The sequence below is a fragment of the Hyalella azteca genome, unplaced genomic scaffold, assembly GCF_000764305.2.
Source record: "Hyalella azteca isolate HAZT.00-mixed unplaced genomic scaffold, Hazt_2.0.2 contig16605, whole genome shotgun sequence".
Lineage (NCBI taxonomy): Eukaryota > Metazoa > Arthropoda > Malacostraca > Amphipoda > Hyalellidae > Hyalella > Hyalella azteca.
The window spans coordinates 1-280,306 of record NW_025946421.1 but is presented as its reverse complement, the minus strand read 5'-3'; the positions used below and the strand labels follow the sequence as shown (position 1 = coordinate 280,306).

Sequence of the window (280,306 nt, the reverse complement as noted above, 5' to 3'; positions counted from 1 at the left end):
ATATCCCTATCTATACTGACGGTTCCCGTACAGATGCTGGATCTGTTTCTGCTGGTGTCTACGTTCCCCGGCTTTCAGCTGCCACTGCCTGGCTGCTGTCCCCAGGTCACTCAGTAATGGGTGCAGAGTTGTTTGCCATATTCAAGGCTCTGGAAATGGCTCTCAATCATGTTGAATTGAAAAACTACCATGTTGTGATTTTTACTGACTCCAAATCATCTCTGCACTTGATCCTCAACACCCGACGACCAAACTACTCTGCAATAGTTTTCAGGATACACTCACTTCTTCTCCAGAGAGGAGTGAACACAGTTGCCTTTTGCTGGGTAAGGGGTCATAGTGGGGTTGCTGGAAATGAGGTTGCTGATCGGACTGCAAATCTAGCACACGGTGCTGACAGGTCCTCCTGCTCTATACTCTCTTTTGAGGAGTCTCTTCGAGTGTTAACACTGGCCTTCAGCAGACATTGGCATGGATACTGGCAAACAGAAATAGCTAACTCTGGTTGTGGTCAATTTAGATACAACCTTGATGATAGCATTACTTACATTGATTACAGCTCCTTGCCTAGACCACTACAATGTGCTATAGCTTGGCTATGCATTGGGCATGCTGGTGTAGGCGCTCACCGTGCAAGATTTGGGATGGCAGCAACTGGACTTTGCTCAGTGTGCCAAGTGGGAGACACAATAGATCATTTCATATCAAGCTGTACTAAGTCCACTGGCCCAAGAGCACTATTCATGAGTGCGGTGACTGCACTGGGCCTTCCTTGGGGTCTGCAAGCTGCCCTGGGTGCGGGTGTCACCAGCAAGCAGCATCATCAAATTTTCTCATACCTGCGGCAATACTTGCAGCAATGTGGAGTGGTTGCTCAGATGTAACTTGTAATCAATTATTGAATAGGCCCTCACTATTGCCTGATCCCTGATATTAAGTCAAACCTTGTTTGTTTTATTTATTTAGTATTATTTTTATTATTTTTATTTTATTTTATTTATTTTTTCTCACTGACTCCAATCTTGCATGTCTACATATCTTCTATTGGTTGGTCTAGTTTTGCATGCAGCACCATGATGTCATGATGCTACTCTGTACGTTGCTGCAAAGAGGCATGTTGCACCATCTTGCATGAGATGAGCCTGCCTGTTTTTGAAGGCATGTTTTTTTATTATCATTTTTATTAATATTATTTTTTTATTTATACTTATTATTATTTTTTTTTCTACATTCTGAAGCATGTGACAAGTGTCTGGTACTAGTTGATGACACTTTCCTGCCTGGAGTGCTCTGTTTTGTGGCTGGGCCCAAGCTTTCTCCTGTTGCCCCCAACTAATGACTGAGATCAGGCTGGGCAGTGCATTAGCACTCGAAGCCTTCAAATTCAAATCATCATCATTCACAGGCCTAAGCGCGCTGAAGCGACCATATTATATTCAAACAATCCCATAGGAGTGGCCAGATAAGACGCGCGCTCACGCTAGCACTCGTGGCGCTTGCTGATGCGCGAAGATTGTAGAGTTGTTGAGTTAAATATACAAACGTGTGTAGTTGCCCCTGAGATGTCATCGAGTATGGATGTCGAAGCTTTGATATACTCCATCCAAGCCATGCTGGCTATTTGGGATGCCTCGCACGGCGTCGCACCCCAAGCACAGTGATCATCAGTACATTAATGACAGCTGGTCGCAGATATGTGATGCATTGAGTATTCCACTTAAGGTCAAAAAAACATCATTTTGATCATTTATATATGTACTAGTTGTAACTGTATATTTAGAATCTAGATGTATGCCTGGGCATTGCCTGCCATGGAAGATGGCAGTACTATGCACTAGTATGCAGGTTGCAAAAGCAGCCCTGAATGCTACCTGAACACTCTCTGAGACTACTTCCAGGAGTGACATCATTCGGAGCCTCGGAGGATGGATCTCTTGGAGCAAATGGCCTTTCCAGACTGGGGTGCATCTAGACAATTTCTGAGGCTCTTCTACTGCTCATATATATCCATGCAAAGATGAATTATGGTTAAATTCTCTATCAAACAGCTTCACAGACACTTATGAGCAAACTAGAGCCTAGAGGTACTGCAAAATGCCTGCCTTTGTCTGATTTTAGGGGTCCAAAGAATTACTGTTGTGTCCCTACTGCTACTGGCAGATGCCCATATCCCTTCCCAGTCATCTCGCTGTTGCACACTAGGTGCTCAGCTGGCTCTGAGGCTGATGTACAAACCAGCTAGCAAGCAACTTGCAGTATTGATGGTGCAGCCTTGGGCAGCAAGAGATCTCATCAATTGACATAGCTGCCAGCCTGCTAATCAATTGCGTTCCATAATACCTTCTTGCCGCTGTGTACCCATATCAGTAGTTGACCCCATTCTGTGGATATGGGCAGTTACATCCATGAAAACTTGGAACTTGTACTGGGAATGGACCCTTCAACTGTATTTGGAGCAACACTGGGCAGCACATTTGCAGACTTCCTTGCGCTCTACTGTGATGGTTCTTGCTTTTCTGCCCCAAAATCCTCTGTCTGCAGAGTATATGTACTATCACAGAAAAGAGCTTTTTCATGGTGCCTCCACCCCAATTATAGTGTCTTAACAACAGAGCTGATAGCCTTGTATCACTCACTTGTTATCATTCAGCAGTCTAACCACCCTAGCTGGGTCATCTACTGACTCAATTGGTGCTCCTCCTTCTTTGCTGTTTCTAGTGTAAAATTAGAGATTTGAGGTAACACGTGCAGAGGACTTTGCAAAAGAGTTTGTGGCTTGTAAATGGCTCTTCATGGCCGGGACACGGAATTCCTGGCTCAAAGAAATGCAATCATGGCCTGCAAATCCATAAAACCACGGCTTGAAAAATCCAATCGTGGTTTAGAGAATAGATATTTTCCTCATTCGGTTCTATATATATTCCTCATTAGATCACATACACTTGTAGTCCTTGTACATACAGCTCATCCAATCTCAGACCTTTTTCCCTATTATCACCTCTCGGGAAGGAATACCATTCATGTGATCATGTCTACCTCTTTGTCAATTCATAATAAATTCATTCCTCCTAGTTTGCTCATCCTACACAATATGGTTTCTAATGATAATTTTTATTCTTCTCTGTTGTTCTTCATTGTTGAAACTTCAACCATACTTCCTGATAGTCCAGCTTGCATTTTTCACTCACAAGCCACTTTTTTAGTGCATTTTCTCTTTATAGAAAAAATGCACTATTGTGCTTGCTATGTCCGTCTGTCTGTCTGTCAGTGACTTCATGTTTTTGTCAATTTTAAGAAGCGGGCATGCCTGGATCAAAGATACAACATCTCCAGCTCTAATCCACTGTACTAATCAAAATGAAAACTGATTTATGCACAAGAAAATTTGCTCTGTCACTCACTGCCGTGAGTACTGAGTTATATTTTTTTCTGCATCTGTCTATAAAAATTTGATCACTGATTACATCTCTTTTGCTCTGCTCTTGCCACTTTCTCATAATTTCTCCACAATATTTCATTATTTCTTTGGTTTTTGCACACATTTTGAATGGTCCTTGCGCATGTGACCCTGGCAGCCTCATTTAGACATTTCTTAAGTTGTTTATTCATGCCATGTACATCATTTGTAACTTCCCATTCTGAATCAGGAACTTTTTCATTATAATTATCCCAGTCCTGGATGTTCACATCTTCTACAGTTTCATTTGCCACTTGAACTTTTTGTCAGGCTCTCTTGCATGTGTATCATGCATGTTCAACTCTGTAACAAGTATATTTGGATCACTTAGGATATCAACCATACCAGCTTCATCCACCCACATGCTCATCACATTTCTTCTTGCATTCTCATTTACTAATATGTTATCAATGGCTAAACAGTATTCTTTATTGTTCCAGGTCTCTTTTACCTCAGCCAATTTTATATATAGATTTTTAAGGTCATTTCTAAACCCAAATTCATTCACAAGCTCCCCATTCTTATTCTCAGTCTCTCCTAGTATACCCATGTCCCACATGTCTATTCATGTCCCAAATAACTATCATCTCATGGCTATATTCATCAAGCACTTTCTTTATGCAAGCATATATTTCTCTGTCCTCACTCTCAGACCATACTCCTTCCACAGTCATGTAACATACAGTCTTCACCATTTGTAACCTTTCATTCAAAGTTGCTGATTACTTGATCTTCACAGCAGATATGTCCTTGCTCATTTCATTCTCACCAACATTTATCTATCGAATGATCAAATATTATCGAATGAGTCACATCCAGTGATGGGACTCATTCAAACTTGAATAACTTTAGTTACAGACAAGACAGCAAGATGAGGGCTAGGCGCTGCTCTTGTCTAAGTGAGTTCTACAAGCTTCTGATAAAAACTGTGAGCCTCTATTGGTGCATGTTGCCTGGAATGGAAACGTTCATCTTTCTAGGCAACGTGTGCCATATGAGGTACAAGGCATTTATTATACAACTACAATGAAAATTTGCATCACATGGGTACTAACGTAAAAACATTTTCTGAGCAAATGGAATTGGAATGTAACAGCAATACTCAACCTACAAATCATTCTGGGGTAAGATACTGCTAAATAGGAAGTTTATAATTCATTTAGATGATGTCTTACAAAACTACTCTTAAGCAAAGCATGAAGTGGTACCAACAGCTGTTCAAATTATTGGCAAAAACTGCTGTAGCAAATACCTGGGTGCATGGTGATCAGTTCTATAGTCAGTAAAAATCGATGTGAATTTCTGAAGTAGTTGAAGAATACTGAATGTATTGTCACTAGTAATAGGTCAGACACATGAAAAAATGTTTATATAACCAAATCACAATGATTTTAGACGTTTGCGTTCCAGCGCTATAGTATTTGAAGCTGAGGATCTGAACTTCATGTCATGACAAGCTAGATCTGACTCTTGCTTTAATATAATTGCAAAAAAAGGAAGTTAGTTAGTGCTAAAGTGAGATGGAAAGCTAGAAAAATAACTATTAATTGCTAGCCCAGTGCTCAGAATCTGTATCACTGTTTATCTTGCTTTTTACAGTGTCATTGTGTTTCTGTGTGAGCTTAGGCAACTTTTGAATGACTGATATCTTTTTTACTGCTATAATCCATACCAATACCGAAAAAAATAATTTTCAACATATTGGAACAGGATAAAACCCTCTATTTAATACTTTTTCTTTTTTGTACCCACTCATTATTTCAGACTAGATTTCAACTACTAAGATTCTTATGATTTGATTGCACAATATTCATATAGGTTTTCGAAAACATTGTTGTCAATTATCTATCATATTTTTCACAAGTTCATGATCTGGCTTATATATTAAAGAGATATTTTTAAAAACTAAATTTTTTAACTGTGCATCATATATGGCGCACATTGCACTTTGGGACATGCATGCGTGTACCATATATGTCACAGTCAATGTGTTAAGGGAAGCGTCTGGGTCAAAAATTGCAAATTTAGACTTTTCCTGTTTTTATGCTCATCTTAAAGCTGACATTCTGACCTATCCAACAGTACCAAAATCATCTCTACATTGATTTATGTGTTCACGAAAGATTGCGAAAGGGTTAGGTGTATAGGAGTTCTTTCACATTTGAGATAGGCAGAAATTACTAGCCACGTGGCCAGATACATAAATAGCAGGTCTGAAGACACTGCACCTTAGTTACCTTACTTACCTACCAGCTGTCATGTTGGATGGTGATCATGCAGTCGTTCCCTCCATCCTAGACTGAATTTCAGCTCAAGTAATTGTCTTGTCTGGTATCTGTGCCACCTTGGATGCCTATTTTGGGGTGCTCACGGCTTTGTCGCTCTCTACTGAACATTCACGCTTATTGTCACTGCAAACCTATCTCTTCCTACAGTTTTGAAGCTACAACAATGAGAGATATACCATTTGATTTGCAACAGAAAGATCTAGAGAATTGCATAGGTGTTTTTCTAATTTTAATGAAAAATGCCCCCCCCCCACTCACAAAAATGAAAATTTCAAAAAATGCCTATGCAAATTAATAGATCAGGTCTTTTTGCATCAAATGATATGTGTCTCAATGTTGTAGCTTGAAAACCCTAGGAGGAGATAAATTTCTACAGTACCCCTTTTTTTTAATGTTTTCTAAGAATTTCATATTTTCTTTCATTTTTTCAAAAATTTACTTGAACAAAAAAGTCTTAGATTTCTGTTCGACATATGTGTACCAAGTTTCAAAGTGATGCGTCTGTAAATAACTGGGATACAAAAAGACCCAGATGCACCCCTTAACCAGGTTCTCTTTACATTGGGAGGAATAAATGTTTTCATGGTCATTTCTTTTGGCTTAAATCAGGCTTAGCTGCATGCAGTTAGGTATTTCAAGGCATGTCCAAGAATGAGTCACCTGTTGGCATTGCCACACTTCAAGTTCCACCCACCATGTCCAATAAAAAATGTAAACTGGACTGGTTACTATATCAGCATCATCATGCAATATTAGGTCATATGTGTTGTGTATAAAATTGAGGATTATTTGCTTTAATTCTGCACAAAAGCAATAAATTATTCCCTTTTTCACTTCCCATGTTTAGGTAACGATTTAAATTGTAGGGCTGCCAACAGCTGTGAACGTGATCTGTTCAGCGAGATGGCCAAACTTATTGCCATTGATTTTGAAGTGTTTGGCCATGTTCAAGGTAAGGGACATAATAGATTAAATTGATCCAAACTTTGAAATGATTGGCATCAGTTTGTACCATATTTACTTGAATTCATTGTTTAGTGAAATACATAGTATAACAAAATATGAATTTTATTCCTTTGAATTCATTTCAACTTTTTTCCCCATTTGCATTAGGTTTGTCCAACTTGGCAATTGCTAACTAAGATTACCATTTGCCAGCATAATACTAATCAGTGTTGATTTGCCAGTAATTTATTATTTTATTCAAGCATTTGCAAGGTATGAGTATTTATAGCATTCAATTATTGATTCTCTATTTTTTTTGCAGGTGTGTTCTTCCGTAAGGTGAGCTTCGAGTTTTGAAGAGATTATGTTTTCCTATGTGAGAATTTTTTTTAGAATTTTCAATGAATATGTGTATCCAAGTCTATCAACATAGGGTAATCCATAGTTTGACAGTAATGAAAGCTGTTGATGATTACTATGAATAAGGATGCTCTGAAATTCTAGGCCTGATCATTCTAGGCCAGTCTGGAATATCAGGAAAAATTTTCCTAAAACCTCTTGTTTAGGGTACAAAGGATCATTTCATTTTTTCTAACTGTGCAGGCAAGAAAGTTGTTTCATTTGATTTTAACCAAAAAAATTGGACAAGGGACATACAAATGTAAATGGGTATGATATTATAGTTTATGTGTGAGATGCAGGCATGAGCATTTTTGTCTCATCATCCATTATTCAGCAATGGCTTCCCAATGTGGGGCATCTTGTATAATTTCCCAAAGTATGGATACAAGAGTTTGTTTTGGATAATTTTTCAAAAACTTGGATAAAAATATGACACATATTATTTTATTTTGTTTAAAACTGAAGGAATTGCACCATAGGTAAATTTTACTGTGAGCATAGGCATTTTTGTCTGTTCATGGGCACTTGCTGCCTGATTTACCAGTCTGAGTGAATTCCACTTGTTGTTGTTGTTTCTTGCGCCACGTCACGCTCGCGTGGGCGGAGGCTCTGGTGGTGGTCGGAGGGGAGGCACCGGGAGAGGGGGCAGATGGGCGAAAGCAGGGAGGGTGGCCAGGAACGCCCACAATGATGAGACGCTGAGGGACGTGGGGAAGGCGGGGCAGGCAAAGAGGTGCTGGACGGATTGGAGGGGATCCCCGCACTCCGGGCAAGCGGCGCTAAGGGAGCGTCCGACCCTGTGGGTGTAGGACGTAAGGGAGCTGCAGTATCCCGAGCGTAGCTGGGATAGCGCTGAACGGTAAGGGCGAGGGAGCGAGGCTTCTTCTGCTGCGATCGGTGGTGGTGGGGCTGTGAGGACAGCGTTGTTAACGGCCGTCGCCGCAACACGGGTGGCTATCTCCCTACGGAGGGAGCGTTTTTGCCTCTCCATAGGCACCGTCGGGCATCATGCCGTCAGCGAGGAAAGGCGCCACAAGGTGGCCGAATCTTGTCTTGATTGAAGCTTTCATGGGGCGGTCACCGGGGGGAGCGGAGACGATGCTGAAAGAAGCATGAGTAGGCTGGAGTGCGCTGGCGAGGAATTGAGCACATGCCAGGTCCAGGTGGGCGGACAGGGGGAGGACGCCGGTCTCATGGTGGAGATGGGCGATTGGGGCCATCTTGAGGCAGCCGGTGGCTAGTCTCAAGGCTGAGTTTTGGATGATTTGGAGGCTTGCAATTGCGGTGCGTGAGGCGACTGGGTACCAGATGGGGGCAGCATAATTGAGGATTGGGCGAGTAATTGTACGGTATGTGGCAATGATGTCTTCTTTGGAGAAGCCCCAGTTGGTGCCGGCCAGGGCTTTTAAGATGCGTGAAGAGCCTATAGCTTTGGTGGCTATGGCTCTGACATGTGGAGAGAACGTAAAATGGGTATCCCAAGTGACCCCCAAAATTTTGGGGGTCTTGTCCAGTGGGATGATGCCATTACAGATTGGTGCAGATGGGTGAAGACGGGATTGGTGAGTGTCGGGGGTGAAGAACGTGACTGAGGATTTCCCCGGAGCCACGGCCAGTTTCTTGGCGGTCGACCAGACTGAGACGCCCCGGAGAAACTCGGAGAGGTCAGCCTCCGCGGCGTCGAGTCTCGGGGACGACACAAAAATAGTGAGGTCATCTGCATATGAGGCGATGTTAGATGTCGGGACAAGTATGTCCGAGATGAAGTAGTTGAAAAGGGCTGGTGAGATGACCGACCCTTGGGGGACTCCAGAATGGATTGTTCTGAAGGGGGACCTTGTTCTCAGATAGAGGCAGGAAGCCATCCTTCCTCTAAGGTAACAGCACAGCCAGCGGACCAGATTATGATGTAGGTCTGAGGCCGCGATCATGCTAAGGAGGAGAGGGTGGTCGACACTATCGAAAGCTTTCGATAGGTCGACCGCGGCTGCTACTGTACGTGCTGGGGGACGGCGTGAATTGAAACCCGTCGCAATCTGGTGCGCGAGCGGAAGGAGGGCGGTGACTGTCGAGTGACCTGGTTTAAAGCCATGTTGCGAGGAAACCGTGACGAGAGAACCAGAGATGTATGGAAGTAGAAGGCGTTCCAGGATCTTGACCGTTGGACAAAGAAGGGAGATGGGGCGGTATGAGGAGCCCTGGTTACCAGGTTTACCGGGTTTTAGTAACGGGATAATTATTGAGTTTTTCCATATGGATGGAATGGAGGCCGTGGCGACAGAGATATTAAAGATATGGGTAAGGAACTGGAGGCCACGTGGGCCAAGGTGTTTGAGGTGGAGAACCGTGAGGCCATCCGGACCCCGAGCGGAAGAATTGTTAGCAGCTCTGATGGCGAGTTTCACCATGTTAGGGGTGAAAGGGGCGAAGTCCCTGTCCAGGGGGTGCTCAGCCCAAATTCGACGCATAAGGCGGCGGGTGGATGGGTTTTGGGAGTGCGGATCGGGTCGGCGAATCCTCGTTGAGGAAGGCTAAGGGGGAGCCAGAGATGACGTCGTCGATGGTGATCCCTCTCGCTGCTGCTCTCTGGTCCTCGGTGTGGGAGAACCAGGAGGGATGATGGGCGTTGAAGTCGCCCACCATCAGACAATTGTCCGGGATGGTGACAATGTCAGAGAGGTCCGGGGAGTAACCCGGGGGGCAGGAGGTGGCTGGTGGGATGTATATATTGATAATACAGAGAGGGGAGCCATTGAGCGGAGTGGAGATGGCTATGGCCTCCATGGTGGCGTCGCCACGCAGGAGGGGAGAAATATCACGCCCGGTGTACGGGATGTCGTGACGGATCAGGATTAGAAGACCGCCACCGTGGCCACCGGGACGGTCCCTACGCTCCATCGCGTATCCAGAGAAAGAGGGAGGGCGGGAGGCCGCTGAGAGCTTCGTCTCCTGGATGCAGGCAATAGCAACATCGTGCTGTGCGAGGAAGGCAGCCAGTTCGACTGCGCTGGATTGGATCCCATTGCAGTTAAACTGTAGGACGCAGAGGCGAGAAGAGGCAGGCACGGGGGGAGGCCGTTGGAGCGAGAAGGGAGGGGGTCTGGGTGGGCTCGGGTCAGGCTGCCTGCACGTAGGACAGATCCAGTCCGCAGAGTAGTGGTGAATGGAGCGAAGGCCGGAGGCGTTCCACCAGGCGTTGCACATGGAGCACCGAAACGAGTAGCACTGCCGTGTGACCGGGAGTGCGCAGACTGAGCAGGGGTCTTGGCCAGGGTTGGGATGGATACCCTGGGTAAGGAGAAGAAGGACGAATAGGAAGAAAAGATGGGAGGAGAGAAGGGCATAAGATGTCCCAGGAAAGATAGGCGGCCAAAGATGTGGGTAGGGGGGAGGGGAGGCCGAGGTTCCCCTGCCCTTAGGGGAAAAAATGATGGAGCCTCCGTCCGGTAGCGATCCGGGCGGGGGGGCCTCTGCCGTTTGGCCTGGTCCACGAGTAAGCCGGGCATCCGGCCGACGCGTAGGCCAGGGTACCCCCACGACGCAGACGCGGCAGAGATCGGGGAGTTCGTAAATAACGCTTGTATGCTTCTTTCTTGGTCTTTATCTGAGTCTTAACTGCACTGTTCATCCACTGGGACTTTTTGACTCCTCCAAGTGTAATCTTGGGTACACAGGCATCAACTGCAGACATAACCGTGTCTTTGAGAAACGACCATGAATCAGCCACTCTCATGTCCTTAATACAGTCCGAAATATTCGCCGCATTCACCGTTTCACGGAGTTTATCATAGTCGCCCTTCGCAAAGTTCAAACGTTCACGCTTCCGAAGCGTCTTTTCTGCACAACACTTAACATTGAAAAACACTGATTGGTGGTGGCTTTTGCCCCACGGAGCCTCGTGGCGAAGCTCATCTATCATTGATTCTTCACTAGTAAACACAAGATCTAGAATATTTGGGGTCTGTTTACCCCTAAAATGGGTTGGCTTGGTGATGTTCCGGATTAAAAATGAGTCTCACACAGACTCCAAGAACAAGGATGCTGGGTGATTCCCATCTCTTGGAGAAGATTCATCTGCCCAGTCTATTTCTGGATGGTTAAAGTCACCAACGATCAACGTATGCGACCTGCTGAATGACATGCTCGGTAAGGCTGTGTAGTACTTTATTGTTATCAGAGGAGCTGTTAGGTGATCTGTAAATGACCCCTATGAGGAGGCTATCTTTGCCTTTTAGAGTAAGTTCGCACCACACTGATTCTCTAGCTGATTGATGCTCTGCAGATAACTTAACTTGCTGGGCCCCATAAGAGGTTCTAACCCACAGAGCTACAACTCTACTGCACTGCTCTTCATTTAAGTTATGAAAACAATCAAAACCTGGTAGCTGAAATTCAACAGGTACAATTTTTCCCCCGTGATTTTTAGGGAGTGTTTCTGTAATACAAATAATGTCTATACACTCGTTTGCGATCACAGTCAACAGTTCACTTTTTTTGTTCAAATGGAATCCGAGTTCGTGTAAGAATATTTTAAAACTTTTTGTGCACTTTCACTTTGATGTATGCGGTTACTTCCTACATTATTTACAGGCCTTGATCTACGGACATCATTCCTACTAATTGCTTGTTCTCCATCTCCTCTGACTGTCCGTGAGCAGCCGGTGTTGTCTTGGCAGCTTGGAAGTGATTGACCTGATTTTCCGTGCCTTTCCGCCTGATTCTCTACTGCCACTTCTTGCGAAAAACCGCCCTTTCTAAGGGGGTGGAATCTTTCTTTACAAAAACTGACCTGTAATCAGCGGATTCTCCAAGCTTTCTCGCTGTTTTCAGCACGCTACAGACCTGAGCAGAATCCTTTACAGTCACCAGCAGAGGTCTGAAGGTGTTGCCAGCAGCATCCTTCGAGGGTAGCCTCTTGCAAGATATAACATCAATCGATGTGTTGAGTACCTTGCTGCAACAGTCTACAACAAAGGCCGTGTCATCCATCACTCGGTCCTTCGCATCAGATGCGTTACTTTCAGGAATCCCAAATCAGACCAGGTTGGCCTTCCTATGTTCTCTATCAAGTAATTCACGTGAGCTTTCACTAGCGACTTCAGATAAATCAGCTGTCTTGTTCTTTACTTCCATTTCTTCCGTATTTTTCAACTGAGCCTTCACTTCAGTCAGCTCATTGCATAGCGAGCTCAGTTTTTCTTTTTCGAGCACCAAGAGTTGGTTTTTCGCAATCACGGCAAAACCAATAAAGCAATTTAGATTTCATGAGAAATGCGTACTCCTTAGAGCTCAACTTCGAACAGCTGATACAAATGAGATCGCATCGTTCACAGGTGACCGTCTGGACTTCGCTCAGAGAGATCTCTTTGCAGTACTTGCAAACTTTCATCTCTAGCTGGGCTAATTTGGTTTTATTTTTTATTTGTATTCTTATTCTTTTAGAGGGTTTTTCGATTATATTTTTTTATTTTCTATAACTCAACAAATGATGGTGCCTTCAAAACATTTCGCGGTACGTTACGTGCAGTACGATGAACGTAACTTTGCGGCGATTCAGAGGTCGCGTAAGTGGAGTTACGATCAACTTTTGAGTGAGTGAAGCAATTGGTAATCGTTTAGTTACTAGTGTCTAGACTCTAGTATCATTTTAAGGTAATTCTTTTAATTTTTATTTAGAAAAATATCCTTATTTCGATATTTGGGAAATTTTATTAGTATTGCATGCAATGAATTTTTTCTTAGTACATGTCAACAGAAAACGAATATGACGGGTAAAGCTAAAAAACGAATTCACAAAAATTCTATTCTCGCTATTCATTATGTCATATTAATCATTAAATACTACTTTTGCTATCTTGAAGCGGCATTTGTCATTAAAATTTTAGATTAAAAGCGTCCAGAATTCTTTAAGAAGAGCCAAATTGTTTAAATAACTGAACTTAGAATCATGGCGTCATGTGACTCATAACGTAAACAAAGCATGTAAGCCAGCTTGTGATTGGCTGAGAGCCGGAGTGTTTTGAAAGCACGCCTCCAGCTAAGTCGGTCGTACGAAAGTTATGAAGGTGCCAAAAGTCGCTGATCGTACGCTAGACGTATCTCCTTGAGCTTAAGTTCAAGAAGTTACGTCCGCTTAGCAATGTTTGAAAGTACCTGCCAGCTGATCTAGGAGAGGCACGTAATACGTAAGTAAAAATCTGACAACGTGTACGGCACCATTTCAGAAAAATTTGAAGACAAAGACGCTATTCCCTTCGAAGGGTAATCAAGAAAGCGCGATAAAATACATTTCTTGCCAATTGAATTTAACTGTATCTTGCTACGATGTAACTTGCTACGTAAAAATATCCAGTAGCAGTACATAATAGGGAACACAATGCAATGATGTACATGTATGTAAATACCCTGAAAACACAATGTAAATCATGATTCGAACCAGTCTAATATTCTAACTCATGCTTGATTGCCAAGACCTCACCAAAAATACATCTTCGTTATTTTGCAAAACTGGTTCTCCCAAAACTTCCAAACGCACAATCAACATAAAATTTCACCTGATACATTTTTTTCAGAATTTTTACAAATTGATAAGCAATAATGTTCCATTTTGCGCAAAGAATATTACGATTCTGATTGTTTAACCCTTTGCCTACGTATACATTTACCGTCGTCAATGCTATTCCTATATCAACGCCTAGGACCGAGTGGTCCTGACCGTACAAGAGTGTTAAAACATCTGGGCTTTTCACTAAAATGCCTTCATGAGCTTAGTCGCATGGTCTTTACATGTTATTAAAATTGAAGGAAAACTCTCAAATCATTGCTTGAACTATAGATATTTACAATTTAAGTTGGTGTAAGACTTTTTTTAAAGAATTCTAATAGGGGAATAAAAAATAAACTATTCATAGAATAACTTTTTTGAAACAGAAAGACAGAGTAAATTTTTCCATACATTTTGTCCGTGATTAATAGAAACAAAAGTTAGTAATGTTTTCATTCAAATAACTTATGCCATATCACTATGAATCAACTTAACCTCACAATATCCAACTAATTAAACTAATATCCAACACAGGGGCTTGAGCTCGACGATGCGAGTCCCAATCAACACCAAGACTGACGGTCCGTTGCATCAGAAAATCTTCACTGTTGGAGGCTCTTTGTTACCAAGAAGTACCGAAGCGACACCCAACAAAGCAACAGAGGCCAAACTGTTTGAAGCTAAACTTTTGGTTGACAACTCACTACCTATGTCCGACTTGGATATATACAAGATTTTGCAGAACGAAGTTCCTAATTTACCTGCAGTATATTGGCAAACCTTGAACAACAATTTTCCCGCCATGAATAATACTTGTGCCAAGTTCCCATCCCTCGTCAATTTAAGATTTAATAATGTGTACTGGCAAACGATGGAGACATCAAATGGAAGTTTTTACCTGTATGGAGCGTACTATGATAATAGAACCTTAGAAGAGAAAGCACCTGTGGTGAGGATACTTGGAATGATAAACAGACTTGAACCACAAGTAAAAACAACTTGTCAGCTGTGGTTTAAGAGTTATAAAGTCCCTGTTTTTGCAACAGTTCATGAGTACAAGTATGTGTGGAGAAAACAGTGGGGGAATCCAAAGAATGGACAACTCCAGCCTTACCTGATGTCGTGCCAAATTCCAATTGAATACCGCCATCTTGTGCCCGAATCGGTGTCACTCGTCGAAAATCCTTGCGATATGGCCGTCATTAATTTGAGAGTAATTAACAACGTACCTGAACATGGAGAGAAAAAAGAATTTGCCGTTTGTGTAAAGGGTCTGGATTACCTACACGCAGATCTAAGTGTGAGGCTCGTGGAGTGGCTCGAAACTTTACATTACCTTGGTGCCGATAAGATATTCCTTTACGAACTTGAGGTTCATCCAAACATATCTAAAGTTTTGAATTACTACAAACAACGTGGTTTGGTGGACGTAACTCCAATCACTCTGCCGGCCTACCAACCCAACATCAAGAGGCTACTACACATTTATTTTAAAATGAAAGTCTTAAACCAATGGCAAAACGAGCTTATTCCTTACAACGACTGTCTGTACAAGAACATGCACATGTATAAGTACATAACTCTGCTTGACATTGACGAGGTTATTATGCCCAAAGGGGACAATATTTTATGGAAGGACCTCATTGACAACATTTCCAAAAAAGTACCGAAAGGAAAAAATTTAGAACTTGCATCATACATATTTCGCAATGTCCATTATTTTTCTAATCCATGTAATGACGAGATAAGTAACAGTCAATTCATCGATATACCTCCCTACATGTACATGTTCCAACATATTTACCGAGCAAGGAACTACTCGCTGCCTGGTTATGCCATCAAGTCATTCCACAATACTGATCGGGTGCTGACTTTGCACAATCACTTTCCATTGGCTTGCATAGGTGGGGCATGTTCATTTTACAACGTAGTGACTGAAGACGCACAACTGCAACACTATCGCCCACCCAGCCAAGAAAAATCTCAAAAATGGTGCGATAATTACACGAATTTCACCGTGCTTGACGACGCTATCTGGAGGCATAAAGACCCAATCATACCAAGAGTTAATGAAGCCCTTCGTTACTTGGGGTTCTTCTCCTAAGCATATATTGATTTCTGTGCGGGGCTACACGGGTCGCCTGCCGAAGACCACAACTGCCCTGGATGTAATGGACCATCATGATTTCTGCCTTCCGGAACGTAGCCTTCAACACTTCAAGCCGTCCGTATCTAGGCCGTGGGTCGAACCAGCCCTCGGTAGAACGGCCACTTGTCAAAGGACGATAAATTTTGGAACAGAACTATGCTATCTGAAACCTAACCTCAGATGCAGTGAACGTAAAATTACGTAATTTAACGATGCCCGGAAATCAGATTCGATCCGCGGCCTGGTGGTGCACGGCAGGTGGTGGTCAAGGCCGGAGGAGTACAAAGCCGAGTGGTGCACGGCTGATTGGTGGATATCCGGAGATATCCAAGGCGTTCGATTCAGAGCTTATTGGTGCACAAAATTGGTGGTGCACGGCTGCGCTCCCGGGCTACACGTTTTCCCTCGTTTTTCAGATAAAAAAATTATTGTGATTCATCGCGATTCTGATAGTGATAAAATTGCCTTCGTTTCAAGATGATTTCGGTGAAATGCATTGTCTCGCTGTCGTTTGAGCGATTGTATTTGCGCGGACTTGTGACTCTATTTGATGATTGTAATTATAAATAACTATTGGTGGAATAAAAATTATTAATAAGGTCTATTAAGAAAAGATTTATTTTACATGTCAAGAAATTTTTAGTATTAGTTTTCTTTTCTCCATGAAAAATTTGTTACGGAGCTAAATTTGTTTGCGATGTGCATTGAACTCATTTCGAGTGAATGAGCACGTGACTGAAATGAAGTTTAAAAATTCTGAAGAAGTTAATTATAATCCACAATGAGAAGCAAAACTTGAATTAATAAGAGAATTTTTGCACGTTGCTTTTTACGTGTTCATCTACAACGCCTATAAAAATGTTTTATTATTTATAACTTACAATATTCAGAGCAACATTCAGGAAGTAGAAGCAAAAGTAAGAGCATTAAATAACTTCTATTGTTTAGCTCTGATGTCCAGGAACAAGCCATTTTTTAGCCAATGTTTATTTCTCTTTTTAGAGCATTTTCTCAATTGTGGAAAAAAGCGCTATTGTGCTCGTCATGTCTGTCTGTCCGTCCGTCAGTCCATGACTTCACGTTTTCGTCGACGAGGAAATGCGCTCTCTGTCTCTCACTGCAGTGAGTACTGAGTTATATTTTTTAGCTCATTGATGAAGATTGATTATTACACCACAGAGTGGTGGTGCCATTCGGCCAGCTCGATCCCGTTGAAACTTCTATAGACAGGCTTTCCGTTTGTTTAGTCCTACCTTGTATTTAGTAGCTTTCGACTGATTCCATTTAGTATTTAATGTGGCATTTACATACACGAGAGTCAGTTACGATCCGAAGTATAAAAATTTCTTATTGTTATAATATACCTTTCAAAAATTATATATTATGGTGATATTCTGGCAAGATCGATAGTCGTCACATCTATAAAAAGTAATATATCTGAGTTTTAGACAATCCTTAGATCATTTAGAACCAGTCCGCCCGTTACGATGCCGAGTGTTGCCATATAATAATAGTGTAAAGTGTAAACTTAAGTTACTGTTTGAGTCATAGTTGGCTTGTTATATAACATTAGGGCGTTTGCTATTTATGTGTACTTTAATTAAGCTATGTTTATTTGCGCAAAGATCGGATTTTGTCGACCTCTGCATGTTCCCTTTTCACCTTCTCTACTCTGTAGAATAAAATATCGATCTAATGCCCATTCGAATATATCATGAATCAGATTTATAACTCGGATTGTCTTCTATCATTTATTGAGAAAACCTCGACGCAAATGGTTATTAACCACATTTAATATCCTGCTTCTTTTTTTCTAGGCTCACTTACTGATTTGCTACTTTTCATATTTTCCGGGATCTCTTTCATTCTTCTTTTTTATTTACCGAGGAAAAGCAAACATTTTAACAAAGTAAGCACTAGAATTTTTACACGTTACTACCATTCTGACTATCTACTGACTACCGCATTTGATAGTCATTTAACTCGCTACTAAATGCCTGATCCATTAAGTGCGAGAGATTCCGTAAATAAAAAAAAACGCCTGCTTAGTGTTGGTTAGTATTTGTCCCCCTGCCAATTTTCAGAGCGTTTCTTTCGATCAGTTTCTTTTGCTCCCGAGGACTCCCGAATTAGCAGGTTAACAACCATTAAGTGCATGTCACTAATACATTTTGGCTTATTATTTTTCGTGCTCAAACATTGTTGTATGTACACGACTGCATTCCACCATAAAATTGTATTTTTGCTCCTTTTCTTCCCTCCATCTCCAGATCTTTTTAATAGGAAAAATGAACTAATATTGAACCTTAAATTCTCACTAAACTCGTTAACGAGAGAATAGTAAGACATAATAAAACCGAAATGAAAGAATTGGACCTGTAATTGATATCTGATTTACGTTGAATTAAGGGGACCGTCTAACCTAAAATTTTCAATTTTGGCGTTTTCCACTTTTTGGGCTCATCTTAAAGCTCACTTTTCAACGCATTCAACGGTACCAGAATCATCCCTGTGCGTCAAAAAATGATTTCGTGACAGCTTCCCAAAGAAGGGCAGTTTTTAGGCCCTTTATAAATTCACAGGAGCAAAATGTTTTTCTTTTTACATTTTACGTATGTATGTGAAGTTTCATGTCAATCGGATAATAACTATAGAAGTTATCAAAATTATCAATCGGTCCCCTTAACCAATTATCCCTCCAATGACATTTGCGTGAAAAATTTCTAGCTTCAGTGCCGGTATGACAATTGTCGGTAAATAACCAGAGAACCTCATTGATATCGAAGTACATCGACTACAGTATGTATGTTGGAGGTAAAAAAATATTTAACCTACAAATAATGTCAGTAGGTGCATGTATGACAACAGCACGTGTGAATAACGCTAACGAAAGTGAAAGTCATATAACGACGACTACAAAGCGGCTGTTCTTAAATAAGGTATTCTCGTACAAATATTTTAAATTTTAGTGTCAAATGTTTCATTGAAGCAGGACTTGTGGACAAGATGAGTATAAATGTAAAAATTTCTTAGGAAATTTGTTGCCAGCAATTCTGGCCGCATTTCACATTGAATGGCTGGTAACGAGGATTGATGCATTTAACTTATAAAAAATAAAACTCAGTACTCACTGCAGTGAGTGACAGAGAGCGCATTTTCTCGTCGACGAAAACTTGAAGTCACGGACGGACAGACAGACGGACAGACAGACGGACGGACAGACGGACATGGCGAGCACAATAATGCATTTATTTCATAAATGAGAAAATGCGCTAAAAACGGCAGTTAGATGTATTTGAATGAGCCTAGGGTTTAGTAGATGGAAGGTAGATTGTAAACAGAACATAGATTCGCACGAAAATATATATAAGCATGTGGACAAGAGTGCAGAAACTGTGCGTTTTGCGAGCTAAACATCAACAAACACTAAAACGATCAACGAGCAAAATTTTTCCACTCTTTAAAAGTTGATACAATAGGTAATATTTACACTAAAAACAAATATTATGTAGGTCTAATTTTTTCCAATAATAATTATTTTCAAAGCACTAGCTATATATGCAGTTGAAAAATTACACTCTGACTTTGTTTAAGTGTGAATGTAATCATTAAAATGAAGAAATTCTTTATAAACCAAGCAACGGCAAATCGAGGTTTAATGGCGGTTATAACGTAAGCTATACAAGAAAGAAACACGTACATGTACATAAATCAACGCAAGACGGGCCATATTTAATTGCTGTCGAAAATAGTATAGTTTTAAGTTTGTCGTTAAATGTTAACTTTAAGCTTGCATAGAGGTCGATTAATAACTGGACTTAAAACTATAATTTTCGTTTTATAATGCATTTCAGTACTACGTTACATTCAAACTACATAATTGCCTGGCACCACCTTAGCGATTTTGAGGTATTAGAGGCTTGCGGTTTCTGGATTCCCTTTGAATGGAACCAAACTTCAAGCCGATAGACTAACTATCCACAGTCTTCTCTAGCACCTCATCCTGTGACCAGTTCCTCCTGCGGCCGTCGATTTGTTGTCAGTATCCCAGGACGCTATGACCGGAGTTACGGTACTGCTTCTTCGTCGCACGTGATGGGAGCCATGAGGTGCTAAGATCTCCACGTCCGCATGTTCTCCTGAGCCCCAGTTGGACCACTTACCTGCTTCAGCCGACTGCACCAGCTTCAGTCTTTTATGAAACGTAAGTCCTCGGTACCACTTAGTCGTGCGGGTGTGTGCCAGACAGTTTCAGAGACTGACATAGCTAACTCTGCCCTCTGACCTCAAACTAAAATAAAGGTGTTGCCAATATTAAATTTAAATAATAATATAATAGATATTTAATTTTAATAATTACACCTTAATGGATATTTAATGGATAATAGGAGAAATTTAATATATTGCATGCTGGCATGCTATTTCTTTGTTAATTGATAAATGGGCTGTGCCCTTAATATTACTAAATGATAGTTGACCTAAAACTATATTAATTGATGAATTGATAATTTAATAGATGTATTTAATATATATGGAAAAATTAAATAGATGATGAATTTTATAAATATAATAGATCTATATTTTTAAATTTATTTCCATATTTTTTGTGGCAGCACTGAACGAAAATGCTGGGGGTAAATGGCTGCAGATCTGGCACGTCACGCTTTGGTGGGGAACTTCCTTGACCCTATCCGTTCTCGCAGCCCGGCCAATCTTCATATGCCTATGCAATAATATACGTTGCAATTAACTTAATTAATAAAGAAAAGAAAAATTTGGGAAACTTAACTTTGTTTCACTGCCATCTCTAGCCCCCATGCGCTTAGTTTTCGTTAATTGCAGTTTTAGGCGATTCGAAATATTTTGCATCCCAATAAACAAATGTCTATTGCACGAGGCTCAGTTATGCCTTCTAACCAATTAATTTAATAAGGGAGAATTTTATTGGCGCACCGACGACATGAATATTCCTACTTGATTTTTGTAGCATGAAAATGGACTTGTAACCTTGTAACACATAAAATGGATTCTAAATTCATAATAAACAATTGCACACATAAAGAAAGCAATGATTTTTTTTAATTTAAAAAGCCGTAATTAATAGTAAATGCTTAATTTAGGTTTACCGAGATGAAATTGCAATACTTTCATTGATTTATCCAAGTGTGAAATGAACATTATTATAATTTCACCCACTACCGCGGGTGAAATTAAAATTTATTGGACTTACAATAAGTGTAATTCCAGGATTAAAGGGCAAATCTTATGAAGAAAGATTATAATGAATCTTCCAAGTAAGCTGTTATCGACGGCTGCGTGGCGACCTCATTGAAGTATACAAGTATATTCATGGTTTATAAAAGATTTCCGAAGGATTACTAGATATGAAACAAGAACCAACGCCAGAGGATACGGCTATAAACTAGAAAAAAATGCGCAACACATCAATCCAACAAATCTCCTACTCGTTTCGAGTCACCGACATATGGAACAGCCTCCCTTATGACTTCGCTGACGCTCCGAGTATGAACGTGTGCATGAATAAACTAGGCAATGCTATCCTGGAGCATGCGTTCGGTGTTAAAATGCATATCACCTTAAGGACCTAAATACTAGCTAAGTCCAGAAGCTATCTCAAACTAACGTCAGTTATGAAGTGATCTGGACAAAAGGCCGGTTTCTTAATCTCCTGAGGAACAAGTCAAGAAAAGTACATGAATCGCCAACAGAACATGGGTCTATTTCTTCACCGCCGACGCATCTATTTTACTATATTTTATTTATGTGCTTATCCTTACATTCTTACAATGTACATACGTAATACCTATATAGTATAAAATCTAGAAGTCTTTATTTCAATTAGTAATTTTTAGTTTGAATAGCATAACTTCATTGTTGGTTGATATTCGAAATAAATTTTTGAATATTTTTGTTTTCTCGCAATTCAAGCACATTTCTAATTAAAAGCCTGCCGATCCATTTACTCGAAAATTCACGAACCATCATGGATCCACGAATTTTTATATTAATATTTACTGAAACCCACGATGACGTGATGCCGCGGTATGTAATGCGCTATATAGCGAGGCATTACTGTACGCCGACCAAAGCAGAAGCATGAATTGAAGTATAAAAGTATACTCATGGTTTATACAAGGTCCTCGAAGTATTACTAGTATTTGAAACAAGAACCAGCACCAGGGGTCACGGTTATAAACTAAAAAAACTGCGCTGCAACTTGTCCACGCGACAACATTTCATCTCGCTTTATTCGAATCACCGACATGTGGAACAGTCTCCCTGATTACATCGTTGGCGCTCCGAGTGTTAACGCGTTCATGAACAGACTAGAGAAAGCTATGGAAAAATATATGTTCAGACTTGAAATGCCTTGCACCATATCGAACCCAGTGGAAGTCTAGTAGCTATGTCAAACTATCTTCAGTCTTGAAAAGATCCGGTCACATGACACAATTTTAGATCTTCTGTGAACAAGTCACGAAAAGTTCAAGAATCGGCGACAGGCCACATCAAGCCTACTCTTTAGCGTCGACATCACTATGTTATGTTATGATGAATCGCACTCGCTTTGCAACAACGACGATGTTTATGTCTTCGATGATAACAAGATTGTTGCTCGAAGAATTACCAAAAGCATTCTTCTTGTTACCTGTACTAAGTAGATGTAACCCTTCATGGCTGAGACTAGAGGTTCAGGAGAAGAACCCCAAGTTATGAAGGGTTTCTGTAACTCTGGATATGATGGGACTTTTGTGCCTCCAGATCGTTTCGTCGCGCACGGTGTAGTTCTTGAAATAGTCGCACGATTTCTTGAGATCCGCCACACAATCTCCGCGATAGTGTTGGAGTTGCGCGTCTTCGGTAGATATGGAGAATGGTGAACAAGACCCACCAATGCAAGCAAGTGGATAATGGTTGTGTAAAGTCATTACACGTTGCGGATTATGGAAAGCTTTGATATAATATCCTGGCTTTGTATGGTTCATTGCACGATGTACATGTTGGAAAATGTGCATGTAACGAGGGATTTCATCGAAGAGTGTGGGATTCTTATCGCTCGTATGTAGAGTGTCGAAAAAATAAACATTGCGAATCACGTACGATGAACGTTTTAACTTTTCCCCTTTGGGAACTTTTTTAGAAACGTTTTCAACTAGGTCCTTCCAAAGCATATTAACTCCTTTGGGCATGATAACCTCGTCAATGTCAAGCAGAGTTATGTACTTATACCTGTACATGTTCTTGTACAGACAGTCGTTGTAAGGAATAAGCTCGTTTTGACGTTTGTTGGTAACTTTTTTCTTGACGTAAATGTGTCTGAGTCCTTTGATGTTGGGTTGGTAAGCCGGCAGAGTGATTGGAGTTACCTCCACCATACCACGTTTTTTGTAATAATTCAGAACTTTTGTGATGTTCGGATGAACCTCAAATTCGTAAAGGAATATCTTATCGGCACCCAGATGATGTAAGATCTCAAACCATTCCACGAGCCTCACACTTAAATCCGCGTTTAGGTAATCCAGACCCTTCACACAAACGGCAAATTCTTTCTTCTCTCCATTTTCAGGTACGTTGTTAATTACTCTCAAATTAATGACGGCCATATCGCAAGGATTTTCAACAAGTGACACCGATTCAGGCACAAGATGGCGGTATTCAACTGGAATTTGACACGATATCAGGTAGGGCTGAATAAGTCCATCCCTATGATTTCCCCACTGCCCGACCCATATGTACTTGTATTCATAAACCTTTGTGAAGACAGGGGTTTTGGAGTCTTTAAACCACAGCTGACAAGTTGTCTGCACTTGTGGCTTAAGTCTGTTGATCATTCCAAGTATCCTCACAACAGGTGCTTTAGCTTCTAAGGTTCGGTTATCATAGTATGCCCCGTAGAGGTAGAAAGTTCCATTTGAGGTTTCCAAAGTTTGCCAGTAGATATTATTAAATCTTAAATCCAAGATGGAAGGGAACTTCGCACAACTTTTATTCATGGCGGGCAAATCGTTTTTCAAGGTTTGCCAGTATCTAAGAGGCAAATTGGGTATTTCGTTTTGTAGCATTGTGGCGAATTCCAAGTCGGACAGAGCGGGTGAGTTGTCAACCAAGAGTTTGCCTTCAAAAATTTTTGATTCTGCTGATAAGTGAGAGCCTCCCCTTGTAATGTGTGTGCCCAAATACCTGGGCAAACAGGAAAACATAGAATGATTAGATAGGATTAAATAAAATTTACTGAATAAAGTGCAAATATTTTACTAAAAGCCTAATTAATTGCATCTGAACTTATTTAGACACGATCATCTGACTCTCTGAAATCGATCCAGGTGATTTATTTGATTGCGCTGTGTTCAAGAAACCTTCAATAAGTAGCATTTCTGCTATGGAACCATGATTATTAAACATAATTTGCAAGGTTACTCTCATTATCAGAGGCCTTCTAAAGACCGTAGACTGAGGCGAGGCGGGCGTTAATTCCGCGAACTCGTATTTAATATTATAACTAAAAAGAAAGAAAGAATTTACATCTGCCTTGATAAAGTTAATCATTGGTGCCTTCCTAGGCTTAAAGATGAAACCGTTAACTCTTACTCAGTCTAGACACTGTGACCTCCGAAAATGAACTAAGATAAATGGATATCAGTAAATTTATAAATAAGAAGTAAAATGGTAATCGCGGATAATATAAATGACGGATACAATTAAGACAGACACTAAAAGAAAAAGAAAACAAATAATTGAATAAGCTCCCTTTAACATCGCTGATACTGACAGACTGTTGACAATCGCTTCATAGACTGTGCCCTCAGAATATATTATCTTGCCTATTTTTTCGACGTTCGCCCGCACATCTATATGACGCGATAGGGAAATTGATGAAGTGACCGGCGACGGGATGACTTGGGCTGGCTACTCTGCGCTCGGCGCCTTATCGGACGTCTTGACTTGGGCCGGCTACTCTGCGCTCGGCGCCTTATCGGACGTCTTGACTTGGGCCGGCTACGCTACTCTCGGCGCCTTATCGGACGTCTTGACTTGGGCCGGCTACTCTGCGCTCGGCGCCTTATCGGACGTCTTGACTTGGGCCGGCTAAGCTGCGCTCGGCGCCTTATCGGACGTCTTGACTTGGGCCGGCTACGTTACTCTGGGCGCCATATTTTTTGACATATGCGCCTCTGCCTCTGATTTTTGAACCGCGGATGGCGGACGGTTTGGGGAGCGCCACCGACATGCGTTGAGCCGTTGTCCCCGCCGACTGTCTTATTTCATAGTTTCGTTTATTTCATCCGTTGAATAAAACTCGAGAATTCGAGACTCGTTCATACTCAAACTCGCCATAGTTTTCGAGAAGGAATTAAGCTTGCTGGTAGATGTAAAGGTCGTTGAATGTCCGGTACCTTCAGAAAGTTTTACAATTTTCGGGATTCATGCATAATTAGGCGGAAAAAGTTTAAGAGTCAAGTAATGGACGATAATTATTCATAATCCTCCAAAAAATTATAGGAATGCATTCATGCATCATGAACCAAAGTTTATGTTCTACATTCACGATCCACATGAATATTGTACAGCTGTGAATTAAAAGAAGACAACAGTCACAATTAATGATTGGCATGAAGTACATAGTCAATCGTACTGAAGTATTAATAGTACTACTTGTTCATGCCGAAGATCAAGATCCACCAGTACCTGTTGATGATGAGTATCAAGATGCACCAGTACCTGCTGATGACGAGCATCAAGATGCACCAGTACCTGCTGATGACGAGTATCAAGATGCACCAGTACCTGTTGATGACGAGGATCAAGATGCACCAGTACCTGTTGATGATGAGTATCAAGATGCACCAGTACCTGTTGATGATGAGTATCAAGATGCACCATGTCAGCACTAGGTAGGAAAATGTGCGGCCGACTAAAGTCTTGAGGCGCCTGCCACTTGTCAGGATCATCTTCTTGTTGCTCGACTTCAGTCACGGCTTCAGATGAATTATTTATTGGCAATGGATTCGCCGAGTACCCTTTAATCTAATATTCTGGGCTAATGGAACTTAAATCCAGGGATTTATAATGTGATTTATATATTCTCCGTAGCTGTGATCTGAAGGGGTAAAACCAGTAAAGTTGATGAAATTTGACGGCAAAATTTTTCCAAATTACAAAGTACGTGGTATATTTAGAAAAATCTCTATCAATTTAGATTATTAAGAATTTCCTTATCTTCTGATATTCGGAATTCAGACCTGCAATTGTAATAGATTTTCTATATGGTTTTTTTAATTTTGCCGGAAAACCTGATCATTTAACCAATACTTGAGGATCGGGGATAGATGTTAGAAATTTTATGAGAATAGAGTAGGTGGCAGTGGCACCGAGTAATGACATCGTTTCGTACTCGTTGTCTCAGTGACATCACGGCAGAGTCAGAATAGGAAACATTATCTAATCTAAATTTATTTAAATGTGTCAATAATGAGTTATTCAGAGAAATAACAGTCGCATTGAAGTCATGAACGAAGAGCAAATTGAGTCATATGACACTAGACGTAAGTGCAACCTCTACATAACTAGCGGAAATTGGCCTTACTTGAACATTTACGTTTCTTATATTTATTTCTTGAGGCATTTTATGTCTCATATGTTTACGTGTATGCGGTAAGCGCGTTGCAACAATTGTATGCAATGGACTGACATTGTGGACTATAGTGGACTACGTATATTGTATGGACTGACATTACCGGAGCCATGCCATTTAGGAGCTAATAAGCTTTAAGTTGATGTATTAGTCGGGGGATAATTTTTTGTATGCTGCGAGCAATTCGACTCACATGGTAATTTTCCGCATTAAATTTGGTCTTGTAGCAAATTAAAAATTTGGATTACTTGTTGAGCTACTTGAATTAGAAAATTTTTATAAATTTAATATGTATTCGCGAATTTGTGTATGCGTGAGCGTAATGTGATGTAATTGTAGACCTAATTTGTTCATTTATTTCTTGACTATGTATAAAAGACCGTGTACGAATTGGTCATTTATCTTTGTTTTGAATGGCAGAAATAAATTCTTATTAAATAAGGAAAACGCAAAATCTCCGAACTGAAATAGTCTTCCGTAAAAATAGGTAATTTTTACATTTAACAAATATTCAACAAATAACGAATGTTATTTTTTAGAATACATTTTCTTTATTTTTCGGTATAATTAATTTGAATTCATAACACAAACGTGTAAAATTAGCAACGACGATTTGTTTGACAGGAATGACTCCCGCAACTTCAATCAACATTTTTTTACTCAACATCAACATCACATGAAAGTGAATCATAGATATCAATTTTATTTTTTACTGCATGATCCTCATTTCGCCTAACATTAGTTTGAAAAAAAACTTATAATATCACTTTGTCTGCTCTGAACAGAGGACTGGAAGCTATCTGAACATCTAATTTATATGTTTTTGAAATTGTTTACTACCGCACACTGTGTTTTTTTTGCGGTGATGTCGAGTGAAGGAAAATCTGGGGAAATGACGTCATCCGACACTAGAAATTGTTTAGTATTTTTTAACTTGTGTTTATCTAGCTCTTGCATTTCAAGATGGCTGGTCAGAGAGGAAAAAGATTAATTAAGAAGGCTTCCAGTCCTGTTAAACCGAATGCGAAGATCAAATCGCAAAATGAGCGAGAGGAAATTTGTAAATTTTGCAAGCTTGTTTCGATTAACGTCAATGATGCTACAGTGGCCTGTTACGGACCAGGCAATAAGTCCAGCAGCTATCTCAATCAATCGTCAGCTATGGAAAGATCGGGTTCCAAAGGCCGGATCCCTTGTGAATCAAGTCACGAAAAGTTCAAGAATCGGCAACAGGCCATGGGCCTATTTCTTCAGCGCCGACACTTCTATTCTATTCTATTCTATGAGTACGTTGCGACCATATCGTGCAGAATCTGAAAAATTTGTTCAGTTTACCGTAGATTTTGTTTCGAGTTCCTACTTGTTGAACCCGGTGTCCAACAGAACGTTTTTGAGACGCCTAGTGAGCTTGGGTAACTCAATTTCGGCACGATCGTGCAGAGAAATAGGCGTTTTGATATAAAATTTAGGCTCCTTTAATTTTTTTCTAAATTGCACCTCTGTTAAACAGATACGGAGGAGCAATTTAGTGATGCAAATTCTGACTATACGCGACTATTTAGTCTCATTTATTAAGTTTAGTATCGGATAGTCGTTATAAGAAATATTGATCAGGAAAGCAAATTTATTTATATTGCTGACCAAAAATCTGACCAGGTGTAAATACCTAGCGACTATTTTTAGTGCCGACGAACTGCACAAATTCACACCAGCCGTGCAAAGCACCTGTCATACCCATGGTGTTTATACTTCTATGGGAATGCACTAAAATATTGGACTGGACCGTGCCAGCTATATGCCAGTCCCGGTACAGCTGAATATTCTTTAATTTATTTCCATATGAAGCATTCACACCAGCCGTGCAAAGCACCTACCATACCCATGCTGTTTATACTTCTATGGGAATGCATCAAAATATTGGACTGGACCGTGACTGACATATGCCTGGCACGTGGTCAGCAGTATGGTGTGTGCCCGGCCTATAGGATTAATAACGAGCTTGCTGCGTCCGGTGATCGATGATAATTGGGTAATTCCATATCAAGTGTGACAATTTTGAAATCTGACCACCTGTTCATAACCAATTTCAATGAAATTCTGCACATAATTGTGTTATACGCAAAATGTATATTTCTTATGTATATTCCATTCGAAATATACCTGTATGTATATTACGAATGGACTTCGTCAAAAATTTTGTTAACAATTTAAAAATTTTTTTAAATGAGATTCCTTTGAAAAATTTTGAAATGTCCGTGAATTGTGGAGAATCTATGCCAGTCAGTGATTCGAAAATTAAGGCGCTTCTAGAAAAAATCTTCAGAAAGTGATTGTTCAAAATTTTTGTTTAAAATAGATAGAACTAGCTTGAAAAATATATTTCAAATTTTCAAATATTATTCAGGTCACTACCGCGGCATGTATTATGCCAGCCAATGATTTGGAAATAGATATGCCAGTACAACTTGAAGAGATTCTTCTGAAAAATGTTGCAAAAGTTCATTGTTGATACTTTTTCTGTAAAAGAAGGTAAAACTGGCTTGAAAAAGAAAGACAGAAAAAGTGCTCACGTAAAGCACCCTGCGAATCAAAGGAAAACTTATAAATATCCTTGATACTTGTGCATTCATTTTTCACCAGAGTATATAGATTGAACAAAATATTGGCCAATAGTACATTTTTATTTTTCAGCAAAAATTGCATAAACTTCCTCATATAAGCCTCTGAGCTCCTTTTCAGTAATGTTTGAACACCAAAATGAAAAGGTGCAGCTAAACCTACTTAATTGAAACAGCATTCTTTCGAAAGAGAAAATATTGAACTGTGATATTTGTTAATTCTATAAATGGGTTATTACATGGAAGGAAGATAAATTGGTCTGAAAAATTATGCACTCGGCTCGTTATTATACAAACTTGGAAAATTGAGCAGTTCTTTGGAAGCAGATTCTAAATTGCAACTGGCATTGGAGTATGATTTCCTAATACACTTGTAAAGTTGAGTTTAGTTGAGTTCTTAAAGTTGAGTTTAGGCTTAGTTCCTTTAGTTGAGTTGCTAAAGTTGAGTTTAGGTTCAAAAAATTGTAAATGTATTTACTGCTTTTTTTTTGCTGGTTATTCATGTCAAGCTCACTCAACAATTCATCAGGCAACCCTGATTATCTACAGGATAATTTCATCTATATTAATAACTATTCTTATTTGATGTGGCTCCAGGGTCATACCTTTTATTACATTCAGTTAAATAGAAAAATAGGTCTACATATATTATAAGTCAAATGGGAAATGTACTGCACAAGTATAAAGGATATTTATAAATTTTTCTTTTATTTACAGGATACTATAAATGTGCACTTTTCCTATTTTTTCTATTTTAAGCATGTTTTGCCTTATTTTACTGAAAAAGTATCAACGATGAACTTTTGCAACATTTTCTTAGAAGAGGCTTCTCCTTCTATAAGGCATAGCTATTTCCAAATCATCGGCTAGCATGAAACATGCAGCGACAGTAACATGAATTAGAAAATTTTCAGTATAGTTCATATATTTTCAACATATTAATTTATTAAATAGTTGTTGGTATAATTTCTGGTATAACACATAAGTTAATATAAGTCTTTACCAACGGCTTTACCATTTAAAATAAAATCAGAAAGTTACCCAGCGCATCAGAACTCGATCGACTAATTACAGGTGTTCGGTGAACGATAAAAATTCACAGTCTTGATACAGTTATCATCTTTGAATTATCAATTATCTACTACTCAATAGATAATTCATTCCTCTAAAAAATTTGGGAGACAAGAATGGCTATGTTATTTTGGCAACAATAATTCATAAGCAAGTGTTTGTAGTAAATTAACTGATACAATAAATTTAGCCTAAATTTCATTACAGAATAAATTTTAGCCAGTTAGAAAAGAGAAAAATAAGTGATTGAATATTGAATAAAATGAGCCTGATGAAATGATACGGGCATGGCTGCGACAACTCGAAGGAACTTGAGTTAATACTTTCAATATGTCTCATCTTTTTTTCAACTCATACTTGACTGTCTGATAGGCACCCGCTACATTCGGGCAACCTCTAGTATGAGAAGGAAATGACAAATTAATGTGAAGATTGATAATTTCTCAATTAGTCTGAGAAAAATCACCCAAATTTTATCACCGATTAACCGACTGCTGATGTGCACAATCAAGTGGCCTCGAATTCATCGGCTTCACGAATTGCTGAGATTCGCAAATCAAATTCATAAATGAGCCAAATGCAAATGTTTTCATGGCAAGCAAGAGTTCACGAGGAAGCTTATTCTGAATTGATACATTATAAACGCTGAAAAATAAGAACTTCAAACATCCTATCACCACCGCTGACAAGCCAAATCTGGTAAAAAGTAATGTTATAGATTGATTTTCTGACAGCTCAGTGACTAACACCTGCACACTTCAGCATAATGTTCTGTGAAATCTTTTTTAATCTCACAAACAGATGTGGCGACCTTAATGAACGTAATTGAGTTCATTAGGCAGAAAATCTCTGTATTCAAATGCTGCTGCAATGATATCGGAAAAAGCATTGAGTGCAATGAAGCGGCAAGATGAACAAGATGAAAAAAACAGAATGAGGCGAAAACGCATTTCATATATATTACAGTTTTTGTTGGTACTTCGGTTTGTATTCGTCAACTCGCGATTGGTATATGGGAGCCTCATAAATCGTTGTTTGCTTCAAAAATCCCGCAGGATATGAATCTAAGTGCATTCAATTAATAAAAGAGCTTTAAAGCTTGTGCGTGTTTACCGCATGACATCTAATTCCCTTGATAAATTTCTCGTGATTTCCAAAGCAAGAGCATCTTATCATTCAAAAATAGTCATAAATATTTTATTATATTCTCGAAAGATCGTTAGGGAATTGCGTAAATTACATGAGTGAATTTGGAGAAGTGTACTTAATCATTACATTTCAGTTTTAACCAAAGCCAAACAATAATCGTCTTTTGCGAGAAGTGAATATTCAGTGTTTCATATGCACATGTTCGCATATTTTTTCATGAATGCAGCTAAGGCGACCAGGATAAATTGAACATAGATCATTTCGTTCGTGTAATTAACAAAGGAATCCTCTGAATTAATCAGGACACAGGTGCGATTGTATTAATTAATCGAACTCTGCTCTGATGAGTAGCCGTGCACCTGTGCTGCAACTTCCACTTTACATGCATACGTGATTTCTTTTATTAATTCTTATATGATTTCTTTTATTCGTCCTCTTGGTTTACGAGAAATACTTTTTAAAAAATTATACATGGATACGTCAACTAGGATAGGTGAACCGGTTGCTTATCAGAGCCTATACTTTAAAAAAAAGTTAAGAGATCGTAAGTTCATCAGCCAATCGTTGACGTCTTTCAAGCAAAATCCACCAATCATAGACAAGAAAATAGAGCGTAAGTACTTACGTTCACTTAACCAGTTTTGATAGTATGGCCCCTGGTTGAGATTTACGGAGACTAAATGTTATATGGTGATGAGAATGATGCGTGCAAGAGGCGATGAAGTGAACGGCAAGTGTTCATAGATAACAACGAAAAAATATAACTCAGTACTCACTGCAGTGAGTGACAGAGAGCGCATTTTCTCGTAGACGAAAACATGAAGTCACGGATGGACAGACGGACATGGCGAGCACAATAGTGAATTTTTCATAAATGAGAAAATGCGCCAAAAAGAAGAGCGCGACTACGTGAAAAGATTGCGGCGTGGTTAAAAGGGCACGGCATTTTAAAGAGAAGAGAATTAACTACGATTTAAAAGGAAACCAACGCCATAAAGAGAACACGACGAGGAAAGAAAAAGTGAGGTGATGGAACGTACGAGGAACAGAGAACACAGCGTGATGATGTGAACATGGTATTGGATTCGCGACGCGGGAAAAAATAAGACGTTCGCAAGAATGCGTGAAGTAGTGGAAGGCTTGAGACGCTGTGAAAGAGACGCGACGTGGTGATGGAAACGAGACGAGAACTTTTGTCTTGTGGAGATACGAGCCTTAATGAAGAAAACACGACAGTGTGAAGGCAGGTCGACATTGCGTAGTGAAGAGAACTGGACATGTGGTGACAAGCCTCCCGTGACGCGGTGATAAAAGTGCGACATAGCTTCGGTAATACACGTACACGTGTATTATCATATCGCTTTCAACCATATTATTCATGTGTGCATGACGAAGTGAAAAAATGGGGCTTGGCGAAGAGGACACGACGTGATGTTGCAGAGATTTTATAATGAAACTGTCCACCAATATCGTGCAGAGGTTCGGCTTAACACTACACGTTAGACTCTTAGGTCATCCAAACAATAAATTTTCACGGGATTAGCTCGCAAAAAATTGTGATGTTTGTATATAAAATTACATATTTAGTAATTGTAAAGATCCTTGTTGTAGGTCTTTATGGTCGCAGAGGACAGTAATTAACACACGGTTTCGTAGATGATTTTGCCCGGCTGGAAATATATACAGAAAACATGGCATAATAAATAAATCGAAAAAAATGTGCTTATTAAGACATTGTTCATATTCTTAGCAAATCAGTAAAATAAGCAGGAAAATGTTGCCAAATTACTGGGGGTTCGGCACTTACATATGTAGCTCAGGTGACAGGCAAATAGCGATTAATGGAGCTCGTACAGGTAAAGTGTGTCTTCTAAGTCGGCTGAGAAGTCGTGCGGAACTTAGAGCTTTAACAGTAGTAATAGTTTATCCTCTTAATCATCTTGCAAAATGCGTGGTTGTGGAATTGAGGCGTAAATTAATTGTATATGAATATCCTCTATAATGCAGGTTTCATTGAAGACCAGAGAGTATTTCTTATTGACAATTTTCTTATTGTTTTTCTCTATGCGGCGAATTAATGAACAGCTTCTGCCAAACTACACCAAATATCCTTTATGTATAGCATTAGTATTTTTCAGCTGTCATATGCTAATTTTAATATCGGCTCCGCATATTTGCGTCATCCCGCTGACCGAATTATTCGAAAAATCGTTGATTTTCTTAAGTGGGAAATTATTTAGTGAGTTTATCTTGTATCTCTTAAGAGGTACGGGCGTTCATGTTTACTAAAATTTCTGATGATCATTGTTCCTGAACAATGATGATGGTATCTTAAACTGGACACCAACATCAATAAAATTTCGGATCGAAACATTCAACTTTCTTCCGTAATTTGAATTCTGCAACTGCAAGTTCAAAACTACTCTTTCACAACAGCCTCACAATTAAATGTATACAGGAGTTGTTTGGGCGCGTATCTACGATACTTTTCGTGTCGGAAAATATCTATATAGATTATAGACTCGAGAACTTAAAATTTGCTTTTAGTGGAAGAATAATAAAGAATGCCTAAATTGGGATCGAGGAAGGGATTGGACCAAGAATTTAAACTATAATTTTTACATTTGCATTTATTCATTTAATTTAAAAGGCATAAAATATATCGTCTACAAATTTTAAAGCGATTCAAATGCGAGATCTAGGTTTCAAATTAAATGTGGTTTTTATCGGTCATTTGATAAGCATTTATAAGCTTTCCTTCCATCAGCGATATTATGGACAATAAAAAATACGGGATTCGGGATGAATGAATTCTAAAATTGCTGGGTTTTCCGAGGCCGTGTTGTAGCTACGCAGCTCGTCAGTCTCTTGTCGTCCAGGGTTCCGCTGGTTACTAGGGGAGTGTACCGAATCTGCTCAGTCTCATTCTTGCACCTCCAGCATCGTGTCTACCCGCTCTATGCCTTATGGATTTTCGGAAGAAACTGTTTGTGTTTAAGTAATTTAAATATGGTAAATCGTCTGTGTTTACCTAATGGTGGAATATTGTAAATAGTCTGCGTTTACCCAATGGTGGAATATTGTAAGCCGTCTGTGCTGTGTAGCGTATGATAGTCTTAGTCGTTTGTGTTTACTTATCGTAAGGTATTTATTACGGCCGTCGGTGTTTACCTAGCATAGAGCATCTTAACTCTCTGTATTTATAAGTCCTTAAATTCGTGGATTAGTGTACTTGAGCTCCCTTAATAAAATTTTTATAACTTAGGTTTTTACTTCATTTACTGGCCTTCTACTAGTGTTGTTGGCATCGATTTATTCCACTATACCGTCAGGATAGCCAGTGTATGTTGATCTCCCGCAACAGTGTAATGCCGTGCTAATCTCTTATCATTTCACATTGAATCATAGTCGCATAAAACCATGGGAGTTTTAGGTGGATCGTGATTTTATTTATAAAGTTAAATGAATCGATATTCAATACCTGAAAATCTTCTGTGTTCCTTCGTTCGACAACTTGGCAGTGCAAAGAGGCAATGCAGCTAGCATCCTAACAGCAGTTAGAGAAAAGTTCGACGTGGGCCCGCTCCTCACTCACGTCACAGCTCAGTGACTCTCGGAGTCGGTGTAGGCCACCATCAGAGGCGTTAAGGTCGGGGCCCTGATCATTGACATGAAACCATTCCCTGTTTTTAATTAATAAAATTAATTCCTTTTTGTTGGAATGGTGAGTGTGGGAGGCCTTATAAAAAAAACTTGATAACGCGACATCCTAACCTAACCCGTCTTCGTGTCCCGACATTTCAAGCGCTAATTAATTATTTTGCTCAGTAAAACACGTTTATTCGGAAAGGTATGAGAGTTAGGCATACAATCTTTTTGTGTAATAGGGACTTACATGAGATTTTATCAAATAATTTACATTATTTTCTCAAATTTTGAACCGAGACTATATTGAAAGTCTCGGTTCAAAATTTGAGAAAATAATGTAAATAATTTGTTCATGTGCTGCGTTTACAAGTCCATATTGTCTGGAGTAAATACACGGGCTTCCACACACGGGGTGTACACGGGCTTCCGGTCCAAAGCGGGTTAAATGTCGAAGACCTGGTCGAATGGACTCACTTGATCCCTTCCTCCATTAACAAAGCTTCCAACGATTCAGGTCTGTTACATTATCGGCTGCAGGCCATTCAGGTTAGAATATATCCTTTAAATTAAATACGACCAACCAGCCATTATCAAAAGTTGCGAATAGTATGATTCAGAATCGTCCGCAACAAACGAAATAATTTAACAACAATTAGTCAAACCGCGCTACAGCGTTCCAGCATTCATTATAAACACCAACCAGCCGTCAGTGATAATCCTTTGCATCGCATTAGCACATGATCGAACGACCGTTCGTTACAGGCCGATTGATTTTTGGAACCAAACTTTGCTATTTTCAACCTAGTCTCAGATGCTGAGAGCTAAAAGTTACGTAACTTAGCGATATCCCGAAAGTCATATTGGATACGCGGTTTGGTGGTACACGGCAGGTTTCGTGCAACTCCTTAGTAGAAATAACTTGATTGGTGCCATTGATTGATTCGATGTAACTTGGTGGTTCTATTAATTCTCCTGAGCGTACCGTAACTTTAATGTAACTTGCTATTACATGAAAAGGTTGCATGCCTCTCACCATCATACCTCTCCGAATAAACGTGTTTAACTGAGCATAATAATTAATTAGCACTTGAAATGGCGGAGCACGAAGTCGGGTTAGGAGGTCACGTTTTCAAATTGTCGAACAAAGGAGCACGAGAATTTAGGTCTGGAATTTCGATTCATTTACCTTTATAAATATAATCCCGATTTTCCTAACACTCCCATGGTTTTTATGCGACTATATATGGTTCAATGTGAAATATGACAGATTAGCAATGCATTACACGGAATCGAAAAACCCAGCAATTTTAGAATTCTTTCATCACAAATACCGTTTTTCCTTTTGTCCATAATCCCGTTGATGGAACTAAAGCCTTTGAATGCTTAACATATGACTGATAAAAACCATCTTTTATTCGAAACATGGATCTCCCATTTGAGTCTTTTATTTTATTTATAAACGAAGTATTTTAAGCCTTTTCAATTAATTTATAAATGCAAATGTAAAAACTAAAGTTTCAATTTCTGGTCCAGTCTTTTTCTTTGAATTTTGGCATTCCATACTATTTTCCTGAAAAATTAAACCAAATTATGCTGTTCAGGAATGTTTCCCAAGCATCGTGTGGGAATTGAGAGGTGCTTGATTAAACGTCGTTAATTTAAGAATTAAAGTATATATGTCCTTTATTCATGTGTTGAGTGTTCGGTTCCATATTAAGTGTTTAGCTCTAAAGTATATATGTCCTTTATTCATGTGTCGAGGGTTCGGTTCCATATTAAGTGTTTAGCTAATTATCGCTGGTCCTACGTTTGGGTTTGTTTTCACTTTTCAGAAAGACCCCGAATCTCTAATCCGAGAGTAGAACATAAGCTCAGGAAACACACGGTTTATTTATATTTTGATTTCTTATATTCATCGTTTATTTACCCCAGTTTTCATTATCATTTTATTCATCCTTTATTTGCCAATGATACCCACGACATTATCACTACGTCGCGGCATGCTTGTCATCACATGTCGAGTTCTCTTCACTACGTACGCAATGTCGACCTGCCTTCACACTGTCGTGTTTTCTTCATTAAGACTCGTATCTCCGCAAGACAAGACATCTCGTCTCGTTTCCATCACCACGTCGCGTCTCTTTCACCGCGTCCCAATTAAGCCTTCCACTACTTCACGCAATTTTTCAAACATCTTATTTTTTCCTGCGTCGCGCAATCAATACCAAATTGCTTTCACATCATCACGCTGTGTTCTCTGTTCAACGTACCGTTCCCTTGATTCAGTTTCTGTCTTCTCGTTGTGTTTTCATCACGTTCTCTCTTGCTGTTTTTAAACACCTTATTAATTCTCTTATCTTTATAATGTCGTGCTCTTTTAACCACGCCGCACTCTCTTCGCGTAGTCGCGCTCTCCTTTTTTCGTGGTTATCTTTGAACACTTGGCGCTCACTTTATCGCATCGCGCCTCATTCTCATCACCATGTAACATTTAGTCTCCGCAAATCTCAACCAGATAAGCAACCGGTCCACGTATCCTAGTTAACGTATCCATGTATAATCTTTACAGATTATTTCTCATAAACCAAGAGGAGGAATAAAAGAAATCATATAAGAATTAATAAAAGAAATCACGTATACATGTAAAGTGGAAGTTGCAGCACATGTGCACGGCTACTCATCAGAGTAGAGTTCGATTAATTGGTACAATCGCAGTTGTAGCCTATTTAATTTAGAGGATTCCTTTGTTAATTACACGAACGAAATGATCTATGTTCAATTTATACCAGCCGCCTTAACTGCATGCATGAAAAATAAGAAGTGTTTATAGCCTCCAAAATTAAAATTAATTGAAATTTAATGCCTTGTTCTTGACCCAGAGAAATACATGGAGGAAATTGTCCTGAAAATTATATATTCGAACTTGTGTATATGAAACCATGAATGTTCTATTCTCGTAATAGATGATTATTGTTTGGCTCTGGTTCATACTGAAATTTAATGGTTAAATACACTTCACCAAAACCATTCATGTAATTTATGCAATTCCCTTAAAATTTTTCTAGAATATTATCAAATATTTATGACTATTTTGAATGATAATATGCTTTTGCTTTGGGAATCTAGAGAAATTTATCAAGGGGAAAGTGATACGTTAAACAGAAGAAAGTCTTGTGTTAAACACTTAAACACAATACACGAACACATGCATGCAATTAATAATGCTCTGTTACTAATTGAATGAATTTATATTTATATCCTACAATTTTTTTGCTGCAAACAATGATTTATGAGGCTCCCATATACCAATCGACCTCACTCCGGCTACCATGCATTCAACAAATGAGTAACTAGCATAAATAAAACTGATATGGAATATAAGTAAAACTGAATATGGAATACAATTTCTAAACCAATATACGTCAGAGTATTTTCGCGGGAAAATTTCATAAAAAAAATAAAAGCTTGAACGATTTTACAGACACACGTTTAGTGTCAAGCTGTTTATGTTTAAATTTCTTCCGTGTAAATTTTATTTTGCCAATGTTCATGTTTCCATTGTTTATAAAATTGTTTTCAAGTTTCGAACTGAGTATTACTAACTCAGCCGCCTTGGTCAATGCGTTCACCCAGAAACGCGTTGAAATAAGGCATGCGTTTCCTATGATGTTGTTCCGATGAATTGGAATATTGTGAAAAATTAAGTTCTAAGCTGTTATTAATATAATAAATTACATTTGATTCGCATGATTAAATGCTACTCGATGTACTACTTACCAAACTGTACTGTCTTTTTGTAATTTTTTCATTTTTTTTTTACTGATATGCTGCCAATTTCTTTTCACCTTGCTCTTCTTTCCACTCCATTTCAACCCATGCTTTTCCCAATATCCTTCTGAAATATTAGAATTCTGAAGTTCTACAATGATTATCTGCCTAATAAAATCAACTACATTCGTTTCAGTCGCCAGTTTCATCAACTACGTTCGTTTGATGGGATTGAAAAAAGCTTCACAAAGCATTATGCGGCAGTGTGCAGGTATCAGTCCCTGGGCTGCTGGAAAATCGATCAATGACATTGCCTGTTATCGCGTTCACCATCGCCCATCGCGTTCACCGTCGCCCATCGCGTTCATCACATTTGGTTAGTCAGCGGTGGTGAAAGGATGTTTGAGGTTCTTATTTTCAAGCGTTAATAATGTATTAACTCAGAATATGCTTTCTCACGAACTCTTGCTTGCCATGAAAACGTTTGCGGTTGCATGCAAACACAGTAGTAACTTCAACATGTTGAATAATTGCTCATTTTTATGTTACGTTTGCGAATCTCAGCAATTCGTGTAGCCGATGAATTCGAGGCCCCTTGAGCACATCATAGCAATCGGTTATTCGGTTATAAAATTTGTTACTTTCTTCACACGGATTGAAAAATTCTTAATTTTCATATTAGTTATCCCTTTTCTTTTCGTACAAGAAGTTACTATTTATCTTGCCCGAATGTATATACACTTGTGCCCGAAATTATTCATACCCCTTGAGAAATATAATAAAATTCCAATTTTAATAAACAAAATAAATCATTTACAACTTATCATTTACATAATTATGTAAAACAAATTTAATGCTAGAAAATATGTATATAATAACTTTCGATAGTAATTACTTTGAATTTTTTGAGTAACTAACCGTTCAGAATTATTCGTACCCTCTTATTCCAGATCATTTATCATAATATTTTAGAAGAACTATTAATGAAAATTGTAGTAGATACACAATAATTGTATTTCCAAATTTGGTGTTACTAAGCATTGTAATATTTTTCTCTGCAAAGTTTGAAAATATCTTATTTTTTACAATTTAGGAAAAAGCTAAAATTTTGCTAAAAGTTTGAAGATGTCAAAGAAAAAAGAGCTTAGTAATGATCTCGGAAGCAAAATTATCAATACCCGCAAAGAATAGATGAGATATAAAGCAATATCTAAGAATTTTGATGTTCCTACGTCTACAACACAGAGCATTATAAACAAAATTCGAATCATTAATCACGGTGGATAATATGGTTGGTCGAGGAAGGAAAGGAAAAATCACCCCTAGATGTGCTAGAAATATGATACGCTCCATTTGCAACAATTATAGGATCACTAGTATGGAAATTCTATCAAATTTGGATGCTTTTGATATGAAGGTATCAAGACAAATGTCGAAACAAACAAAGGTATCAAGACAAATGTCGCATTGCAAATAACAATGCGTCGAAACGGGCTGAAGGGTTGTCGACCCAGGAAAACGTCTTTGCTAACAGAAAAGCATGTGAAAGCACGCCAGAAGTTTCCTAAAACTCCTGTCGATTCCCAAACCTCATTTTTCTCCAAGATTTTGTGGAGAGATGAGACTAAATTTGAATTATTCGGGCATATGAATGTTGTTGGGGACTATTCAATAAATAAGCATTCTAACCCCAAACACGTGGCCAATGATCGCAATTAAAGGATGAAGAAAAACTGATAAATCAAGAAATATAATAACAAATGAAAGACAAATACAAGAAAACAAATATCAAAACTATAAACCGCGTGTCTTTCTGGCTCTTGCCCACTAATTCCTAATCACGTCCTAAGTTCGGAGCCCCGCTCTGTGGTGGATCTCATAGCAATGACAATTAAGTTACAGGGCGGGTCTAAACGAGGTCACGTAATAGTTACTCAAAACAAAAATGACAAAATCCGTAACCTAACTATCGATAAAATTATTATATTTACAGGCTGTCCCTAACAATGTTGCTTACGCTTGGCGAAAAAAAGGTGAGGCTCATAATCCCAAGAACACAACCCCACAGTTAAACATGGCGGTGGGAATCTTATCTTATGGGGTTCATTTTCTGCCAGGAGACCTGGAAGTCTGAGACAAGTAATCGGGATCATGTAAAAAGAACAATATTTTGATATCAAAAATAACATCAAGCAGGATGCAGATAGTTTTTTTCTTGGTTCTGATTGGATTCTTCAGCAGGATAATAATTCGAAGCTCACATAGAAAATAGTCAAGAAGTGGTTCAAGGATTCTCACATCAATGTCACGGAATGGACTAGTCGACGTCCCTATCTCAATCCAATTGAAAATTTGTGGCGCGTACTGACAATAGAGATGAAGAAGAGACAACCTAAAAATTTGAAAGAATTGAAACAGTATGCCTTGTAAGAATGGACAAAACTTGGCGTCGATACATGCAGGAACCTTGTTGACCATTACCCAAAGCGTTACCCAACAAGTTATCATGAGTAAAAAGGCCATCACATTCACTATTGATTCATGGTACGAATAAATTTGGTCATGAGACAGTTTTATGTTTCCTTTGAATCTCTTTACAAAACTGAAAAAATAATGTTTTTGGTTTCTAAATACATGTTATATGCTTCATAAATGGTTTACATCTGCTTTAAAGTTTTACATAATTATTTTTTGGTCTATTTCTCGTAATTTGTCGAAATGACGTTAGGGTATGAATAATTTCGGGCACAAGTGTAGCTGGTGCCTATCAGTCAGTCAATTATGAATTGAAAAGACGTTGCGCATTGAAATTCTTTACTTTAGTTCCTTGGAGTTGTCCGCAGCGATGCCCGTATTATTTCATCAGGTTCATTTAACTCAATATTCTTCTACTTATTTTACTCGTATCACCTCTTTTCAGAGAATAAATTATCTATTAAGTGGTTCAAAAGATGATAACTGTATCAAGACTCTGAACTTTGCTGTTCTCAGAACCCCTGTAATTTCTCGAGCGAATTCTGAAGCGCTGGGTAACTGTTTCTGATTTTTTTTTAATTTGGTAAGGACTTACATATATTAACTTATGTGTTATACCAGAATCAATCCTGCAACTATTTAATAAATTATATATGTAGAAAAATATATGAAATATAAATGAAAAATTTCCAATTTCAGGTCACTGCCGTGCCATGTATTATGCCAGCAAATGATTTGGAAATAGATGTGCCTGTAGAACTTAAGGAGCCACTTCTAAAAAAATGTTGCAATAGTTTATCGTTGATACTTTTTCTGTAAAGTAGGGGAAAACTTGTTTGAAAATTAAAAACAGAAAAAGTGAACAAGTATAGAACCCTGAAAATCAAAGGAAAATTTTAAAATATCCTTGATACTTAAACAGTTCATTTCCCACCAGAGTACAAAGTATACACAAAATATTGGCCAATAGTTTATATTTGTTTTTCAGCAAATATTAAAAAAAAACTTCCTCATATAAGCCTCGAAGCTCCTTTTCAACAATGTTTGAATACCAAAATGAAAAGTGCAAATTAACCTATTTTCTTGAAACAGCATTCCTTCGAGAGGTGAAATACTTTACAGCGACATTTATAAATTCTACCAATTGGTTATTACCTGGATGGAAGAAAAAATTAGTCTAAAAATTTCTTTTAGATGCTTATTATTTAACAGCTATGGAATGATGAGCGGCCTTTTTAAAGCAAATTCTGCAATGCAAAACGCAGTAGAAGGCTATTTTTGCTGTCCTTTGGAATTTATGTTTTGATTATAATCATTTCATCTGTAATTATATGCAGATTACTTTTTGCATCTGTTAAAAGTCATCAAAATAATCAACTGCGCAAACAGTTGTCAACTTCCCAAAGCAGAACGTTAAATATTTTGTAGAATACATTGTTATATGGGAATTGTGTGACCACCAATTATAATTGATGCCTCAATCATCTATGTACCTGTCATCTAAAAAACACTCATCGCTTTTTTTCTATAACTAATGAATAGATAATCTAAGCGCTGGGTAATTTATATCAAGACGTGAGCATTTTGCTACTGCGTTTGTTCAATACTTTACAGTCTTTGGTAGACGGCGGGATGGCCGTCAAATTAATAACATTTATAGTAAATGAAGAAACGGATGTAGTTCTCCGGTTCTTTTGCTGGGGGTGATTTAGGTTTTAAACATGGAAATGCTTTCGTGCAGGATGCATTTGGCAATTGTTGTTTCTGTTATCATAATTCGTTGGCGTGGGGTGCATGTAGTATAGGCATGCATGTTAGTGGTCTCGAGTGAATGGACTTTTTTGATAAAATGCGATTAGCGTATGAATTGTGATGAGATGACGACGAATATTGATGAATTTTCTCGAAAAACTTAGTTTCGGTAGTGAGGAGCAATGCTCGGAGTACCGGGCTCCCAATGACGACCTCAGCGAGCTCGGGAGCCACAGGTCCCCACTCGATCATGAGTGCGGCACATATGACATGTATAAAATTTATAAATGAATTATTTATAAGGCACTTGCAGAAATTAGGCATATATTGAATTCCAATATTAAGGTAAAATAACTTTTTTATGATACAATTTAAATTTCGTGATCTTTACGAGCAAATCATGCCACGGCGCAGCGGTAGTGAGCACCGGAGAAGTAGTAGAGCAATTGCACTCGAACTCCGTTGGAGTTTTAAAGAGCGTAAATAGGTCCGATTTTTTATCTTCTTATCATTGACGTCGAGTTTTCAATATGAAGCATGTTCATTTGGAAATAGGATATATAGTTAATTCAATGCCTGCATATATTTACTTTATCAGTTGTAACGGTTCACTGCCACCATATTAGGAATATTATTTTACAAGGCTCATAAAGCCTCTCGCAGATGAATATTAATTAATCATCTGCATTAGGCAATTTCAATTAGAGATAATATTATCTCTCGCATTCACGTCCTTAACAGATAAGATTAGTTGGTTTGATGCTGTAAGTTTGATGCTGGTTGCGGCGGAGAGCAACAGTACCCTGGCATATTTTGTTACCCAACGATTGTTATCAGTGAGAAGTCTTGTTGATCAGTCAGTCTTGATCTTGCATTAAAGTTTCACTCTCCTATTCCACGGACAGTAAACATCGCGATGATGGAAAAACGGTAAGTAATTTTTTTACATTAAATTGACTAGAATTGACGTAACTATTTGATTTTCAAACGTTCATTTGAGGTGACACTAAACTGAAGCAGCTTAAAACCTCACACAGCGTTGAGTAAAATCACCTTTTCGAAAATAAAATGTAGCCCCAAAAAAACATATTTACTTAAGCTTCGAGAGAAAAGTGAATTCGAGAAGTTAAATGACCTCCCATTATTTGTAAAATTTAATTCATATCTCACATATTTGAAAATTACAGTCAGCACTAGTCCCAGAGGGCTGAATGGGAAATGAGAACAACTTGAGACATCTCAAGAGTCAAAAACTAATATCCATCACATGCTAGGAAAATTTGATGCATTTAAATTGAATAAATAGATATATATACAATTATACATCTCGTTACAGAAACTAATGTATATAAATACGCTATGCTTAGTGTTTATTTATTAGTATTTTTTTCAATCCTTTATCGAAATTAAGTTCAAATTTTTGCCTCTCTCCTTCTTTCTCTCATCCTCTCATCGATTCAGAAAAACGTACCATCGTAATCTTCCTAACCATACTCAACACCTCACATCACCAAGTTCAAAATTCAAACCGATCACACTATTAATTAATTAAACATTCACGAGAAGCTCTTAGATAACTCACTAATACTAACACATCAACGTTCACAAAACTTTCAATACACGACATCGCGGTTTCAGTAGAGAGGACAAATAAAGCATTAGCCGCATTCGACGAAACCATAGCTTTGCTCCTAGCACAACAAACTACAGACATATCTCTGCGATGTGACCAAAGCTTTTGACAAGCCTTGGAACACCAGACTTAATACACTACAACTCAAACATCAAACGTCCTCTACAAAAACACTGGCATACTACCCTCACAGACAACATCAATCTAAAATGACAATCCCAAAACCTCTACACACTATATCCAAAGCATCCATATCCGAACAGCAGAAAATCCTGGTCAGAGTACTAAGATTGAACACAAACACACACTGGTCAGACTTCGTACCTCCACAAGCCCTTCACGTACAATACAACATTCCCATGATAAACACAGTCCTCCATAAACAAACTCGCAAAACATGACCCACCATCATCAAAACATATGGCCCAAGTTCTTCAATCAACTCGCATTTCCTCCAGACGCCATAGCAAAACGACACCGACTATTCTGTAGTTCCTAAATACGAGCCAGGGATGGCAGATGGACCTTTTTTCTGGGCAAATTCGTCGATACAGCGTTTAAATATAGCGTCGCGGATGAAGTTGGAAGAAAGTTTGAGTCTACTTGGTATAACTTGGCTTAATATCTCATAATTGATACTTACTACTCATTATTGATGTAACATGCTTACTTTTCCGAAGTTGGACATTAAAGTCAAATTATGCTGAGATCACATTTTGTATATTTTTAAGCGATTTTGTAGCAACTCAATTTGAGGTTTTGCAGCAACGCCTTTGTTTTAACACGTTGACTCCGGAATGGTGCATATGCATACCCCGAATTGTATTTATCCAGGACGTTGCGGTACAAAATTCAGGGTTTTCAGATGGCCAAAAAAATGGTCAAGTCCGCGAACAAAATTGGCCTATAACTCAATATATGCTGGTATATTTGTAGGTTCCGGTGTAAAAGTTAAATTTATTCATTATAGATTTTTAAAATTTAATTAGGAAGTAAATTTTAGCCGGCCAACGCTGTTGAAAAAAAAACTGAATCGCGGAATTGGTATGGAAAAAAACGTCTGTCAACCCTGTTTCAAAATAGTACAATAAATAAAATATAGTACAAAATGCCTAGTACATGATGAAGCAATCGAAGTCAACGTGTTAAAAGGATTTATTTGGCTGGTTTCCAGATGAAAACTCATAGAGGATCGCGAATTTCGGATAGAGCGCTTTTTTGTTCCCTTATACTTTAAACGTGTTTAGCTAAGAAATCTGAGCTCAGATACTTGGGTACTTTATCTGAAATTTCAGAGAATTATTTCAGTTATAGGTGCACGTGATGTTAGTATAACTTGTCTTACAGAATTTCCATTTACTTATATCAGGTTCGGCATCCACGCTTCAAAAACATCTTTTCTTTGCCTGCTCTGCATTGTCTCCATCATCTTTTGGATGATTTTGAAGACAGCTAGGAACGATAGTAAGTCAGATTTGAGTTTCTTCAGAAGTAACGAATGTATGAAAAATGTTTGTCAAAAATAAAGGAATTACTCCATTGTGAATTCGATGACCAAGCATTTTTATTATATTTTTTCCGACAGCGGAGTTGGTTACAACCACGCTCTCGGCTGAAGTTCTGCGCTCCCTCAACTGCCCTGAGCCCCAGGCTGGTGATCAGGTCTCCTTCGCCATAGCAGACGTGATGAGTGGTAGAGCCATACTCAAACAACACGAACCTAAGCTCATTGAGGTTAGATAAATATAAAGAGAAGATTTCCATTTATTGCAGTTTACATTGGTTGTAAGTTACTGAGGTGGCCAGAAAATTTAAATTTATTAACTTTTAATGTGACGCAATGTCACTATGATCAATACTAGCTTTCATAGACAATTGGCATAACCTTGATTTTTCCTTGAGATACTAATATTTGCAGTGTCAAATGATCAACAAGAAGTTAATAGTACATTCATTTATTGCTAACTGTTTTTATTGAGTGCACGAATTATCGCTTTGTATTCAACTTCAGATAATACGCACCAAATACTTGAAACCACCTTCGCTCAAGCCTTACCAGCTCTTAACGGGAAAGGACAACCCCTCCCAAGTGGGGCAACCTACAGAAATCTTGAAGATCCTGGGGCGAATTGTGAGTAATTAATGATTCGGATGCATTAATGAAGAAAAGGTTACGGTCATGTACTGGTACCTTTGTCATTTTGGTTCACCCACTTTATATTTTAATCTGGCTGTTCCTATTAATTCATTATAATAGATGACAATCCATCACTTTTCATATCCATTCAGACCAAGATATTTTCATGCATATAACTACTAAAATTTAACGTTTTGGAAATTTTTCCGTTTAACTATGGGAATCGTGAGTGCCTACGTTCTTTCTGTTTCAAATGAAATGGAAAGAAGGGAATTCCGTTTTTTTCGGTTCCTATTATGATCGATAAGCTTTAACATCAACGTACGGATTTAATTATTGTATGATAATTATTCATAGTAAGCATGTTTAACGCACAAATCTATTTCAAGGTAACCTGTGGGGTAAAGTTGGGAACTCTTGAGGTGGGCAAGGGGAAAGGAAGCGGGAGAGGGGAGATGAGCAAATGATACTGGGCCTAAAAGGCTACTGCCTGGGACAAGACGCTCTGACAGCGTCTTGACAAGGCGCTGTCTTTGACAAGACAAAGCGAGAAATCCGAGAGATCCGTTTGGGCACCTCGATCCGTACTCTATAGAAGAGTCCGACCCTGAAAAAGTAGGACACAACTTAGTGGTGATGGAGCGGTGCCAAAGCGTAACAATGGACAAGAGATGGCACAGGGCCGCTAGGAAGAGGGAGGAGAAATGAAAAAAGAGAAAATAAGCTGAAAACTACGCATAGCGCATGACTTGGTTGAGTGTAGGGGGTGTGGAGTTGTGGTTGAGGAGGGAGTGGAACCCGTTCGGGCTGTTCAGGGCTTGCAGGAGGAGTGAGGAACGGTTATTCTTCATTATTTACGTATTAAAATAGGTTCTAAAATGAAGAAATATACACCATATACATGTGTTTTGCTTTTTTATATTTTTCTCAACGTTCTGTAACTTTTTTACGTAGGGTCGCTCAGTGCCCGGGGTGCAACAGGGTGCTGTCGGTCGCCAATATGGCGAGGCACCAGAGGGCGTGCCTGGTTGGGACCCTGGGGGGGGGCAAGTCCCTGACGGGGATCGACGGCCCGGAAATGGAAATGGAAAATGGATCGAGACTCGAAGGGAGGCTGGGGGGAGGGTCAGTTTGTTTGGTTTGCACTAAGTTTTCAGTCTCGTCTTTCTGGGTGTCACTCTATGTGACTGTAAGTCCGTCAGCGGGATTGGGCCACTTCGCCTGATAGCAATTGCTGACACCTGCCGACACGACGAAGCGGGCCGACGATATATTGGATGACTTTGTGTGTGTTGTTTTGGACCAGCTACACTCAGACGCGATTGCTACAACTTATATTTATGAGTAGCATGGTCCGTAATTGTGTAGGCGTTGTCGGGAACTTAAATATACAGGAGTGGGGAATTGTGATATGAAACTTTTAAATAATTTAGGCGATCTTGCATTAATTCGTATTGGGAAAGTTGGTTGATTGAAGAGTTGTGGTCGGTCATGTTTTGATAGTGGACCAGGTTTTTTATGGTGGAGACCCAGCTTTACGTGCTCCGTAGAGTCTCGTATCTTTCGTATCTTATGCAGGTTTGTGAGGTCTATTGCTTTCCTGGATGTTATCAGAGATTTGAAACCGTGTGTTGTGAATTTTATGCTTAAAACTGTCCTCATGTTTTTGTAAGGGTTGTGAGTGTATATGAAGATATTGGCGATAGCTCGTTTACTGATTGGGTTGATTTTAAACTTGTTTGTGATCGTCGTTATAAGCTATTTCTTTTCTAATTTGACCATATTACAGCCTTAATTACCCGAGGTATAGATTTATACAAATTTTTAATTGTTTCCATGCGAATTTAACCTATTCTTCAGTTAAAACTCCCTCCAGCCCTTTAAAAGACGATGGCAGCGGGATTCGACTTCTGACTTGCATCCGTAAAATCGAACACAAATTCTCGATAATATTCCGGTTTGGTGATTGTGGTGGCCAAATAAAATGCTCAATGTCAATAGACTGTTACTCGTGCTATTTTATAACAGTTCCTGCTGTATGAATCGGGTATTATCAGCCGGGTAATCGGGTAATTTTATCAGCCGTGGTCTTTCGTTTGTTCCTCAAAATTCGATTTAGAGCCCGACGGCCTCTCTCAGACAACTTCGACTTTCGGCCAGAGCTATGCTTTACTGAGGACGTACTTCCTTCTCTTTCAAAAGCAGTCATTACTTTTGAGGCAGTACTTCTAAAACGTCAAGCATTCGGAAACTTTCTGTCACACCAGCACCTGTCATACGGGCACCAACAATTTGGTTTCTTTGAAAATCAGAGTAGTTTGCCACTTGTAAGTTAGAGGGTAGGTAATAGACACAAAAAATTACTAAAAATATTTGTGCAAGGTTAAAAATATCTATTTGCAGCAACAATAAACAATAAAAAACAAAAATATGTCTCATTTTCTTTGTTTATAACTTCTTAAAAAATCACGATATCGAAATGTCAGGTATTTCCCTTCTTTTGTATTACCTTTGTATATATTACCTTCCCTCGTATGATGATCACTAAAAATACGTAAATGTCTCAGACAACATCGATGACCGATTATAAATGTATGCATCTACGAGCACATCCTGATTTTGCCGTAATTATGCTACAGGTTTCAACTATTTTGATTTTTAATTTTCTGATTGCCCTGCAAGACCATTCTTTAGTATAGAAAGGTCGTCACAATAATTTATTATCCAGTGTGTATCAGTTCATAAACATTTCAACTGGCGCTACCTGGCAAATAACATATAGCGCTCCCGTCTTTAATAAATTTGTTCTGATGGCTTGAGTATGCTTGACTGTTTTGATAGAGGGACGGTTTCTTCATCGAAAGTGGGGCTTTTGACGGCGAGGTTTACTCTAATTCGCTCGTCCTCGAGAAGACCCTGGGCTGGCGAGGCCTATTGGTGGAAGGCGACCCCAAGAACTACGATTTGCTTCTGCAGAAAAACAGGAAGGCCTGGTCTGTAGGTGCCTGTCTCAGCACCAAGCCATATCCTCATTCCGTGAGATATTCAATTAACATTATTTTTCTCAGGCACTACCGTCGTTTGGTAGTTAGAATAGGTTACTTATTAACAGCAAAAATGGCTTAAAAACCTCCAGAGTTTATTATGCTACTATGTTTATTAAGGACGCTTTTCCTCCCCGTTGTTTCCATATGTGGTCAATTTAGAATGCTTGCGTCCAATAATATTTTTCTTTTTTCGAGAAAAGAAGACTTGTGTGAGAGCAATCTGCATCTGACTGAACAATGTTTATTTTTTTAAAACAATTCTAAACTCACCTTTAAAAATAATTTATGTTCTTCAAGTTTATTGGAAGGAGTCTGCAGGCCGCGAGTGACATTCGGGTTTGTGGTCTATTAATTGCATGTTGACGTCGTAATCATCATAGAGGAAAATTGTGAATTAGATGTTGATGCCACCGTGTTACAATTAAATTCAGTGGCGCAAACATATAAATCAATAGATAAACAAGTGAATAGGCAGATGGGCTCCTTGTTTTAACCTAGACAATCGCATTCTGTTCCTCAAGGTGATGTTTAAACAAAGTGGCACCGTGGGTCAGATAAAAGGCGATGTGGACGATTCTGCCGCAAACAAGGATGGTGTCGTCGAAGTTCAGTGCCTGCCGATCTACTCCATCCTGTTGGCCCTCAACGTAACCACAGTGCACTACTTCAGCTTGGACGTCGAGGGTGTAGAGCTGGAGGTCCTTAAGACCATTCCATGGGATAAAGTGGATATACAGGTAAGGCTTTCTGAAGAACTATTCTATGTGAGTACTTATTTGAGAATGGTACGTGACTTGCCTGCTATCTTACTCAAATCCACTTTCTCAGACCAATAGTGGTATGCCCATATTTTTCTCTTTCGTTAAATCTCGCAGACACTCTCCGTGGAGAATTTACATGGCGCTTGGTCCAAAGCTGATCTCAAAAGCTTCATGGAACAACAAGGTTATTGGACGTACAACGATGTCGCCAAGTTCACAGCTGCAGCTTACGATTTCATATTCGTGAAGGACACCTTCAAAACAAAAGAAGATTATCTTTCTCAGATTGCATAATCAAAGCATTCCTAAGGCTGCTCACGTGCCTGGTTCCTAATGATGGGGCACGACGGTGATTGATAGGTTCAGCTTGAAAATTCGTCTTGTCAGCAGTTCCTGCTTTAACCTAACAGGAGTGACCGAGTGAGGTGAAAACAAGGAATCATGAGTTTAGGAACTATTTTTAAATAAAAATATTTTACTGCTTTGCTTGCGCTGATTACATGGTGCTATTAATTGCTTGTGCAATACTTTTGTTCTTTTGTGTGTTTAAATATAAACGGGTGTTTATAATTCTCCAGTGTTATAATTTGGGTGTTTAAATAGAGGACACTTATATGAATCTATTTTTGGTGCGTCATACGAAATAAGTGGGAATATCTTGTCAACTGATCTATATGTTATTGAATATGTCTTGTTTGAACGCCAGTCAAAACAGAACCGAAATGAAAAATTTCCGTAAATTATATAAATTATCACCTTGTTAATGCAGAAGTGGACCTGTATTTGGAAATTGGCTTGATCAATCCCATACGTCAAACAGGATGCAGTGTTAAAAAAGAATTGAAATCTCCTATTCAAAAAGAATAAATGAAATATATTTATGAGCAGAAAAGATGCTGTGTAAATTCACCATATCTTCACCAAAAATGCTGTGGAAATGAACTCCATCTTCAGCTCAAAACACTCAGATTGTGGCTGGTGCTATTATTGTGGCTGGTCTTAAATCTATAAATCTATATATCGATGAGTTTTAAGGCAAAAAAAGAAGTAAAATTATGTTGTAATTTTGAGAATTACGTTTTTGTATGTATAAAAATATCGGGTTTTATTAATTGATGTATAAAAAACTGGTACCGGAAGTATAACAAAAATGTTGAATTATGTCACACGAACTAGAAATTAGGAATGAAATCCGCTCTCCTTTTTCCAACTGTACAGAACTTTCACGCGACCTCCTTTTTCAGTGGAAGGAATGATTAAATTTCACCTAATTAATAATATACGGATAACATTTAAGAGATACTGAATTTATTAAATCGAAATAGTGTTAGGTGAACAAAATAAAACTTGAAAAAGTGAATTGGCCCGAGCTACTGCCCGGTGGGAGTCCTCTGAATCGGAGGAAGAGCTTAACCTGGCCCGCGCTAGCACAGCGAACCTCACGCGTTAAGTTCCGTGCGGTCTTTCCTGTTAAATAAATACCAACTGATTTGAATGAATTACATCCAATTTATCTAATAGAAAATTAGAAGAAACTGAATATTAGGGTCCAGAATATCGTCAAACGCTTTAATTTAAGGACTTGGCAGCTGTGCTATCAAGTGCCGACACTTTATTCTATTCAATTCCATTCCGATCTTAAAATTGCATAGTCATCATAAAATTAGAGACTTAATAAATTGGTTAACTAATTAATATATATTAAATTGAAAGAGAAAGAGGGTTGTATTCTTTGGGTCGAGAGTATTGGCGTGAAGACAGTTATACATAAATGGAAACCGGCCGGAGCTACAAGTTGCCATAACACCCTGAGCTTTATAATAATAATAATAAATAATAGCGGTTTCAGCGTTATTAGGCCGTAGGCCTGTCGCCGATTCTTAACATCGCAGAACATCCACAGCATTTTGCGGTCTCGAACTCGCAACTCACTGCAACAATTCTGCTATACTTAACCGCCCGGCCTCCTTGCCGACTCTGACCAGAAACTGGCGCACAGAGCTGGGATCGAACCCGCGCCTCTCTGCGCCAATCTTGGTGCTCTGAACTTTAACCACTGGGCCACCCTAGTGACGGGCAACCAACCTGCAGCATCCGGTCCTCTCCTCAGCTCTCGCAGAGACCCGTCCTCCGTGAGAAGACGAGCTGATGCCGCAGCCCCCAGATCGTCCCAACACCTCGAGGCCGCCACCTCAGACGAGACGCACGCTAGAGGTCTCACCCCAAATATGACCATGAAGCGGACGAAAAAGTGAAGATGTGGCGTCGTTGGCAGTAGTAAGAAATCTGACTGGTGGGCTGTCTCTGAACCGTGCTAATGCTGGAGTTAGCTTCAATTTTCATATTTGTATATGAAGAAATGACGAAGGTTGCCCACACAGAATTGCAAGAAATTTTGGGAATTGTAGCCGGCCAAATTAAATCAAGAACAACTCAAACTCAAATAATAATCATCTAACAACGGAAATTATCTTATGATAGATAAGAATTTATAGACCAACTGTTTCCTAGATTCTTCCGGTATCAAAACATCAAAGTAATGTACGTTCTTTATAAGCCTCGGTTTTTCCTTACTTAGCATCGAAGCAACGAAGTACCACATCGTTTAATTTTTCGCAGCTCTATCCAGTTAAAGCACAGCCAAACCGGTCTAGATTTCTGTTCTTATTTTAACTGGGGACTGAAGGTTAAACTGACTATTGCGACACGTTTTCGGAGGGATTTCCAACTATAAGTAAGCATTCGGCCGTAGTTAATGCATTTATAACATGTATTACTGGTTTAATACGTATATTGGAATTCAGCTTATATCACTGACTTGCCTAACAAAATTCGGGGACAGCCTAGGATTCGGCCGAATAGTTGTTACTCTCGGCGCAGAGTCATTCTGGGTCTGCTTGGCAACCCGACCGAAATCATTTTTTAACACGTTTTTCTTTACTCAGCTTCGCGTTTGTTTGTTTGTTGTTAACATTGACTACGAAAATTTGCCCACTTCTGATTGCTCTAGAGATCTGAAATTCGACATGCAGGCTATTTTCGCCTAACAATTTCAGATACAATCATAAAAACTAGCCATTAGAGACCTAAATTAGCTTAATTGAGTAAAGTATATATATATATATTTATATATAGTATATATATATACATTGTATGACGTGCGGGCGCTGACGTTATAGACGAGCAGGCGCTGACGCTCGTATCATCGATACGTACGTCGAGTCAAGTAAATTGGCTCGCAACAACGTTTTTCATGTGTAGCAACGGACTAAAAAGGAGAAAATAAAATACTTAAAAAAAAACTTGGGCGAGCCATAATTTATTTTCTACTTTTTAGTCCACAAGAAAAACGTGTTTTTTTTAAAAAGTTTTTTTAAGTATTTTATTTTAAAGTTTTTTTTAAGTATTTTATTTATTGTAGTTATGTAGCCGTTAATTTGAGCATGAAAGATTATGATAAAATAAAAGCAAAAATACAAGATGAAGACCAATTAAACATATTCAAGTTCACAAGAAGATAATACATCCTTCTCAATGCAATCAAGTGGCAGTATTCTGAACCAAATGTACTTAAAACTTTATTATTTCAGATACATGGGATCATATATCACTCCCTTCTGGCTATAATGAAATTTAGGTTAGAAGTTAAATTTAAAGAATCAAGTATTTTCTAATCATTTCACTTCAATTCACGATTAATTCAAAACCATAAGCGAGAAGAGGAATAAAATGATTTAGCATTAAATTACCGGAATTATACAATATTATTATCTCCATGAATCATTCTTATGCAGATTTACATCGCAGCGCTTCTTCGGAAGGAAGCGCAATTACGCCTGGGTCTTTAATATTGCAGGTCGAGACTCTAGAATAAATTTTTAGATAAGCAATGCATAGAACTTGCAGGTTTAATTTAACAGTGCCTAGAGAACCGCCAATGATTATCATTGATACGATGACAGTCGGTAGATTAAGGAAACATCAAGTTTTAATATTGAAACGGCAATCGACACCGAAAACAAATAAAAATAACAGAAATTTTTCTGCATAATTAAGAGTTTGCTCCCACTTGCTACTTCTGTCGAACTTGAGTCTTCTGTCGAATTCCCTCAGTAATCAGTTTATTGACAATTACTGATTAAATTAATGCCTCTTCGGTCATGTAGTCTTTCATTTGCATGAGAATGATGACAAAACCCAGGAGCGAGTACAGCACCTAGAGAGGGAGAAAATTGTTAAGTTTCTTACATCATGAAAAAATAAGACGTACCGGATACAAATTAATTGAATTTTTTAGACGTATAAATGATTGCCAATTAAATTTGATATTTAATGTAATGGCTCTGAGATAATAACATTAACATAATCTCCCCTCTAAAATTCAGACCAAATTTAAATTTCAGCTTAATTGCCTATTTTGGATCAAATCAGACGCACGAGTCATGCATAACGTACGAAGATTTCATGACTTAAATCAACGAATATAAACCGGGATTAGAAGATATTCAAAAATAAATAAAATAGCCTAATTATACGCAAGCATTCCGTCACAAAGGAGGACCGTCGTAAAGTGTACGCACCGCCCAGGGTGAAAGGAGCCAGCCTCAGCAACTGCTCTCTGACCCGCATCAACTAGTAAAAGATATACGGATTAAATTCTTAATCATATATTAAATAATATAAGATGACGTGGAAGGATAAAAAAATAAAGCTCGGTTAACATTTAAAATGTCATAAAAAATCCTCAATCTCGAAATTTTCGAAAAGTGAACATTTGGCTGCCTTGATATATATAATTACGCTAAAGAATTTTATTCCAAGGGGGCAAAAATACTGTAGCAATTAGTCACGAGTGAATAAAACTAGGGCGTAGAGTTGCTGTATAAGTGGTTTTATTTTTTAAACAAATTAATGTAACATAAACGCCATATAAGTACCATAGTAATCAAAAACGTCTTAGTAGTTATTTAATTAGGCAATACCGCATATAAATGAATTGTTATTAACAATTAACAGAAATTATATGGATTTGTTTCTAATTATTTCACCTAGCGATGCAGTCTTTCGTCTCTGACGAAAGTCTGCAGTTAACACCAGTTGCACAATAACACCATTGTTAGACACTGGTGTCTGACAATGGTGTTAAACTTAAACTTGAACTTAAACTTAGTGTTAACACCATTGCACAATACTTAACCTTGGAAGGAACCAAGAGAACGAAAATGCATGGTCGACCTCTCGGCATTTACCGAGTAACAATTTAATTTTACTGGCGTGCCACAGATTTGATAAAGTCACAAACAGGCACCTCGTAAGTCAGAATCCATACACTAATGTTGTGCATAACAAATGAAGACCAATTTTAATACAGCCAGAAAAGAATCTTATGTAGAAAATAGAACAGTAATGACGCACAATAGTCCGAAGCTACGGTGATTTATATTGCAGTAGCACGCCCACTTCTTCTTCCGCGTCGCACGTCAAGAAAGTAGGTTGGGAAATTTCCCCAACACTCGTCGAGCTTTGCCCAAGCAACCTCAACGGTTAGCGTCGGAGAGGGAGTATCAACAGGCGTCACATATATGTAGAGTTTCATATAAAGGAAATAATATATGTTCGTTTATTGTTGAATGATATTGATCTCATTATTATGTTGATCTCTCATTTATTATTATTGAATGATGTTGATCTCATTCACCCGGAAAGTTATTGTTAATGCGAACGCACGCTCATGATTTGTTCCTTCTATTGCATTAAAAATTCTAGATTCGATGGTAGACCCTGGCAAAAAGGGTTCTTAATTTAAATTGCTAATTTGTATACTGATGTGGATAGTTATGCTATATTCTGAGCGACTCGCTACCATGAGTGCGTTCTCTAATATGTGACCTGAATTACCATGTATGGAATTTCAGCTCCGCGACCGAGTGGACGCTGCGGTCGCCGATCCTTTTTTATTTATGTATTTTTCCATGTTTTCTTTGTAAGGGTCTTTGAATTATTATTGCCTCTCGGGGTTTTCACTTATGTCATTTGAATTACTCAAACTCAAAAACTAATGAGTAATAATGAAGATTGGCGCTATTGAATGAGCGAGATATTCTTTACTTACCGAGATGTCAATAAATAACATGCGAACTATGGTTAATGAAACAAGTGAGAGTAACCATAATAAAAGTTTATTTCGTCAATTAATTACAAATGATTCAATACAACAGAATTTGCGCTTTCTTCAGTTAATACCATCGATGTTAATTTTCATCCATGAAGTTTCTATTTTATTGAAGTCAATCAAATAAATTCTCATCACACAGAAGTTGTAGATCGGACAGCCAGGCTGCGGCTTCGATCGTTTTGTCCCTGCAATGCATTCGTCTTGTGATCGTTATTATAATTTGGTATATCTTTGCAGTTTAATGAAATGGAAAATGCCTTCGGGAGTTGACTTTACTAGTGCAGGTGTTGCGGTGTGAAGTGAGGTAGTTCTTCTTACTAATGGACGTGTTCGTGCGCAGCTAGTTTGATACTCAATTGCTTGCCTTTTGGGCTGCACGTCCGGTAAATCCTCAGACTCGATTTTTCTTTTCATTGATGAGTTTTGGGTCATCGCTGGCTGCTGTCTTTGGCGTTTTACCCCAAAAAACTTCCTTTGACGCTTGATTATATTACTTCGTCTCAGCTCTGTCATTCTATCAGGACCCATTATATCTGTTATTAAATGGAGATTGGGATATTTAACATCCAAATAATAATAGCAGTGTTGCAATTCTGGGTCACGACAAGATGAAATTAGACGAACTTCCTCAATTGCTTGCCATCTCAATGTCTTTTTTTGCAATCTTTTTGATTGATGCTCACTCGCTCCCTTCAATATTGATTTACGATGAGACACATCTTCGGGAAGGATTCCCGTAAGCATGGAGCGAAGCTTATTGTCAAGAGTTTCCAGTTGCTGCGCGTTAAAGTTGTATTGGGGCAAATAAGATTCCATGATGGCTTGCACCATGGGCGCCATTGCGCTCTCAGACATTTTTATTTTGTCTTGTACTTGTGATGCTTCGAACAAATCAAGAAGACACAAAACTCACAGCGGAACTGCAAGATGTTGATCTTCAAATCTTGTGTCGTAGGCTATCACAAAATTTAAAAGCGTGGTTTTCGTGAGAAAAGTTGACCAATATTAATGAAGGCTCAATCCGCAGCACAACTGCTGGATTCGAATCTTCTGGAACTGGCCAACACCTTTCACTTAGAACTCGGTTGCTCGGAAGTTCTCTAAACGACCAAGGAACAAAATCCACAGCGGGACTGAGAGAGGTTGTTCTCCAGTCTGTTCTGAAGAAACCGATCAATTCGAGTTCTTGGGCACACTTTAAATTCAAGACACTGAATCACAAGTATTTAACTGTGAACTCGTGGTAAAACAAGAAGTCGCTGAGCACAGACACGACGTGTTGTCACCACGGAGAGCGCGAGCGGAATGACGGCTTCGCTCCGCCCTGCCGCTGTTAGGCCTCACATGACACAATGGGACCGAGATCTGCTCTGATAAGGAAGAGCTCTGGTTTGCTACCTGCCATTGTTCTGATGGTATTTGGGCTGTGGTAATCTGTGTTGCTGTCTCAGGAAAGGTCGGGTCTTGGAGCTACTTGACACAAAGAAGCGGTCTCTCTACAGCTCGTTTGAGTTGAATTCACTTGCCCAATTCACTCATTCCTCGTGTTTATGAATTTATTTCTTATTATTATCATAAATCTTATGAATTAATAAAATTTCGTTAGTTGATTTCAAATAATAACTTAATACAAGTCATTTTTTCGGGTCTCATATTTTTGTTGAGTTCGTCACACTTCGTTGTTTGAATATAACAATACCGTAGTCAAGATGAGCTTATGTGAGTTTCTTTATTAAACATACTGCGACCTACACATTCATATACACAACAAATGTTGAACCCACGGCATCGTTCACGGCAACCACCGCGCGCTGGAAGTCGTGCTTTGGTTCCCGCGTCCCCAGCGCGGTGCAGGGACGAGTCGTGGGGTGGGGGGTGGGGGCAGGTATATTATGGGGGGTTTGGTCAAACGCGGGGAAAATATGTTTTAAAAACATATTTTTAAAAAAATTTTTTACCGACTAAATTGTGTTTAAGTTAACAGGCATGAAAAATTCGTCGAATTTTGAATTTCTGACTCACTCATTGCACGCATATATAATAAAGAAAAACCATGCCTGAAAAATGTCTGCTGTACAGTAACTACTCAAAAATTAATACAAGTCACAGAATAAAGGAACTGCTTGGAATACAACTTATATTGCCCATAATTTTGTTAAAAATCCTTCTATACGAATCCCCCCTCCCCACCAAGCCTGCGAAAAATACCCAACAAAAAATGTTATTGTTGTGATCTGTCCTACGAGTAGCTAATGCATAGTTCAGCATCTTTTGAAGAGAGGAAACAAACAATATGTTTAACTTATAATATGTCTGCGCAGTACAGTGAGCTGATATATATATGCAAAACTACGATTTTGTGAACGATCAATTATGTGTTATATGAGTCTAAAAATTAAAAAAAAAATCGATTCTTAATCTTCTCGATTAAAACGCTTGTCAATTAAAACGTTTCTCGATTAAAACGCCTCTCGATTAAAACGCTTCTAGATTAAAACGCTTTTCGATTAAATCGCTTTTCGGTTAAAATGCTTTTTGATTGAAACGCTTCTCGATTAAAACGCTTTTCGATTAAAACGCCTATAGATTAAAACGCTTTTCGATTAAAACGCCTCTCGATTAAAACGCTTCTCGATTAAAACGCCTCTCGATTAAAACGCCTCTCGATTAAAACGCCTCTCGATTAAAACGCTTCCAGATTAAAACTCTTTTCGATTGAAACGCTTCTCGATTAAAACGTTTTTCGATTAAAACGCTTCTCAATTAAAACGCTTCTAGATTAAAACGCTTTTAGATTGAAACGCTTTCGATAAAAACGCTTTTCGGGTGGAACGCTTTTCGAGTGGAACGCTTTTAGATTAAAACGCTTTTCTATTAAAACGCTTTTCGATTAAATGGCTTTTCAATTGAAACGGTATTTGATTATTCGCTCCACTTTGCTTAGGACCTGGACAAAGACTGACCAATAACCGTAGTCAGTCGCAGGTCAGTTGGCCAATAGCGGTTGCAGATAATTCGCTAATAATAGCAGTCTTGCAATTTACAGTGCAGATGATTCGCTAATTTCTGTGAACAAATGCTCAAAATTACGCATGCTAACGGGAAACGGGATTAAAAAAGTCAAGAAAGAAATTGAGCTTAAATGATAATTTTTGTAACGAAAATTGTGAGAAGTGGAAATAAAAGTGTAGAAGTGCGTGTACAAATGGAAATCTACCAAACAAAAATATCTACCAAACCGGCATGCAAGCGCATGCAGACATATAAGTAAGATAAAATTTTGGCACTGAAATGAGAACTAAGTCAAGATATTTAATTGCAAATTTTATAAAAAATTACAATATTAAAAATTCAAATTTTAGTGGATGAAGTAATACATGATAAACATTGTGAAAAATTCCGCAAATCATAAAATTAAATATTACGTTTTAACGATAATTAACTAAGATAATAGAAATGTAATATTGTAAGATTGCAAGATTTTGCAGCTTTGATAGCACAAAAAATCGTGGGTGTAAGCTGGTTACTGCTTTTATTACTATTGTTTTCAATTATATAAAAAAAATTATATTAAAACATGTAACCTTAAGCCCTCAACATGCAAACCCCCGGATTCGTCATGACTTTGAAGTTATTTGAGGTGCAATTTTTAATTACTATATTATTTTAGTTGCATCAGGAAGACTAAATTTGCCACTGGAAACCATATATAACTCAGAAATCCAATCTAAAATCTCATGCGACAAGTTACGAGAAGAAGAAAAAACGTGAGTCAAAAAACACCTTCTGCCTATATAATTGGACTAGTATTCTTTTAAATTGTTATTTATTTATTTATTCCAAGAACAATTATGCTACTTGTACAATCATAATAAACTGTTTTTTTTTGTCATTCGTTCTCGGGGTTAAAAATCCGAGTTAGTTGTGATTTATAACCGTAATTTTTCCGTGTCAATGAACTCAAACGACAAAATTGGATTTACTAATTGAGAAAAACTATCTAGCGACATCAGTTACATGAAGTTTCAAACTATCAATCGTAATTATTAAACGCCAAATCAGTTCTCTTCTGGAATGATCCATGAAGCAGAAAAATCTTAAGAAACCCATAGCTTGACTGTGCATGAGTACTCAAGTTGATAAGACTTTATGAATTGGTGTTCAGTGAACCTCACCGTTCAGTGAACCTCACCGTTCAGTGAGCCTCACCGTTCAGTGAGTCTCACCGTTCAGTGAGCCTCACCGTTCAGTGAGCCTCACCGTTCAGTGAGTCTCACCGTTCAGTGAGTCTCACCGTTCAGTGAGTCTCACCGTTCAGTGAGTCTCACCGTTCAGTGAGTCTCACCGTTCAGTGAGGCTCACCGTTCAGTGAGGCTCACCGTTCAGTGAGTCTCACCGTTCAGTGAGTCTCACCGTTCAGTGAGGCTCACCATTCAGTGAGGCTCTCCGTTCAGTGCGGCTCTCCGTTCAGTGAGTCTCACTGTAAAGAACCGGCCTCTGACCACCAAGCAACCAGTAACCTCACTTGACGGTTCGCATTGACCATACTTGTCTCACCTACCAATGACTAGAAGCTGAATAGGTAAACAGCTATCTAATTGGCTACGAAGCAATGCTTAGGGCGGGACGGGATTTATAACAAATGCAAGTTCCTCAAGGTTTATTAACTAACAAGTTTAACAAGTAGCCTACTACGGAGCTAAGACGCGGAGGAGAGAGAGAGAGCGAGCTAACTGAGGGACAAAGCTTTTGATCCTAGAAGAGGAATAAGCATAGTAAGTACACTGTTAATTAATACGCCTAATGACTACCCTACCAACGGCTTTATATGACGCCAGATTAATTATTTACAATATAAGCCACCTATAAGTAAACACACACAAAAGCACAGTAACATTAACACGAAACACGGTAACGCATAACACCGTAACCGTATTCAACAGTAACGCAAAATACAGCTCACCTAGGCGACGGTCAGGTAATGCCCTGTAAGCGAGGCACCACGCAAGCCAGAAATTATTGACACAGCTACTATTACCAGCCTCGGCCTACATCAGCGCCGGTATACCTAATCTCTACGGTCTGAAAGCAAGTAGGGAATTTGCAGCCTACATACAACATCACACTCACCGTTCAGTGAGGCTCACCGTTCATATTTCTCGCTTTGTTCACTTTAATGAAAAATTTTTCATATTCTTTCCTGATTTTCGGTACCAGGATCCTTGGAGGTGTAACCAACAAGGCGGTACCGCGCTAGGTACCTTTCCTCTTACATGTTGCACCACTGACACCTGCTACCATCGTGGTGGTGCCCGTGCGGGTGGTGATGGTGCCCATACCATGAGAATGTACCACTGCGTCTGCTTTCACTGGTAGGTACTTCATTCCGTGTCCTAAACGTGAAATTTCTCTCGTTTCTTGTAATTATGCGTCCTATGGGTTTATTATTGCCTATACACCAGTAATGAGATTTTTAAATTTGGGCGTTTTTTAAATTTTTTAAGAGTTTTTAGAAACTCGTAAGAGTTTCTGACAATGTTTTATCGTGTAACTTGTAGCATATCTCAGCGCTGATTATTGATTAATTATCAAGATATTCATTATGCCCAGATTAGTGTCAATTATTAGAGACTTTTAACATTTCGGAAGATTGTCTTCACCGCAGGTTGATGTTTCAAGATGAAACTATTCCTCACATATTATTTGATTACATCATGGATTTTTCTAATACTTGTCCAGTTAGTCTGATGCACTTATAACAACATTAGAACCTCGCTAGTACTTTTGTGAAACCCTTGACGGAGAATGACGAGTTAATCCAAGAAAAACATGAAGAACATTTCACGTTCGTCATGAAATTCACGTTGGGAATAATAGACTTCTAGTATAAATTTTGTTATATACAAGAACAACGAATACAAATATAAATTGCTATAATATAAATTCTGCTATAAACGAGAACAAGGAATAAAAATATAAATTGCTATAATAATAATTTTGCTATAAGCGAGAACCACGAACATAAATATAAATTGCTATAATATAAATTTTGCTATAAACGAGAACAACGAATATAAATATAAATTGCTATAATATAAATTTTGCTATAAACGAGAACATATACAATATAAATTTTGCCATGAACGAGAACAACGAAGGGAAACTAAGAAAACATATGAAATGAGCTCACTTCTGATGCCATGGAGTAGGTTATGCTGTACATTTGATAAATTGTAAATTGTGAGAACATTTTCTTCTACCATGGGCTGGATTCCAAGGCGCAGTCACAACATTTGTGCTTCTGGCCGCGGCGTTCGCCGTCCTGTTCAAAGACCTCGTCATTTATGTCTATCGCAGCCAAGGCGTAGGTCAACTGCAGTCGATCCCACCTGAACTGAGGTTAGAATTGAGTAATATTTATCAAGGAGGTCAAGTGATAAATTGATGACACTACTATAGTTGCTCGTTAATTGATGACATGATGACAACATACCATCAGGGGAAAAGCGACAAATTGCTACTCTGCAGCATCGGAATTATGCTTGGTGTGCTAAGGGTCCTAGGTAAATTTACTAAAGTAATTTCTACTTGAGTTCTTCCCTTGCTACATGTTCATCTGATTAGCTTTTTATTGCAGTTACCGCTGGTGGTTGTGCGCTAATATGGTGTTCATCTACGCCATGTATTGCATCTCGTTTGCGTCAGTGTTCGCTTCTGGCTATGTAGCTTTTCTGACAGTTGTACTGCGGCGGTAGTCTAAATATTAAAAAATTATAATATTTAACTTTTTGTCTGCGGAACATTATGTTTTGTCAAGGGCATACGCAACCAAGGCCATGGAACTAGAGCTACCCTAAGTAGCAACAGGATTAAATAGAAACCTGTGTCACGTTGACAAATTTTTATTAAACTGTTTATTTTCGATTATTATTCTATCTTCATAAGATTCGCGATCACTGAAAATTTTTACTTAATTTGGAAAATCTATAAATGGCATATTCGTGCTGAATGAAAAATGAGCATTTTCGAAATTTCTTCTCCTGCAACTCTAGAGGTTGCGATAATATTTTTTATGCATCATCTCAAGTTCAAATAACCTGCACGTGTAACAATATTCTCGGATATAAATAATCCTTAATTTGATGATTCATCGTTAGGGTACCACATCACTAAAAATACTTATAAAATACATCACTAAAAATTAAAATCATAATCATCATGATGATTATGATTATAATCATCATTTAGTGATGATTATAATCATAATCATCACTAAAATTATAAAAATACATCACTAAAAATTTTCTACGTTTTAGTCTACAAGAAAAACGTGGTTTTAAAATTTTTTTTTAAGTATTTTATTTTCTGGTCAGAATCTCCTTTCCGACATTACAGTCACCTCAGAGTATGATAAGGGTTGGCCGAGCCGAGTCATACCGAGCTAGCAAGCTGCCCAGAGGCTGCCCTTCGAACCCTTAGCCGATGAAAGCTGATTTAGTTGCGGTCCGAGTCCTAGGCGGTTCCTAATTCAGGGTCGTCACCTACTCAAAATTTTGAAAGGGTTATTGCTTATACCTTAAGTAATATAGCCCATTGTAGAAAATCACTAACATTTATCTTTGCGACCATAACGTTTGTAAATATGAGGTTACAAATTAAAAAACCACAGAAACCAGATGATCAACTTTGTGTATATGGTGAAATTTACACTATGATTCAATAGCCCAATATAATGGCAACAAACTTAAGAACTTTAGTAAAATCTGATATGAATACATAGCGTAAAGTAACAAATAAGTTTTCAAATGCACGAAAAGAGACAAATTCATGAAGCGTAGAACTTGGTGGATGTTCACACAACGAATAAATGTAGAGGGCCGTAAAATTTGAAAAAAAAAATCAGTGAAGAAATTTGAAACTTTCGAATGAATTAACGATGTCAATGAATTAACGAAGCTGCTGAAATTAATTAACGATAGCCTAATACAATGGGCTCTCGAACTGGGCTAATCAGAGCAGTGAGCTCTATCATGTATATAACAATGGACTTCACCTGATGCATGCAAGTTTAATTGAGATTGGCAGGCTTCTAATTCAATAAGTTTAATTTTTTCACGATATCTATCGGTCTGCCTCAGTGGATTTCTAAAAAATGTAATGAAAGAAGAATAAATCTCGCTCACCATGAAAAATATTAAATTAGAGAAAATATATAAAATTCAGTACTTTTAAATCAAAATCATGTTAAATTCTAAATTTTTTTTAAGTGATCATTATATTTTCGGAAAAAATAGTCACGCTTAAATTGTTTTGTTCCACTATAAAATTTAAAAGATTTCACTCCTGGATTCATGTCTAGAAAATAAACAATTGTAGAATGTTATCAATATTTTAATGACGTATTAATCTAAGAGAAAGCCATTAATTTTTCTTCTTTAAGTCGAAAGCAATTTCAAAACCTATTGGTTCGATTATCGTAAAAGTTTATTTGCCATATCGTATATTTTGTTCATATTGTTAGAACAGTTATACCTGTGCCCATTATGCAAGACCGAATACATGCAAAATAATTTCTTTTTCGTCTTCAAATAGCAAAATTCAGCACTCAGTTACTTCCATATCCACTGCGCGCAATTAAGCTCAAACTTCACTAAAAAGTACGATAATTGAGAAGCGATCTACTGTCTGCTGTTTTTTTCCAATGGAGAGAAAATATAATAAATATTCGGATTTATTCTTATCCTATCATTTTTTTCACTTCATTATATAATTTAATTAGGTAAACTGCGGCAGAGAGAATACCATTCTGTATGAAGAGACTTAATTGATTGGGGAACTACCTAACAAGCTCTAATTGTTAATACTATAATTATATGGAGAATGAAGCTTGAATGTAAGTACATTATTATTTGAAAACAATTTTACGAATTTAAACAGATTCTCCAGATCGGCATGGACAAGTTTATTAAAAACTAAAGTGCGCATCAATTCGAAAGAAGTTCATGTCTTTTCAATTGAAGCTGTAGTTCATTTTCAGGGATAAAACACATCGTGAAACTAACTACATATTTTCAAATAAATTAACATATGTAGAATGAGTATAACAAATTATTCATTATGTTAGGTTACTGAAGTTCAACAAGTACAAGTTCATTGACAGATCGTATCTGCTTCGGCAACAAGATTTACTGTGCAAAAGACGAGAGCTGCCGGTGAGCGGGGGAGCACAGCCGTGGGTGACAAAATTTACTCGTAAACAGGCCCTCGGCCCAACGCCAACCATCAGCATGCAATATCCTACACATAGCCTCAGATCAATGAGCTGTGGGTAACTCCGGCTAACAGTAAATCCGCTTTGCGCAACACAGCCACTGCTTCACAGCGCCGGAGCAGTCGGGAACACAACAGGCCGGAGCGCAACTGGCCATACCGCAACAGGCGGCGCAGGTTAGGTTAGGTTAGGTTACGTTAGGAGTAGCTGTTGCGGTAGGGCCTGTTGCGCTCCGGCCAGTTGTGCTCCGGCGCTGTTAACCAGTGCCTGTGACTGAACAGCGCTGTTGTGGTGGGCGCTATGTGTCGAAAGCCGTGAAGATGCCCGGCTGCGTTACGCTCGGGAAGGTATATGAATCGCACTGTGGACTTGGGCTATGCTGACCTCTAGCTATCCACCCGTGAGCGGAGCCGACAACTGACGGACGGAAAGTTTATAATCCTCCTCTTGCCGCTAATGATTACCGTGTAGTAGAAATGCCTGTTTTAGTCAATGATAGTTACTGCTGCTGATTCTAATACTGAGCCGAAGTAACTACTTACAACAGAAATCTGCCTAAGGAGCTACTCACAAACACTACTGTGCTTTAGCAACTACCTACAATACTACTGCGCCATAGCAACTACCTACAATACTACTGCGCCATAGCAACTACCTACAATACTACAGCGCCTTAGCAACTACCTACAATACTACCGTACCAAGATACTACTTACACCACCACTACCGTGCCTGCCTAAATAATGTAGAACAGATTATTTAGAATAAGACGTTTCATATATGAATAAGAAATATGACATTTTCCGAGATTAATGTCAAATGCATGAGAAACTTGGCTGAATTCGAAACTATGAAATAAATTTACAGTGTTTAAATGTTTACTATTTTTACAATGTCATTTGGAAATTTATTTTATTAATGTGAATGTTGATGGAATAGGTTAATTTGTTCAAGAATTAATTAAACACATATTTTTAAATAATTTCCGTCCACAGAGTACAAATATAAAGTAACCTGTATTGTTGTATTGTACAAGCATTTTCCAAATTAATTTTTACTGCTGTTATGCTTATTTATGTTTTTTTATCTATTTACGGATTAGCTAAAGTAAACGGCGGATAACTTTCATTTTTCTGGTAAGATTGCTGTGGAATGATTTTGTGTCATCATTCGATAAATGATGAGAATTTATTGTATATATAACTGGAACTGTATATTTTAGATTTCCAGGTCGTGAATTCATGGTCAACTTTGGAGACTTTGAGAGCGGGTGCTGTTTACTGAAATGTTCTTTATGCGGAGAAGTATTCAATAATGACGCCTCATTCAATTTTTTCAGCTTAGGATAGTACGGTTTAGTGCACTCACTCACGCTTGTTTAAACTGATAATGGCTTTTTCAGCTTAGGATAGTCCGGTTTAGTGCACTCACTCACGCTTGTTTAAACTGATTATGGCTTTTTCAGCTTAGGATAGTACGGTTTAGTGCACTCACTCACGTTTGTTTAAACTGATTATGGCTTTGTCTTATCGTCTGTTAAAATCGTCTATTGTTTAGAATGATAACCGACCGAGTGACTCCTTCTAATATTTCGTTGCAGTAATACAGCTTATTTCGATAGATTGCTCGGCGTTCATACATACAACATCGGCCGTGTGATAACGAAAATTTATAAGCAGACTAATTTGAATACGAATTTATTAGGAGTAAAAAACGTACTTTTAACCAATACAGCATTTTCATTCAACCAGTCGATCAGCCTAATGACTAAAATAATTGTTAATAAAGGAATTAAAAGAATCTGCGACAGGCCACATCAGGCCGACACTTCAGCGCCGAGATCATATGTTATGTTATTTTAATACGTAATTGCTAGAAAAAAATTGTGCAGTATACGAACTATTACTTAAGTTTATTTTTCCCAACAGCGTGCAATCTCATGTTGACTGTGAATACTTATTCATGACTATTTTTCTTTTGCAGGTTGAAAATTTTGAAGTGCAAGAGTGTTGTAAGACGACAATTTGCACAACTATAAAACTAAAAAAATTGCGAATAGTAAGCACTAAATTCGAAATCTTGCTTAAAAAATGAACCATAATTGTTCTTTAGTTTTTAGCTCTGTACGTATGGTTAAACAAATTATATGTCAATAAATTATCAGAATGGGCTCTCGGTAAAAGGATTTTCTATATTAGCGGTAAAAAAGGAAGGTATACCGGCCAATAGCATTAATTAAATTTCCCTACTGACCGATTAGCGCTGAATTAAGCACCGTATATATAAGCGATGTTATTTCTACGTTTTAGCAGGATACGCGTTATACCTGTGTAAATTTTCCCACAATCCTTGGCCACTATACAATAAAAAAAATTCATTCAGCAGCGTAAAGACTGGATAAGTGACGATATATATTAATAAATAAAATATTTATCCGTCATCGCAGGACATGAGCGTTAACGCTAAATTTGCCACCAAGTTTTAATTTAACACATATAATGAGATTGATTTTGGCCGAAATATCAGTGTTATAAAGTGATATTATAATAAGTTGAAAATGTCATGCAATAGTGATTAAACGCACGTACGACATTCGTATGCTGTATGGTTTTCATCGTTTATGTTTGTTTTGCCGCGAATACAGAGGCGGTTTGGAAGTTATTGAATATGAAAAATACAGCCGTTTGATTACAGCCGTGTTATTGGTGAGCCAAATAAAAGATCATCGACAGCTAATTCGAACTTATTCATTATTTCTGAAGGAAGGTGTGCCAAAGGATCAATCAGGAGCTTATGATATCATGAACGTAGTATTAGCAAAGTAACTTACATAAAAATTCCACTAATGCCAAGTAATGTCTTATATTAATTAACGGTGCGATGAATGCTTGAACACCAACACCTCGTACAACGTCGATCAGTTGTTCTTCATGCAACCAGCCATGCAACCCTGCGATAACACGCAACCTGCACGTGGTGACGGAAGGTGAACCGCTACTTCTTGATGATAGCCGAGTTGAATTAGTTATAAACATTTTAATAATTCAGTTTTCATGTGGTGCAATGTGGCGGTACAAGGACTCCAAGAGTGCCCCGTGTCCAAGAGGGGAGCTGAAGTCGTCCTCTCCAGCTCCCCCCGACGGCGGCCTGGACAGCACGGTGGAGAAAAATATAATTAAACGCACTGGCAAAAACTTAACTTGAAGAATATAATGAAAAAAACTTAAAAATATAATTAAACATACCGACAAAGACTCTACACTTGAGCAAGAGTCAATTATTTGATTATACAGTTGTGTGACTTGGTCACATTGAAAACGCTAAGCATTCATAAAAAATGTGGCATCTAGATTCAATATTCTAGATACCCCATTTTTTACGAATGCTTAGCAAGAATTAGAATAAAGTCAGAGCATCTGGCCAGCTACAGGTGGGAGAAAAAGTTACATCTAAAAGACAAAGGTTTGAGGATGTTGTCAAATCTAAAATGTTTCAGTTAGGGAAAAATTGATGCATTCAAAATGCTACTTCTGCAAGAATGCTAATCGTTTGAGTCATAACGATTGGAGTGTTTTTATGCTATCAAAACGATATTTTCGAGTAGAATATGTTTGGCGTCGAGTCATAAAAATTAGAATAATTTAATGTAATTAAAATTGTAGAGTTATATGAAAATTCTTTCATATATAGAATAATACTGTTTAGGAAAATGGTTCTACATAAAATAGATGAAAAAGAGGAAAAAAGTGTTGATTAAAATTTATAGTTAGGGTAACATGGGGCAGCGAGCCCACTGCGGGTCACGGGCCCATAGCGGGTTTCTCGCTAAGTATGGCAGATATTGGTCCGTGTTCTCTACCGCCGGTCGACAGTTTCACTGGGATGAAGTGCACGGATTTACGTTTTGCTAAGTGTTTGCGTTATTAAGTTCTTTGCGAATAACTGTTTTAGTCCAGATAAAAATTTTTTTGCCGCTAAATAAAGTTTTTTTCTATTACTATAGATGAAGATTTTGAAATTACTTTGAATTATTTTTTGCACCTTTAAACAAAACAAAGAACCACCTCGTATCAATTAAAACTTCATCAAAAATTTAGTTTAAAAAAAGTGGGGGGCGCGCTGCCCCACGTTGCCCTATATGAAAAAATTTCTAGAACGCAAAGATATTTAGAGCTAGACTCGAACGTCTTATTTCAAATATGCCATCGCTTTGGATGTCAATGCATAAAACTCTACGAATTCGGCCTTAAATCGTTTCTACAGCGCTGATGTGCTCCGGCGAATTTAATTGGTCGTGGGATGTCTAGTTTCGATTTTTTGAACACTAGGTAAATTGAATTACTTTTCATAAATGCCGGCAGTGAGCAGGCAATGTCAGAATTTTACATGTTACGTGCTATCATTTATTACTTAAACAATGTGAAACTAATTTTCCATGTAAATTGTGTTATTTTTTTATACGAAAGATTGAATTTTGATATTAGTTTGATTAAAATTGAAAGAGTTTCAAGGTTAAGCAACACCTGGAAACGCGTCTAACATTCACCCTCATCTGATCCTGTTTCGAGTTGATAACATTTTACGTCATCATTTTTATGAATATTTTTTGGCTTCATTAGCCAGGCCACAACTGAACTTGTTCTTCTCATTCGCGTTCATGAATTCGGAAGAAAAGCCTGCCCTGCTGCGTTATGAAATGAGAAATTATTTTCAGAAACCCATCAGGAAAACTGTAAACCGTTATTTCCTATCAGTTCCATGCAGGAGCTCGTTATACTCCAGTAACATATTTTGGTCGAATTTTCGGTAGATTTTCTCACCATTATTAGTAAAATTATTTTACTAAATAAATAAGTGGAGCATTGAGCGATTGTTATTATTTTGCAAAGATCTTAACCGGGGTAGCTCAATCCAGCTATAAAAGACAACTTAGAAGACCCCAAGTGTCCAGTCTTTAAAATTAGTGTAAAAATCTCACGAAGGTCGCTGCAGAAGCTGAAGAGGTTTGGTCTCCGGAGGCGAAGCTCCAGCAGACGATCTGAAACGCAATGGAATGAATGCGATACAACGTTCAAATCTCGGTATGAATTCATATTTGTAGGAGGTCGCTTATCTCTACAGTGGTCGCGTGGATTACATATGTAATATGTAATCCCCGTCTTATATGGATTACATATGCACTCCACGCCTACGAAAATCGCTGTAACGAAACCGTACGAAAAAGTGACAAATTTGGGCAGTTTGTACACGCGATCACTACAGGTGGAGAACCTGTCCAAACATTATCTTATTATCTTTAACTTATTATCGTTTACGGTAGTTAGTTAGGTGGCCGAGCCTATATAGATTTATAGCGCTCTGCATGCCACACCTGTTGTTAGTATTGTTAGCGTCCTGCACACCTGTAGTTAGCGTCCTGCACACCTGTTGTTAGCGTCCTGCACACCTGTTGTTAGCGTCCTGCACACCTGTTGTTAGCGTCCTGCACACCTGTTGTTAGCGTCCTGCAGGGGCAGGTCGTCGTGCTGTGGAAGCCTCGCCAGCAGCTCTGCGACGCGCTGTTCCACCACCGCGAGGTACACGGAGACGTTGCCCGTGGTCACGTCTCCCCCGCCTTTGTTGGTGAAGTTTTTATGGTGAAGAGAAATATCAGTGAAGTATGAATGAATTCATATAGCTAACATAATATTTATTATATTTCTGTTACTTGAAACGTTTGAAATATCAGCAATCTGAATTATTATAGCTGTACAATTCCAGGTGTCATTTGGTTGCCCAATGTTCCGCTGGTAAGAAGCGAGGCGGCTGCCTTCGCTTCGGCGATTCTTTAACTGATTATTTTTAATTAGTTATTTGCAACTAAGGCCCAGAAGTTCACGATGTTCCTTGGATTTCTGCTAGATTATGTCTCGGCCTCATTTGAGTGGCGGGTAAGGAAGCTGTATATACTCGTATGATAAAGTTTCTGTGGTTGCCTTATGTTTACCACCTATGGTTATGGTTTCAATTTTGGTAATTCGTGTATCTCTCCTCCTCTTAAAGTGTATTAAAATAAATACCGGCATACATCCTCCTGATAATGTTGCTCTGTTGCGGTTCTTGATTTGATTATGACCCTTTTGTTGAATATTCTTCATCGCCCGCGTGCCTCAGTACTAGTGACGCTGGTAAGACCCCAAGATCCTTCACCTAACTATACTTCATAGCCCACGCCCCTTAGTACCAGTGATGCTGGTGAGCCCTTAAGACCCTTTACCTGACTGTACTTCATCACCCAACGCCCCCCAGTACCAGTGATGCTGGTGAGCCCTTAAGACTCTTTACCTGACTGTACTTCATCACCCACGCCCCCCAGTACCAGTGATGCTGGTGAGCCCTTAAGACCCTTTACCTGACTATACTTCATCACCCACGCCCCCCCAGTACCAGTGATGCTGGTGAGCTCCGTGTGAGGGCAAGCGAGGCCACGCAGGAGGCTCAGCGTCGCAAGCTTCACGGAGGCCAGGGCCTCCTCCGCACGGTCGGCCTCTGCGGTCACCTCCGCGGCGGTGCGCTCGCCCGCCTCCAGCCGCTCCTGCGCGCCAAACCCCGAAGATATAAATAAGTCCTACACGTATATCCTAAATTATATCCTAAATTATATTCTACTTTTATATCCTAAATTATATCCTACACGTATATCCTTCCGAAGCTATCCATAAATCCTACACGTGTATCCTAAATCATATCCAACACGTGTATCCTAAATTATATCATACACGTATATCCTAAATTATATTCTACTTTTATATTCTAAATTATATCCTACACGAATATCCTAAATCATATCTTACACGTATATCCTAAATTATATCCTACACGTATATCCTAAATTATATCTTACACGTATATCCTAAGTTGTATCCTACACTTATATTCTGCGTTGTATATTACACCATAGCCTATACTTGAATATATATCCTACATTTTATTCTGAACTTAGTTCACCGCAATTATATCTAGTTCCACAGTTTAATTATTTACCATGCAACTCTGGCCATACAATCTACAGATTTTTCCGAGAAGAAGCTTTACGATGCCGATTAACACAATTCTTTCAATGTTGTAATAATTTCAGGTATTCAATTTCACGTTATAATTGTGTTCCTTCATTTCATTATATTGATGAATTATTATCATTAGTTTCATGAATAGAATTATTGTCATTAGTTTCAATAGCAGACTAACTGTGCCAATGAACTGACCTGCAGCAACGTGTTTGTCTGCAGAGCTTTTTGCTGGTCTGCTGCGTGCTGCAGCTGCAGTTGCTGTAGCTGCTGCTTCAGCTGAGATATTTCGCTTTGCACTCCGCTAGCCTGCAAACAAATACGATAAACTGATATATATATTTAGTGAAAGATCTAGGCAATTTCTCAGTAACTTGACAACATTCGATTGTTGACGTGGATTTCAACGAGCAAGTCCAGTTAGTTAAGGAGGACGAAAGATTTAAAAGCTTCTTCCACAGCCGTAAGCAATTTCTTACTTGCCTTAAAAAGTCAGTAAACATTCTCGGTAAATCTAATGGAAGAAAGAGTAAAAATCTCATAAGATTTAGAAGGTGAAACTTGAAAAATTCTTTAAACCCGGACGAAACAAATCGCGAAGCAGCGGTTGATGTCCTGCGAATAAAATTACCTCGAATGAAGAAAAATAAAATATCGAGCACTTAGGATTTTATTCTGAGGCATAATATTTATCCAGTTTAATCTGAAAACACAGTATTATTAAACTTGAGATGGAAGTACGAAATAAAATTATCTGAATACCAAACTAGATTTTTAATCGTTCACCCGCACAAGTAGTCCGACAAACTTTAATATGCAATGTTTTTTTTCAAACAGAGGATAAAAACAATCGCAAATTTGCCTATAACGTTAAGATAACCCGATAGATATCAAAACAAGGATATATTTTCTACTTTCGAGAGTTTTTTTGTCATTAAATTTACTAAAACCTATGGTAAAACCTATGGTAAAACCTATGGTAAAACCTATGGTAAAACCTATGGTAAAACCTATGGTAACCTATGTGAGAACAATCTGATTTAAGCTGGCTTCTTCATGGCGCAATGGCATGGACGATGCCGGTATCGATGAACGCCGGCACCACTCCATTTGTCCCGAAATTGGTCTCTCTGAAAGCGTCGGCCAAACGTCCAGTATTTCTAACTTTATTACGATTTGTATATAATCTAATAACAATAAACCTTATGCAGGTATTGTTACCGTAGTACCAGTAGTTATTATCACCCTAGTAGAAATAATATCTGACAAAATTAAATGATGAGCTGATAATTCAAATTTAAACAATCAAATACAGTTATCAAGTCCATTACTCCGTACTTGGATATTAACAAATCTATTGGAAATAACCCAGAATTCAACTGCCAACACACAACACGAGCCTGCGAAAGATTACTAAGTTTAACTGAATAAAGGGCCGGAAAATCCGACCAAATTCAACACTAAATAAATCATCCAATGCAATCAGAAATACACAAACAATATTCGCCTGTTATCAATATTAGCCTTTGATATCATTCGAAAGAATCTCTATAACATACAACGAGAAGCAGCAATACACAAAAACAGAAAGTAGCTAGACACTATATTGTAATCTTCAGGCCCTGAGTGAACGAAACGAAAGCACATCACTGAAACAAACAATCGGGATGTAAATATTTATATCATTTGGCTGGGGAATCGTTCAATTCTGATGTTTACAAGAAAGTATAATTTTTGCAAAATATATTTTACAGGTATACTCGTGAACTACCAGCATGATCGCACTGGAGCCAAAAATAACTAGACAAAGCTGATACGTGGGTTACCTCGTTTTTTGGCGCCCCACATTAAGACGAAGACAGCAGTGATACTTTATTATACAGTGTGTCCCGACAAAACGATATTCAACTTTGAATGGCTGTAACTCGAAAAGTAATAGAGTTAAAAAATTTGAAAGGTCAGGATTTGTTCCCTATGTTTTTCTCCACCAAAAATCAGACAGATCGATGTAGCCATAAGCGTTTGATAGAACTTTCATTGACATGTGCTAAAATCGTGCTTGCGCAAAGTTTTAGTAAGATCATTTTGCATAATCATTACGTTGTCTTGACATGTTTTCTTTTCGCTGTTTTATTTTTAGCACATTTTCTCATTTATGAAAAAATGCACTATTGTGCTCGCCATGTCCGTCTGTCCGTCCGTCCGTATAAACCCGACCCTGTAGCAGATGACAACGGTGATATCATATTATGGACTATAGAAGAATGGAGTGTTACCTCGTTGTTGACGCCTGACACGAAGGAAAAGACTGTGTAATTATCATTTTCACTCTGCAGGAAGTTGCTGAGTAGTACGTCCGCTACATCGCTTTTGCCCAACATTTCGTCGCTCATCCCTGGCTGGTCGTTAAGGGCCTTAGACCTCCGGTCACCAGTGGTCTTGGACTGCCCATCAACATTCGGAGGACGTTCATCTTCGACCATTCGACCATTGTTGACTGCATCCCAGTTTTTGATATCGATCATTGCTGTCAATTAAGAAAGGTTTTAACTTAGTTTTATCAACAGAGAACAGATATTAAAATAAGAAGACGCATAATCAATTTCATCATACGGCAATGGAAACTTACAAATCTCACTCTGCATTAACACCTAACTCACTAACATTAACACATTGGTGGAACGTACAGGGCTTTCAGCGAAGGGTTTCGACGAGGGCTAGAAAGTATGTTAATTCTTTGAAATTTGTGAAATTATATGAAAAAATAACAAAAACACTAGTATTCACAAGTCTGTGCAGTGAATGATGCAGTACTCAGCTTGGCCAGCGCCTGCCTGTAGAACTCGAGTGTTTCAGCAGGTCCAGGGCGCTCCTCTGCATCTGTGAACAACAATCTTGAATTACACATCATGTTGCCTCTAATATATTCAATTTTTTATATTTTCATACTAAATGATCATCTAACGACATCAAAGCTAAGAAAAATATACAGTTATCAAAAATCTATCTTATAGAAAATATTAATAGAGAGGAATAAACTATAAATTCCCGGTAACCATTTATGTGGCGATATTGTTGCAATGATGCGTCTGTCATGGGTATGTCGGGCACACGTGCTGGTAAGTTGATTTTTGAGCAACAAATTGACAATGAAAGATTTGCCGGTCATCCATCCAAATTTACTCACAATATGTTTTCTGAAGCAGGTATTTCAGAATGTATATTGAGGTCCACACGCTCAATACGAATTGACATGAAAAATATCTGTAGGACATACACGAAAGGACAAAGGAAAGTTGTTAAGTGAATAAGTTGTTAAAAGTTACATGGAAGGTCTAGATTCATTGTCTTATCGATAGGACAATTGTGATGGACATGGTTTCTTAAGTTTCTTCTCTCGAAACTCTCTAACCGTCGAACGCCCCTACCTGTGCCTTGTGCTTGGGGCATCTCCTCGCCAGCTGCGATGGTGGTCACAAAGCTCTTGAGTTGCGTCTGATGGTCTAGGACTCGCTGTAGCTTCTTCAGTTCGGTGCTGTGCGTTCGCGAGTCTCGCACAACACGCTCACGCACTGCTCGAATTTTGCCCCCCGCTTCCTCTCTAAGGAGAAACGGAGTACAAGATAAAGCGAATTGTTTGAACTGCTGCTGCAAGAAACTACACATAATGTTGGTAAAAGGAGTGCGTACGCGAGTCTCGCACAACATGCTCACGCACTGCGCGTATTTTGCCGCTCGCTTCCTCTCTACGGAGAAACGGAGTGCAAGATAAAGCGAATTGTTTAAACTGCTGCTTAAAGAATCTTCAAATAATGTCGGTGAAAGGAACTTACCTTTCAGAATATGCCTTCGTAACGTCATCCATCACATCGCTCTTCTTTTTCGCGGTCAAAGCGATGTATTTCTCTAGTCGCTCCGCCTGTAAGATTCACAATATAAATAGCTTTCTTATTTCAATAGTCAAAATTTAAGTCATATGACCGGACAGACCAAAATCACAATTATAAGAAGTTTTCTATAATTTGAAAAATTGTATAGTTTAAAATTGTTCTCGCTTTCAAACAATTTGAACATTTTTGTGAGACTTACATTTTTTTTGGTCACACTAGTGTTGCCCCCCCCCCTCAACTTAGTACATACGGTTACCTCATTTTCAACCGCTTGCATGAAATTAAAAATGCACATGTTTTTTGACATATTTAGCAATAAGGCATACTTTCCAATTTCATAATTTTGAAGTCAGATCAACTTTAAGAAAAAAATTGACAACATATCGTTAAACGTGGATTGAAGGACCATCGAATTATCAAATGCTGTTTTCCCTGCATACACAACATAAATTTCTATTTATTAATGTAGTTAGCTGGAATAATATTCCATCTGACTAATTTATATAAAATGCACCATTAATGATTAACTTCAATGAGCCGAATAAAGCAAATCAATCTTGTAAATAGTAAGCCTTGGAGATGACATTTTCCCCGTTAGTTAATTCTTTTCAACCTGCAACAGGAACTTGTCTCGTTCCTTCAGGAGGCTCTCGATGTTTGAGCGAAGGCAAGCGTTTTCGGCCAACACGGCATTGACTCGAACCGTTGCCTGAAACAACAGACAATGGAGATATTATTTCAAGTGTCAGATAAACTTTTCCGATGTATCTGAAGAACTGTATAGCAGCTATACCTAGGGGAACCTACTTTATTGCACGTATTTCTTCTGGGAGCCTTTTTTCTAACAACCAATGCAACCATGGCAACCCAGTTAAAATTTTGAGCCGAGACCGGCGCCGGGTTTAGCCGGTGGGCAGGTACTCAGAAGCTAATTAGCGCTGATACGCGGCTGGCGATATCGTCTCTAAAGCGGACATTTCTGCTCTATCGCTGCTCTGTCGCGTCTCTACGCCGGCTCTGCAGCCGGCGACGGCCTGCTCTATTCCCTGCCCTAAATTTTAACTGGGAACTCTCAAGAAAGTAGGTTCCCCTAGGTTGCCCTGGAAATAACTGTTATAAAACTATTATATAATCACTGGGAAACTTATTATTGTTCATAAATTCTAGCGTACCATCCAGAACTTGGATGGAAAGAAGTTTCTAAATAAAAGCTACCAACTTGTCTTTTGGTCATAGTAGTAATATGCTTAACTCTACTCTGGATAAACACCGGCTGATAAAATGAATATAATATTGCTGTTGATAAATCATCAGGAAAGAATGCCACATACATTTCTATCAGACACATGCTGACCCAGATTGAAACCTTTTTGAGCAATTTCACGGTGCAGAACCACAACGCGTTTCAACCGATTGTTTTCAGTCGGTTGAAAACAAATATTACGTACACTCACAACGGCTCAAAATACACACTAGGATAAAGATAACTTAAAAACAATTTAAAGATTTTCTTTGAAGCTTCATTTCGGTAAAATTGCTCAGTTTACTCATTCGAAATTCTTACAAAAAAAACGGAAATTATATACTAAAATTTTTTCTGTGACGTTCAGATTCATAATGTATCAAACGTGTTTGATGGCCGATTATAGGAGAACACTTTCGACGAAGCTTGCAGAATTTTTGTCAAAAATCGAGTCCAACACGATACATTTACTCAATCAATTCGGTTTATCGTCGATGTCTATAATTGATATTCAATTGAGATACTTTCAACTTACTAATTTTAATGCGGAGGCACACAATATTAGAAGACAGTTGCTCACTTTATTTCAGTACTGGAGCGAGCAAAATAAAAGCGCATAACAGGCTTCTCCATCATTACCTTATATGAATGGGACCAGCCATGTTTATTACACGCTTCTTCAAAAGATTTAAAAATTATTTAACTATATTTTATAGTTAAAATAGCTTTTTAACATTTTTTATTTTAACTCCTAGAACATTCAGAACTATAATCTTAAATTCACCCATTTAAAATATCACATCAGACCTGCTGTATGCGGTTGCCTAAAGCACAGTTCTGTTCTTGCTGCAGATGGCGCGCCTCCTCTAGGACCTGGAGATCCAGAACATTCAGAACTATAATCTTAAGTTTAGCCATTTAATAAGATCACATCAGACCTGCTGGATGCGGTTGCCTAAGGCACAGTTCTGTTCCTGCTGCAGCTGGCGTGCCTCCTCTAGGACCTGGAGAGCAGGACGCGAGGTGGCTTGTTCCCGCAGTCGCTTCTCTGCATCCTTGATGCGACCTTGCAGCAAAGCAATCTGTCATATACACTTCATTATATACACCTATTTCGGTATAACATAATATTTATTAAGATGTATATGTCAATATTTTTGCAGCTACACACAGTATAACGGAATATTTATTACGATATAAATAATATAATAGCGGTTTCAGCGTTTCGTAGGCCGTAGGCCTGTCGCCGATTCTTAACATCGCAGATCATTCACAGTATTTTGAGGTCTCGAACTCGCAACTCACTGCTACAATTCTGCTGTGCTTAACCGCCCGGCCTCCTTGCCGATTCTGACCAGAAACTGGCGCACAGAGCTGGGATCGAACCCGCGCCTCTCGGCTCCAATCCTGCGTACTCTGAACTGTAACCACTGGGCCACTTTAACCACTGGGCCAAACTTTAACCACTGGGCCACTTTAACCACTGGCCAAACTTTAACCACTGGGCCACTTTAACCACTGGGCCAAACTTTAACCACTGGGCCACTTTAACCACTGGGCCAAACTTTAACCACTGGGCCACTTTAACCACTGGGGTCAATATTTTTGCAGCCACGCACATGCTCGGCAGCTACAAGGCTGAAAAGAAATCTGAGTCAACAACAGGGATTGTTTGATTCACGAGTGGTCGCCTTATCGTTTAAAACTACGGGAGATTATAACAGCTTTCCATCTTTGGCACGAGCCACACGCCACACACGTCACATCTGCTCATGCACCTCAGCCAGGTGGCGTTCATACGCCTGGTGCCACACGCCACACCTGCTCATGTGCCTCAGCCAGGTGGCGTTCATACGCCTGGTACCACACGCCACACCTGCTCATGCGCCTCGGCGATGTGGCGCTCGTACGCCGCGTGGCGCGCTATTGTGTTGGTGAGCGTGAGCGCTGCGCTGCGCTCACGCCGCTCATTCTGCGCGTGCTGACAAGCGCTCAGCTCGTTTGTCAGCTCCGCCTTCTCCTGCTCCAGAGCTGACAGGATCGTGCTGATAAGGTCGAGAATTAGTGAAAATTGCTTATTAGGGTAAGAAATTGATTAGTTGATGTGATAAACAAAGGGCAGTGACAATAGTAATGCTAATACGGACATTATTACAAAAAAATATTGTGATTCAAATGAAAAATATATAATAGTAAGAGAGGAAAAAGTAAAAAAATTGTTAATAATAAAGTTGGGAATGAAGTAAATCATCATCAACACTACTTCAGTGATTAATGGAGCGTTAGTTTTGATGTGAAATGAATTTGAGTTAATTCTATTTTTTGAGGAAGTTCAAGGGATAAATAATTATTTCAACGTGATAGGCCAGAAAAGAACGAGCAAGCAGATTTTTTCTCCTATACCGACAAATATATCAAGTTGAAACTATACATTCGTATTCATCTGAGATAATTTCAGGCCTTCAATCAGACAGTTTAAAAAATGATTAAATCCGACACAATCATATAGAATTGGTCCAGCATGATTACACGGCTGTGGGCTGGTGATTAATTAATACATTGAAGGCGCTTCAGCGTAGCCTGGGACTGCTCCATATACTATATACCATGAATACCAAGGTAACGAAAAACATAATTAATGTTCTACTAATAACGCAAAACCTCTACAATTTACTTAATCTACCCCAAAAAATTGACCTAGCTCGCTACTGTGCAGTCGTGAACCAAAGTTGTATCGTCTATGAGCAAGAGTTAATTTCAAAGTACGGTCTTTCGGACAATTACGTGAGTGAACAAGACTCACTTGAGTGAATTTCTTGAAAAACGATTCATTTCGATTCATTAAGAAAATTAATTTTGTAAGTGAATTAAAATTCATATGGTAGGTTATATGCAACAGTAAGCGCTATTTCAGCACAACTGGCTTGTCATCATTTCTCATCATCCGGCTGGTGGAACCGGGACTGTTTAGTCAGTTATGGCTTCATGACTATACCTTCACGTTAATATTTTCAATAGTTCCCATTATTTTTTTGTTCTCTATGACTTCAAATACAATATTTTATGAACTCTTGTGGAGGACGAGTTTGGTTCCTATTAACCACGTCGCCGAGGACAGTTTCATGGAAATGAATAGTCTCATTTGAGTCATGAGCATGCATCAGTATAGTATTCTCCCCTCTGGATAAGAATTCAGTACTTATGTTACTTAGAAATGATGATATTTTATTTAATTTCATTTCATTTTTGCCTCTTTAAAAAATTTCATATTCATGCAAACTTTAATCTATTTTATTCAACTGACCATGACTTCGGATTTGTCCAGCGCTCATCAAAGGAGCTACGCGCTCTGACCCATTTCCTTGACTCACTTCTGCTCCATGTCTCAGTTCAATGGCTACACGTGACTCACTTCATGAATTACCGTGTATATGATAAATGAATAAACAAAATAAACGTACAGCATCCTGATATTGTATACGAGTCAAATAATCTTCATGCATGACGGGAAAAACGGCAATGTCTAAGGAATATATTCAGGCAATTATACCCTGGGTAATTCACTATAATTGCGTTATTTATGTATGAATGGAAGTAAAAAGCATATTTCTTATATTTGATAGTTTTTGAATTGTATAGTATTTGCAGCAATTGTTATTGAGTGAGCTGAATTATATTCAACCATAAACACGCAGTACTTTCTAGGTCAAAATAAAACTCATATTAAAACTAATGTGTGTAACTTGAATTCAATGAGCTTCAGAAACATTTTATATAAATGAATTATATGTGAACATTGCATATGTAAATAATGTATATAATCTTTATCAGATTATTTACAATACATTACTTACATACATATTTACATTATTTTATAAGATTATTTAATATACTTATTATTATTTAATAAGTCATGAGCTTTAGTTACTCACAAGTTACTCTCTGATCTCACCGTTGTCTGTACGTAGTATTTACATTATTTTATAATATTATTTAATACACTTATTATTATTGATTAATTCATGTGCTCTCTGATCTCACCGTTGTCTGTACGTAGTATTTACATTATTTTATAAGATTATTTAATTTACTTATCATTATTTAGTCAGAAAATTTACCCTCTGTTCTCACCGTTGTCGGTTAAGCAGTCCTGTTGCCTCTTCCTTGTACTGCCTCCTGTTTCTCTCCCTCATCCTTGATTATTTAATTTACTTATTATTATTTAACAAGTCATGCACTTTAGTTACTCACAAGTTACTCTCTATTCTCACCGTTGTCTGTTAAGCAATCCTGTTGCCTCTTCCTTGTACTGCCTCCTGTTTCTCTCCCTCATCCTGTGCTGGCGACGCAGCTTCTCCAGCTGCAGCTGCGCCGTCTGCAGCTCCTCGCTGCTATCGCCCCCCTCGCCGCCCCCTCCGCCCCCTGATAGCCCCCTTTGGCTACGACGTGAACTCATGCAAGAATGTTTGGATACCTAACAAATTTGAGGTATAATTGCTGGGGGAAATACAATTAATAGATTAGAGTGGTGTAAATTGTATTTCTTGCGTTATATATTGTTGTTTGTAATATTGTTGGGTTATATTACAAAGTCATTCTGTTTAGTGGGAAAATTTCGCCCCCCTCGCCCACTCCGCCCCTGATAGCCCCCTTTGGCCACGGCGTAGTAAGTGTCCGTTATTCCTTGGATTGGAAAAGACTTTAAATTAAATATCAAAAAAGAAGTTTTAGAGCAAAATCTTCGCATCTCCCTTAAATATTATGTGTTGTTTCAGTTTCTTATTTAATGTGACTTCAATACGAGCATCACTTTAACTCTGATTGGTTGGGACTAATAAGTAGAACAAGTGAAATAAACATCAATTGCATGTCAACTCCAAGTCTCCCTCGACCCTCATAGAGCTTCTCATCTACTAGTCTCAGATCAATGATGTCTTCACTGTGTAATTTTATACTAATTATAAAGTTTTCTTGTTGAAAACTTTAGCTTCCGCACCAACTCGTCAAGCTGCAGCATGAGTGATTAGTCGTTTCAAAAGTGAACAATAACCCGGTAAGTTTTCAATGTGACGTTGCATCAGCAACAAATTCGATCAAAAATTTAATTTTACAATTGCGTGATACGCAATGACGGTGAAAATTTCAGGTGCGATGGCTGCATCATTTCACAATTAGGTAATTTCTATAATTCCTCACGTATAGCGGACTTTACGTTCCAGACCTGGGCCGTGATAGGGAACTGATCGACTGATACTACTTATTTAATAATTTATATTATAACTGTTTCTTAAGTTTTCATTGTTTTAATTGTACTTACAAACCCACCCTTCACTCATAATGCCAATCGAGTTTTAAATCTTCCGATCAGTCGATCTTCCGATCGACTTCCTTATAGGAACCCGCGAATCAGTGACGATCTCGTGAAAACCTGTGATGAAGTGAAGCCGCGGCATGTGAGGCACGATATACCTAGCAAGGAATCAATGCAATGCATCATAGAATTATTACTGACCAATTAGGATAAAGCTCATGTAGTATTCGTTACATATTTATTTCATAAATCTGATTGAATTAAAATTTTACCGAAAAAGTAAAATGCAAAAAAAACTTGGTGTAAGTTTACCATGCGTTCATCAGATATTCAGATACGTTTCAGTAGGCCAGCTCCATCATAAGTTTAGAAATTAGAGAATGTAACTACAATCAACAGACGAAAGCCAAATTTGCACAAAAAAGATGAAACCTAGGTAACAAAGAAAAAACGAAAACGGAAAATCAAAACCATACGATTAACGATTTGGTTTAATAACGTGCAGTGTTCCCAAAAACCTTGAATCCGAACCCCCGAAGGTGGTACCGAGTATCATGAATGACGAACATTAATGATGATGATAATGATGATGGGGCTGGTCTTCGAAACGTTTACGATGAAAATACGGTGAATTTACCTATCGTTTAATTTGCTTTCATATTCTTCGTAGATTTTTATAATGATTTAATCAAGTCAAAATTTCGCCTCCTCGCGCGAGACTCCAGTGAATTAGGACTACAAGAACTTCAATTTTAATCAAATAGTTATGAATTTCAAGACGAAAATTGAGAACTTCAATTTTAATCAAATAGTTATGAATTTCAAGACGAAAATTGTCACACGATGAAAATAGCATTAGATATTCTTCTGATATCTACAAACTTTCCCTTCTTATAAAGCATACCACCCGCAGGTTTTAATTATTTAGTTGCACAGTATATAACCTTGCTCATGTTCATAAGAAATTAATTTCTTTAACACGATTGAATTCAGAAGGGAATACAGAAGCGTCTAGTTTAACAAATAATTTCGTTCAAGTACTTGAATGTATTTAAAAGCACCTTATTCGAGCACCTTAAGTGCAATAAATGAATTTACATTGTTGCGATCACATGCTGACAACTTTCGTTCAAATCACTCGTCGTGGTCGACTATTAACTCTTCGGTCATTGAAATCTTTCTTGACGCCATAATATTTAATCTTGATCAAGAGAATATTCCCGTTCACTGATCTGCTTTCGTCCGTCCTCGCCTTTCTTTCCAACTGTGATAATTCTCGGTTGCCATGGACGCGGTAACCAAGGCTACAGTTTCAGGGGAAAATATATTGACTCATAACTTTGAACTTGAACAGCTTTTGCTTCATCATAGCATAAATGTTGTTAAGCAATATGAACGTGAACTTAAAATGGAAATGCGACTATATCCGGTCGTTAATTTTCATTTCATGAGGTTCTTATTCACAGCTTTCTCTGATCTCGAGGCAAGCAAAATGAATCCACTATTTAATTCAATTCTTACATTTTTCAACGGAGTTAACCGAGCTTGAATCAATTGTATTTGGGAATTATCAACAATGAAACAAGGTGGCTAAATTCTCAAGTTTTCGTCAAACGTGTGCTGTGCTCTTTGCTGATTTCATCAAAAGTCCTCTACACTTACGTCCCTCAGAAGCTGGCATTTCTAAAATTTGAAGTCAATTTGAGAAAATACAAAAGGTTAAAAGAACTGAAGTCGAACTCACGATTTATTATATATTTATTGCAAAATATAAACTGTGTTGAGGATTTCAAGCCGAGAATGCTACCATAAACTTTAAGTGAGCGCATCATTCAACTTAGGAGTCATGACTAAACACTAAATAGTAACAAACACTCCATCAGATCTTGCATTGTACACTGTTAGAAAAATTACCGTTAACGGTATTACCGACGTTTCAGTGGCCGGTCGACACGTGAAAAGAAACACCGTGTCGCCGTTTTTATTCTAGTTTTACACTACAAAACCGTAAAACATGTTATTAAAACGGCGAAACACTATAAATCCGTAAAACATCTGATAAAAACGGTGAAACAGTTTATTTTCACGGGGCGACCGGCCACTAGAACGCCAGTGGGACCGTTTTTTCACCGTTTTTTCTAACATTGTATTGTTAGAGGAAAATCTGACAGAGCGCTCGTTACACTACCGACCTACTGAACCCCAAGAACTCCTGCTACTCCCATGTCGTCTCCTCAAACTGGCTGAAGATGCTGTTATCTATGATACACCAAATGCAAAGCATCTTCACTTATAAAGATAAAAAAAAATTGACAAAAAAAGTTCCAGGAACTCAAACGCAAGAATCCAACGAACACAAATAATAACAAAATGAAATAAACGTCTTGGGACTATGGAACGATGAGAATCAATTGTTTGGTACAAGTGATAGATATACGTAATCCGAAATGAAGACATAAGTTAGAAAGATAAACATAATTCGGCAAGTCTTGGAGCGTAACATAACTGAAAGCTGACGTCATTTTTTATGCATGTTAAACTTCGTTGGTTCCTTGCAAATAAAAACTAAAAGTGTTGGTTATAAGAAATTCACATTGATAAGCTTCTCTATTAGCCACATCGCAAGCTCATACCGAATCAAAAGCATCGCAATGATCCGTGAAATTTTATTAGTGCAACAAAAAGTAAAGATCACAAAAACGCTGAAATATTAAATATTCAATACAGTAAAACACGATTTCTGGATGAAGAGGAACATCAACAGAAATGATTAAACAAAATTTCTAAATGAACTAGCTTCAGTATCAATCTTTGTTTAAGCCCAAAATTTCGCAATAATAGGCAGGAAAATTACATAAATTTTTCAAGTAAAATCGTGATTCATTTAGGGGTAAAGCATATGTTCCTTAAACTTAGTTTAATACTCTTAAAACAATCAACAGAACCCATGATTAAATACTAATGAAGTCTAGAGAGGGATTAACTTAATGAGAACAAACAAAAAAGAAAAGATACTAGAAAAATGTAACCCTTATCTAGGTCTAAATAAGAGTGACGCTGCGACTCTAAGCTTCCATGTCGAGCTGGAAAATCATGTTGTTAGTGAGCTCAACACGCTTCTTGTTGCATTTCCTTCCACGTTTTCTGCCGGCGCCGAAGTTCTGGTTCTTTTTAATGCAAGAGAGGTACACGCTTTTCTCCATGATGGTCGTCTTCGCTGGAGGCTCTTTCTCGGTGTCTGTATCCTCCTCAGTCGTGGTGTTATCGGTGGTCTCACAACTACTGGACAGCAGTTCACAGCCATCGCTCTCCTCAGTGGTCACACCCTCATCATGAGAGCTGTAGCCGCCGTTGCTACGGTAGGAGCTATCGAAACTTCGACGAGGGCTTCCTGGCGAACTACCGCTCTTGTGAGCAGATCTTTTCTCACTTCGCTGTTTCTTCTTGAGGTCTTTCATCTTCTGACGCATGGCTTTCTTGTCATCGTTTGCTAGCTGGTTGAGAATAGAAGCTTTGGACATGAACAAATGCGTCTGACTTGTCTCACTAAAACGAACGCTTTTTTTGCTTCCCTCACTGGACTCGAGATCGTCCGACTTGAAGAATGCCCCGTCGTCGCCGTCCTCTCCCCAGCCACACTCCTCAAGCAAGCTTTCCAGACACCCGTACTCTCCAACAAGGGCCTCTTCAACGCTTCCGTATTTCCCGAGAAGCTCTTCGCCAAGGCATTCTTCAAGGCTCCCTATGTGGCTCTCACTGTACGACCTTCCTCTTCTCTTCAGGATACTCTTAGGCCGCGTCGCAAACGTTTCACCGTCCCGGCCAGAAAACTTTTTCGTGTCGTACGTAGAACCAATCAAACACTCGCTACTTCGCCGGCATCGTTTGGAGTTGCTGGAAGCTATCGAAACGTCAAAGAACTGTTTTCCTTCTCTCCTTTCCTTATTCTTAATGGGACTAGCTGAAAATTTCACAGCCTCTTCGATTTTTGAATCACCAAGTTTCTCATCATCAATAGTTGCTCTATCACCTCCGTTGCTGACGGCATCCTCACTCGAATCTTGTGGTGGGGCAACGAGCTTCCCTATCTTTTTCTTTTTATTCAAGTTCACTTGGACCTTTGGCTCTGACTCGTCATTTTGATGCGAATCAATGACTTCATTCTTGTCGTTTTGGTCGTGAGGCGGCTCTTCGACAGCGGAGAAGTTTGTCGACTGACAATCGCCTGTGCTGGATGAACCACCATCAACGCTGGCAGGCTGCACCATGCACACCGGCTCCACATTCTGTAAAATAAAGTAACCATTAGCAACGGGACACTTTACATTAATATTGCAAAAATAAGGCTGGATACAACACAATCGATGCAAAGAATACCTGCGTTAAAAAGCCCTGTTAGTAAAAAAAATTATCCTGCATGACCAACGTAAGGTTAAAGAAACCAGTGTACTAAAGCTAGCGAGGAGTAAAGAAACCGGTGCACTATAGCTAGCGAGGAGTAAAGGCAGATGTACTAAAGCTAGCGAGGTGTAAAGGCAACGACAGCATCTTCCAGAGACGAAGAGCAAAGACAAGATACAGCAACAGAGACCAAGACATTCTAACAAGGTCACAGACAAGAGACGTCGGCAGCCCGCACGGTAGACAGAAGGGAAGTGTAGGAAATCATGTCCGTGTAACAACTAAACCAAACGACTCAGACCCCCAGTCGACATCGCGTGCTCTGTGATGAAGCAAGCGTTCATGAACAATGCTTCTGTAGGAATGCTTAACCCTACATGACTTATAATGAAGCTAAAGCTCAAATGTTTTTTGATGGGCGAGCTGAACTTGAAAGACTTGGAAAGAACATACGGTATTTGGATTGTAAAAATACTTAATGTATTGCGTGAGACAATAGAAATAACCACTTAATAATAAATAGCTATAAGCTTAAGATCGATCTGACTAAGTGGGTAAAATTGTTCACAGGGATAGATCAGCAACTGATTTCCATTCAACTATGTAACTATTAAAAACGATAAGAAAAATGTCAGCAGTTTTACCAATAACTCATGGTAGACAACGCTCGAAATGTTTGATTAGTTAATAATCAGTGTATTGATTAATTATCAATCGAGCGTCAGGAAGTGCACAATCAAGCCGATATTTCTACGCTTTAAGCCGGAGGTGTTTACACAAAATTGGAGGCTATAGCGGCCAAATAACAATATTGATTTATATCTTTGCTCTCCTGAACATTTGTGCGTTAACAGGGTTAAAAATTTGTGGCGCATTTTGAAAGCAAAGACGCCAAAAACAGCCGAGACGAATGCTGACACTGTCCCAAATCCAACTCAGGCACTAAATTTGACTAACAACAGCTGCGACGAACGCTACCTCCGTTCCACCAGCAACTTTAGCACTAAATTTGGCTAAGAACGGCCGAGACGAACGCTATTGTAAATTAAGTACGCATGATATAGATTAAAATCAAATTAGGGCACATATTGACACACGCGATGTCTTGCCCAGGCTGGTAGTCAGGGCCATGCCGAGGTCACCGGAGGCGCGTTGCATGCAGCACCAGCCAGCAACAGAACGGTCAATAGATAAAATAATCAACACACGACATCTTATTCCAGTGTCTAGGAATAAATTACGGTACTAGTCGTCTATAATAACATTATTTGTAGGCTTGGTATCTAGATTCAATGTCAGAAGAAAAAAAAGCTTAAATCATCTCGGCAATTAATAAAAACTAGTTCGCGTTGGTTCCTGGTTACATCTATCGTCGAAGAGAAAATATAACAGGTTGAACAACAAACAAATAATCACGATAATAGTTGTTGATAAAGCTCTAGCTAGAGGGACTAGAGTGGCCAATATAACCTCTAGAAACACCGAACATTACGAAAGAACGCGCTAATTTAATTTGATTAAAATATAAATAAAGGATGGCTGAATTTGTTATTTCATAATTTGATTGAAGACCATAGAATGAGTTATAGGATAATTTATCGTATTCATTTTTACAATTGAACAATAATTTTTCGAATGCATCAACATTCATTATCAAGTTTATAAGACGCATTGAGTAATGAAATTTGGTTCGACATGCGTAAAAAATTATGTAAGTATGATATTACTCGAAAATTGAGGCCCGAAAATTACTCGGAAAGCAGTCTCAAAGATCTGACAAATATATACGGTAGTTTGAATATCGACGGCTGGAGTCCTATTCCTAATGCTGAGAGATTCAGCTATCGCGAGTCGAATGGAGTCGCAGCATCGCATGACGATGCTGGTGCTAGCGACGGGGCACTGCATGACGACGTTGAGGCACTCCTCCAGGACCGTGCGAGTGATGGTCTCGTTGTAGGCCTCCATCAGGTGATTCTTCAGTCCTCCAGACTGAAGGTGGTAGGCGAAATACGGCTCAGTATCGTAGTCGTGAGCCCATACTTAGATATCTACAACCTTTTTTAATACAGAAGAGACTACATATTGGTCTACTGGAAAACTCGCGTTCTTTTGAGGGGAGGGGTTGTCGTTCACAATAGGGTTCAAGATTTTCTCGTTTTTATAGGTTCGATTGAAAAAACCCTATAGGTTCGTTTTTTCGATTGAGAAAACCAATAGGTTCGTTTTTTTAATGGTTCGATTGTTATTATTTGAGCTCACAATATTATTTTATGAGCGCTGGATTGAAGAATTTTTTATTATTTGATTCTTGTAACAGATAGTGGTTCCATTTCCATTTGGTCTGGTTCGTTGAGTCTGTTTTGGTTCGATCCAAGCTTTGAGATTTCCTTGACCATAATCGAACCGGCAAACCCATTATTGACCAAGATCTGTTTGCAATTTCTTAGTTCAGTTCCTAAATCACTCTAAAATGATCAGGTTTCGAAAGATCATTGGGTAAGGGCGCGTATTGCGCTCTTCGTGTGGCGCTGTGGACATTCAGTGACAGAGTTTAGAGACTTCCCAGCATTGGTAGCCTTCCGATATATTTTAGTGCTGAACTAATTTTTTTTTTAACTTGGACCAATTTTCTAAAAAGGGGGCGGAGTACAATTTTGGCCGAGTTCGACTCGCTCAACATTTGTGTCACTTGTTGAAAATCAAGAGCGAAAATTATTAATAAAAGCCATTCTCCGGTTATCAGTCAAACTTGAATTTAAATAAGAGGGCAGGACAATTGTAGCAGTTATACCAGTGCAGGAAAGCTTTAACCAGAATAAAGTTAATTTTCCCGCAGCGAAACTACAATCAGCACAGTAAACTAATATTCCCGGATTGAGTACAAACATATTACGGTTTTATTAAAGTACTTATGCAGAACCGCGGTCATTTTAAGGCAAGCTCATACTTGCATTCACGTCTTGCATTAAATTCACTATTTATTTCTATCATATCATATGAGCTATGTGGGCGATTTATCATCACATGTGCGCTAGCTTCGAACTGCACTTAGAGCTAAGAACATGAGGGTTTTCTTAGCTAGGGGAATTGGAATGTAAAGGAAATGGGAATGTAAAATAATAAACATATAAGAGAATAGTAATAGTAAACAACATAATAAGAGGAATGTAAAAATATTATCTTGCTTAAGTGCACGCAATAGACCAAATTATTTTGTTTAAGTGCATGTGATAGACCAAATAGTATGGTTTAAATAAATCATGTCATACCTAACAATTTTTGTTCAAGTACACATTATAGACCAAAAGCTTTCCTCATCACGACGGTGAAGTTAATTCCAGAGTTTGCCCAGAGAGTCTGGTGCTCCTGCATAACATTTTATAAGCAATATTTGTTAGGAATTCTACTAAGGTTGGTGCGCCTTGAAGAACACGACAATAACATGCATTAAAATGCAAGACTGTGTAACGTCTGCTGGCTATTGATGTAAAGAGAGATCTAGTCGGCTATAGTAGTTTGCATACAGTATTTTGCAATGCACGCGCATCAAGCAAACGTTACCACACAAACAGAAGCACACCTCAGGGACAAATTCTTCCTTGAAATGATGAAGTTCTCATCACTCACAATTATTTTACTACATCATTAGAACAGAGATATTCCTAATACTATGAATCATGCTGGCCTGTAAGTGAGAAATAGTTAAAAATTTGTAATAAATTAGCAATAGTAAATGATGTTCTCATCACTCACAATTATTTTACGTCATTAAAACAAAGCCACTCCTAGTAATATAAATCACGCTGGCCTAAGAGTGATAGTTACAAATTTATAATAAATTAGCAATGGTATACGAGGGACGGTATACCTGATACCAGGAGGGACGGAGCAGCAGCACAACGAGGGATCGCAGTGCGCCGTATAGCGGCGCCGCGACGCTCTCAACAAGCACTGCGCCTACTGACATCGCGCGCATCCGATGATCGCAACAAAGGAGATCAGTCGAAATTATTGAACGCTGCTAAATTTATTGAAATAATACACCGTTGCTGTAGTTATCCCAAATTTTAACATAACAGTACGATGAAACCGAAGTGAGTTCCCATCACTGATATTGCGAAGAATTTGGTTTATACCTCTGATGTCGCTTTGCTCACTGCACTAGAATGGTTGCGTTTCTGTTTTTTACTGGCAAACAAATTTATGTTTTTCTGACCATGCCAAACGAAAGTCAGGGAAGTGAACTAAAAGCCTAGTTTCCGACTATGACATCTTTCATTCACTGAGATCATTTCACTTTCTATTACGTCCGATAAAGCACAGCAGTCCGATAACCAGGGGCCATGGTTCACAGAAATACACAGTAAATATCAAAGAGATCTTTCATATGACAATCGTCTAATTAAGGCGTCACTCGAATATTTAGTTAAATAATTGGTCTTTCCCAGACGTAATCTAATACACAAGGAATTTGAGAACGGATTCCAGGCATTCCAGTCCATCGATTTTACGCACATTTAACTTGAACTTACTGCGCGGTTCTCAATCAGTAAATTGTACTAAATTTATGAAACTTGAACTTCAACTATAAACTTACAAGGAAATTAAAGCTTTATATATAATCAATTTGTTAACGGCCAATCTATGCGAAAGGCAATCTATCGATTGGCATTTTCACTGCAAAAGTTAGGAATCCCAACACATTTCTGTGGACAGACAATAGGAAAATAATCCTAAACGAACGTTAAAGAAATGAAAGCATATGTCTCAGAGGTGAACACTTTGAGCAAAGACATTAATCTGGGGTCTCGCTGACTGCTCCACAAGTGGCTAGGAGATGACAATGGAAATATATTACCGAGTTATTCATAGACCGGCACAAACTATTCAAAATTAAGCGGCCGAAAGCCCAAATTATATTTGATGTTCATTTCAATCAAATTCTACTTCATATTTTTTGACGATTAAAGCGTCGGTAAAAACTTCAGGTAGAGAGTTCGCAAAAGCCTTGCCAGTTTCAATACGAAGTGATCATGCAGCGAGCTGAGAATCTTGAGAATCTCCAGAGTAACGTCGGAAGACCGACGCATTTGATTAAAACTGTGATCTATTCAAGCGAGCGTCATCACGGTAAAAATGTAGGTATTTAAAACGATTTTATGTTAAACTTTCAGTTATAAGAACGTTGCCCGAATTAACTTGCGGTTTGCCTTCAAGTGTAAAGCATAAACGGCAGTTAATTCTGACAACAAACCTCGCATTCAACAAATATTTATGAAAAACGAATTTGACGATTGCGCCGAATATTTTGAATAGTTTTGGATATTTTGGTATGTAAATATTTCAGCAGCACCGCTAACAAAACGACACCAACATTAATGTTGTCAAAATAAGTTTCCGGTATCACAAATAAATCACATAACGACCAAAGAAAATACTTGACACTTGACCAATTTTAAACATTCAACTACTTTGCCTACCTTGCGAATTACTTTTATATTACTTCAGGTGGAGAGTGAAAGTGAAACGACGAAATTCTTCAAAATAAAAAAGAATCTAAAAGGGCTATGATATTGAGAAGCTTCTTGAATATTCAGAAAGGAACGCAGAGGTTGCGATCGATGAGCACAGCCTCGCAATATTGAATCAAGGACATTTTACCTTTTGTAGGCGTAATAGCTTCATGTATATTTTGCTTGGTATAAGAACGAAAAAATAGCGCATATCTACTAAACGAAGACACGAGGCGCCTCTTTTCCACATTGAATTACTTGCTTAAAAATTTAAACAGATTCCGCAAGACAAAGACAGGAGGAGAAACTTTGCTAGTGTTACACTTGTACTAAAGCACCGCAATGTGGTAAATAGTGATTCAACACGTGAATGACGTAAAAAATGCTTAAACGGATAGAGCAACGATTATACCAAATATATGAACTGAAATATCTAAAGGAACGCAATCATCTACGTGCACAAATTGTGGTTGAGAAGAGGAAGCAGACGGCAAGCGTCTCTCGAGGTATCGAACGGATGACTGTTTTAGCCATAGCAGCCGCGATGGAGACGGTGAGGGTAGAGAGAGAGAGAGAGAGAGGGAAGAGAGAGGTAGAGAGGGTAGAGAGAGAGAGGGTAAAGAGAGGGGTAGAGAGAGGGTAGAGAGAGGGTAGAGAGAGAGAGGACGACTGTTTTAGCCATAGCAGCCGCGATGGAGACGGTGAGGGTAGAGAGAGAGAGAGAGAGGGAAGGGCCGGGCCAATGTAGAGAGCTGCTCAAAGCAGGTCAAAGAGAACCCAGATCTCAACAAAATATTAGAGAGCAAGCAACGACACAAACTTGTCGCAAGGACACATGAAAGAGAGTAAAGTGACCACAAAAATACGGTGAAAGATGGCAAAACAAATGACAGAGACATTAATGTTCTACAACAATAATTACAGAATCCACTCACCAATCAACGTTATTATTATTCGTTCTGGGCTAGAAAAAATGGAGACTTAAAGCCGCCGTAATCATTCGCCACGATTACGTGGCATTTCTTCCTCACGGACCAAATCTCCATCTGTTACTGGTGCACTGATGTAATTCGAACAATTCAAATATTAAAGACGTTCTGATACAATTTTTAACAATCATAAATTTACGACGCAATGACTTAATTCGAACAGTTAAAAACATTAACTAAGTGATGGAATGAAATTCCGAGTTAAAATCTGTGTTTTTTTCAAAAGATCGTAAGCCTCCTCATATCCTGAACAAAATAATTAAAAAGAAGGCCTATAGTCGTTAAAACTACTACCTAGCGCGATCCAGAAGAGAGGTAACAGCTTTCAAATTGTTTTAAAGCATTAAAATTCACAGTCAAAATCAATCCTAAATTCATGTAAAATCGATTCATCGGCCCTTGTGAGCGTAAACTGAGAACTCTTGCTTAATTGCCAACATTGAATTTCATTTTGGCACCCAATGTGACGCGACTCTGATACGGTTCACTGCATGAATTGACAGGAATTCAAACAACCTTTCAAGTATATTAAAAAAAATAATAATAAACTCATTTTTATTTTCATTATACACGTTCCGGCCTTATATTTCGTTATTAGCAGACAATGGTGGAGAGAAAAAAAATGTAAAGCGCTCAGGAATGTTCAAATGGAAGACTTCTACAGCTAATGATGGCACGACATTCATCATGAAGATGTGGACGGTCACGAAAAAAAATCATCTGCAACGAGTAGGGATAAATTGTAGACCACTTGAAGACGTTTAACGTAGATTAGATCGTTTTAAAACAAGCGTTGAGTATCGAGCACCGATTAAACATGCACGATCAAGTAATATATGATTTTATATATGTATATTACCAGTAATATATGAGTTACCGTACCATCCGCTCCAAGTACTTTAATACAGGCGGAAGTCAGGTAGGTTCGACCTTAGTCAACTTAGACTGAACACTAAAGGATGAGTATCCCGATATCGGAATAATCAACCTTCCTTATCATGAACGAATTAAGAATGGAGATAAGGAAAATAGTTGCTACACTGTTACTCGTGCATTGCTCAAATAAGCATCAATTACACGAAAGTTCTTAATTGTACATCTAGAACAGAAAATTCTTGTTCCCTATGTCAAAGTGCCTAACATAAATTTGCAAGGACAACTCAATATGTAAATTTCATATGAATAAATATCCTCTTTGAGGATTCTTAACATAAAAATCCTCTTTCAATATACTATCAGGGATCTTCCACGATCGGACTCGAAGTATTCGATGAGACGAGCCCAACGGGTGAAGCTTCTTCGCAAAGAAATTTTTCCTTTGTATTTCGAGCGCCCGAGACTTCTTGATTGAAGAAACGTATCAATTGTCAGCACTGATGCTGCTGAACTTTGCTATTGACCTTACGGAAATTCCCCGTTGAGACAAAAATCTTCCTAATTATAGTTATAATAATGACCACCTTGCATTCGGTGCGCTTATAATCATCGACCCACAATAACTTCAATGCGTGTGATTCTGACCGCGCGACGTAAGATAACACTATCAGGATTGTGTCACCCGTCACCAGCAACAGGTACACAACAAAGACAAGTCATCAACTGCAGTGTAAACAAGCATGAATGCGCATCTTAGGAAAACTTCTATCTTAATGATAATTCCTGATATTACGACTCCATGCTACCCGATGTGGTGAGGGCTACGGAAATTTATTTGCTAATCTTTGTAGTATTCTTACCTTTCTCGATGGATATTTTTTCTCAAGCTAATATATTCATAATTTACGTGTTTTATTACGACGAAGAAAAATTCCATCTTTATTTCACCTCAATTTACCAAAGTGAGTAGCAAACATTTATGGACACCATAAATCGTTCTTTTACGATTGAATGAAATATTCATGGAGGGCAAACTAATAGACTCGCTCCAATGTTAATATCAAATGGAAAAATCACAAAAATACAAAAATTCACGTAATCTAATAAAAAAAAACTAATTATATTACCAACTCCTGAGATTTTCTATTCATTTGGTTGCATTATTTGCTTGCGTATCAACAGAAATAGAATTCTTAGCCTGAACGCACCAGTGATAACACTGAGCCTGATGGCGTCAAGATTCGTGTACGTATATCCAACAGCGGCTTTAAGCTGATGGATCACACAGTCTCCAATGCTGAAGCACTAAAAATGTGGTTAAAATACATTGAGATCAACAAAAAGATACAGAGAGGCGGAAACATGATTGTTTAGATGAGGAAATCAATCTTGTAATCATTTTAGTTACCGGTATCCTACTATAATTAACTAACTCTGAAGAAATGATACGTTGCGCCGTTTAAATATTACACCATTTAGCAAAATTATTACAATGCATCGTAATAATTATAACACTACGTTTTACGAACTCTTATAATCGTAAATACTCATTCTGTTGGGTTAATTTAGAATAAAAGTTAATCCGGCGTTGGAAGGTAATCAAGCGTTGCTCAGATATTAAGGTTTTTGAACTCCTAATTTAGACTTGTCAATGTATGATGCTATAGACCTCATTAGTGTAGGCGAGCTGTAGGCGAAAACAGACTTTTTGTGCTCCTGACAGGGGCACGTAGTATGTCACGATGGTATCCATGATTCAAAATGAGGCTTCACACTCACACACATGGCACTCAATTTACAGTTGCCTCAGAACTTAACTTGCATGCAGACGACATCACATATGCTACATATGACTATACAATTGTTATCTCCATTAATGATGAACTATCACCTAACGATAGTTTATGCGTGTTAAGATAGAAATATTAAATATTTCGAGTTTAATAGCATCATTCCGTGAATAGTCGAAGAATTGGCATCATTTATCGTATGCCATTTTATTCAAACCGATGATATGGATTCTTGCCGAGGACGACGCAAGTATCGGCACCATACAATTGATTATAATTACGGCAAAAGCTCTTAGTCCAATATAATTTGCATATTAATGACAAAGAAAAGAAGAGATGACATAGCCACATCAAACGAGCAAGAAAAGCAATGCAATATCGCGTGATTGACCTTGCAAGACGGAATCACGCGCCGTACAATGGAAGACGTGCTGTCTAGACTCCTGCGTCTCGAAATAATTTTCTCGAAATGAACCGGGACAGACGAAACGAGACGAGAAAATTCCGGGAAAAAAATAACGGGACAGAGGGTAAAATTTGTCCCGGAATAAACGTATGAACCGAGACAAGACTTCTGTCCCGGACTTTATTTAAGGTACCTATTTTAACCGGGACGTCTCGTCTCGTCTCGGTATCGTCCCGGAATTCCAACAGAAGGCTGAAAATTGTCCCGGTTTTTATTGCGAACCGGGACAGAGCCTGTTGTCTCGTCTCGTCTCGTCTCGGATTAAAAAAAATACCAAACGCAGGAGTCTAGTGCTGTCGCAACAGGAATGATTTGATCACACGAGCGTTGTCATATGTATACCGATATATTAAAATTAAGGTGTAATATAAGAAAAGGACGACAAATTTACTTAAAATGCCAACAAAAGAATAATTGCATGCTCCGCAAGCGCCGCAGTTTCTGACGTGTGTCGAAACGTTAAATCCATTTCAGTCTAACTCGCCATGAAGCCTAAGCTGGTGCTGATTAGAGCATTTTCTCATTTATGGAAATAAGGCGCTATTGTGCTCGCCATGTCCGTCCGTCTGTCCGTGACTTCACGTTTACGTCGACGAGAAAATGCGCTCTCTGTCGCTCACTGCAGTGAGTACTGAGTTATATTTTTTTCTATTGTAGATGATTCGCGATGTTTTAATTATAATTTCAGCTAGAGATTCAGATGCAACTTTAGGATGACGTGTAGCTGCAGGAAAGAGCAGCCTACAAGAGACGAGCAAGGGGAGTTTTAAACATTAGGTCGAGCAAGGGGAGGTTACACAATGAGGGGAGTAGCGCCATAGCAACAGCGCGTTACGTGATAGCGACAAGTGGCAACTTCTCCGGCACAACTTACTACGCAATAAGCCGGCCATGCAATCAGCGCGCTCTTGTAACTCCTTTTCAACCAATATCATTGCCATAACCGCTTCAAAATATCATTCAATGAACTCGTGTCGCTGTTTTCACTGCACCAAGTTTCAAAAGCTTAAGTCAAGGTTTTCCTTGTCATTAATAGAGAGTTTCCCCACCCCAATACGCCGTTTTTGCATCCGTGGCCGTCAGTACATTCGTACTAGGCGAATCAGTACATTCGTACTAGATGAGTCAGTTATGTACTAGACCAGCGTAGCGACGTCAGCTGCACTTGCTCGAGATAACGTCTGGTAGGAGTGCCACACGACTACGCGGAACATATGCATTATTTTCTTGGCATTGAGAAATGATGAGATGTAGCACAAGTTAATAAGTTATGACGTATTAAAAAATTTTCAGAACAGAGATATGCATACACTATTGATAAATCCGTTTAACTAACCGAGACGCCATTTTACCAAAATACGTATGAATGTCTCAGATAACTTAACTCGTACAATTTTAGAAGTGACACACGGGTGGTTAATGATTATGAATTAATCTCACTAAAATTACATAGTCCAACATGCATCTGATGCAACTTCGTTGGCGACAGAGCCAGCTAAAAAATTTATCAAGAAAAACGCTATTTCCGATCACGTATGCACTGCTTGTCATTGAGAATCATAGAGCGCGTGCTAGAACAGACACGAGTGTTAAGCGCCACCTTCGCCTCTGTCCCAGGATCATGAGCTCTAGAAACAGTTCATCTGGCAAACCAAAAGTCGCGTCATTTCAAGGTTCAAACCGCTCAGCAATCTTTTTTTTTTTTGCCGCTCAGCATATCATGTTTCTGATGAAAAAAAATTCTCGCGTTATTAACGCAACACTGCCCTGCCACCAACACCATAGCCCTGCCACTCTCGCCACAGCCCTGCCATTCTCACCAGAGCCCTGTCACTCTCACCACAGCCCTGCCACTCTCGCCACAGCCCTGCCACTCTCACCACAGCCCTGCCACTCTCGCCACAGCCCTGCCACTCTCGCCACAGCCCAGCTATTCTCACCACAGCCCTGCCACTCTTGCCACAGCCCTGCTACTCTCACCGCAGCCCTGCTATTCTAGCCACAGAATTTACTCCTGGTAGCACAAGCAATGGCAAAGTATGCATGTATGGGTGCTGGCAACAGAGGTGGACACTGTATGGCATGAATAAAAACAAGCAACAGAGAACTGAGAGGACGAGTGTTTCGAGTGTGATGGGATGTGTGGAGGAAACTGTGGAGCATCAGATGTACAATGAGAAAGAAACACAGAGGGAAAGGTGATTCTGAATAAGGAGGAGGTAAGAGTAATGGCATCCAAGGTTAGAAGTGAATTGCATTGGGTTTATTGCCAATGAGAAGATGCAAGTGTGATTTACAGCTCAAAAATATAAATATCTTGAGCATGTGGAGACATGGAGATGTGTAGGCTGTCAAAAGCTGAGTATTGAAGGATAGGTAAAATAGAAATTATTATCTTGCAAGATAATATGCAAACTTTTTACTTATTGTGTATATTTATTCAAGTCAAGAAGACTGACTGTTAGCAAGACAATCAAATAACAAACAGTTAATATGGAGAGATGGCATATATATACATAATTGAAGCTTAATGCAACACAATACAGGATGAGGACATATGGAGGAGGTATTGGAAGAGAACTCCATGCATTTATATCTCTAAATTAATAACAACTGAAGGCTTCAACAAAAATATGGATTTAAAGAATGTGAAGATAGCAATTCATAGTTAATTTATAGATAAATGACCAGCTTGAAGGCAAATATAACATCTACAGTAAAGGAAAGAATGGTAATAATGGACAAATTGGTCTTGCACTGCTTTTTCTGCCTCATGTTACAGTCTGTTGATGGTTGGCGCATGGATTCATCACAATTTTACAACTATCAGAATACCAACAATACAATGAAATCTTATTATAATGTCAGTAATAATTATTCGATCCATACCGAGTCTCTTAGCAAAGTTTCAGCGAGTAAATTTAGAATTCAAACTTATATAATTTATTCTGAATGCACATGATGCAACTAGAAAAATTGCAGTGCAGATGCCAGTTAATGACCCTAAGAAAAATTGCATTATATTCCATGAAATTAGATTGTACAGCTAACACCAACCTCTTGGGCTTGCGGAGACTGGGCACCATGCAGCAGTGAGATCTTGTTGAGTCTGCCCTGTAGGCCTACCCAGACAGCCGGCCACGTTCCTGACATGCTTTTTAGCAGTGAAACCAAAACTTTTTCAGGACATATGACAATATTTTTAGTGACCTCTGTCTTTGCTGTACCATTTTGGCCACACATAAATTTTCTTGGAGGCTCAGAAGTAACAGAAAAATGAGCATTTGGCTCAACAGATGATATTTGGATGCAGTGCTTAGTAAGAGTTTTGACGTTGGTCAAGGTAATTTGAATAACTTCTGCACTCTCGGCTTCTACTTTTATGTTATCCGAGTGTGAGGTATTGCATGTAATGGCAATATGAATTTTATCCAATGTTTGGCTAACAATAAACTTGGGGCAACACAGAGCTCCGTCATTGAGCTTAGAGGTATCAATAGGAGCATTGGTATCACAGATGGGTTTTTGATCTAGAATTGCACAAGATTGGCTGTTTGGAGCATCAAATAGACTTGAATGCAGGAGAATTGAGTTTGTTAATAGCTTTTGGTAGAACCAATCACTGAAACCATCCAGGCTGACATCAGCGTCAGAGTTTTCAAAGACGTCTTCAATTCCTGTCGAGTCCAAGGCAAGCAAATTTCTGCAGGATGACTCATCACTTCCAATGCCCGAGTCCACAGATGTAGAGTGATCAAGTATTTTTTTGCCAATAGGCTTGGGGCTTTCACAGACACTTTCAGTAGATGAAACTTTTACAATGCAGTATAATTTGTTGTTCAATGTCCAAAAGCACACTTGGTTTTCATCAATCAATGGTAAGTTACTTGGCAATTTAAGTTGCAGATGAGAAGGAATTTTCAAGTCAAGCGATATGAAAAGACAACCATCTTTCACCTGAAGATGGATGAAAGGTAAGATGCAAGCATCCAACTCAACACATAAACCAACAACCTCCTGCTGACAAGCTTTTGCTGCAAGGTAAAAAAGTGACTGAGGATTTTTGTGGATGTTCACTTGCAAAGTTTTGATTGTGGGCATCAGGTATGCAGCTTGATAGTGTTGACAGCCAGTTACTATCCATTTTTGATGGTTGCTAGGGCTAGGAGAAGCTACTGTTGAGCATTCATATTCTGCGAAGTCAATAGAAGAGGATTCTTTTGCATTTCTCTGTTGTTGCCTACACTTGCCATATTTCTTGGGAGAACCAATGAGGTCATTTTTGCAATCAACCACAGCAGGAGCGTAGCCATCATATGCTCGGAAGACAAGATGGAAGATACTATTGTTGCTGTGAATAGCAGTTTTCTGGTTAATAATATAAGATTGAAGATAATTTATAGAATCAGCATAAAATTTCTCAATTTCTTCCTTTGTTTTCAATGACATCAAAGTTTTAGAAGAAACGGCAATGTCAAAAACAGTCACTGAAATTCCATCATGATCAGCTGATTCTGGCAGTGAAAAGGTTGGTGAGATCATATTGACGAGATGCGGACCCATCTGACCACTTCGGCAGAGGCCAGCCAATTTATCCTGTCCATTGCTACCTGACGGGTAGATGTTCAGGAGAATATTTTTGTCATAATTTTTTATCCTTTGATTTTTCGGAAGCAGAGATGCCGGTGGTGGAAGCCATAACAGCGCAGCGGAGCCTGTGACCCCGCAGAGCTCTGTGAAACACTTTAAGCCATCATTTGATCCTTGCTCTGAATTATTCACAAAATTATTATCTGTCAACACTGACTTGTTGCTTTTGTTTTCTATAGATTTAACACCATTGCTGATAGATTCACAACGCCATGTTCTGTGTCCAAAAATGTTAAAATTCAACACGCGATGCACAGCCTCCATAGCCCAGCAATGTTTACAGAATGATACGTTGACTGTGGTTTTGCTACACGTTTCGAGACTTTTCCTAGCTCGTGCTCGCAGATTTCTAGTGAATTTGTACTGACTTTAGTACACACCCAAATTTCAGTACCAGCTTATAAACTTTCTGTACCACCTACTGATTAGATTATTTATATTCCATTTATATTCATTCTGTGTTATTATATTCTTACTTATTGACTTATATTTATAACTACTATTTGCACGGATACTAATTCACACATTACTTCAACTCATGGTTGAAAACAAAACTAATAAATTGTCTGTATTCTGTTTTAACTTATTATATTCGGTCCTGACCAAAAATGCATGCATCGATTTATCATACTAATCGTGAGAGGATTAGTTTGGGGAATCAAATACTACCCGTGAGACGGTTAGTATTTGATTCCCAAACTTCTTCACAACTTCTGCTCAAAGTAGGAGACTTTTTTCTTTGCTATATATTTTCTGAAAAATTAAAATCATGCAACTAAAAAAATTGTGTATAAGGTTTCCTCGATAAATTTATCTCTCCGCGATATCTTATCTCTCTTACCTTATAAATTTAGCTACGCTCTGGGTGTATTTTATTAAAAAAACTACTGATCACAGTGCAAAATAATGCGAACTCGAAATGTTTTTTATGGCATATTCCCATCGAAACAAAGCATCAACTCAATTGTCGTCATTTCATTATATGAATACAATTTGTTCGTGATTGCCGTCACTAAACAATTTCTAAAAAGCTATTTAATTTTCCCACATAAAATAAGAGAACGAATTTTATTAAAAGAGAACGAATGTATTTATTCACAGTTTTTTCGCTTGTTTTCTAAATTATTCCAGCAATGTTTATCAAAGGCGTTTGTAAATCGAAAAGCAGGTCTTCAAAACTTGCCTCATTAGGCATTACAGATTTTTTTAGTACACATTTTTCATTATCAATAAACTGAAGGTTTTCAAAGTTTAAAACTAAGATTTTAAAATGGCATATGTACAATAATTATGTATTATGGATACAACTCGAAAATTTAAACCTAAGTGTGGTTACTTGTTGGCAAGAAATCAAAGCCAAATCTAATAATCATGAATTACAGTAATTACGACATGCATTGCTGTCATTTAAAAATCTACTTTTTGATCTACCAACTAAAACAAACAACATCTTTCGCTTCTTGAAAATACGAACATAAGGGAATAATCAACTCAATGTCCCCTTTAATCCTCAATCGAACTTTCATTTCAGCCTTACTAGAGCAATGTACAGTGGGGGGAAATAAATATTCGTACACTTGAAAAATCGTATTTTAATGTATGTAAGTACACAAACTTAACAGGAAAAGTGATTTAAATTATGTATAGAGACGCATAGTATTCAAAAATACTATCAAAAGAAATTAAATCTCAATGCAACAAAAAACAATGCAACATGTTCACTTTTCGAGGTGAAAAAAGTATTCGTACAAAACAATAAATCCGCATTATTTTAATTTAATACTTGGTTGAATACCCTTTATTCAGCTCAACAGACACCAGTCTATTTCTATACGTCTCGACCAATGATTTGCAGATGCTGACTGGTATTTATTTTATACCATTCTTCTTGGCACACCACCTTAAGATTCTCAATGTTTGTTGGGGACCTTTTCTTAATTTGAATCTTCAAATACCGCCACACAAACAACTAATTCTATCGCGTTGGAAGGAAGGAGAAAGTTATAGGAAGATTGCTAGCCACTTGAATGTTCCTTTTAGCACAGTTGCTTCGTTCATTGGACGCTTCAAGACCCGTGACAGCGTTGAAAACCAAAGACGATCAGGTGCTCCTAGGAAGATTCTGCACGATCTGCTAGATTATTGGGACGAAAAATCCAAGAAAATCCACAGATTACTCGAGGAGAGCTGCAAAGTCACCTGAGTGCCTCAGGAATTCAAGTAACCAAACGAACGATAAGCAATGAACTTCAAAAAGATTATTCTATTATATTATATAAGATTATTCTTATATTATTATATAATTCAAATTAAGAAAAGGTCCCCAACAAACATTGAGAATCTTAAGGTGGTGTGCCAAGAATGGTATAAAATACCAGTCAGCATCTGCAAATCATTGGTCGAGACGTATAGAAATAGACTGGTGTCTGTTGAGCTGAATAAAGGGTATTCAACCAAGTATTAAATTAAAATAATGCGGATTTATTGTTTTGTACGAATACTTTTTTCACCCCGAAAAGTGAACATGTTGCATTGTTTTTTGTTGCATTGAGATTTAATTTCTTTTGATAGTATTTTTGAATACTATGCGTCTCTATACATAATTTAAATCACTTTTCCTGTTAAGTTTGTGTACTTACATACATTAAAATACGATTTTTCAAGTGTACTAATATTTATTTCCCCCCACTGTACACTGTACCAACGAAAATTGGTCATGGTGCAAGATACCCCAATTGATAGATAATCAACAGTAATAATCAGCACATTATCTAGTGCACGGATTGCATCTAAAAGTGGTCGATTGAGGCCAGTGCAACAGACGAAAATCGTTGCGGTAAAATCTAGTCAAAATTACAAAAATTTTCACAGAGTTAAGAATAGGCCGCTGAATATCGCTCATGACACCGACAGTGGTCGCGCATTTACACGGCACAGACTGGGAAGTACTGGTTTATTAATAAAAATAATAATAATAGCAGTTTCAGCGTTTATTAGGCCGTAGGCCTGTTGCTGATTCTTAACATCGCAGAGCATCCACAGCTTTTTGCGGTTTCGAACTCGCAACTCCCTGCTACAATCGTGGTACTCTGAACTTTAACCACTGAGCCTTTGAAAGAAGTAATCTTGCATGTGGCGCTACGGATACGAGAGAAATGGAAAGGAAGAATACAATAACCACTCTGGCCACTCTCTTAATAATAATAACAGGCCACTGTAATAAAATAATAATAACTGGCCACTCTGTTCTTATGAATCGAATGCCTTGTCTCGTATATGTGCCAATGTAGGTGTGTGTGTAGGTATGAACGTTTATAAATTTTTTTAAATTCAATGTGGAGCTTTTCCTCGAGCCATCGGGGTAACCACTTTTCTTCAATAAATAAATAAATAAAAGGGATACAATAAAATGGAAGCAACAACGCGTTCAATATATTTGGTGGAAGCGCATAAGTTGCAGCACCGGGCACATGAGCAAGGCATGTATCAACTAGAATATTAATGGCAATATTCATTAAGTTATAGATAATAAACACAGCAATATATTCACATGCTTATAAGCAGACAACACTGGAACCCTGGATAGTTCATCACACAGTTTCCTAATTTCGAATATCTATATTTTCTTCTACAAATAAATAAACTTGACGCCATTACCGCGGACGATTTCTAGAATTTCTAATTTTCTTGGTCATCAGAAATGTACATACTTCACTCGCAAGCGTTCCGCTTACGTCGAATTAAGTACGGGTGCAAAAACATGGCGTATGTTGGGCACATTAATCAACAGACCCCGACATTTCATCATTAATAACACGAAGACATCAACTCATAAAATTGATTTTAGTCACTTGACAGTACAAAAATATAAGTATTTCGTTTTAATGTCAGGAAGGCATTAAACGAATTATGTATGCACAAGTGAGATAGACTTCAATTAAATTTATAATGTTATACAGTGACTATTTTTGCAGAATAATTACGCTATTTTTTGCTGATGAAGAACAGTATTTATCGAAGGAGACAATTGAATGCTTCCGAGTTCCCTACATTGCCGACAGTTGGCAGAGTGTTCAACAGTTTATAGTTACAGCTACATAAATTAAGCGAAAAAGTTTACAAAAAATTGAAAATCGTACAAAGAACAAGAAAATGGTAGACAATACAATAAAAAAAAACGAGGATGAACTCGTTTTAAAAAGTGCTTCAAGAAACGTTCAAACATCAAGTTGCTCCTACTCAAACTTATCGTCCAAAATCGTAAGTTTACTGATAGTATAGTATAACAGTCCCAGCGTTTATTAGGCCTTAGGCCTGTCGCCGATTCTCAACATTGCAGAATCGTCATTGCAACAGCTTATTGCGGTCTCGAACTCGCAACTCACTGCTACAATTCTGCTGTGCTTAACCGCCCGGCCTCCTTGCCGATTCTGACCAGAAACTGGCGCACAGAGCTGGGATCAAACCCGCGCCTCTCTGCGCCAATCTTGGTACTCTGAACTTTAACCGCTGGGCCACCCTGTTGCCAAAATCAAAATATCATTGACAATTGTGCAGCATTATACAGCATAATGCAGCATAATTAACCTGAGAACCACATACAGTGAGAAAATTCAAAAAGTGACGGCAAGTTAGAAGCGAGTTTAAACAATCTTAATCCAATACATCGCCTAGCTTACACAACATTGCAATTGAAGATCATCGTGCTTCTACAAATTTTGCTCTATGAATATAGAATATAAATGAATTTCCTCACTCATGTTAGGCTCATTAATCTGCAAAGCAGTTTACACACGAGATAAGAAGCGAGCATTTCGTACACAAAACTCAAGTTGAAATGTCCAGTGACAAAAAGAATGTCATGAAGAAGTTGACAAAATAAATGTTGCGATTTGCCACATGCGTTATTGTTTGACTAGACCACATTCGTTCATTTCCTACTAAATAAAACTCGATTGAAGATCAATCATTTTGTAGGCAGGCACCCTTAAATTTAATTTATGTCCTTGTCAGTTACGGACCTCATAGTATCAAAAACGCTTAAGAGTTTTCGATTTCATCAGCCAATCACTGACGTCTTTTCTAGCTAAACCCACCAATCACAGGCATGAAATCAGCCGCTACGTTTACTTAGGCCGCTATGTGTACTTGAGCGAGTTTTAACAGTACGGTCCAAAGGAATAAAATATATAATTTCCGCCCTTCCAAAAGAAACGTCGTCGGTGTAACCCACAAACTGCAAAAACATTATTGCAACGTCAAGCTGATCCCCAAAAATCTTATAATTTGAAAAGAGATTGCAAATAAATTCCCAAAATTTGTCTTGAAATAAATCTATCCGAACTTGTATTTGTCCACAATAAGAGTCTCGCAGACTCTTCAATTCCTGGGAGTTTATTACCTGAACTAAAACTGATGTCAAAACAATTTATGTATCTACGTACATAAAAGCTTGGATATTGTACACATTAACAGCTTAAACACAAAGAACAACTATAACTATGAATTTTTACAACACGGTCAAGGAAAATTTGACTGAAGCAATAACCGAGTTATTGCTTCAGTTAGGGGAAATAAATATTGCTCCCGGTTAAGAAAAATTATGTGTATAGAAAACTTGATCGATGCAGTCCAGACCAATTCGTAGTGAAAAATAAACACTAATATTTATGAAAGATTTAGATTAAAGTCATACGAAGTCATAAGGAAATATTCCAGACGACCAAGTGTAATTTTATCTTTAGAATTTGAACGAGTTCGAAAACTGAGAGAGAATATAAAATAATACACGTCTCCATAGAGGATGATGATGGTATAGATTGGGAAAAAATGATATAATAATGACAATAGAATAATAATATAATAAAGTAAGTGCGTTGCACGTAGGGAGAAACGTGACAAGTTGTCTAAAGAAATGTTCATGTCTGAACAGACAAGCTAAAATGGCAGTGACATTCTGCTGCTTGAAAAATATAGCTGTTGACATTACATATACATGGCGACACTGATGGCAACGAGGCCCGCTGCTGTGATGGCAGCGAGGCCCGCTGCTGTGATGGCAACGAGTCCTGCTGCTGTGATGGCAGCGAGGCCTGCTGCTGCTGTCTCTTATACACATCTAGATGTGTATAAGAGACAGGCTGCTGTGATGGCAACGAGGCCCGCTGCTGTGATGGCAGCGAGGCCTGCTGCTGTGATGGCAGCGAGGCCTGCTGCTGTGATGGCAACGAGGCCCGCTGCTGTGATGGCAGCGAGGCCTGCTGCTGTGATGGCAACTCAGTTTATGGAGCGCCAACCTAGAAGAAAAATTCACTATAAATATAAAACGACGCAGGAATGAAACAAGAAATATTCCATAAGGAAACCAAATATAGAGAAAACTTAGAAGAGAACATAACAGCTTATATTATCTACTTTTACTAGTATAAAATATTAACACGTTGACTCCGAAGTGGTACATATGCGTACGCAGCGTACCACGAAATGTATTTCTCCAGGACGTAGTGGTACATAATTCAGGTTGCCTAACATTGGCCAAATCCGAGAAATAAAAAGCCCAAAAAGGCCGATAACTCAATATATACTAGTTTATTTGTAGGTTCCGCTATAAAAATTCCATTTATTTTATTTTTGCAGTATTTAAAATTTAATTAGGAAGTACCCCTATCATAAATTTTAGCCAGCCAACGCAATTGAGAAAAACTAAATCACGGAATTTGCCCGGAAAAAATGACCGTCTGGCAACCCTGCTAAAAAAAACAGTACAAAAAATGAAATAATAGTACAAGATGAAGCAATCGTAGTCAACGTGTTAATTCCCTGTCAACTCGTGTACATCATAGCTTTACTGTCCGGTACGAGAGCGGCGCATTTCCTCAGTCTATCAGACTTGTCAGTCCATGCCCATTCCGGTTCAATTTTTTCCGTGTACTTTTATAATATTTTATTATTAATTTCTTTATTAGAAATTTAAATGCGAAGAAAACACCACAAAAATTTAGCATATCTCTTTTGAAAACGTTTCGGAGACCAGCTCCATCGTCAGTTCGATAAATCTAGAACACAGATAAATGCAGAAAATTAGTTTGGAGTTAATAAAAAAAAAAACACACACAGAAGTTAAAAACCTAAATTTACAGACAAAGGGCAGAATAATAAAGTAAGTACCTATCTATTCACAATTTCTAATGGATAAGAACTATAGGCAGCATTTAAACTAGGCTTCTCTTTAAAAATATACAAGGATTCCAAAATACGCAGATCGAAAGCACCAGAACTACCTACTGTAAAAGCGAACTGACGATGGATCGATATGGATGGATATTTATCGAACTGACGATGGAGCTGGTCTCCGAAACGTTTTCAAAAGAGATATGCTAAATTTTTGTGGTGTTTTCTTCGCTTTTAAATTTCTAGTGAATCTGCGATTAAAGCAATCTAGTAATTTCTTAATTTTATAAAATTTATTTAAAAAAATCACGGCAGTATCTCTCACCACGACGAGCGTGTCCTTGATCTTGTCGATGGATGTGACCGCCCCGACATCGAAGCGGATGGTGCCTGCCTTGCCTTTCTTCATGTAGTGCTCGATACTGCAAATAATTACAATTATTTTCAGTGCTATTATTTACAATTATACTGCAACACAAACCACTGTCACTAATAGCTACAGGACTGGGTAGACTTATTACATACATTAATAGCTTTACGTAGTGCCGTAATATATTGTAGCTAGTGTTCGATGCTGCAAATCATTACAATTATTTGCAGTGTTATTATTTGCAATTATACAGCAACACAAACCACAATCACCGACAGCAACAAGAATGAGTATGTAATATATACATTAATAGCTTTGCGTATTGTTCTAATATAGTATAGCTAGTGCTAGACACTGCAACCACACAAAACACAGTAAGCAACCGCATCATGAATGAGCGAGTTTATCATATGCATTAATACTTCTGTATAGTGTTGTAATACCGTATTATAGAAATGCATAGACTATGTACATAAATGTCATGATTATGAATACCATGTAGGGTATTGTGGGAATTAGTAAAATGGGAAATTGTTAAAAGGCAAATAGAAATTTAATCATGTGTGTTGTGAGTTTTAATTGCGATGACAGTCATAATAACTATTGAATTGTTGGAGGATGCGTGATGAAAGGCTCTAACCACTTAGGCTTGGCTCGCCTTTCATTTGGCTCTACTCAGATGCATTGGGAATTTGGTTGTTTAGTTAGCGAACCGAAAATTACCTATAATTTAGATTTAAAAGTGCATGTGATCTTTTAAACACGTCGCCGAGGCAACCTCTGTCCAAGCCTCTGTTAGCGACGACAAGTTTAGTTATCAAGCATCAAGGTAGAAATATCACTAATTGCTCTTAATGTATGCGCACAGAAAGTGTTGGAGTTTTGTCTTGAATCTTTATCAAGTTTTCAGTGGGATTGCTTTGGTGTCTAATATTGGAGGAGTCGACTATTAACCTGTCGGAGTTAGCGACGGCAAGATTAGTTACCAAGTATTAAGGTAGGAGTAGCACTGAATACTCTTAATGTATCTAAAGAAAAAGTGTTGGAAGAGTCGACTATTAACCTGTCGGAGTCGGCGACGGTGAGGGCCTCTGGGTTGTCGCTGAGGGCCACCACCTTCGTCACGAGCTCGATGACGTGCGGCACGCGCAGGATCAGGTCGCCCTGCACGGGTAGCGCATCGTCAACTTAACTTTTCAGAGTAATTATAAAACTGGATTTCTCGATTTATCATACATCTTTAGATAATCGAAAATTAGGATTTTCTGAAATCTCATATATTTATCGGGTCTAATCTGGCTCTAATCGTAACTTCAAGAGAGTAATCATGAACTCATTATTTAATATACAAATCCTATTAAATTATATTATTATTTCATTACATATTTCTTAAAAATTGCATTGAAATTAATAGTTTTTTATAACTCACGCTAAACTTTCATTTCATTAGCTCCAATTTAAATTTCATTTTCTTTGGACAGTTATTCAAGTTATTTTAATCCTACTATTCCCGTTTTTAGATTTCGTATAACCACGACTTTCTTTTCCCAGGAATAACAGAAATAAAAATATCTTCCCGACCTTATCCTTCTCGTGGTTCTCCTGCGGCGTTTGAATGAGGACGAAGGCGTCGTTGTTTCGCGAGACGATGAGCCTGTGGATTTCCTTGAGAGGGAAGCGATGCTTGAGCTTCAGTTTGGTGTCGTCCTTGATGGACTCGAGGAGGTAGAGCGCCGCTGTCGTCACCACCAGCAGCCGCTCCCGGGGCTTGTAGCCGTGACGGTCGTACTTGGTGCAAGATACGCGGTACTGGTGGGTGAATGGGGGGGCGTTATGACGTGACTAAGGCGGTACTGGTGGGTGAATTGGGGGGGCGTTATGACGTGACTAAGGCGGTACTGGTGGGTGAATTTCTGTGAACAAGGCACGAAAAGGAAAAGAATCGGCGACAGGCCACATCAGGCCTACACTTCAGCGCCGAGATCACTATGTTATGTTATGTTATGTGTTATGTTATGTGACGTAGCAGTCCCAGGCAACGCTGGGCGCCGCCTCGCACTCACCCTTGAAGAGCTGCTCGGCCAACACCTTCTCCTCCAGCCGTCGTTTGTCCTCCTTCGACAAGGCGCGAACGTAGCGCCCCACCAGGTGCTGCCGGTGCAGGGGCTGTGGGGAGGGAGGTCGTTAGGTTAGGTGGATCGTTAGACAGGTCGCCAGAGCGGCAGGTCTTAAGGTGTTAAGCACGGCAGGTCTTAAACACGGCAGGTCTTAAGCACGGCAGGTAGTAAGCACGGCAGGTCTTGGGGGGGCGTTATGACGTGACTAAGGCGGTACTGGTGGGTGAATTGGGGGGGCGTTATGACGTGACTAAGGCGGTACTGGTGGGTGAATAAGGGGCGTTATGGCGTTACCAATGGTGTGATGGCGCGTAGGAGGGGCGTTATGAAGCGATTGAGGCAGTACTGGTGCGTGGGAGGGGCGTTATGACGTGACTATCGTGGTACTGGTACGTGTGTGCATCGCTCACTTGATATGCCGAAGATTATAATACAACATAAGCGTAACAAAACAAGAGAGCAAGCAAAACCTACGGAGGCAAAGACGAATATTATAAATAAGCCTCTCCTTGTGGACTTACCTTGGTCTTCTCGCCCTGCTGCTTGTGGACGGTGTCGAAGGCAGACTTCAGAAGGCTCTCCTCAGCGGCGCTGAGACGAGACTCCTTGAAACGCTCAGGGACGCTCGCCGGGTAGCTGCTCTTGCGGCCTGGCAACGGGGACCCAGAATAACAATTGAGTCGCTGTATCCATATAGTGACATACTTTTTTACAAACAAAGGAGAACGTGCTTAGAACTGAAGTGACTATTCTGCGGATCAAACTGCTTTAGGGCGTTCGGCACAGGAACAAAAAGTGCGTCGCTCAATTTTCTGAGTGTATTCGCGTCTCTGACATACTTGCGTACAACTGAATAGGTGACGTTTTCAACCGAGGTGTTTTTTCGATTTTTATCCATTGATAAGGTATTACAACATTCCCCTACCAGGAAAGTTATGTAGTCCTGCAATGAACCTTGATACCGTGTAAACATGGGGCACGCTCGTTACCAAAATACATTACTTCATAACTATTTATTTATAGTTAGATTAGAATTTTACATTTTCATTATTAAGCAATTATGGGTTTTCAAAATATTCAAGTTAATGTATTACAAGTAGGCTAAAATCAACACACTTACTCATTTATACCGTAAGCCTCATGTAATAATAGTAATATCAGTCTACTTGCGACGATAGTTTTGTAAAAATAGCGTAATAATCGAAAGAAGTACATTAGTACCTACAATAAATAGTTCGCACGATTGTGGTACAAGTTGGCCCAAAAAGTCATTAGCATTAGTATTATGGATTAGTAGTATCCATTAGTATCCACCATATCGATCCCGGTGGAAGTCTAGTAGCTATTTCAAACTATCGTCAGTCATGAAAAGATCCGGTCATATGACACGATTTTAGATTTTCTGTGAACAAGGCACGAAAAGGAAAAGAATCGGCGACAGGCCACATCAGGCCTACACTTCAGCGCCGAGATCACTATGTTATGTTATGTTATGTGTTATGTCTGTCTCTTATACACATCTAGATGTGTATAAGAGACAGCACTGCTACAATTCTGCTGTGCTTAACCGCCCGGCCTCCTCGCCGATTCTGACCAGAAACTGGCGCACAGAGCTGGGATCGAACNCAGGTCTTAAGCACGGCAGGTCTTAAGCACGGCAGGTCTTAAGCACGGCAGGTCTTAAGCACGGCAGGTCTTAAGCACGACAGGTCTTAAGCACGGCAGGTTTTGAGCACGGCAGGTCTTAAGCACGGCAGGTCTTAAGTGCTGCAGGACTAAGCGCCACAATTAACTCTTAAGTTGATAGATTTTAGCACCGTTACTCCCTTAGTATAAAGCGAGTATAACTAACGATGCTATGGATGAAAATCCAGGCTTTTCGATCATCCATTTCAATTGGATGAGAAATAAGATATCGCTCAGATTCAAAGAGAAGAAGAAAACTCCTTTCTAGGACATTCTCACTGATGCAAAGGGCCAGAAAATAATATAAATGCTGAGAGTAAACACGGAGTTACGGAATAATCAATGTTTTCTTCTAGCAAATCTGGAGAGAAATTCTGAGATGTCATTTTTCAGAAGCCAATCACAAGATTATTTTTCAGTACTGGTGGGAGACAAAACAATTTCCACGCAATAATCACTTCCTACTCTTGAGGTTGAGAGTGCGTGCAATCAGGTATACTCTTAAAACCATTAACTCAGCATAGGTTGAACGACGACTTGACTACTTGATCACGAGGATTACATTTAGCTAGAAGTATGTGCGTGTACTACTCGATTATGCTGAGGAAAGTGGAATAATCTTTTTCATTCTGATCAATTCACGTGGGGAAAGAGAAGTGTGAAGCACACATTAACCAAATTTAAATAAATTTAACTAAGCCACATGTTCACGAAGATAACGCTGGTTCCGCTAATCAATGCCATCACCATCAGGATGCGTGAGGTGTAGGATAACACCTCTCACCATCAGGATGCATGAGGTGCAGGATAACACCTCTCACCATCAGGATGCATGAGGTGCAGGATAACACCTCTCACCATCAGGGTGCATGAGGTGAAGGATAACAAGGTGCAGGATAACACCTCTCACCATCAGGATGCGTGAGGTGCAGGATAACAAGGTGCAGGATAACACCTCTCACCATCAGGATGCATGAGGTGCAGGATAACACCTCTCACCATCAGGGTGCATGAGGTGAAGGATAACAAGGTGCAGGATAACACCTCTCACCATCAGGATGCGGAAGGTGCAGGATAACACCTCTCACCTTCAGGAGGCGGGAGGTGCAAGATAACAAGGTGCAGGATAACACCTCTCACCTTCAGGATGCGGGAGGTGCAGGATAACAAGGATAACACCTCTCACCTTCAGGATGCGAGAGGTGCAGGATAACAAGGATAACACCTCTCACCTTCAGGATACGGGATGTGCAGGATAACAAGGATAACACCTCTCACCTTCAGGATACGGGAGGTGCAGGATAACAAGGATAACACCTCTCACCTTCAGGATACGGGAGGTGGCAGCGCAGGACGCAGGAGCGTCAGGCCAGGAGTCGTCCAGGATGCGCTGTGGCAGTTGCTTGCTGAGACGCACGAGCCACTCGGCCTTCACGAGCTGCTGGAAGCGAGCGTTGTGCTCGTTCACGGCCTCGTTACGAGTGATGAAGCCCTTCACGAACCTGTGACGTCACAGTTATTTCATGTTGCGAGCCTGTGACGTCACAGTTATTTCATGTTACGAGCCTGTGACGTCACAGTTATTTCACGTTACGAGCCTGTGACGTCACAGTTATTTCATGTTGCGAGCCTGTGACGTCATAGTTATTTCATGTTACGAGCCTGTGACGTCAGTTATTTCATGTTGCGAGCCTGTGACGTCACATTCATGTACTTAATCGGTCTGACTGAGCTACGTCGTAATTTTAATTACAAAAAATATCAAAGGTGCTGTGTAATGTAATAAAGTAATAAAGTGTTTCTGGTGAGTCAGCGAGCCAGTGATGGTCGCGGAACTACCTTTACATTTAGTGCATTGAAAAATCACCCTACTTCCCTAGTCGCCAATATTAAGATGGCAATAACAACAACAGTAACAACAACAACAACAGTAACAACAACAACAACAACAACAGTAACAATAACAACAGTAACAATAACAACAGTATCAATAAGAACAGTAATAACAACAACAGTAACCACAACAACAGTTACAATAACAACGCTAACAACAACATCAAAAACAACGACGTCAACAACGACATCAACAACAACAACAGTAACATCAACATCAACAACAACAATAACAACAACAATAACAACAACAAAAACAACAACGACATCAACAACATCAACAACAACAACATCAACAACAGTAACAACAACGCATCAACAACAATGACATCAACAACAATCAACAACAACATCAACAACAACAACATCAACAACAACAACAACATCAACAACAACGACATCAACAACAACAACATCAACAACAACGACACCAACAACAACATCAACAACAACAACATCAAGAACGCACATCCTGACGACGGAGGCGGCCCAGCGACGCCTGACGAGGAGGCGCCTGGCGGCGACGGCGCGCCAGTGCTTAGCGATGCACGTGACCGCCTCCTTCAGGCGCAGGTAGCGGCGCCGCTGCTGCACGCCCTTCACACGTGCCTGCAGGTACGTGGCCAGCTCGTGCTTACGTGCCTGTGGGGGCAGGGGAGGCGTTAGACGTGAGGCACGTGAGTGTCATGCTTACGTGCCTGTGTGGAGGACGACGTACAAGAAGCACGTGGACGAAGTAAAACAAACACGAGTACCATGACGAGGAATAACGCGGTGCAAGCAAAATGAAATGCATCAGATTGCACTAAAACAAGCATGCTTGTCCTGAACTAAGTCATCAAACTTTCCTATCACCAACTGAAGAGCGTTATCATCACCTAATAAGAATAAGTAGCTTTCTTTACTACGCATTTGTCGCACATGATCTCACCTGATAAGCATCCTCGGTCCTGAAGAGGGTCTTAGGCAGCCTGATGAAGAGCTTGGTCGCACCCATCCTGTACTCATCTTCTGAGTACTTGAGAGCTTCAACGATGTGCTTAACTCCATCTTTGGGGGAGCCTTTGAAGTTGGGCCACGTCTTGGAGCTGAGGCTCTTGTAGCGCTCCAGGAAGATCTCGTAACTGCGGCGGTAGGCAAAACCTGCGCGACGAACTCGAAGGTTCTCCATCAGGCCGAGGTACTTAACCTGGTGACTCACCAACTGCTGGTCGAAGTCAACTGCAAAATACAGTTGAATTTTTTGGGCGTGCAATTTTTGTATCCAATATAGTACAAAAATTTTGAAGATATACAACTCTGAAGTTCACGGTATGAAGGCCAAAGAAAAGTCCAATGCTATGAATAATGTTCTTTTTAGGCTTAAAGCCTTTCTATATTAACCACCGTCATTGTCATTGGCATCCTGAGCCCTGTTTAAAAAAAGTGACTCGGTAGACAAAAAGTTGACATAATAGACTTCAATTAAAAGGTATTCCGACACAAATGCCTGTGAAATTTGTCTGCATGTGATTGATTTTTTGTAGAAGTTTGTTGAATGATGTTAGTTTACCGGCGCAGTCGAAGAAATCATCTAGTTAATATTTTCTCCACAAAGCTGCTACTCACGAGGACGTTTATGGTCGTTGGGCTTGATAGTTCTGACGTAGGAAGGCTCTTTGGACATCAGGATGCTCATGAGCTTCGAGAGGCTGAGCTTGAACTGCGTAGCGGCCGTCACTGGGCGCTTCTTGGCCACCAACTCCGCCTGTAACGCCCAGGTTATAACGCTCGTCATATTCAAGGTATGAGCGTTATTCAGGGTACGAGTATACAGCGTTATTCAAGGTATGAGTGTACAGCGTTATTCAAGGTATGAGTGTACAGCATTATTCAAGGTATGAGTATACAGCGTTATTCAAGGTATGAGTTTTACCTTAGGGAAGATCTTGGCGGCGATGGCGTTGGTGCTGGAAGACATGGTCTGCTTGAGGTCCCTGTAGAGGAGGTCATTGTTCTTGTCGAGGAATCCCTGGATGCTGTAGGAGACCTCGCCTGCGTAGTGCTGCAGCCTGAACTCCTCCTTGCCGAACGTCTTCTTTTGCTGCAATAAGAGGTCATACTATTATAAATTATGACTACATTATGTTGCGTCATGTGAGAAGTTCTCACTATATCGTAAGTCTACTTTTGTTTTAGACGACAGACTTTTGAGGATGTGAGGTCAGACGACAGACTTCTTTATGATAAATTATACGAAAACAAGCCTAAACATTACCTATCATACGTATTTCTTAACAGCCAATAGGCCAAATACGAATAGCAAAAAAAGAAAAAAAAAGCATTTCTCAAAATTTCTCAAAGAAACTAAAATATTACATTATGGTTAGAGTTATTTTTCACAGAAGTCACGTGTTGGGGATACATATCTGCCTGCTGAAAAATTTTCACATTTCTGAGCTCATGGCTGATATGATGTAATTTATAAGTATTATGCATTGTAGCTTTTAAAAAGACAAATAAATCATGGTAAAGATTTGCCCTGTTATTTATATATTTTGCAGGGAAATTCATCACGCGTGAGTTAGAGTCAACCTCGTTTGAACTAACCATAGTCACCAGACGCTGTAGCTGACACCCGCCTTGTCGTGGGTGCTGACACCCACCTTGTCATGGGTGCTGACACCCACCTTGTCGTGGGTGCTGACACCCCCCTTGACACCCACCTTGTCGTGGGTGCTGACACCCCCCTTGTCGTGGGTGCTGACACCCACCTTGTCGTGGGTGCTGACAGTCTCGTAGGAGGAGAAGTGCTTGTGGTCAGCAAGTTGCTTGTTCAGGACCGCCAGCAGCGTCAGGTCCGTAGCGTCTCCGGGCCTCAGGCACTCGTCGTCCATCAGAGAAATTATGCCTGGAAATAAAAAAAATCATAAGAACTTTATTTACAACGTAAAATTTTTATTGCACACCAAAATATTCTAGACTATAAAATCAACGAAATTATTCCTTGAAATAAAAAAAAATCACGAGACCGTTATTTATAACGTAAAATTTTTATTGCACACCTAAATATTCTAGGCTATAAAATTACCGAAATTGTACCTGGAAATAAAAAAAAAATCACGAGAACTTTATTTACAACGTAAACTTTTTATTGCACACCAAAATATTCTATCGCCCATCAAAGAAATTATGCCTGACAATAAAAAAAAAAGAAATTATTAATGACTATTAATTATGACAAATAATAAATCATGATGACTATTAATTATGACTAATAACTAGAATTGTTGAAATGACTAATGACTATTAATTAATTAAAAGAACTGATAATAAGAATCAAAGAAATTATGCCTGAAAATAAAAAAAAATGACAAAAGCGTTATTCACAACGTAAAATTTCTATTGCACACCAAAATATTCCAGACTATAAAATGACACTTGCAAGAGAGGATACGAAAGCGTTATTTCTAAGGTAAACTTTTAATTTCACACCAAAATGTTCAAAGTGACAATTGCAAAAAAAAAATAAAGTGTTTATCGTTGAGCTCGATTGAAGACTTTGTTTTTCTCGCATCTGTTCATCGAGTGTATTAGGAAAATAATAATAAATATATTTGACTACTGATCATGAGCATGAAGGCAAACATCGATTTCGCTAAATCATTCTAATGTAATAAGCAATCAGTATTGTAGTTATTTGAACAACGTAAAAAATATAACCTATAAAAACAACGGACAAAACAGTGAAGTATCCAATGAATTAGACATTTCAAAATGCTAAAAAATGCGCCAAATGTTGGAAAAATATGCAACGAAGGCCAGTGAATCCGAAGAAAGCTCAAATTCACATTCAATATTCAAAATGAATGCTGACGGAAGAATCGAGCATTGGCCTTTTTTCAACTCAACTTCCAAAGTACCTATTAAAGTATGGAAGTGCAAAAACAGAATGATTGACGACAAAACAGCGCTCTGCTTCTGAACAATAGAAAACTTTCAGAATATCCCGATTGTAAAGAACTAACGAAGCGACGAAGCAATGTCGTCAACCACTTCATGAGGTCCAATCCAGTAATACCACGAATTCTTATCTCATTCTCTTCGCCAAAGTAACGTTTACATTTTTATTGGTGAAGATTTTTAGGAATAGAGCAGCACCAAATACATTTTATAAATTGATACGATTAAACCATCAAGAACAATGAACTATGGGATAATTAACTTGCGAAACAATCTACTTATCGATACTTCGCTTTAAAAATGATCGGATGGTCGCTATGGTACAGGAGTGTCAACCGAGCTAGACTAGGTACAGTAAAGAACAGAAATACATGAAGATAAATGACCCGGTAAAAGAAGTCTAGTAGCAATTTCAAACTATCGTCAGTCCTGAAAAGTACCGGTCAAATGACACGATTTTAGATCTATGAATAAGGCACGAAAAGTACAAGAATCAGCGACAGTCCACACCAGGCCTACTCTTCAGCGCCTACATCACTATGTTATATTATGTTTTGTTATGTTATGTTATGTTAAATAGAACTAACCTTTGTGTTTCTCTTCGACGAGATCACAGATGATCTTGTTATCGAAGTACGTAACTTGTTCCCACTGAATGCCTTCCCTGCGGTACTCCTCTTGCTCGCTCTTCAGTGTGAGTTCGATGAACACTTGCTGCAGTTTCTCGTTGCAGTAGTTGATGCAGAACTGCTCGTACCTGCAACACAAATTACGTTGCAATAGTTGATGCAGAACTGCTCGTACCTGCAACACAAATTACGTTGCAGTTGTTGATGCAGAACTGCTCGTACCTGCAACACAAATTACGTTGCAGTTGATAGTTGATGCAGAACTGCTCGTACCTGCAACACAAATTACGTTGCAGTTGTTGATGCAGAACTGCTCGTACCTGCAACACAAATTACGTTGCAGTTGTTGATGCAGAACTGCTCGTACCTGCAACACAAATTTCCTAGAATCCAGCCATTTAACTCGTGAATGCAAATCAGCATATTAGCAGATGTTCTAAGTACAACATGAATAATATAAACCCGAATTTAACATGCAGTAAATCTCATAATAAATGGACGACAACGGCTTTGACATCGCGACTACAAACCAATGAAGACCGTCAACATATTTGATAAAATAATTATACAATAATTTATTTTACATCAAACGCGATAAGAATAAATAGGTAGCTCCATCTTGCGTTCAATACCAAAACATTTAAAGTTTAAATGGCTCTAGAAATTATCGAGCATGCAGCGAAGTAAAAATGAGTGGGTTAGAGACTTGGTTAATCATCTGTAACTATAAACATGGCACAAAAATACATGGAATGAGCAGCGGTATATGATACATCAAATAACCAGCGGTATATGATACATCAAATAACCATATGATACATCAAATAACCAGCGGTATATGATACATCAAATAACCAGCGGTATATGATACATCAAATAACCTTCGGTATATGATACATCAAATAACCAGCGGTATATGATACATCAAATAGTCAGCTCCATACAATAAATAAGCGTATCTACCAATATAAATAATAAATGCACCCGTTCTTGTTGAAGATCTCGAAGCCGTAGATGTCGAGGATGCCGAGGAGCGTCTTCTTGGCCTTGACGGTGGAGCGCAGGGAGGCGTTCAGGCGCTCCACCAGCCAGTTGAACAGGCGCTCGTACGTCGCCTTAGCTAAGGCGTCGCGACATGAGCCCGCCTTAGGGGCAGAAATGTTACATCAAGTAGGAGACCTTAGTTAAGGCTAGGGCGTCGCGGCACGAGCCCGCCTTAGGGGCAGAAATGTTCAATTAAGTAGGTGACCTTAGTTAAGGCTAGGGCGTCGCGGCACGAGCCCGCCTTAGGGGCAGAAATGTTACATTAAGTAGGAGACCTTAGTTAAGGCTAAGGCTAAAGCATTGCCTTAATGGATAAATAATCGATTAAGTCCCCTAAATAACATAAGGCCTTCATGTTATTGTCATACGTTCAAAGGTAAATATGTCAAGTTCTGGCAAGTTAATATCATCAAAATAACTCTGATTTAAAAACATGTCTGAAATATGTAAGCAAATTAGCTTACTTAGTTCATTTACTTCATTTGAACCTCCATTACCTCCTGCCTCTGGCGCAACCTACTGCACCCCTGGTGCCCCCTGGTGCCCCTTGTAGCCCCCTGGAGCTCCCTGGTGCCCCTTAGAGCCCCCTGGTGCCCCCTGGAGCTCCCTGGTGCCCCTTGGAGCCCCCTGATGCCCCCTGGTGCTCCCTGGTGCCCCTTGGAGCCCCCTGATGCCCCCTGGTGCTCCCTGGTGCCCCCTGGTACCCTCTACTGCCCCTGGTGCCCCCTGATGCCCTCTGACCTGGTCGACGCTGAGGGGGGTGCACACGACGTCTCCCCTCGCCTCGATGGTGCGGTGGGTGAGAGCCGTCGCGAGGGCCTCCTCCCCACACTCCAGCAGCTGAGTTAGGTGTTATAATTAATTAATAATTAATTTATTTATAATTAACGTTATTTGTCACTTCAGGTGCGTTAATTAACGTCATATCTAATAATAATTGAGATAATTAACGTCATATCCAACTTCAGGTGCGATAATTAACGTCATATCTAACTTCAGGTGCCCCCATTACAGTCTTAACATAAATGACGAATGGAATAATTCCTGTAAAGTCTAAATATATTCATGCCTCAATCAGATAGAATTTACTATCAGACAGAATTTATTCAAATTTCTTCCAATGCTAGATAACGAAATCGAAGCAACCAACACCAATTTCATTGTGAACGATAACTCCACGATGAAATCCTCTAAATTGCACTTTGTCCACGACGTTTGACTGAACTTAATCGTTGAATACCGGAAGTGAAGTTTGAAATACGAGCTAGAGGAAACTCTAGTCCACATAGTACTCAACTCAACAACACGATTGGGGTATGAAATACTGAACGATCAGATTTTAAAAATGACTTACGCGAGACTTATTCATTGAACGTGAATACCAGAAGCTGAACAATAAAAAATAACACGATAATTTTTCAGTTGGCGATGATCTTACAGTTTAAATGATAATTTTTTAGTTGACGAACGAATCGAGAGCCATTTTTTGCTACGACGACAGAATAAAATCAATAATCAACTAATACAAGATAAAAATGTCATGGTTTTATTTGACTTTTCTGTAGGATATTCCGATGATATTCAGAACACTCATCAACATTCATCATGCCTAGCAAATTACGGACCAGGCAATAAGTCCAGACGAAGCTATGCAGGAGCATATGTTCAGTCTTAAAATGCCTAGCAAATTACGGACCAGGCAATAAGTCCAGCAGCTATCTCAATCAATCGTCAGCTATGGAAAGATCGGGTTCCAAAGGCCGGATCCCTTGTGAATCAAGTCACGAAAAATTCAAGAATCCGCAACAGGCCATTGGCCTATTTCTTCAGTGCCAACATTTCTATTCTATTCTATTCAGGTCACACTCACGAGGCTAGCATGCTTGACATGGTCGCTGCTGACAGGCACGGCGCTGCCATCATCCTTCGCCCTGAAGGATACGTTGCCGAGGTGCAGGATAGCCGCCACGATCCTAAAAATGCAATCAATTTCCTCCTCAGAAAAGTCGATGACCCGCAGCGCCGCCATGACAGCATCGCAGTCCTTCTTGTCGTCGATGGAGTCCACGCGACTACACGAGCCCTGCGTGACATGTTATCTTGTTGTAATTAATCAATAATAATTAATTTACTCGCTAATTGATCTGGGGACGAAAGATCAAAATCGGTTTATGTGTACGTAGCGGCTTATTTGTGGCTCTGATTGGTGGCTTTAGCTGAAATGCTGCCAGCGATTGGTGATTGCTCCACAAAACCATTCAGTATATGGAGTCTCCATGGCAATCCAAGAGTCGAGAATGCACCAGTGAAATGCAATTGATAGATCGTGAAAGCTATAGGAATGCAGGATTATGTTCACTGTTCAACATAATCCCGAACACAATTGTCCAATTGAACTAATCACATTAATAGGTTAACACATTAGACGTTACTAAGTACAAATTAAAGGAAATATCTAACGCAAAAGAGACTTAAAGTCTTTTAAATAAAAGCCTGATATGTCGTAGGATAACGGCAATGACCAACTGAGCATGAGTAGTAAGTGAGAGGAACAGGCGTTAATGATGAAGAACTGAGAGCAAACATTACAAATAAAGTTCTAAGCGTACAAGTTCCAATACTTGAAGTAACAAAACAGTGATGTAATATCGAACAACTGTTACACGTACGTACAGTACGTGCATGCACTGAGTTGAACCCATTTTCATCTCCCATTTGATCGAGGGAAACTATTTAAATATCATCGTCTTCAGTACAACCATCCGAGGTCAGCTCACTAACATCATATTTTTCACCACCGAGAACCTGTCTGAGCTCCTGTCACCACACTATACACCACTGAGCACCTGTCTGAGCACCTGTCACCACACTATACACCACTAAGCACCTGTCTGAGCACCTGTCACCACACTATTCACCACCGAGCACCTGTCTGAGCACCTGTCACCACACTATACACCACCGAGCACCTGTCTGAGCTCCTGTCACCACACTATACACCACCGAGCACCTGTCTAAGCACCTGTCACCACACTATACACCACTACGCACCTGTCTGAGCTCCTGTCACCACACTATACACCACCGAGCACCTGTCTAAGCACCAGTCATTACACTATTCACCACCAGGCACCTGTCTGAGGTAGAAGTAGTGCTGAGGGTCACGCTGCAGGTGCAGTTTGTCCAACAGGTCCTGAGAAGAACCTGCCAGCAGCTGGTAGAAGATGTGGAAGTTCCTCTCGCCGGTCTCCTGGTGCACGACGCGGGACTTTTCCAGCAGGTAGTTCAGGATATGTCCTCCCAGAGGGTCGCCCTGTGCAAACAAACACCGTAAATACATCAGGTTTACGCTAATAAATCATCAATATTGCTTGAATTTATGTAATCGTATATTCCAAAGGGTCACCCTGTGCAAACAAACACCGTAAATACCTATATCAGGTTTACGCTAATAAATCATCAATATTACTTGAATTTATATAATTATATATTCTTGGCAGAGAGCGATGCTTATATGAATTGAGCGCATAAGGTGTCGCGAAATATTAGAAATTTTTCAATGTTTATATCATGCCAATAAGTTTCCAACATTGTGTGTAATATTTAGGTATGTTTATGTACGACGTAACTGGGTTTTTACTCAGATTTTAAAACTGCCATTATATTGCACTGTTTGAGTAAATTCTACTGCAGCAGAGCTAATGTTTCGATACAATTTAATTAAAGGTTTTACAAACTAAGAATGCGTTGTTGTAAAGAGAAGGCATATTGATTACTGCCTGCATGTGAGCCTCTCATCTAGGGCAGGGAAAAACGTTCACAATTTCTCTACTATTCAATGCGATGAAGGCAATTAAGTTTCAAGGAGCAGAAAACTAATTTGATGGCTTCACTTTCTTATATACAATTTTATGCTGATTTCATAAATCATACGAAGTGGACTAAAGATCTTAATTCTACAATTGGATAGGCTAAATGTTGTCCGAATATTTTCATAGAATTCTGCAGGGCTTACTAGCCGTTGTTTTTGTGAACGTAAATTGTGATAGATGAAGTTGCTTTAGTCATACGACAGTTCGTCATCAATGTTTTTCCCGCCTTTTTTTCGCATTGCAGTCTATAAAAATACGGCATTACCGTACAATTTCCCGTGTAATACCCGGCCACTATGCCGCAGTCAAGCCTATTTTTTACAGCGGTTTTATCGAGCCTATGGCAGTTATAGCGATATTAAAACCATGTAAATTAAGTCACATCCAATAAATACAAAAAATTCAGTAAGGCACAAGTAAAATAATATTAAATCTATTCTTTTATTTAAATGTAAAATAGAGCTTGATAGAATTTCCCTATAGCTATGTTAATAATATAACCACTCCCGAGTGTATTCAGGAAGTAGATTTAATTCAGTGTGATAGAATTTACTTCAGTCAGCATTGTTGGAAGCCGATGTCAAATACGTGTGCAAAGAATGTAGTTGCTAAAAATAATAAATTAAAATCAAATTAAAATGCATGTACTAAACTAACTCATCTATGTACTGAAAACCAACTTAATTTTTCGAAAAAAATGCATTAACTACCGTATTTATAACCGAGTTCTTCGAAAATCTTGTGAAAAAGTCTGTAAGCAACACACCGAAATAACTCCTGAACGATTTGCACGAATAATTTTAGCATTGCGATTCTCCTGAAAGTAAAGAGAAACATCAGCTCAATGCATCTAAGGTTTCAGCGACAGCTGCAACTTGATTCTCGCAGCTGCATGCGTCCCATACGTCTGCTGTATACACGTTACAGCTGCAACTCGTACATGTTTCGCGTACGACGTCGACAGGACATGTTGAGTCTCTGCAGCACTCACGGAAGTAGGCTGGTCAATTCAAGACGTGGCAAAGCAAATAAAAACCAAACAATATTACTTTAGCGAGATAAATAAAGCATGATTTTATTAGGGATATACGAGTTTCCCTGCCATTTAGTTGGTTATTCTTGTCAATAGAATACAATTAGTAAAGAAAGACTGAATAAAAACAACATGGGGCCAAGAAACGAGAGTTTGACATTTTGACAGTTCACAGCAGAGTATAGATCATGAAATGAGACTTGGTTGCAATGCACAACACCAGCACTGTTTGTCTAGTGTTTTCAAACATCTTCACGTGCTATCAAACAGCTTCAGGAAAACTGAGCACCAGAATTCATTGGAACCAAACACTGATCTTTAGAATTAAAGAGCAACGATGAAACGCCTTCGATAGCATACATGTCCCTCCATCGGGTCGTGGCCGGGGTTCCAGAAATTGAAATGCATTGAGTTTTTGCTTGGAATTTTTCTCTTTTTAGCGCATTTTTTCATTTGTGGAAAAAATGCACTATTGTGCTCGCCATGTCCGTCTGTCTGTCCGTCCGTCTGTCCATCCATCCGTGACTTAACATTTTCGTCGACGAGAAAATACGCTCTCTGTCACTCACTGCAGTGAGTACTGGGTTATATTTTTTATAATTTATTGCGTTTCTGGTTTGAATTTTTCTATTTTTTTATTTATAATATATGTGAAAATGGACTTTTAGCAAGAGTAGATGATTAATTCGCGTTAGTAATAATTGGTACTATAAATACATTTAAATTGCAATTAATTATCATCAATCAAGCATTCATTTTTCAGCTCAACAAAGTGGTATATAGGGATCGAGTGGTATAGGGATCGGCTGACATTAACAAATCGTGTTTCACGAAATCTTCATCTGTCTGGCACATACGAAACATCTCAATCATCAATTTGTTTGAATATTCCACTTATTTTTCCTTAACACGAATAAATTATGACATCAAACTCATTGGTGTGTTAGTGCCAGCATCTCATTTATTTTATAACTGTCTTTAAAAACGCCAACAGTCGTCAGAAGCGAACGTTTAATCATTACGTGAATTAACAATAACATGAATCGACTGCCGGTAAATATATTTGCAAATGTCATTCATGTACAGATTTAACTAGAAAATGATGAGCTGACGCCAGCACATTTGATCTGTCATAAACATCGAAACACCTTGAAGAAAAAAATGCATTTTTTTAGCTTTGGCATTTTGGGTCAAAACTTATTAAACAACGCTAAGGAAGTTTCAATAACGGAAATTATCCCTGACAACAGGACCGTAACAATCGTATGCGTATATAGAGGCATCCTGCAGCTACAGGTTTGTTCTCACAGAAGACAATGCCAAGCAGGACAATGCAAGTAATTAAGGCTACGATCGAGGCCTTCCTTTGTTACATAGCGACATTTTCCGGGCAAATCCATTTTTTCTTGTCTTTCTATCCTGCGCATACCGACGTGTTTACGAGTGCACGTGTCTGTACGTTTCCTTGTGTAGTACTTTTTAACTCTGACGTACAATGGTAGAATTTTTTACAGGGGTTCATCAGGCAGATAAATATGCTTATAAAATTGATCTATTGCGGCACTGATATACTCGAAAATTTAGCATACGTAAAAAACGGAAGGGTATACATTCAATGCTTCATTCGAAGTAAACAGATTTGAGAAATTTAATGATTGAAATTTTCACTAATGCTGCAACATTCATTTGTCATTTAAGCCTTAGCAGATTCATTCACTTGATTCACCTGCGTTAAATGCCTCCACAGTCGTTTCTCGTAAATTTTCAATCATAGCCATTTTGTCAAGTTTATATTTCTGGAAGTATGGCGATTCATTATCAATTTTCATAAAATAATTAAAATTTATTCGATTTAAACTTAACTGACAATAAATATTGATCCCGCTGTATAGTCAATAATCAAATACATAATAAGAAAAACCCAATTAAGGCAGCAGCCCAGCAGTTTTCGCCCTATGTGGGCAAAAACTTTAATCGATAGATAAATCATTTGTAATATTATAAAAATATCTATTATATTTGAACAGAGTTTTGAAAATTTAGTTCAGCAATGGTCTGATGAAGATAGAAAACCGTTCATGTTTTTGGTCATAGATAGCATGATTGGTTATTCAGGACACAGCGTAACTAATGACACTGGATTACCACCCCTAGGTAATGACCCTAGGTAATGGCACCAAATAATAACGCTTGGTAATAATGGTAGGTAATGAGCGATCGCCCCCTCAACTTGCCATAAAGGCCTTCGCCCTGTCCAGTTATTAGCGAAGTCTGACCTCCAAGACTGCGTGACTAGTTAATAGCAGTCACTCTCACTGGCATCCAGCAGCCATCACTCTCACTAGCGTCCAGCAGCCGTCACTCTCACTGGCATCCAGCAGCCATCACTCTCACTAGCATCCAGCAGCCGTCACTCTCACTGGCGTCCAGCAGCAGTCACTCTCACTGGCGTCCAGCAGCCATCACTCTCACTAGCGTCCAGCAGCCGTCACTCTCACTAGCGTCCAGCAGCCGTCACTCTCACTGGCATCCAGCAGCCATCACTCTCACTGGCATCCAGCAGCCATCACTCTCACTGGCGTCCAGCAGCCGTCACTCTCACTAGCGTCCAGCAGCCATCACTCTCACTGGCATCCAGCAGCCATCACTCTCACTAGCGTCCAGCAGCCGTCACTCTCACTAGCGTCCAGCAGCCGTCACTCTCACTGGCGTCCAGCAGCAGTCACTCTCACTAGCGTCCAGCAGCCGTCACTCTCACTGGCGTCCAGCAGCCGTCACTCTCACTGGCGTCCAGCAGCAGTCACTCTCACTAGCGTCCAGCAGCCGTCACTCTCACTAGCGTCCAGCAGCCATCACTCTCACTGGCGTCCAGCAGCCGTCACTCTCACTGGCGTCCAGCAGTCACAATTCTCACTCTTGTATACACACGCGTGTGCTGCAACAAGTTCTTCAACATCATAAAACCTTGACACATCTTGCGATGGAGTTGTTTTGTTTCAACATTTGTTCGTGCTGGCACGCAAATAATTTGAGAAATTTTCATTCTAGCACAGTAAAACGGAAAAATTACGTGAATTTTGGTTCAGAGTTATTGCGGTTTTCAAAACCAAAAGAAAAATCTATGACAAAAAAAATTTTTTTTTTTGGAATGGCAGGCAATAAAGATATTTTATAGAAACGACAAGAGCGGCAAGACATGATGACATCGTCTGTTCTCTATACTGCAATGCCGCGCGTTTAAACTGGGCAGAACGAACACTGAAACTAATTCGCAATAGCCAAACTTCGAGGCAATCTGACCCAGGGATTGTACCGTAAGAATACGAAGTGTAGAGAATGAAAATACCGAAGAATTCGAAGTGTAGAGAATGAAAATACCGAAGAATTCGAAGCGTAGAGAATTAAAATACCGAAGAATACGAAGTGTACAGAATGAAAATGCCGAGAGTGCAACAAGCGTGCAAGAGTTTACAAACATCGCGGTTGTGCCGGCAACGCAACGTGCGCTCTGCAAGGTCGTTCCAGTTACGGGCAGCTGTGGTCTCGACGACTTGAGCGAAGCAGAAAAGTTTTTACTACGCTAAAAACTTGCCGTTTTGTAAAATTTCATCACGTTAGTTAAACGGTTCTTCGATATTTTAAATATATCAATGAAAAATGCAGAATTGCACAATTACGAGAATATAATTCATTCTAATTCCAAGAAAAAAGCATTTGAGGTATATCGAAGATACAGTACAAACGTTTCATGAATACCAGAGATTTCGATGCAGTCTAGACATGATCTCAAGGCGTTAACGATAGGAAATCATTCGTATAAATGTAAAATTATATAAATTAAATTAATAATATACAAAAAAACTCTATTTAGAAGAAGGCCAACAGATAATTATAGCTGCATGTAGTTCCGCAGCAAGCCGTATTTATAAAACCATGTCCGCTTTTACCAGATTCAGGGGGCAAATCTCGCACCTTGTGTCATACGATTTATAGCTGCAAGATCAAATAGATACCTTCACTAAAAATATTTATATCGCCTACCTAGGTTTAAAAATTCTTCTAGATTCATTGCCGTTCCATGACTATCTTTGTGGGCCCCTGCAACTGACAAACTCCAGAGAAATTAAATCGTGAAGTAAGCGGAGTATCTCAAGTCGACAAAATTTTTTGCCTTGCTTGTTGACATGAACAATGAATAGATTAATTTTGACTAAATCTCGGAATTTACCGGTAATGTAGAAGTTTTGCTGAATGATTCAGCTGGACAGCCATTTTAAGGAAATATTTTATTGATTCTCAACGTCATGAAGATTCCAGCGCCTTCCTTTTTTTACTTTACCTACTTATCATTTTCCACCTCGAGGAGATCATATCCAAAGCAATTCATGTTGAAGTTACAAACAAATTACAGGCGTTCAGAACGATCCTGCGTGTCACTGAAGCGTGTAAGAGTTGAACTAAGTGCGTGTGCTCACGAAAGTGATATAACTTGAACAAGGTCAGGCTGAGGTTGAGTGAACGCGCCGCAATTAAGGCATTTAGCCAACTTGCAGACATACCAATTTGCTGACGTTGATAGTAGAAGAAATAAATTTTTATTTTCCTTCATATGTATACTGGCAGAATCAATTCTAAAAGTCCGTGTTATCATTTACGGGTGATTTTTTTTTTTGTACGAGTGAATTTTGCTTCGAAAAATAACTTAGGAATTCATTTGCTTCATCGCAATTTTACTTATGAATACGAGGGCCTGTTCGCCGATGTTGCTGAAAACTAAAGCGAAGTTAATTCAACTATTTTCTCATATCACACATTAATTAAGAAAATGAATGTTTTGGCGTGACGGGCGCGAACTCCTTACCAAAAATATGTACCTATATGAGACGTGTAATTAAAAACCCGCAACAAAAAATAACAAACAAGATATTTGAACTCAAATCCAAGTATTTTCCGCCTGGAGTATATCGAATAACTTCGTTGATACAGATAAAATCACAGCAAAATTACGATGATCAACGCCAAGTAAACGCTAACTCTAACATCAATCCAAGACGACGAAAAAATTCGTCCGAAATAAAATTTTTCAAGACGACTTGAGTAAATACAGCTACCCAACGAAAGCTGTCGATGGATCATTTTTTAACAAAAAGGCATTTACCTATTTTATGATCAATCTTATTAAAAACCATGTGGAAGTACTCCAACCGATAAACATTCCAAGAAATTTACCGACTCGAAAAAAATAAGTTTACTTCCTTTCATCATAGCCCATTCAGTCGGCTAAACAAGCAGCCTTCATCTCCATAATATAACATTGTTCTAACACCCATAACAATGTATAACACTTATTAATAATATAAGTTATAAGTTCTAACACACTCAAGTCCTACACGTTATAAGTGTTTTAACTCTTATAACAATAATACTCGCATCCAATAAATACAAAATATGTCTCACTCACTGATAGATTAAGTCGAACAGGCAGGCACCTAAACATCAACTACGATCAGCTTCGCAGTAAATGACAACTTTAGTAAAACGAGGTGAATATAAGCAAGTAAATTATATTGCAACAAGATCTGGGGTCTCTTAATACTTTTAAGCGATAAATGCAACATGATGTTTAAAACCAAACACAATGCACCACCTACAGCGCCCCAAACTAGCTGGTTCTATAGCACCAGCTGTGGGCAGGGATCCAGCCTCAGGCAGCAGAGTTAACCAGCTGTGCTGCGGCCATGCATTCACTTGTACCACCTGACGCGTCAAATATTAATAGTTGCATGATACAGCGTTAAAGAAAACCCTGCCCAGGACAGAGTTGCAATTTGGATTGCAAAAAACACACCTAAATTTGTGATGAGGAGAAACTGTCCCAACGTCGAATAATATAATGCAGCGCGCCCTCTGGCCCAGCTAATGCCTCAACAGATAACTTATTCCAGTGTTCAATGTTAAGGATAATTTCTTATTTCGTTATAATTTCGATATACGGGATAATTTTTTAGTTCATTATAATTCCATTATTCGGGATATGTTATAATATCTTTATAATTCCATTTTTCGGGATGATTTCTTATTTCATTATAATTCCATTATTCGGGATATTTAATTTCATTATTCCACACTCAAGTCGATACGAATATTAATGGTGAAACACAGGTAATTTATTTCCTGTATTAATTCTGCGAATGCCTAATAAACAGCCTTTCTAATAAAATGCCGGGACAATTCTAACGATACTTGCAGCAGTGCAGCAGGAAGGCCATTTTTAAACGAATTTTAGGCATTTTGCTGGAGCGAACGAACTTTATCATTTGAATAACGTTGTGATTATATCATCAGCTATTAATTGTTATGATGTAATTGTTATTCACGAGACAGGAATGTTAAGTACGAATAAAATACTACAATTTCAGCTAATCTCCCAGGAACCAGCTGTACAAAAAATAAACAACTTTTCGTAGGCAAACAATCTGTCATAAAATGCTTATAGGTCGCAAAGATCATGAGTAAATCATACATGACTCGACCGAGCATGAATTAGGTCGAGCATGACACGACCTAAAATTAAGTCTTTCAATGCTGAGCATTACAAGCTGGTCTAATGTTAATTGGTAATAAATGATGTAATTGTTAATAATTGGTGTAATTGGTAACAATTGGTGTAATTGTTAATAATTGGTGTAATTGGTAACAATTGGTGTAATTGTTAATAATTTGTGTAATTGGTAACAATTGGTGTAATTGGTAATGGTTAGTATGATTTGTAATAATTATTGTACATCTCGGTCTGTTCACATCGCCAGAGCTGCTGAGCAGGTTTTATTGCACGACGAAACATGAATATTGCGAATTACATCAACTATTAAGCTCTTGAGGTGCATGCATATCGCCAATGCTATGTCGAGCGATTTAACACAAGCTGGGCCACGTGACCTGAACTAACGACTTTATGTAACTACATTCATCACACAGCAATTCAATTACTTTAATTCAGTCAAAACTTACTCAAAGGAATAAAAATACTTGTTCGAACTGAGCAAGTAAAATTATTAATAGCATTTGATTGCGGCACCGTTGGTATGGAACTAAATCGAGCTTGGCAACAACTTTCTATTTTGCCCGAATCCCGGCGCACGAAATGCCAAATTGGAAGAGCAGGCGATGTGAACTTTCATTCCTTTCACTTTCTTCGGGCGTCTAGTAGGTGTAAGGTTAATTACAAGCACTCACGTGTGTTTCTTAAGTTGAACTAACACCCTGAGTTTAAAGTTCCTTCATTTCTTGCAACTGTCCCATTCGCCACATAAGCTTGGTGCCACTAAAATGTCAGAGGTCTCGATCGTTTGTTTTTGTGGTCATACGAAGCGTGCATGCGGTAGTGACATACAAGCACGGGCACGAGGGAAGGCACGTAGGCAAGTATGGGGTCTAAAAAGCTCGTGGCCATGCAGCACTAACGTGGGGCAAGGCACGTATGCGTGTATGCAATACAGTGCATGTATGTCTTTTGGCACCGCTAACTCATCGCTAACTCATGTTTTATTTTGGCAATTTCATTCTATTAAAAAGTAAAGCTGAAAGAGAAACAAATTCGAGCGAAATTCATAAAAGTCGACAGCAAATTACTGTTGTACCTATAACTAGAGACGCTTAGTTGATTCCAAACATCGTCGACCAGGTCAGGCTTCTATGTAAACATTCCTTTCTCTCTCTCTCTCTCCATTTCTCTCTTCCTTTCTTTCTACTTCTCTGAAAATTTATTACAAGTTATCGACTCGTATCAAACCAAGTTGCTGATGAGCGAAATTGGATTACGGGGTTTTTACTCTAGTTGCTGTTAGAACGATATGGCCCGAGGCTAATAAACTGCTGAATATTCATGGATCTATTTCGCAGCCCGGTTTTAAAATAAAAATATTTTAGTTCTAATTCATAAACGTTTCCAAAACTTGAACCTCAGACACCTCATAATGAGGGATTTTTCGAGCTCAAACGATTATGCATTGCGGCCATAATATCCTTAAAAATTCAAGAAAATAAATGGGTAAAATACTAAACGTATCGTACTGAACATCCCTCTGTCATACTAACCATCACACTGTCGTACTCAACAGTTCGTGTGCTATCTTCAGTGGCAATTATAACACGGCACCCAGAGGAAGAAATTCAAGCAAGCCCTATAATCAGTAAAATCATATTCTTTTTAACTACGATTCCAACGCGAGGTACTCAAAACCAACGATTTTCTTTAAACTGAGAACAAGACAAGTTGACGTCAAGGGAAGCCAGGTGACCTGAGGTCAGAGGCTCCTGAGACGCCCTGCCCTGACAGGACACGCGCGTATCGCCCCAGACTCGCCCCACGATCAGCACATCTGCTGCAGCAAAAAAGCCACACATGGGCGCCGAAACGAGGCATCACGTACGTCCCACAGGAAGTGACCGAGGCCGGGGATAAAAAATCGAAGGACATAGAATTTAGATGTAGCAATAGCCCGTAAATACGCTGAACTCAATTAATTTTGTTCATAAAAATGCAAGCGCCCAAGAATTAGCAACTAAATGAAAAAATGCATTAAAAATGTAAAGAAATTCGAAACGACGAAATGGAAAATTTGATCAATTCAGACCTCCAAGCACCGCATATTATACCACAATTGAAAATCTCATGCTAAACCACAACGACATCACTTCCGTTGAGATATCTTGAACGTTTTTCTAACTAACAAAGCGAATACCCTAACATGTTGCTGTGGGAGGGAAAGCCTTTATAAGAACCAACGGACCGCTTGGGAAAGGATAAATTTTGAATCATATACAGAAACAGTTATCAAGTATGGATTTTTACATGAAAGACGATCACATTTTTATTATAAGGTGGAAGCAAGGACCATGGTCTTAAAACCGCCCAAGGTGTTAGAATCACCCCAACTATAGACACGTATAAGAAACACTCTAACAAGAATATTAACACAGCTTATTTATAGGCCGATGATTGCTTCATGTCTAATTAAACCTTCTATTATTCGCAAGCAAGGAAGTCATGGCAATCGAACGGTATTCAGTTGAAAAAAAAAATTTTTAATTCAACCGAGGAATTTGAGATTGAGAGATTCACGGTGCTCTTACCACTCCTGACTGAGACTGGCCAAATAAAAATAGTTATCAATTAATGCGCAAGAGTTGCAGTGTCATGGCGCGGCCGTTTATCCCACTGGTCGAGGTCACGGTCTGAGTAACGAAATCTTATTTCCTCAAATGCAGCCCTCGACATCATCTCAGCGCACGTACTCTCAAGAACTGCTAGTAAAAAGATCCACAAGAAAAGCCTACAATATCTGCTTTTTTTAACCCATTTCTTCCAGAGCTCCTGAGTCAAATCCAATCAAGTTAGCAGCCTATGAACAACGAGGACTAGATTTTAATTAAATTTAGTACGGGGATGGTATAGGCTGAAGAATAATTAACAAATTTCTTTCCGGGAAATAATTAGAAATTAGGCGGCATGAGTAAATTCGTCTTTGCAACATCAGTTCGAGATTAATGAACCTAAAAAATATAGTAGAAAAATCTAACGATTAGTTATTAACCATGTGATGAAAGTTAGGACAGTATAATTAACTTCTAAATTCTAAAACAAAAGAAAACAATTAAGTTAATCCAGTTAATCCAATTCAACGTCATACAATTTACACAGGATACATTGCTCGTCCATAAGGGAATGGTACTTCATATAGAATAATTCATAATCCAATAATGGTAAAGGAGGAAACACTGCAACAAGGCTGAAGATACTGCAGTTAATTTCTATTTTACGTGAACCTTTACGAGAACTGAGAGCAAGCAAAATTTTTAGCGCTCTGATGTAGCAACGAACTCGAGTGGTTTCCAGTAACGCTAATTCGATTCAAAGCAAGGCCGGGCAAAGTCGTGAGTATTTTTCTGAAGCGCTACGAATTTCATAAAAGAAATAGGAACATTGAAATTTTATTCTAGTAAGTCGAATTCTCACAGCTCGATCAGAAATTCTATTACACACTACAAATTAAAGAAAACCTATTTGTTTTAAGAGTAATGAATTGCAAATATCTCTAGAAATGAAGCACAATTATTGAGTTACAACTAGTTTAGAGATCTGCAATTTTCACACGTAACCGATCTAATTATAAGGATGCAGAACTCAAAAGAATTGGTAATACGTCATGAGAACAAGATGCCGGGAAGAGATAAGACGTTTCCTCTTAGGCGTGACGCAAGACATGCGAGACGTTCCTGTACATAATAGGCAAGCTATGCGATGTACTTAATAGACGAGAGTTCAGGACAACATCATCCAACAATACACTACGCTCAACAGCTGCGTAAAAGCATGTACACCGAAGAGACGATAGTGTTGAAATTTAGTACAATACTCATTGAAACCTTGTAAAAACAATATATTGTTAATATATTTTGACATATAGATGCACAGTAATGTTCAGATGATGACCATCACTGATCTGTCTAAATATAATTTCAACTTGGAAATACACTTTCGGGGGATTGCATTTCTGGATCCATAATTTCAGCTCCGCAATTCGTGGATGAATGCCGCCAAACTTTCATTAATGAAGGCACTGAACTATGACGCCCCTTTGATGTCTTTGTCTTCATTCAATAAAATTTGCTCAAGGGCATTGCAAACAAATACTCATAGAATAAAATAAAATCCAAAATAATTGCGTCATACTTTTACTCCACAGTTGCGCAAGATGGCCAAAATTATATGAGTCAATATCATTTACCTAACCGTCTTTCTGATTTAACAAAAATTATCTGTAATAGATTGTCCCACATCCTCTTTATTGTGAATCAAAGAAAAAGCAATATCCTTTACCTTAAAGTTGAACTCGATGTCCATGTATTTGCCGAATCTGGAGGAGTTGTCATTGCGGTTTGTCTTGGCGTTGCCGAAGGCCTCGAGCACAGGGTTGCTCTTCAGGAGTCTGTCCCTGACCAGGTCGATGTCGTGCTGGTGCAACGTCGCCGCCGCCACGTACCGCAGAATTTGCTTGCTCGCCTCAGTCTTGCCAGCACCGCTCTCCCCTGACGAGAAATATCGAGGAAATTGATCAGAATATGTGGTATGTATACGGCATGCCATTTGAGACCCGCTTTCGTGAGCAGAAATGGTGAGGAAATTAATCAGATGATGTGGTATGTATTCAGGCGTGCCATTTGAGCCAGTCTCTCCTGAGCAGAAATATCGAGGAAATTAATCAGAATATGTGGTATATATACAGGCGTGCAATTTGAGCACCTCTTTCCCTTGAGCAGAAATGGTGAGGAAATTAATCAGAAGATGTGGTTTATGTATTCAGGCGTGCCATTAGAGCCCCATTTTCGTGAGCATATGCATGACATCTTCTGAGACATCCCATTTTCTATTCCTGTCAAAAAATTAACGTAATTTAATGTAATTTATGACACGCAGATGCGCACAATATGAACATACAAACGGTGCATGATGACACCAATATGAAAAACTCTGGGCACAAAAATAAAGCGTGGGATTTAAAGTTCGATCTGTGTAGAAACACTATGCATTACAAGCGGATGCAAATAGAACTGATATTCATTACTGTTCGCTTCCATTATTTTGAAGTTGAATTTCAGTCAAATTCAATCTCTGATGCTAATTAACATTAGCACGATTAGGATCGATTCTATTCCATTAATTTCGTTGTTCTTGTTTAGTTTATTGCACAGCAAGGAAAACTAAAAGGTGTACGGCCCAGACTGAGATCTATACTGTCGTGAAATGTCACAGCAGCCCTCCATGCATTCCATTACAGTTAAGGTTGGAATAAAAGAAAAAGAACAAGAAAGCGAGACATCAAAGAGCTTAACGCCAACGCCCTCGCCAACAAAAAACCCCGAGATCAATTCAAAGAGCAGCTCGGGATCTGATGCAGAGCGGTCTCTTAACCTTTCGATGGCAACAACATGCACTATACAAAGTTCGTTTATGTTAAAGTTAACCACCGTCTCAGCTGCAGCTAACCTTGGCACTGAAACAAACTCACACGATGTGAACCTTAAACAAAGTTATGATCTATTTAGGCGCTGCACGAAACGAAGATGACCTCAACCTTCGTTTGTTCAAGTTTCCCCTGTTGCGAGGTCGGTGGTGAATAGCAGGAGCAGTTCTCAGTATTTAGTTCTCAGTATTTAGTCATGTTTGGGGCTCATCAAAATCAATTGCAAAAAAAAGCAATTATTATAAAATATGTGAGGGTGCAAGGAAGATTAATATTGTAGATATAGTCGGTGCGCTAAATGTGAAGAGAATAATTTTCAAACATCGTCTTTTGGTTACGAGAGACAAGTGCTTCTGAAATCTTTCAAAGAAACAGCTCAAATTTCATAAATCAAAATCATCAATAGAAAAGCTTACAAAAATCGAATAAAGTGCGAAAGGTAATTTTCATATGTAACCTCTTGCATGCAACGCATTTCAGCTTTTTCAGATGCGTTGTGTTCAGAGACGATAAAGTATACCACTGTTAGAACAAATCAAGGAATGGTAGAAGTAATTCTGGTTTTAATCACGCGAAATGTAACGGCTCTTCATGATAGCTAGCCATCGTCTGATCCGCACTTCTTAACGTTGGTAGTTTCCTCTGTGTCAGTGTCACGGTCATGCTCGTTAATTCAAATGGGAAACAATGAACTAGAGGATAATAGCAAAGGATCACTTGGCCATCCTATACCGATCGAGGTCACCAGGAATAGACGCGTCTGCAGCTGACGTGTGTATGTAACAATAGGATAAAACAATAAACAAATAAATTAAAGACACGACTATTGAATAACTTGGATTGAAATAAATGGATTGAAATAATAAAGCAGTACCGTATCTTGTTACAGTGGTTCACCAACTATTTCAAAGCAGTTAATTTTATGATACTATTACGCATTTACTTTCCTACGAAGAAGAAAGACGGAAACTCGTCTTTCCGTCTCTTTCGTTGAGCGTGGACAAGAGAAACGTCATGGGGGAGGGTGAAGGAAAACGCATGAACGATTTAAATTAAACAAGCCATCACGACACAATCCAGCACACTGAGGTGTGGTCAACATTATCATGTTGCGTGTGACCATCGAGGATGCATCAACATGGTCGTTTTGAGTGTGACCATCGATGATCTGTCAACATGATCATGTTGCGTTTGACCATCGCTGTTCAAAAGCTCAATAGCAACTAGCAAAATATTCCCTATAAAATGCGCAGGTCTCGTAATATTACAGTGATTAATCCATACACAATTACGTTGATCTAACGTCGTTCGTTGGCTTCAGACAACATACATGATGAATAAGGTTCAAACTATTCTTTTATACCTATAAGTTCGTATTATTTTACAGAAATTTCATTCTAAGAGTTATATCAACATACGAGAATATACGATACGATGTATATTTCAAGGCCACCCATAAGCAATGGTAGCGCATTGTCTGTTCAAAACAAGATAAGATTCCATCTATTGCGATAAACTATCGGTCAGGGGCGAGTCAATCAAGCAGCTTGCAGTTGCACAGCGTCAACTCTTACGCATCACTATATTACGACATCGTAATTAATTCATCACAAATCCCCATCATATACGCAAACTACGATGGGGATTCGAAAGAAATAAGTTACGCGAAATTAGGGACATGCATTTACACTCAGTGGGTATAGGTGTCACCGCAGTGTCGTATATTAACCATACCAATAATGCGAATCATTAAACATTAACAGAAGAATTGCTAGAATACTTAAACCTTGATCTCGGAATGCATGTCAATTGAGGGAAATTCCTCTGAAACCCGTGGCGAAATATTTCAGATCTTTACGTAGGGGTTTTTGCGTTGATTTCGCAATTAGTGATTGCTCGCTCGATAATCAGCATTTTGGACGATTTCTACCCGTGAAAAAAATATAGTTTCGGATTTAGTCGATGAGGACACCTTGAAAAATATGTCAAAGTAATTCATAATAATCTTCGCAACATTACAGTTGAAAGATTTTATTTTCACCCAAAACACAGGACGTCTGAAAGTTTACACATCGTTTGAAGTTCGTTAGCATAAAACATCTGTGCAAACTAACACGCGTTAGACATCCATAAGAAGTTGCTACACATAAATGATGACCCCAACTATCACATAGTGCGAGTACCAACATTCTCGCAACCATCCTAACATTTTAGTTAAACATAAAAACCTTACCACCACATCGGCCATGCACCATCCCAACATTTTAGTTAAACATAAAAAAACCTTGCCATAACATCGACCCACCCCCCTTGCCGCCTCACAGCGCCCCCTTCCCGCGCAGCCTAGGTGGGATGCGCCAGATTAAAGGTTCAAAGGTGAGGTTTTCCATGGGCTGGGCTCGGCGCTGCAGTGCACATCAGGGTGCAGTGATGTGCTTTACAATGGGGGGATAAATTGGGGGTATAAACAAGGCGCAGTCGCGCACAATACCATACATTCAACACCAATGACGCAGATACGCTATAGATGCTGTGCAACACAACTATATATAGTGCTGTGCAACACAACTAGACTCAACAAGTCGCAACTCAACTCTACTGTCGCAACACAACTAGTGATGTCATGCGCAGATTGTGATGTGTTATGAAGAAGCATAACAGCATACACCGTGCGCAACATGCAAAAAAACGCACAAAGACACACGCCGAGCAATGCAGCACAAAGTGGAGGTGTGTTGTACAGCACTAGTCAACAATTATTAAATTAAACACTTTGAATACCTCGACTAGGATAAGTTGATAACCAGTGCCTGGATCATAGACTTATCTCTCAATTTTCTGGTTCCGTTAACAAAAGCGCAACTACATTTGACAAATAGAACTTTCAATATAATCCTTTCGAATAAATTCGACGTCAATGGCATGGTTCGCGCAATGGTTCTTAGGCCCAATCGGATCACAAGCAAAAAAAATTTACATCATTTTAGTTCATCACTTTAACTCAAATTTCATTAAACATAAATTAGATGCTGAGTAAACTTCGCAAGATGCTGAAATATGTAAAGAAAAATATTAATTCAAATCGTTTCGGTAATGCAAGGCAAATTAAAGCATAGTAATATTGAAGGGTAAATTAAAGCAAAGTAAATGAAGGCACTAAGCATCATATCGCAGGGCAGCGAACTGAAGGATCTGAGCAGCTTGCAGGGCATCGTCCTTCACAGGCACGAGGGAAGGGCGACTAAATACGTGCATGCAGTGCACGCAGCACATGCAGTGCACGCAGCACATGCAGTGCACGCAGCACATGCAGTGCACGCAGCACATGCAGTGCACGCAGCACATGCAGTGCACACAACAAATGCACACGCAGCCATAACATGCGTGATGTAAGCGATGCACGCATTGAAGACGTCGCGGGAACAGGCGCGTCTTTGATGGCACAGCAGCGCTAAGCGTCAGCATGGCGACGGCTTGCAACATTAAATGCAATTAAATAGAAACCAGACCAGCAGATAACTGTTACATTGTCATTAGATAAATAAATATTATAACCATGTATAGACAAATGAAGGCTAACTAAAACTTCAGCATTTAATCTAAACTGGCTAATAGCTTGATCTAATCCTTTATTTTCTTGATATTTCAGTGATATTTCCGAACTTAGAATTAGTTAACCACTCATTTATCACTCATTTTAATGAGATTGCAGCAATATTGTCAGGCTAATTCTCTACAAGTGACGGTCACTTATGTCGTTCTTCAGGTTTACGGAAAATTGATTGTACCTTTGAACCGAGCGTCTTGATTGCACTTCCATACAGAAAGTCTCAATCATTATTATTATTATTAGGTCATCACAACAACTCATTAGCGTCACACTCACTTATTAGCGTCACTCTCATTCATTAACGTCACACGCACTCATTAGCGTCACACTCATTAGCGTCAATATCACTCATTAGCGTCACACTCACTCACTAGCGTCACACTCACTCATTAGCGTCACACTCACTCATTAGCGTCAATATCACTCATTAGTGTCACACTCACTCATTAGCGTCACACTCACTCATTAGCGTCAATATCACTCATTAGTGTCACACTCACTCATTAGCGTCACACTCATTCATTAGCGTCACACGCACTAATTAGCGTCACACTCACTCATTAGCGTCACACTCAATCGTTAGCGTCACACTCACTCATTAGCGTCAATATCACTCATTAGCGTCACACTCAATCGTTAGCGTCACACTCATTAGCATCAAGCTCGCTCATTAGCACCACACATTAATTCGTGTTCTCTCATTATCTTTACGCTTACTCATTAGCTGGATATCCAACGAGCTGCTCAGATGTAAGCTTGATTACTCATTATCGATACATAATCACCCTCGCTAGCATACTGCTGGCTCATTAGCGTGATGTCCTCTCATTAACGTGATGTCGTCTCATCAGCGTGATATATCTTCTCATTAGCGTGACAAGAACCCGTTAGTTCAGTGAAAGGTAACGCGAAACAGACGTACAGCGCTAGCATGACGACAGGTTCGCGACACGCAGCGAGTCAGAGTGTTCATGCCCTGAATAACCGATATTAATATCAAATGTTATAATATAATCAATTTTTAATTTATATGTGATTGCATGTATTTTGGGGGTTACATGTACGATGGGGTCGCATGTGTTATGTGACATCATTTAAGGGAAAAATTGCTTAATAAATTAAACAATCGTGAAAAATAAAACATTAAACAGGAGCATGTACTAGGAAAGAATAATTTGAAAATCTACGGCGGCGCACCGCAACTGGCATGGCCTGCGGGAAGCACCAGCCTGCGGGAAGCACTGGCCTGCGGGAGGCACCAGCCGCGGGAGGCACTGGCCTGCGGGAGGCACTGGCCTGCGGGAGGCTGCGGGAGGCACTGGCCTGTGGGAGGCACTGGCCTGCGGGAGGCACCGGCCTGTGGGAGGCACTGGCCTGTGGGAGGCACTGGCCTGCGGGGGGCACTGGCCTGCGGGAGGCACTGGCCTGTGGGAGGCACTGGCCTGTGGGAGGCACCGGCCTGCGGGAGGCACAGGCCTGCGGGAGGCACAGGCCTGCGGGAGGCACAGGCCTGCGGGAGGCACAGGCCTGCGGGAGGCACCGGCCTGTGGGAGGCACAGGCCTGCGGGAGGCACAGGCCTGCGGGAGGCACAGGCCTGCGGGAGGCACAGGCCTGCGGGAGGCACCGGCCTGCGGGAGGCACAGACCTGCGAAAAAATATAATAATATTCACCTCTAATATATAATAATATTCACATATATAATAATAATAATAATATTCACCCGATATAAGGATGCACTGATCGCTGCTCTCGGCCACCATGCAGCGGAAGGCATTCTCGGCGATGGCGAAACTGCAAACAACGAAAACTTCCTGGTGACAGTTTGTAACAAGAAAATTATATTAATTCGGTTATTTAAACGATTACGATGTCTGTCTATTTCGTAATTCGCACCAGAAAGCTAAAAATTATTATACCCCGAAACATTTCTTGTAAGTGATGAGAAAAAAGTTGTTAGTAACATTATTTTTTTACGAAAAATAAAAAATTGATTGCACTTGTACCGAAAATGACCCAAATCGTATAAAAGATCACTGAATGTTCCAGATATTCCAGGACAACTACCTACATAACTTATTTCGTGCCTCACATTATTTTGTGTGTAGCAATAATAATAAAGCCAATAAAGATAACCTATCGAGTATGGGAGTATTTCATAACGATTTAATTAAGCATTACTGACATGCTGGGTGGGACCTGGTAGAAGTTGATCCTCCTGTACTGCTCCATGACTGCGTCCGTGTACAGACCAAGCTCCTTGTAAGGGTTCACCGACACCAGCACCTGACCGATGTACGTCTGTGGAACAACAGAGTACATTACTGGTAACATGTTCACGGTCTCTTCAATGGTGGTAACGATACCAGTACATTACTGGCCACATGAGCACGGTTCATCACAGACACCAATTACGGATATGAGACATGGCATTGTGTGCGTCTCTTAAATTAACCGTTGATAAACTGAACAAAAAGCTTAAACTAAACTGCATGAACGAACATGTGACTTCAACCATAGATAAAGACACTTCAAATATTGGTATGTTCATTAATTCATAATACCACAATGACAACAAAATAAATGAAGGATTACAAAATAAATTATGGATAATATTTCGGGCGTGAGCAGAGCGTAAGCGACAGTAAATTTGACTACCATAATATAACGGCCAGAATATTGTTGAAAAATATTGAAAATTATTCGTGGTCTAAAAAATATAATTCAGTAAGAATATTGTACGCATTAGGTACCGATAATCAGCACCGTACGAAAAAAAAACAAGCAAACTGACCATTAACATTTAGAACTATTATAGACGCTATTGCTTGACTATAATCAAGTCAACATAGCTAAAAGGCAGAGCGTATATACAACACTTGCTTTGGATCGAGATATTAAATCGCAACATTGCTTGTTTACAGCAGCGATCGCTGTTTATCTCGTGGTCACGTGAAAGTAAACAAGCTCATGTCAACAGCTAAGTCATCAACATCTATAGACATGACCGCATGCTATGGTCTGCATGAGTCGTGCACACACATAGACATCATGTGACAACCTGAAACTTGGATTCATAAAAGCCTTTACTGGAATTGGTGTTTCAAATCTTGGTTATTTATTAGTTTGATGCGATTTTTCCAATCAAAACCTGATGCGATTTTTCAAATCGAAACCTGATGCCATTTTCAAATAAAAACCTGATGCGATTTTTCAAATAAAAACCTGATGCGATTTTTTAAAATAAAAACCTGATGCGATTTTTCAAATCAAAACCTACACCTAACATAGTGGCTACATTAATACGTTAAATCAAACAAAAAATGCGCGGAGCATTTGCATAGTCGCAGTAGTTAGACAATAGCAAGGTGTTTTAATCTAACTTTAATCTACATATTATATCCACTAAGATATTTTAATACATGTCTGCTATCAAACTACTGTCATATCTTCCGTATCGTTTCGTTCACGTTCTCCGGTGCGCTGTAGTAACAAACTTTCGACGTCGAATGTGAGAATTCAGTATAGAATCAAATCTAAACTTAGTGAAGATAATTAAGATAACTATGATCACGTTACTCGCGTATATCACGTTACTCATGTATATATGGTAGTTCATGTATCACGTTACTCACGTATATATGGTTGTTCATGTATCACGTTACTCACGTATATATGGTTGTTCATGTATCGTTCATGTATCACGTTACTCACGTATATATGGTTGTTCATGTATCACGTTACTCACGTATATATGGTTGTTCATGTATCGTTTCCTGAGGTTATCCCTGAAGACCTCTTCGCTCATGTAGTCCTCCAGCAGGATAGCGTCCGGCACACCTACTCGGTGCCGGTCGTCCAGTGAAGACTCCATCAGTTCGTGTCTGTCAGTAACAAATGGAAAGAATAATTAATTAATTCATTTCCAAAATAATAATTGTAAGCGCAATCAAACACTACAGCATACCCAGCAACGACCAAGCATAATATATTATGAGCCTCCAATTAAATTTCGATCACTTATTACTGAAATAACGCACCAAAAACACTGTTGGATCACCTGAGTAATCAAGAGCGGTTTGTTGTACAAGATTCAATTCGCGATATCGGAAAAATTTCTTGAATCAAGTGTAACACGTGTAAGAATTATTCGTCACTTTACGGATACACTTAATGTAAATTCGTACGTCACTTTAAGAATAATGTGTATTGTTCACTTTACGACGCTTACATATTCATTAACGCACACAGGTTTGTCGCACAATCCTGAATCTGACATCGCATCGTTACAGAGGAGGATCTAACATTGAATATAGAGAAACTGTCTCTATGGAAGTACGTCTGCAAATTAACAAGATGCTATATTCAACCACATCACTCATACAGAAAATAAAATAATGCATCGAATGTAAGCGTATTTACAGACCGGATACTCCGAATTGCCGGTCATGAGAGGACATAATAAAATTCAGTAGGGTAATCTACGTTTAAATTATCCCAGGTGTATAAAAAGTAGCCGGGTTTACACGCAAATCTCATGCTCGATCATTTGAACGGATTTTTTTTTGCCAGTTTCCAATTATTTACCATTTTTCTTGATCTTTCATGAAGGCAACAAAGCGCATATCCCTCTTATTAATCTGGGAAAAAATGCCAGCTGCTCACAGGAAATGTCATTCACGAATCTGAGGAATCTCTCATATAATTGTGAAATGCAATATTATCATAAATCAAGCCGAGTTCACCTTGCACATCCCGCTATCTCATTAGCTGTGCATGTTATCAGCGATAACAGCGAGGGAGCAGCTGTTATCTTTCAGCTAGAAAATGCAAGGTAATTAAGGGCCGTCATGTCAACGGGAAATGCAAGGAATCATCTAACTAAATGCATGACCTTTTCTCGATCAGCTTTAAACTAAAAAAATATAACTCAGTACTCACTGCAGTGAGTGAAAGAGAGCGCATTTTCTCGTCGACGAAAACGTACAGTCACGGACAGACGGACAGACAGACAGACGGACAGACGGACATGGCCAGCACAATAGCGCATTATTTCCATAAATGAGAAAATGCGCTAAAAGGGTAACATAATAGATCATTTCAATTTTAGGAGTGGCAAATCTGAGTATATTTATTGAGAGTTTTTAGATCTTATCAGTGTATATATTTCATTATTATTATATTTTTAACTTATTCATTGGTGTTTTTTCTAAAACACACGCTGCTTAATTTAAAAAAATGCCTTTAGATGCCAGATGCAAATAAAAAGCGAGTTGAATTCGCGGGGATATCTTCATATCGGGCAAAATTGGTCAACGATTTCAATTACATCGATAGGAAATAGTTTAATAGTTATTTAATAACTAGATAATTTTTACCCCATCTATCGCTAGGTAGTTCTATAAATGAGTGAGTTCGTTGCTATACAGAATTACATCTTAAAGAAACGCGTAAAACACGCAGTAATTTGTCAAGTTTCCAGGGTAATAATCCTAGCGCCTATAAAAGTTGATGTTCTCTTAATTTTGTTGCAAGGATCGAGCATTACTTCATGAGCTACTAATATACGGTCGCAATATGACCGCATTGACTTTATCAACATCCCATGCAAAAGTATATTGTTCAATATTAACATGCCTCGATCCTAACTTTAAAACTTAGCAATTTTAACATACCTCGCTTATATACCATTTTTAAAAATTAACGTGACACGAAGTAGAAGACGTGATATTACAATTAACTGCTGCCCCAATAATCATGCCCTCAGCGTCCTTGCATATACTTAGCAATATTTCTCGCACAATGAACACGTCAAGACCAGTGGACACAAGCTTTTCTTTTGAACTTAGAATTTAACTAAGAATTAAAATTGAACTTAGAATTGAAATTGAACTTGGATGAGACCAGGGTCAACTTTTACAGGCGAGAATTCTGGAGCTAGGAGCCTAAATAATGGTAGGGATTGTAATTAATTATTTCGACAAAAGTTCAACTTACGATTAAAAACAGTTTTAAACTGCTTTAAAACCGTGTGGATGAAGATATCCAAGTCTGCAACCTTACAACACTGCAATCTTAACTACAACGCGGTCGAACGCAGCACTGCTGAGTGGCATGCAGACGAGCCTTGCGAGGTTGAAATACAATAGGTTACATGAACAGAGATAAGAAGCAGCAAGACGTCTCTGAGAGTATAGGGACATTTGCATATGATATGATCCACATAAACCTGATAAGCTTGACTCTTATCGTGGAAAAAATACTTTCATGCGAGCCATCTCAATGAGATGCAATCAATAAATAAATGCATACACTTGTTAGGGCCGTAACGAGTTTCTATGGCGAGTCAAGTGACCGAATTTCGTAAATACAAGTTTGCATTCGAATTCAAAAGCTTCGAATTTCGTAATTTAAATTATTCTATGAGCAACAGAGATGCTAAATTGACATCCAATGCTGTCACGCTCTAATAATCAACACGTGTGCCCGGCTGACATTCTGTACATCAATACCCTACACTCGCAATAGAGAACTGCAGGGCCCATTCTTTCAAAAAAGTTAAGAGATCGTAAGTTCATCAGCCAATCATTGACGGCCTTTCAAGCAAAATCCACCAATCATAGACAAGAAAATAGAGCGTAAGTACTTACGTTCACTTAGCGAGTTTTGAAAGTATGGCCCCAGGTTACAGTGTCCTAATAGTGACAAACTTTGTGCAAGCAGCACAGATACGCCTTTATGCTGGATGCAAGGATGATACACACTGGGGTAAAAAATACAACTCAGTACTCACTGCAGTGAGTGACAGAGAGCGCATTTTCTCATCGAAGAAAACATTAAGTCACGGATGGACGGACGGACGGACATGACGAGCACAATGGGGCGTTTTTTCCATAAATGAGAAAATGGGCTAAAAAGGTTCGCGTTATGGACAAGTCTCACTCATTTCTCTGCGTGCTAGTCGGGCAACCCCCACCCGCTCGTTGGCCGTATAAAGAAGAGATCTAATTTTAGGCGCGGCGCTTCTCATACAAAGAGACCTCCGCTGAGTAACAGGTGAGTGCGCGGTGCTTGCGAACGAAACGGGAGTTAATGAAGCAAGTTGATTTCCAAAATGAAATCAAGAGGACTAAGCCTTTCAAAGTTTTACTTTTACGTACAGCGCCAGTAAAGCCGTTCGTTTTCGCTTTGAGTCATGTACGAGTTCAAAAATTGTGGAAAGATCGGGTTCCAAAGGCCGGATCCCTTGTGAATCAAGTCACGAAAGCACAAGAATCGGCAACAGGCCATGGGTCTATTTCTTCAGTGCCGACACTTCTATTCTATTCTAAAATCAATGTATTAAATAGTCGATACAATTCGCTTACTTCAAGATCATCACCATGCATAACAATGATTTTCTGTGTGCACAACATTCAAATAATGTTTACTCATTTAAATAAATAGCACAAATGATAAAGCCTGAAATTTCAATAGAATAATGACGAATCTAAAAATATGGCGAAAGAATGAATTGATATTCAAATATTTTTGTTTTGATGACCGTGACTGTGCATCTAAGCCAATTTTCAACCATGCATTTCCCTAGCAAGTGACGCCACCCGTGCCCCGCCATGTTTGGTCAAGGCTGTAGCCACAAAGGAAGCGATCACGCAGAACGCAACGACCACTTTTTATTCAGCTTACACCCAAAACTGAACACGAAGAGTTCACGATGACTCAATGTTCCAGGCGTTCTAGATATCAGATGAGGAAAGACCTTAATGCTTGTGATGAAATTTAAAGGTAATTCGTGATATTTGAAAAATTCAATAACAAATAGGAGCAAAATAGCTTCGAATATCGTCGAAAGTGATGATAGATAATCACCGCTTAGAGTCTGGTCCCAAATTTGAGCCTAATTTAGAAGAGCTGCATGGAACGAATTTTTCTTACATGTCTGTGCATAGTAACGGATCTAAATTAACTCACGCAGCCGATATCACGCAGCCGATATAAGCGACTATATAGCACCGAACACGCAGTCACTACTCTTTGGATGTGACGTTAGGACTCCATATCATCCGCCCCATATAATAATTTGCAACAGTAAAATAATCCCGCAATAAAAATCAATCGAAAAGAGGACATTTTTACATCCTGATTCATTTAACTGAATCAACCGCAAATGAACAGAGGTTCAGCAAAAATTACCTATAAATAAACAAACCTAATACGCACCAATTAACTTTTAAGTTGAAGAACAGCCACATAAAAAATTTTCAATACCTAAGAAAGTCGAAAACAAATTTAAAAAAAATCTTCAATAACAACAAATTGAAATCAAACAAATCTTCAAACAATCTTCAACAAAATCTTCAACAAAGTCGGCAACAAATTCAACAAAAAAATCTTCAATAACCAAGAGAGTCGACAACAAATTCATAAAATTCTTCAATAACCAAGAGAGTCGACAACAAATTGAAAAAATCTGCAATAAGTAAGGGACAAATCGGCAACAATTTCAACCAAAAAAATTTTCAATAACCATGAGAGTCGACAACAAATTCAACAAAAAAATCCTCAATAACCAAGAGAGTCGACAACAATTTCAACAAAAAAATTATTCAATAACTAATTAAGGGAGTCGCCAAAAAATTCAAAAAAAATCTTCAATAACTAAGAGAGTCGACAACGAATTAAAAAAAAATCTGCAATAACTAAGGGAGGAGTCGGCAACAATTTCAACAAAAAAATCTTAAATAACCAAGAGAGTCGACATCAAATTCAACAAAAAATCTTCAGTAACCAAGATACCGTAGTCGACAACAAATAAAAAAAACTTCAATAACTAAGGGAGGAGTCGGCAACAAGTTCAACTCTCTACCCACAACCGCACTGATTTTCATCATCTCGTTCGGTTAGTCGCCGGCAGCGGCCGGACAGTTGCGCTGGTAGCACGTGTGGGCCGCTCTGGCTGGTATGGCCCTCGCCCAAAACTGGGTTTCGGGAGCGAGCCTCCGAGACAACGGATCAGAGGCCAGAAAAAAAGTGGCCCCATTTTCATTGATTCAATGAGCATTTTGTAAAATATGGAATTGAAATTGAAATTAAAACCAGATGCAATAATAATATTTAGAGCTGAATGATTTACGGAACTGTTTTGAATAATACGATAATATTATGCAATCAAAGTGCAGAGAAAATAAATGATACTGGATTTACAGCGACAGGATGAGAAGAGAAACACATGAATTGAATGTTGAACGACATTGAATGGTGCCGGCGATAAGAGCATGTGCAAGTCAAGACCAGATATATGTGAATCAATTAAAATTTAAAAGGAACAAAAGACCGAGTAAATTCACCACATCTTCAAAGAAATAGTTTTCAATAAATTTACTTGGCATTTTCCTTGCTTTTAAATTCTTGTCAGTCAACTTGCGATTTACGCAGATTAATGACATAGGTAAGTAATATGGATCAATTATTAGGGAGTCAGCTTTATGAAGGGAAAATTTATATACTCATTATAAATCCACAAGAGAGAGAACAGAATCAATGACAGTTCATTGTGTACACACTGACACTCAATAGATAAGATGTTTATGATCAGCGGCCGTCATCCACAGGTATATCGTTTACAACTAAAGCTCTTTCAGTTATGATTCAGGACACGGGATCTAATATTAAGTACAATTATTTCTACTTTAATGAAGAGTTATCATAATTGTTGGTAACTAAATATAAATAATATGAAGGATTTGAAAAGATCACTCATGCATGTACTGAACGAGTAATAAATTTGTTGTGACCGATTCTGGTCAAGAAGTTTCGTGTAAAAATGATTACTTAATGGAATGTTTCATATGCATCGGTCAGCATCCTTGGTAAAATGACCGTTTAAATTCGTATACTCTTTTTTTAAATCACAGTTCACATACTCTCATAATCACATGTTCTCAGTTTATATTCATTATTTATTGATCAGATTCATACTCGCTGCACACTATTTTTGTTATAATTAAAATAAAGTGAACGTGACTGCGATATCGAAGCTCATTTTATAATTGTCTCTTACAACTCGCAATTAATCTATAAAATATCAACCTTATATGATTAAACTCAGACTGCAGCCAGCCATCTTCAAATGAAATATCTCGAGGTCATTTTTCGCAGCAATATTTACATAAAGAATCGAATACCTCAAGTGGTTATTATGGACAACTGCTACAGGAATAAGAACATTTTTTGGAGCGAACTGAAGAAGATCAGGTTATAGTCATCGCTGTATGCCCATAAAAGTGTGATCTCAATATGGAGAACAGGTTTCAAATTTACCAACTTGAAACATTGCAATACTCACAGACGCTGTATTACTACAGTCCGATTTCAGTAATGCTAAGTAATAGAAGTAATATAGGAAAAGCAGTACTCTAGTGAATCTGTAACGCTACAGTCCGATTACAGTAATGCTAAGTAATAGAAGTAATATAGGAAAAGTAGTACTCTAGTGAATCTGTAACACTACAGCCCGATTACAATAATGCAAAGTAATAGAAGTAATATAGGAAAAGTAGTACTCTAGTGAATCTTTAACACTACAGCCCGACTACATTAATGCTAAGTAATAGAAGTAATATAAGAAAGGCAGTACGGTAGTGAACACCAACAGAAACGCACTAACATCCGAAGTAATAGAAGTAATAGGAAAAGCAGCACTCGCGTGAACACCAACAGAAATGCACCAACATCAGCACCAGAACAAGTGTGCCGAGACTGAACACTTGTATACGTCACGTCACTCACACCACAGCTCAGGTCACAATAGCTCTGCACCGGTGCGTCATGCATGCAGTTGTGCACTGCAAGTGCGTTTCATTGCGAATTTTTTGTGCACTGCAAGTGCGTTTCATTGCGAATTTTTTGTGCACTGCAAGTGCGTTTCATTGCGAATTTTTTGTGCACTGCAAGTGCTTTTCATTGCAAGCACAGCAGTGATTCCTGAAATACTAAAATGAAGTTTTACACGATTATTGACGAAAAAATTATTATTCTAAAGCTACTTTTCTAGTTCTAGGCCCTGATAATAATCGTGACTAAGTTTGAATTTAACTCATAAATAACCTTAATACGTGAGAACCATATATATAACGTCATAGCTAGTTGGGGGTAATGATACCAAAGGAGGATGTGTGTGGACCTCGTTAATTGTTGTTACGAACGATGCAGCAGAAATGTCACATGAAATGAGAACGTGTAATTTCAACGAATCATTTGCGCAGTTCTTAAACAAAATTGCACGTGCATAAAAGGATGAAACATCGAGTGAGTTCCAGGGAATATTTTATTCAGCTCACAAGTGTGCCTGGGCGCAGGAGATTAGAGACAGAAATTCAGGTGCGGCGCATGATTCATTCATTTTTTTGTTATCAATTCGCCCTTTTTCCGATACACCAATAATTAAACAGATTATAAAAGACAGTTTGAAAGAGAAGATGTTTATAACTTGAAAATAATGAAAATATAGATCCTATTTTTGCTCATGATTTAAAAATTAATAGCATGGGAAATACTCAATTGATTTGGGAATTTCCGCTAATGACAATTACTGATTAATTGAAACTGAAATATGAACTTCATTTAATTCTAAATATTGCCTAGATTCGAAAAAACTTCTTTAACTAAGAATTAATAATGATCTATAAAATTTGTATTAATTACACATTACTTCCATGCGAAGTTGATTTTACGAAATATATATCGAGATTTCCTACAGCACAAAGCAAATTTAATTTTCAAAGACTGTAAAATTTGGCGAAGACCCGGGCAATTAATAGAGTTTAATGCGCGGCTTGAAATATTATTAAATATATTTTCTAAATGCGAGATTAGAAAAAATTATCACTTTGCCTCCATAAAATCTCATTTACGTCATCTCCGAAAGTCTGTGTTGTAAAGCTGATCCACGGCAAATATGAACCAAAAAACTTAAAATTTGCTACCTATATCAATGACTGTAATAAAGATCAATTGTAACGTTACAAATTAACTGTAACGATCCAGGTCGGCACGCAACTCAATGTACAATAACAATACAATCAGTGCAAGTAACCAATAAGCAAATGATGATGCAGTGTCATAAGCCAAACCGAAATCCCCGCAAGAGGTTTCCCCCAACCCCACAGGGGTCTAAATTCCCCCATTAGGGGTCTCGCGTCACTCATGAGTCACAGCTCGAGGGGTGTAGCCCCCATCCCCTTATCGTTCCCTGATCACACCTTCCAACCAAACTATAAGCAAGGTTGCCGACAAATAAATATTGTCGTCTGGATAGCCGCACCTAAGTCTCACAATTAACTTATTCGTAATAGAACTTGATATATTGTGCACTGAAGTCTCGCGGCAACCCACGCAGCAATCAATTTTATCCCTCAGTGACACGAAAGCTTCACTCATCTCATCATTGATTAAGAATCAGATCTCAGTTACACAGGACCCAACAAAAAAAAATTATTTCTAGTAATGACTGGATATAGAATGATTCAAAATACTAGCATTGCCAGTTTGAGGAATTGTATGCTTCTGTATCCCAAACGTTAAGAATTCCAGAAATTTACTAAAAATATTTAACTATGAACATTAAATTCCCAGTTGAGGATATCCAGATCCTCCAGCGGAGGCTATCCAGATCCTCCAACGGAGGCTATCCAGATCCTCCAACGGAGGCTATCCAGATCCTCCAACGGAGGCTATCCAAATTCTTAGCTTGAGACTATAGATGCAGATCCTGCACTTCCGGCGAGGCTTCGTGTAGGCGCGGTTCTTTCCTTATCTCAACGTTTCTCAGCGGCTAGGAGTTGCTGCTGCTCAGACTATTTATTTTTATTTTTTCTTATTAATCCTCAGGCATCGGCAAGTTGATTGCGTTGAGACCCGGCGACGCCCATTTTGGTCATAGATATTAATTAATTAATTAATGTTACTTAATATTGATTAATTAATGATAATGCCAACACCCAACATACATGCTAGACAAATACAACATACATGACGACATGAATGCAAGTCATGATCAGCCATGTCGCGCTGCCTGCGTGAAGGCGGGAGATGACAGCATCTTGCTATTTACTCCAAACTTATGCGTCATATAAACCGAATTCTTTAGAAACTATCGTCATGTTCTCTACAATTTATATTATGCTGTTATTGCATCGATTCAAATAATTCGTGCGTTTCATTTTGTTGAATTGCTTCCGGCGCGACCCGAATTAAATTTTGGGTTAAATTGTAAAGGTTTGCCTTATTATTGTGGAATCTTAATAATTAATCTTGAACGAACCCAGGTACAACATTGTAAACAATGATAGGCGCAAGTCGATCAGGAGTGACAACTATGGCATAATTAGTCTTGACCAAATGGCCCAAACTGGTCAGTGGTGACCAAGTGGCGAAAACTGGTCAGTGGTGACCAAGTGGCGAAAACTGGTCAGTGGTGACCAAGTGGCGAAAACTGGTCAGTGGTGACCAAGTGGCACAAACTGGTCAGTGGTGACCAAGGGGCACAAACTGGTCAGTGGTGACCAAGGGGCACAAACTGGTCAGTGGTGACCAAATAGCGAAAACTGGTCAGTGGTGACCAAGTGGCACAAACTGGTCAGTTGTGACCAAGGGGCACAAACTGGTCAGTGGTGACCAATAGTGGTGACCAAGTGGCACAAACTGGTCAGTAGTGACCAAGTGGCACAAACTGGTGACCAAGTGGCACAAACTGGTCAGTGGTGACCAAGTGGCATACTGCGTTAGTGAATGAAGTTTCTTGCTCTGGTTGCAGCGGTGGATGAATGGCTGGCAGACAGGCTAGACAGGTTCTGCAGGAGCTAACCTGTAGCAGGTTTGTGGGCCGGTCTGCATCAGGCAGGCTGTGACAGCACCCTTGTCCTGTGATAAGCATTAATGATGATACAATATTATTATTGATGATACACTATGATGATACGTATTTATGATGATACGATATTGTTATTGATGATACACTACGATGATACGTATTTATGATGACAAGCATTATTGATGATACGATATTATTATTGACGATACACTATGATGATAGTGTATCATCTTAATGTCACTTAATGTGACTTATTAATGATACACTACGATGATACGTATTTATGATGATACGATATTTTTATTGATACACTATGATGATACGTATTTATGATGATACGATATTATTATTAATGATACACTATGATGATCCGTATTTATGATGATACGTATTTATGATGATAAGCATTAATGATGATACGATATTATTGATGATACACTATGATGATACGTATTCATGATGATACGAGTACGGTACTAGCATTGGTCATCAAGCATCTATTGGAATAAATTCTATGGAAGCCAGCTTACGCTTTTAAAAAAAATAAGATAAAAAATATGCTATTAATGGAAAAAATCAATCGTCAGTTATGGAAAGATCGGGTTCCAAAGGCCGGATCCCTNATTGACACGAGAGTCACTAATATTGACACGAGAGTCACTAATATTGACACGAGAGTCACTAATATTGACACGAGAGTCACTAATATTGACACGAGAGTCACTAATATTGACACGAGAGTCACTAATATTGACACGAGAGTCACTAATATTGACACGAGAGTCACTAATATTGACACGAGAGTCACTAATATTGACACGAGAGTCACTAATATTGACACGAGAGTCACTAATATTGACACGAGAGTCACTAATATTGACACGAGAGTCACTAATATTGACACGCGAGTCACTTATATTGACACGTGAGTCGCTTATATTCGTTTTCAGTCCCATACATAACGACATAGAATTATTTATGATCCAGCTTCAGAAGCTTGAATTTCATGTTGAATCATGCATGATGACCCGAGCCTTAGAGGCCAGGAAAGTTTCAAAGTCGCATTCTAGAAATGGTTGTAGAACTACCAGTACCTCGCCTCTCCCAGTCCAAACAATAAAACAGGCGTGCAATGACGCACATGAAGAACTATCAATAATTTACCTAAGTCAGTACATCGATACTTGACGATAAGACACGATAATTATTGATAAGAAACGATAATTATTGATAGGAAACAATAATTAACGAAAAGACGCATTAATTAACGATAAAACGCGATAATTAACGATAAGACACGATAAGACGTGATAATTAACGATAAGACACGACAAGACACGATAATTAACGATAAGACGCAATAATTAACAAGACACGATAATTAACGATAAGGCACGAAAAGATATGATAATCAACGATAAGACGCGATAATTAACGGTAAGACACAATAATTAGCGATAATTAGCGATAATTAACGATAAGACTTATTATTTAACGATAAGACTTATTAATTAAAGATAAGACACGATAATCAACGATAAGACACAGTAATCAACGATAAGACACTGGTGGAAGGACCTCTGGGAGGAAGGGGAAAAAGTGAGGAGACATGTAGGAGGGAGGGGTGTAGTTAGGGATCCGAGGGAGTGAGGAAGGGAGGGAAGGAGGGAGAGAGGGAAGTGAGTGAGGGGATAGGGACCTGTAGAAATAGGGAAGCAGTGGGGGATCTGTGGGGAGGGGGACCTGAGGGAGGCGGGGGGAACAGAATAAGGGAATGGGGATTCCTGGCCCCGCCTAGCAGCGTGGGCTCGAGCTTTCCATGTATGCACATCTGCAGGCAGGCATTGAGTTTGCTTTAGTCCAGCCCGCCATCGAAACATTCCATCCATCGCTAATAATTGTGCGGTTAAAGGGGGTTAAAATTGGTTTATAATTGCTTTATAATTGTGCGGTTAAAAGAAGTTTACAATTGGTTAATGATTGGTTTATGATTGGTTTATAATTGGTTTATAATTGGTTTATAATTGGTTTATAATTGGTTTATAATTGGTTTATAATTGGTTTACAATTGGTTTATAATTGGTTTATAATTGGTTTATAATTGGTTTATAATTGGGCGGTTAAAAGAAGTTCATAATTGGTTTACAATTGTGCGGTAAAAAGAAGTTTATAATTGGTTTATAATGGGGCGGTTAAAAGAGGTTTATAATTGGTTTAGAATTGGTTTATAATTGGGCGGTTAAAAGAGGTTTATAATTGGTTTATAATTGTGCGGTTAAAAGAAGTTTATAATTGGTTTATAATTGGTTTATAATTGGTTTATAATTGGTTTATAATTGGGCGGTTAAAAGAAGTATATAATTTGTTTATAATTGTGCGGCTATCACTACGGTTGTACTATCGCATTTTTAACCCATATAGTCATTGTCTTAAGAAGATCAGTAAGGACTGAACAGATGTCAATCCTCATGTGTAAAGAAGCACAAATATGATCAGTAATTCGCGGCAAATTTTCCTGCTGTTAAATTGTATAATACGCAAGAAGTCAAGTTAACCGCTGGATTAACTTCTTGACCTTTCGCAAATATTCAAGCCTGATGAAGTAGAGATTATCGACAATTTAATAAATGAAGAACGTGAGCTAAAATTGTGCTTTCTAGAGCTTAAAAAATCGAACCTATCGCATTCTGAACTCAGCAGGGAAACCATTTTATTCCTACAGTTTAACAAAGTTTTGGAGTATAAAAAAATACGAAAATAGAATTTTATTTATTTTAAACTTAATTTTCCTGCTTATAGAAGAATTTAATTATATAGAGTACTGAAGGTGAGACAAACAAACACATACGTCATAGCAGTTGTTTTTTACCTGCTTTGTAAGGCCACAAAATGAAACAAAAACGATCAAAATCACAAGCTATATGCTTAATTTTATTACTTCTTGCTAGACATAATGATGTGAACTTGACCAAAGTTTCACCACCGAGTAATTTTTGGTCATTAATGACATCAAAATTCAAAATTGATTCAGTATCTAAAATTAAATACAAATAATTCGCTCAGACTTAATGTGTACACCTGCTTTAAAATTAGGCACAGTACATCGAAAATACAGAAAATGTGTACCGTCGGCGCTTGTGTGATAATACGCTTCAACCATTGACAGTTTCCAAATTATTTTTCAGGTTTAATTTTGTACATTAGCGGCTGCAACTAATACTATAATCTTTTTACCTTCTGCAAATTTGCACACAAATTTAAACAACTGATTGAGCTAAATAGCATCTAACTTTCTCATAGCTCAATCCGGAATGCTTGGTGGAATGGAGCCAACTTGCGGCATTTCGCTCAAAAGCCGCGTCTTAGCGCCTTCAATTTGTTTCTTTAGAACAACCAACACTACGATTGCATTATAACGTCATGGGTCAATTAATTGAACGTTCTTGTTTCAATGAAAAGTAATGCGAGCGAAAGTCATGTACAATTTAAAATTGTCACGGCGGTCGCGCTCATCTTGGAATGGAACAGGCAAGACGGTACACTGCGGAACACGTCTTTATTTCACGCCATACAGTATATGAAACATTTCTTACTACAATTCAAGTAGATAAAACAGTCATATATAATTTTATTTGCTTCGAAATAGACAATTTGAAACTACTAATTAATACTAAATTCTTAAATTGTGGACGAACATACTAACAATACTAGAGTTGTATACATAAATGACTTTTCCACAAAACTAAATACAATTTTCCACGGAAGTTCGATGAACTTTAGCAGAAATATTTTGTGCTGTGTAAATGTGTAAATGTATTTCATTCATACTCGCACACGCTGAGACGAGGCTTGGAGCTTTATGCGCAGTCACAGCTTCACAGCTGGACCCCCAGATCAGAGGTATTATATTTGTCACCCTAGTCACTCTACTATCCCCCTATAGTCACCCTACAGTCACCCTACAGTCACCCTACTATCTCTCTACAGTTTCCCTACAGTCTCCTTACTGTCCCCTTACTATCCTCTACATAGTCACCCTATTATTCCCTTACGGTTCCACTAAAATCCCCCTACAGTCACACTCAAGTCCCCCTGCACCCCCTACAGTCACCGTGCAGTCCCCTGTCATTCACCCAACAGTCGCCCTACAGTTACACTACTATCCCACTACTGTCACCCTACAGTCCCGTTATTGTCCTGCTACCGTCATCCTACAGTCCTCAACAGTCACCCTACCGTCCCCTACAATCAACCCTCAGGCACCCTTCCGTCACCCTACAGTCCCCCTAAAGTCACCCTGCTGTGACCCGTGCCGGCAAAGTAAAATAGGAACCTTGCAAACTTTTGGCAAGTACTCGTACAAGAAGGACCAAATGATGGTAAGTAACTAACATTGTAACCTATGGAGGGAGCCATGGAGGCAATGTCCTACAAATGTTTGGCAACGATATCAAACGAGGCAGCTTAGAATGATATTGTCATCAATTCCAGTTTCTTGACGCTGCCCCATATATTAGGCAAAATAGTCAACATAATAAGCGATTCAATATTTTAACAATGCTCGTAATTCCATTCCAGGTTTGTGATCTTTCGAAGTTAAATTCAATTTATTGTTTAGCTAATTTTGAGTCAAAATACATATTCTTTCTATAGGGAATTTGAAAGTAGTTTGGATGGAGCTGAAAAAATTTGAACTTTATATCAGGTGCTGGCTCAGAAACGTGCGCACCAGGCTTTTCAATTTATCGACGCGCCTTCTGTGGTTTTTGAATAAGAAGTTAAAATCCAAGATAAAATACATTATACAAGCATGGTGTTCCAGCTAAGGATTTTTATATACAAGCGTGGAGTTCCAGCGAAGGATTTTTAAAATAAGACTTAACAATATTAAATAAACAACGGAACAGACTGTCAGTTGGTGATATTAATTGAACTCCTTCCCCTCCTCCCTTCTCCTCTCGCCCCCTCCCCCCTCCCCCTCTCCGGCTCCAACTTCCTTCCTGGCGACGTTCGTTAAGTCATGCAACGGCCATGGCGTCTCTCTCAGGTAACGAAAAAAAAAAAGAAACGAATTCCACCGACGGTTAGGCACGCTTGCTAGGCGTCGTATCGCCTGCCCATAGCCACTCAGGCTACAGAGCTTGCTGTGGATGAACGATACCCGATGAATGCACCAAGTTAGTTTGCATTAAACTGACATGCAATGAACTGCCGTTCATTTCATCTTTTATTTACCATAAAATTCCTAGAAAAATTAGTAAATAGTCCCGCTGCGTCGTACACAAAAAATATTCGCTATTCGCGTATCCAGTTCGTCCATGGTGGAAAAGTCTTTCATCATTCACAAAGTTTAGTTTTAGAATTTCAGGAGACATGCTCTTCCCATAGGCATAGAGTAACTAGGCCAGTCCTCGTAGCTAGTGATACGAGTAGTCCAACGTCATCACTGGACAATAATTATTAATGTTTCATTTCCATCTGTTAGCTTTTTCGGTTAATAATATAACTCCGTAATCTCGTCAATAATTAGAAAGATCGCAAATAACATTATGGCCGCAATGCTACAAATAAGGCTGTAGGTGGGACTGGCTTCAAATAAGAAAAAAATGTCGACTCTAAAGTAGGTAGCTTGATTCGGTAATGACACTTCAAAAACTTCACTACATTAAGATTATGCGCTTGAACGTTAACTATGTACCGATTCTAAGATTTTGAATATTTCGAACTACTAAATATTCACGAGACAATTAATCATTCAATGTGACGGGTCGTAAATGAAATGCTCGCCGGCTGGTCGGGCCAGGAACTAAGGTTTCGGATAAGGAAAGCCATTGCAAATAATAATACCTATAAAAATGTTCCCTTTAATGCGTCGTTACTAATCGTAGTCGTATCAAAGTTTTCTCCAAAAAGCCAGCCAATCTATTTATTCCTAAATTAATCTCATATTCTATCAAAATTAGGTACGTGAAATGCAATCTGAACGTTAATAAGTTTTAGAAAGAAATCTCACGTAAGGTAAGGCGGACGAAACTGTTATTGAATTGTTGCAAGCGTGACTCGCATGCGACACTAAGTTATAACATGGAATCCGAGGATAAAAGAATTATTCTTGGTAGCAGCAATTTGAAAGAATGGACAGAATTATAGGCTGGTTTAGAGAGTTAGAGACTAGAATCGAACACAAGGACGAAATAATACCACCAACACTTCACTCAAAATGTTCTATATAGGCTAATACAGAGCATATAATGAATGCAACCTATTTAAGCTTCAATACGGGTATATGAAGTATGGCTTATTATAATAGACTCATTTCAATATGTCGGACAAAATAGCTTATAACTCTGAACCTAATTCGGGACTCGGGAGATCCAATCAATGGTAGTATCCAATAGACTGGGAAATGAATATTTCCCAATTTGGTACCGTATTTGAACATGCTTTAAACAAAATTTAATAAATGAAAAATTATGAAACAGTTGCTATAATTACCTTGTTGAATTATCCTACGATTATATTTCTACTGTCGAAAAGTATTCACTTGACGCGTTTAGTTCCCGAGTATTCCTTTTGCAGACACCGCAAGTTCACAAATAACAAGCGCAGCACACACATACAACCAACACCAACCGCGCGTCAACACATACTGATTACTGAGCACAGTGAGCACTGAGCAGTCACCAATGAGGCTGTGAGCTAGTTCCGAGTTCTGACTAAAAAGGGTCCCACGGGTCTCGACTCCCGCTCTTTGACAACTAAATGGTCAAGTCGCGTGGTCTCATCGAACTCTGTCTCTACTACTTCAAGTCTACTAGCTATCAAAACCATTAGAGCGAAAAATCCTATTTTGATTGCTTACAAAATGAAGTTTGAGGTTCGCGAGCCTTACCCTTTATTCATGTACCGTCAGCTGGTGTAAGATTAACCCTTACGTGTAACATCGACCGAAAGTTAGAAAAAAAAATTAGTTACGGTAGTGCGATCATGTGATGAGCTATTGACCTAGTAGTTCTTTTATGACTGGATAGGTTGCACCACTGGCTTGACGTTACTCAGTTACGTTACGCCCTCAGACATGAAAGATCGATCTCAGAGTCTTTGCATATAAAAGTGTATACATTTAAGAAATCTATAAGTGCTTGCATTTAAATTCGGTTGGTACGGGAAGTTATATTCAAGCCCGGAAGCCATCCATAACACTGCATAGGTTAGGTGACGTTCTTTCTCTCTATCGACACTTGGATTCTCAACTGAGAATAAGCTGTCTAAAACTAACCGTGTCAATCCCAGTGAATTTTATAAATACTGTCAGACGCGTGCCAGAAATCATAGGAACGACAAAATGCTAACATATAGGTAACCTATGTTTGGCTAAGTCTTTTAGACCACATAACTTATGTTTGGCTACGTCTTGTAGACCACATAACTTATATTTGGGTACGTCTTGTAGACCACATAACTTATGTACGGCCACGTCTTGTAGACCACATAACTTATGTACGGCCAAGTCTTGTAGACCACATAACTTATGTACGGCTACGTCTTGTAGACCACATAACTTATGTACGGCCACGTCTTGTAGACCACATAACTTATGTACGACCAAGTCTTGTAGACCATATAACTTATATTTGGGTACGTCTTGTAGAGACCACATAACTTATGTACGGCCACGTCTTGTAGACCACATAACTTATGTACGGCTACGTCTTATAGACCACATAACTTATGTACGGCTACGTCTCGTAGATAACATAACTCATGTTTAGCTACGTCTTGTAGACCAAATAACTTATGTACGGATACGTCTTGTAGACCATATAACTTACGTTTAGCTACGACTGGTAGACCACATAACTTATGTACGGCTACGTCATGTAGACCGAATAACTTAGCCTAAATTTAGGCGAGGTAAGGATAAATTTATTGAAAGAGGAGGACTATGCCACTAAACTTGTCTAATATTTAATTAGATGAATCATATCATTCGCTTCTTTCTAGCAATTATATCCACCAATTAGTAAATTTAGAAATCAAATACTCACTACGAATTGAATGTTAAAGAATTATTTTAATATAAATGACACACTGCACTGAAAAAGTGATATCTCTCCTTTGTAGCGATGAAGGAGAAGTTTGGTCTTGATGTGTCAGTATAATACAATTATAATTATGTGTTATTAGGGATAGTCTGGAAGACAGGGGCGTTGTGGGGGGCCACCTCCCCCCTCACGTCGATGGGGGGCGCTGGGGGAGCGGGGGGCTGGGCGCCGGACAAGTGCGAGATGCGCTTACGTTCCCGGTACTCTTTCCTGCAAGCTGCCGGACATAGCATCATACCATCATACCACAACATCATACCATCACACCACAACATCATACCATCANGTCTAGTGTGGAGGCTAGCGTAGAGGCTAGTGTGGAGGCTAGTAATGAGTCTAGTGTGGAGGCTAGCGTAGAGGCTAGTGTGGAGGCTAGTAATGAGTCTAGTGTGGAGGCTAGCGTAGAGGCTAGTGTGGAGGCTAGTAATGAGTCTAGTGTGGAGGCTAGCGTAGAGGCTAGTGTGGAGGCTAGTAATGAGTCTAGTGTGGAGGCTAGCGTAGAGGCTAGTGTGGAGGCTAGTAATGAGTCTAGTGTGGAGGCTAGCGTAGAGGCTAGTGTGGAGGCTAGTAATGAGTCTAGTGTGGAGGCTAGCGTAGAGGCTAGTGTGGAGGCTAGTAATGAGTCTAGTGTGGAGGCTAGCGTAGAGGCTAGTGTGGAGGCTAGTAATGAGTCTAGTGTGGAGGCTAGCGTAGAGGCTAGTGTGGAGGCTAGTAATGAGTCTAGTGTGGAGGCTAGCGTAGAGGCTAGTGTGGAGGCTAGTAATGAGTCTAGTGTGGAGGCTAGCGTAGAGGCTAGTGTGGAGGCTAGTAATGAGTCTAGTGTGGAGGCTAGCGTAGAGGCTAGTGTGGAGGCTAGTAATGAGTCTAGTGTGGAGGCTAGCGTAGAGGCTAGTGTGGAGGCTAGTAATGAGTCTAGTGTGGAGGCTAGCGTAGAGGCTAGTGTGGAGGCTAGTAATGAGTCTAGTGTGGAGGCTAGCGTAGAGGCTAGTGTGGAGGCTAGTAATGAGTCTAGTGTGGAGGCTAGCGTAGAGGCTAGTGTGGAGGCTAGTAATGAGTCTAGTGTGGAGGCTAGCGTAGAGGCTAGTGTGGAGGCTAGTAATGAGTCTAGTGTGGAGGCTAGCGTAGAGGCTAGTGTGGAGGCTAGTAATGAGTCTAGTGTGGAGGCTAGCGTAGAGGCTAGTGTGGAGGCTAGTAATGAGTCTAGTGTGGAGGCTAGCGTAGAGGCTAGTGTGGAGGCTAGTAATGAGTCTAGTGTGGAGGCTAGCGTAGAGGCTAGTGTGGAGGCTAGTAATGAGTCTAGTGTGGAGGCTAGCGTAGAGGCTAGTGTGGAGGCTAGTAATGAGTCTAGTGTGGAGGCTAGCGTAGAGGCTAGTGTGGAGGCTAGTAATGAGTCTAGTGTGGAGGCTAGCGTAGAGGCTAGTGTGGAGGCTAGTAATGAGTCTAGTGTGGAGGCTAGCGTAGAGGCTAGTGTGGAGGCTAGTAATGAGTCTAGTGTGGAGGCTAGCGTAGAGGCTAGTGTGGAGGCTAGTAATGAGGCTAGTGTGGAGGCTAGGCTTACCCACGCCGTAGTGCAGGTCGCGTTTGTCGTGCCGTAGTCTGGCAGCCTGTAGCTGCTGCTGCAGGCTCTGCATGGCGGCCTGCTTCTCTGCCGCTCGCTGCTCTTACATACAAGATTATTTTAACATTCAAAATTCAAAAACAGTTTGGCATTCATTATAAAAAAAATGAATAATGCTGGTTTGGTACTGTGTGAGTTTTTCCACTTCTAATTCAATTATCACCAAATAGGTTAAAACAATCGATGTTTCAAAGTTGAGCTTATAAATCAATTAGCTAGAAATAATTTTAAAGCTAGCACTTGATCAGACCCTTTTTCCAATTCCACACATCACATGCTTACATCTAATGCATGTAACGGATCACATGCGTGTTCGTTATTCAAATAATATATACAATTGATGCGTGGAACAATTCTTAACATTTTATATCACTACTGAAATAATTTATAGGTTTTTTATCGTGTCACCTACCTGCCTCATGAGCGCACGCTCGTGCTGCTCATGCTCTTGTTGCAACTGCTCACGCTCTAGTCGCTCACGCTCGAGAGCACCTTGCTCATCTCGCTCACGAGCCCTCCGCTCTGCCATTCTTCAAGGGAGGAAGGGGGCGGTTATTTGGGCAAGGACTTCAACCTTATTTTATTATGAATACTGATTATTTATATATTTCAATAGTACCGAGAAAACAAACGTCATTAAATTTTACGTCCGCTAAATTGTAGGCTAAATAAATTTTTAATTAATATTTACGTTACAGAATCGCTTTAGTAACATGGCAAATAAAGAAAATACTAAATAAATATTCATAATTCCATAATATGACCAAATACAACTAAAAATAATAACAGTAGTATCTTCATAAGCCGCAACTAAGCTACTACATGGATAATAACAGCGGCATAGTATTTTCTCAAACACATTCAATTCTATCGTGTACCCCCCTAATACCTGGATAACAAGAGCGGCATAGCATTTTCTCAAACACAATAAATTCCATCGTGCGCCTCTCTATGTGAAATAAAAAATATAAATGGGCTCACAGTTTAGCAAGAGCTTGTCGCATTCTTCTTTGGGCCTCCTGCTTCTGCTCCTGTTTCTGCTGCAGACGCTGCAGATGCTGGCGTTGCTGCAGGACCATCCTGCGCTCCCACCTGCCTTCCTGTTGCAGGCGCTCCTGCAAGGCCTGCGCCTTTTCCTCCATCTGCTCCATTCGCCCTTTTCGTACCTGAGAAATAAGTTGTTCTAATCTACGCATTATTAACTTGAAAGGCTAACAACATAAACAACGCAGTTGCACGAGTCGTATTCGTACCTGGATTCCAATCGAAAGTTTCATTTCGTCATGTCGTTAGCTTTCAATATTCTGTTTAAACATTTTAATTTAATTATTGCACTCACAGACAACGTATCGCGTATTGGGTTGAAATTTTACTATTCGGCAAGACTGAGTAGGAATGTTAATTCGCCTGATGATGTTCAACATAAATATGTTCGTTGGACTTGAAATACTTACCTGTTTCAGCAGCGCGGCAGAGCGTTCTTCTGGAGTTACCTCCATCTTTGCTTGAAGCTGCTTTTCGACGTCAGTTAGCAACGAATCTCGCTCCTTTGCTTGCTGCGATTTAATTAGCATCAATGTTTCCTTCTGGTGCTGTGTTAAAGTTTCTCGGTCTCTTGCAAGACGATCGTATTCTGGCATTGGACGATTAAAAATTTCTTTGAGCTTCCGAAAATCGTGGTGCTTTTGGTGTGGCAACTCTTCCCGTTTTGCTTCAATTCGGGTTGGGACTGCGGACTTACTCCTACGTAACGCCTTCGGTTCTATTGGTTTAGTCTGATGATTATTATGATTCTTACTTTGGTTAGAAGACGGGGAGAGCGGAGGATTGCTTTTGATGGAAGCTACAGAAGTGCTCGCGTGGTTTTTTCCAAAACTTATGGAACAATGGATAGAATCCGACGAGCCCGTACTGGCTTTCGCTGTTGAATTTAATGAAAGTAATGAAGCACTTTTGGAACGTCTTAAAAAACGTGGGTCAGCGGGATCTACTTTTTTCATCGTGACATACTCCGGGTCAGGCTTTTTGACCCACTGGGCCCGTTCGACAGGACTATACCCATCACCCTTCAGCAACTGAGTCTTCGAAAAAACGTAGCGCTTGCGAATTTTCTCTGGCTCTATTTCTCCTCCTCTTTGAAAAACAGCTTTGGGATAAGTGTCTCGCACTGGACTGTCGACACCAGACGAGTCTTTACTCACTAAATCCTCCTCAACTTCATCTTTTGGTTCGGAGGTGCGTACTCCTTTGGGCCTCATTGACTCTCGTTTCTGTTCTGATTGTTTCTTGAGTTTACGCCATTTCCTGTACAGTTCTTTGTTGGACAAGTCATCGTAAAGAATTTTCGGCTCCCAGCGGTCGTAATGAGGATTGTCCGGGATGGTTTCTGGATGATGAAAAGATTGATGATTCCGAACCTCTTGCTGCTCAGCTTGCTGCTTAGTCTGCAAGAGAATCATTTTGCAAGAAATACTGAATATACTGTATATTCAGTATACATTTAAATATTAAATTTACATGTAAATTGTAATTTCATTAGTTGAAATAAAAATGTGTAACACAAAGTGATATAATCAATTCAGGCGTTTTTTAAGTTTCAATGTGGGATCTGCCATCTCTGAACTTATCTTTAGCTCCGGGAGACCAAAACCAAGTTTGACCCTTGTTAGGAAGCTTAGGAATCGAACCCAAAGGGAGTATTTCATGACTACTGAATAAATTGATTAACAAATAAAATGTATAAAAAATTTTTTTAAAGACCACGTTTTTCATGTGGACTCAAAAGTAGAAAATAATTTTACGGCAGCTACTGATCTCTGTTTGCTTTCATTCTCTTGGTCTTTTGTATTTCAGTTAAAATATTTTAGCCAATTTACTTGACTTGACGTACGTATCGATGATACGCAGCGTATCATTGATATACGCAGTCTAAACACGAATATCCTCTCGAGGATGACGTGCATTTAAAGGTTCCCAAACCCCTGCTTGTGAGTTCCTTTAGAGTTGATAACTACTGCAAAAAGGTCAACCATCCTACATAATATTCATTTTATTGCAGTTGGCCACGCAAATGCACGAAAGAAAATTCTTTTCGAAGTTCTGTAGAAAATTGTATTCGAGGAGATACATTGTTGTTCCAGTATTTACCTGGGAGCATGGCTGTAATAAAGAAAGGTTCGGTAATAAATACGCCTGGAAACGTGCAACAAATTATTGATTATTGTATTGTTATCGGGAGCTGAGCTTCCCTAAAAGTTTCAGAGTGCTAGCTAGCGGGAAAATTGGTGAAATATCGATTGCAAGATTTGATCATCACAGACACGAAAGCGAGCTAAGAAAAACGTGGTAATAAAACCTTTGGCGTACTATTCTATATAAGCAGCCGTACACTGTAATCAAAAGAATTTTATTCCGTCTCACTGCTGTGAGGCTAAGACCATTAGGTGGTCTGAACGTGCTCGCTTGTTTCACCTTAGGAAAATCAAAATAATTATCTAATCACCTGCAGTTTCATGGCGTGCAACTGTTTCCTGAGAGTTATAAGCTGTTTCATTTCTGGCGTGTGTTCCAACCCTGGGAAATGATAGTCTTCAAGTGTGTTGCTGTCGGAACTGATGGCAGGTCTGTTCCTGGAAGAATCTGACGTCGAGTCACTTGTCTCTCCTGAAACGATTGGACGATTAGACCCTATTTCACGTCCGGTAGAATCGAAGCCATGGGTCCCATCTAGTGGTTCAGTTTTCACTGATTTCAGCTCACGATTCTTCTGGTCAAGTTCGCGGTTGACTACGCGAGCACTATTAACAACAGCGCTGGAAATTTGCCCATTTTTCACACTCCCTCGTTCAGTCCTCATCATCGGTTCCTTTGAGGTAGCTAAACTCCCGCTGCAATTGGATGCCGAATCTTCTGGTTGGAGTTCTGGTTTTGCTCCTTGTGGTTTTTGGATTAGTTTTTCGGTGGCTTCGTGATTATTAGATTTACAATTTTCGTTTTCTCTGAGTTTGGACGAATAATTCAATTTATTTTCCTTTTCGGGGTTCTTGATGCTACTTTTCTGGACAAGATCGGGAAGGGTTGTTTCCACGCCAGCAAGTCTGGCCAATTCAGCGTACTGTGCTGGGCTGAGGACCAGCGGTGGTGGCTGGTGGCTCCTCCTTGTGAGGTCCACGGTCTCGTGAGGACGACTCTTCCTCAAGTAGTTCCACTTGGTAGGGCGAGTGGTCATTCTTGTGCATTAGTGGTACTAAACTTGCAATAAATAAAACAAAATATCGTGGAATGAATCTTGAAATACTTAATTACTCAGTTGAGCGATCATGTGCACGGGTGAATGAGGGATAAGTCTTTTAATTCATGATACGCAGTTTATGCGTTGTTCCATAGATCCTGCATGCCGAGTTTAGGCTTACGAAAAGAAAAAAAATTATAAATTGAGAATTATTTACGCTAGTAGTCGCAAGAACGATGCGAGAAAAACGCTAAACATCATACGCCTTTAACTCTTAATTTTATATGCCTTCTTCATCGCATACTGCCTAAAATTTGATTTGACCGTTATAAAAAGACGATTCAATAGAACTTTACCTAGCATACATATAACCTTGAAAAACTGGGATGATGAGAACTAAGTAAAATGCACACAGCTTCGCTGCCCACGAACATTGCCAGTGATGTTCAGAACCTTTAGATCAGCTGACGGCCTCAGAAGCTACCTTCGTCGCCATGGCAACTGAAGCGAGCGTTGCCATGGAGATCCATGATGAGAGCAGTAAATTTCTATATCGACGAAATATGCAATTTAACTATTCAGAATCTTCGCTGAATAAATATCATATGTATAAGGATGCAGTAAATTGTCAGAACAAATTTGGATGGAATCTTTCAAAAGATGTGCCTATTAGAAATAGAACTTTCTTGAAAATTTTTTAAAATATTCCAATAAGAAAAATTAGCAAGATTTTTTTAAAATTCACGAAAATCGACTTTTGGTTTCGATTCGTAAATTTTACCATAAGTGCTCAAACGTAAACGTTTCAAAACCTGAAGCATGCTTGGAAAATTAGATTATTTTCATGACATGAAACAAACTGTAATGCCACGATATTTTATTCATAACCGCCAATGGATATCGTAATTAAAGGTAAGTTGTGACTCGATCGACAATTCTACGGACTCGCGCAACTGGGACACTCATAATTCCTTCAATACCTAACGGATCTGCTCGAATTTTGGAATGTGAGTATTAATTATCGATACGCTGCCGCAGGAATTATTACAGATTTTTGCATGAATTATTTCCTAACCTAACTTAACCTAACCTAACCTAACCTAACCCAACCTAACCTAACAATAAGTCATGTAAAAATCTGTAATAATTCCTGCGGCAGCGTAACGATAATTAATACTGTCATTCCAAAATTCGAGCAGATCCGTTAAGTATTGAAGGAATTATGAGTGTCCCAGTTGCTTAAAAAATACGTTTATTGGTTTTAATTAAAAAATAATTCATGTAAAAAGCTGTAATAATTCCTGCGGCAGCGTATCGATAATTAATATTCACATTCCAAAATTCATACAGATCCGTTAAATATTTCAGGAATTATGAGTGTCCCAGTTGCGCGAGTCCGCGGCGAGCCCGCAGGCGGGTCCGTAGAATTGTCGATTTAGTTAATTTAAATTGTGAGCAACGTCTATGGCACTAACTTGCTGAGATGGCCGCCAGAGCGACAGTCAGTAGCTAGTCGCGTGACTAACTTGAGCTGCAGTTGTCTGAACATAATTCCAATTTTAGAATGATCATAAAGACAAATGTAGGAGTCGTAGAATCTTACATTTCTACATACAACTTTCTCGGCGACTAAGTAAGTCAAATACGTGCCTAATTAATGTTATCTAAGTTCATATTTGCCTTTCAAGCTGCGCTTGTGCTACGTGCTACTCGAAATTCAATACTTTATTGTTACTCCCCACCCCCAGTATTTTTTTAATCAACTCTCCTCCAGCACTGGCGTTACATACTCTAGGGCGGAGGGTTGCTAGGGTCTGGGCTAAATGCATGCCAAGCTGCAAAAACAATCTAGGAAGTCTGGAATCGGCGACACGCCAGATCTAGCTAGCATAATCAACACAGTCGCCACAATAGCTACGAAGAAAATGGTAAAAATTCTAATTACCTTAATTGAAAATGTCTCAAAATCTAAGCACGTCGTTACTCCTAAGATACTAAAAAAAAATGAGCGGATTAGCTCTGTAAAATCCACCCTGATTTCAAGCACAACCTACGAGCCGCCAAAGACTCCATCAGCCGCTCAAATGAATAGATCAATGGAGCGCGTTTCTGCGGTGCGCCGCCAGACGCACCTGACGCGTCTTAGTGCGTCTCGCGCCTGCAGTTGAACGCAATTCTGTGTTGGAAAAGCCTTACTGTTACTTGTATCTCTACTGTTACTTGTTCTGTTACCTTTAATTAATGCATTGTTGGGGACGCAGCATTTTTGGATTTTCGAAAGTCATAAATGAGAAGCAACAGGTGCGAGCTCGTGATTTACGCCATTAAATATAAATATACTCCGTGTATATTCATCCAATTTCTCAGCTGATTTCACTATTACATAGTCCCATTCGGGACTACCAAAATGTAATCATGATATTTAGATAGAAATTAAAATATTAAGTGAGGATTAGAAAAAATATATACAAGCTTTTACTGAACATACGATTAAATCATCACCATGTTAGTGCACTAACTAATATATATCAATATATGTCTCGAATGCTCACGAATGTCAGTCGAGCACTCAGCATCATAGAGATGTATATCATGGCTGCACAGTTCACATGAATAATTTTATCCATGTTCACATCTGTCTAAAGACAGTACTATGTTGAGAGATGTATTGAAAAACTTGCTTACTTCAATTCATTATAATTTAATAAGCGATTTTCACGGAGCAAACACCGGATGCTGGCATGCAGCGTGACTAAAAAGATTTTAAATGACTAAAATCAGCAAATTAGGTAAAGTAAAAGTCAGGTTTTAAAACAATAAGCCGAGATTGAAAAATATTTAATTAGCAATAAATATATGTCATAAGATTTATCAAATCATATGCGACGATATGGATGAGTAGCTTACGCTTCTAAAAATACGTCTATGCTATAGTCAGTCCTCGAATAATGTAGAAGAAAATGACTATCTGGATGACTCATATATAAAGATTAGAGTCAACTGCGGGCTCGAAAGGATGACGTCACGGCACCGAATCGCCAGATGCATTGTGGTATCGGCCGCCATATTTGTAGCAGGGTCTAGCTTTCGCCTACGTGTTAAATCTACTGCGATCGTCTATTTTTGAAGTTTTTGCTTGAAGATGGGACGCTACTGCACCGTTGTAGGATGTACTAGTTGTTCTCACGGCCATTTAAACAGAAAACTATACAATGGAATGCGTTTATTCAGTTTACTAGCCGTGAATGCTGTGTATATCGTATTAGTTTATGGCTCGTACTGATATACGTATCGCATATCAGTTTACCAGCCGTGAATATTTATTATATACGATACTATACATTTTCCAGGGGCAAAATCTGTTACTTGCATTTAGATAAGCTACATAAGTAAGAATAAAACGTAATAATTTTTACGGATCAGATAATATTTACCGATCCATTATCCGGCAGCGATGATAGTGTTGTTGCAGTTGGTTGGTTTGTTGGAAGATCAAAATGATTCGCTTTGTTCTATAACATCAAATATTTCGATTTCTTTACAGTGCCTTTCAATTTCAATATAAATTGGTTTTGCAAAACGTCGATGTTTCTGGTGAATTGGTGTGTTGTTGGTCAGTTCTGTGGTCTGAGGTGTCACATGAGCGCGTCCAATATCGGGATCGGTATTACTATGAGTATGAGCCGTCCAAACCCTGGTTACCTGGTAAGCATTGAAAAAATTCTATCCTTTTCCTCTTCAAAAAGGTGAAAAGGAATTTCATTTTCCATTCTTAGAAGGTTCCATTCATCAGCATCATTATCTTTGTCCAGTTCAAGTTGTACTACCAAACTAACTCTACCAGGTACATCGCCTTTCTTGATTCGTTGAAGTTTCGTTTCTCCATCGCCTGTACCCATCCATGCACAAATTGTAAGCTTCAAGCGTCTTGTATGCCTTGAATTCTTGCAAGGTGTATTGGCTGACCACCAAATAGTTTAGTAAATCACCGTGTTAAACGGGAGGCAGGCTTGCAAAATCTGCACAACACGGCTTTGCCGGCACTTCGTTGGCATCAACATCGTTAATGTCGAACAATTTTCTTAAATATCGGTCTCTCACTGAAGGAAGGAGTTTTTGCACAACAGCCTAATCCTTTCTGCTTTATTCTTTCTTTCTCCATTGCTACCAAAACGTCCAAATGTGTAGGAACGAGCAAGTAAGCTGAGGCGCCAGTGTGATACAAAGTTGGCGGGTAGCAACGCGGCTAACGTGGATACGCGGGAGCTTGGCGAGCCCGGTCATGAAAATGTTTCATTGACTTGACACTGTTTGTATATTGTTACATTTTAAAGAGAAGTTTCCCAAGAACAGACTAGATAAAGCTATGGAAAAATATATGTTCAGATTTGAAATGCCTAGCACCTTATCGAACCAGGTGGAAGTCTAGTAGCTTCTTCAAACTATCGTCAGTCATGAAAAGATCCGGTGAAATGACACGATTTTAGATCTTGTGTGAAAAAGGCACGAAAAGGAAATGAATCGGCGACAGGCCACATCAGGCCTACGCTTCAGCGCCGAGATCACTATGTTATGTTATATCTAACCTTAAACATGATGTAGTAAGTTTTAACATAACTAGCTTTTCAACTTCGTTTAACTCACATGACATGAAGCGTATTCAAGTGATAGAATTCACAAATGAATAATTCGTAAAATTCAGGTTTCAAATTTTGAAATTTTTGGTGGATGGGATTAAAAAAATGTTAAAGAATGAATGCAGTCACCTAACAAAAAAAAATATCAGAAGCTAATGCCACGTACATATAATTACTGGCCTGTATAATTTGTGGCATCCTCATGTGATGGAATACCGTAGAAGAAATGGCTGCCACCAATGGCCCAGTGTATATGCAAATTCGTTTTCAACAGAACGAATATTCATCTCCTAATTGCCTGAGGCAATATCGTGTAGAGTAACGGATAAATCATAGAAAATACCGTTCAAATATTTATTTGAGGACTCCGCAGATAAGCCTGCGAATAAAGAAAATATGTATACAAAATTCCCATGTTCTAAGCTCAGGGACTGATAGCCAATGATGGATCAGGTGAGATTTGGTTAGGCGGTCCCTTAATTAAAATGTCAAACGACAACCGTCAACGAAATCCAGACATAAATATTGTCCGGTGATGAAAATTTTGAGCTCAGTCCATGGGGCGAATTAGAATTTTAAATGATGTAATGCAAGTATCTAATATGGGAGTCTTCATACAGAGCTCAGTCCCGTTGTTAATATTATTTGCGTAATGCACAATTTTCCTGCTACGTCACGACTAGAAAGTAAATGCTCATGTATATTAGATTAGGGCTTAACAGCGCCGCGCAATGACACTAGCGTGCTCTCCTACAGCTCAAACATTGCACTCCTACAGCTGCTGATTATATCCGTGCCTAAGCTTTCAGAGCCACTCTAGGCACAAGTCTTGTATATATATATAATACGCGAGCACAGAGGCTTCATTTCTTTAGCTCAACTGCCGACCGAGCACGACATCAAATAATATAGAAACTGGTGTTAACAATATTTTACCAGTGGTTACATATCATAATGACCTATCAAGTTCATAGCAATGGAGTTGCTCGACGAGAGAACTACAAGGAATGGCCCAGCACTGTAACACCATTGTAACGTCGATGACTCGAAGTAATTGGATACCTATTTATCTCTAACGGAATTCTATTTTGAATAACATATTATGATAGTATCATTGACTACGTAATTCAATTATTGGCAGGGGATGGAGACACGAAAAATTTACACTGGTTTTACTATACAAAATGGCTTTTTAAACCAGGGCGTCGAGCGAAATCAATACATCGGTCTTCAACACGGCACGATAAATTGATTTGTTATCAGTAAATTTAAATAATTTAATAATAATGCGCTGGAATTGACATACGCGTATATTATGGGCACTCTGGATTGCAAAGAACGTCATCTAGATGCAAATATTTTCGAATGAGGTTTATGAGATCGTCATAAATATTTCAATTTAAAAAAAAAGAACAGTAACGAGTAAATCGAAACTACCTTCTCAAGAGAAGATCTAGTATGCAAGAGCTTAAAAATGACTTGAATTGAAAACCTAAATCACTTTAATTAATTCCTCTCCCTGGAATAGACATCCCTGGCAGAGTTGTGGAAAGCGCGTAGATCGCCCCACAAATTCCACGAATCTTCGCGCGTTTGCCAAGAAAGAAACGCCTAAAAAGCGTCGTTAGTGGCGGAGTTAAGCGAGTGATTATTTCCGTCGTGTTGGCTCCGAGGCGGTGGGGGGCGGCGGAGGCCCGCGTTTGTGCAGCTCCTCTAAGTAGGAAGTGAGGATGGTGAGGCGGGCCTCAGGCATGCACTCAAGCATGAGGTAGCGGCGGTCCTTACGCAGCACCTCGACAACCTCGCGCAAGTGCTGCTCGCTCTCGTCGCACAGCGAGAACGAACGGTGAGTCAACATCTTCGTCTCCTGTAAAAAATGAAAAAAATCAGAAAAAAAACAAGTAAATTCACAAAGAAAAATCGATTTATTAGGTGCCCATTCTATAAAATTTGAATGCCTAACTTGGCCGTGTTGTTTTCAATCCATTAGGAATAGTAGAATACGAATCTAAAAGCAGGAAAACTTAACACATTGACAAATTACTAAACATATAAAAATTAATAGAAGCCCACGCTCCCAATTAAATGAAACATCATCGAGTGCGGAAAATACATCAGAGTGCGTATGCCACAGGTAGACATTAAAATTTCAAGCATATTAACACAATTTCTCCAGTCGCTAAGGTACGCAACGAACTTTTAACAGCTCCCGGTAGTCAGCTTTGGCAGCGACGAGCTTGTCTTTAAGGTAGTCCTTGAACTCCCTCTCGCACTTCTTGTCGGACGAGGAGAACTTCGTGTAGCGCGGGTCGTCCTTCAGGTCCTTCTTAACGTCCTTCCAGGACGAGTCCAACGAGATCTCGCCTAGCTCGTCCAGCAGCTCTCTACAAGAAGTGTGGAGATTTATTAGAACCAATCGTATATTCAATGACAATTGAGAAATTGAAACCCAGGTTGTCACGTACAAAAATAAAGAGTAGTATGAAACACAAATCTTCGATCGAGTACATTTTAAATAAAATATCGGGATTACTACGAGACGGATGAAAGAATTCTCGTTATGTTGGAACACTCTTTGCCATCATTGGACATTTAATTATAGGTTTTTAAATGGTCGTAGTTAATATCAAACGGAAGCGATCCTTTGTAAATTATCTCAGTCTGTAAATTCTCGCGATGTATATTATTAGTACAAGAGCGTACTTACTAAATTCAGCCAGCTAAATTATAAGTCATCTGATTGTAATATAAACTTCAAGTTCAATAACATATTGGCCAAGCATCAACTGGACTTCAACATATGTAGTGTTCCATGATGGTAAATGTCAAGAAAGTTTGATCAAGTTATCCTTTAACGGTAACTAATTGTCAATGAAAAAAAAAAATTCTGATGTAACTAAAAAGTTGCACCGTAGTTAAAAAACACTCAAGTCAGTTAATCATTAGAAAACATTTCGGTTGACAATCGAAAACAGAAAAAAAGTCCTATCTCCACACTGATGAGGTCCAGTACCTCTAGAACATTTTTTGCTGCGTCTCACTTCGGTTAAACAAAAGGTATCCAAACCACACTTGCTCAATCATCAAAAAAATATTGTATGTACATTTAACATTTATCAACCTACTTAAGCGCATCACCTCCGCAGCTCCGCACCTCACAAGTGAGGCACGTCACACTTGAAGTATCGCAGGTCAGGTCAACTATTACCTGCACCGAAAAAGAACAAGTATGAAGCTCACCTGAACTTCTCCCTCTTCCTCTTTGTGAGCGTCTCGACGTGTAGGTTGAAGAGCGCCTCGCGCTCCTCGCGGTCCAGTACGGCCGCAGACTCCCAGCGAGAGTCTTTCTTTAGGGACTTCTTGGCTTCCTTCCACGTGTAGTCTGTGCTGCGTACCTGATCACATCATGAAGGCTCTCCATTATATTACATTCAACTCGCACACTCGTTAAGAACAAGTACAGGTGTAGTATAAAAAAATCTAGAGTGGATAGGCGCGAGCTAATAAATGACTAAATGCAACACAATCCCGATTGATATTAAGTTTTCATAGATCATTACAGCTGGATCACCATGAGAAAATCAATGGATCAAAACAGTACGATTAGGTATCTTATGTATGTATGTCATATTTGCAAAAATTAAAAGATTAAAAAAATCAAGGAACATTCATTAAACCGTGCTGCAATAAATTTCCTTCACTGATTCAAGAGTTTTTCAAGTTGATAACTTGAATGTTGTTTTTCATTAGTTAAATTATTCGAATGGTATTTTTATTTCAACTAATTTTATCGATAATAGACTATTGATGAAATAAATGACTATGTACTTGGATACACGCTTTGGAAGCTAAAACACACCGGAGAAAAAATTTTTTTTTTCGGACATAATCCATTGTTATGCTTCATAATCAACTGGGCAGTAATTAACAGCTTTTATCGATGATTCTGTCATTGAATAACACATTTCTGCCATATTTATCTACCGAAATGGATAATTGATCTGGCTGTAAAGGTATTACATTCGCCATTATACATCGGTCCAGTTAGCGACTGACCAGATCAGCGAGCAGAGCGTTGAAGCAGTGCACGGCTTCATCGTGCTTGTGCTGCTGTCGCTCCTTGTCGCGGTCGCGCAGGTGCGCCGATAGCTCCTTCTGCACCTCAGCCTCGCGCTTGCGCAGACTCTCTTCAATGCGACGCTGACGCTCAGCTCCCTCTTCTTCAGCGCGACGGGCTTCTTCGTCAACTGATAATAGAATTTGTTATTTTACTACACGCAACAGGGCATCAATAGTGGATTTGCCTAAAAATCACGGCAGTGATATTTGCTCTCAAAGCAGAATGCTTATTCTATTTCAATAATTGAGCGGAGTGCGGGGACAACATCAAGTTAAAGGCACGATATTTTCGAAAGAAGGCTCATTGAAATGGATAATTTAAAAGACAGTGTCTCCGTGATGAAACTCAAGTAATTTAATTGTCCACTTTCAGCCCAAGCCCAATTGAACTTCAGGAAACAGATGAGACTAGCTGCATCAACCACGAAATTATGGATCGATTTATTTTATTTAATTATAATATTTGCCGACTCTTTGCGAGTCCTAAGAGTTAAATGATAAGTTTTACTTCTTAGAACTCGACTTGATAACCTTAACGTCAACCAAATAATACTTCATGGCGTACATATTTCATTAAATTGACGAAGTAAGCACTTAAAACTCACCAGCTTCCTCAGATTCGGGAGCCTTCTGATCGCCTTCCTCATCGTGATTGTTCTCCTGGACAGCGCCGGCATCATCGTGTTCACTCTCCTCCCCCTGATGGAAACATAATAATAAATCCTGAGGCAGGAAATGAAGTGGTGAGTGGAACGAATAGCGGATCTCGTCAGCCGGTTTAAAAATCTTCAGACTATTGTTAATTTTAATTGAAAAAAACGTGGTCCCAGCCAATTAAAACAGATATTATGAGAAATATAAGGTATTAATAAATTTTCAAATAAGTGTGTAAAACTAAAACAGATTGTTGCAACTAGAAAGTAATGATCATTTTGTACGAGTGAGGCGAGTCTCAGTCCACAAAAGGATGGACAGAATGGTAATGAATGTCTGCACAAAAATAAAGCAAGTTCTTACCTCGCTCTTACGGTTCTGTTCTTCTTCCAAATCCTTCTTTTTCTTCTTTTCTTTCTCCTCCTCTCGATCCCTTGGCTTGTCTTTATCTTTATCCTTGCTCTTATGATCCTTATCTTTATCTTTGTCCTTCTTATCCTTTTTCTTCTTCTCGCGATCTCGGTCCTTACTTTTCTCTCTCTTCTTCTCCTTAACATCGCGATCCTTGATCCTGTCGCGGTCACGGTCTCTGTCCCGATCCCGATCTCCACGGTCACGATCTCCGTAACGTTCGCGATCCCGGTCTCGGTCCCTATCTCGATCGCGTTCTCGCTCTCGCTCACGCTCTCGTTCCCTCTCACGTTCACGTTCGCGATCTCTCTCTCGTTCGCGCTCCCGTTCGCGTTCACGCTCGCGATTTCGTTCTTCTTTTACCTGTGCAGCATAAATCATCGTATAAGAAAAATTAAAATCCAACATATCCATGTGCTTACCCTAACGAATAATCAAAACACAACACGGATACATGCTAGTTGTCGGTAAGGTTTGATTGATCATATACCAACAACAATCACTGTACCTCAATAATAAACAAAATGGAACTCAATAAATAAACTTAGTAAGAACTAGATCACATGAAAAAGAAATTTCATAATTTGAAGAACTAGATCACATAAAAAAGAAATTTCATAATTTGAATGATGATATAACCCTCGGCTGAAAAGGGAATTACAACCAACTATTTCACAATTTTCTCACTTAATCAGTCGAAAAATATAGTTTATTAATTCATATTCCTATAAAGATTCAATAGGAGGAAATACACAATGATACTATTTAGAAATAGCGGCAGCGTTGTAACTTGTTAATCAAACTAGATACGATTCAATGTAATAAAAATATAATTTCTTTTCAATGAATGGATGAAGGATCATACATGAATCTTAGAGCTCGTCAAAATTAAAGGCTTGATGTTGTTACTCTAGACATAAGTAATTCAGTTTCGTATGCCCTTCTCTACATGCGTTTACTTAACCTGGCTTTCATATTAACGTGCTCAGTAACTATACGATTTAATAACATCATTCCAGCGATCTTTTTTATTTAAGTTCAATTGTACAAAAAACTCTACTACAGCAATAAATGATTAATTAATGCATGAATAATTAATCATCAGCAAATGATGATTAATTTAATGCATGTATTTCAACTCGTCAATTGCTCACAACAGTAAATAGCTTGTTACCGCGACGGACCTAAAGGTTTGGTATGGCAAGTAAATGTCAACATACGCCTTAACATAAAATGTCAACACGTCATAACATAAAATGTCAACATGTCATAACATAAAATGTCAACATGTCATAACATAAAATGTCAACATATGTCATAGCATAAAATATCAACATATGTCATAACATAAAATGTCAGCATATGTCCTAACACAAAATGTCAACATATGTCATAACATAAAATGTCAACATATGTCATAGCATAAAATGTCAACATATGTCATAGCATAAAATGTCAATTTTATGCTGTATCAAAATTTGACATTTTATGTCAAAACATAAAATGTCAACATGTGTCCACATAACATAATACCGGTATATGTCCACATAATACATATGTCATGTCATTATGACGTTATCCAGTCTGACCTTAACGAGATGCTCTCTGAACCAGTCCTCTCGCTGTACGCTGCTCTCGACGGCCTTGTAGCGAGGGTCGGTCTCGAGTTTGCGCTTAGCTTCCGACCAGCGAGCGTGACGATCAAACTCAAACTCTTTGAGCATTGCCAGGAAATCCTTGCGTACCTATGATCGCAGAATTTACTAGTCAAAAGCAGCAAATAATAGCTTATCTTCAATAAAACATGGATCAAATATGTGGATATGGTCCAGCCATGGCAGAGCTGATGACAGCCAGGCTGAAGCATGGGGAAAAAGGTATTAACGATTTTCAATGTTAAAATCAAAGGTAATCCATCTGGAAGGAAAATATTAGGCTGAAAGAGAACAAAAGTGAGCCTTAAGTTTTTCACCCATGTATAAAACAATTTTCGAGCAATGCCAAAATCTGGTGCTCTAAATTTACAAAGAACTGTGTCATTGTGTTTAAATAATTTCTACTCAAACTCTTATAACATTTTTTCCGATTATGGCTAAATCTAAATTTCTAATGAGAACAATTTTAAGGTTTTGAAGATACAAAGCTTAGTCTAAATAAAGCTATACCTGAAAAAAATTAGCTTTTTATACATGAACATTAACGCACAAAGTTTAACGCTCGAAGGCAACGTTCAGCAGCCAGATTGTGTGGACATAGTAACTGATAAGCTAGATGTTGAGAATTAAATATGATCGATTTTCTATATTCAAATACAAAGTGAGTCAATTTATTTGATGGAGATCCATATTAGCAGATTACTGAAGAATTTAAATTTCTAATATTGAGCCTACAGTGTGTAAGAATTAATAGTTTAGACGCTCACTGCTATCGTTTTGTAGAAGTACGTACGCACTAAAGTGGCAGTACGAAAATTTTAAGTTAGAGCAGGAGTGGTTCTAAGGGCTCAAGTTAAGGTAGTTGGGAGTATTTAGTACCCAGCAACAAAGTAGGCAGTAGGCGATCTTGAGGGTTGTTCGTTTTGTGGTGCTTCCGAAGTCTCTTTAGGTCGTCCAACGGCAGCAGCCACGGGTGAAAGCTACAACCGGAGACGGGACGGTGGAGGTACTGCAGTCACAGCGGCAGTAAGTGGAGCACAAACAACGCATGACTTCGTGTGAGACTCACGTGGTGCAGCATCAAGTCATGAGCCATATTAATTGGGACTCGATGACTGGCAGCAGCAACGGTACCTGTGTTGATGATGTCAGTTTACACCCAGCGCCGCCGGCGTCACTCGAGCGGCGGGACTTACACAGCAATAAGAAGGCGGCGTCAGGCGAGACCAGTTCTTGGGCATCAGTATCTTACCACTTAGAACTTCCTCTTAGCCATTAATTATTCAGGGACTTACACAGCAATAAGAAGGCGGCGTCAGGCGAGACCAGTTCTAGGGCATCGATATCTTACCACTCAGAACTTCCTCTTAGCCATTAATTATTCATAGTGGATACAAAAATAACTTACGGTTGAATTGCCGAAGATCTGTACAGTGAAGAGCCTTATAATATAATTCCACATATAAAAGAATTACATTATTGTTCTTGATCAAACATTCAAAGGATGTAATTTTCTAACGACATGAATTATTAAGGCCAAGACTTACTCAAAAGAGAAGTCAATTTAATGAATGAAGATCATTTCCATAGATATACTGATCATCTAAAATAAATCATTAACTAGTAGACGCAATACTTACAAATCGAAGAGAGACAAATTTCACAGAATAAGACACATTAATAGCATCCTAACGAAAAATAATTACAACGGCAGGTTTATACAAGAGTGATCTGGAATATATTGCTCAAATACTTGTTCAAACTAGTTAAAATATCTCTACATCATCACATTTGCTGAGACAAGTTTTGACGGGAATCATCACAAAAACCTAACGTCTAACAGCATTTAGAGGCAAACATCAAATGGACAAGTGATTTTGACACTTTTTGTTGAATTATTTGGTAAATAAAAATAAATTTGACATTTGTAAATTAATCAGACTTAGACAGCAATTTCTCAAAAAGCATGTCAACAATACCAACAAAATGTGTGCATGAATGTCATCATATATAACTTAATAATAAATCCTAAACCTGGAATAGATCAGTTATTAAATCCAAATTCAAGGATGGAATAATATATGGATTACATTACAATTTCAACAGGAAAATGGACCTGACGACATCAGGCCAGTCTGTACCTGTTGGTTCGTAAGACATCATCTTAAAGACTAAAATAACGGAGAAAATCACTGTTAGAGGTAAGCCATACACAAAAATAGTATACTGAATGTCAATTATAAGATGAAGCATTACTTATTCATTCATAGAAGCAAATTATACTGACATCTACTAATGAAATTTTAGGAAACGAAATGATGAAAAGATTCATATTTGGTGCTACCAACCGACAGACTGGCCTCTGCCGCCAGGTGCCACAAATTGAACGTCTCAACCTGACTCTGGTGAGCGCATGCACGTAGCCAGAGTCCAAGATTTTAAGAATGAATGTAAAAATATTTAGCATAAAACTAAACCATCAGTGCCTACAAATTTATATAAGGCTTTAGAATTAGAGACAATAAAAATATATTGAGCAAGAGCAGTAAATACTTGCTTACGAGAACATTATCCAAAATAATTATGTAAAAATGTAATTACCTATAGATATCATCAATTTGATCTCTGATTAAATTAATAATGGGCTTGCAGCATTTGTCTTGAGAATATTTCTAACAAATACATCATTGAAATCTCTGACAAGAATGCATACTGTTATACAGAGTACTAATTAAAATTATTATCTGCTGGAGAAGAGAAGTAATTAAAATAAATGTGCACATGAATAAAATGTGAAACAAAATCAGGTTAAGAAAAATTTAATGATCCAATAAATAATAGGAACGACATTGCAGAGAAACCATGAAGCTTGAGAACAATGACGAATAATTTTGAAAATTGTTTCACAGATAATAGTGCATTCATAGTAACAGAAAAAGAACAGACCAGTGACGCAATTTGGTTCTCTGAAGTATCGTTAGTTTTAGCAGTGCTCGAGAAACTTGACCACAACTTTTAGGAGAAATCCAAGCAATTCTTTTCTGCATACGTATGCTCATGACCGGTGAAGTTCATTTCATTTGGTGATCAATTTATTGATCGTACAAAAGTGAATTATTATTCGGGATAAATGGTTTCATTGATCTCAAAATGGCTAATAAGTCTTTGAACCCTAACAGAAATACTAGTGACGCTAGACGTCATGTCTTAGTGGAGCCCACTTAGTTTTTAAGACGATATCAAGATATGAGCCAATTGAACCAAAGTTACTGTCTCACATGATGGTAGATAACAATTTTCACTGAAAATATCGTTAACCTGGATTTCGCAGGCTTACTAAAGAAGCTGAAAGCAGCATCAAGGCTGAAACAAAAGCGTCAAGTTGTTTCTGTTGCTCTCAAGCAAATAATACGGCTGATTTAACTGTCTTATCCCCAGCACGTGACGATTATATTCATATTAGCACGGACTCTAAGTAAGGCGAGTGAGCAAATGCAAAGTTTTTTCTCTTATTAGTCACGGCGGAAAGTTTCAAGGAGCAGAGCTAAGCACGTAAACCTCATCACTAGCTCGACGAGTGGCCGTAGAACGAGCGGGAAGGCCGCGCTGGTGGCACGGGGGCGCAGAGGGTTCCTATAGTATAGATTCACTGGAAACCTCTACAGCAAGAAACACATCGCAAAAGTCGGCAAATAAATACGTGTGATAGATCGAAGTTACTATAAAATGTATCTATTTTTGATCTATTTGACATTTCATTGCGTTTCCTAATGTTTTTAGTGTGAACGATTTTCTCACCAATGTCATACATTCAGTTAGTAGAAAGGGTTCTGCCGCCAGCAAAATATGTTAATATGAGGATCTCAATGAATTGTGACCAACATTGAACGCATGACAAATTAAACAAATGAAGAACAGACCTTCTCCCATTATGGATAACAACGCACTTCTATCAAGCCAAGAAGTGGGGACTTTTATTCCCTACTAGTATGCGAGGCCAGCACCTTCGGAATAAGCTCATTTGAATCCATCACTGCTAAGTGCCAGCGCCCCCGTGCAGACCAGTGCAGCACAACCCGCAAGCAGCAACACCAGCTCGCCTCGACCTACGCGCGCTCAGTCGTCATTATTCTCACCTGTTCACGTTTGGCGAGCTTCTCTTCTTTCTCCCGGCGCCGCACCTCTAGCAGGTACTCGTCGAACAGGGACTCGCGCTCCCTCATCTTCTCGATGTTCTTGAAGCGTTCATCCTTAGAGAACTTACTGCAGAACTCCGTGAAGGTGTTCTTGCCCGTCAGGTTGGCGCTCTCGAGCAGCTGCCGGAACTCGTCTTTGCGCTCCTTCAGCTTGTTGCGTTTCTCACGTCGCTCCTCCTCGGCCCGCTCCTTCACGTACCTGAAAACCAAGTTGGCGTTATACAAGTGGTATTTAAGTCCGCTTCTTCACGTACCTGACAAGCAAATTGGCGTTATACAAGTGATATTTAAAGCCTCTCCTTCACGTACCTGACCACCAAATTAACGTTATACAAGTGATATTTAAAGCCGCTCCTGCACGCACCCGAACACCAAGTTGGCGTTATACAAGTGATACTCAAGTCTGCTCCTTCACGTACCTGACCACCAAGTTGGCGTTACACAAGTTTATGGTAATTCACCGAAAACGGCATGCAATCACGGTCGATCAAGAATAGAAAAGTGAAGTAGTCAATGCAATTGATTTCAGATGACAAATATTAACGAGATGCACCAAGGCCTGAAATCCTCTCCGAATTAATACGTAGTTCTTCAAATGAATAATATAAAATCAGCAATAAAGACTAAAAAACCAATACTCACTTTTCGAAAACTTGTTTCCTTTCCTTACAGGGCAACAGCAGGTATCGGGGATCAAAAACGATCTTCGAGAGTTCTTTTTCCCAGGAGCTGAATGCTGACACCTGCAAGATGTAGCAACGTTAACATCCAGCACGGGACTTCGTCCAAATGAAACAGACGATACTAGATCAATAAATTGCCGTCACTACCGTCAATGGTTTTAAAACGAATCAACAGATTTACTGTAATATTGGTGAAGAAAAGAAAAAGGTCCTCAAGAAGCGCTTCTAAATTGTATTATTCACAGACTGGAAAAATGTGAAATACGGATAGCTAGTTCGAATTTTTGATATTGGTAATAACTGCACTGACAACATACCTAAGAATAGTTGTAAATTATAACTTATTGTAAATAGTATCTTATTTAAAGAATTTATTCTAATGAATTTGGTCTACAGATATTCTAAAAATTGATACCCTACATTCCCTTGTTTTCCTAAGAACCAAGAGGGAGGCATGAGGGGAAAATTTAGATTCAACTCGAATTTATTCGTTAATATTTAATGAGTAATTAGTTCGGTGCAATAGAGCGTTGTGGGCAGTTTTTTTACGTATACGTACTTGTGCAAATATCTTAGCACTAAGACGGTTTTTTACACATATTTAGTGTCTGTTTCCATTTAACTTGTTATTCACTTTCCCGTAGCTCGAATATCTAGTGCGAGTGCGAATGCCATGCCCCAGTCTGAATGCACCATTCAGATGTCAGAGTGCATAAGTTTCAGTATATTGTCTGCTGAAAGAAGGGAGCGAACCAACTTACCGCCACGAAGATAAAATGAGCCAGAGATAGGCGAAGAAATAGGCGATTCCTCAAAGCTTATTCCCTCAATCAACAACAGCAAATACATATAAGTACTGTATTTAAAATGAAGTAAGGCAAAATGTGATACGTTTAAGTCAACTCACGCCCTGTTCGGCAAGCAGGTCCCTGAACTGCTTCATCCTTATCTCGAGCGGCACAATGGCGCGCTCCCTGGCTGCCTTCACTTCGGCCTCGATGGCCGCCTCCTTGCCGACGTCGATGCGCTTGATCGCTTCACGCACAGAGTTGGCTCCGGCATCAGCTACGACAGGGTAAAAGAAAATAAATCATCCCAAACCTTAGGTTTGTATTACACTTTAATTTTTCTATAGTTGGACTTGAGATCCTGGATGCTATCTCAGATATAAAACGAGATGTAGTTCCGAGATATTTGCAACGAAACGTTTCTACTTACTGACGTCCTACACATATAACTTCAACCTCCAATTAGTACAAATTCAAGTGAAATATTCCTTTAGCAATGCATCTCATTAGGCATTTCAGCCTACATCAACGAACCAGTTGCCCAGGCCCGCAACTATGAAGCAGGAATCACTCGGTAACACCAAATCGTGCTGCAGAACTTTCAACAACCTGGGTAACAATTTTCTAACTTTCGAGGAGAACAGCCTAAAGTGAAACGCTGATAAAGTCTCAGACAATTATATATCTGAAAGTAATGTTTCAACTTACCGTCAGTTCAAATTTTCTTATTAGGTGGTTTGACTAAGTTTCGGACAATTGTACATCTGAATGGAATGTTTCAACTTACTGTCAGTTTTAATTTTCTTATTAGGTGGTTCCTCTCCTTCAGTTTGGGCAGCTGTGGCAGGAGCAGCATTAACCGCACCCCCTGCAGCAGCAGGAGTAGCAGGAGTACCCAGGAGCTGCTGCCGGATTTTGAGCACCTCGGGTGGGGTGTTGGCGAGCATTTTATCAACATCCTGCCTGCCGTCAATCTCTGGGGGCTTCTCCCATACGGACACCTTGCTGGTGGGGTTGTAGAAGAAGGTCTTTGCGTCGCCAGTCCACACGACACACCACGGCGTGTTGGGCACCGGCAGCGACCACACGGGCTTACTCAGCTCGGCCGCCTTGCGCGCCTCTTCCTCCTCGCTTGGCTGCTGGCAGTTGTAATTTTTAGTTATCAGGAAACACAAACGGTAATAATACAAACAATAATTTTAAAACCAAAGGTAATATTGATAGAAACAGAAATAATATGAAAATAAACGATATTAACGGAACATCCTAAATTTGGGGAATGAACGGTGGCAGAAGCCTCGAAGTTGTTGGCTGATTGTATAGCTGATTAGACAATTTGTCTGTCCATTTGTTAAGGCAATTGTTAAACCGAGGATATGTTGGCTAAATGGAATACAATGGCCTTAAATGTATACAACATACACGAATAAAAAATAGAATTCACGACGTGAACAAACTCAACTATATAGGATCGAAATAATAGCGTTCAATACCGAGAATAAGCAATACTTCAGCATTTCAAAGATCATAAATGGAGATACACAGGGGTTGGATATAATAAGAAACACCAAACATTTTGAGATCATAATTTTTGAACATGTTATAAACAATACCAACTTACATATTTTTATGTTTTATTATCGTTGCTAAATGAAATTTCAAGCTTTTGCAGCTATTTACGATTATAACTTTATAAAAATGGCAAACCTTCTCGAATTTCAAAGAGGCTAAATTATTGGTGTTTGTATGACAGGTGCTAGTGTGACAGAAACTTCCCGAATGATTAACGTTTCAAGATGCACTGTCTCTAAAGTAATGACTGTTTTTGAAAGAGAGGAAAAACGTCATCAGAAATGCACAGGTCTTGCTGAAATTCGTAGTTGTCTGAGAGAGGCCGTTGGTCTCTTAATCAAATTATTTAGAAAATCGGAAGATCTCACGGCTGTGAAAATGACAGCAGACCTCAATGGACACCTCAGAACCAAGTTTTCATAAAAACTGTTCGTCGAGAGCTGCAAAAATCTGAATTCTATGGAAAAGCTGTTATTAGAAAAACTCTGGTCTCAATTTAGAATGGTGTAAAAACCTCGAGAATTTTTCCCTGGAGCAGTAAGAAAATGTGGTTTTCTATGAATAATGATAGTTTACCTTATTTCCGACCTCTGGCCAAGTGTATGTAGGGAGAGGGTTAAAAAAGTCCGAAAGAGGGTTAAACTGGAGTCTAATTGAAAGAGGTTAAATGAATGTTTAATTGAAAATTAGGCTAAAATTCCTTTGGAAATTATCAACAATTTGTAAGCATCTATGCCTAGGAGAATTGAGGCTATAATTGCCGCAAAAGGTGGACCTACACCACGATAAAATATACTTTGTGTAGTTATAAGGTGTTTCCTTTATTGTATCCAACCCCAGTATATTCGTCAAAGAACTCACCTTGCTTTCCTCAACTTCCATTTGAGTTTCTTCCTTAATCTCTTCTTTGGTTGCAACAGCCGCTGGATCCTCCTTTTTGACGTCTCCGTTGAGACTCTCTGTTTTGACGCCGTCTTTAGAGTCGCTATCTGACGCTTCCTTCTTAACGACATCGTCGTCACTGTCATCGTCATCGCTGTCTTCGTCCATGGGCTCGCCGTCCTCCTGTTTACTCTCCATCTTAGTCCCGTCCGATATCTTGCCTTCAAGGGGCGCTTCTGTCTTGACGGGGGCAGTCAAGGAGATGCCTTGAGCGAGCGCCAGACGAGCAGCTGAAATGTAGCGCCAACGACAACTTAGATTTAGAGCAATCAGGTCAAAATTGAAGGCTTAGAGCATCAACATAATACACACTACCTTGATTTCATTGTCATTTTCAGCAATCTTGTCATTTTACCGCAAGTAGAAACTTTAAATGGGCACAAGTCAGAGATAGTTTACAAATTGGTTGTGTTCTTTATGGCCCTATAAAATAATGGGGCTAATCGAGCTCAACCCTATTAATGTTTAAGAACCAACATAAGCTGAGCTTGTAATAACAGGTACAAAAGTGAACAAAGAATAGATTGACATAGTATCACTGTTCAAGAACCAACATAAGCAGAGCTTGTAATTACAGGTACAAAAGTGAGCAAAAAAAAGATTGACATAGTATCACTGTTCAAGAACCAACATAAGCAGAGCTTGTAATTACAGGTACAAAAGTGAACAAATAAAAGATTGACATAGTATCACTGTTCAAGAACCAACATAAGCAGAGTTTGTAATAACAGGTACAAAAGTGAACAAATAAAAGTTTGACATATCACTGTTTAACAACCAACATAAGCTGAGCTTGTAATTGAAAAAGCAAAGGAAGAAATACTAGACTAAGAAGACATTGAACTCATAGCTACCTTCGAGGTCCTTGAGCGGCTGGGGCTTCTCCCAAACGCTCTCCTGAGTCTTGGCGTTGTAGTAGTAGCTCTTGCCGTCAGGGGCCTTGTGTTCCGTCCAGTCAGCGGCACGCTGCACCAGCGCAGGGTCCAGGTCGCTGTCGCTCACCGCCGTGGATGGAGCACCTGCAGGTCGTCGGTACGTTTAAGCCGAGATGTTCATTTTGATTATATATTGATTAGTATTCTACGGATATACAAAAATATAATTACGCCAGTTTCGCTCTGCCAATCTAATGTATTTTTTTCATATCACCCAATCAAAATACTCTGACTGTGCGCAATCCAGCCTCATGATCATCCGTCATTGTGTGGGTAAAAGAAATAAGATGGAACTAAGAATCAATTGGCAAATAACAGAGAAAACAAAGACAGAGACGAACGCTTTTAGGAACTTCAACAATCAATTTAGGCAAACACAAATGAACTGTATTGCGATTTGCGTGATATGCAACTCTAGCTATGCCCACCAATACCAATCAAATACCTGAATCAACTCGATTTTCTTGTAAACCTTACCCTGAGTGACGACTGCGGAGCCAGAAGAAGTGGTAGCACCAGCACTCTGTAAAGAAAGCATTTTTTGTTAATCAATGGAATGGCAGGTTAGTTGAAAAAGACTTTTCAAAATGACTTAAAGAATTTCTCAACTCCCCTAGTTTGGAAGGTAATAAATCTTTCAGTGATAAGCATTCTTGCAGCATTAGATGCGCTAAAGTTGTCTGGATTATAGTTAACTGTAAGACGAGTATATAACAGCTCATAATTCAAGTTATTTGAGACTGAGAATTCATCAATTCTCCAGTTGCAATTGATCTCTGAAATTTTTAATGCCGTTGCCAGAAATCCATGCAACATTGATTGGTCAGCATCGAGTCGTCTCCGTGGTTAAGAATAGATAAAAAAAACCTGCACAATTATTTTGGGTTGCAGCGCAGTGTGAACGCTAACAATTTTAATTTTAACCTGTCAATTTAGCTCACCAAGATCACAATTACCAGGCGCCAAAAATAGATGCATGAAAAGCAAAATTTATTCCATCAATTTAATGCCTTACTTAAATACAGTATTGACCTACATATTGCAGAACGTAATCAAATCATTTGTGATATTTCTATGGCTACGGCCTACAGAGTGAGACAAGACCATACTATTCATGGGGTCTCTACTTCTATAATAACTAATGGCGTCTGCGTGGGTGTCGTGCGGTAATGACATTCAAGACAAGGAATATTGACCGGAGGCGTTTGTGAAGCAATGAAATTCTTTTATCTTTAGTGAATATTCTCGAAGTAGAGGTGTGAAGAGCGCGGCAATATTAATACAAAGCTGTTCTATAATCAATTACCTGCAAAGCATGAGGAGGCGGTAACTGTATAGGCGATGCCCCGACTGCAGCGCCAGGCACGATGCTCGGCGGGGGAACCTGCAGCAAGCCAGCATTTATGGGCGGTACCCCTGTGGGGGGACCGTCCTTATCCCCCGTCATGGGGGGAGGTAACTGCGACATTGCTCCTAAATTGGGGGGAGGCATACCCCAGCTAGGGGGTCCCATTGGGGGGCCTTGGTTCATGTTGAAGTTGTTCCATCCTTGGCCACCATGAGAATTATTCCCAAATCCGGATGGGCCCTGGCCCATGTTATAGGGTGGTGGCCCGCCACCTGAACCTCCGTAAGGAGACCCAGATGGAGGCATACCGAACGGGGGGCCGCGAGGGGGCGGGCCCATGCCTGATGGACTACCCCATGAACCAGAAGCGCCACCTTGATTTTGATTGCTCTGGAGAAACGATGATTTATTAGTAGCGCAAAAAGGTAACAAACAACAATAGGTAACAAACAAATTGATGTATCAGGAAGGGTAAATGAAAATGTTTACTCATTAATAGTATTTCCCAATTACTACTGCAGGTAACAAACAATCGTCTTTATTTTTTACTGTATTGACAGTATTCATATTTTACAATTTCTAATTAAAAAATTTTGGTTATGGCTCAAATTCTCTAATTCAATAAAACAAATGAAAAACAACAATACTGTTACATAAGTGTAGAATTTTATGGTATGTGTGATACATCAAAAAATGAATGATTTCAGGAACATTCTTTATTTGAGGGCATTAAGACTGCCTGAAGAAAACCATTCCCAATCGTCTGTCACAAACAAAAAATTTCATGAGATTTCATCTGCAGTAAATGCTCACATTATTTCTATTCTGCTGCCAGTTATTAGATTGGCCGTCATTTTGATGGCTGTCTTTATGCGAGTCACCGCCGTCCGAGCCATGAGAGTCTTCACCGTCCTTGTCGTCGGTGCTGGCGCCGTTCTGCGTAGCGTCTCCTGTGCTCTGCGAGTTCGGCGTCACGCCTGCCGCCTGAGCCATTGCCTCCACCTGCACCGGTATTATCATGCTTATCTGACACTAATGTATACATAATAACTAGTGATGCCTACTACGGTACAGTTGCTGATCCAACATCAATGTACACAAAATAACTAGCGATACCTACTACAGCCTAATGTAGCCAAGATGACATCTAATGTAGAATCAGAGCAGAATGCTGTAACATGCTAACAATGATGCACATCTTCAAAGTTAACAAAAGCTATCTACAAAAAATATGAGACATGAACCAACAGCAGTGACAGTGATCTTCAATTCATAGAAAATCATTATGATGGTACTGACCTGTCCCTGTGTGAGTATCTTGATGTTATCACCCTTAGGCTTGGTCCAAGTAGTCTCTCTGGTGCGCGCATTGTAGAAATAACTCTTGCCTTCTCCAGCCTTGGTCTCAACCCAGATCTCCCCAGTGAGGTCGAAGCCTCCAACGCCGCCGCTCGAGTTGAAGTTCCCTCCTCTGTTGCCGTTGTCGTTCTGCACAAAAAATTTCAGACCAGAACATTTTAGAATATGAAACAAGTCATGACTAACATACAACACAGCCAGAAAATAATGACTATCATTCACTAAAATTTCTTAAGTGTGCTCCTGTCATTTTTCAACAGGACCACAATTATGCTTGTTCATAATATTCATTGACAAACATTTACAGTTAGACTGAGGCTCAAATAAAGCGAAAAAAGCCATTGACAAAATTTCAGCTACCTCTTGAAGTGAAAAATTTCATACCTTACTAGTCCATTGTTGTGGCAAAGACTTAACAGAGTTAGCTTCAAGTGTAAATCAACTTTGTTTAAAATTCCATTTAAATTAGAGATAATCATCTCATAGAGAAAATTGAGTAAACTGATGATAGACGTACATTGAACATGTAATTGATTAATGTATCATTCAATAACACAAAGACTTTGTGAGGCTTAGGATGAAAATTTACATTTCTTATTGTAGATATATTCATATGTGTTAACAAATGATTTCATCATTCGATGAAAATGAAGAATTCGGAAAAAAATGCCAATTGGGGTTCATGGCATATGTCATTTGCTAATTTTGACATTGTTATTCAAGCAATTTCGATTGAATACTGGCAACTATTGATCATTGGAGCATGATAAATAAAAATAATACGACCAAAATAACAGAATCAAAAGTCCCCTATATTTCAGCTTAGAAGCATTGAGTTGCCTTCAGTAGTGCAATGCAGCACACCTCCATCTTTAAATTTCTAAGGAGGAAATTTCACCTAAAAATAAACCTGATATTTTAGACTAATCATTGCAAATAATTTTGCTGGAACAGCACTCAGATTCGAGCATGAGCTGAAAAATTGTCAAGATGTAACAGCAAAATAACACACTAACCTGTTGGTTAGGAGGCCCATTTGGGCCTTGTCCTCCCATTGGTCCTCCCCAGGGACCAGGAGGGCCCATTGGACCCATGGGTCCCATTGGCCCCATTGGAGGCTGGAAAGTAAGAACATAAATAAACTCATCATTATTAAAAAAGTTGCTGCACTATAACCTGTTTTGATGATAAAAGGAAACGGAAAAGATGATACTCTAACATGAGTCATTGAGGAAGTGAAAATAAACATTACCACATAGCACATTGTTGTTCATAGAACTTCCACTTTCACATAAAGTGCATTTACAAATTGATCTGCTCAATACTAGGATTATAAAAAATATGTCATGAGCTTGGCACTCTGACACAACTTCCCTGTATATGGCACAGACCAGATCATCTACCTGAATGGATTAAAAACTGCAACAATAAGAGAAAAATTTATAAATCAATAAACTTTTACGAGTGGAGTAAAACTAATTGAAAAATTTTATGCCATTTGTCTTGCTTCAGTTAATGACCTTTAAAGAGCAGCAACAAATTCAGAAGCCAAACAGTAAAATTTATTGTCAATGCAGATCATTTTGTGCATCATTTAAATCTCATATTAATGCACTGCTGCATTTACAAAGCATGCCAGTTTTTGGATAGGTATTACTTTTGATAATGGAGAACAGATTAATTACCATTCCATGAGGACCCATGGGCCCACCCATGCCAGGAGGTGGCATGGGGCCCCAGTTAGGGTCAAATGGTGGTGGGCCTCGAGGGGAGAAGCGGGGACCTCGAGGACCAAAAGGTGGTGGTGGACCTCTGTATCCTGGTGGTGGCCTAAACCCAGGGCCTCCACGGCCTCTGAATCTTGGCCCACCGGGTCCCATTGGTCCCATGGGGCCACGAGGGCCCATGTTCTGTCGGTCTTGAGGACTGCCCGGGCCATTCTGGCCAAAACTGCGTCTGTCAGCTCCTCCTCCATTGTTGCCTCCTCTGCCCCTGCAAATACAAATTAAACATTTCAAGAAAATACAAAAGATACATTTCTTTACAACTCTGATGTGTGATTACACAGAAGAATGTAGTTAACATATATAACTCACTGATGCAAGGGAAGATGCTGAATAAATATTCAATAGTTTGTGTTAATTGATGAATTGTCTTCAGCAATTCCAAGCAAAGCTTGTATCAATAGGTACTAAATGAAATAAAATTTAGCAAGCGCGCAATAACTTTCTTGCAGTAAATTTTAGCACTTAGCTCATGAGTAATATAGGTATTACAGTTAGAACAAAAGCCTTTTATCAATCATCTCAAAAAATAACTTCAGGGACATTAACGAGAATTTTTCAAAAATTGCAGGTAAAAACTATTATTTTTTAGAGCTACTCAAAATTGCAGAGAAAAATGTGCAGTTTTCATTTTTAATCAGGGTTGGCAATGATTAAATCAAGTGATTAAATCACTTGATTTTTTTTTTAAAATCGTGACTTTTTGACTTTTTTGATTTTTTCATACATATAAAAATATTGAGTAGCAGTCTTTAATTTATATTGAGGTATTGTTATTCATGGTTTAGTATAAATGTACTATGAATGACAAATTGGTACATAAACGTGTTGCCTTTAGTGTGTATTAGGTTCCAATAAATGGCATTTTTTTTGGTACAGAGGCATCAAGAGTGCAATACATTGTACGTAGCAAGCAGCTTAGCTAATTCCTAAAAGGCTATAAGTAGTCTTAACTATTTGACTATTTGTTATATATTGATTACAATATACAATTTAAATGTGTTAGCTAGCCTATACAGGGTGGGGCAGAACTGATTAAACAGTTTTGAGGCAAAATAAAAGAGTAATGGAGGTACATAAAGAAGAAAGTTTATTTTCCTCATGATTAGCATAACATACCATTTAAAATACTTATATTTTGAAAACAATATCAGGAAGATGGGGTTTGTTAGCTGCATCACACTGTTGGAGTTGTTCTCGGAAGTTTTCTACAGCACGTTCACACATATGGCTAATGCAGTGAATGGATATAAAATATTTTAATTGTGCACATGTTTATTTCAAACAGTGTTAGCTTTTCTCATAACTTAAGTCTCGTTTCAAGTTGTATGAGGTTTGTTTGGTTATCATTCAGTTTATGTTTAGTATTCGTTTATTGGTATGAATTAAATGGGAACAGTGCAGTCAGTCACTCAGTCACTACTAGTTGGTATGTATAGAAGGTAGAGTCTGGTAGATTTATAGAACATAAAACTAGTAGATCTATCAATAGTGCTGTGCACTGTGCAATCAGCTACCTATCTGTTATGTGACTCTTCAATGTTTAGGAGATCTGCATTCCTGAAGTGTTTTTTGTATATTGAAGCCAGTTAAATGGTCAATATTTAGCTCATTACCTTGCTCCATACAAACTTTACAAAGCTAATGAATAGACTTATCAATAATTGTTTACCCGAAAATCCTTAAGTGGTAAACACCACCTTGGCCTGTTGGCCATTATTGGAGGCAATAAGTGCCCTTTTTAGCCATCCTTTCTGATCGATATGCTGTTATTGTTAGTAGGCTAATTGCAACATAAAAAATAACACCTCAAAAAAGACATAAAAGGTGAAAAAATCAAAAAAATCAAATAAATCAAAAAAATCATGAAAAAATAAAAAAAATCGTTGATTTTTGATTTTTTTTGAAAAAATAAAAAAAAATCGCCAACCCTGTTTTTAATAAAGAAATATGGCAAGGGCCATAAAAATGAATAAAATTAACTGCAAGCAGAGACATTTCTGTCTCATTCACATATCCAGGGCCTATACTTTCTAAACTCGCTAAGTGAACGTAAGTACTTACGCTCTATTTTCTTGTCTATGATTGATGGATTTTGCTTGAAAGGCCGTCAATGATTGGCTGATGAACTTGCGATCTCTTAACTTTTTTGGAAAGTATGGGCCCAGTTTTCCAGAATAGTAAGGTCAGTATGACATTATTTCATGTGATTCAGGTTATTGCTAGATAAGCAGCTATGGGCATTACTGGTCCTAAATCTATATTGCCTGGTAAATGTGGTTATCAAAATAGTGAGGCACAGTGTTGGACTTGTTTATGACATGATGGCACAACCAATTCACAAAAATTTTCCAAAAATAAAAATCAACCAAAAATATTCAGGTATTTTTAGCACGTTTTTTCATTTATGGAAAAAAAGCTGCTATTGTGCTCACCATGTCCGTCCGTGACTTCACATCACGGACGGATGAGAAAATACGCTCTAGTCACTCACTGCACTGAGTACCGAGTTAATAATGTTTTCAACAAATTGGTGGGAAAAGTAAATGCCCACATAGGCTGTCATTTTGATACAGAACAATTTTGTAGGGTCCTTAGAAATGGGTGAAACTCAGCACATTTCATTTATTCAGCTAGCACAGGGTGGGAATTTTCCTACTTGTTAGTTGTTACACAAATCCTGTGGCTCCAATGTGACAAATTTTCAATACATTTCAAATCTCACCCTCTGACTGGACTTAAGTGAACAGTTAAATAGGAGGTATTCAACTAATTTAAGTCACCTTGCAGGATCTTGTGGTTATGAAAATGGCTAAGAAAGTTCTAGTTGCAACCTAAATAAAATGTATAAAAAAAATTTTCAAAGACCATGTTTTTCATGTGGACTCAAAAGTAGAAAATAATTTTTCGGCAGCTACTGATCTCTGTTTGCTTTCATTCTCTTGGTCTTTTGTATTTCAGTTAATGCATATGTATTTAATTGTTTGGTGATTACTTGATATGATGAATATGATGGTTCATTGAACATTTGATAAGTGTATTGCTGATATAATTAGAAATAGTGGTTGAATTCAAAATTGAAATTAAGGCATGCCTAAATGAAGATGCGCCCCACGTTTTTCATTTTAGATGTAAAATATTCTAACTGAAATACAAAAGACCAAGAGAATGAAAGCAAACAGAGATCAGTAGCTGCCGAAAAATTATTTTCTACTTTTGAGTCCACATGAAAAACGTGGTCTTCAAAAATTTTTTTGTACATTTTATTTTCTACTTTTTAGTTTTTTTAAGTATTTTATTTTCTCATTTTTAGTCCGTTGCTACACACGAAACACGTTGTTGCGAGCCAATTTACTTGACTTGATGTACGTATCAATGATACGAAGCATATCATCGATATACGCAGTCTAAACACAAATATCCTCTCGAGGATGACGTGCATTAAAGGTTCCAACCCCTGCTTGTGAGTTCCTTTAGAGCAGTGGTTCCCAAAGTGGGCGATATCGCCCCCCTAGGGGCGGTGGAAAGATTTTGGGGGGCGGTAAGGAAGAAGAGGGCGGTAGGGGGCGATAGCCCGAAGTCAATGTCAGAAGTTCGAACGCTTGTTTGACAATTTGTACTCAACACGTGCAGCACATGAGCCCCAGCGTTGGTTTTTTCACCCAGATCTGTGTTTTAACCTCTCCTGGGTTTACGTCTTGAACAAATTAACGGCTGGACTTGCGGCCGGTCTCACCGGCTAATTTCCAAATTCAAAGATCAAGGAATATCTCTCAAACTAATTAACATAACTCGATGAAACTTAGTACACGTATTCATTAGGACCTAATGATAATGTTTTGCTTGTGAATTTTTTTTTTAATTTTGCCATCGTTTATTTTTGCCATAGTTACATGGCAATACGGGCCGAAATTCACACTGATCAAGCTATTTCATCCAAACTACTGAACATATTCGAACGAAATTTTGAATTTACAGTCCAAACTACCGAACGGTAATGTTTAGTTCGTGAAAATTTTTTTTCGAATGTGCCTTACGAACAAAACTTAGTATTTAAATACCTAACCTCAGCAACGGTGATGTTTACAATTTTTTCGTTTTGCCTTCGTTTGCGAGTTATACGGCTGGCTATACGTATAAGGCTCTTGGTTAAACCGACCGGTAGAAAAGCCGGTCGTTCCTCCTATATCTGTATAACTCGCGAACGAAAGCAAAATAGAAAAATTTTCACGAGCTAAACATCACCCTTGAGAGGTTAGGTATTAATATACAAAGTTTCGTTGAAATCTGTTCTGTAGTTTAAATAATTTTTTTGATCGCAACGAATTACCCGGCGATGCGGGCCGAATATAAGGAAGTGTGAAATCAAGGATGACGGTGAAATGAGAAAAAACTTGCAAACGAAGGTAAAATAGAAAAAAATTTATAAGCTAAAAATTCACCGTTAGGTAGTTAGGAATGTATATTCAAAATTTCGTTTAAATCTGTTCAATGGTTTGGAAGAAAGTCTTTGATCACTGCCGATTTCGGCCTGTTTTGCAATATACGCGTAACTCACGAATGAAGGCGAAATTAAAAAAAAATACAAGCTAAACATCACCGCTAGATTCTGATGAATACGTGTTCCAAGTTTCATAGAGCTGCGTTCATTAGTTTGGGAGATATTACTTGATAATTGAATTTGGAGATTGGTCGTGAGACCGGCGACGAGTCCGGCCTTATAAATTCGCCCCCGACGTGCTAGGTTTCTATAGTGCTGAAACAGTTAAAACAGCTGAAAAGCATATTGTTCACTAAATGGAGTTATATGTAATTGTGAAATACACATTTGTATTTAACCTTTATCCTTTAAAATTGCAGCGTACTAAATTTCAAGAAAGAGGCGTATGTCTGTGGGGGCGCTAGAAATTTACTAGGGAGCCAAGGGGGGCGCCAGCCTGAAAAAGTTTGGGAACCACTACTTTAGAGTTTATACGCCTGGAAACGTGCAACAAATTATTGATTATTGTATTGTTATCGGGAGCTGAGCTTCCCTAAAAGTTTCAGAGCGCTAGCTAATGGGAAAGTTGATGAAATATTGATTGCAAGATTTGATCATCACAGACACGAAAGCGAGCTAAGAAAAACGTGGTAAAATAGATATAATCCATGCATGTGAAAAAAAAGACATGCTGCAAACAAAGGCATTTTTGTCATATATACGATTCACCTGTGGATACCGCCCAATTTTAAATTTGTGTCACAGTAATGTCAGGCTTGTCAGGCAATGTGCTTGAAGGGAGCGTCTAGGTAAAAAAATTCAATAAATTTGGCTTTTCTGTTTTCTTGGCTCATTTTGTAGCTGCTGAAAAGGCAATAGGTACAAAGTTTTCTTTAAATTAAATCTGTATTTATAGATCATTATTCTAGTTAATTGCAAAGTGTTTGCACTCATTTGAAAGCTACAGGCAATGTGTGTTCAAGAAAGCAAATGCCACTGATGTACATGCAATGTTTTTTATGTTAGGCTGTTTTTAACTTGTAGAAAAAGAACATTTTTATGTATATAAATATTTAAAAAGTCACATTCATAGCTTATTATTCTCATTAAACTGGACAAGAATAAGTCTAGCCATGTGCTGGTAGTTTAAATGCAAATAATGGCACTGGAAAAGCTTGAGCTACAATATCAAGCAATTTTTTTGGCATATTCACCTTTTTTCAATAAATTCTACCATTTTGACTTTCCTGAACAATTAAAATTTCCCAAATACACCATCTTAAAAATCTATCTCATTCTATGAGTTTCTAGCTACACTGCCAGAGCATTATGAAATATACCATTCAATTTGTAAGAAAAATAACTGACAATCCTCTTGTAATTTTTTAAATTTCATTTTCTTTTGATTACCATATATGGTATGTTAAAAAAATGGAGGAGGGGTCAAAATTGCAAAAAATATAAAAATGTTAAAAATTACCAGAGTAGGTATCTTTAGATATAGTCTTTACCCATTGAATGATACATCTCTTGATGTTGTAGCTTGAAAATCCTAGGAGATAGATCTTTACAGTATCCCCCTTTTTTTGCCGTTTTCTGTGAATTTCACGCTTTTTTACATTTTTCCAAAAAAAAAAATGTACATGAACAAACAAAGTCTTAGATTTCTATTTCACACATGCGTACCAAGTTTCAAAATGCTCTGTAAATTAACAAAAAAGGTTTTTTGGTATAGACACTCCTCTTAACACTTAAGACTTAAAGGCTTAGAGTTAGAGGTTTAGTCAGGAAACGGTAATCAATTTTGAATTTAACTTCACCAAAACTTAAACAAATTTCACTTCTAAAAGACTAAAATCATCTTCCAACTCAGGCAAGGAAAATGTCTAGCTTTAGGTATAGGGTCATGACTAGAGCTTTCCCACAATTTCCAGAACTGCAAGATTTCCACCAGATGAATTACTTCCTATCTAATTGTTAACAAAAGTGCATGATTAGGTGGCAAGATTCTAATTGACTTAAAAATTTGTTACATTACAGCCGCAAGATTTCAGAAGCAAGTAGGGTAAACGCGGTATATTCCGACACATCAAGGACGTAGCAAAAAATGAATGGCTATAAAAAAATCACCATATGCACAACTCAAGTTCCGTTTCCTTTACGTCACTCTCAAAACACCGCACTATGCGCCAGCAACAATGAAACGTCACAAAATGTTGCCATATTTATTTAAAAACCTTTCAAATGCAAACCTACCAAATCCATATATTCCGACGCTGTGTATGACTAAATTTGGCACTTTGCGAGACTAATTCCGGCCGCGCTTCAAACTCTACTAATTCGTAATTCCAACACTCTTGTGTTCAAATTTCAATTGCTGTGCGAGCTGTATTGGAATATGACACAGCTTGGAATTAGAACACTATTGAATATTGAACACTACTTAATTAGGCTTTTAATTAAGAGCTATCAAGCTTTCAATTAAGAAAATTGTAATTTTTGCACACAGTTCGGAATGAACTGTGTGTGTCTAATTCCAAGCTGTGTGGGAATTAGTTTTTATGTGCCTAAAGGCGTCTCTTAACTTAATCATCTATCAATTTATTTACCACTCGAAATCAGCAAATACAAGTATACTTAAAGGATTCTTAATATATTCACAGACTTATTTAAAAGTCTTAAACCATAATATTCTTTCTACACAGTTTATCACTATTTGGTAGAGCAAGGTCAACTATCAACTTTGACAGGTTTTTCAATGTTCTCACTGGGTGACACCCACACTCAGGATTATGTATGTTTTCAGGGAATTTTCCCGCGCATTTTGACTTTTTTCAAGCTATTGCGGCGCACAGTTGGTGCAACTTCTGGCCATCCCTGCTTGCACGTGCAAGCGTTGGCGCAGCACGCGCAAGCGTCGGCGCAGCGCGCACATACATTTTGTCAAGGGACAAGAGACAGAAAACGTATAATACTTAATATGCATTTAATTATCCATCAATAATCTATGATTTTCCTTGATATGGAAATTTTGTAAAAGTAAAAATCTAGAAATTTATTTTCGAAGAAATTTTCTACAAATTTCTTATACAAACTGGCGAACATCGTTTGTTTACCTTCCGTAGACCGTCCGGACGTGAGGCAATATTCAGTCCGGACCCGGACGTGAGGCAAGTGGTGAATAACCAAGTCCTCAGAAATTGGACATATGAAGTAAACAAATATTAGTGTTAAATGACAGATTTTGCTCGTTCTATATATACTATTATTGCGCTGATAGGGTTATTAGAGATTCTACGGTTAATGCAAGGAGTCAGAAATAATTTCATCATTGTAATCAATGGAAAATAGTTTTAAGTGCAAAATCTTTTGTAAATAAAATATGTCCTAACATAACTGTCATCAGAAATTCCCAACATCGTCTTTACAAACTTTTACGCAATGCTGCTTCATCGTCATGTGATGACGTCTCGGACAAATTTATGGCCATACTTGCGGCCGGTTTCGCGGAAGGACATAGAACTCACAAATGTAGGCGATATTAAACCTTAAATTTGTCTGAGACGTATGAGCAGTATGGAATTCTGTATAGGTAATATATTATCATGTTAACAAAAGAAAATGTATCGAAAAATTTACCACCATACACCTTCCACCAAAGTGACAATAATTGATACTCAATTACTCATACTCTTACACTGAGCTAGTCACAAACTGCGGACACGCGGACAGATGCACTTCCTCTAACTTGCTTGCGTGTGGTTCGAAAACCAATAAAAAGTCGGCGACTCTTCCCTCCAATACATCACTAGTCGTGTATCCGTAGCGACAAATTTTGTAATGAATATGTTCCAAAATAAAAAATAAAAATTACGTAAACTTTCGCAGAAAATTCTCACGATTTCACCAATACCAACAAAGTTCTCGAATCCATATGGAATGATGGGATAAACTGCTAATCTTTCACGGCGTATGGCAACATTGTGTTGACTGTTGACATTAGACAAGACGGTGTCAGACACCTTGTTTTGGTTTTTTAAAGTTCAATTTCATAATAAATAGATTTGATCCACATTTCACAGTGACATTTAAATGATGGAAAATTGTTTCAAAATTTAAACGCCAATTGATACGCTTCTAAATACGAATTTATTCATGTTTTTGCCCTATAATGTCGAATTTGTCTTGATAACTTCACTTCACTTCAAATCCTGAATGATTTTGTCTCCCATGGCGAGTTTTCGAACGTCTTGTGTCTTTTAAAAAATGTTGGTTGTTTATAAGCAGTAATTATTTTATTTTAACGAACCAAAGAAAGTTTAGTCATCGAAATGACAAAATCATTAAATTTAAAATATAAAGTTATATGAGTGAGATCATCAATTATCGAAGAAGCTTTAAGAAAAAAATAGTTTTTGATGTAAAAGAATGTTTTTAATTTAAAAGAAATGCAATACTTGATTTTCAGAAATATGATGCAAAAATTAATGGTCCCTATTAGAATTCAACAGACGCGACTCATTCAAAATTAAATTGAAAAAGTTGGTACCTATTTGAAATTTATGATTTTACAAATTGCTTAATTGAACGCAGTGCAGAAATTCAAGATCACCTATGAGTATGAATTTAAGTCTCATGACTGGAGATCTCAAAATTTATTGTACTACCACGTATGTTTGATACATAAGCTTTTTGTCCTTTTGATGAACAGAGTTAATTTAGGTTCTATTGACTGTAATAGGTAGAACGATGCAACATATTTGCCGTCATCCAACGATCGGTTGACGGCTTTGACTCTTGATACCACTGTACAAATATTGCGGTGGACACTGGACACATCTTCCAGAAGTTTCAATGCAAAGATTCTTATTTAAAGGATAATAAATCGATTCATAGTTGTTTACTCAAATTACTCCCACCTATAGATATAAATGAACATTATTCAATTTATTTTAAACGTTTTTCATGAATTCGCATTAAAATATTTATTTTGAAATCAACCATGTCAAAGCAACAAAATAATTTGTTATAGTTTTAGGCTTCCAAAAATATTTCAAATCGCTATCAGAAATATCATAATTAATCATTCTCTTGCAAGTTGCATTGACTATATTAACGTTATGATCCACGCCGCCGCTGCCGCGATCGTCATTTCTTTTCACAGTTGCATGCCGGGCGCCTTCTCTTGTTGTTCTATGTAGTCTCGCTCCCATGAATTGCGTGTTTAGTGCATGCATCATCGAAAAGTCTGCTTGACAGCGTGTTTACGGTAGCTGTAATTACTTTATTAAGTTTACTTCTTTGCAGTCATATTAAGAGACAAATCTTTAACGAACTAATACTTTGTATAATTTTGATCGTTGAGTGAAAGCTGCGCCTGCAGCCTTGCTGGCACGCAACATTTCCAATTACCTTATAGAAACTTAGCATACCCATACGTGTTTTAAGCCTATAAGAAGTTCATTTTTTTGCCTCAAATAATGTTGTATCGAAAAACTGGTGTAGGTGTATTGGGAATAATATATGAACCGTCAATATTAGAATTCCATCCTGCATATGAGTCTCTTGAAGCTATTCATATTTCATTATTGTTTGTTGTTACTTGTTAGTCTATATAATTAACCTTCAAAGTTGCTAAAAATGAGAACTGAAAATTTAAAAAAAAGTGCAGTGCCTGTATTTTTGTTTTCAATGGGTTTGCACCACACAAACCCATTTCTCCAGCCGGGAGGATGTCGGGAACGCAACGTATTCCTGACATTGACATTTGGGTTTGTACTATTTGCCAAAGTCAGTCCTTCGTTAGAAAGAGCCAATCTCAAGCCATGTGGATTGTCGCCTTCTACTATTCAGTTTTGTAATTAATTTCCAACCGAATTGTGATTTATGAATAATTATTCATAACATTGCTGACTCTTAGAACCTGAGTTAACACGTTAGAAATCTACTCAACGTGATGCAGATATTTGTTTGTGTGTGATAGCGTTGCCGGGCATTCATCTTTAAACAACTTTAGGAGCATGGTGCCGGCTGGCGCACGGTGCACTTTTTTACCGGCATATTACGGCGCAAACCGATTCAATGATAATAAAAATTCCCGCGCACCTGGCACATCTTCCTGACCGTGGGGTGACACGCAGTCACGCACTGCCTCTCTTTGGATCTCAACATTTTCCCGCCAGAGTCCAGACAGCCCAGAACTAGCGTTTTGGCAATAGTATGTCGCGCTATAGTATGACATCACTATTTCAACCATCAACGAATGCGTGGAACTAAGACAAAGCTTGATATAAAGGAAAAAAGTTGAGACTTGAGAAGTGTCGGAATTACCCACAATGTCAGAATATACCGCGTCTACCCTATGAAATTTCCAATACTGTTCCAACTTTCCAAGTTGATAAACTACATTTCAGTGATATTGATAAAATTGAGAAATAAAGTTAATGCTCAAAAAATAGTAATGTTTTATTAATAGAAATTATGTAATATGGAGAACTTTCAAGTGAAATTTCAAGCCAGGGGTGGAATACATCTACTTTTAATGGAAATTTCGCGGCCCAAGAACTCCCATTTATATGTAAGTTTGAAATCTCGCGGCTCGGAAGTCAGGTAAAATATATTGATTTAGAAATGTCGCAGCTCCGAAATGGGTCACGTGACGTGTGATGGAAGGGCAAGCCAGCGGTTGGCAGTTGTCGGCAGCAAAACGATAAAGAATAGTGCACCGGCCGATGTATCACTGTATCATTTGAGCTCATGTTGTTGCCACGTGCGGTTGTGCAGTGATAACTCCTAATCCCGTTTCNTTTATTATGTTTGAGCTTATATTTCATTGCAGGTGAACCGTTTTTGTTCACTGGTTGGTCAAAACATCTTAACAAGTGTTTCCCGAACTTTGTATGTTCGACTCTTTTTTTTTCTTTATCATAAAATTTATCATTATCAAATATTGAAGTCCGCGCCTCCGCGATTTAGTACTACGCTCTCGTCATACACGTATAACGTATATGGTAAACTGTGACAGCAGCAAGAGATGAAGATCTTGAACTCGCCTCTCAGACTATCGTAATATCGTAAGACGTAAGGTAGGCATTAGCATGAGCTAAACTACATGTGAATTAAGGAAATTAAGGGAATAATGTTTAACTGCTGTTTCTAGGGCAAAATTTGAGCTTATTCGTGAATCGTGATCGCGCGCTGGCGGCGCTGCGCGCGTGCCATCGCCGCCAAGAGTTCGCAACTTCGCGGTTCAAGAATGGCTTTCCACGGCTTGAGAAATAGACTTACGGCTTGAAAATTCGTTATTTCGCGGCTCAAAAAATCCAGTCGCGGCTCACAGAGTAGATCTTTTCCTGACTTGTTTCAAGCCCTTTGAAATTTGTTGTTGAGCACCAACAGCCAGATATAGGCTAGGTGCAGCCTTGCAGGTTTACAGCCTGAAATTACTAATTAGTTTTAAGTGAAATACCAGGCTCATGTGCAGGCATGGAATATATCTACTTGGCGAGCCGCGACTGAATTTTTCGAGCCGTGGTTTTATGGATTCGCCAGCCGTGATTCCATTTCTTCAAGCCGTGATTCCATTTCACCGAGCCGTGAATTTCATATCTCGGCCATGAGAAGCCATTTACGATGCGTGAATTTATTTACAAAGTCCATGCATGTGTTTCCCCAAATCTCAAATTTTACCCTAAAACAGTCAAATGGCAATGATAAAGTTTGTCTTTACTGTAAGTCTGTAAGTTGAGCGCGTGTTAATGCAGTCTGACCACTTTGACATGACCGCAACTATGCGCAATCTTCAACAAACATTTAGTTGATTTGTTTACATTACGATGTTTATGTTTTTTCTGCAGGATATTTTGGCGGGAACGGTAAAGCAATGTGGATTGCGGAAGTTGAAAATTTTATGAAGTGACATGTTTGCGAAGTGCAAACCACGATTTTTCAATCGAACAAAAATTTATGACATTCGAGCCACGAGATTTCATACCTACCTACTGAAATTATATGATATTAGAGCCGCGCAGCGATATTTCAGACAAAAATAGGACTTTTCCAGCCCTGCTCATGTGCAGCTCTTCTGCTCTTGCAGTGCTTCTGCTTGCAGATTGCTGTGTTGCTTGCAGCACAACTTACGAATACTCGTTATTAATTAATAGACAACTAAGACAAGTAGGAACACAACATGCTCAGGCTCCGCTCCGGCATAGTGGCAAACCAGTTAGCCTAGCCATTTCTTAGGCTCAGTTCATTTTTTTAAATTTTCTTATATACTCAAAATTTAAACCAATATCTCATTCTTTTGTATGATGAAGTTGGTATCCAAGACACTTTCCAGTCTTTCCTAGTCTACTTACTAACTTACCTATAGGCTAGCACAAGCACACTTCACACATAGCCTACCTAAATCTGGCTAAATGAACTTGAGGAAGCGTCTAAAAACTTCTCTGCTCTCTGACACTGTAATAATAATCATGACAGGTACAGCGTACAGGATCACATTTTATTTCTCAAATTATTCAATAACAATGAAGAAGATAATACAGCTGTAAGCCTGTAAATAAATCAGGAGTCGAAAAGACATTTCAGAGCGATTGCTGTGTGATGAGCATTTTCTCAATCAATGCCTGAAATCAGGGAACTGCTGAGACGAGCGGCCTCCCGGCAACAGCAAAGCCTCAACCTACCTGAAATTCCCGCTGTTGCGTCGATTTCCAGACATTGGAGAGTCTGGCTCGGGGATATCATCATCATCCACTCCCGGTGCAACAGTTTCACCAGGAGGAGCGTCTCTGCTATCCATCATATCGTCATCCATTGCAAGTCGATGGATCAGTACATCGACATACACACCTCTACAAGTTTGCCAGTACACTAAATGGAGGCGTTCCGTTGCTTCCGCAGACGAATGTTGCCACCATCCAAAACGTAAACTATTTGCGAAAAAAAGTTTGGCGTAAATAAAAATGCACGAAATCTGTATATTTCAGTAATTTCACTTTCACCGTTCTGAAATCAGTGATAAGCTGGACAGATTATTGAGTTTTAATGGAGAATGAAACAAATTAACTATTTGCGTAAATTCGTTTATTGGCTCATTGTCCTAAATAACTTATGTTTCATGTTTGTACGAAAAAAATGTCAGAATTGAAAGTGTTGAAGGTTGGGCAGATCAGTTCAGGAGTTGAGGAGTTCAGTTTGTAGAATTGTCTATTAAGTTTGAGCGTTATAGTTAGCCAGGTAAAAACGTGAGTCATTAAGCTCTCACAAATGTGCTCATACAATCTACTGTTTATGATACATTGATCATACTAAGGCCTCAGGCCCTCCATTCATTGATTTGAAATTCATTGTTGTCCTTTTTCCAGGTGGAGGCTCCATCAATTTTTATAAATGCAATTATTTTTTAAACACAACTACTGAAAGTAACATGCTTCGTTTTTTCCTATATCACGTCAAGAAATTTGAAACAAATCTATGCATTGCCAATATCCTTGGCCAACATCATTCATTAGATTATTCAATTTCCATTCAGTGTTTGTCCTGGATTATTATGTGTACATGTATTTTTTACGTATTTTATCTTCATATTTCAGAAAAATCATTACAAATGTGAGATATCTGAACAGACCACACAAATGCGACGGAACATTATTCTGAGCGTCTTCTCGAAAAAAACTAACTATTCGCAATTACTGAAAAATCGTCAGACTTTTTATTCGGAAAACAAACTTATTTTTTTTGCCGTAATGAAGAACACAGTGTAATGCTAATAGCATATTGCGTAGGCGCTGTACTGAAAATAACCAACTTCGATTAAAACTATTGGTATGATTGCTTTGCGAGACGCTCAATTCAGTGAAAAACGTTAGCATAACCATCAAGGTGACAGGCTCTGCGACTTATGACCTTTCTACACTACAACAATGATTGCGGTGGCAGCGTTTATTAAACCTTTAGACATGTCGCCGATATCGCAGAACATTCACTGCGTGCTGCGGGTCTCGAACACGCAACTCACTGCTCCAATTTAGCTGTGCTTGAACCGCCCGGCCTTCTCGCAGATCCTGACCTACTAGAGGAACTGGGCGCGCAGAGCTGGGATCGAACCCGCACCTCTCTGCTCCAATCCAGCTACTCTGAACTGTAACCACTGAGCCACCCTGCCAGGTTTGTATAAACGATGATACTGATATTAAAGTTTTCGTTGAGGTGAGTATCAATACATAATGAAAGATAATAAATTTTGTATCAGTTCGTTGTCTTATGAAGGAGATCATGGTTGGAACGTCACCCGATATCAGGAAGGCCGCTGGGCTTCTTTGTTGCAGCAGTTTTTATCGCTGCTGTTCCCACAGAAACAACTGGTGCACTGCAGCTCAATGCGCCCTACCACATTGTTCGGCTAACGCATTAACACTTAAGTTTACATTACAGTAATCCCTCAAATATCGCCTATGTAACGTGTCAGACCTCGGCTGCCATAGGCAAAAACCGCAATGGAGAATTATTGATCGACTGATAGTACATGATAAGAAATTTTATTGTAACAGTTTCGCAAGTTTTTATGGGTTTGAGTGTATACAAACCCTTCCCTCACTCATACTGCCAATCGAGTTACGCAAGGTGTTTAAAATCAACCACTCAAAATCTTCAGAAACACGCGAGCCGGCAAAGATTCGTAAATGATTACAGTGTACAACGTATCGAATGCTTCTGCATAAAAAAGTTATCAAAACATATGAAACGTTCGAATATTTTGTTGAATAATCCATACGGTAATCCTGAGATCATGATGCAACAAACGTAACAGCTCAGAGAATATGCCTAAGATATTTTTATCTATTTTCGAATTTCCCTGTCATGTGGGAGATTCGAGACTTGAATTTCTAAAATTCAGTGGTTCCCAAAGTGGGCGATATCGCCCCCCTAGGGGCGGTGGAAAGATTTTGGGGGGCGGCAAGGAAGAAAATGGCGTTAGGGGGGCGATAGGGGGGCGATAGTCCGAAGTCAATGTCAGAAGTTCGAACGTTTATTTGACGATTTGTACACAACATGTGCAGCACATGACTCCCAGCGATGGTTTTTTTTTCACTCAGATCTGTTTTTAACATCTCCTGGGTTTACGTCTCGGACAAATTAACGGCCGGACTCGCGGCCGGTCTAAAGGCCAATTTCCAAATTCAATGATCAAGGAATATCTTTCAAACTAATGAACTTAACTCGATGAAACTTGGTACACGTATTCATTAGGACCTAACGATAATGTTTTGCTCTTGAAAATTGTTCGAATTTTGCCATCGTTTGTTTTTGCCATAGTTATATTGCAATACGGGCCGAAATTTATAGTGATCAAGTAATTTTTTCCGAACTACTGAGCAGATTCGAACGAAATTTTGAATTTACAGTCCTAACTGCCGAACGGTAATGTTTAACTCGTGAAAATTTTTTCGATTGTGCCTTCGTTGCGAGTTTTTTTCACGTTCATTCGTGATTTAAACAGCAATACGTGCTTAAATTCGCAGTAATCATGAAATTTTTTTCCAAACTACTGAACAGATTTGAACGAAACAGTATTTAAATACCTAACCTCAGCAACGGTGATTTTACAATTTGTTCGTTTTGCCTTCGTTTGCGTGTTATACGGCTATACGTATACGGCTCTTGGTTAAACTGACCGGTAGAAAAGCCGGTCGTTCCTCCTATATCTGTATAACTCGCGGACGAAAGCAAAATATAAGTATTGTCACGAGCTAAATATCACCGTTGAGAGGTTAGGTATTTGTATGCAAAGTTTCGTTGAAATCTGTTCCATAGTGTTAAAGATTTTTCTTGATCGCCACGAATTTAAGTGACAAATTACCCGGCGATACGGGCCGAATATAAGGAAGTGTGAAATCAAGAATGGCGGTGAAATGAAAAAACTCGCAAGCGAAGGTAAATCGAAAAAAATTTAATAAGCTAAGAAATCACCATTTGGTAGTTAGGAATGTATATTCAAAATTTCGTTCAAATCTTTTTGGAAGTTACAAATAGTTTGGAAGAAATTCTTTGATCACTGCGAATTTCGGCCTGTTTCGCAATTTACGCGTTACTCGCAAATGAAGGTGAAATTTAAAAAAAATTACGAGCTAAACATCACCGTTAGGTTCTGATGAATACGTGCTCCAAGTTTCATAGAGCTGCGCTCATAAGTTTGGGAGATATTGCTTGATAATTGAATTTGGAGATTGGTCGTGAGACCGGCCACGAGTCCGGCTGTAAATTTGCCCGAGACGTCCTAGGTTTCTAGTGCTGAAACAGTTAAAACAGCTGAAAAACACATTGGGTTAATAAATGGGGTTCTATTTGTGAAATAAACATTTGAGTTTAACCTTTCTCTTTTACAAAAGCAGCGTACTAAATTTCAAGAAAGAGGCGTATGTCTGTGGGGGGCGGTAGAAATTCACTAGGGAGCCAAAGGGGGCGCCAGCCTGAAAAAGTTTTGGAACCACTGTATCTAAATCGTTAGACATTCAAGGAAGTTGAATTAGATTTAAAAACTGTGAATGAAAATGATCATTTTCGATTGCTTTAAACCGAGTAGCTCAACAATTTGAGCTTCAATGAATAACCGAAGTATACGATTTAATAAATTAATCAAGTAAACTATTTATAAATCATGCAACTTCGTCAATAAATCGTGATTCTCTCGCGAGCTGAAGATTTATTGGGGTCACAGCCGGCGCTCTGACATGCGTCTCATCTGAATGCCGTGAACTGAGTGCCATGAGATGGATGCCGTGAACTGAATGCCATGAGATGGAAGCCGTGAACTGAGTTCCGTAAACTGAGTTCCGTAAACTGAGTGCCGTGAACTGAATGCCATGAGATGGATGCCGTGAACTGAGTTCCGTAAACTGAGTTCCGTAAACTGAATGCCATGAGATGGATGCCTTGAACTGAATGCCGTGAACTGAATGCCGTGAGATGGATGCCGTGAACTGAATGCCGTGAGATGGATGCCCGTGAACTGGATGCCGTGAACTGAATGCCGTGAACTGAAAGCCGTGAACTGAATGCCGTGAACTGGATGCCGTGAACTGAATGCCGTGAGATGGATGCCGTGAACTGAATGCCGTGAGATGGATGCCGTGAAGTAAATGCCGTGAGATGGATGCCGTGAACTGAATGCCGTGAACTGGATGCCGTGAACTGAATGCCGTGAACTGAATGCCGTGAGATGGATGCCGTGAACTGAAAGCCGTGAGATGGATGCCGTGAACTGAATGCCGTGAACTGGATGCCGTGAACTGAATGCCGTGAACTGGATGCCGTGAACTGAATACCGTGAACTGGATGCCGTGAACTGAATGCCGTGAACTGAATGCCGTGAACTGAATGCCGTGAGATGGATGCACTTCTGTAAAAGAATATACTCGCTATTTATTACAGTGAACCTACTATCTCCATCTGAATACGGCAAAATGAAATAACGACATTGAACAAGATTGAATTCAATAACAGTGGAAATATTTCAAACGTTGAGAAAATGAGAAACAGTATACACGATTTTTCAAAATAGTGAGATTGAATCTCCTTGGGTATTTATGTCGTTGTACATAGGCACAGTTGTTGGATTAGATGTATCCTGAGAGTACGTTTGTGAAGACAGAATTTGAGCCTCGTATGCATTATAACATACTTAAATCATGAGCATCTATGCGTCATAAAAATGCACTTCCAGGAGGCACCTTTGACGTAATAAAATGAGTGCATTGAAAGGCACGTAGCTGGACGGGCTGCACGCTCCTATATTTCCATGCACAGCAAGTGACAGTCAGGCAACGCTGTGTCTTATGAAATTATTCGTCTTTCCACTTATTTAAATTCGCGACAATTTAATATAGATAAAATGATTTACTTTGTTGTAGCAACTGTTGCTTTTTATGAAATATATTATACATGATAATGGAGTGATAAATCGATTAATAATTAAAATGATTAATTATAGCCATGTCAGGTTTAAGATAAAATAAATAAACCCCAAATGAAGCAATAATTAATTTTTTTTGCACTTATATACCATCAATTTACATGAAGGTCCACACTTCTATCCGGCCCGCCGGGCCTCGGCAGGTGCCTTTTCAGCTTAGGTTATTTCATATCAGTTATTCCATTATTAATTTCTTTGAGATTAAATTACAAGGATGAAATGATTATAGGGTATAGATCTTATACATATTCATAATAGTAAGTACTACCTTAGATTCGAGGCCGTGGTCTGATATGAAGAAACAAAAATGTGCGCGTTAGCACGAACAGCAGCAGCTAGGATACCTCGAGGTGTGGCGTGTTAGCAGGACCAGCAGCCGCGGCTGTAGCTAGGATACCTCGAGGTGTGGCTTGTTAGCAGGACCAGCAGCCGCGGCTGTAGCTGGGATACCTCGAGGCGTGACGTGTTAGCAGGACCAGCAGCAGCGGCTGTAGCTGGGATACCTCGAGGTCAGCAGCAGCGGCTGTAGCTAGGATACCTCGAGGCGTGACGTGTTAGCAGGACCAGCAGCAGCGGCTGTAGCTAGGATACCTCGCGTGGGCTGGTTTATAAGGGCGAGAGGCGCGAAAGCCAGCCATGACAGGAGCGTGTTTTTAATTAGGCAAGTCTTGCTATAGAATATGATTTAATGTCATTTTAGTCAACCAGTCTTATTACGTTACAAATCCTGCACATGAATTAAAAAATTTTCTTTGCTATTAAAACCTGACAACTACGAACTAAAACTGAATATTTACTTTCTTATTTACATGTTTTTTACATTCTTATTTTGCAAGGAACGCTTGAATTTAAGCTAAATTGTTGAATAAAATTTCATGCAATGAACGTCACCTCGTATGGCTAAGGTTTACTCGATGTTCAGTGCGTAATGCATAGGCAATTTTTTTTTGCAGAAATTTGGCTCTATTAACGCTGCAGTTTCACTGCTGTATTCACATGAAAGATGAAACGAGTTAACAAAATTATTCATAATTTAGAACGACATGTTAAACTCAGCGTGAACTGTAAAAAGAGTTTAAATGAATTTAATAAAGAGCAGGATGACCAATGTAAGAATTGCATGAAATTTTTTTTATACAAATAAAGTACAAATACCCAGCAAGAGCATGACGAGCGCCAAGGTCTGGAGACGCGGGCCACACCCATGCTGGTCAAACACGCCACCCGCCGCGTCCTGAGAATGCCTTCAGTTAGGACACGGAAGTCGCGTCGTAAAGTGGAAGTATAGCGTCGTAGAGTTAAGTGTCGTAGAGTTAAGTGTCGTAGAGTTAAGTGTCGTAGAGCTAAGTGTCGTAGAGCTAAGTGTCGTAGAGCTAAGTGTCGTAAAGCTAAGTGACGTAGAGCTAAGTGTCGGAAAGCTAAGTGACGTAGAGCTAAGTGTCGGAAAGCTAAGTGTCGTAGAGCTAAGTGTCGGAAAGCTAAAAGGCTTAAGACTAAATGTCGTAAAGCTAAGTATCGTAGAGCTAAGTGTCGTAGAGTTAAGTGTCTTGAGACTAAATGTCGTAAAGCTATGTATCGTAGAGCTAAATGTCGCAGAGTTAATTGTCTTAAGACTAAATGTCTTAAAGCTAAAAGTCTTAAGACTAAATGTCGTAAAGCTAAGTGTCCTAGAGTTAAGTGTCGCAAAGCTAAGTGTCGTAGAGCTAAGTAAAGCAAAACTAAGTGTCGTAAAGCTACGTTTCGTAAAGCTATGTGACGTAGAGAAAAGGACGCAGAGCAAAGTGTCTTAGTGCAAAGTGTTGTAAAGCAAAGTATCGTTAAGTTAAGTATCGTAAAGCTATGTGTCTCAAGGCCAAGTGTCGTAAAGCTAAGCGTCATGGGGGCTGAGTGTCATAAAGCTAAGTGTCGAAGACATAAGTGTCGCAAAGCTAAGTGTCGTAGAGCAAACTGTCGTGAAGCAAAGCGCCGTGAAGCTATGCATGTGTCGTTAAGAAAGTTTAGGTGGGAATATGAAAAATTTTCAATGAACGAAATAGTATACCTATTTTTTAATTCGGAATGGTAGGTATTATTTTAGGACCAACTGTTTAACAGGAATGTTTAAGGTGAATTGTTTTGCTGTTGTTTGCGTCGATGAGCTCAACAGCTGAAATAAATAACTGTAATACCTAATATGTTATATTATTACATTTAGTTTAGTATGCTAATGTGTGCATGAACTCGATGTTCATACAAAATATTTATTTATCGTAAAGACGATTGAAACCCGAGGAAGTCTACGTCAAATATAACGAACATTTCATTAACAAGGTTTTGTGACACCTTACGGCTCCATTGAGGCCGTCTGGCCATATGGGTTCTAGATAAAAATTTAGACAGATCACTTTCAGTTAGGTCAATTATTGTCAACTGGAAGCGAATGGATGTGATTCAGCGAGGAACGGAGCATTACCTTTAGATCAAAATTAAAGCTTAATATGTCAATATTGAAATGATTTCCCGTGCATTTAATTCCAATTTTATCGGAATAGAAAAATATTCATAAAATCTCGATAACCAAAATTAGACTTCGAGTGATATTTTAAAAGTATTAAAAAGGCCGTACTAAATGATATTTCCTGTTTTGTAATAACAATTTTTAATTTGTGTATATCTTTCCGCACAGACCAATTTCGAGATAATTAAAGATTCAGCCTAGCCTACAAAACCTTTCCCTCTGATAAATTAAATTAACCAAACATTTCGGAGCAATCATGGGCAACAAAGTTGCTGCCTTCACCGAGGATCAACTTGAAGAATATCAGGTGAGATAATCCAGAGTGAGAGAACTGGGCTGAGCGTCTGTTACGTTGCAATTCTATATTCGTAGAGAAGGATTTGTTACCAAACCGCTGTACTCGAGAAAAATGTACAATCAGTTACACGGAAGAGGGAATATGATCGCCCTGTGAGCTCTGAGCGAGGCCGAGGTGACTATTTCGGAGTTTAAATGAGAAAAAACATTCACATTCTGAGTTAACATTCTGAGACAACATTCTGAGACAAACATTCACATTCTGAGTCAACATTCTGAGACAAACATTCACATCCTGAGTCAAAATTCTGAGACAAATATTCACATTCTGAGTTAACATTCAGAGACAAACATTCACATGCTAAGTAAACATTCTGAGACAAACATTCACATTCTGAGTTAACATTCTGAGACGAGCATTCACATGCTGAGTTAACATTCTGAGAAAACATTCACATTCTGAGTCAACATTCTGAGACGAACATTCACATTCTGAGTCAACATTCTGAGACGAACATTCACATTCTAAGGTAACATTCTGAGACAAACTTCACATTCGGACTCAACAGTCTGAAGCAAACATTCACACTCTAAGTCAACATTCTGAGACAAACATTCACATTATGAGTCAACATTCTGGAACAAACTTTTACATTCTTAGTCAACATTCTGAGTCAACAAACATTTACATTCTGATTTAACATTCTGCGGCAAGCATTCCCATTCTGAATCAACATTCTTCAATACACATTCACATTCGGACTCAACATTCTGAGACAAACATTCACATTCTGAGACAAACGTTCACATTCCGAGTCAACATTCTGAGAAAAACATTCCCATTCTGAGGCAACATTCTGCTATAAACATTAAGTAGCCAACAACTGAACACTTACACGACTATTTATGTGTTAATGGTGCAGGAACTGCTCTAATTCTGACGATACTATTATTATGAAGTACTGGGATAAACTACGGTCGGGTACAGTGTCGATCGACATGAGACTGAGACTGTGACACTGAGACTGTGACACTGATACTGTGACACTGAGACTGTGATACTGAGACTGTGACAGTGAGACTGTGACACTGAGACTGTGACACTGAGACTGTGACACTGAGACTGTGACACTGAGACTGTGACACAAAGACTGTGGTCGAAATGTGATGCACTCGCAGTTATTATTGCTAGTCCTGATATCACGTAATAAATAGTTTGCTCGCGAGCATCAAAGCAAGACAAATATTAGTTATGAAATAAGCCCTCACTAAAATTAAGTTATTTTAACAGCTATAGTGAATTGTAATGATGATACTCGAGTTTAAATTGTGTAAAAATAAGGCGTTGAATCCCTTGAACAAGATTCTTGAGCGAAAAAAATAAGATATGAAATTGTTTGATCATATAAATTTAAATTCTCGCTCAGCCTGCATGATAAGCACACTATAATTTTTTTATCGTAATGCATAAAAAAGCAAGAAAGGATGAACATTTCGTGTCTTTCTGGGATATGAAAAACACATCGACTCATTTTTCAATTTTGATTCATCCAACAAACTTTACCTGTCATTTCACTAATTGTGTTGTTCGCACTCTCATTTACCTATTGAAGTCGTGCAAAAGTTTTACCGTTCAATTTTCTTATGCAGGTCTGCACCTATCTGAACAGGCAGAACATTCTCAGGTAAGAACACACTCCGCCCCCCAAATGTTCTCGCTCTAACATGGATTCAATTACAAATCAATCCAAAATCTAACAAAAAATTAAGGTGCTCATGCAATTTTTCCAGTTAACATATAATTTTAGTAGCATCACTAGCAATGCACAGTGTGAAATAATATTTACACTAGGTTATGTTAACAAATAAAAACAATTGAGGTATCTTTCATGTCAAGACTTGTGAGAATAGTTAGAAACGATCTGAAATTAGACAAGATAATTGATATAATGAGCTGCTACGTTTTTAGAAGATACACGTCGCCGATACATGTATGGTCAATTGTTGTTCAATTCTCACGAGGATTTCACTATACCCTTATTAATTCTTGGTCCGCAATTTCAAACTCGTTAATAACTGCGCCATACTCTATTATCCGATCACCGGATAATAATAGAAATAATTCAAGTTGTGCTCGCAATTTCTGCTGAAGATCACAATTGATAGAACGATGACCTAAATATGATATTATAGGATTTCCAATGTCCAGATATATTCGTCAATTAAATCAGGATGAGCCGGCGTTATGACAAACTCTCGGCTACGTGAGGTAAATGTTGGTTGTGCTGTATCATTAAACAAGGGGCATGCTTTGCTTAACCCTCTATCGCCGTATGTCACTCTCCGGGAACATAACTTTCAACTTAAATTATACGTAAACTATTGAGTGTGGCAACATGTGGACGTTTGTACGCAACAGAGAACATTTTAAAGTTGTCATACGGGACGGCAACCATCAGTGCAAGTCATTTTGCGCTCACTAGCAACGTATCCTTTTTGGGAAGTAGGCTTGTGACGATATTGCTCCTGTTACTCATGTCAGGCAGTAGAGGGTTAAGTTCACATAACATTTCACTCGATGGCGCCGTATTGCTTGTACTTTACAGAGCTCACCGACTGTTCCGGCAAGTGACCGGCGGGGACGCGCCTAAAGTGATGAACCGCAACGCTACGGCCACCGTCACGGCTCCCTTCTCGCAGCTGGACAAATTACCGCTACTTAAGGTGAGTCATTGAGTGAGTCAGCGCCTAAGTAGATATGTGACATGACCAATTGCCGCTACTTGAGATGAGTCATTAAGTGAGTCAGCACCTAAGTACTTAAGGTGAGGCAGCCTATAATATGCTATGTTACAGGACCTTTTTCCAATGATTTAGTTAAGGGAATATATAAGATGTGTGACTGGACCAATTACCGCTACTTAGGGTGAAGTAATGTCTAAGCGATTTCTGACAGGACCTATTTACCGCTACCCAAGATGAGCGAATGTCTATGTATAGATGTGTGATAGGACCATTTATCGCTGCTCAAGGCGAAGGAACGTCTAAAGGCCCGTTTACACTAGTGGCAACGACATGCGCTTTGAGTCGTTTGCTGCAGTGCCTCACCGCGCACAACCGTTTACACTACTTTTGTACTCGGTTGTTTGAGACCGCGCGCTTTGAACACTAGTTGCCACCTAGACGTCAATGAGGATGGATGTCACCGAATTAGAGCTGTGGGCCATTGTTCTCGGGTGTGTTGCAGTCCGTCATTCTGCGCACTATGCCATTTGTAAACGAGAACTCAGCATTGGCATCATAATTAGAGAAGTAGCACATTCAAAAACATACAGTTTATAAAAAATATAGTCTATTCTTAAATAAAAAGCTCCAATATTCGTACCGATATTATATCATCCTTTAAAATCGCTAAACGGTAATGCATAAATTGTCAGGGGTTGCTAAAATCACAAAAACTAAACACGTCATGTAAAAATAACTTACATCATTTGCATTTCGATTTTTGTACTCCTTTGACCAAACACTCCATAAGCTTTCATTTTCTACATAAAGATCAATTAGGTTCTCTACTAGAGAGTGACTCCAAACGAGAGTGGTGTTAGTCGACATTTGGTGTGCCGGACCAGCGTACACAATCAACCTTACTAGACCACAGACAGCTATCTACTAACTAAGAATTTAAAAGCAAAGAATAGTCCACAAAAATTTATATCTTTATAGAAAACGTTTCGGAGACCAGCTCCATAGTCAGTTCGTAGAATCTAGAATCATATATTAATACATTGAAACCATAGAACGAATTGAATTTCTTTAATTTAATTTAAATTCTTAGTTAATTTGCGATTTAAGCATACAAGTGATATCAATTCTTTAATAGCTATCTACTAAGCGCCGCGCTTGTGTTGCATGAGGCATGGCCCCTGTCAATCGCTAGCTCGTCAATCGGTAAAGAAGCGCATGCAGAGGCTGCAAAGCGCCTCTGCATGCGCTTTGAGGCACTTGACTCTCGTGTGTTGCCCCTAGTGTAAACGGGCCTTAATAAGTAGACTTGGGATTTGTCGCATGTTTAGGAGGCCTAACTCTTAAGTAGCTGTAGCATAGCATCATTAGAAGATGTAGCTCTCAAGTCGCGATATATGACACATGAACAATGAAAATAACCTGCTCATAGTACATTGCACACTGCTAATACATGGTACGAAGACCGCAGCGTCATTATATTTCACGTTTTAAAAGCTAAGAATAGTCCATAAAAATTCATATCCTTATTGAAAACGTTTCGGAGTCCAGCTCCAACGTCAGTTCGTAGAATCTAGAATTCACATAGAAAGTCATTTTGTGGACTATTCTTTGCTTTTAAATTTTTAGTTAACTTGCGATTTAAGCAAATAAGTGACATTAATTATTTAACGTTTTAGTACATATGCATCTCTGTGCACTGCATCTCATTTAACATGACGTTAATTATCTCCACCTTAAATTGTCGATCATTCAAATGAAATTTTCACAGGATTTACAAGCTACTAATTATGTTGACGTCTTGTGCTTTAATTTTCATCTATTTGAAAGCGGAAACACATAATGTGACCTTAAAATGGAAATAGGGATAAACGCAGTGAAATTTAAATGTTTCGAAGAAGTGAAAAAAATATTGATCTCTTCAGACGTACTGCTATACTTCAGAACTGACTGCCGTTGGCTTCAGATTTGCATGTTTGGCAAAAAAACATGAAACAATAAATTGCATTACTAAGAATAAAGATAATAATTGATTTAAAATTATTGGACTTAAATTAGTTGTATCTTCGTGTTAAGGGTAAACAAGGGTGTCACTTTTTTCAAAACATGACCCATGGATTTTTTCTGACTGAGTAACATTAAAAAAATATGATTAACATTTGAATGCTCGACAGGATAACCCCTTCCGACGGCGTATCTGCCAGGTGTTCTCTGAGGACGCGTCAGGCAATCTCAACTTCGACCAGTTCCTAGATTTGTTCTCTGCTTTCTCCGACGCGGCGCCACGGGAGATCAAAGTGGTCTACGCTTTCAAAATATACGGTCAGTAACACCCAGTTCAATGCCAGAGATTGGAAAGTGAAGTGGTCTACGCTTTCAAAATATAAGGCCAGTATCGTCTGGTTCAATGACAGAGATGAGAAAGTGAAGTGGTCTACGCTTTCAAAATATACGGTCAGTATCGTCTGGTTCAATGCCAGAGATTGGAAAGTGAAGTGGTCTACGCTTTCAAAATGTACAGTCAGTAACTTGTTCAATGCCAGAGATTGGAAAGTGAGCTTAAATCGTACGCTGAGTTAAATTCTCTACAACTCAATGCCGAATTATTATAGTATTCAAAATTTGTTAACAGAAAATTATTTAAATCGGCAGTGATGGGTGGTGATTATTTTGTATTCCGCAAATTAAATTCGCATTCGAGAAAACTCTGATAAAAGGATTATTCCTCTTACTTTTTGTGATCACTTACATGGAGGCAAATCTTGCCATTTGGGTAGTGATTTCTATCTCTGCTTTATTTTCTTTTATTAATTTTTCTGTGATTTTAAAAATTTTTTACTTGTGTGTCATTCATCTACTATTAATAGGAATTTTGGACCATAAAATAGATTTCAAATTGTATTGTTTATTTTAAGTTTTCACGTTAAGAGTTGTTCACGTGAAATGAACAGAATTGACAGAGTTTAATTATGTTCAAGATCGAATGATACGCAAGAAGTCGTCTATAATATCAACTCTGAGCTTTGTTTTTAAATAGCGTTTGGTTCTAAGCCAAAGAGAATAGGTAAATTTAATTATTTAAAATGTTTTTTAATACTGAGATGTAAAAGACCCAAATTTGTCTCGTATAAATCTGTTTAACTTTGCGATTTGAAGACGAGATCCAGCAGAAATAAGGCCGGTATGCGATTAATAAAAATATTATTAATATAAAAGCAAAGGTATCTCAGGTTCTTACAAAAAATATGTAATGTAAATTGAATTTTCCATATTTTTATTTGAAAACTTGAACTTCAAGGTTAAGATGTCTTATATGCTGGAACGAATAGGCTGCGTTCACGGAGAAAATTCCAGTGACCTATTATATGATCACAAGTCTAAATTAACAGTAAGAACTGACAGGTGTAAAAATTTATTATCTTTGGGCGTGGTTGCTGTGGAATTCCTTACTTTAATTACATTTATTTATATATTCTTATATATTATTTTATTTATTTTATTTAGTTATTTCAAAAATATCTTACTTATTTTCTCGGTCCTCCAGACTTCGACGAAGACGGTTTCTTAGGAGGAGAGGATCTCCTAGCGGCGGTCCAGCATCTCACGCACGGCCAACTCTCGCCCGAAGAGTGCAACAGCGTCGTTAAAAAGGCGAGTTATCGAGAAAAAATTAATTGTTCATGGAACAACTAACTGTTCATTAGTTAATTAAAAAATTAGCGAGTTGTTCGTCAAAAAGGTGAATTATTCTAGAAAAAATTAGTTGTTCATGGAACAACTGACTATTCATTAATTAATTGAAAAATTAGCGAGTTGTTCGTCAAAAAGGTGAATCATTCGAGAAAAAATTAGATGTTCATGGAACAACTAACTGATCATTAGTTAATTACAAAATTAGCGAGTTATTCGTCAAAAAAGCGAGTTGTTCGAGAAAAAATTAGGCTTTACTACAGCTAAAAAAATAAGGCTTTACTACAGCTAAAAAAATAAGGCTTTACTACAGCTAATATTCCTTATTACGCAAGTTATTTCTTATCTTGCTTAATTGCCGCTAAATTTGTTGGGCTTAGATACAAAGTTATGTCTAATGAATTAACACTGACAGATCAATAAATCTGCAGAGCTTCTGAATTAAATATTCAGACCAAAGGTTTACTTATGAAAAATTAGGATAAAAACTTCACATTTAGCTTAAATAATAATTTTGTTACCTAAAACTTAAATTTTCTTAAAATTAAGTATTTATATTTTCTAAAGCTTTAAATGATTATCCTAAATTCAGAATATCATGGTTTTGTTCTGTTCATCAGTCCTTCTCAAGACATTAATTTCGTTTCTCGAGATTCTATTAATTCCCTGTCGATCAGAAATCGTGACCTAGATGGATGGCGTAGCGCAATCAATGACAATCAATGCAGTAAAAAAAATGCAGTAATTCTTTAGAACAGCAAAAATTTACCCCGTCATTCAAAAACGCACTCATATCATATTAGTTACATATATACATCACAAACTAGCTTTTTTTATCCAATTTTAAATAGGACACACTCAACCCTACCGCTAATCGCGGTACCCTATAAATACTCTCGGCCATTCAGTGCACATGCAGTTTTTTTAATTTTAAATAGGATACACTCAATTTTAAATAGGATACACTCAACCCTACCGCTAATCGCGGAACCCTATATAAATACTCTCGGCCACTCAATGGACATGCAGTTTTTTTAATTTTAGATAGGATACACTCAAACATACCGCTAATCGCGGTATCCTATATAAATACTCTTTGCCACTCAGTGCACATGCAGTTTTTTACTTTTGAAATAGGATACACTCAATTTTAAATAGGATGCACTCAACCCTAACGCTAATCGCGCTATCCTATAAATACTCTCGGCCACTCAGTGCACAATTACGCCTCATCTCTTCCATCGTACAGTGCAGAAGTATTAACCTCTCTGCGCGGCTTCAAATATGAATTGCGTCTCTTTAAACGCATGATTATTCATCAATTAACTGTATTCGACCAAAAAATTGCACAATGAGAGCCTTTAATAACAGAGTTTTCAAGGTTTCAATTACAGAGAGTATGCCGGATTAGAAATTGCGGTCCCAGATCGGCATCGAGGTTTGCGTCGAGGGCTATTACCCGCTATCTCATTACGTCCAAAGTGATACATTGCACTTACGTGAAAAATTCATATTTGAAAGCCGTTATAACTAAGCGACCAAACTATAAAAGAAATGAGCTTGTTAAAAAAATAGCTAGTAAAAAAATAAAATGAGAGACGATTAGATAGCAGTGAATAGATTAATGGCCAATTTTAATGCGATTACAGCCTATTTTAATGCATTGATTAGTAATTACCAACACAGTGATAGATTAATCGTTAATTGTTGATATATAGAGGCCACGCCGTTCGGAAATGGCTGTTATTTTACTTAAATTTAACAAGCAAGAAGGGACGGTTGAAAGGAACCCTTCTTTGCGCAATGCTATTGATGAAAGTCCATAGGATTTTTTTAGGAATTTTAATAGTAATTTGTGCCGTCAGCGTGAAAAATATTGATTAGAAAATTAATATAGATAATAATTTAAGTACTGATAGAGAGCTGAAAATTTGAAATTAGCCAGTACATGATATATCTATCAAAGCATGGTTTTGTTAAATTTGAACTCAAGGTTTAATTATTTATACGGTACAGTTAACTGGTCGATCGGAAAGATTGCCCTGATCACCTCACTGACTTGGCAAGAAATGACAATCAACGAGCGAATGAATTGCTCCACTGGGCATCCAGCAAAATAATAGAAATTAATATTCCCGAGATAGACATTTTAAAAGACGTTCACTGAACATTATATATATTATAATTACATGATTTATTGTGATTCTCAATTGCAGGTGCTAGAGGAAGCAGACTTGGACTGCGATGGACGTCTGTCTCCATCAGAGTTCTCTCACACGATCCTCAAGTGCCCGTACTTCCTACAGAACTTCAAACTCCGCGTGTGAACAGCAGAAGACATCCTCAGCAAGGGTGGTGGACATGTTCACTATAACATTCATGAGTATATGCAGCTACAGAGAGAGAGACATGCTCTTTTTTTTTGTTGCGTGGCTAGGAAAGAAGATGCCTAGTCTAGAGTGAATGAAAGACTTGTTCATTTATGCTGCTAGAGTGACCTGAATATTTTGGTGTTGGCAGCAAGAAACTCGATCATATGAGGTGGGCAGTGCATGTTGTACAGTGTACACAGTGGACAATTCCCAGATGAAAATAAATTCAAATGGTCTATCATCAATTATTTTATACAGGCTGGAAATTTACTTTAATGGGATAAATTGGGAAAAAAACTCACGTTCATTGACGAAGTTTGGTTCCCCCAAATATAGCAATTGTTATCACACTAAGACTGTTCTAATATTTTAAGCAACTAAACAAGAATATTTGAGCCTTGTCGTGTTATCATGCACTAATTTCGAATATAACGCACGTAAACTTTCATTTAATAATATGTGATAGTAGCCTCTTCATTTCTTATGGTAATTAACCTCGTCAACAGAAACTTGAGTAATGTTCAGCACTCGCATCCTACGAGGAATCAATTCATTTGCGTTTCCTAAACTGGCATCAAATTAATTGTTATATACGCCTCTCGTACGCGCGTGCAATTTATTTCACTGCGTCACCGTAGCTTTGTAGAGGTCCCTAAGGTAGAAAGTCGGAAAAGTACACCAAGGTTAGGGAAAGGCTAAGAAACGACTGAAGGATGTGAGACAAGTTTATTGGTATAGTGATGGAGATGAACTGACAAGGAGTGAAACGACTATGACAAAGTTAACATAAGAATGAACTGTTTCTTAGGTGGTTTGATTCAAGATGCCAGGCGGGATGTTGCTAAAGCTTCATTAACGATGTCCAGCTCCACTCAGCTGTCCTTGTTGTATACCGCACCCGGCGCCTTATAGCGTGCAAATAATTTTACGAACGATTTTGTGGCAAAACGAGAATAATACATAAGAATTAAACTGAGTGGTTCTTGATGGATAGACTGATAATTTGCTAGTGTAGGCCTCTATGCCAAATTGTCTACTAAATAAGTGCAGGTCTTACAACTTTCTCAAATACATTCTAAGCGACTACCGCTCGGTATATTTAATCATTGGCACCATATTAGTATATTTGATAATAGAATTTGTTTACTTGAAGGCCGAAGGGCAAACGCAGAGTCATAAAAACAAAAGGTCGTGTCATCATGAACTCGAACATATATATGGTGGATTCATTAATTGGTTGTTGACATCTTCGCCGTCATATCAGGAGGCCTGCGTATTTTCTCATTAATTTTTGCTTGTCGCAGCTTCCACCACAACAGACCATGTGCATCATTGCAGGATAGAGCAGATGAGTTGTTTAAACTTGTGTTCATTTTTTGTATCGGGGTTAGAGAAATTAAATATAATGTTATCATACTCATTTATTCTCTGCAATAATACATAGTTTCCCGCGAGCAATGGGACAAATTTAACTATAATTCAAGAGGTCAATTGCGCGACATTTTGCTTAGAGTTCACTGCGTTGCATGTTTTCTTATCTCTAATATTATCGAGTTGGAAAAAATGAATGTTTTATCCGAAGTCATAGAATTCTTTACGTGCAGAGCTAAAATAAATCATTGATCGTCCTCGCGTCCTCTGGTGTATTTATAGCATTGCATGATCATTAAACGTTTGCAGGTATTTTTTTGCGTTAGAGAAGCGATGTTGTCAACGACGATTCAGTCGTGGGTGTTGTTTTCCCTCTCCAATTATCGAGGTTATCGATCGTGATCTGCAGGATGGAACGATAGATCAATCAAATGATCGTTCTGATGCAATTCATGTCAAGTCCTCTATACGTTCTCCTCATGCACAATAAAAAATATTGTCAGGATTCCATCGTCGAAACTCTGAAGTGCTATTTTCTTGTCCTATTGAACTAATATATACAACGGATTACGCAATTCTGCACCACATGGTGCATTAATTTCTCTATTCTATTTCAACATGTCCAACATCATGAAACATTGAAAACATTATATAAAATATAAAACTCTTGCCTTCTCACTAAAGCAACAATCATAAATCACTGCTTAGACATGTTACAGGCATACTTGAATAATAAACTGTTTAAAAAACAATAAAATGTTCACAAATGTTTGATGCAAAGTTTGAATAAAGGAACAATATTCATTTCTGGTATCTCATAGACAATTAAGTTGCTAGTGCAATATCACTCACGTTGCTCGTGACGTCTGCGAGAGTGAAGTTCCCGATGCGCGAAAAAAAGAAAATTTCGGCTTCCAGCGCGTGCTTGCGGTTAGCTTCTTTCACGAATCCGTGGTACTCGCCTACGGGGATTTTACAACACAACGTTTAGGTTTACTCGCGTGAGAGTAAATCTTGGTTAATCTGAATCATGAGCTCATAAGATAATTGAGCTCAAAGTGCTCATCGATTTGCAGTGTTGATTACTCAGTGTATAAAATTTTCAAGGATGTGGCATTCAGCTCTGATTTACATAAAAAAGAATTGCATTAGTTTTGTGCTTATTGTGAATTAGCGCGAAACTAATGAAATTTCTTCTTGCGCCAAATCACAAGAAGCGACGACAAAATGTTGAGTCTCATTAGGATGAACCTCACCTTGATACAAGACAAACGCAGTAGGTATTCCGTTCTTCTTGACGACATTGTACATGTTCTCCGCTTGATCAACGGGCACGATCTGGAGTTTAAGGAAATAACATAAACGTTTCTTGCCTTATCATACGTATAAGTTTAAGAAAATAATATTAAAGTTTATTGTTCTATCATAAGGACAATTGCATTTTTAAACACATCTGCGTGATAAATATGTTCTTGTATACATATGAATACATTGGATATTGATGTTTCATAAAAAGTTAGTATTAAATATATTAATGCCTCCAATCGTTATACTCTAATTTTGAACTGAGAGGCGTGATCCACGATTTTCGAGCTTTGACATCTTATTTATTACACATTTTCGCTGACGACATATTTTCAATTGAACACGTATTTGAAATAAATAAATATTGAGCACAACTCAACATTTTACGAAACAAACTGAGTTAACCATTGCAACTATTAATTTATTAAAACTTTAAACCGCATAGTAAGGGATCTTCGACCATATGCAAATTATTATACACATAGAAGGTAAATTCATATACTTATATTTCTTACAAAGATGATCCAGTAAGTCATACGTAATTTTTTATTTGATCGTTTAACATTTTCGATCTTAACTCATAGAAATCAGGATCAGGGAAATACATAGGAAAGCCTCTTAGAGGATATTCTCATGGGAATAAAAGTCAATAGTAACTAATAATTTGGAATCATATTACAAGTATATTAAAATAAGTACGATGATAATTATATTAAAAAAAATTATTATTATTAATAAATATTATTATTATTATTAAATATTAATTATTATTTATTTATATTATTATTAAATATTATTATGATAATATTTATTATGTTATATTATATTTATTAATAATAATGTTTATTTAAATATTATTATTATAAAATATTAATATTATTATTATTATTATCAAACGATGCTCACCTTGTCTTCTGATCCCTGGAAGAATATGATGGGTGTGGCCACCTTGTCGGAATGGAAGAAGCCCGAGCGATCCTCGTAGAGCGGTCCAGACACAGCGCCAACTAATCCCTCCAGGTAGCGGGACTCAAATTTGTGTGTGTCGTTGCTCAGGCCTCGCAGGTCGGAGATGCCGTATAAACTGGCGCCTGTAACACCGCATGGATGAATTTAAGCTCTTGTTACATTTAATTCATATATGTAGATACTTACAGGACGATTGCAGTTCATCAAATTCATGTCATTCAAACGAAGAGCATTGCGCGAACTTGTGTGTGTCTTTGCTCAGGCCGCGCAGGTCGGAGACGCCATAGAAACTGGCGCCTGTAACACCGCATGGATGAATTCAAGCTTTTGTGTTACGCTTGTGAACGATGAACTTCGTTCACTATTGGCCGTGTTCATTTTATCTCGTGGGCATACCGAAAGCCACATCTAGCGTAGCCGCCTTAGTAACATTTATGTCGGACCTTACTTGGGCGGTAGCGACGTAGCGCAAGGTCAGGTCTGAGCGGCTGTGAGTCAGGTAGTCAGTCGTGTCCCGCCAGCCATACAGTGAGGTTCATACCTGAACTCACCTCGCTCCGTTGCTCCACTAGCCATCTTGTGCTCCAACGCTAGTTTGTGTGGCTGTGCTCTGTATGCTCCATCAAGCAGTGTAATGTCCATCGTGCTTGTACTGTTATTCTTTAAACGTATCCCTTTGAAGTTTTATTTATCCCTTTGAAGTTAGTTTTATTTCTATGCTGAAATAAAACTAAGTATTACCGTGTTAACCGAAGTTTTAATGAACGGAATCCTAGTGCAATAAAGTGCAATCTAACTTTTTACAAGATAGTTACCGACGTTTGGGCGTAACTCTGAGATCGTAAGTTCATCAGCCAATCATTGACGGCCTTTCAAGCAAAATTCACCAATCATAGACAAGAAAATAGGGCGTAAGTACTTACGTTCACTAAGCGAGTTTTGAAAGTATGGCCCCTGATCATTCTGACAAGTTTAAAGGTTGCGGCCGGCGTCCGGTGACACGTTCAATTCATACATGTAGATACTTACAGGAAGATTGCAGTTCATAAAATTCATGTAATTCAAACGAACAGCATTGCGTTTATTATTTACTGAACTCAGTTGCCAAATGCATGCACTCGTGATTTAAAAAATCTCATATAGAATGAAAACTGACTGCTGAAAGATCATTGTACTGATAAAATATATTATGTTATTTCCGCATATTTGTCACATATCCGGATGGAATTACGGTATGGCAGCACGATGGTTGAGAGATGGTATAGTTGTGAGTGTGGTCCTATAGGCGTAAAGCAGCGGCAAAATAGCCATCATCATTATGAACCAACGTAAGATTCGTAAACGGTCGTCATTAAGAACCAACATAAGTGTTATAAATGATCGTCATTAAGAACCAACGTAAGTGTCGTAAATGGTTGTCATTGAGAACCAACGTACGTGTCGTAAATGGTCGTCATTAAGAACCAACGTAAGCTCTGTAAATAGTTGTCACTAAATAAGGACTAACGTAGGTGTCGTAAAAAGTATTTAAGAATCGACGAAAGTGTTGTAAATGGTCGTCATTAAGACGCAACGTACGTATCGTAAATGGTCGTCATTAAAAACCAACGTACGTGTCGTAAATTGCCGTCAATAAAACCCAACGTACGTGTCGTAAATTGCCGTCAATAAAACCCAACGTACGTGTCGTAAATTGCCGTCAATAAAACCCAACGTACGTGTCGTAAATGGTCGTCATTAAGGACCAACGTAACTCTGGCAGCAAAGTTTGGGTGCCGCACCTGCGGTGAAGAAGTTGGTGAAGGTGACGGCAGAAATTGTGGTGTAGCCTCCAGCGGAGGGGCCTGCGATGAAGATATTCTTAGGGTCCACGACGTCATCCTTGATGAGCTGCTCAGCGCCAGCCACCACGTCATCCAAGTCGTAAACTCCCCACCTTAAGCACGAGAAAAACTTAATAGTATTACTATTCTTATTTAAAATGAAATACATCAGGAGTTTTAGATCCAGCAGAAGTGTCGGTGAATAATGTTATCGGAATAATGAACTATATGATAGAGTCGTAGAATTGTGAAAATAATGGACAACTAATGATGTCGAGGAAGTCAAGAATATAATATTGCTGTCCGAGTTTATTTTCATTTGTAGATCATCCTGTGCATTCGCAATCCTTCTGCCGTGATATATTCCAATAAACCACATTGACCTGAAACTTTTGACGGAGTAAAAGCCAAAGAATGCGTCTGTCTGTCAATGAATGAGTCTGTTTGGGTCTATACAAGTTCGACTTTTTCACTAGGTACCCAGTGAAAATTTACAGACGCGGCAGCTTCTGATTTGGATTACCAGAAGCTGGGGCGACTCTAATTTTTTAGGGTAAATGTTCAAGTTTAATTGCCTACTCACTTGCCCTTGAGGAGGTTCCTGTAACGGGTGCCGTAACCTGTGCTGCCGCGGTAGTTTCACTAGGTAAATGCTTAAGTTTAATTGCCTACTCACTTGCCCTTGAGCAGGTTCCTGTAACGGGTGCCGTAACCTGTGCTGCCGCGGTAGTCGACATCGAGCAGCGCGAAGCCACGCGACGTGAAGAACTGCACGTTGAGGTTCAGCACCGGCTTGGCGCAGGCGGTCGGCCCTCCGTGTGTGTGAACTAGCAGAGGCGGCCGAGCGTCGGCCGGACCTTCATACTCGCCGTTCTAGACACGCAATACCCAGTGAAAATTTACAGACGTGGCAGCTTCTGATTTGGAATACCAGAAGCTGGGGCGACTCTAAATTTTTTTAGGGTATGAATCCAAAAATTATTGGCAATACAGTGTTGACCTATGGTTTCTTTATTGATGACTTGTATTAAGATACTTCGAGGTTAATTGATTTTAATTTAATTTTTTATTTGTTTTCTTATAAAACAAAAATAGATGTCAATGAGCATCTCAATGAAAAGTTAATTCATATTGAACTTACAATTTTGGCCGAGACCGTCAATTAAATATGACTTTAATTAAAATTTCATCTTCTATTTTATTTTTCACATTTTATTTAAAATAATATAACAACATTCTATGACGTAGCGTTGAATGCTTAAAATATCTTAGTGACGGCTCAATAAGGCTGCACTGAAATGACTCTAAAGCTGAACTCTGGAATTTCCTACATATTCTAACTTGAAACCTGTAATTTCATAAATAATCAAGTTCGAAATTGCAAAATCCCGAGCTATAATGTCTAGTTTCTAATGCAGAAAACGACTGGAGCGTATACCTAGTCCAATTCTATTGTGGTATGTAAATGGAAGACCCATTGATAAAACTACGAAAACAAATTAATTAACAAAAATACAAAGTAACATTTACTTCGATGCTGAAGCATTAATTTCAATCCAAACATGAAACTCTTTACCACGAGTTTGAATGTGGGGTACAAAGTCCAGAGAGAAATAGGAATTTTATATCCGTGTGAGGATCTGACCTGAGGCAGGTAGAGATATCCGTAGGCTGTCATTCGGTCCGTTGTGTTGAACTGAACGTGGGCAGGCACGCTGATGAATTCATCAGAAAACGGCAAGGGATCGTCCACTAGGCGTCTGCTGGCGCCTGTGTTCACGTCTACTTCTACTACAGATAAAGAGCGGCGACCATCTCCTGCTACGGTGTAAATCTGTGGAAAACATTTACAAAAATTTGTAGTCTTTGAACGAATTCATCAGAGAATGGCAAGGGATCGTCCACCAGGCGTCTGCTAGCGCCTGTGTTTACGTCTACTTCCACTACAGATAAAGCGCGGTGACCATCTCCTGCTACGGTGTAAATCTATGGAAAACATTTACAAAGAATTTGTAGTCTTTGTCAAGTGCAGGTTATCCAGGTGGGGTACGGATTGTAATAACTCTGACTATGTTGAAATCTTGTTCAACAAAATTCCGTCATTTTGAATCCCACCATTCCGAATTCGGTCATCCCGATTCCACCATTATCCTGAATCCAATTAATATTTTGAAAATAATTCTATTCAAACCCACATTTAGCGCGGAATTTTCTTTTAGGGCTGTTAAAGATAACATTTGAAGGAAATTTCATATTTTCAAATTAAAATTAGTTTTGCAGGGGTAAAAAACAAAATCAATTTTTAAGTTTTAACATTTTTTCGATGTCAGATGTTTCAGTCATTAAAATAAATTAAAGGTAAATTTTCTGACACGAAAATCATTTTCGAAACGTGTCCGGCCGAACAGTACCTATATGCGTATTTATGTGGTGCCAGACTTCGCTCACAAATAAATACATAAACTTTAACAAATATATGCGAGCAAATTCGGAATGATTGTTCAGAAACGTTAGTAGAGTTCCTCTCTTCTATTCTTATGAGAAAATTGAGCAGTTTGACGGTCAAAATCGGGCTTTTTTCGAAGACTGAATTTCTGGATGAGCTGGGTAACTGGAATGGATTAATTCATATTCACATATCTCAATTTAAATGACCATTTTTGCATTTATTGATGTTTGAGCATGTCGAAACTTAAATTGAAAATGGAGCGAATAATGTAATTTTAGCCATGTATAGTGTAATAATGTGGCTCATGGAGTAGATCATTATTGGCTTTATTTATGTGCCTCACCTTCTTCCCGTCGTTGGAGTAGGTTGCTCCTAATAAATAGAAGGCTCCGTGGCCTGTGTCCAGAGTCCGACTCTCGTAGCTTTTGGTGTTCACAATTCGTAGCTCCTAAGAAATTAATTAATGTAGAATTTTATCAACACAACACAAATTTCATGGCAGCATGGGTGCTCCACAGTGCCGTCCTCATCAAGTGAACTTTAAAAAAATTTCGTAAAGACTATATTATACCTACTCCTTTTCGACCTAAATATTTTATGCTGTTTTCTATGCCGTCAAAAATGTCAGAAAATACTGCAGAAATAACGTGACCGCTGGTGGTAACGGCAAAAACCTTTAGTAAACATTAGCAACGTCCGACGACAAATGTTTAAAGAAAAGTCAACAATAAATCGATGACGAATATTATTTTCCGCCCAGCAAATCGGCTTCTACATCACTGCTGTCTTGTACGTCGTTATTTGTGGTCGTACACTTTATCGCAACTATAATTTTTGCCTGATAATTCAATGGCCTAATTAATAATTAGATAAATAAGAATTTTCTTTGAGCGCAATCAACTGAATACACATCTCGCTCGGTCGCCTAACGAATTCGCTGAACTCGGCTTTACTGCAGAAACATAAATTTGCCCTGGTAAAACATTTTCAATTTAGATCCAGAATTTTTGCGGAAAGTTTGTTTTTCAATGGAAAAAGTTTGTGGCGCTCGAAGCGATGCAACGCTGCAGCAGCCACAAAATGATTTAGAAAAATTAACGATGAAAAGTTTATATATAATTCGGTGAAACTCTTCGCTGGCCCTCCTGAAGCCATTTCATAGCAGACACGTTCACTGGTCAAGTAGGAGAGATGCCATAGTGGAATAACTGGGCGTAAATAAAATTTAGTAGTTCGGCACTAAAATTCTGGTGTAAGACAAGCTAAAGGATTTAAATTGTCTTTCACGTAGTTTTCACAAATAAAATTGTGCTTTCATTGAGTTATAAGTAAATTAGTTATATTGAAAGGCTAGTGAGCAAATAGAGGGCTCATTGGAAGAAAAATTAATCTATAGTACTTGGCTAATAAATAATGTTTAAATTGTTATTTCAACGTTAGTTCATTCTTATATGTATGTTTATATATCGAGCAATATTAATTTCTAAAGCCACACAATATAAAGTTAACTATTAAAGGAAATTTAGCACCGCATCTCTATACTAAAATATTATTCTTTGGCGGAGTATTAAATTAAAAAGAAGGCTGGTGTAATAAAGGTTAACTGAATGCATGGCAGATGCGAATGAGCAATTAACTTGTAGCATCATTCAGAGCAATCACTTGCCTTGAAACATTACATGCAAATAGTTTATTTTTTATGCCTTCCTTAACATTGAAAGTAACTCCTAACAATTTTAGCTCTCTAGGGTACGGGAAAATAATATTTGTAGTTTGTATTGCATCACTGAAATGTCACATGCTACCACTGAATGAGTTACTGAAAGGATTACTGCAAGGGTTACTGAAGGTGTTACAAAAAAATTACTGCATGGGTTACTGAAGGGGTTACTGCATGGGGCTACTGAAAGGGTTACTGAAAGGGTTACTGAAGGGGTTGCTGATGGGGGTACTGAAAGGGTTACTGCACTGGTTCCGGCATGTGTTACTGAAGGTTTACTGAAGGGGTTACTAAAGGGGCACTGAAGGGGTCACTGAATGGGTTACTGATGGGGTTACTGAGCAGCAACCTGCAGAAGAAGCTACAGAGCAACACTCTGGAGAAGAAGCTACAGAGCAACACTCTGGAGAAGCTACAGAGCAACACTCTGGAGAAGAAGCTACAGAGCAACACTCTGGAGAAGCTACAGAGCAACACTCTGGAGAAGAAGCTACAGAGCAGTACTCTGGACGAGCTGCTGAAGGCTCACCCGCCCCACGATGACGACGACCTCGTGGGCGCCGATGACGGGGTTGCTGTCGAACGCCTGCCAGCCCAGCCTGCGACCGGCGTACGAGTTACAACACTTAAACAAATGGGTATAATTGTACAAATTGTGACGCACTTTCTTACCCACAACACAAGAAGATCGCAGACGTACCACCAAAAAGCCGTGCGACTGGGGCACGAGTTACAACACACAAACAAATGGGTCTTATTGTACAAATTGTGACGCACTTTCTTACCCACAACAAAAGAAGATCGCAGACGTACCACCAAAAAGCCGTGCGACTGGGGCACGAGTTACAACACACAAACAAATGGGTCTTATTGTACAAATTGTGACGCACTTTCTTACCCACAATACAAGAAGATCGCAGACGTACCACTGAAAAGCCCGTTTGCCGGGCCCAACTAGATCAAGATGACCTACACAAGAGCAAAAACTGTAGAGATATTTGGACTAAGTCTCACTCATACCAATAAGCAAAAATTTAATTTTAAGTACGTTTTTGTATAATTTTTCCTACAAAAATGATTTATTTTTAAGAAATCGTGTCAAACGAAACGAGTGAAAAATGTATTCGCAAGATGCCATTTTGGAACATCGCAAGTGAGGAATTTGAATCGGAATAACAAAATAGATTTAAATTTTATGTTAGTAGCAATAGGAAAGTAAATATTGTAAAATTTAAAGTTGGAAACTTACCGTTTGATTCTAAAAATGTTGAATGAGATACAGAATTGTGTTCAATAACTTATGGGAATAAAAATTATCTGTGTTCACTTTTCTTTCTAATTGCACCTCGAAAATTGAATTGCACTAATGCGATGAAGCTTGTGTCTTATACAGCAAGATTGGTCTTTAGTCATTGTTATATCATTATTATTAATTTAAAAAAGTTGACCTTAACACGTATTTATTGCTCGTGATTAATTTACTGATATAATGCCGATATTATTTGGGAATTCATTTTAACTTCAGTTTGCCGAGAAATTCATGCATTTATTGCTTCGTAAGTGGCGCGCGCTATATGTTTGAGCTCCAATTATGATGGAAGTGTGCGGGTTGTCGTTGGTAACCTCGAATAAAGAATTATTTATCTCTGCAGCAGTTACAAATTTTTTTTATAAATTTACCCGCGGTGCTGAAATGCGTTCATCAGCACAGATACTTTTATATATCAATGTGTTCATCAGCACAGATACTTTTATATATCAATGCGTTCATCAGCACAGATACTTTTACATATATCAATGTGTTCATCATCACAGATACTTTTATACATCAATGCTTTCATCAGCACATATACTTTCATATATCAATGTGATCATCAGCACAGATACTTTTATACATCAATGCTTTCATCAGCACATATACTTTCATATATCAATGTGATCATCAGCACAGATACTTTTATACATCAATGCTTTCATCAGCACATATACTTTTATATATCAAGGTGTTCATCAGCACAAATAGTCTTATATATCAATGTGTTCATTAGCACAGATCCTTTTATATATTAATCACAGCAGAAGAGGCATTAATAAATGGCTGCTGATAGTTGTCGGTATTTAATAAGCTTGGAAACAACTATTAATCTATTAACATATTTAGATGAAAACGACTATTAATTTATTAATATATATAGATGAAGAGGATGTAAGAGCCACTCACATCCAGCTTGGCCAGCCGACCTCCCTGGACGTAGGCGTTAGGTTGGCCTCAGCGCCCTGTCTGTTGACGATGTAAAGGTTCCACCAGCCACTCAAGTCGTGGATGTACAGCAACTCATGGTGCTGGTTCCAGTTCGGGGTCATCATGCTGCACGAAACTTGTTAGTTCTTATTGCGTATTGTATAATCTGTATCTTTGGCTATAAATAAATACTCCTAAAAATCAACGATGTAAAGGTTCCACCAGCCCACTCAGGTCGTGGATGTACAGCAACTCATGGTGCTGGTTCCAGTTCGGGGTCATCATGCTGCACGAAACTCGTCAGTTCTTATTGCGGATTGGCATTGTATAATCTGTATCTATGGCTATAAATCAGGTATAATAAATATATAATATATCAGGTATAATAAGTTCTTCTACTCCTAAAAATCATGTATGTTTAAGTTTCGTATCATATGGAAATTTGTTTTGTTGCGTCAATATATGGTAACAAAAATCGGCGCAAAGCAATGGCATTGAGTTTGACATCTTAAACATGTCCAACTAATTAACTTGTTCGTTAAATTTCATGATTTTTTCATCTAACAAACCAATTAAGGATGAAGGCTGTGAACTGTGCGGGCTTTCCTTAACCAACAATGAGCGAGCGGGCAATTTTCGCTTATTATTATTCCACAATTTTGAATATTTGGTGAATATTTGAATACACACATTTGAATATTTGGTGAATACTCCTGAAGAATCTGCGATATACAGAGGCTACGATAAGCGAGCCGTGAAATTAAGACCAATTATTATATTGATTAAACGTATAGATTACACCTGGGCTTGAGTGTTTATGCTCAGTGATCTTAATAGATTATCAGGAATATTTTTTATGGGAGGACATTTAATTGAAATTTGGAGAGAAAGAGAAGGACAAGATTGGAAGGGAAGGAAGGAAAGTAAAATGGAAGCTGGAGTTAAACGAGACCATTTTAATAGCACCTTGTATTGTGTTGTTCGAGTAAGTGCAAATGCAGAACCTAGATTTGATCGATAGAATTTGTGTTAATATTTTAGAAAATTACTTTACATTTCGGGTAATAAATTTAGATTGACTTAATAAAAATATTTTTTGCCGGAAGCGTGTACATTCTGGAAAATTTTTCAAGTTTAATGTACTGAAGTTACGGCCGTCGACCAGCTATACAGCCATAGCACACGTGTACATATATCCAGAGTTGGGCAGCGCTACTTTTAAATGTAGCGGCCGCTACCGCAACATGCTCTAAATGTAGCGGGCGCTACCGCTACCGCTACAACTGCTTAAATGTAGCGCCGCTACCGCTACTGAAAATGTAGCGGCCGCTACATGTAGCACGCTACTGCCCACCTCTGCATAAATCCAGCTGTTATATCCAGCTATTTTATCCAGCTATCAGATCCTCCAACCATAATATCCATGATACATTATCCTCTCCTGTGTTCAGAGCGTGAATTCAGGTGAAGAAAATATCCTACTGAATATCCTATTTCTAGAATTTTTTAAATAGACATTTAACTATAGGGAATAATAATCAAATCTCCCTGGACTCCGGATTATTCTGGTTGCACAGTTACCTTTATAAAAAGGTAATTGCTTCTCTCCATCGATAATAATTAGGCATTATTGATTGACAAATAATGTTCTTTACATTGAATGTTATTCCCATCCGGTATATTGAAGAGAATAAAAGTAAATAATTCTGCAAAATTATTATACTGATATCGAATACCAAGGAAAACCACAAATTATAATAGAATAGAATTGTCGGAACTGAAGAAATAGGCCCACGGCCTGTTGCCGATTCTAGAATTTTTCGTGACTTGATTCACAAGCGATCCGGCCTTTGGAACCTGATCTTTCCATAACTGACCATTGATTGATATAGCTGCTGGACTTATTGCCTGGTCCGTAATTTGCTAGGCATATTAAGACTAAACATATGCTCCTGCATAGCTTCGTCTAGTCTGTTTTTGAAGGCGTTCATACTCGGAGCGTCAACGAAGCTATCAGGTAGGCTGTTCCACATGTCGGTGACTCGAAGCGAGAAGAAATGTTGTCGCATGGATGTGTTCCAACGCTGTTTTTTTAGTTTATAGCCGTTGCCCCTGGTGTTGGTTCTTGTTTCGAATTCTAGTAATCCTTCTGGGACCTTGTATAAGCCATGATTATACTTGTATGCTTCAATGAGTTCCCCATGCAGACGTCGATAACTGAGGCTTGGAAGCTTCATAATCTTTAATCTTTCCTCATGGGACTTGCCTTTCAAGCCCGAAACATCCTTGTTGCACGTCTTTGAACACTCACTATTCAATTTTTGTCCTTTTTCAGTTTCTATGACCACACGACGTTTCCAAACTCTAGGTTCGGGCGCATGACAGCAACAAACAACTGCTTCATCGCTTCTGCTTTTAGGAACTCGAAAGAGCTTTTGATGAGTCCTAGTCGTTTATTGGCTTTATTAACTTGACCTTCAATATGCTTAGAAATTTTCAACTCATTGTCGATATTAACTTCTAAATCTTTTTCCATTGTCGACTTCGACATCATCGCTCTGTCGTTGCAACCGTGTCTTCTCATAGTGTAATCTTGCTGTTCAGTATTCTTGCCAAGGTGGATTACTTTATATTTGTCGGCATTGAAACGCAGATGCCACTTATCAGCCCTGTTAACCAGCTTGTCACGATCACCTTACAACTGTACTTTTTGCTCCGTATTCTTCACTGCATTATAAATTTTTGTGTCGTCAGCATACATTGAGCACACGCTAGACACAGCTTCTGGCAGATCGTTTATAAAAGCAACGAATAAAACAGGCCCGAGAACGCTTCCTTGTGGCACGCCGCTGCGCACTGAAGCCCAATCTGATAGGGACCCATTAATACTGACACGTTGTTGTCTCCCTACTAGAAAATTTCGGATCCATTTGAGTACATTAATCTCAATTCCTAAAGACTTCAATTTACGCAACAGCCGCCCATGTGGGACACTGTCAAATGCCTTGGCAAAATCGAGGTACACTGCATCTACTGGCTCCCTTTCGTCCAGCAGGCGGGTCCATTCGTTCAGAGTCGACAAGAGGTTAGTGGTGCAGGATCTCCCGGCAATAAAGCCATGTTGACAGTCTGATAGGAGATTATTAACAGTCAAATGATCTATCAATCGATCCCTCACAACAGATTCCATTACCTTGCAAACGACACTTGTCAAACTGACAGATCGATAGCTGCCCGGGCAGCTTTTGTCACCTTTTTTGAATAATGGTGTCACTTGAGCTTCTTTCCAGTCAGCCGGCAAGAGCCTTTAGTTCAAAGTTTTTCGAAAAAATTACGTCACAGGGCCGGCTAGGACAGTTGCTAACTCTTTGAGCAATCTGGGGTGGAAGCCGTCTGGTCCACATGACTTGTTTGGATTTACAGCTATAAGGCGCTTGAGAACCTCTTTTTTTTGTATTTCGAAACTTGTTAATTTAGAGCCGACTCTGCGCTCCTCAATAGCTGTAATACTGTTCAAGTCCTTTCAGTGAATACGCTGCTGAAAAACTGATTAAGAACATTAGCTTTGCCCTCATCAGAGGATATCTTTCGTTTCTCTACTTTCAAATCAGAAATACCGTCCTTTATCTTGCACTTCGAGCTAGCGTACAATAAGAATGCTTTCGGCTTCTTTTTTGCATTTTTAGAAATATTTTTTTAATGGTTTTTACTGCGGTGCGACAGCTTTCTTTAGCTTGATTTCGAGCTCTTGCGTATAGGTTAAAGTCAGCATCGCTACGAGTCTGTAAATAACGCTGGTAGGCTTCCTTCTTTGTTTTCAGCTTAGCTAGAACTGTACTGTTCATCCACTGAGTTTTTTTGGCTCCACCAAGCTTAATTTTAGGTACACACGCATCAACTGCAGACATAACCGTGTCTTTGAAAAATGACAATGACTCAGCCACATTCATATCCTTAATACAGTTCAAAATATTCACTGCATTCACTGCTTCACGTTTATCATAGTCGCCTTTCGCAAAATTCAAACGCTCACGCTTTCGAAGTGTCTTTTCTGTACAGCACCTTAGACTGAAAAACAATGATTTGTGATGGTTTTGCCCAATGGAGCCTCGTGACGAAGCTCATCTAACATTGATTTATTCTAGAATAAACCAGGTCTAGAATATTGGGAGACTGTTTACTTCTATAATGGGTTGGCTCGGTAACTTGCTGGACTAGGAAGGAGTCTCTCATAGACTCCATGAACAAGGATGCTGGGTGATTCTCTTCCCTTGGAGAGGATCCATCTGTCCAGTCTAGCTCTGGATGATTAAAATCACGAACGATCAACGTGTGTGAGCTAATAAGCGAACACTAACCTGTTGTGCTGGAGGTAGATTTCCACGTTGATATCAACGAGAACTTCCTGGCTGAGGGTGCCAGCGTACAGCCTCGTGTTGTCCCACGGCTGTCATGAAATTTGTTTTGTCCATCATCAACGAACCAAATTGTAAATTGTAGCAAATATTTACGGGTGCAAATATAAATATAATCAAACTAACCTCTATTTTCTACATTATTTCATTGGCAGAAATTTGGATACATTATCCATATAGCTCCATATTATGGAAAACCTTGGAAGAAATATGATCGGTAACTAATATTACCGAGCTATAACAATTCATATGCAATAATTAATAATTGTGTAAATAAAAAAATACTAACTTAAAAACATTGATACCGCTGTCCATATTATCAAAAATGTTCATCATGCAGGGCAGCGCCGAAACAAATCAGCTCGATTAATGACCGAAAAATCGAGGCAATGGTTACTACGTTCATGTGTGTTCGAAATGGGCTACATAATGCAGTAATTTCTCGAATAATCGCCGCCATAAAAATTCGCTTGAAAAAAAAGTATACACTTAGGTATACACTATTTCTTCTTTCAGAAGCTTTGATAGTTTTAACCATTTTAATATATTGTAATCATGCATCTAAATCAAACAACTAATGAGTTCAGCTGGGCTCACCATATCGGGATGATTCCACTGGATCCAAACGAGCTTTGTGCCGTCCTCCGTGACCCGCGGCGCGGCGAAAAAGTCCGCGTGGGAGAACATGTCGCGCTCCTTGCCCGCCAGCAGGTCGAACACCGCAATGCCGTGCCGGGGCTCCTTAGCGCGGCCGCCCTCCACGGGGCCGTGGTCTTCGTATACGCAGTACAAGCGCTGCGTCTGCACGAAGGCGACCGTAAAAATGACATTACAATGCGACAGTACAAAAGACGTCACAAGGCGACCGTACAAATGACATTACAATGCGACAGTACAAAAGACGTCACAAGGCGACCGTACAAAAGACATTACAAGGCGACCGTACAAATGACAGTACGTGGCGACAGTACAAATTAAAGATATCATAAGGCGACCGTACAAATGACATTACAATGCGACAGTACAAAAGACATCACAAGGCGACCGTACAAATGACATCACAAGGCGACCGTACAAATGACATCACAAGGCGACCGTACAAATGACATTGCAGGTCGATCTTACATATGACATCACAAGGTGACCGTACAAATGACCTCACAAGTCAACCGTACGAATGACATCACAGAGCGACCGTACAAATGACATAAAAAGTTTACCGTACAAATGACCTCACAAGTCAACCGTACAAATGACATCACAGAGCGACCGTACAAATGACATCAAAAGTTTACCGTACAAATGACATCAAAAGTCAACCGAACAAATGACCACAAGACGACCGTGCAAAAGACATCACAAGACCACCGTACAAATGACATCACAAGGTTCCGTGCAAAAGACACCACAAGACGACAGTACAAATGACATCAAAAGGCGGCAGTTCAAAAGGCATCAAAAGGCAACCGTTCAAATGGCATCAGATGAGCCGCTCTTCACGGATCATCGGCATCCAATTATGCAGAGGATAATAAGCTTAGGCATTACCATGGGATATGTAGCAGATTATAGCAATGATTATGCGGTATGAATGTTTGAAAGCCGCGTCTGCATTATTGTTTATTATTGTTGATTATTATTTAGGTATTAATATTTGTGCAGACTATTGTATCCCTCTAATTTCGACTTCCTCTGTGCCCTGTCATTCGAGACAATGTAAAATAAATTTAATTTATTCGCAATGTATTGTCAGTTTGACTAGGCAGTAAATATTTTGCTGTGAGCTACGTAAGAGATATTCAATCAGACTGCGAATTGTGCTTTAATTGAATAAGGGACCCATACGACAATGAAACTGTTTATCAATCGTCGTACAGAGCAATACTCGATTTAAAAAGGTAAATGGCGTGTAGTTGAACTTGAAGCGATTTTCTTACTTTAGGAGAGTAGGTAAGGTCAGCGTATCGTTTTTTGGGCGAGTTGGAGATTTTCTCAGCCGTGGAGAGAGGCCCGTGCTGTCGGTAGAGTTGGTTGTCGTGTCCGGATACGTAGAAGACTGTGTTATTGTAAACGAGGAACGAGCCTCCACCGTACTCGTAGACGCGGCTACGAACGTCAACAGTCGTGTTCGTCCATCGAACGATTTTCTGATTATCTGGATGAAAAACTTTTGATTACCTGGATGAAAAACTTTTGATTACCTGGATGAAAAACTTTTGATTACCTGGATGAAAAACTTTTGATTACCTGGATGAAAAACTTCTGATTACCTGGATGAAAAACTTCTGATTACCTGGATGAAAAACTTCTGATTACCTGGATGAAAAACTTCTAATTACCTTGATGAAAAACTTCTGATTACCTGGATGAAAAACTTCTGAATACCTGGATGAATAACTCCTGATTACCTGTATGAAAAACTTCTGATTACCTGGATGAAAAACTTCTAATTACCGTGATGAAAAACTTCTGATTACCTGGATGAAAAACTTCTAATTGCTTGGATGAAAAACTTCTGATTATCTGGATGAAAAACGTCTGATTACCTTGATGAAAAACTTCTCATTAACTGAATGAAAAACTTCTGATTACCTGGATAATTTATTAAACAAAAATAGCAAAACACAATCATCATAGGAAGATCTTTAAATGGCGTAAGCAAAGTTAACATCCGTTTCCGTTTAATTCGTGACTTCAGCAAATTGAACGATACATGCAGAGACGTACTTTAGGATGCGAAAGCAGGATGTTAAAAATTTAGTTGGTTTCAAAATAACATCTAAATCAATTAAAATGTTATTACTTTGTAATTTGCTTTTTGCTTACTCCAGTGAAATTATCTCAAGTTTAAACTATCATTTAGGCCGAAAATAAATTTCTTGAAATATTATTGCTTGTGGTGTGGTCTATACTCGCAGCAACAGGCGTGAGTGAAGCAAGCTTTCATGTTCCCTGAGGTTTGATGTTCTCAAGACCAAAGCTCACAGCTGAGAATAGCAATTACGCGCGCACCAACTTAGCTCTCGATTTCTGTTTCAATTTCACCAAACGCTGATCCTTTTTTAGTTGCGAATATAAGAGATGAAAGCTTTTTCGAGCTAAGAAATAACTTCTTGACGGTCCTCTAGAATGTAACCAATTTCATGAGAAATTTTAAGCGAGCATAGAACAAGCAGGAATATTCATTACATCATTAAGATTTTTGTGAAATTTCTGGTGTCGGCTTGGTACATCTTGCTGCCATAAATGACTTTTCTGAATAATCGCGATAGGAATTGTTACTGTAATTTGAAATTGAAATATCGAAATTCAAAATATAGAAATATTTGATATCTTGAAACATTTGAAATATTTAAATGTTGGAAATGTTGAAATATTTGAGATATTGAAATATTTAAAAATTGAAATGTAATATTGAAATTGTTATTAATACTGCATAAGTCATAAAAACATGCGAATGGCCGTTCTCAAATTTAGGCTCCATAAAAACGGAATAGCCGTCGAGAAATTGACAGAATATGATTTAAATTTTTAGTAAGCGAAACGATCTCAAATTCATCTAACTATGAGAACCGTCACTAGAATTACATCTACCGAACCTCCACAATAAAAAATTACAAAAATTTTGGAATTTTGCTTCATGTAAAAAGCCTTGTTATTTTTCCTCGCTAAGAGCATTCGAGAAGGTTGACTTAAACAATGTTTTAACATTTTGTTTTCAAAAATTCGAAAAGTTAATTTCAAATTACGAAAACCTAGTTTAAGAATTTAAAATTTCAGAATAAAAACAGTGAAAGTAATCATTTATAGCATAGTAAATTGATTGTTCCATTGGAGATACTTTCAATCAATTTTGCTGAATCAAAAAAGCTGAAGTTTTTCGAACATGAACGGAAACATCAAACTAACAGAAATTTCTTACTTTTTGTCTGAAATTTTAACTAATTTTTTTTAAATTTTTTTTTAACTACAGCAAAACATATTTATGAAGGTAAAAAAAATCTCACCAACGTTGTACTGAAAGAGCACTCCGTGACCGTCTTCAGAACTGACCTCCTCGACCCAAAACACGTGGCCTGCAAGTTTCAAATTGATATGATTTAATAAAAACAAAATTCATTATTCCTAATAATAAATTGATAGCTAGAGCATTAAAGCGGTCTTAAGTGTTCCTATGAAAATAGGAAGTATGAGATATAATCAAAATGTAATCGCATGTATTCGGATCTCTAGTGAACTAAACGAAATTGATGGACTATTGAAATGAAATATTGACTAAAATGACAAGAAATTACTTCACTGACAGAAAAGTATAATTACTGCAATTGAAGAGTAGTAACTTTAACAAAAAAAAACACAAATCTTTTGGTGTCTTGCCAGAAAAAAGGCACGAGAAAGGATGAAATAACGAACCAACTTTAAAATCAATTAGTAAACAATTTATTTATTTATCGGAGTAATATTGGGCTAAGAACGCAAGGTTACAAAAGATCAAGCAGACAGAATTTAAACCGTACCAATTTTGAAATCGTTAAACTACATTTTATAAATAATGAAATATGCTGGTATCTGCTTCATTAAATCCATAGTCAAATAGCCTTATGCCTCGCTCATATTACGCGTATATTGTATTCGCTTGTCAAATTAGGCAAGGAAGTAGCAGAAAAAATATAACTCAGTACTCACTGCAGTGAGTGACAGGGAGCGCATTTTCACGTCGACGAAAACGTGAAGTCACGGACGGACAGATAGACGGACGGACAGACAGACGGACGGACGGACAGACAGACAGACAGACAGACAGACAGACAGACGGACGGACAGACAGACAGACGGACTGACAGACGGACGGATAGATAGACAGACAGACAGAAGGACAGACAGACGGATGGACAGACAGACGGACGGACAGACGACGGACGGACAGACAGACAGACAGACAGACAGACAGATGGACGGACAGACAGACAGACGGGCGGACAGACGGTCATGGCGAGCACAATTGTGCATTTTTTCCATAAATGAGAAAATGCGCTAAAAATCTACTCGTTGACCTGTAGCTCGGTCCACACGGGGCGGTTCAATGACTTCATTCCTGGCCTTGACAGCCACGTCGCTAGTGATGGGCGATGGCCACGACCCATACGCCGCCACCTTCTTGCTTTTGCACGATCCTGTGATAGAAAAACTTTATTGCCTGAATTATTATTAACTTATAATTGACTTATTTTCGTAGGAATGACATTGTAAAAGTTAGAAGTGGAGAAAGTATCAGTGGTGGATGTCAGATTCTTTATAGCTGGACGTTGTGACCAAGTGACTTCGATAGGCCCATGTGGCTGAGGAAGCACTCTACCGACAAAATTATTTTAAATTTAGACTGTACCCGGTACATAGATCGGTAAAAAGATCGGTAACTCCAATTAAATTTGCTTACAGGGAAGGTGATATTAATAGTAGGCAATGATTTCAGATGATTTCGTGCTTCAGATAATTTAATGATACGTTAATTGACGGTTTAATTGACACTAGAGAGATCTTCGCTATAGGTGTTAGTGTAGCGCGCCAGCCTTGGCTGCGCTTTAAACGCTAGTAGTTTTCCTCAGCCGCCGCACCTTTCTAACAAAGACTGCAAAGAAGAAGTATGCATAGCTAATTTTCTCTGGAAGCAGCTGATAGCGAGTAGGCAACCATTTTTGCGTGATAAACCATTTTTTGCAATGTCTATAAATATTTGTACTTAATGTCTGTACTTACAAACTGGTATGCATTTAGTTTATAGTCCTGCGTCGTGGCCGCGGATTCTCTAACTTATTAAAATTTACTTTGTGGCCTTTGGAAATTCGCTGAATTGTTTTAATTAATCCTCGTACGTTAGGGCCCGCAGGCAGAGACCTATAAGTAACGTCGTTGTATGGATCATAGTTGTCCCGCTACATTAGTAAATGATCACAGTCCACAGTTGATGTAGATCGCTGCTTTTGACAAATTTTCTGGTTGCTAGCAGCTCATTACGACGCTACATGGTTAATGTGAATCAAACATGAAAATGTATTTGACATGATCTCGCAATGTTAAACAACAAATGCTTCTGGAAATGGTTTAAATCACATTGACGAAGCGAACCGCAGTTACTAATTACTAATCAATTACACACCGCAATTAACATTTACTAATTAGGTTTTAATCGATTGGAATCAACAAAGATCCATGTCGCAAAAAAAAACTCATTCTCCCCAAAAGCCTTTTCAGTGTCTCATTTCGCTGCGTATGAACATGTTTATGAAACAATACTGTTAATTTGGCTTTAGTAAAACTTTCGCTGGCGCTCAAAATAGGAATTTCACTTCAATTCCTGAATAGAAAAGAAGCATGTTTTTTTTTGTCGTTTTCTACACTTCTCTAAAGACACTTATTATAATACCCATTTTGGTTGCAATTAAGTATTTTCATTTGAAAATATTTCTTGAATAATTGTATTTCAATCCATAAAATTTTGATTATTTAATGAAAGTCGGTATTCTGCGACACAACATATTCTAATAGACTGAAATAAAAATCGCGTATACGATAATACATCTTTAAATACTCAATAGACTTTTTAATTTTTACTCATTTACTTAGACTTATTTACCTTCAGGCGTACTTAATTATTATTTACCTTCAATTTTAAGGTAAAAAATACAAGAAAAGAACTATTGATTTCGGTTGTAAATATTTGCTCCAGAAATGAGCTGTCATGAGCCATTGAACCTACACGGTCGCCCCGAACACACTCGCCGAGTTTAGCTTACTGCCACTGTAGTGTGCACGCTGTACATGAAGACAAGAGTAGCACTTAAAATAGCGTGTATTTTTGAAACAATATGGCTAATTTCAATCATTGCTGTTTAACTGTTCAAATGTGATGTTTTGTTCGGTAAAAACCTTTTACAACTCAAATGACTTGGAAGAAACGTAAGGCCCGTGACGACCATATCATTTAGCTAGGCTAAAATACATACATTCTCTTGCAAGCATCAAGCTGTCTAGTAGTAATAGATGCTTCGCTGACTCAATAACAAATTTTGACGGTTAGTTATAATATTTTCCGTAAATATATAACAGGTCGCTTTCTAGCACTGCTGTCGGCAGGCTGATTGATCGCCTCAAGCAAATTGATTTCTGTTTCAACTAAAACGTTTCTGTCAAGGAATGCAAACGCAATCAGTATGGCACTAAGCTACCAAGAGAATGCAATGCTTGCTGCCTTGTATATATATACCAACGTCCATGCATGATACGATCTCATGCATAAACTGCATGATATTTGGTGGAAACATTGTAAGTGCTAACATAATGGTAACCGTGTATGACTGTTTCTATGTTTGGTCACCTTAACGCTCAATTATTTTTTAAGAATAGACTGGTTCTCCATAAGTGAAACTTCGTACAATCGAAAATTCATTTTCTAATTGGTCATGACTGCTACAATTTCATTAGAGATAAGATGGAAGTAAATTAAATTAACAATTAATTACCTGAAGATATTTTATCCAGCAGTAAGTAAGATGAAGCAGTTGTTTTGTATTGACATTTATGGATCGAAAATTCATTTTCTAACTGGTCATGACTGCTACAATTTCATTAGAGATATGATGGAAATAAATTGAATTAATAAATGCTTACCTGAAGCCTTCTTATCCCCGGAAGTAAGATGAAGCAGTTCTTTATTGACATTCTTTGATCTCAGCAGCAGGTTTAGAAGCAAGCTGCCATTAGACACGTTCAGCAGCTGGAACTGCGGTGTAACATTCATGGTTCCTGCCTGGTTAGTCTCGACGCAATGGGCGGACGATGACCGAGCATCTGGAGGTATCGTGTTGACATTCATTACAAACTATTGGGTTTATTAAAAAAATCTAAATAATCGAGATTTTTCTATCAATTTTTATTGTAAGTTGAAATGCGAGAAAAAAATAATCCGATTAAAATTGAGACTGAAGCTACAATAAATTGTGCAATTATGAATAATTCATTCCGCTTGTTATTAATTTTATTGATATTTACCAAGTGCAAATATAAAGCAACTGCTTGGTTATCGTTCATGAGTTCAGTTCGAATTCCTTATTAACTCATCAACGCGCTGTCAACGCACATTGATCACATTAATACATAATTATGACGAAAATTGATATTTTAAAATTAAAATTACAATGCAGTGTACCTATTATTCTAAAAAAATAGTCGTGGTTGTGATGGAAAAATTCTTTCGCTTTGCCAAGTTAATTTGAAACAGACTAATCAATCTTCTGTTTTCCTACGCTCATCAATGACCTACAGGAGTACAGGAGTGCTTTCTTAAATGACTTCTCTGAAGTTCGCTCATCAATGACCTACAGGAGTACAAGAGTGCTTTCTTAATTACATTCAAGAAAACGCGTGCCAAAAGTCAAATAATTGTCAAGGTTATGAGTAGTGCAGATGAATGAAAGAAAATCGTAATTGGCGGATCTGTCAAGACCGCGGCCGCAAAAGCTTGAATGCTCAACCATCAAACAAAACTAACCTGAATTGTCCACATGATTCTCTTGATTAGAAGAATTTTCAGCGCTGAAGGTTGACGGAAAACTCGAATCCGAGATCGGATTTGATTGAGGGGCGGCGAGGGAAGGATCCTGATTGAAGGAATTGAGCTTTGAAGCGTCGAGGGTAAGCTGGTCTTTGGAGCTTGTGTTCGTAGTTCCTGTCTGGTGATAGACGGGATGTGAGGGACGAAAAATTCAATTGGAGCTCGTCAAAACAATTCGATTGTATTTGATTGTGACAAAATTCGTTGAGGAATATCTGTGACTAATAGAAGGGAAACGATACTTCCAAGCACACTGAAAATTTTGACAGTATATACATATAATGCCACTGACTCCCCATGCAATTTTTACTGATGAATACGCGCCTGTATCAAGTTCCTCAATCTCGTTTCCGACTTTCATGCGTACTTCAATGCGTATTTGGTATAAAAAATTCTACTTTGACGTTCGCTTAGCAGGGTTGAAAAAATTTTTTGGGCGTTTTGAAAAAGTTTTCAGCTATTTTAATAGCTCTGACTGTACATCTTTAATCTGGCTTACAGTGGAAAGCCAAGCATGAACCAGAAGATAAGTCATGCTAGCTTCGGCTCAATTAACTTGCATGAAATTCATCTAAATTTTGATAAGCGCTTAACTCACAGTTTCGTTTGACCAGTGAAAGTCGCCTTCATTTCTGGTGCTCAAAAATTTGCCAAATTGTATGTATCTTCAGCTAAATAATATATTAGGCAATGCTTAACTACAGAACAAATTTATTTAGAAAATAACCAAAATGCATTCCGCTATTTTATTAGGATGCCCGGCAGCAGCGAGGTCAAATTGGCGAGAAGCAAGCAATTGGTGTCGCAGTTCTGGGAGCATTCAAAGCAAATGTTACATCGCATGTTACATTAATTGTAGCAGACCAACCTGTACAGTGTATAAGGCTTATTTAAACATCGTTCATTTTAGATGAATAAAGTTAGCGATTGGATCATATTCCGCACCAATGCACTGAGAAAAATTAATGTGTAATATTCTCCAAATGGTGATATACTGTCTGCACGTACGTAGCAATAATACCCCTTTTTACTGGGCCTGAGTGGGTATAGGTGACCCACACTAAGCAAAAAGTGCATAGTTTTATTATAAGAGTTTCCATTGATTTCTCTTGGTGTTATATGATGAGTTGAATTCTCGCTTGCTGTACAGGAAGTATTCTGCAGGTAACGTAAATAAACAAATGTTTAGGGGTTAATCCACTGCAAATAGAAAATTTGTTTTGTTGTCGACATGCCTGTGAAGAATTCAAGCATATGATATTGCCTAATGCAAGAAGTGGATAAGCAAAGGCCAGTAAAATTATTTTTCGTTTGCATGGAATTAGGTTCCAGACTGATCAGCCATTCACGACGCTTAAAACCTCCCTTATACTTTATGGGAGGCACATGTGAGGACCCAAAGGAACATATGCCCCGTTTTCTTGGCTTTCTTCAATGAACTTCAATCTTTTATCATTAGCTCAATGGTCAAAACGATGGTCCATAAGACGCTAAAAGTTTGCAATCAAACCTAAAAGGCTTCTTTTGCTGACGAATTGCTCCAATGAGTACTATAATATTTCTTCATCATCTATTCTACGGCTACGTGTGTCTCCAAAATTTCGTAATTCCAAAATGGCTCCTGAAGCACTGTCATGAATAGCGGTATTCAGAAGCCTTGGTCAAATTATATAATCATTGTTAGCTGCATTCTTGATGTTGTAGAAATGCAGCGTAGAGTTTTATTCGTAGATATCATATTTTCTGATGCATAAATTTGAAAAATTCGAACGATATCGACTTCAAACAAGTGAACAATTGCAATATCACTTAATTAAAAAAATACATATATATATATATATATATATATATATATGTGCTAGTATCTATCAAGTATTTTATATTTAAATACATAAGCATTAAAATGTGGTTGAAAAAAACCAAAACTTTGTTTTTGGATTAAGAGTCCAATTTTTGGGTTTTAAGTTCTAAAACATACAAGTTAAATAAGAATATTTCCTGGGTCATTGTGCATATTTAGCGCGGATAAATCTTACAGTGGCTGCCGAACTTCCGGCTTCATGATTCGAAGACGTGGCGTTGGCTGGAAGAGTGGAAGACGTGGTGTTGGCTGGGAGATGGGAAGACGTGTTGTTGGCTGGGAGATGGGAAGACGTGGTGTTGGCTGGGAGATGGGAAGACGTGGTGTTGGCAGGGAGATGGGAAGACGGGAGAGGAGAAAATGTGGCGTTGGTTGGGAGAGGGGAAGACGTAGCGTTGGCTGGGAGAGCGGACGAGATGTTGGCTGGGAGAAAAGACGTGGCGTTGACTGGGACTGGTCGGTCAATCTGTTCAGGCGTTGTAACTTTAATCAGTCACGAGCAAATAATTTATTTCCATTTATTAAGATTAATTTATTAATTAATAAGTGCATAATTCGTACACTTATTAGAGTTTTTGAACGTGCATGAGTCTGAACCTAACTTGCCCTTGTTGCCTAAATTTTAAATTTTAAGTTAAATTTTAGGGGTTTTGATGCATTATCAGGTGTTATCTGTGAACTTTTTCATATTAATACTATATCGAGAATAAGATAATTAAAATTAACTTCAAAAAGGACAATCTGGGGAGCTGAGCTAGATTTCATCCATAAAACATTGCAAAAATAACAACTAACAATAAGTAACGACGAAAAATTTCACTACCAAATAATTTTGTGATTATCAATTGCTTATTAATTGGACTAGACACTACGAGCCTTTATCACCTGAAACCCAAAATTATAAATTCTACATCATTATTTAATTATGACATAAATTTTAAATATCCTTAATACATTTTGTGTTTTAATAAGTCCAGCCATTATGTTCTCCGAAAGTGTTCTTCTTCAGCTTGACTGGGATCGATGACTAGAAATTTGTTTAGAGCGATGAATAAGTCTGATTATAGCGGCACTTATCAATGAGGGATTACTTGCATGATAAATGCGCGTAAACGTGACTTGTAGAATTAACGTAGATGAGAACGATCTTTCTTGATATTTCAAGGTTCAAACTTAATTTTTTACTCAATCTTTCAGATAACATATGAAGAAGTACTGCTGCTTGTAATTGAGAAGTGGAGCACGCAGATCCAGTAAGAATTACTCTTTGCCTATTATTGCGGCCGGAACTTTGAGTGCACAAGCCCTGATCTCGTTGTGTTGGCACAGCAACAAATTGCATGAGGGAACTATGTCACTGAACTTATTGTAATAATAATAATTTAAATAATAATGACGATTAAAATAATAATAATAATAATAATGGTAAAAAAATATAATAAATTAATAATATTAATATTGATGATAATAATGATACTCACTTGCGTACCGTCCGTACCCGTTGCAGCACCACAGCAGACGAGCAAGGCTGCACCGAACATCATTAACATTTTATGAATGGTTTATGAATAGGGATTCAGGAATAGCTTTCTTATTCAAATCTAATCTCTATTGTCCTCTAATTATAACTGAAACATTCAGTCATAACGATTTTTTCTTTTTGATTGTTTTCCAGGTTGAATTTCACAATGAAAACAAATGATCGCAGATTATGTTGAAAGAGCCAATTGATTTTAGATCACAAATATCCCTTGGTTGTTATTCTTCTCGCATTTTCGCTTATTGTATTTCACACTAGAAAAACTACACATGATCAAAGCTCGATGTAAGATCACATCTTTTTTGTTCCTTGACGATGCAATTAATTCGAGTTCAAAGTTTGCGATGCTTCTTTTTCAGGACGAAAACCTCGTTCTGTGCGCAGCAGCATTCCAGGGTTTTTAGTTGGAGCTTCCGAACCAAACGACCAAGTCAGACGTTGGGATTAAGAGTCGTAACTTCGTGGAATATGAATGGTGTATGCTGATCATGATATCAGAATATAAAGATTAAACATTTGATAACATTTCATGGAGTCAAAATCGCACTGGAGTGTCATGAATCGCACTTGTCATCACATGCGCAAAAAATATTCTCGATCAGTGGGGTACATGAAATAGAACAATGACTGTTTATTAGCCAGACAAGTTGATGTTCTTCAGCGAAAAAAAATGGACGCACACAAGTCCTAAATAAAAATACAAACAAGTTTTGAAGAATGGAAGAGCAGGTAATTTAATGCTAGTGAAATTTCGGATAGACATTTCTTCTGTTAAACGAATGCAAATCCATAACAATTTTACAGTTAGCTATTGCACATTATCGGATATATTCTATATTTTCAGGAAAGATCTTGCGTAAAATTTAATTTGTAAAATCTTTACAGACTCCGTTAGCCATGGGACGGAGCATTTGGTGTTCACTGTTAATTCCGGAAGAAATGCAACTCTACTATATAGTGTCCACTATGTCTCTTCATCACTACTACTATATAGTGTCCACTATGTCTCTTCATCACTAGACTTGTATTTAAACTAATCTCAAGGCTTTCAGTTGCACGGACTACTAATCTAATATATTCTCATCTCATGAGATGACATAAGTATTCACTGTAGTTGAACCCCCAAGAAAGCATCACAGGAGTGAACTGCAGTGCACTACACTCGGTACTGTCATCACAGCGAGCACGACTGCTCGGTTCAAGTGAACAGTCAGGCTGGACCGGTTCTGTAGCTCCCCCACCTCCTCACCCTGTACACAACCAAGAAAAACATGTGGGATGACTATTTTAAATAAAATTATTATTACTAATGATGTAGAAACTTCATCAAGTGAGAAACATAAAAAATTGTGGACCTACAATCAACAAATTCGATAATTAATCAAATAATCAACTATTGTCGCATGAGATAATCATTGTTCAACAGAAAGCGATGATCAGCGAACTAAGAAAGCAATAAGCAATAATCGACATAGATCGATTATTACCGGCGCTATACACGTTCGATAATTTCAATACTTGACACGTGCAACAAGTATCGGTAATGCGATAATCAACGCCTGGTTAAGCAATAATCAATCAACGCATAACACATGCGGTAATCAGTGCAGAACACATGCGGTAATCAGTGCAGAACACATGCGGTAATCAGTGCAAAACACATGCGGTAATCAGTGCAGAACACATGCGGTAATCAATACTTATCACATGCAGTAATCAATGCTCGTCGTACGGGAGCTTAATGTTCGTTCAAAACCAAACGCGCTATTGCGTCCTAATAACATTAATCAGTAGTGTCTAATTGTTCAGAAACGTTTTTCAATTATTTCACCTTTCAATTTCAAAGTTTGCTATGTAATAAAGTTTATCCTTGTGTATTTTTTAATTCACTGTTACACTGAATCCTTGAATTCCGAATGGAATGATTAACCTGCGTAGTTATTTTTATTTCTTACCTCGGGTTTCTTTATCTTGGTATTGCATGATCAGATAAGGTTGGATTCTCAAATTAGCCGATAACTTAACGGGATATTGGAAATTATATGCTTCCTCCGATAATGAACAATAATAAATGTATTACTTGCTTCCATCATCAAAATTATGTCACATCGATTGTTTCCTTAAAAAACGCGAATAAACCAAGAACTAGAATGACTGCATTGTAGTCTAGAATGACTGCATTCTAGTCTATAATGACTGCATTCTAGTCTAGAATGATTGCATTCTAGTCTAGAATGACTGCGTTTTAGTCTAGAATGACTGCATTGTAGTCTAAAATGACTGCATTCTAGTCTTCTAATTTGACATGAATGACTGCAATAATTAGATTGCCCAAACGATTTGCATCTGCATTGCAACATCAGCCGCTTGCCAGGAGCAATCATCAGTTGGTAACGCTGTTGCTGCACAAAGCAATCATCAGTTGGTGATGATGTTGCGGCACGAAGCAATCATCAGTTGGTGACGCTGTTGCTGCACGAAGCAATCATCAGTTGGTGACGCTGTTGCTGCACAAAGCAATCATCAGTTGTAGATGATGTTGCTGCACGAAGCAATCATCAGTAAGTGACGCTGTTGCTGCATGAATAAATCATCAGTTGGTGATGATGTTGCTGCACGAAGCAATCATCAGTTGTAGATGATGTTGCTGCACGAAGCAATCATCAGTTGGTGACGCTGTTGCTGCACGAAGCAATCATCAGTAAGTGACGCTGCTGCTGCATGAAGCANCAGTTGCTGATGATATTGCTGCATGAAACAATCATCAGTTGCTGATGATATTGCTGCATGAAACAATCATCAGTTGCTGATGATATTGCTGCATGAAACAATCATCAGTTGCTGATGATATTGCTGCCTTCCCGCGCTCTCCTACTTTTTGGCACCTCTGAGTAGAGTTTACGACCAGCGAGTCAATAAGTATCATTATATACAATTTAAATCGATACAATAAGATACAAGAATTGTACTTATGTTTACGAGTATATTGTACGAAAAGTTTATGAGATGTGTTAAAAGATTTTAAGAGAATATTTTTAGGGGTCGGGAAATGTTTTCCGACGCTAAACAATTGGGGTTAAATTTAACTGTAATTAATTCTCACTACCAAAGCTAGTGGTAACAATAATGTAAAATTATCTGAAGTGCGACAGAAAGTTTAATATTCACGTCTCCATAAATATAATTTTGAGTAACATGGATATATTAATAATTTGTTATGCATACAAATTCACCAAATATCGCCTTTCGAACGTAAAGTTATTTTCACTCTTACTAATTATAGATATGCCAATAATTTGATATGGCAAACTCGGTCAGAAATTGCTCAGCGAATTCTTAATCACTATTTGATACAGCGAGACTAGTACCTCTACCTGCAATCACCTGCAATCAAATCGTAAAAAACTGCAATGCTGTTTTTAAAAATTAGTGACACGTTGAAATAATTCTTATCCTCTCATAGCATCAATTTCTAGTATAGTATATAGGCTGTAATTAAGTGATTAGTCTGAACTGAATGTATTGTACTTCTTGCAAAAAGGGTTTCAAATTATGACTGCTTTTATGGTGACTTCTTTTTTGATGACATGGTCGGCCGTTACTGATTCATCCAAGACATTAATGCTTTCTTTGCAACTTATATTATACAAAGATATCCCGAAATACAAAGATATATACAAAAAATTTAAATAAAGATTTATACAAAGATATCCCAAGGCATTGCTGATATCGAGATGATTTTCCGGCTTTCGCTTTCAACTTCAGTCGTTCAATTCAATGGGGGCGTCATTCATCACCGCCCTGTTGTGCTCTTTTAACATGCAGTTATTGATTAATAATATTCTTAGAATTTAATCCCCTCACATCTTTTGTTCGTCAATATTCGAGCCAAATTTTGCTGGTTACATGTTCGAATAGAGTGATTTATTTTTCGAAAAATCCTGAGATGAGAAGGCGGCCATTGATATTTTGCCGCACTAATTGGGAAGCTTTGTATTCGAATGTTCTATTGAATTGAGAAATGAAACGCTGAGAAAGAGCGGTTCTAATTCGAGTGTTTGATCACAATGTGCATAAAATGTTCGGATTCATGTAGTGATTCGTTGATATAAACATCAACTGAGACTTCTAATCTTGACCTCGAACGCATGCAAGACCGTTTATCAGGGTTGAGCATTTCCTGGAAGACAAGGATATTTTTACGACAATTAACTGTCTAAATCAGTGACGAAAGTGAACTGAGAAAAATATAACTCAATACTCACTGCCGTGAGCGACAGAGAGCGCATTTTCTCGTCGACGAAAACATGAAGTCACGGACGGATAGACAGACGGACGGACAGACGGTCATGGCGAGCAAAATAGTGTATTTTTTTCATAAATGAGAAAATGCGCTAAAAACTACCAAATGCCGTTTTATGCATAAAAATCAAAAATAAAATTAATACATAGCCACATAACAGTACAGTTCAATAAGTGTCACTGATAAACTTAGCCGCTTACGGATCCAATTAATCTCAATTGTGCTATTTACAATCTAAATTGAAAGAAGAATTACCGGCGCATATGCTCAGTCGTTGTGGCTTGGTTCTCACAATACTGCCGGGCACGTGCCAGTAACGGTCCAGTAAAATATTCTTTAATGCATTTCTATAGAAGCATTCACACCAGCCGTGACAGGGACGGGACTGCAGCGCTGCCGATTATTTTTTTAATGAGTTTATCAGATTGGTAGCTCAACATAAAGCATTTTAGTAACTACTAGATATAAACCAACAGTAGGGTAACATGGGGCAAACGGACCACTGCGGGTCAAAGGCCCATAGCGGGTTTCTCGCTAAGTATGGCAGATATTGGTCCGTGTTCTCTACCGCCGGTCGACAGTTTCACTGGGATGAAGTGTACGGATTTACGTATTGCTAAGAGTTTGCATTGTTAAGTTATTTGTGAATAACTTTTTTAGCCCAGATAAAAGTTTTTTTTGCTGCTAAATAAACGGTATATAAAGCTTTCGATTACGGTAGATGAAGCTTTTGAAAGTACTGTTAATTATATTTTGAAATTAATATTTATAAGAATAATTTTGAGTTCAAGTTTAGACTATTAGCTTTCAAAATAAAATATTGCCACGATATAAATTGAAATGATACCTAGTGGGGCAACAGGCCCATGCATGTCACGGAACAAAGCGCCCATGGTGGCCTTAATACCCCTCTGTGAAGTCTTGTGATATAAATCATTAGATTTGTCTCAATGTGCTCTTCAAAGCTATAAGCAGCTTTTTGACTTACAAATGGCTGAAATCACGATCGAATTCTCTGCACTTAATACCTGGATTATGGACGAAACTGGAACGAAGTTTTTTTGATCAACTAAATATATTTTTTCTAGTCAAGAATAAATTTTTTCGCGCCAAGGATGAATTTTCTATCGCAAGGATATATTTTTCAAGTCAAGGATATATATTTTATGTCAATGAAATAATTTTCTTTACGTCGGTGATAGGTTTTTTAAGCCAAGAGTATATTTTTTTAATTCAAGGGTAAGATTTTTTAAAGTTTTTAATAAATGATGAATGTCATATTTTTTACTACATTTTTCTTATTTTTAACTGTAAAGTGTTGTTTTATCATTTTTAAACAAAAAATTTGCAATTTTGGTTAGGGGACCAAGGGTGGGCGCCTTGGGCCCATTACCCCAGGAGTGGGGCAATGGGCCGATTTTGACACTTTTTTTCAAAATAGTGTTTCATTAAAAATTGAATAACTCTACAGACATCTAATTCACATCATACATTCTTCATTAGTTGTACCTTTAAACAAAACAAAGAACCACCTCGTATCAATTGAAACTTCATGAACAATTTAGTTAAAAGGGGGGGGGGGCGCTGCCCCATGTTGCCCTACCGGGCACCATGTTAACATACTAGTTTTTAAAAATTTTTGTATGGATATATACCGGTCGGCAACGCTGCGTGACTGACATGGCTCGTGATACGAACTAAACTGAAGTGTGGATGGCCCGAGACCGGCCCGAACATGTGAATACCTGGCCGCCAATGACCGTGACCGGCATATACCCGGGAGTGTGGTGTGAACCAAGTTTAACTGGATGAAGCTTGGCTAATTTGACCGTTTGTCTATCAAGGGCATCCTCGAGGTTATCTCTCTAAATTAAATAAAAAATAATTTGTTTGAATGCAGCTATAAATCAACTAGCACGTTGATCCAGTGTTCACAGGAACATTTAATTCCATTAATTTGAAAGTCCCGTTATCCAAAATGAAGCTATTCCGAATCTTGTCAATAATCCTGAGATTAAAGTACGTTTATTATTGTCCGATTCGCTCCAACCCACTTTTAGCTATTAGCATGGAGCTCTCCCAATAAACTAAAATATAAAATTTGAAATAATCAACTTTCAATTAAAAATGTCATTTACGAAAAAAAATCCTTTTTTCTTCTCCGAACCCAACCTCGATACATGACTATCTCGTGGTGACTTGTTTATGATAAAACTCTCTCCAACACTGTAGGCACAAGAAAAACCCTTGTATTTTTCCAACACCATGACTTGAAACGCACCGACACGTTAACTAATTGTAACATAAAATAGATGACTAACTATGAAGCGCGCGTCTCAAGAGTGGATAAATATCCTTCATAGTACGGTACACATATTCTGTAAATTGTATACGAGTCTTGCGAGTGAACTGAAAATCAAGTTTGCTATCAATGACCAAGCAATAAGTTTCGATAACAAAAAAATGATCAAGACCTCCAGCCGCTTAATTCTTCGTACTTCCATCCCACCGAAGATGGACGCATATTACGGGATAGTTAAGATTTTATCCAATATCGTAATTCTTCCAAAGCCAATGTGTCAATAAAAATTACTTTGGATGGTAATTCAGAGCCAGGTGCAAATTCCGAAAGCCATTAGGGAAACGTAACAGCAAGTGCCTTTGCTCTATTAGGCATACCCTCCTATACATACAAGTTTTATACACAAGCGAGGGACACGGTGGGACGATACAAGTTTTATACACAAACGAGGGACACAGAAGGACGATACAAGTCTTATATACAGGCGCGGGACACGGAAGGACGATACAAATTTTATACAAAACCGCGGGACACGGTGGGACGATACCAGTTTTATACACAAGGCGCACGTTGAAATGTTCAAGTGCACTTGCAAAAACCTGCCACGATGGAAAAATAATAGTATTATTTATAAGTAACTTTTTGTAAGCCAAGTATTTGAGTCGATAAATATGAATCGGATGCCTTAATAACTGGGGAACCGTTCACCACACGAACATAGTAAAGTGAATAACAGAAACTAGCTCCTACAGACGTGACTATCAATTATATAAGGTACCTCGAGCTGAGCATGGGAGCAGCTCCACTACATCTTCTCCAGGTTCACGCTAGAGGCGCTTTACACACACCAGGCCGTGTGTCTGCCGAGCGCCTTTAGTATAGTATATACAAAAATAATGAATATTGAATCTAAAGAAGACGTCTGTGAATTTCCGCTCTAATAATTTACCGGGACTAATTCAACTATTCAGGCAAGACGGTTTTGCTACTAGAAACTGAACAGGCTTTATTTAAGTTCAAAGGATGGATCCACGGCTGGCTCGGTCATCCATGACTGGCCATGAACATCACACGGTTCACACCTGCCGGTAAACAAACCCAAACTTGAGAATTGGTTGAATACAGTACTTGGCAAATAATATCAGTGTTCAACAAAAAATCGGTGGAATTCACAAATTAATTATTAACGGTGCAGTCCCAAAGGATCATCCAGTTTTTGAGAAATTGGCTGGGAGCGAGGTAAGCTAGGTTCTGGCCAAGAATCAAGCCTCACCTCTGAAGTCTCCGTAGCTTCAAGGAGTGTAGCTTCCAGGAGTGTAGCGCCACTGTGACCACAGCTGCCGAGCAGGAGAACTTCCGAGCCCCAGGTAGGGGAACCACGCTCTCGTCGAACCACCACAAACGTCAGACCAAGAGGAGAGCAGCAGGACCGCGGCCGAGGAAAGATGCTGCAGGTATGCCTTCTGAGAGGTGCTAGGCAAAACACCGGTAAAGCAGAGCACCGTGCGGTTAGAGTGGTGTCGGAAATCTGAATGTTCTTGCTGCAATTATTCTTCTTCGGGTTCGGCTTGACACCGGCCAGAAAAGCGGATTATTTATGACTAACAAATTCATAATGAATTCCACCAGATTTTTGTACATAGTATATTGTAGTATCATCGGCATTGAAGAATCGGCCTGGATAGGCTGCCGCCGATTCTTGTACTTTTCTTGCCCAGACTGGCCTTTTGATCAAATCTTTTCAACGGACGGTAGATTTAAAATCGCTTCTAGACATTAGTTGTTCCGTAGGGTACTAGGCATTTCAAGATTAAACATATGCTCATGCATGGCCTTGTGTATAGTCTGTTCTTGAAGGCGTTCATACTCGGAGCGTCAACAATATCTTCAGGGAGGCTGTTCCACATGTCGGTGACTCGCCTTTGTTTTACAGTACAATATAACGCTAGTAAAAATACACTTGAGAATACTAAGACAGCAACACGCTGCTGTGGGGGGTTGATACTCAAGTCAGTCATTGCCGGCTGGGCCCAAGCACTCTATCCATATTCATGCATGACACGTAATCGTCCTTCCGACCCGTTGTCTCCCCTTCCTACAAAGGTTTCGAGATATAAACAAATTTCTTAAAAGCGTAATTCTTTAAAAATGGAGCTGTGTCTCTCTGTTGAGTCATGAGCAGGCTTACCAAGCCACGATTTTAACCACGAACGCTGCAGGCCTCGATAAAGTTTCGAACTTAGTAGTCAATGCCGACAAACTCTGTTGTCTGTTCTCTCCTGGAACGCCAACCGCTGGCCTAAATTCGTTCACCGATAAATTGTATTCGCTGCATACGACAGCTTTAAAATGTTCTCTATTGAGGACAAACGTTCTCAGGTTGTTTCACTAAATAGTTTGCGTATAATTTAGGTTAAAAGTTATGTTCGCGGAGACTGACATACGGCGGTAGAGGGTTAAGATCAAACGCACATCTTTCGTTCATTCATGTCTACTACTAATTGCCTTTCTGTTTGTCAAAACAACACCGTTTTCCCAATTTATTTGCCAAATGACAGCCGTTGACGCCATTTGAATTCATCGTGTGTAATACGGGATTAAAATCTCCAGCTGGGCTGCGTCTCGCTCGACGCTCGCTGTCAGTCGTAGGATGGCAGTCGTGCAGTGAGGTAGTGGGTGCCGTGAACCCCGGCAAAGCTGTCACAGATCTCGTCTTTTATTCGCTTCTAGCTCCAGAATTCGTCGTTTTTTATCATTGCTGTGATATAAACCTAATAACATAATGAAGTTACAACAAAAATGTGATTACTTGTGGTAGAAAATAGGAATTAAGAAGGTTCATTTCGATATTTGTTGCTTTTTTATTAATAAGTTTGAAAAAGTTTTCGGGACAGTGAATTACGTTTTGGAAATAAAATGCACAGTAATTCTAGAAATTTTGGACGTCCTATTATTCCACAATCATGCCTTTAACGAATGAAAATGATCAGACTTCAATTATGTGAGATGAACGCCTACAAGAACTAAGCAATTATATGTGCCGGGCACGATTGTTCCTGTTATATTTTTATAGCCAATTTCAGCACCATTGAAAAATCATGAGGTATATTTTAGTAATTATTTCCATAATGGGAAAAAATTGCAATTTCTTCATAAGTTTAAGAAAAAACGAATTAAATATCGAGCAGTTTAATAATAATAAATTAGTTTTCACTATTCACCATGAAAGTTAAAAAACTAATTTCCAATTCAAAATTACTTGCTGGAATAAATTTTTTGCATGTCAGTTGCACAAAAAATAAAATAAAGCATAATCGTTAATTTCAATTAAGAAAGTTTTTTCCATGCATCAGTAAACGCTGTAGACAGAAGTGGTTATGAAATAGCATCTTTTCAATAAAAAAAACTTCATATATTAACAATTTCTGTTCTCCGATTTGCTGCAGTAAAAATTGAATTATTTTGGCGCAATTAATTGGTTACTTGCCGGTATTCATATTTATTTAACTTTTGTTGAAAGCTCTCGTGGCGTCGGTAGCGTAAATTTGTACACCCTATTCGCGAGAATGTAAAATCATTTACTTCAAACCGCGCTATAATTTAAGGTTAATGATGCCTTTGTTTTACAGCTCACTTCGATCTAGAAATTTGAGAAACTCAATAAGTCCCATTCCAATTTTTTCCTTAACTGAGTCAGTCAGAAGCTCAAGATAATTATTACAAATTATAGAAGCCCAATTGCGAAATTCCTGCAGACCATGGAAATCATATACAATGAATTGCTTCCTCAAATGACATCGAAACTTTGATTGATCGTGTCGAATGTACTCGTTAAAAAGTGTAATGTAACTCTTTTACGAACGCTCTTCGAAGAAAATTTGTGAAGTTTCTATTGGATGTTGAATTTAGTTCTCAATTTTAAATAATATCATCACAATATTTCATGTGTTCATTTTTCTCAGAAACAGTTTGAACTCTGAGCAAAAACTAACCAAGGGAAATAAATGATTGAATACATTTGTTTCTTACCGATACTATTAATCATGATTTATAGCAATTCTAAGCATTGATGGTAAAAGTATTGAGGTGTTAGACCAGGACCTATACTTTCAAAAAAAGTTAAGAGATCGTTAGTTCATCAGACAATCATTGGCGGCCTTTCAAGCAAAATCCATCAATCATAGACAAGAAAATAGAGCGTAAGTACTTACGTTCACTTAACGAATTTTGAAAGTATGGCCCCAGCTTATTTGTGCCGATACGACATGGCCTTCGGAGTCCTTGTGCTGGTGCTTGTTAATCTTACACATCTCGCCGCGTGTGAAGAAAAACTCTTAAAATCAACTTACATCCACGGCTCAGAGAGCGTAACTTCTGCAATAAAGAATTCATCAGTCGCTAAACTCAACCTCAGTTTTCATAACGATTTTTTTAGAAAAGTTCAGCATGACCATTTCGTGGACGTTCATATCTTCAAAGCTTACCGTTCAAGGTTTTCGGAACATTCGCGCATTTTTAAGAAAACATGTCAACTCGCCCGCTTCTCAAATGCAATTCATTTGATATTGAAATTCTTATGCTTGACAGAAAAAGAATTGAAATCAAGCGGAACTGAATTTTTTATTCGTGGAAGCCTCATGAAAGTCGTCGATATGCGCATACGAAATAAGGCAACAAAGTTCATTGCTCTTGGAAAAGATACTTCTTGGGACAGGCTACAGGCAAGATGTCTCGGAGAAAATTGTATTAAATTCCTTATATTTATAATAAATCAGAATATTTTCGTCGATCAAAGGAAACGTAGATCAACTCCTTGTAAATTTTTACGAAGAAATTATTTCGTGATGAAATACTTTAAAACCCCGAGCAATTATTACATCAAAGCTAATTGCAGTCGAAAATTGCACAGAGACGCGAACATGGCAACTTTTGCTGCAACACTTCATTCAAGCAAACGTTCTAGGAGGAAACGTAGTGTACTCTCCTCTATCGGAACATCATCAGTGCCAGGCTATGTTCATGTGCAGCAGACACGACTTCATCCGCAGAGGGAATCGGCTAAAAAAGACATGAATTCCACTGATGAGAAACCCTCGTCGTTACCTATTTACTTTCATTTACAGCCGTTGTTGTTTCAGCCAAACAATACAAATCGGACGCTAGAGAAAGAATTGGAAACGCCAGCTCTGACTGAAAACAATGGTCTGCACGGGACCAATTCAGAGACGACCGCTCATTTTCCACGAGCTATGATAGCGGCAGAATCCACATGGGAATCTGACTCAAAGAGTCATGAGCCCATACAGTTGAAAAAAAATGGGTGCTGCCGTACGCCAGTTTATAAAACATATGATGAAGAGAAGAAAAGCAATTTCAACAAGGCACTGGAAGCTTTACGAGAGCCCGAAAAAATTCATCCTAAATTTGTTAGACTGCCAAATACAGTGATTAAAGATTTCAAAAATAGTGAGAATTCGCAACTGCTGTCTAGCACTTTAAAACCAAATCGAGAATCGACTGCAAAAACACTGCCACAATTTACTGGAAATCTTGGTTTTTCCTCCAATTCTAGCAAAGCAGTAACCAGCCAGTTCATTGCAACTAATTATCTTCGTTCATCAAATACAGTAAATAAATTAGCGCGTGAAAGCAACCGAAGTTTGAGGGAAAATCGTCTTCAGGAAGTGATTAGAAGGCGAATAAATTCCAACGTAATTCCTGGAAGCTATGACAGGTTTAGCAGAACCTCTACACCACGTTCAACGGTACATAATTCAAAAACTCTGGTGTCATTCAAGGTGAAAAAATTGCTCCAACGGTATTCTGCACCTTGGAAGAAGGATGCGATGCTTGAATTTGATTCTTCAAGTAACGAAGTGCTTCAAGAAAATAAAGAAAAATATTTGGAATCTTCCCCAAAAATTGGCATTCCACACAACACCCGACATGGTCACGCCAACATCACAAGAAATAAATCCATCGATATTAAAAAAGTAATCCACGATGGGTCAGCGCAGATCAAATCAAGTCATGTACATCTTACTAAAAACTTTACGGAGCTCATGTCCCTGCCCTCAAACATGAACGTTTCTTGGGTTGATGCGCACCAAATGCTGGCCGAAATGAACAACATGTACGCCGTCCTCTATCCTGCACCTCCGACGGCCGAGACCACCGTCTCTGTGGCGCAGATGTTCAGGGAGATCGTGTGGACTCCTCTAGACTGGCTGCGACTGTCGTGTTATGCGGTCATTTTTGTCGCTAGTTTTGTAGGAAACTTGTTGGTCATCATCACCATGGCGCAAAACAGGAAAATGCGCACCATTACCAACGTCTTCCTTCTTAATTTGGTGAGTAATTTGTACTGTGCACTGTAATTAGAGAGAGGACCAGACATGAAATTAATTCATAAAAAATAAGCTGTCTTCATAATCTGCCTCATATAATGTACATAGTTTTAAGGCTTACAGTTAAAGTTTTCTTTTAATAACGAATTTTAGAAAAGTTAATTTTTTGTAGAAAGGAAACGTTTACTAAGGCTACAGTCCACGAGCATGAATTGAGAGGAATATAACTCGACAACTTTTAGCAAATATGTGGTTTCATAAGATGAAATTTCTTAGCTGGTAGTGTCGAATGGCTGGAAAACTTTTCATACTACATAAAATCTTTCTGTCACTCGTGGTAAATTTAGCTGTTTTCCGAACGTTTCGACACTCTTCGAAAGTTTCGCCACACTTCGAACGTTTTGACACACTTCGAACGCTTCGACACACTTCAAACGTTTCGACACACTTCGAACGTTTCGACACACATCCACAAAACGAACGTTTTGACACACTTTGAGCGTTTCGACACACTTCGAACGTTTCGACACACAGCCACATTTCGAACGTTTTGACACACTTCGAACGTTTCGACACACTTCGAACGCTTCGACACATTTTAAACGTTTCGACACACTTCAGACCGAAGATTCGATAGCGGCAGTACGACCGATGCAGTTCAAGTTAACTGCTACCATAGAGACAGACCCCGGCGAGAAGGGAGTTCACTGAGCATTTGTATTCAAATTGACTTGCATGAGATTAAACGCTTTTGATTGGGTTTAGCGCAGCCTGGTAGTTCTGAAATGAATAATAATGGAACGGCGGAGAATAATTGCTCGAATATTCCAATTACATTCTATGCTATTCATGTTACTTTGAAACGTATGTAAATTTTTGTTTTCATGTAAAGCTCTAACTAGCATTTTTAAGGTCCGAACTTAGGAATATTCCACGTGATGATGATGTTACACCTTCGCTCCTCCCCTCAAGAAGAGAGCGCACCAAAATTAAAAGTGGTAAAAAATGTGAAACGTTTTATCCTGTAACATTTACGCGCGCGCGAATTTATCAGTTTACATAACAGCATTTTTAGAGCATTATGAAAAAACATTATCAGCAGACATTATTTATTTTATAGCCATTGCCATTGAAACCCATTATTTCCATTGTACTTTCACGTGCATGGTTTAGAAGTTATTTAGAACGTTTTGGAATGTTATCAAGAGCAGAATTTTCTGGCCAAGTTTTGAGTAGTAAACATAGACTAATTTACTAACTTAAACGAAACTGGGACAATTGAAATGTAAGTTGATGTTAGTCTTATAAAGTAAAAATTATTATTTGACGTATTTCTTCGATTTTTGCCATTTGTTTTGGATTTCCAGGCAGTGCAATAAAAGAATTAGCGCAGAAAAACATTGAAATGCGGAGAGAAATCACAATATGTGCCGCAAACCGCAGAACATTCCAGGAAACAGAGGACGCGTCTTTTTCCAACGTTGTTCTCAGCACAATTTTACTTGAAATTTCTTGATTTTAGGGAATTTTGAACGAAATATACGTCATTCACAGTGAAAACTTCGAATTAAGTCTCACAATTTTGTTCGAATTTTGTACTGCCGACCGTTACAACTATAAATGTATTTATCTAAATGCAATGCTGGAGAAGTACATATTAAATCATTGAGAATTGGGTGAGAAAGAGAAAAAAACACGGCGCAAATTAAATAAAAATATTCACAATTCTGTGGAAGTGCATCAAATACTTTCTTTTATAATTAAAACAGCAAAGCCCAGGTCATTATTTGAAATAAATGTCAGTTTAGAAAACCATTGAGAAGGTAGCAGTTTAATTAGAAGCTCTTTAATTATAATATCGGATTGGAAAAATGTACAAAGAAATAAATCACACAATCCTCCTCATATTGTAATCATACACCGGAATTAGTTACATACAGATTTTTTTACCAACTGAAAAAAATGTCAATAAAAAATAATGTCAAAAGAAAGTCTTTTGATCATTTTTCACTGTATTTAGATTCACATCAGAATTTAAGAGCTGTACGCCTGCTAATAAAACTTTTTCAACAATCTAGTATGTTCAACTGATAAGCATTCCATTGGTTTTCACAGAAAGACAGAAACTTATTTAAATTTGTTGCGGTAACTGACAGCTTGCGCCGGTTATAAAGCGGGGTACCGCTCAGATGCTGTTCAAATATTCGTAAGTCAATGAAACAATTTGTCTGCGCTTCCAAGTAAATTTAAGTTGTGAGACACTATGCCAGTCAACCGAGACATCAATTTATATCACGTGGGTAGCCGAGCTGTCCATTACAAGAAAACTTTTTCTTAAAAGAGAGCTTCGAATGATGGGACTTTTGTATTAGAGGACATGATTTACCGCACAGTGGGTAAAACCTTGAGTGTCTGCTTTGAGCGTCGCCTAATGTCACTGAACGTATATTAAATAAAAAAATGATCGAAAGTGATTCCGTAGAAAAGGGAGCATGTAAATTTATAACATCTACACAATTATTCATTTAAATTAAACTGATTTGAGCTTAACCTGAAAATCAATTACGTAACTTTGTGACGCGCGACCCAATAATTCACACAGCACGCTGTGTGAATTATTACTCGTATTAATTACTCTTCAGACTACAACGTACAAAAAAAATAAAAAGGAAAACAATAGGAAAAGGAAAACAATACCGGCGAGAATCGCATTTCTACTGGAAGCCAGTGTGGTTTACCAATTTTTTCCCAACACAAAAGTTCGTAAATGTCTAACGGTGCATGGGATTTTATTTATAACTTCAACCCGAAGCCAGTGTGGAACTGCCAGCTTCACCATCTCGGGTTAAATGTTTAAACGAATTTTGAACCGTGCGAGTGCGTACAAAAAATTTTTTTGAGCTGTCGCTGACTCCCAAATTATTTTATTTTATTTTACTCTTTGGAAAATTAACTTGAAAAAAAATGGAGGCGCTCGCTTAACATAACTCGAAGCGATGGGAGCGTATCACAAATTTTCCTTTTTATATTTATATTATGTATAATCAAGTTCCGAATTATTATTATTATTTGTTATTAAATCTCAGGGCTCCGATGGCCACAAACTGGAATAAGTTATAAACATATAAACAGTAAAGGAACTCAAGGGGGAGGGAGCGATACTGTTCATCAGGGAGCGATAATTCATATATAGTTTCGAGTAAATTTTTTAGAAAGTATATGAGAATTTTCCTGTTATAATTATTAGAAAAATCATAAAGCTTAAAAATATCTCTATAAATATATACCTACCGATCTCCGTACCAGTGCCAGTCAGTAAATGGCACAACAAACAGTTTTACTATGCATAATTTGCCTTTTGGAATTTTACAATCTCTCAAATTTAAATGAGGAGTTCGGGAGCGGCTAAGGTGCAGATGAAATTACTGCGGTTGTGTACACGAGGGTTGAAATTGGAGGTACAATTATTATAATTTGAAATTAATATATTGTTATTCCAATAGTTTATAATTCAGTGAATCTTTTCGACATTTTATGGAAGTATTCAATTATTTTAAACATGATTGTCTTAGAAAAAAACAATTCTTGATGATTGTATAGAGACAGACCACTCGTCGATAAACAGATTTAACCTCAATATTAATCCAAACGAAATTTGAATTTTTCCATCTTCTGTTCTGCGTTACAAGAGGCCTTTTTTAATGTATATCATATTGTTGATATAAGGGTAAATGATATAGCCGTAAATAAAATATTTATTTAGACTAGCGTTCCAAAAGTTTATTTATCCATGGAGAAAGAACTCGTAGCTTTTATCGTTGATAGAAAAACTTTGTAAGGAATCGCAATTCAAAAAGATAAGAAACTGATGCCGATTATTTGAATTCAGTAATCGTGCAAGTAATCTCAAGGCTGCTATCGTTTATAAACGCTGAATTATTTCGAATTTTCATTTCGATCAGATATGTCTGTATTTCATTTATTTCAACCAATCACTTCCATTCTAACAGAGCACAAAAATATTTGAGTTTGAATTGTAAAACTTTTGAGTATAACTCTCGTTGTAGATCAAAATTTGACACGACGACTTCCCTTGATTGCAGTTGCTGCGGTAGCGGGGAGACTTAACTAAATGCTGGTTTTATTTACCGTAGACTTGTTATGGCACCTAATTTTCTAAAATATGTCTTTAATTACTACTAAAACATATCTCTTGCAACTGAAAATATAAAATGATTTAAGATATTATTTTGACTGTTTTTACAGAATATGGATAGAAGTAATTTATTTTTGAGCACCCATTGAAGAACGTATGTATAATTCTAGCCCCTCAGTTGCAGCGCGCTTTGACCGCCAAGCGGATAATTGCTAAGACATGAGCAGAGAAAAAGAAGAGCTTCTGTGCAGTAATTATAAGACCTAATTGCACGTCAGGCCTCCGCTTGTAACAGTTGATGATTTTGTGTCTTACAGCGTCGTATAAAGAAACGTAAGGGAGTAATTTTTGAATTGCCATCTTTGAAGAGCGAGCATGTTCCTGCCGTAAACAGGGCATGTTCAGAAACATGGTGAAGACTGCTGTACTGGTGTTCGTACACTAAGAAAAGTTCAAGGGTTTAATTGAGTGGCATTCTTAGTTAGTGGCGCGCGTCTCACTGCGCTGGATATGACCGTTCGACCATAATCCTGTATTCAGCTCCATGAGCCATAACTCATATTTCAATGTTGTATCCAAGGATTTTACATTCCAAATGAAAGGAAATAACATCGCTTTGAAGCCAAGATCAATCTCATCTTTTCTGTGAATGCAACTTCTGTAGCGTTCAGATTTAGGATGTATTGATTTATATATAGAAAGCACAGCGCCATGCTGACGAGAAGCTTCGCAACATCTCTCCTGGGAAGTCAAGACCTGGTTGGATATTCAAACGTCGAATATTCAAGAAAAGCAATTGCTCCTCGAAATTTTATTCCGAGTTGATTGGAAATGATTCACAGAGTAAAACTTACTGAAACTAAATGGGGAACGCATGGAAAATAGACTAACGTTTACATTTCAGAACTGATCGAAGAACATTTCAGAAATAACATTACTAATAGAAACAAATTGTTAATCTCTGCATGTAAAAGATTAACTAAGTGATTCATTTGCGTGTTATGATTTTTAAGTTTCAAAATTAATCATTTTAAAGTTGTACGGTAAAGGTTAACTGGAAATCAGCACCTGATGGGAAAACCAGAAGCTCGCTGATCTCGTGGCTGTCAAGTTGGATTTTTTTATCCGCACTTTGTGTTGGAATCTTTCATGCAAGATCAGGGCGTCAGCAACACAGCCAGTCATTCTCAGCTCATTATTCATTCTAAAATCAGTGTTTTGAGCGAAAGAAAATTAACAGAGGGTTGAAGATGAGAGATTACCGTTGCACAGCCAGCCAGACGCATGTGGTGACTTAGTATACATGCCAGAGCAATTAGGCCTCAGTAGATCCGGCAAATTACACCATTTATCCTTGTTAGATAGTACTAATGGAGATAAATTCGAGGATAATTTCAACGTCTTAATTTGGAAATAGGATGAGATGTGCTCATACCGAATGAATAAGCACGTCTATGATATCATAAACTTCTGGTTAAAGTTTTTGGCGCATCTTCTACACATTACTTAATGAGAAATTATGAATAAGTTCGAATTAACTGTCGCTGATCTTTTACTTGGCTCACAAATAATACAGACTGTAATTGAACGGCTTCATATTTCAAATCCGTTGACTTCAAAATCGCCTCAGTATTCGTGGCAAAACAAACACCAACGATGAAAACTATACACGCATGTGGATGTCGTTACGTGCGTTTAATCCCGATTGCGTGGCATTTTTAACTTATTATATTATCACTATTATAACGTTGATATTTCAGTAAGAAACAATGTTATAAAATGTGTTAAATTAAAACTTGCTGGCCAATTTAGCGTTTATGTCATGCAATGGCGTCATCCGCCAAGTGGCTTCGCCCGAGCAAAAGTTTTATCAATATTGGACGAAAACGGCGTATGAACTTTTTTGGACTGGTACGAACATTTTTGGGCCGGTTCGTTTAGTTTTGTTTAGTCATCTAGACACGTTAGTGGTCTACGCGTTTAACGCACAGAGTGCTTTCAGGTAACAATATTCCAGAATTCAATGGCGGTAAATGTATTGCTGTCTGACACGAGCATGCGAAGAACTATGTACGTCTGCACTCTTGACGATTACGCTACCTGACTGATTATATATTTCTACCTAAAGACATGGATTGGTTGACTTAGGGCTTGAGGATAACTAAGACACCATCTGTCAGGAGAACTTTTCTTGAATTAGTGAGAGTTATATTAGAGGTATAAGGCTAAGACGTCGACCGTTTGGTCGGAGTAGCTCTAACGAGAGTTACATGACGACGTTCTAGTAACTTACTGGGTGCCTTACTAAGGTTCCAACCTTTTTTAGAGCATTTTCTAATTTATGGAAAAAAGGCGCTATTGTGCTCGCCATGTCAGACTGTCCGTCCGTCTGTCTGTCCGTCCGTCTGTCTGTCCGTCCGTCTGTCTATCTGTCTGTCCGTCCGTGACTTCACGTTTTCGTCGACGAGAAACTGCGCTCTCTGTCACTCACTGCAGTGTGTAAAGAGTTTTATTTTTATAGACTTATGACTTTCGCCCAATGCTGGGGTTTAGTTCGCGTGATCTGTCACGAGATGTAGTCCATGCTGACTCAGGTCTATTACTTTTCCACCAATCTCTATCACATGTAGTGAATATTATGTCTCAATTACAGATGATCTAATCTTAGAATTTAATTATGCAGAACAGAGGGAGACGTCTGATTGATACCGGACACTTAGTTGTAATTATCCCTTGGAACTAAACTGACAAGCTAAGTTCTGTATTTGCAGGTTCAAGAGAACTGGTTCACTATAAAGCAATGTCTAATGTCCCAGCTGAAACTGCTACACTGTTCATCATAGCAAAACAGTGTAATTAATGACCTACGCCCTGTCGCCAACCTAAGATCGGCCGTACCTGATTGCTGAAGTAGAAAGTTGCCCAACTTTGCTTCCTAGTTGCTTAGGGCAAAGCTCAGTTTACCATTAAAGGCGATGTCGCTGGCCGCGTAAGCTACTCTCTTTTCTATCTATTTCTTATTTAGATCAGTCAACAGTCACATAACAATTATCTCAGCTACAATCATTGATTATTGTCAACAAAAAATAACAGTAACTTTGGCTGGGAGTCGCTCCCTAGCAGAGTTGGGGGGGGGCGACTACCAAACAGCGGTGTGGGTATAGCAATAATAATTATGACAGACCACCACCAAAAAATTCCTTCCACCTGAATATTTCGTACAACAAAAAGTAATGCCTCATTTATTTAACACCCTAAACTATAAAAATAACATCACCAAACATTAAATCCCAGGTATTGAACCACAAACAACAATTAAACAATAATCCACAGTTAGTGATTTTGGCAAACAATGACTGAATTAACCTCGCAGTTCGCAACAACTAACAACTGCCCACCTGCAACCAATAATATCCTGCAGTTCACAACAACTGCACCCCAACATCCAATAATATCCAGCAGTTCCCAACAATATCCATCACATCAAGCCATGTACAATATTACGCTGCTTGCCAGCTCCCTGCCGCTGTATAATAATAACACACAGTTTTCAATTTCAGTGCGCAGAACCCAGCCAACAATTCCGAGTTTCTGACGATGGCGTCGGATGTCAGATCAGTCACCTAACAACATTTTCACTTCGCTACGTAACCATGGACATCAAACACAACCGAATACAGTTTAATTAATTCCCTGTGCAACAACATTCATTCCTTTGACGGAGCAAAGCACGCAATTTGTGAGCAGTGTCCGCCCAATTCGGACTTTGAAGCGAGCTCGGCACCATAGAACTGCCTGCTGAGAAATTAGACGTGTTCAACGCCGAAAAAAACGTACAAGCCCTTGATACGAAACCAAGAAGCTCATCAGGACGATGCAAGGCGATAGCGTCGTCCCAAACTTTTTATACAACATCGTTATTAGGCACTGTAGGCACTGTAGGCTTCTCGCCTCTTTGCCTGATTGCTTCAGTGAACAAAAAAAAAAAAAAAATACATTTAACCTCGGTGCAGAAGACTTGTTTAGCTCAGAAAAATTTATTCATCAGCGTGTCTCAATTTTGTCTTATATCCAGCCTAATTCATTTAAAAATTCACGCTACAATCAAATCAAAAAGAAAAGAAAATATTATGAACATCTTGAATTCTAAGGCGTCACTGTTGTTGTCAAGTTTCAACTGAATTTCAGATTAGCAAGACAGGACATTTAGATTCTATGGAGAAGAAGTCCGTGAAAATTCAATCAAAACGAGCCTGCGCACCTTGCTGCACTCCGCAATTATAGTAGTTACAATATATACACATTTAAAATAGCCCAATGAATTCTATTGTTATCTTCTTGAAAATTCGAGTTATTCTTTAAGCCGTGACCGAGAAGTTTGCAAACAAAACGCTCGTAGAAGATATTATTCTAAATAACCTCGGTTCGTGGATTGCTTATGGCGTTTTGCAAATAACGCTTTGCTGATGACGGTTTGCTCAACTGTTAGCTTGCAACGGTTTGATCATAAGGTTTTTATCGTAACGTTTCAAACATAACTTTGCCCGAAAAGTTTTGATCGGAATACAGGCGATTCACGGAAACTTCGTGATTTGAAAGTGCAATAAAAAAAAGAAATAATTAAGACATGGTTACAATTTAAATTTTAATAAGAAATAAATTACCTGAATTTTTTTAAATAATTTTAGTTTTAAAGGTGACGTCAGACAAATGACGGACCCATTGTCAATGCATTCGCTCGAGCATATTGACGAGTATATTGGCGATGGCTTGACGTATATTGTTCTTCATATGAGATAGGGTTCTTGGACAGTCATTGTAAACAATTTATTTAAGATAACCTCATGGAAAAATCACATGGAGCCAAATTGGGTGATCGGGCAAGCCAAAGAAGGGATCACCTCTCACGGAGATGAAGTGCTCTGCAAAATGTGTTCTCAGACGGACAACTCTGCACAACTGCCATTAGAAAAGAACGCCTCGACAGCAAGCGCAAGCTACTCACTTGTCCAATGTATAGTGGCAACTGACTAGGCGGGACACAAAACTTCGTGACCTTGCCTTTCATATGGAATACGTACTCCCTGCTCTCTCCTACAACACCTGGTTGCTTGGCGCGAAATACAAAACAGGAAGTCTCCGTGAGTCACCCTGTATTTTTCTTGCAACGTGTTGAAAAGCTGCATGCGGGAACTTAAAATAAGTTCTAGGTAAATTTAATACGAGCATAAATGCTCTAGTTTCATCGATGATTGAAGACGCTAGACAACTCCTCATTCGATTGTATTTGGTTTAAAACTTTACAATATCTTTATATCACATTCCGAGGGCAAGTAGCCGCTAAAGTATAAGAGCGTACGAAGTTAAGTGCTTAAAGCCATCGAAGCCGTAAATCCACAGCCAGTGCTTAAACCTGTCCTTAAATCACTAACGCAAACCCACCATGGGAGTACCCCTACATTTCCCCCGACTCTCCACATCACCCAACCTAACTGGACCTATTTTTCGAGTCATCAGCTGCGAAATGAATATGATGTATAACATAGAAATGGAATCTGTAGCAAAATATACAGTATTTCCACATGCCATAGAAGATAGAAAGCGAAGGGAAAATTAGGAAGTGAAAATCAAATTATAGAATAATTTCATATTATAGATTCTGTGATTGAATTCGCATGCTAAAAATGCAATCTATGCTCAGATCCTCGCCGAGCAATGGTTATTGCGCTCAACCTTTAAAGATTCATCCCGAACTGCTACGGAAGATCTTTTAATATCCTCATGAGTGCAAGTTTTCCGTAAACCACCCCACCAGATATCTGCTGCTGGATCAACGCTGAATTAAACGTTTTCTCGATGAATCAACTTTAGTTGTTTCAAAGTTTTGATATCTGGTAGCACACCTGCTCTTCAATGAAGTCAGCCTCCGCATTAAAAATTTCGAAGGTTTTCCGCATCCTGGCGTGTTTCCTCGTGCCGGATAACACGCTCCCCAAACAGAGCTAAGTAACGTAAATGTGTACAGCTGGCTGACGGGAGAGGCCTCCCACGTCCTAGTTGCATTTTGCGGAAATAAAATCACTCTTCTGTAAGAAAAATCCCGTGTCGGATAAGTAGTTTTGTTCTTCTTCTTTTTTATATGCCCGGTTATGCTTGAAGGTTTTGAGCGTGGCTTTTTTTGTCGATATGCTAAAATTCGAAGAAGTAATCTAGCATATAAAAAGAGGAAACAGAAATTTTTTAATCGCAAAAATAGTAACATTTTATGATTATATTTTCTCAACATGTCGGGTTTCCAACTGAAGAATTCAAAAAGTTGTATGACAAGTTTTATTACAATGATAAATATGGAATACGTTATGAAAGCCAAATGCCAGAGTAATTCATTCATTTTGGAGATAATATATGGCTTGAATGGCCTATTCAACAGTAAAATACCTGTAGTTAATTTAATCAGCGTTAAATTTGTAATAACCTTGATGTTTCAGCGGAATACTGCTCGTTCTATTTATAATTGAAGAGACATAAATCGTGAACTTTTACCGGGGATTTCTGTGAACGTGTCTACGAATGAGTTCTATTATTATAAAACCATATGAGTGTCGTCAAATACCAGTTTTTCTCAAATGAAATGAAACTGTCACTCGCTCGCGTCATTACGTCATTTTACTTGGAAATTTTACCTTACTGTAAATTGAAAATGGAAATTTAACAAATCTATTTCAAATAAAGTCCTAAAATTTCATTCCTCTTTGTGATCAAAGCTCTCCATAGTTTTCTCAATGCAGTCACAAAACATATTGGTTCTCTACAGATTCATTAGGATATAAACAACTTAATTGTTTGAGTTTTTATTGAGAGACTCGGTGCGTCTCAGTTATGAAAGCGTTAATTTACAGTAGCTTACGTCATCCTACAGAATTTGCTGTCAGATGAAAGTTCTAATCAAGTCTGCTCCTTTCATTAACCCAGTATCCAATCTTTGGAGCTGTCATCTATAAAGTTAATCATTGTGATGCCGGTAAAGAACTTGTTCATAATATAACGTCATCTTATTTTTATGCTTTGCATGACATTCGCGCATGATTGCTGTAAGTTTTTCGAAAAACGAAAAGTTTCATTCATTTATTTTAGGAACAAAGCAATTTAAATTAGAAATTAATTTGTTTTGGTGGGGATACAGATCGGCTAAATGTGAACTTTCAAACCAACTTCAGTCAAAACTCACTAGGATTTATTATCATTGAGAGTTTGAAAGATTTTCCCAAATGGGTTTACAGAAAGGCGATGTGCTGCTGAATGCAAAATTCTTGGTCCACCTACTGATAAAAATTTTGAATCGGTATGAAATTGTAGTTATTTCAGTTTTGAGACATCACCATGGGTATTCGAATGAGAATTCGCTTAACTTCATTCATTTTCGAGCGGTAATCGCTTGACTATTCCTTCAAAAAATATCCAGATTGGAAGGAGAAAGTGCGTAAGGTATAAATACGTCATGATATAGATTGATTTCCCCTTTTTTATATGCCGAAAAAGATGTTTAGGTAATTGATTGATTTCAAATTTCTGCGGACTATGACTGTTATTTAAAGGAAAATTTTTGAATTAAGTGGCTTAGGAAATAAACAAGTCTGACATTCTCGCAATTGTCTCTAGAAGCACACTTCTCACATAATGTGTGAGAAGTGTGTATGTGTTTCCAGTGTGTCAATGAAATACAGGCAAAAACATTTTTTTTGCAGCTGAAAGACAAAAGAATTTAACGAAATTATCCCATATTATCACTAGCAACCGAGTGATTTGTTAAAAGTTAGAAACTAAAGGCAAAAAGCCATAAATTCGTGTTTGGATGTGTATGATTAAAGGTTGTAGAAGAAATTATATAGAAAAAATATTGCTGAAAATTCGATTTATATTTTTCCATGCCACAATTAAATAAATGAACAAGAGCTAGCATACAAGAATTTTATTACAAATTTATTGTTTTTTAGCGCATTTTATCATTTATGGAATAAAGGCGCTATTGTGCTCGTCATATGTCCGTCTGTCCGTCCGTGACTTCACGTTTTCGTCGACGAGAAAATACGCTCTCTGTCACTCACTGCAGTGAGTACTGAGTTATATATACACATACTGTATATGTATTTTTTGTTTCCACGGATTTCCATGATCGGTTCAGCTAACTTGGTGGCTGAGAAAATTCTCATGATATCACCCATGTCTCAATGCCGTTTTCATTCTGGCCAATATAAATTCTGCCGGCATAAATGATAAAATAGTGAGAAAAAATTGAAATGATGGTGTTGAGTGTAGTTTGCTGTTATCCCGGCACTGGTTTATTATCCTAGGCCGGCACTCACAAGAATGCATATTCTTCTTTTATTATGACTTATGTGTACTTTATTTTGGTCCTATTTTGAAATTTAATATCGTTAAATATAGATCAATGAATGCGAACTAATCAATCAATCAAACGAACGCATGAATATAATGTTACAATAGTATATTGATAATAAGTATATGTATATAATTACAGTATATATAGTATACAATACTAATGTATAGTATATAATTCGGTGGGTATTGCCTCCTACAGGCTGTGTCTGACCTGCTCCTGGGCGTCTTCTGTATGCCCGTCACGCTCGTCGGCTCCCTCATCAGGAGCTTTATCTTCGGCGCACTCATGTGTCGGCTACTCACCTACTTCCAAGGTAGGTCATAGCTCATGGTGAGATATGGCATCTTATATGTAAAGTAATGAACAAGTAAAAATAATTTTATGATTTAAATAGCAATAAATGTGCTTTGAATAGCAATAAATGTGATTGATAAAAAGGCGCCGTGCAAGATCTGCTTGGTCTGTGATACTCGAGCAATCATTTTCTTGTTTCCAAATAAAATTTGATTACTTGATTGAGAAATGCAATTGTCAGGCACACTGAGCTCTGTCTCCATAGCCGACAATGTGGCTTCGAATTTCAACGAAAATAATACGCAATATTGAGCCAGAAGAAATTTTTGAGTGTTGTAAAGTCGGTCAAAAACATTGATTGAGATTTACCGAGAAAAGAATGATACTTGAGCTGTAGCTAGTTGAAAATTTATTTAGTATGCTATAGCTAGTTGAAAATTTATTTAGTAATGTTGAGCAAATCGGATATTGAGTTATGTTAAGCGCGTAGAAAATATTGGTAAAATTTAGCGAGTAGTGATATTGATATTGATTGAGTGATATTGATCAAGTAGACAAAATTGAGTGACATTCAGTGATAAAATAAATATTGAGTGATAATGAGCAAGACGGAAATAATGAGTGATATAAAGCGGGTAGAAAATTTTGAGTCATATTCAGCCAGTAAAAAATTTTGAGATAGATTGATCGAGTAGAAAATTTAAACAAACGGAGTGATATTGAGCATCTAGAAAATACTAAGTGGGATTGAGCGATTAGAATATATTAAGGGAAATAAAGCGAATAAAAAATACTGAGCGATTCTGAGGGTGAATAAAATAATATTCAAAGCTGGGAGTGACGCTGAGCCTCATTTAATTTCGTATGATGAAAGATTTTTTCTGATTATTTTATTTGTGATATGTTTGGCTGCGAACTTTTTTGCGCTAAGACAACATGGAGAGATAAGAGATAGACTCCGCTAGCGATGTTCTTGGCAGCAGTGCTTCCACCGTTAGACTATGTCGACGTGTGTAGCTTGAAAGATAGACAGACTTTTTTCACTGTCAACCCGTGCACATTGACAGATACAGAAGCATTTTCTCTGTCAATATGTGCATCTTTGAAGATAGACAAGCATTTTTTATGTCAACTTGGAAATCATGATAGACGGGGACATTTCTCTGTCAACATGTTCCCGCCTGCTGGACGAAAGGGAGCCAGTAGATGCAGTGTACCTCGATTTTGCCAAGGCATTTGACAGTGTCCCACATGAGCGGCTGTTGCGTAAATTGACGTCTTTGGGAATTGAGAGTAATGTACTCAAATGGATCAGAGATTTTCTAGTAGGGAGACGACAACGTGTCAGTTATAATGGGTCTGTATCAGCCTGGGCTTCAGTGCGCAGCGGCGTGCCACAAGGAAGCGTTCTCGGGCCTATTCTATTCGTTGCGTTTATAAACGATCTGCCAGAAGCTGTGTCTAGCGTTTGCTCGATGTATGCTGACGACACAAAAATTTATAATACGGTGAAGAATACGTCGCAAAAAGTACGGTTGCAAGGTGATCTTGACAGTCTGGTTGACTGGGCTGAAAAGTGGAAGCTGCGTTTTAACGCTGACAAATGTAAAGTTATCCACCTTGGCATGAATAATGAACAGCAAGATTACAGTGTGAGAAGACACGGTTGCAACGACAGAGTGATGATGTCGAAGTCGACAACGGAAAAGGATTTAGGAGTT

At 38.6% G+C, this 280,306-nt stretch overlaps 8 protein-coding genes across 12 annotated transcripts; 3 read left to right on the top strand and 5 right to left on the bottom strand.

The window, feature by feature from the left end:
• Window positions 1-12,126: 12,126 nt before the first annotated feature.
• On the top strand, window positions 12,127-15,805 carry LOC125179322. The gene is made up of 2 exons (XM_047884961.1): window positions 12,127-12,135; window positions 14,171-15,805. The coding sequence occupies exon 2, from the start codon at window positions 14,187-14,189 to the stop codon at window positions 15,738-15,740; it is 1,554 nt and encodes a 517-aa protein (XP_047740917.1). The 5' UTR covers window positions 12,127-12,135; window positions 14,171-14,186; the 3' UTR covers window positions 15,741-15,805.
• A 6,553-nt stretch (window positions 15,806-22,358) lies between these two features.
• LOC108675944 lies at window positions 22,359-25,872 on the bottom strand. Its single transcript, XM_018163999.2, has 2 exons — window positions 25,659-25,872; window positions 22,359-23,987 (listed from the first exon to the last, which is right to left on the bottom strand). Exons 1-2 carry the CDS (start codon window positions 25,754-25,756, stop codon window positions 22,499-22,501), a joined length of 1,587 nt encoding a protein of 528 aa, XP_018019488.2. The 5' UTR covers window positions 25,757-25,872; the 3' UTR covers window positions 22,359-22,498.
• A 17,804-nt stretch (window positions 25,873-43,676) lies between these two features.
• Window positions 43,677-52,204, top strand: LOC108675939. Of its 3 annotated transcripts, none has more exons than XM_018163993.2 (7): window positions 43,677-43,850; window positions 45,923-46,017; window positions 46,139-46,287; window positions 46,565-46,684; window positions 49,532-49,687; window positions 50,259-50,474; window positions 50,613-52,204. In XM_018163993.2, exons 1-7 carry the CDS (start codon window positions 43,837-43,839, stop codon window positions 50,790-50,792), a joined length of 930 nt encoding a protein of 309 aa, XP_018019482.1. In that variant the 5' UTR covers window positions 43,677-43,836; the 3' UTR covers window positions 50,793-52,204. The 3 variants fall into 3 exon arrangements, with proteins under 3 accessions (XP_018019482.1, XP_018019481.1, XP_018019484.1); XM_018163992.2 differs by having other exon boundaries at window positions 49,532-49,726; XM_018163995.2 differs by lacking the exon at window positions 49,532-49,687.
• A 33,323-nt stretch (window positions 52,205-85,527) lies between these two features.
• On the bottom strand, window positions 85,528-102,413 carry LOC108675947. 2 transcript variants are annotated; one of them, XM_018164002.2, is made up of 2 exons: window positions 100,530-102,413; window positions 85,528-87,720 (listed from the first exon to the last, which is right to left on the bottom strand). In XM_018164002.2, the coding sequence occupies exons 1-2, from the start codon at window positions 102,384-102,386 to the stop codon at window positions 86,500-86,502; spliced, it is 3,078 nt and encodes a 1,025-aa protein (XP_018019491.1). In that variant the 5' UTR covers window positions 102,387-102,413; the 3' UTR covers window positions 85,528-86,499. The 2 variants fall into 2 exon arrangements, with proteins under 2 accessions (XP_018019491.1, XP_018019492.1); XM_018164003.2 differs by lacking the exon at window positions 100,530-102,413 and adding an exon at window positions 91,707-92,556.
• A 5,853-nt stretch (window positions 102,414-108,266) lies between these two features.
• LOC108675941 (unconventional myosin IC) lies at window positions 108,267-162,052 on the bottom strand. The gene is made up of 21 exons (XM_018163997.2): window positions 161,879-162,052; window positions 145,262-145,397; window positions 143,699-143,814; window positions 143,237-143,307; window positions 136,761-136,969; window positions 124,107-124,286; window positions 122,844-123,056; window positions 121,715-121,813; window positions 120,914-121,074; window positions 119,888-120,057; window positions 118,112-118,248; window positions 117,274-117,441; window positions 116,967-117,105; window positions 116,290-116,579; window positions 115,828-116,000; window positions 114,744-114,967; window positions 112,301-112,428; window positions 111,244-111,471; window positions 110,726-110,826; window positions 109,618-109,714; window positions 108,267-108,418 (listed from the first exon to the last, which is right to left on the bottom strand). The coding sequence occupies exons 2-21, from the start codon at window positions 145,385-145,387 to the stop codon at window positions 108,404-108,406; spliced, it is 3,045 nt and encodes a 1,014-aa protein (XP_018019486.1). The 5' UTR covers window positions 145,388-145,397; window positions 161,879-162,052; the 3' UTR covers window positions 108,267-108,403.
• Window positions 162,053-175,132: 13,080 nt separating this feature from the next.
• On the bottom strand, window positions 175,133-207,789 carry LOC108675945 (transcription elongation regulator 1). 2 transcript variants are annotated; one of them, XM_018164000.2, is made up of 20 exons: window positions 207,591-207,789; window positions 194,322-194,628; window positions 193,653-193,754; window positions 192,577-192,765; window positions 192,091-192,279; window positions 191,236-191,667; window positions 190,407-190,452; window positions 189,849-190,013; window positions 188,914-189,224; window positions 187,268-187,619; window positions 186,600-186,757; window positions 185,652-185,752; window positions 184,950-185,208; window positions 180,748-180,903; window positions 179,111-179,521; window positions 178,699-178,792; window positions 178,031-178,221; window positions 177,215-177,369; window positions 176,172-176,358; window positions 175,133-175,841 (listed from the first exon to the last, which is right to left on the bottom strand). In XM_018164000.2, the coding sequence occupies exons 1-20, from the start codon at window positions 207,719-207,721 to the stop codon at window positions 175,623-175,625; spliced, it is 4,155 nt and encodes a 1,384-aa protein (XP_018019489.1). In that variant the 5' UTR covers window positions 207,722-207,789; the 3' UTR covers window positions 175,133-175,622. The 2 variants fall into 2 exon arrangements, with proteins under 2 accessions (XP_018019489.1, XP_018019490.1); XM_018164001.2 differs by having other exon boundaries at window positions 187,268-187,616.
• Window positions 207,790-215,550: 7,761 nt separating this feature from the next.
• On the top strand, window positions 215,551-224,518 carry LOC108675948 (calcium and integrin-binding family member 3). Its single transcript, XM_018164005.2, has 6 exons — window positions 215,551-215,682; window positions 217,323-217,357; window positions 218,279-218,396; window positions 220,589-220,736; window positions 221,959-222,065; window positions 224,321-224,518. Exons 1-6 carry the CDS (start codon window positions 215,632-215,634, stop codon window positions 224,429-224,431), a joined length of 570 nt encoding a protein of 189 aa, XP_018019494.1. The 5' UTR covers window positions 215,551-215,631; the 3' UTR covers window positions 224,432-224,518.
• A 1,364-nt stretch (window positions 224,519-225,882) lies between these two features.
• Window positions 225,883-253,935, bottom strand: LOC108675940. Its single transcript, XM_047884959.1, has 19 exons — window positions 252,724-253,935; window positions 251,418-251,708; window positions 249,319-249,499; window positions 248,439-248,618; window positions 245,825-245,944; window positions 244,778-244,846; window positions 242,708-242,925; window positions 241,368-241,571; window positions 240,714-240,802; window positions 236,335-236,481; window positions 234,643-234,712; window positions 232,737-232,841; window positions 231,590-231,778; window positions 230,621-230,817; window positions 229,903-230,057; window positions 228,059-228,243; window positions 227,104-227,185; window positions 226,700-226,809; window positions 225,883-226,250 (listed from the first exon to the last, which is right to left on the bottom strand). The coding sequence occupies exons 1-19, from the start codon at window positions 252,790-252,792 to the stop codon at window positions 226,170-226,172; spliced, it is 2,742 nt and encodes a 913-aa protein (XP_047740915.1). The 5' UTR covers window positions 252,793-253,935; the 3' UTR covers window positions 225,883-226,169.
• Between the last annotated feature and the right edge of the window lie 26,371 nt (window positions 253,936-280,306).

What these genes read in the sequence shown, in the direction of transcription:
- LOC125179322 (XM_047884961.1), top strand. Translation starts at nt 14,187, where the DNA reads ATGCGAGTCCCAATCAACACCAAGACTGACGGTCCGTTGCATCAGAAA.
- LOC108675947 (XM_018164002.2), bottom strand. Translation starts at nt 102,386, where the DNA reads ATGGAGGCTGTGCATCGCGTGTTGAATTTTAACATTTTTGGACACAGA. An exon ending in AGTCTCCGCAAGCCCAAGAG is followed by an intron (nt 87,721 to 100,529) that starts GTTGGTGTTAGC and finishes TTTATTTTACAG; the next exon opens with AATGTGGAGCCGGTGTGCAT.
- LOC108675939 (XM_018163992.2), top strand. An exon ending in ACGAACCTAAGCTCATTGAG is followed by an intron (nt 46,288 to 46,564) that starts GTTAGATAAATA and finishes ATTCAACTTCAG; the next exon opens with ATAATACGCACCAAATACTT. An exon ending in CCAAGCCATATCCTCATTCC is followed by an intron (nt 49,727 to 50,258) that starts GTGAGATATTCA and finishes CTGTTCCTCAAG; the next exon opens with GTGATGTTTAAACAAAGTGG.
- LOC108675940 (XM_047884959.1), bottom strand. Translation starts at nt 252,792, where the DNA reads ATGTTAATGATGTTCGGTGCAGCCTTGCTCGTCTGCTGTGGTGCTGCA. An exon ending in CGGGGATAAGAAGGCTTCAG is followed by an intron (nt 245,945 to 248,438) that starts GTAAGCATTTAT and finishes TTTCTATCACAG; the next exon opens with GATCGTGCAAAAGCAAGAAG. An exon ending in AGGAACCTGCTCAAGGGCAA is followed by an intron (nt 230,058 to 230,620) that starts GTGAGTAGGCAA and finishes CTCGTGCTTAAG; the next exon opens with GTGGGGAGTTTACGACTTGG.
- LOC108675945 (XM_018164000.2), bottom strand. Translation starts at nt 207,721, where the DNA reads ATGGATGACGATATGATGGATAGCAGAGACGCTCCTCCTGGTGAAACT. An exon ending in AGATACTCACACAGGGACAG is followed by an intron (nt 192,280 to 192,576) that starts GTCAGTACCATC and finishes ATACCGGTGCAG; the next exon opens with GTGGAGGCAATGGCTCAGGC. An exon ending in TCCCGAATCTGAGGAAGCTG is followed by an intron (nt 178,222 to 178,698) that starts GTGAGTTTTAAG and finishes TTCTATTATCAG; the next exon opens with TTGACGAAGAAGCCCGTCGC.
- LOC108675941 (XM_018163997.2), bottom strand. Translation starts at nt 145,387, where the DNA reads ATGGAGTCTTCACTGGACGACCGGCACCGAGTAGGTGTGCCGGACGCT. An exon ending in CCGCCAAGATCTTCCCTAAG is followed by an intron (nt 117,106 to 117,273) that starts GTAAAACTCATA and finishes TGGGCGTTACAG; the next exon opens with GCGGAGTTGGTGGCCAAGAA. An exon ending in AGCAGGGCGAGAAGACCAAG is followed by an intron (nt 111,472 to 112,300) that starts GTAAGTCCACAA and finishes TTCACCCACCAG; the next exon opens with TACCGCGTATCTTGCACCAA.
- LOC108675948 (XM_018164005.2), top strand. Translation starts at nt 215,632, where the DNA reads ATGGGCAACAAAGTTGCTGCCTTCACCGAGGATCAACTTGAAGAATAT. An exon ending in ACAAATTACCGCTACTTAAG is followed by an intron (nt 218,397 to 220,588) that starts GTGAGTCATTGA and finishes AATGCTCGACAG; the next exon opens with GATAACCCCTTCCGACGGCG. An exon ending in GCAACAGCGTCGTTAAAAAG is followed by an intron (nt 222,066 to 224,320) that starts GCGAGTTATCGA and finishes TCTCAATTGCAG; the next exon opens with GTGCTAGAGGAAGCAGACTT.
- LOC108675944 (XM_018163999.2), bottom strand. Translation starts at nt 25,756, where the DNA reads ATGATCCTGACAAGTGGCAGGCGCCTCAAGACTTTAGTCGGCCGCACA. An exon ending in TTGATACTCATCATCAACAG is followed by an intron (nt 23,988 to 25,658) that starts GTACTGGTGCAT and finishes CTGTTTGCCCAG; the next exon opens with GTATTTGGGCACACACATTA.